The sequence below is a fragment of the Carcharhinus amblyrhynchos genome, chromosome 9 (assembly GCF_965287045.1).
Source record: "Carcharhinus amblyrhynchos chromosome 9, sCarAmb.v2.hapA, whole genome shotgun sequence".
NCBI classification, from domain to species: Eukaryota; Metazoa; Chordata; class Chondrichthyes; order Carcharhiniformes; family Carcharhinidae; genus Carcharhinus; species Carcharhinus amblyrhynchos.
In genome coordinates, this window is record NC_137332.1 from 60,306,174 (window position 1) to 60,563,583 (window position 257,410).

General features: G+C 42.0%; 3 protein-coding genes across 8 annotated transcripts; 1 reads left to right on the forward strand and 2 right to left on the reverse strand.

Moving 5' to 3' along the window:
• Positions 1 to 17,655: 17,655 nt before the first annotated feature.
• Positions 17,656 to 21,754, reverse strand: s1pr1 (sphingosine-1-phosphate receptor 1). Of its 3 annotated transcripts, none has more exons than XM_080195799.1 (2): positions 21,673 to 21,754; positions 17,656 to 20,140 (listed from the first exon to the last, which is right to left on the reverse strand). In XM_080195799.1, the coding sequence occupies exon 2, from the start codon at positions 19,972 to 19,974 to the stop codon at positions 18,838 to 18,840; it is 1,137 nt and encodes a 378-aa protein (XP_080051925.1). In that variant the 5' UTR covers positions 19,975 to 20,140; positions 21,673 to 21,754; the 3' UTR covers positions 17,656 to 18,837. The 3 variants fall into 3 exon arrangements, with proteins under 3 accessions (XP_080051925.1, XP_080051924.1, XP_080051923.1); XM_080195798.1 differs by lacking the exon at positions 21,673 to 21,754 and adding an exon at positions 21,259 to 21,292; XM_080195797.1 differs by lacking the exon at positions 21,673 to 21,754 and adding an exon at positions 20,642 to 20,792.
• Positions 21,755 to 45,241: 23,487 nt separating this feature from the next.
• LOC145347864 (putative oxidoreductase ZK1290.5) lies at positions 45,242 to 164,115 on the reverse strand. 4 transcript variants are annotated; one of them, XR_013887863.1, is made up of 9 exons: positions 163,980 to 164,115; positions 123,643 to 123,891; positions 113,241 to 113,342; positions 83,412 to 83,503; positions 72,590 to 72,772; positions 68,530 to 68,589; positions 65,757 to 65,853; positions 49,159 to 49,267; positions 45,965 to 46,050 (listed from the first exon to the last, which is right to left on the reverse strand). XR_013887863.1 is itself a non-coding variant. In XM_080195802.1 (8 exons), exons 1-7 carry the CDS (start codon positions 164,053 to 164,055, stop codon positions 65,758 to 65,760), a joined length of 858 nt encoding a protein of 285 aa, XP_080051928.1. In that variant the 5' UTR covers positions 164,056 to 164,115; the 3' UTR covers positions 45,934 to 46,050; position 65,757. The 4 variants fall into 4 exon arrangements, 3 of the variants coding, with proteins under 3 accessions (XP_080051926.1, XP_080051928.1, XP_080051927.1); XM_080195802.1 differs by lacking the exon at positions 49,159 to 49,267 and having other exon boundaries at positions 45,934 to 46,050; XM_080195801.1 differs by lacking the exons at positions 45,965 to 46,050; positions 49,159 to 49,267 and adding an exon at positions 55,032 to 55,920.
• Positions 164,116 to 164,196: 81 nt separating this feature from the next.
• On the forward strand, positions 164,197 to 238,426 carry dph5 (diphthamide biosynthesis 5). The gene is made up of 7 exons (XM_080196599.1): positions 164,197 to 164,422; positions 166,958 to 167,082; positions 179,254 to 179,362; positions 208,957 to 209,077; positions 220,309 to 220,348; positions 224,885 to 224,988; positions 238,161 to 238,426. Exons 1-7 carry the CDS (start codon positions 164,288 to 164,290, stop codon positions 238,394 to 238,396), a joined length of 870 nt encoding a protein of 289 aa, XP_080052725.1. The 5' UTR covers positions 164,197 to 164,287; the 3' UTR covers positions 238,397 to 238,426.
• Positions 238,427 to 257,410: the final 18,984 nt, after the last annotated feature.

A 257,410-nucleotide genomic window follows, 5' to 3' on the forward strand; every position in this document is an offset into this window, starting at 1 on the left:
AGCCACTTGGCCCATCATGTCTGCACTGGCCAAAAGAAAATGAGCCACCCAGCCTAATCCAGCATTTGGTCAGTAGCCAGTTACAGCATGACACCTTTTAAATGAGATGAGGATTTCTGCCTCTACCACCCTTTCAGACAGTAACTTCTAAATCTTTACAACCTCTGGATGAAAAATATCTCCTCATTCCTGCTCTAATCCTCCTACCAATTACTCTAAATCTATGCCCCCTTGTCACTGATCTATCTGTTTTAGGTCGTTAGGGCCTTCCCATCCACTCTATCCAAGCCCCTAACAATTTTGTACACATCAATCAAATCTCCCCTGCCTCTGCTCCAAGGAGAACAACCACTGCCTATCCAATCTTTCCTCAAAATTGCAATGTTCAGCTTTTTAACAAATCTATGCTAGCTATCCTTGATTCATCTGTGCTTTTCTAAGTGACAGCTTATCCAGTCTCTCAAAATTGATTCCAGTAATTTGCCCACTACTGAAGTTAGACTGACTGGGCTGTAACTATTTCGTCTATCCCTTACTCCCTTTTTAAACAAAAAAAAGCATATCTCAATTCCTTCAGCATCACACCTATCCAGTGAGGATTGGAAAATGATGGTCAGACCTTCCGTTATTTCCTCCCTGGCTTCTTTTAACAACCTGGCTACATTTCACTTGATGCTGGTGATTTATCCACTTTCACGGATACTAATCCCATTAATAATTCCTTTCTCCTCATGTTTATCACATCCAATGCTCCACATTTCTCCTCTTTAACTACAATTACTACATCAGCCCCCTTTTTTGTTAATACAGTATTAATTAAGAACCATACCCACGCCTTCCACCTCAACACATAGGTTTCTGCTGTCTTAGAGGACCAATTGTTTCCTTAATTATTATATTGCATTCTTTCATGCCCTCTCTTCGATTTCCTATCTTCCTTTTTTGAACCCCCCCCTTCCACTTTCTATACTCCTTTCAGTTTTCTTAGTATTGCGTTCTCAGTGTCTGACATAAGCTTCGCTTTTCTGCCTTATCTTAAACATGTAAGTGCCTTGACTTCCAAGGGTCTCTATATTTGGTGGCCTTCCCCTTTTCTTTGTGGGAATATGTCTATTCTGAATCCCTTGAATTTCCTCTTTGAATGTCTCCCACCACTCTGAAACTCAAGTAGCTAATTCTATCTACTTTTATTAAATCACTTTTCAGCTTAGTAAAATTGACCTTACCCTAATTTAGAACTTTAACTCTTATTCTATCTTTGCCTTTCTCCATAGTTATGCTAAGAACTAACTGAGTGCTAATCACTACCACCAAAATGCTCCCCTTATGCCACTGCTTCCATCTGCTGAGCTTCACAACTGTGCCTTCTTTTGTTGGACTTGCTACATACTGAACAAAAGCATTTTACTGAATACACCTTAATTCTGTTTCCTCCATTCCTTCACGTTAAAACTGAGGTCCTGGAGTGTGGCTTGAGCACAGAGTGTGATGTTGGGAGTTTGATGGGGTTAGGAGTTTGGCGAGTGATGCAGTTCTATGAAGAGGGGAAAGAGTATGTACTTTATTTTCCATTTTTTTCAGCCTCCAGTGGTGGTTGAACTTTCTTCCTTTGTCTCCAAGCTAGGAGAAATTGTAGCTCAACTCATGAACCATTTGGCCAGTGATTGGGGAAAACATGGCATCTTAACTGAGTTTATCTGGGCTTCACTCTGATAACACTATAAATAATTTTAACTGAATTTACAATCAAGCTTAGTAACAGAGATTATTTACAATAACCTGGAAGGTTTTTACAAGAAATGAGAAAATGTCTGCAACAATCTACTTCTTGGGGGTGCCACAATTGCACAGTGGTTAGCACTGCTGTCTCGCAGTGCCAGAAACCCGGGTTCAATTTCAGTCTTTGGTGACTATCAGTGTGGAGTTTGCACATTCTCCCTGTGTCTGCATGGGTTTTCTCCGGGTGCTCCAGTTTCCTCTCATCCTCCAAAGATGTACAGGTTAGGTGGATTGGCCATGCTAAATTGTCCCTTAGTGTCCAAATATGTGCACGTTCAGAGAATTAGAGGAGTAAATTTGTGGAGTTCCAGGGATAGGGCCTGGGTAGGATGCTCTGTCGGTGAGTCAGTGCAGATTTGATGGGCTGAATGGACTATATAGTGTTTCTATGATTCTATGTACAAGTGTTGGAATGGCAGAGGCCACTTGCAGTTTAAACAATGGCAAACAATGTCCCACTGCATTTTCTATGAAACAATACTGTTGTAAATCTATACTCAGGATATTTTTGAGTTATCTAATTTTTCAGGCTGTCAACCTTAGAATCATAGAACCATAGAACATTACAGTACAGAAACAGGCCTTTTGACCCTTCTTGGCTGTGCCAAACCATTTTTCTGCCTAGTCCTACTGACCTGCATCTGGACCATATCCCTCCACACCTCTCTCATCCATGTACCTGTCCAAGTTTTTCTTAAATGTTAAAAGTGAGCCTGCTTTCACCACTTTATCTGGCAGATCATTCCACACTCCCACCACTCTCTGCGTGAAGAAGCCCCCCCACTAATATTCCCTTTAAACTTTTCCCCCTTCACCCTTAATCCATGTCCTCTAGTTTTTTTCTCCCCTAGCCTCAGTGGAAAAAGCCTACTTGCATTCACTCTATCTATACCCATCATAATTTTATACACCTCTATCAAATCTCCCCTCATTCTTCTACGTTCCAGGGAATAAAGTCCTAACCTATTCAACCTTTCTCTGTAACTCAGTTTCTCAAGTCCCGGCAACATCCTTGTAAACCTTCTCTGCACTCTTTCAACTTTATTTATATCCTTCCTGTAATTAGGTGACCAAAACTGCACACAAAACTCTAAATTCGGTTTCACCAATGTCTTCTACAACCTCACCATAACATTCCAACTCTTATACTCAACACTTTGATTTATAAAGACCAATGTTCCAAAAGCACTCTTTATGACCCTATCTCCCTGTGATGCCACTTTTAGGGAATTATGCATCTATATTCCCAGATTCCTCTGTTCTACTACACTCTTCAGTGTCCTACCATTTACCTTGTAAAACCTTCTTCAATCTGTTGATCAATTTTTGCTAGTTTCCTGGGCTGATTTGTTTGTCCTGACTGCAACCATTCTAAGCGCTCTGCTTAGTTTTAGAACCTCATTCTACACTCCAAGTAGGAATTCCTGATCTTGTGATAAATCAAAATTGCACCTACAGCAGAGAGTACAATCCAACAATGAAGCAGCAACACCAGCTCCAACTGACCATGCCAGGCAGTGCAGAATACTTTCAGGAGATAGCATGTCTCAGTGAGTTGGGGGAATTGGAGAGAAAAAGACTGACTAGGAACTGAAGCGACAGAAGAAGATGGGGGGGTCCTTTCTGTGGTGGAAGCACGAATCACGATGGTATTCATTTGGGAAAGTGATGGTCTGGTTCTGGTGTTGGGTGTGAATAAAACCAAATTCTTTTTGGTCACATTTCAAGATTAAAATTTCTTAATTATTAAATGAATGTGTTTAAATGAGAGCAAAATATGACCATTTTCCCTGAATCCTTAGAAATGTGTGCACCAGTGGGTGTAGAAAACAGCATTTGGAAGAAGTCTGTACAACATAAATTTCCTGCCTACACCCCATATTAATGTGTGTAAGACTTTACTGATGAAGTGACTGATTTTGTTTAATCCATTGCTTTACATTAATAATAAACAACTGCACTGGGCAGCAAGGTGGCACAGTGGTTAACACTGCTGTCTCACACCGCCAGGAATCGGGGTTCGATTCCCAGCTTGGCTGACTGTCTGTTTGGAGATAGTCTGACAACCAGTGTCTGCGTAGGTTTCCTCCAGTTTCTTCCCACACTCCAAAGATGTGCAGATTAATTGCCCATGTGCAAATTGCCCCTTAGTATCCCAAGATGTGTAGATTAGATGGATTAAACATGGTAAAATGTGTGGGGTTACAGGGATTTGGTGGAGGAGGCCCTGGGTAAGATACTCAGTCAGAGAGTCAGTGTAAACCCGATGGACTGAATGGCCTCTTCTGCACTTTAGGGATTCTATGATTCAGCATATTCTGCAATAGAATGGAAGACCTGGTGCAGGTTGAAACATTTGTGTTTCACATACACCAATGACTAATTCTCCGCCTTTCACACACCATAAGACTAACAGTCTCACTTAACTCAGTATTTTCTCAATGACTCTGAAAATTGCTCCAATTCAATTCTCGTCTGGTCCATGGACGCTCCTGCAGACCTCAGGGATTTCCATCAACAAAATAATGTGCTAAATAGTCACAAAGCAAACTATTAAAATCACTGGGATAGTAAATGAATAATAGAAAAGAAGCATCTGTGAATTAGTCAACAAGCAGACTTCAGCAAATATCGTACCCACAGCTCCCCCTGCTGATCATTTAAAGAACTTTAAAGCCCACAATTGCCTTCACTGCGATGGTGAGGTGTCTGAGTTCGAGTGAAATCACACATCACAACAATAAAGTGCCATACAATGCAACTTCATTATTGAAGTTTATCACTGTAAAAATGACATCATTTTGCAGTTATTTCACCCAGTTTCCATACTACCAACTGAATTTCTTGGGCATGCAGAGGGCTGGGTGGTATATGGTTAGATGCACTTGTTTTATTTTTGAGTCAGAGGTACAATGTAACCTACACAGAAGAGGTGAAGGTTAATCTCTGTTGGCTGTCAGTTTCTAAAATGGGCTATGGGGCGACAACAGGGCACTGAGACTACAAAGAACAAAGAAAATTACAGCATAGGATCAGGCCCTTCGGCCCTCCAAGCCTGCACTGACAATTCTTCCCTACTTAACTAAAACCCTCTACCCCTGCAGGGACCATATCCATCTATTCCCATCCTATTCATGTACTTGTCAAGGCGCCCCTTAAAAATCACTATTGTATCCGCTTCCACTACCTCCCCTGGCAACGAATTCCAGGCACCCTGAGTAAAACCTCTGCCTCGTACATCTCCTTTAAACCTTGCCCCTTGCACCTTAAACTTATGCCCCCTAGAAATTGACTCTTCCACCCTGGGAAAAAGTTTCTGACTATCCATTCTGTCCATGCCTCTCATAATCTTGTAGACTTCTATCTCTGTCACTCCAGTGAGAACAAACCAAGTTTCTCCAACCTCTCCTCATAGCTAATGCCGTCCAAACCAGGCAACATTCTGGCAAGTCTTTTCTGTACCCTCTCCAAAGCCTCCACACCCTTCTGGTAGTGTAGCACCAGAATTGTACACTATATTCCAAGTGCGGCCTAACTAAGGTTGCATAAAGCTGCAAAGTGACTTGCCAATTTTTAACTCAATACGCCGGCCGATGAAGGCAAGCATGCCGTATGCCTTCTTGACTACCTTCTCCACCTGCACTGCCACTTTCAGTGATGTGTACCTGTACACCCAGATCCCTTTGCCTATCAATACTCTTAAGGGTTCTGCCATTTACTGTATATATCCTATCTGTTTTAGACCTTCCAAAATGCATTACCTCACATTTGTCTGGTTTAAGCTCCATCTCTCTGCCCAAGTCTCCAACTGATCTTTATCCTGCTGTATCATATGATGGTCCTCATCGCTATCCACAAATCCCCCACAAACCTTTATGTCATCCACAAACTTACTAATCAATCCAGTTACATTTTCCTACAAATCATTTATATGTATTACAAACAGCAAAGGTCCCAGCACTGATCCCTGAGGAACACCACATGTTACAGCCCTCCATTCAGAAACACACCCTTCCACTGCTACCCCCTGTCTTCTATGACCGAGTATGAAGTCGCACAACACCAGGTTAAAGTCCAGCATGTTTATTTGGTAGTAAAAGCCACTAGCTTTCGAAGCGCTGCTTCTTCTATGACCGAGCCAATTCTGTATTCACCTTGCCAGCTCATCATTGATCCCATGTGACTTCACTTCCTGCACCAATCTTGCCATGAGGGACCTTGTCAAAGGCCTTACTGAAGCCCATGTAGACAATATCCACTGTCTTATCCTCATCAATCATCTTCATCACTTCCTTGAAAAACTCAATCAGGTTAGTGAGACATGACCTCCTCTTCACAAAACCATGTTGCTTCTCGCTAATACATCCACTTATTTCCAAGTGGGGGTAAATCTTGTCTCAAAGAATCCTCTCCAATAATTTCCATACCACTGATGTAACACTCACCGGCCTGTAATTACCTGAATTATTCTCGCTACTCTTCTTAAACAACGGAACAACATTGGTTATTCTCCAATCCTCTGGGACCTCGCCTGTAGCCAGTGAGGATACAAAGATTTCTCTCAAGGCCCCAACAATTTCCTCCCTCGCCTCTCTTAGTATTCTAGGGTATATCCCATCAGGCCCTGGGGACTTGTCTACCATAATGTTTCTCAAGAACCCCAAAACCACCTCCTTTTTGATCTCAACATGACTCAAACTATCTACACATCCTTTCTCAGACTCATCATTGACCAAGTTGTTCTCTTTGGTGAATACTGACGCAAAGTACTCATTTAATACCCCACCTATTTCCTCTGGCTCCACGCATAGATTCCCTCCCTTGTCATTGAGTGGGCCAACCCTCTCCCTAGCTACCCTCTTGCTGTTTATATGTGTATAAAAAGCCTTGGGATTTTCCTTTATTCTGCTGGCCAATGCATTTTCATAACCCCTTTTAGCCCTTCTTACTCCTTGCTTCAGTTTCTTTCTACTTTCCTTGTTTTCCACACTTGCTTCATGTGTTCCCAGCCTCCTAGCTTTGACAAATGCTTCCTTTTTCTCTTTGACTAGGCTCACAATATCAGTGTTTCCTTTTTCTCTTTGAATAGGCTCACAATATCAACAATATCAACTAATTGGATAGTTCTCTCAAGGAGCTGGCACACACATGATGGGCCAAATGTCCTCTTTGTATGCTGGAAGATTCAATCCATGCAACTCTATTCCCAGAACATAGCATCAATTGGCATTTAGGGGACCACAGTCTTGATCACTATGAGGAATGGAAGTCTCTGGTGCTGTTTTTGTATTTGCTTTTGGAATGTGAGAATCACTGGCTAGGCCAGCATTTATTGCCCAGCTACAATCACTGCAGAGAAGGTGGTGGTGAGCTATCTTCTTGAGCCACCGCAATCCATTTGGTGTAGGCATACCCACACAGCTGCTAGGAAGGGATTTCCAGATTTTGATCAGTAAAAGCAATATATTTCCAAGTCAGTATGGTGCGGCTTGCAGGTAGTGGTGTTCCCATACATCTCTCAAAGGAAGCTTTGAGAGTTACAATTTGGTAAATACTGCAGTCGTGTTGCACATGTAGAGGAGGAAATGAAGTGTTTAAGGTAGAGATAGGGCACTGATCATGTAGGCTGTCCTGCCCTGGATGATGTTGAGCCTTTTGGGTGTTGTTGGAGCTGTATTCAGCCAGGCAATTGGAGAGTATTCCATTACATTCCTGACTTGTTCCGTGTAGATGGTGGACAGACTCTGGGGAATCAGGAAGTGAGTTAGTCCCTGCAGAATTCCCAGCCTATGACGTGTTCTTGTAGCCATATGGATGATCCAATTCAATTTCTGGTCAACAGTAATCACCAGGATTTTGCTGGGCAGGGTTACTCTGAATTCCCTGGCCTTGGAGTTGTAATGTAGACCAATGATAAATTAACTCACACTCCCTTAATTCAATGAATGCAAACATTTACCCTTTTTTCAATCTTAAAACATAAAATAAATAAATGGGCCATGTAACCTTTGTAAACATGTTTCATCATGATAAATATCTATACATCCTCGAGACTTGAGATTCCAAGCTATCTTGTCAACCTTGCATATAATGCATACAGTGACATGTATTACACATACAGGGATAGTCTATTTCTAATAAACAACTTCTGACATGGTATTAAGAAGTTAATGAACTGAGAAGGTAAAACGTGAATAATTGCCTATTTGATCATAGAGACCTTGTAGATAGATGACAGTTTGACAACCTAGATGGCACAATATGTGAGACAATAATCTATTTCTGTTCAATGCTGTAAGAGTGAGGCACAGTGAGGATGACAGCTGGCCACCATGTGTTTACACACATTGTTTATCTTTAATCCACTGTTAGACTACTTCTGTAAACCTGTTGGAACTTTGGAACTCAATTGATAGTCATGATGAAAAATACCATTTCAGTCTCTGTGCCTGCATTGCAGTCAAATGCCACTGTACCTTTCCCTGGTCAGTACAATGTCATTGGCATACCTTAATGTGAAACATGCATATGAGTTAATACCCTGAGAAACACAGGACAAAGCCTGTTGCTAATACACACACACAATGATTCCTGTTGCACAGTAAAACATCCCCCCTTTCAAAATGACTGATCACTCCCTCCTGGCCCCTGCTAAGAAAACTTCTTTTCCTCACATAAATACTTCCTATCATTAAAGTTGAGTCATTGTGGGAGTGCTTTGGATTTCACTCAGAGGATAGCAGTGATCATTGAGTGTCTTTAAGACAGAGATAGATAAGTTCTTGATTAATAAGGGGATTGGGGGTTATGGGAAAAAGACAGGAGAATGGGGATGAGAGAAATATCAGCCATGGTTGAATGGCGGAGCAGATTCAATTGGCCAAGTGGCCTAATTCTGCTCCTATGTCTTATGGTCAGGAGAATGTTCACATATAATATGTTGCATTAATAAAATAACCCATAGCACATTGTTCCATTTTTCACTGCAGACCCTCTTTATCAACAACTTAATGATAACTACAATATATAAATTAATTTGTATATAGCACACAGTTCCAGCTTTACATGCTGGATGGCATGGTAGCACAGTGGTTAGCACTGCTGCTTCACAGCTCCAGGGTCCTGGGCTTGATTCCCAGCTTGGGTCACTGTCTGTGTGGAGTTTGCACATTCTCCTCGTGTCCGTGTAGGTTTCCTCTGGGTGCTCCAGCTTCCTCCCACAGTCCAAAGATGTGCAGGTTAGGTTGATTGGCCATGCTAAAAAATTGCCCCTTAGTGTCCAGGGATGTGTAGGTTAGAGGGATTAACGGGTAAAATGTATGGGGATTGTGGCCGGTGCAGACTCGATGGGTCAAAGGGCCTTTTTCTGCACTGTAGGGTTCTATGCTTTTAAAGGTGTGGCCTATATGTGATCTAATACAGTATGGTTTATTTTAAGTCATTTTGTAAAATCAGCGACTGGAAGTGGCTGTTCATTTGAGCTGTAAGTATTTCACTCTTCCACTCTAGTACTTGTGACTGTAGCCATTGCAGTAAAGACATTGTCCATGGCAGTATTTAAAGAATGAAGATGCCATTAGCTCAGATTTCTGGAGGTTTTCCTTCCTAGATTCCTGGAGAGTGATCCCAATAATCGATGTCTATTCTAGTAATATATCTTTACAGCTTACCTTGGTAACCTGAAAAGATTGTGTTATCCGACGATTTGAATTAAACAACATGAATAATGCAGCAAAGTGGAAAGTTAAAGCTAAAATTCAAATTTACAGACTCTGATATGAAAGTAGACTGTATAAAATTCAAATCTCATATATCTCAAAAATGCTCACAGATCTGTCTAAAGTCCTGGATGTATCATTGTTTGAAAATAATTAACACATTACCCTCATTCTCTGTTCTGTACTCTGTTATGTACTGAAAGAATTCTACTGACAAAAGAAATGCCTGTGTTCAATACAACTTGTTGTCATTACGTTTTTTAAAACAAAAATTCTCTTTTCCTGCTGGTTTTACTGAACATTTTTTAATGTAATCAATCTGTGCCCCAGAAACTAAATTAAATATCACCTCCTATATTATCCCCTGTGACTGCAGTATGTCCTATACGCACAACAGCAACTCATCGAGTTTACTTTGAAAGGACTTCTGAGGTCCAAGAACTGCAGGATATAGATAGGTTGGTATATTGGGCAGATAGATGGCAGATGGAATTTAATCCTGACAAATGCGAGGTGATGCATTTTGGAAGGAATAATGCAGGGAGGAGTTACATGATAAAAGGTAGACCGATTAAGAGTATAGAGATACAGAGGGACCTGGGAGTGCAGGTGCACAAGTCTCTGAAGGTGTCGACACAAGTAGAGAAGGTTGTGAGGAAAGCTTATGGAATGCTAGCCTTTATAGGAAGGGGTATAGAGTATAGGAGCTGCCGTCTAATGCTTCAGTTGTACAGAACGTTGGTTAGACCGCATTTGGAGTACTGCGTCCAGTTCTGGTCACCTTACTACCGGAAGGACGTGGAGACCCTGGAGAGGGTGCAGAGGAGGTTTATCAGGATGTTGCCTGGCATGGAGGGACTGAGTTACGAGGAAAGGTTGGAGAAACTGGGACTTTTCTCCTTGGAAAGACGGAGATTAAGGGGGGACATGATAGAGGTATATAAAATACTGAAGGGAATAGGTAGAGTAAACAGTGGTAGGCTTTTCCCTAGACTGGGGACAATTGCGAGAGGTCACGATCTAAGGGTGAGGGGGGAGAAGTATAATTTGGATACGAGAGGAAGGTTTTTCACGCAGAGGGTCGTGGGGGTATGGAACGCGCTACCGAGTAGGGTGGTGGAGGCAGGAACGTTGGACTTGTTTAAGGTTTACTTAGATAGACACATGAGCGAAACAAGGATGGAGGGTTATAGTAGGGGGTATTAAATAGGGTCGGAGCCTCAGAACGACACCGGAAATGTAGTTTTATATGTTAACGTATTGTCTTTTTATTCCACAGGGTCGGTCCACCTTGTTGTCAAACGAGGGGCATGCACACGGTGGGTCGTGCGTGGGCTGCTCTTGGAGGTTCCGGGAGTGGCCTAGTACTTCGTGTCGGTGTGTGTGCTTAATCCTGGACCAGCAGATGGGCACCGCAACAGCTCAGTGACTATCACTGTTAGCTGTGCAGATACATGGATTTGGGCCTGTGTCTGTGGGAGTTTGCGCATTCTCCCTGTGGTTGCGTGGGTTTCCTCCGGGCACTCTGGTTTCCTCCCACACCCCAAAGATGTGCCCTTAGGCTGATTGGTTTACCAAATTGACACTATTCTCCCCTGAATCTGGCTACATTAGGGGTTCCACTCACATACACACAGGGCAGGGTAGGTGTAGGAGGATGTGGTGGCGCGGGCTCGTTGGGCCGAAGGGCCTGTTTCCTGTGCTGGAATGTTCTTTGTTCTCTTTGTTCTTTGTAACACTACTACTGACAAAGGCAAATACATTGTAATGATAGAAGTTTCCCTCCAATTCACACACCAATTGGACCTGGACATATGGCTTCATTTTCTTCACTTGTGCCTGGTCAAAATCATGGCATTTCCTACCAAACACTAGAATTGCAATGGTTTTAAGAGGATACCCACCACCTTCTTAGGAAAACCAGGTTCTTTTCAGGTGTAGCCTTAGCAGTCACAGCAGGGACCCGAGTTCAATTCCAGACTGTTTGTGTGGAATTTGTACATTCTGCCTGTGTCTGCGTGGGTTTCCTCCGGGTGCTCCATTTTCCTCCCACAGAGTCCAAGGATATGCCGGTTAGGTGGATTGGCCATGCTAAATTGCCCCGTAGTGTTCTAAGATGTGTGGATTAGGAGGATTCGCAGGATAAATACATGAATTTGCGGGGATGGAATGAAAGGATGGGGTTGTTGTTGGAGAGTTAGTGCACATTTGATGGGCCAAATGGCTTCCTTCTGCACTATAGGGATTCTATTCTATTCTATTCACCTACATACCCACTGGAACCCCATTAAACACCACAAATGAAGAATGAACAAGAGGGTAACAAGATTTGGACAATGAATGGATGCCTGCTGGAGTTACCAAATCTAAAAAAATGAACAAACAGGCAACCATTATCTAATCCACAGTATGATTTATTCAGGGAAATACATTTGATTTTGATTTGATTTATTATTGCCACATGTATTATCATACAGTGAAAAGTATTGTTTCTTGCGCGCTATACAGACAAAGCATACCATTCATAGAGGAGGAAATGAGAGAGTGCAGAATGTAGTGTTACAGTCATAGCTAGGGTGTAGAGAAAGATCAACTTAATGCAAGGTAGGTCCATTCAAAAGTCTGAGAGCAGCAGGGAGGAAGATGCTCTTGAGTCAGTTGGTACTTTTGTACCTTTTTCCAAATGGAAGAAGGTGGAAGAAAGAATGTCCAGGGTGTGTGGGGTCCTTACTTATGCTGGCTGCTTTGCCGTGTAGACATAGTCAATGGATGGGAGGCTGGCTTGCATGATGGATTGAGCTATATTCATGACATTTTGTAATTCCTTGTGGTCTTGGACAGAGCAGGAGCCATACTGAGCTGTGATACAACCAGAAAAAATGCTAGCTATGGTGCATAAGAACATAAGAACATAAGAAATAGGAGCAGGAGTAGGCCATCTAGCCCTTCGAGCCTGCCCCGCCATTCAATAAGATCATGGCTGATCTGTCGTGGCTCAGTTCCACATTCCCGCCCTCTCCCCATAACCCTTAATCCCCTCTCTTATCAAAAACCCATCAACCCGCGTCTTAAAAATATTTAGCGAGGCAGCCTCCACCAGTTCAACGGGCAGAGAATTCCAGAGATTCACCACCCTTTGAGTGAAGAAGTTCCTCCTCAACTCCGTTCTAAACCGCCCCCCCTTTATCTTGAGGCTGTGCCCCCTAGTCCTACTATCCTTTCTGAGCGGGAAGAGTCTCTCCACCTCTATCCTATCCATCCCATTCATCATCTTATACGTCTCAGTGAGATCTCCCCTCATTCTTCTAAACTCTAACGAGTACAAGCCTAATTTATTCAGCCTCTCCTCATAGCTCAACCCCCTCAACTCCGACATCAGCCTAGTAAACCTCCTCTGCACTCCCTCCGAGGCCAAAATATCCTTGCGTAAGTACGGCGACCGAAACTGCACACAGTACTCCAGCTGCGGCCTCACCAATGCCCTATACAGCCGCAGCAAGACCTCCCTACTTTTATATTCAATCCCCCTCGCTATGAAGGCCAGCATCCCATTAGCCTTCCTGACCACCTGCTGCACCTGCAGGCTGGGTTTTTGTGATTCATGCACAAGGACCCCGAGGTCCCTCTGCACCGTCGCCTGCTGCAGTTTTTCTCCACGTAAGTAATAATCCTTCCTACCATTTCCTACCAACGTGGACCACCTCGCACTTGCCAACATTAAATTCCATTTGCCATTTCCTGGCCCATTCGCCCAGCCTATCTAGATCCTTCTGTAGACTCTCCACACCCTCCGCGCAATTTGCCTTTCCACCAATTTTGGTGTCATCAGCAAATTTCAACACCCTACACTCGGTTCCCTCCTCCAGATCATCTATATAAATGGTAAATAGCTGAGGCCCCAGCACCGACCCCTGGGGCACTCCACTAGTCACATCTGTAAATGTTGGTGAGAGTCGTAACTCACATGCCAAATTTCCTTAGTCTTCTGAGAAAGTAGAGGCGTTGGTGGGGATGGGGTGACCAGGACAGGTTGTTGGTGATCTGGACATCTAAAAACCTGAAGCTTTCGGCCCTTTCCACTTCGTCTCCGTTGATGTAGACAGGGGCATGTTCTCCTTTACACTTTCTGAAGTCGATGACAATCTCTTTCATTTTGTTGACATTGAGGGAGAGATTATTGTTGCCGCACCAGTTCACCAGATTCTCTATCTTGTTCCTGCACTCTGTCTCGTCATTGTTTGAGATCCGACCCACTACAGTGGTGTCATCAGCAAATTTAAGACTAATTCAGAATATCCTTCACATAAATTTTGACCAAATGTGTAATATTTGTGGGTAGCTTATCAAGACAACAACATAATTTTTAAAAAATTATTCCAAGAAAAATGGGATTTTTTTTCTCTCTGGAAGTTAAGGTAGCTTCCTTGCACTATTTATCTATCCTGCAATTGAGTCTTAGAAGTAGGAATTTCAAAATCTTCATCAGAAGAGCAGAAGAAAATAGAGAAACATTATTTTCCCATTTGTCTTCTGTGGCTACTTTAGTTCCAAATTCATTTAATTGGACTCTGTAGGATTGTGCACTAAAACTAGTTCAGACGATAGATTTACAACCCATGTTTAAATTATAAGGTAATTTCAGTGCAGTACTAGTTGAATTCTGCTACCCCTGTAATTTAGAGAATCTGTTCTCTCATTTCACCATTTGCAAGACTTGGAGCTGGGGGATTGACTGCATGTGGATCTGTAAACTGGTTGACTCAGCTCAGACTGCAGGTTGGTATTGTTTTATCTGCTTTCTTTTGCACTTTAATTGCCCTCTCTTTTTTCTACTGAAAAACCCAATTCTTAGATGCACCCCAAATTTCTCCTTGCTCTGCATCATTGCCTGACCACAAACACAGAGTGGATTTCTACATACAGAATTTTGCTTCACAGCATTCAAATGCTTGCTACATCTTTTAACGTCAGAAGTGGTGTAATCTGTAAAGATAAAAATTGCATTTTTTAAATTCCCCCAAGGTCTATTTATTGTTGTAAGTTACAGCTGATGTGGAGTCAAACCCATGAGCTATTGCTCCCAGATGATCTTGTACTGTTTGACAGGACTCAATTTTGATTACCGTAAACACACATTTATACCATACATTCCGGGATGTTTGTGTGGCTGGTGGGAAGCATTTTGCACTCATTTAAATCAATGAACAGAAAACATAATTCCATTGTTGCAAAGTTAACTTTTCCACTGGCATAGAAATTAGTTTTCAAGGGATAATTCGACAAGCAGCCGCTGCTCCCTAAGCGCTGGTTACAAGTGCTCCTTACCATCAACACTCACTCAGAAAATTACCTTTTGATTCAGTGCCAAAACACTTGGCAATGATGAAATTATGTGGTATGACTGATCTCCTTTACAGCTGAAATCGCTGTGTTCCCCTATGTTGTGCTGTGTATCAATCCGCATCAGACCATGACTGGAGATTATTGGAATTACAGTGTCTTAACCATTGTCAGTGCGTAAAAACCCTTATCTGTGCTGTGTAATCTACTTCCCGTGATCTAGTCACTCTGATTAGTTCTACCTAAATTAGTTCATGTGTTACAATAATACCTAACAGGGATAGCATGGTAGCACAGTGGTTAGTACTGCTGCTTCACAGCTGCAAGGACCTGGGTTCGATCCCCAGCATGGGTCGCTGTGTGGAGTCTGCACATTCTCCTTGTGTCTGTGTGGGTTTCCTCCTGGTACTCTGGTTTCCTCCCACCATCCAAAGATGTGTGGGTTAGGTTGATTGGCCATGCTAAAAAAAAATGCTCCTTAATGTCCTGGGATGTGTAGGTTAGCAGGATTAGTGGGTAAAATATGTAAGGATATGGGGGTAGGGCCTGGGTGGGATTGTGCTGGGTGCAGACTCGATGGGCCAAAGAGCCTCTTTCTGTACTGTAGGGTTCTATGATCTAATTATGTAGCATTTCCATAAATGTCCTAAGGTATTTTAAACGTGCGTAATTTGATAAATGTCAACATTGAGCCAAAGGAGGAGACATCAGGATGGATATAGTTTTTAAACAATGTCTTTAAGGAAAGGTTCAAGTAAGAAATTCCAAAGCTTTAGGGCTGAGGCAGCAGAAGGCACAACTGTCAACTGCCCAAAATGAGGGCAGGATGCACAAAAATAAGGAGTGGATTTAATTGGATGTCTGCCAATGAGCCAACACAGACACAAATTGCCAATGTGCTATGATTCTAAGCTAAAGTGTAAGAAATGACAAGATCCTTCAGGATTGCAGAAAAACAGGAGAAATAGGAATTAGAATGGGCTATTTGGCCCTAGCAGATACCATCTGCAAGATTATGGCTGATCTTCTATCTCAACTTACCTTTTCACATATCCCTAATATATGCAATGACTAAACTTTCATAGTTCTCTGGGATGAAGAATTTCAAAGATTCATAACCCTTTGAGTGAATACATTTCTCCTTATTTCAGTCCTAAATGACCAACCCCTTCTTTTGAGAGTTTGACTCCATGTTCAAGACCCCATAGCCAAGAGAAACATTTTTTAAGCACTACACTGGAAGCTCCTTTATAATTTAAATTTTTCAATGAGATCATAGAATCCTAAAGTGCAGAAGAGACCATTTGGGCCATTGAATCAGCACCGACTCTCTGACTGAGCATCTTACCCAGGCCCTCTCCCCCACTCTATCCCAGTAACCTCACACATTTACCATGGCTAATCCATCTAACCTACACATCTTGTGGCACTAAGAGGCAATTTAGCATGACCAATCCACCTAACCTGCACATCTTTGGAATGTGGGAGGAAACCGAAGCATTGGAGGAAATCCATGCAGACACAGTGAGAACGTGCAAACGCCATACAATCACCCAAGGCTGAATTGAACCCAGGTACCTGGAGCTGTGATGCAGCAGTGCTAACCACTGCGCCACCCCTAAATTTTAGCCACAGCCTCCAGTGAGAATTGAATTGGTTTGCAAGACCAGTGCTCTAACCACTGAGCTATGGAACCAATTGCTAATCATTTATCATTTTTCTAAACTCCAGGAATAAATCCCTTGTGTCTCAAAAATCCCTCAGCCTAAGAACTAGACCAATGAACTTTAATTCCACTCTCTTTTAGGCAAGTTTGTCTTTTTTCAGGGTGGCATGGTAGCACAGTGGTTAGCACTGCTGCTTTATAGCTCCAGGGACCTGGGTTTGATTCTAGGCTTGGATCACTGTCTGTGCGACGTCTGCACGTTCTCCCCACATCTGTGTGGGTTTCCTCCAGGTGCTCCAGTTTCCTCCCACGCTCTGAAAGATGTGCTGGTTAGGTGCATTGGCCATGCTACATTCTCCCTCAATGTACCCGAACAGGTGCCGGAGGGGATTTTCACAGTAACTTTATTACAGTGCTAGTGAAGCCTACTTGTGACACTGATAGATAGATTTACACAAAAAGATGTCCCTGATTAAGGATTCAATGGGGCCAATCAGGAATCAGGGAGTCTTTGCCTTGTACTTAACTGGGAATGTCTGTTCCTCTGACCCCCTGCCACCCCCTCCCAGAGATAGACTGTTAACTACTAGTGCTCTGTGTACTATTGTTTTGTGTTTGTAAATGAAGGATTTTGGTGAAGGGACTTCTTGCTGTGAAGGCTTATTATGGTACTCCAGCTGTGACCTCACCTATGTCCATGTATAATGTTAATAATTCCAATGTCTTTGCAACAAAAGCTAACATACATTGCAGGACTGAGGTGACAGAAATAGCAAGGGTCATGAAGGATCTGAACACAAGGATCAGAATTTTAATATAACAAAGGACTAAATTTTTATATTTGCATTCCTAATTCCAGTAATTTTATTTAGGTGGAAAAACTGAAGACTTTATCAGAAGTCACTTCTGCATCAGGCCCATGAAGTAAGATATAAGGCCTTGAAAAGGACATCCCTACTCCTGCTTTCCACTAGGTTAAACAAATTGTGTTGCTATCACACCCCAGTTTTAATAAATGAATCTTTCAGAGTGGACAATTGATTAACAGGCGTATTGTATTGGCATAAATGATGTCTCCAAACAAACGAGATCTTGAAACAATTGTTGAATTAAAAGAGATATGTATTTACATATTCTTGTGTAATTCCACAGCAATGCCACTTTCACATTATTTTTTGAAAATTACGGTTTGCAGTTTGGAACAGAACATACCATTTAACAAATGTGTCAACTCCTAATTACAAAACTTGAATAATTTAGACAAATTGTTTTGTTCAGTTCAGTGCCTAAAGTATAACATTTCATTGTAACAAATCTGGGCAACTGGTAATTAAATTTCATGACTGTTAATAAATTAATAATTGAAGATGTTAACAACATGTGGCTAAAAGGTGGAATAACAACGTAATGCATTCAAATCGATACAGTGGAAACTAGTTAGTAGCATCTTTAATTTTCAACAATTTGATACTATATTCTTATCTTACATAATGCACTTGAAAGTTTGTTTTAATACTGCACATACACTAGGATCTAGTGCCTGATAATGCATCTTTAAAATGCTCGGCCTTTTAGGAAAGTAACTTCACCAATGTCACAAAGTGGCCGAGCAGTTAGGAACTTGCCGGTCCTTTCATGAGATGCTCTGCACCCCATCCGAGGCCCGGGAATCCCAACCCCTCATCCGCCGAACTGTATTGCTCAACATGAACTGCTTTACTTCCAATGGATGACACAGCTTTCAGCCACAGAAAAAACCCTTGAAGTAGATCAGGTATTGTTTCTCGTCTTTTAAAAAAATGTATTTATTTCCTTTCAGGAGTCCAAGATAAAGTCAGTCCTTGCATTTCGAATATTTATAAGAGAGAAACTTCAAAGATCAGTTTAGACTGGCTACATTTGGGCATGTTGGAGAGTTAGGGCCAGAGTTACAAACTCCAGTGCCTGGGCTCAGTATTTCTGGGTGCGTCTATGTCTATGAGGGCAAGGTGAGGATTGGATTCCCACACCAGCTTATATCTGGGAGGCCCGGGTTCTTTTTTCATTCATTCGTGGGACAGGGGCCTTGCTGACTGGTCAGCATTTATTGCCCATCCCTAGTTGCCTGAGGGCAGCTGAGAGTCAACCACATTGCTGTGGTTCTAGAGACACATGTTGGCCAGACCAGGTAAGGGCGGCAGATTTCCTTCCCTCAAGGAGTTTTCCTACAATCGTTTCATGGTCATCAGTAGATTCTTAATTCCAAATATAGTTGCGGCCAAGTGTGCGGCTGCCCCAAGGCTAAATGGTCTGACCTGTCCCCCCCATCCCCAGATAATGCAGTCCAGCCCAGCCTCACGCCGATGAGTTAATGTTTCCTGAGGACATCAGGGTTTCAGGGGTGCCGCACTCATCCTTATGCTGATGGGATGAGTTATCCGACTTACTGCGGCTGAACTCCAGGGTGGCTATGAGAGGCGGTTTGTGCTGCTGCAGCCTACTCACTGAACCCCGGTGGCACAGGCAGCAGAGCAGGCGGAGGAAGGCGTGTCTCATCTCCCGGCTGGTCAGTGTGTAGATGATGGGGTTCATGGCCGAGTTGAGCACAGCCAGGGCCAGGAACCACTGGGCCTTGTAGAGGACGGGGCAGTCGCGCACCTGGCACGCCACGTCGAGCAGCAGCAGGATGAAGAGCGGTGCCCAGCAGGCGATAAAGGCACTCAGCACAATCATCACCGTCTTCAGCAGCGCCATAGACTTCTCACAGTTCTTGCTGGAGCGCACTGCGTACTTGCGGAAGGTCAGACGGCGGCTGCGGGAGCGGACCAGCACATAGATGCGGGCGTAGAGCAGCACGATGGCCAGCAGGATGAAGCTGAAGACGGTGGTGCAGAAGAGGATGTAGTGCTTGTGGTAGAGAGGCAGCACGGTGGAGCAGTACTGGAAGCCCTGCAAGCAGTTCCAGCCCATGATGGGCAGGCCACCCAGCAGCACAGAGAGCAGCCAGCAGCCACTGATGAGCAGGAAGACGCGGGAGCTGCTGCCCGAGCTGTGAGGTTTCATCTTCAGCATGGTGAGGTAGCGCTCGATGGCAATGGCCAGCAGGCTGAGCACTGAGGCAGCGAGTGCCACAAACATGCTGCCCTCCCGCAGGAACCACTGCGCTGGGGTCAGCCGGTAGGTGTTGGAGCCGGACAGCAGGATGTTGACGGTATAAGCGGTGCCGGCCAGCAGGTCAGACAGTGCCAGGTTACCAATGAAGTAGTACATGGCACGGTGGAACTTCTTAGTCTGCCAGATGGCCAGCAGCACCATGAGGTTCTCCAGGATAATAAAGCAGCAAACCACAATGAAGACGATGGAGTCGACACTCAGGCTGCCACCCAGATTCACCGCCAGCTTGCCGGTGTAGTTGTAATGCTGCTTGATGATGTCCTTGTTGGTGTAGCTGTAGCTAGTGTAGGGCATGTGCCACTGACTGCCCGCCTCCATCTCGCTACACTTTCCCGCCTTTTTTCTTGCCGCCGCGGTTGTTGCAGGAGGCGCCCGACAGAGGGCGCAGCTAGGCAGCTCGGGTGCAGTCAGTGAGGAGGCCGGCAGAGGGCACAGTGAGGCCAATCAGTGAGAAGCCGCCGGGAGGCAGTGAGACATGGTCAGTCTGCAAAGACAAGCCAGAGCTTCATCAATACACACAAACTCACTAGTCACATCCCTGCCTTACCATCCCTCCAACTGCAATTACACATTTTTACAAGATTTTTACAAGAATAAACGGATGCGCCTTCTTTTGGAAATAAATTATTTATTTTTACATTATAACAGTCTACAGTTGAAAAAATACTTAATTGGCCATGATCGTGAAGGATACTATATATAAACTATTGTCCAAACAAAAATAATCATTTAACTTTCGAAATAACTACTCCCGGGTGGGAGCTGTTTTGGATGCAAATGTTTCTAACGAGTTATTTCCAAAACGGCCACCGAAATCTTAGAAATGCGACCTATCATGAAAATACATCTGTTTTTGTTTTAAGCATGTTTCAAACTTCAGTAGAAATCAAACCGAGAGGATGCATGAGAATCGAGAATAAAACAAATTAACACATTGCAACTTATTTTGTTACCAATTTTAAACGTTTTGCTAGTGGAAGATTACCTTGATTTGTCGAAAATGCAACAAGTAATCGAGAGGAGCGAGACCGTGAGAACAGGATACTCTCCCCAGGATTGGAAACAATAAGAAGCGGCAGACTCTTTACAAAGCTATGTGAAAAGCAACCCGCTTCTGTCCCAGACTGGGGTGTCTGTCGCCGACCCAGCAACATCAAAACTAACTAAATTGTGAGACTGGGTGGCGATAAATAGAAGATGCACACAGCTGATAAATGTGCAAAACAGGAAAAAGATTGACGCAGAGAATCCAGATCAGGAGCAGCCAGACAACAGAAGCTAGAACTGAGCAGTTAGAACCCGCCCCAACCACACACTCAACACAAGGAGTGTCTGCAAATTCTATTTCAATTCTTCTGTTGTTGCAAAGACTGCCAACTTGTTGTCTTGAATTTAATTTGAAAGACCTCACAAACATCTTGAACCTATTTGCAGTTCAAACTCAGGACATTGTATAACCCAAGTTCATGAATGACAGCGGCAAAACTTTACTTTAAAAGTAACAACCAAGTAGCAATTTTAAATATGCAATATTTATCCATTAAAGGCACTGAATTTCCTGGTCGCCCTCAGTTTGAATAAGACAATATTTGGATATCTTACCCTGTACAGACTGGCGATGCTGCAGCAGTGTTACACGTGCTGCCAGGCTAAGCTCTGAGTTGTCACTGAAGAACAGAACGGAACGGACTTTTTCACCGCCCGTTAACAGAGGCGCTCCCCCTTTTTTCCTATTTGCTTGAAAAGTTTTCATGCACTAACCCCTGCGGGAGAGGATTCATTTGGCAGCCACACTGTTTTGTGCAGTCACCAGTAATAGTGGGCACATTGGAAATGATTTCCAGTATGTACTTGAAAAGCTAACATACATTGCAGGACTGAGGTGACAGAAGTAGCGAGGGTCATGAAGGATCTGAACGCAAGGATCAGAATTCATTCCGCTGTTTCAATAAAAGGCAGTGAATATAGAGTGAATTGACGGGATTTCGAACATTTCAGCCACTTTTCTAAACTCACCTTTTTCAAGCTCTGAACATGAGGCTGTTTTACTGTCTGCCGTTCCTATTTATGTTTTTTTTAAAATTATGCAAAGTAGCTGCCACTCCTTTTAAACCAAACTGCAGAGGGTTTGAGTGCGGTTGAACCATTTTGCATGCAGTCTCGCGTATATAGTTGCAGGGTCTACTGAACAGCAAGTCCGTGTCTAAAACCTCAAGGATTTACCTTTGCAATATAAACACACACGGGAGACCAGCAAGAAGCACACACAAAAAAAAACCCTTTTGCACACTAATGAAAGGAGGTGAATCATTAACCCTGTGTTATTAACTGGTGCTAACCATTCACAGTTTACAGTCTGAAGTGTTTAGTGAAAGGAGGGTGGAGGGGAACTCAATGTCTGGGGGGGTAGAGGGGAACTCAGTGTCCGGGGACCTTGGAGGGAGAGGAACTTAATGTTTGGGGAGGGGGACTCAGTGTCTGGGGAGGGTAAAGAGGGGAGGGAGGGAGGGAGGGAGGGAGGGGGACTCAGTAGCTGGGGAGGGTGAAGAGGGAGGGAGGGGGACTCTGTCTGGGGAGGGTGAAGGGGGAGGGAGGGGGTCTCAGTGTCTGGGGAGGGTGAAGGGGGAGGGAGGGGGTCTCTGTCTGGGGAGGGTGAAGGGGGAGGGAGGGGGTCTCAGTGTCTGGGGAGGGTGAAGGGGGAGGGAGGGGGTCTCAGTGTCTGGGGAGGGTGAAGGGGGAGGGAGGGGGTCTCAGTGTCTGGGGAGGGTGAAGGGGGAGGGAGGGGGTCTCAGTGTCTGGGGAGGGTGAAGGGGGAGGGAGGGGGTCTCAGTGTCTGGGGAGGGGGAGGGAGGGGGACTCTGTCTGGGGAGGGTGAAGGGGGAGGGAGGGGGTCTCAGTGTCTGGGGAGAGTGAGGGGGGAGGGTGAAGGGGGAGGGAGGGGGTCTCAGTGTCTGGGGAGAGTGAGGGGGGAGGGTGAAGGGGGAGGGAGGGGGACTCAGTGTCTGGGGAGGGTGAAGGGGGAGGGAGGGGGTCTCAGTGTCTGGGGAGAGTGAGGGGGGAGGGAGGAGGTCTCAGTGTCTGGGGGGAGGGAGGGGGACTCTGTGTCTGGGGAGAGTGAGGGGGGAGGGTGAAGGGGGAGGGAGGGGGACTCAGTGTCTGGGGAGGGTGAAGGGGGAGGGAGGGGGTCTCAGTGTCTGGGGAGAGTGAGGGGGGAGGGAGGAGGTCTCAGTGTCTGGGGGGAGGGAGGGGGACTCTGTGTCTGGGGAGGGTGAGGGGGGAGGGAGGGGGACTCTGTGTCTGGGGAGGGTGAAGGGGAAGGGAGGGGGTCTCAGTGTCTGGGGAGGGTGAAGGGGGAGGGAGGGGGTCTCAGTGTCTGGGGAGGGTGAAGGGGGAGGGAGGGGGACTCTGTGTCTGGGGAGGGTGAAGGGGGAGGGAGGGGGTCTCAGTGTCTGGGGAGAGTGAGGGGGGAGAGTGAAGGGGGAGGGAGGGGGTCTCAGTGTCTGGGGAGAGTGAGGGGGGAGGGTGAAGGGGGAGGGAGGGGGACTCAGTGTCTGGGGAGGGTGAAGGGGGAGGGAGGGGGTCTCAGTGTCTGGGGAGAGTGAGGGGGGAGGGAGGGGGACTCTGTGTCTGGGGAGGGTGAGGGGGGAGGGAGGGGGACTCTGTGTCTGGGGAGGGTGAAGGGGGAGGGAGGGGGTCTCAGTGTCTGGGGAGGGTGAAGGGGGAGGGAGGGGGTCTCAGTGTCTGGGGAGGGTGAAGAGGGGAGGGAGGGGGTCTCAGTGTCTGGGGAGGGTGAAGGGGGAGGGAGGGGGACTCAGTGTCTGGGGAGGGTGAAGGGGGAGGGAGGGGGTCTCAGTGTCTGGGGAGGGTGAAGGGGGAGGGAGGGGGTCTCAGTGTCTGGGGAGGGTGAAGGGGGAGGGAGGGGGTCTCAGTGTCTGGGGAGGGTGAAGAGGGGAGGGAGGGGGTCTCAGTGTCTGGGGAGGGTGAAGGGGGAGGGAGGGGGACTCAGTGTCTGGGGAGGGTGAAGAGGGGAGGGTGAAGAGGGGAGGGAGGGGGACTCTGTGTCTGGGGAGGGTGAAGAGGGGAGGGAGGGGGACTCTGTGTCTGGGGAGGGTGAAGAGGGGAGGGTGAAGGGGGAGGGAGGGGGTCTCAGTGTCTGGGGAGGGTGAAGGGGGAGGGTGAAGAGGGGAGGGAGGGGGTCTCAGTGTCTGGGGAGGGTGAAGGGGGGAGGGAGGGGGTCTCAGGTCGGCAGCTTGTTATCTGTGTAAGTTGGTGCGGCTTTGCCCCTTCCCGGTGCTCTGGACAGAGCGCTGCTGTGCAGGAAGTGGCTGCCGGAATCATTTGTACTGAATGTGAGGCCAAGGGGGAGGAGTGTGAGGGGAGGAGGAGGAGGGGTGGGCAGGGGGTAGAGAGGAGTGGGGGTAAGATTTTAGCAGCCACCATGTAAACAGTGGTTAGAAGTGCTGGAATCCCGGCAGGAAGCGCCAGCTGAGTGTTCCAGCTTCCCTGGCGTTTCTCCTGCTCACTCTCTGCTTCTCCATAAAAATAACAAGTAACGATGGGGGGGAGAGCTAATTAAAGCCGCTTGGTGCTTGTTTTAAAAGCCAATCATGGGCAAGTGGTGCACACTTGCACACCATTGGAGACACCCAGAGAGCAGAATATTGAAGGCAAGATCTGAGCTGGAGCCAGACAGGCTGAGGAAGGGGATTTTCTCAAGGATCAGTGGAGCAGCCACTGGAGTGTGTTGTGTACAGCATTTTGCAGGCCTACAGCATGGGTGCAGCAGCCATTGCTGGATTCCTCCTTGCAGAAGAGGAGGAGGAAGAGGAACAGCAACAGCAGCAGAGGCGGGCTGTCCAGGAACGCAGAGGGCATAGACGGATAACCACACGCCCAACAAACTACCCCAGGCACAGGGTGTTTAGAAACAGAGTCAGCTACTTAGGTTTGACAGAAGAGCAGTGCCTGAAGAGGCTGCGACTCAGCAGGGAGGCTGTGACTCAGGTCTGTCGCGTGGTCCAAGCCGACCTGCATGGAGAATCGATCATTCGGACGGCGCTACCAGTGGCGGTGAAGGTCACTGCTGCTCTTAACTTCTACGCCACAGGGACTTTTCAGGCACCCACAGCAAACATCACGGGGATCAGCCAGTTTGCTGTGTACCGTTCCATTAAAGAGGTCACTGATGCACTCGTTCGGCATGCACCCACCTACCTAAGCTTCAGGAGTGATGAAGAACAGCTGCGACAACAGTATTTCTTTGCCATTGCTGGCTTCCCCAAAGTGCAGGGCATCATTGATTGTTTGCAAGTAGCCATTTGTGCACCTAATAACAACCCCATGGCCTATCTAAATGCTGAAGGCTATTATTCCCTCAATGTCCAAATTATCTGTGACCACCGTCAGAAAATAATGAATGTCAATGCATGTTTCCCAGGGGGCATGCATGATTACTACATTCTGGAGCAATCTGAGGTTCCATTACTCTTTGAAGGGGAAGGAAAGCTGAATGGTTGGCTCCTTGGAGATCTCGGCTACGTGCTGCAACCTTGGCTGATGACACCACTCCGTAACCCTCGCACTGTGGCTGAGAACAGATACAATGTCGTACACTCACAAACCAGGGGAGTCATGAAACAGACAATGAGATTGCTGAAGAAACGCTTCCGGTGTTTGGATCGCTCAGGGGGAGCTTTGCGATATGCCCCAGAAAAAGTCAGCAAGATTGTGACAGTCTGCTGCATGCTCCACAATATTGCCATGGACAGCGGCCTTACCCTGGATTTAGATGAGGAGCTTCAACCCATAGAAGAGGAGGAGGATCAGGGCCCACAACAGCCACCAGCCCTGGATCAGCCACTACAGGGAGCAAGGCAGATGCGTGAGGAAATTATTGGCCAGTTCTTAAGCAGCTGAGGACTAATGTTGTTCTTTGGACAGACTTATAATTGGACTTGGTCCTTGCTTCACTTTTGCATTTTTGACATGCAACAATTTTTGATATTTTTGCTTTGTTACTTTTGCCCTTTCTGTTCAATAAAACAATGAAATTATCCAAAGTGTTTTTATTGTGAGTTGGTGGGCTTGCCTCTCTCTGACCTATGAATCTTGGTGTGCTGCTTTTTCAAGGTTTCCATTTCTACATGCTTCCTGAATAAGGAAAATGAGAATTAAAGTGCTGAGCACTTTTTCTGTTCGTTCATTTGTGGGATGTGACCATTGCTGACAAGACCAACAATTATTGCCTATCCCTAACTGTGCTTGAGAAAGTGATGGCTAGTTGCCTTCTTGAACAGCTGTAGTCCATATGATCCACTTATACCCATAATACTATTAGGGATTTTAATCCAGCAGCAGTGAAAGGACAGTATGTGGTTCTAAGTCAGGCTGGTGTGTGACTTAGAAAACTTAGAGGTAGTGGTTTTCCCAAATATATGCCAAATAGATGGTACACACTGCTGTCAACGTGCATCAGTGGTGGAGAAAGAGAATGGGACACCAATCTAGTTGGATGCTTTGTCGTGCATGGTGTTGAACTTCCTGAGTGTTGTTGGAGCTGCACTTAACCAGATAAGTGCAGAGTATTTCATCACATTCTTGACTAGTACCTTGTAGATGGTGGACAGGCTGTGGGAAGCCAGGAGCTGAGGTACTCACCACAGAATACCCAGCCCCTGACCAGCTGTTATACCCACAATAGTTGTATGGCTGGTTCAGTTAAATGCCTGGTCAATAATGGTAGTGCCATTGAATGTCAATGGGACATGGTTAGTTTCTCTCAATGCAGATGCTCAATACCTGGCATTTGTGTGGTGTGGCCATTACTTATTATCAACCTAAGCCTGAATTACCAAAGTCTTGCTGCTTGTGGGACAGGATGCATCAGCATCAGAACAGTTGTGATTGGTGCTGAACATTGTGCAATCATCAACAAACATCCCCACACCTCATCCTTCTGATAGAGGGGTGATCATTGGTGAAGCAGCTGGTGATGGGATGGCCAAAGGCACTACGCTGAAGAATTCTTGGAGGACTGTCCTGAGACTGAGATGATTGGCCTCCAAAACCACAGTTACCTTCATCTGTGATAGATATGATGCCAACCAGGAATGGTTGATTCTCAGTTTTGATCAGGCTTCATGATACCACAGTTCTTCCTTGTTGTCAGTGGCAGTCCCTCTCACCTCATACTGGTATTCAGTAACTACATGTAGAGCACTTTTAACATGATGAAATGTCCATTCACAGCAGCATTATAAAACAAAATATGACATCAAGCCACATGAGGAGATTTTAGGTCAGATGACCAAAAGTTTGATTAAAGAGGTAGGTTTTGATCAGTTTCTTAAATGAAGCAGAGGAACAAGGAGATGTAGAGAGCAAATTCCAGAGCTTGGTACAAAGGTGGTGCAATTATAAGTCTGGAGGTAATGAAAACACGGATGGAGGCTTCAGCGGCCAATGAGCCAAGATGGGTGAAGTTGAGCGTTGTTACCAAGGTGGACATAGCGCATCCTGGCGATGGTATGAAAATGAGTTTGGAAATTAGGATGAAATGTGACATCAAGGTTGAGAACAGACTGGTTTAATCTCAGAGGGTTGCCAAGGAGAAGGATGGAATTGGTAGCCAGGGAATGGAATTTGGGGCAGGGAGCTTCAGAATTCCTATTGTTTAATTGGAGGAAATCCCTGCTCATCCAATTCTTGATATTGGATAAACAGTCAGATATTTTAGCAACAGTAGAAGTGTTGATCAGCTTATCTGCTCATGTTTGGACCAATGCTGCAATGAGGTCTGAAACCAAGTGATCCTGGCAGTACCCAAACTAAACATCAAAATGCTGGTTATTGGTGAGTCAGTGTCACTGGATAGCACTCTTGACACCACATCCCATTACTTTTATGATGATTGAGATTGGACGGACCAGTGATTGGCTGGATTAGATTTATTATGCTTTTGTGGAGAGGACATACTGGGCAATTTTCTACTTTGCCAGCTAGATGCCAGTGTTATAGCTTGGCTAGATGTTCTGGAACACAATTACAATAGCCAGGGTATTGTCAGGATTTAGTGCCTTACGTCCTTTCTTGATATCACATGGATTGAATAGGATTCACCGAAGGCTGGCATGCATGAAGCTGGGAATCACACGAGAAGGTCAAAATGGATCATCCACTCACTACCTTGGGCTGAAAATGATTGCAAATGCTTTCACATTGTCTTCAATACTGGTGTGCTGGACTCTGCATTAGTGAGGATGAGCATATTTGTGAAGCTTTGTTCTCCATTCAAGTGTCCCCTACTATTAATGACTGATGTGGCAGAACTGCAGAATATTTGATTTGATCCATTGGTTGTGTTGTTATTTATCTCTGTCTATAGCATTGGGAAAGAGGTAAGATTTAACTTTTTTGCTGTTTGCCTGTAATTTTTGAAATAGGTGTTGGCGTGTTTCTCCAAATGCACAAGAAACTCTCTTTAGAGTTAACCTAGAATAGCTTATTCACACATTCAAACCTGGGGGGATTATCGACTTCAAACATGCACACAATAAGAATATAGAAAAGAGGAGTTTTTACTGAATAAGAAGAAACAGCATCACAAATGTGGTGATTGACAGAGTCCAGAAATTCAGAGTCCAGCAAGTGTTCCTCTTCATAGAGAGCTATGGATCAGCTAGCTGAAGCAGGACTGTGAGGAATTCCTTTAAAATTGATGATGGTGCAGCAAGATGAGGTTGGTATGCAGAGACTTGGTCTGTTCAACAGGCAATGGCAAGGATCTTCCAGAAAAGCAGGCTCCAGAGAGGCTCAGAATTGATGCAGGCTGGTAATCAGGCTGGAGGTCAGTCCTACTTCGATGTTTGCAGGCTGGAGTTTAAACTGCAGATTGAGTTGTGAGTCTGGCCAGGTAATATCATAACTTTCTAAAGGCCAGAAGCCTAGGTCATGTGATGTTTCCCATTAATGAGTCTGTTGCAGTTTAACCAGCAGTTTCTATGGCTCTGGTCAAAATCTATTATTCACCTTAGGAGATAAATGGTGACTTTTAGCTCATCTGCAGGTATAGCCAGTTTCAATGGCTTCCCCTTTATTATAGGACCTGGCTGGATCATCCATTGGTTCCTGGTTTTGTTGATTGTAATGTGCCCTCATATTGAGAGGCGTGAGATTCCACAAGGATGATGGTTGAGACTTTGTTCTGTAACAGCTGTTGGAAATTTCTAGAAATTGTAACCCTCTTGAAAAATCATATTGCCTGTAACAGCCATCTTTCTGTCCTGCAAAGTCCACTTCTTAAATAAACAAAAAGTTAAGATTTAAACTGTTTATGATCACTTTCATAGCTTGGGTGCATGGCAATGTGCTGTTCTGCTATTTAGCATGCACAGGGCGCTGTGTCGTTGCTTCACAAGGTTGGACCTCAGTTTTAGATAAATCAGGTGCTGCTGCTCTTGGTGATGGACATGGAATGTCCATCACAAAGAACATCCTTGCTAATCTCAGTGCTCCTTACAAGTGGTGTTCAATATGGAGCAGTACTGACTGATAACTGAGGGAGGACAGGAGAGGTAATCAGCAGGAGATTTCCTTGTCCATATTTGACCTGATGTTATGAGACTTCATAGGGTCTGGAAACTATGTCAAAGACTCTCTTCGTCACTCGCCTCTGGTTGTATACCTCTACAGCACCACCACTGCTGGGTGTCTCCTGTTAGTGGGCTGGACATAATCATTGATGTTAATGCAGAGAAGTTTGGGACATTAGCTGTAAAGTATAATTAGGTGAATATGATTGTGTCAGGATATTGTTTGACTCATCTGTGAATACTGCTCCCAATGATGGCAAAAATCCCAATCGTTAGCAAGTAGAACTTTGCATTGTCAAACAGGAAGGGTTTGCCTTTGTTGCTTCCTGTGTTTAGGCCAATGCAGAGTGGTTCATTTGGTTTTATTCTTCTTAAACATTTCTGCAGCAGTATGATTCTATTGAGTGGATCGCTAGGCAATTACAAGAGCAGTTAAGAGATTGTGGGTATCTGTGGGTCTGGAGTCATAGGCAGGCTAGACTGGGTAAGGACAGGAGTTTTATGATCCAGTTAAGTTTTTAGAACAATCTGGTAATTTCATGATCATCATAAACAACAGCAACTTTTTGTTCTAGATTTTTAATTAACTAATTGTATTTAAATTCCCTATCTGCTATGGCTTGATTTGAAATCGTGTCTCCTGGTCATTGAGTCAGACCTCTGCATCACTATTCACCAACATTATCATAATGTTACTGTCCTGTAAAGCATAGCTTACCTGATGATTTAGGCATCAGCTATGGTACAATGGTTACTCTCGATCTTATCTTAGAGTCAGAAGTTTGTGTGATCAAGTCTCTCACAAACAATGTGAAACTATACACCATGAAATGCCTTTTTTCAGATGCCATGTTAAACCAAATCGCTATCTGCCATCAGATGTGGATGTGAACGAGCCCATGCCATTACTTGAACAAGAGCTGGGAGGTTCTCCTAGTATATTGGCCAATATTTATTGTTCAACCAACGTCACAAACAGGTTTTCTCTGCTCATTGATTGTACTTGGGTCTCAAGCGGAAGTGGCAACGTAGTGATATTGCCACTGGACTGGTAAGCCAGAGACCCAGGGTAATGCTCTAGGGACCTGAGTTCAGATCCCACAATGGCAGAGGATGAAATTTGAATTCAATAAAAATCTGGAATTAAAGTCTACTGATGACATGAAACCATTGTTGATTGCCGTAAAAAAAAACTGGTTCACTAATATCTTTTAGGGAAGGAAATCTGGTGTCCTTATTTGGTCTGGCCTACATATGACTCAGGGTACACAGCAATGTGGTTGACTCTTAAATGCCCTCAGGGATGGGTAATAAATGCTGGCCCAGCCAACGACACCCACATCCCATGGATGAATAAAATAAACTCCTACATTATAACATTGACTATACTTCAAAGTACTTAATTGGCTGTAAGATACTTTGGGATGACCTGAGGCCACGATAGGCACTGCATAAACGTTACTCTAATACTAGTTCTTGTGACAAGCCTTGGTGCAGAAACGCTTGACCTGAGCTTGGACTTTGCAGGATATTCACTTGTGCAGGTGAGGGATGGAGTTTGTCCTCCTGTCATGAGGGCTATTGTTGGGTTGTGTCCCTTCGGGAACACCCAATGATCAAGAAAGAGATATTCTTTGACACCCTGCACCAAAGTACTTCATTGCCAATGAACGACTTTTGATGCACAGTCACTGTAAGTGTTGCAAACATGTCAATGAATTTGTACAATCCCACAAACAGCAGTAAATAGTCAATCTATGGATTTAAACAGAATTGATTTAAGAAGAAATATTGTCCACGACACTTGGAGAACTTTCCGGCTCGTATTCTAAAAATGTTCTGAAATTTTATACACTGAGCTGAAAAGAAGAGAGAAACCTTGATTTATTGTTGCTTCCAAAAGACAGATTTAAGTGGGCCTAAAGTATGTCACTCTTTAACGATTGCCTGGGCAATAGACTGAAACTGTGATAGTTTTTTTTAGATATTATTAAACCTCCATTGCAGCAGTGGAAGGATTCATGAGCAGTGTTCAAGCCATTTCTATGGTTTGTGAAACAGTGATCCCCTTGACAGACTGGCATGCAAACTAGTCATTCATTACACCACTTGTGTGAGATATAGCACCAGCTGTTGGTCATGTGATGACTCAGCTTCAATTGCCATAAGAGACAGGTCTTGGTTTGATAAAATCTGTTGTGCCAGGTTTTTGGGTGCTGGATCAGAAACCCCAAGGCATATTCTGAAGCCAGACTAGACCCCAACAATCTTTCTATTTTGGCATAAATGTGAAGAAAGGATGCTTTACCCCAGGAGTGATTTCACTGATAAATTAGGCATATTTTTAATCAAAAAAAGCATTATTGATAACACAGTTTAATTGTAACTCAAACAAAATGGAATAGTTTAACTCTTGACCATTGAACAATCTTTAAACATGGAAAGAAACAACTCTTATTCGCTAATTTATCACTACTCAGCTCCAATCAAGCAATATTTCTCTTATAGACTTAAACCCAAATAACAAAATAACAAAGATATTTAATATATTCTTACAGAGTCCTTTTCAAAATAATTTTTAAAAAAAATTTAGCAAACAAATACAAAAATGGATTAACAGACTAGGAATGTTCAGAAAGAGAACGAGCTGTTTGTAGTCTGCTATCTTTAACCAGCCCTCTCCAGCAACTGCTTTCTTTTAAAATGAAAACAAATTGCTTTTCTCCTACAAGCCTAGCACCTCCCATTTCTGAATCACACAACTCTATCCCTCCATACTTTATTCACCTTATTACTTTAATCAAAAAAACCCATTAAGTTTCTACTAAGTGAACTCTTACATAGCTAAAATGAGTAATTATCCTGCTTTTCAACATCTGCTGAATTCCCTCCAGACAAACTGACTGCTTATAACAAACACTGCATCTTAAATCGGTTCCCCTTACATATAAAATATATTAATAACACAGTATCATCGCACAGGTTAATTTTTAAGCCAGAGTCACCGAAGTGAGTGTGCAGAATTTGGGCTCCATAATGTGTCCTGTTATAAAGTATGTCTATGTTTAGCTTCTTATAATCTTAAATTCTCACTGGGTAAAGAATGGAAGTTTTTAATATGGTTTTATTAATTGCTTTCTGGAAATGTTTCATTTATCTTTATATTGATGTGGGAGAACTAATGAAAATATCTCTACCTTAAGATATTAGATCTTAAATTTCAACCAAAAATTTCACTTTTTGCATGAGTAGATTTTGAACTGTTGATATCCAAATACTGCCATTGTTTGAAGTTGAGATCACCAGCCTGTTGCCCCAGGACCACATATGGCCCTGATCTCTGGCACCTGGATCTTAACACCCAGACAGCTCAGTACAATTTGATTTGATGTTTATTTGCTTATCTGCCCTCTTTGAGCTTTAGGCTGTCTTTAGTCTCATAGTTACCAGAGCTCCAAGATGAGCTGGAATTAGCAACTTGAAATACACAGCTGACTCAGAAAAATCTCACACACCTCTGCCATGAATAACAAAGTTGATTTCCTTTATAGTTTCTGTCAGAGAGATGCCAAACGTGAGTTTACATATGTAGTCATCGCAAATTAACCATGTTTGACGACAGCTAAGCTGGGTTTCGTTATCGATAGCATTAGCAACTCCAGATGTCTGTGCTCATTTACGAGGAACATGAACGTTTTCCAACATCATGTTTTTGACTTGAAATGTAAGAAATTGCCTCGATCAGGTGTATCTTTGCATATCTTTAGTTCGTATTCGAACGTAGTTCTATATCACTGCAATGAGACCAATATTTAACAAAAGAAAACATGTCCTCCAATTCAGATTGCTGAGCCTGTATTTAAAGATTTTGAAAAGGACTCATTGAAAACATATTAAATATCTTTGTTATTTTGGTTCCAGAAAGTGTTGATGATACAACTTACTGTTTAACCTGCCACATGGTCTTTCAGTGTATTTCACTTCTGCTCAGCAATTAGCTTTTGAGATACAGTGAACATTCTGTACTTCTCACTGTTGTGTGACTTAAGAAAAGAATAATTACTTATCCCATCACTGTAAATGATAAAAAAAACTCAGCTTATGGGCATTGTTGGTAAGGCTAACATTTATTGCCCTCTCCCCAGGTCTCTTTGAGAAGATGCTGATGAATTGTAGCCCATGTGGTAAAAATATTCTGAAATTTGGTTAACAGGAAGTTATTCACCATAGAAAACCCAGTCTCTGACCTGACCCAATAGCATTGGCATTTATCTGGCTGGTGCAGTTGACTAGTGGATGTTGATTATGGAGGATTTGGTGATGCTGATGCCATTGAATGTGAAGACAAGAAGGTTGGGCTATCTTTTGTTGAAATTATCATTGCCTGGCATTTGTGTGGTCTGAATACTGTTTGCCACTTATTATCTTAGGCCTGGATGTCATTCATGGCTAATAGCATATGGGCATTCCTTCATTATCATAAGAATGACAGATGGAACTGAATACCACAATCATCAGACTGTTTATCTGTGGTGCACGAGCAGACATTTCCTCCAATTAAATATTGGGAAGCCCAAAATCATTGTCGTTGTTCTCTGCTACAAACTCCATTCTTTAGCTGCTGGCTTCACTCTTCTCCCTGGCAACTTGCTGAACCAAAACGTCCACAATCTTGGTGATATACTTGACCCCAAGATGAGCTTCTGACTATATACAAGAACAATATGTTTAATGCCTTTTTCAATTTCTGCAATAATACTCGACTCTGCCCCTTCTCCGCTTTTCTGCTGCTGAAATCCTCATTCATGCCTTTGTTATCTCAGTTATTCCCACGCATTCTTGGTTGGCTTCCCATATCCTGCCGTTGGTAGACTTGTGGTAATCCAAATCTCTGCTGCCTGCATATTTATTTAAGACAAGTCCTCATCACTCATCGCCTTGTACTCACTGACCAACATTAGCTCCCAGTTAAGCAATGCCTCAATTTTAAAATTCTGATCTTTGTTTTCAAATTCCTCCATGGCATTGCCCCTCCCTATCTCTGTCATCTTACATAAGAACATAAGAACATAAGAAATAGGAGCAGGAGTAGGCCATATAGCCCTTCGAGCCTGCCCCGCCATTCAATAAGATCATGGCTGATCTGTCATGTCTCAGTTCCACTTTCCCGCCCTCTCCCCATAACTCTTAATCCCCTCACTTATCAAAAACCCATCAACCTGTGTCTTAAAAATATTTAGCGAGGCAGCCTCCACCACTTCAACGGGCAGAGAATTCCAGAGATTCACCACCCTTTGAGTGAAGAAGTTCCTCCTCAACTCCGTTCTAAACCACCCCCCCTTTATCTTGAGGCTGTGCCCCCTAGTCCTACTGTCCTTTCTGAGCGGGAAGAGTCTCTCCACCTCTATCCTATCCATCCCATTCATCATCTTATAAGTCTCAATGAGATCTCCCCTCATTCTTCTAAACTCTAACGAGTACAAGCCCAATTTATTCAGCCTCTCCTCATAGCTCAACCCCCTCAACTCCGGTATCAGCCTAGTAAACCTCCTCTGCATTCCCTCCAAGGCCAAAATATCCTTGCGTAAGTACGGCGCCCAAAACTGCACACAGTACTCCAGCTGCGGCCTCACCAATGCCCTATACAGCTGCAGCAAGACCTCCCTACTTTTATATTCAATCCCCCTCGCTATGAAGGCCAGCATCCCATTCGCCTTCCTGACCACCTGCTGCACCTGCAAGCTGGGTTTTTGCGACTCATGCACAAGGATCCCGAGGTCCCTCTGCACCGTTGCCTGCTGCAGTTTTTCTCCACGTAAGTAATAGTCCTTCCTACCATTATTCCTACCAAAATGGACCACCTCACACTTGCCAACATTAAATTCCATTTGCCATTTCCTGGCCCATTCGCCCAGCCTATCTAGATCCTTCTGCAGACTCTCCACACTCTCCGCACAATTTGCCGTTCCACCAATCTTGGTGTCATCAGCAAATTTCGACACCCTACACTCGGTTCCCTCCTCCAGATCATCTATATAAATGGTAAATAGCTGAGGCCCCAGCACCGACCCCTGGGGCACTCCATACAACCTTCCAAAATATCTGCAAAGCTCTAATCCTAGTCCCCTGAGCATTTCTGATTTTGATTGCAGCACCATTGGTGGCGATGCTTTCAGCTGCCACGCTCCCAAGTCCTTTCCTCCTTAAATCTCTCCAACTCTCTTTCTATAAGGTGCTCTTTGTCTTTGACCAACCTTCCTTATATGGCTATTGTTTTACAATGCACCAGTGAAGTGCCTTGGGACATTTATTTTAAAGATGCTATGTATACGTTATTGGCCTTTGCACTTGCTTCATCTCCTGCCAAATCCTTTGCACTCTGGAAACTAATCATCCCTGCACGAGGCATGTATCACCCCTGGTAAACTGCTTCCTGCAGCACATTTCTTCACTTCATCCTGAATGATATACTCTGGTGTTTCCATACATGCCTCATTCTCTGACATCGCATACCCTTACACACACCTCATTCTCTAATTATTTGGAACTCTTTTATAAATATCAAAGCTATCTTCTAATACTCTATTACAGTAATGATGAGAACTGTACAGCCATTATTTTCTCCAATTGTAAATTCATTTCACAACTGCGTTAGTGTTGTGGAGAGATTTATGACTCAGTGGCTGTCTGTAAAGGGTCAATGGGTCATTATTGTGGGCGTCTCTGATTGTTTGATGATATTGCCAACTCATATATGCATTTCCGATAGAAATCCACATGCATTTCATCATTTCATTGTCTATTCATTAGTATTTTGTATTTAAGCATAAAAGAGATCTCCAGTTAATGATAATACTTGGTGGTGGTGCCAAGGGTAAGGCTATAGGATTCTCAGTAACAACAACAATTTACATTTAATAAAATGAAATGTCCTGAGATGTTTCACAGGAGCATCATAAAACAAAATATTACTCTGGGGTGGGGGGATGGCAGGTCACATGTTATGAGCACAGGAACAACAGTCTTTCCATGAACTCTATTCATCATTTAACCCTTTCATTTATCCTGATGTGTAGCCCATAAGTACCTAATCCTGGAGTGAAAACTTTGCACTATGACCCTGGAAGATTTCTGGTTAAGATTTGGGACAAAAGAAGTGCCTTGATGGAAAGAAGCAGTTGGAGACTGCCAGGATGGAGCTGAGCCCTCAATATGACAATTTGGTCAGTGAGTGGACTCTTGACACAGTGACATCAAAGGCATTGTAGAGGATGACTGCCTATATGATTCAGGTTATAGATGATAGACAACTTTTTGACTCACAATTTCAGTGCTCATATTGCTGTACAGCACTGAGAGGAAGTTTGAAGAGGCAGGGGAAAGAATCCTTATTGTAGAGAATGCAGTTTCTTCAGTTGAGGTCCACTTTCAATCCTTGGAAAATCAGCTACATGGTATGTCAGATGCCGATCGATCCAGAGAGCTAGGGCCAGAGGAACAGGGTGTGTGTGACTAGCTCTTCAGAAGCAGCTGAGGGAGAGCTAATTTCTTTTTTGGCAAATTGACTACCATGTTTTTTAAAATCTCGACATGAAAGCTAATCTTGAAGGGGCACATTGAATCCTGTTGTGAGACTTGACCACTGGCTGGGAATCGTGCATTTTCATAGCTTTGGTTGCAGAAGTTTTGATGAAGCTGTAAAACATTTGAAAGCTACCTGAATGCATTTTGCCCTGCTTTATCCTGCTACCCTAAGGGTGACATCTGATGTATCCTTAAGGCTGTTCGACAATCCTACGAAGGCTTTGGCCTCTCTAAATTCCACAGATGACAATAATTTGGTGTCATAATCTATGCGTCATCGCTAACTCTGGACTTTATCTCTTGTTGTTACACTCCTTTCTTGATTTAATGAACTTATTTGTTATGTTGACAGGCTGATCTAGTTTATGAGCACTGAGGTGGAACTTGCCTGTTATCCTTTGAAAACCAGGAACATCCATTTGTTTATATGGAATGCACCCCTTCACCTGTTCCTTTAATTACTCTAAGTTTAAGACACAAATTTGATTCCACTATATCCTCGTTATGCCAGTGCAAGGTGGCATGGGGGACTACCTATTGCTTCTGGTCCAGTGTCAAAATTGAATCTTAGTGCTTTAATAGCCTTGAAGAGCTTGAGAGTGTTGGGAATGCACTGGATAGGTTGTATGGACCTAGGGCTGTGTGATATTTATCAGTTTTTCATTATAATCCTTAGTATTTATAATAGTGGTATATTCTTTATGGTATCCTTTACTCTTATAATGACTAAAATGAGAAGCGCCACTGTGGGTGGTTTAGTGTAGAGGTTGGGTATGACCCAATGAGTCCTTAACAGCTGTTGAGGAAAACCCCATTAGAACTACTGGTGCTGTGAGGTTTGTTTTTTTGTATTTTTGTTACGTTAGTGTCAAAGAATCTCTGACAGACCCCTATAAAGGTACAGACAGAGCAAATATCCTGGTAAAAGTCATTGTTTTTATATATAGCACCTCCAATGTGGCTGAAGAGGAGGGAAGTATGTTTTGTTGCACACCAAAGTGTGGTACGAGAATCTTTGGTTGACAAGCCTTTTGTATAATTGTGTCAATAACCCATATTCTCCTTGGCTGGTCTTGTAGGCAAATGTGTGGACTGTTAGGCCATGTACCCATGGCTTTATCCTGCTATTTCCCCATTGTTTGTTATCTTTGAGATGGCATTTGCAATGAATAACCTGAACAAATTGCGTTGGTGCTCGAGTGTCTTTTTTATATGTATTTGTGGAAAAATGATTATGCTGTACCGTATTAATCCTTGAGAGTTTGTTGCATTGTTTGCAAAAATGGGGGAAAATCTTCAATAAAAACATATTTTTAAAAGGAAATGTTAAATCACATGAAGTGGAGTGGCAGAGAGTCTGGGGGGGGAGGGGTGGTGGGAGGTATTCCAAGAATTTAGGCCTTGAGCAGTTGAAGGTGCAGCCACGGATGGTCAAACGATTAAATTTGAGGATGCTGTCAAGGGGTTGGAATTACAGGAGCAAAGATATCTTGGAAAGTTGTGGCCTGAAGGATATTACAGAAGGTGAGGTTTTGGAAAAATTTAAAAATAAAGGGGTTGAGAATTTAAAAATTGAGGTTCTGCTTGACTGAGAGCTGATGTAAGTCAGTCAGCACAAGAGTGATAAGGGAATGAGACTTGATGCAAGTCACATCATGAGCAGAAGAGTTTTGGATGACGTCAAGTCTACCTAGGGTAGAATATGGGAGACCAACAGTTATAAAAGGAACCTAACCTGCATTTATACAAGGCTGAATATTAAATTAACAGCTGCATTTGGTTGCAACTCAAAATATTGACTATAAATCACCAAATTAGAAAAGTTTTGAAGGCAGGCAATGATTTAATTTTGATAAGGGAGAGTGGGAGAGATCCTGCCAGATACCACAAAGCCAGCCCAGTCTCATGGGATGCACTTTTCTTCCCTTTTATTTGATAATAAGGTCTGTTAAAAAGATGAGGCTGTCCAGAAATAACCTAAAGATAACCTTTTCAGTTCCATGTAGAAAACCCCAGAGGAGTTGTAAATGAGAAGCTCAGTAGCATAGGGCCAACAGCACTACACTAATCACATGGTGGCTGACTGTCAGATGCACTGTATGAAGGGTATAGGACTGACTATCCAAATGTTTTACTGCAACCAAATATTTTGTTGCATTTTCAATAAGCATCTCCACGCATTTTGTACAGGAGAAACAGATGATGAGTGAAAGGTGAGTGAAAGCATAGTTAAAGTAAAAGGTTTTTGAAATTGGAGAGGTTTGGGTGAGTCAATTAAATTCTGTGACCAATAGTGGAGTAAGAAACACAGGGAGCCTGAGACTGAAAACCATTGGTAAAAGATGTAGGATTGGAGAGATAGGAAGATGTCCATTCATAAAAGCAATAGGCCAGCAGGGCTTGGTGCAGCAGTGGAGTTTTGGGCACACTGACATTTGAGTAGAAGGTTTGAGTGGCTGTTGAGGAGGGCATTGCGGGTATCAATTCTGCAAGACAAAAAGCTGGATGAATATCTGCAGTGATGGATGGAAGATAATGGAAGAGACTTTGGGATATTATAAAAGCACAGAAAATGATCTTAATGACAGAAAGTACATGGGATTTAAAACTTTGCTCAGTATTGAGCAGAAAATCAAAGTCTTGGGATCAATTGGTAAGCAGCTGGGATGTGATAAAGTCAAGCACAAGGGTATAGAAATTTGATTAGGAGCTAAATCAGATGATTTCAATTTTCCCAATCTTTAATTAGAGAAAGCTCTGATTCATCCATAAGGATGGAATGAATATACTATTTCATCAATGCCAGCAACACGGGCAGAGGTTAGCACTGCTGCCTCAGAGAACCAGGGACCTGGGTTTGATTCCCTGCTTGGGTCACTCTCACTGTGGATCTGCACATTCTCTCTGTGTTTGCGTGGGTTTCCTCCGGCTGTTCTGGTTTCCTCCCAGTCTAAAGGATGTACTGGTAGGTACATTGGCCATGCTAAATTCTCCCTCAGTGTACCTGAACAGGTGGGGAGTGTGATGACTCAGTGATTTTCACAGTAACTTCACTGTAGTGTAATTGTAAGCCTACTGTGACATTAATAAATAGACTTAAAAAATAATGCAGCAAGGATTTATTACTAGATGCTTTTGCTCTATTGGTGTAAAAATGCAGCCCATACATGTATATTACACTGTACAGGTGCCAGGTTCATAGACTAAGCATGCAACATTGCATTGTGCCAGCTACAATGTAGAACCAGCTCTACAAAATGCATAATTTGAGCAAATTTTCAGAATGGGTAATGCCAGTTTTTCAAAGTTTTGCATGTGTCTATAGCATCAAATTAACCATGCAAGCAATAATATAGTACTGTACTGGCTAATACCACATAGGAATTGATATATTAGATAATATGGTGAAGCACTAATATCAGCTAATATTGCACAGGAGCTTTATCAGCTCTGGTGAGATCATTTAGGGCCGCAAACTTTTCTGATACATAAAGCTCTAGATTCTGTGGAAGCTAGTAAAACAATGGATTTGATTCAGGCCTAATAGTTTTCGTGATCATTATGCTGCATAGCAACACAAATTAACAAGTAGATAACTAGTGCTCATTTTAGCACGTCCAATTCCCACTGTTCTTAAACCCAGTTCATGGCTAGCAGCATCACCTATATAAATTGGGTTAAAGGCACCTCCCTGAAGGGTCATCAGTCAGCTGCAAGTAAAGCACCTTCTAATATTATCTTTTACTCTCGTTCTATGCTTCTAAACCTTCCATTTCGTTTAAACACTCTAACAATGCTTTAATTCAATCTCTTATAGATTTGGTGCATCCTGGACATTCTCTCTTCCATCTTCTTCCATCAGGAAAAAAATACAAAAGTCTGAGGTCATGTACTAACCAACTCAAGAACAGCTTCTTCCCTGCTGCCGTCAGAGTTTTGAATGGACTTACTTTGCATTAAGTTGATCTTTCTTTACCTTAGCTACGACTGTAACATAACATTCTGCACTCTCATTTCCTTCTCTATGAACGGTATGCTTTGTCTGTATAGCGTGCAAGAAACAATACTTTTCATTGTATACTAATCCATGTGACAATAATAAATCAAATCAAAACCAAAAATCAAAAAATTGTTACATAGAAATTTGAAACAGGAGTAGGCCATTTGGTCTTTCAAGCCTGCTCCACCATTCATTTTGATCATCAAATTCAGTATCCTGATCCCCCCTTCTTCTCTGGTGTTCCAGATTTTCTCAGGTTTTTCAGTCTCAGGTTTACTGAACTGTAACCATGAGAAGCCAATTTTGCCAATTGCACCTGTTGTGCCAGCTTCAGTGAACATGTTATTGAACAACATGTCACCTATTAGCACCTGAAAGAGGAAGTTCTGGAGGGCTCAATAACAGTAGTTTCAGTTTCCATATCAATTACAGAATGCAAAAAACGGTTCAAGCTTAAATTAGTGCCTCACAAAATGCTTCAATATATTCTGTGGGAAGATAACGCAACTCATGTCTTACAGTTTGACAGATCAGTGAAGCCTGACTTTCTGCAATTAACATGGGTGTGTTACCATTCATTACAGGATTTCCCCCTTTACAATTCTTTTTTTCAAAGTTCTGTTTTATAATTGAGTCAATGTATTTAAATGATTATGGTATTACAGTTGAATGGGATTCAAAGGACACTAGAGTCAGAATTGTGGAGGGTGCACACCAGCACAAAGGACTAGAGATGAATACAAAGGTGGCAAATTCAAATTGGAAAGACTTGTGAAGTATCTGGATAGCCAACAGGTGGTGGTGAGAATTGGGTGACAGGGAAGTGAAACTTAGTAAGGGTGGGATACAAATGACAAAATTTTGAGGAAATTGTAGTTTATAGAAAAATTTAGGAAGCCAGTGAATAGTATATAGGATACAATGTCTTTCCTGCTGGATTCCCTATTATGGTCACTCTTGCGACATTCTTCTGTGGGTTATTTCCTTTGTAATTATATAATCAATAGACCCAAGCGAAAGGCACTGGAGGGTGCAATGTTATTCTGAAGGAAACAAGAAAAAATTAATTGAAATTTGGATTAATTTTGAAAATTTTTTTTTCTTGAACCTGTGCTGTTTGATTTTTGAGCTTAAACCACAAGGGTAATAGCAAAGGTATAGGTATAATTCCTACGTGTTCTATCTAGAATTAAAAAATATCAATTTGGCAATGTATTAGAAGAAAGACATTTAATAAACTTTAACTTTAATAAAATCAGATCTGCTCTTATTTAGGTCTGCTGTTATATTTCACCAACTTACTGTAATGCAACCACCAAGCACATCTTCCCTTCATTCCCTCTGTCAGCATTCCGCAGAGACCGTTCCCTCCGGGATAACCCAGTCCATTCCTCCACTTTACGCAACACCTCTCTCGTCACTCATGGCACCTTCCCATGCAATCGCAGAAGATGTAAGACCTGTCCCTTTACCTCTTCTATGCTTACCATCCATTCATTCATTCCAGGTTAAGCATCATTTCACTTGCATCTCTTTCAATTTGGTGTATTGCATTCGCTGTGGTCTCCTCTATATAGGAGAGAACAAGCATAGACTGGGTGATTGCTGAGCACCTTCATCTGAGCGCAATCAGGACCCTGACCTTCCAGTTGCTTGCCATTCTAACATGATCCTGCTCCCATGCCCACATGTCTGTCCTCGGCTTGCTGCAATATTCCAGTGAAGCTCAATGCAAACTGGAGGAACAGCATCTCATCTTCCGGCGAGGCACTTTTCAGTCTTCTAGTCTCAACATCAAGTTCAACAACTTCAGATGATTTGCTCTGCCCCACCTTGGCCCCTTTGTTTTCATTCTACTTTATTTGTTTACTGTTCTCTACCTTTTATTTCTTTATTGCCTTTCTTCATTTTTCTTCCCTCCCTCCACTCTTTCCCCCTACTTCATTCCCGTTCCCTCACCTGTTCTCTCCTCGCTTCCCCTTCTCTACATTCTATTTCTGTCCCATCTTCCTCCCCCACCCTCTGCGACATCTCCATCTGTCAGCTTACAGCTTCTCTGCCGTTTGGCCATTCACCCTCTTTATTCTCTCTGTGGACAGCCTTTAGGAGTCTTTTCCATGGTTTTATGGCTATGACTCACCTTTCATTCCCTCACCCTGCAGTGTAAATATCTCCCACTTTCGTTGCCTTTCAGCTTTGATAAAGGGTCATTTGGACTCAAAACGTCAGCTCTTTTCTCTCTTTACAGATGCTAGCAGACCTGCTGAGATTTCGTTAGAGTTTAGAAGGATGAGGGGAGATTTTACTGAGACGTATAAGATGATGAAAGGGACGGATAGGGTAGAGGTGGAGAGGTTCTTCCTGCTCAGAAAGGAAGCAGGACTAGAGGGCACAGCCTCAAGATAAGGGGGGGGGGGGGGGGGGGGTGCGGGGGGTGCGGGGGGGTGGGCTGCAGTTTAGAACGGAGTTGAGGAGGAACTTCTTCACTCAAAGGGTGGTGAACCACTGGAATTCTCTGCCCGTTGAAGTGGTGGAGGCTACCTCGCTAAATATATTTAAGACGCGGGTAGGTAGGTTTTTGGTAGGCAAGGGGATTAAGGGTTATGGGGAGAAAGTGGGAAAGTGGAACTGAGCCACTTCAGATCAGCCATGATCTTATTGAATGGCGGGGCAGGCTCGAAGGGCTAGATGGCCTACTCCTGCTCCTATTTCTTATGTTCTTATTTTCCGGTTTTTTCTCTTTTGGTTTTTGCTCTTATAGAAATAGGATTGAAACATTCATTTTATTCTGATTAAGTATCTTCATGTAAGTTACAGTCAGTGCCTTTATCAAACACCTCAGATCAAGTTTGGCAAATGTGAGAAGTACAGTAAAGCTCCTTACAGTGCAACTTAATTGGAAACTCAGATGCATCTCTACGAATGAATTGTGTTGTACCAAAATTTTCACTTCCTGTATCAAGCACTGGATCCTGGTATTAGAAAGGGTAAATATTCTAATAAAGAACAATTTAGATTTATTGTAGCAATCCCTAAAACACAACTGTGTGCATGAAATTCAACTTTTAGTGCAGATAAATGCAGCTTTTGAGCAATATTCAACGCACCTGGAAGAGTAGAGCTCATTTTAAACTGCTAAGGATTCTGAAGTTTCTCAACACATTTATATTTACTACCTTTACAAATGCAATCCATTCACTTAAAGTTCAAAGATAAGGGAAAAATAATCGCTTGGAGGGACTTTGATGAGTGATTCCACCCGAGATGTGAAACCATCAATTTCAGATTGCAGACAAGATGTGTGAGGCTGGCACAAGACAGATCAATGTGACATATCATGACAACCGATCTCCTGGCAGGAGTAACTACTATCAGTAGTAGCAACCATTTCAGGTGCTGAATCACCAATCTTGCAGTTGCAGCTTTTGTCTTGATCCCTAACTCTGAAAGCTGTACATAACTCATTCTAGTGCTGTGTAAAAATGGTGCTTAGCAGACACTGCAAAGAAAATGTGGGAAGTAATATTTGAGCATTCAGCGATCAGCAGGACTCCGCTTTCAGGGACATGAGCCTACACCTCTGTTAACCAGCTTTGCAGACAAGAATAATTTGACTGTTGCTACTTCCATGGGTAGACTTGTGAGCTTCTCCAGATGTCACAGCTGAGAGCAGGATACCAGTATAAAGGTCATGTGGGCATCAATTCTACAATCCATCATAACCTGGTACATAGAAGAGGCAGCTAATACTGAAAGAAATAGAATCTCATGTTGTTTGCTGTAAGGACAGCATTGGTCCAGCTGTCGAGACTATTTGTCATTGCAGGATACAGATGTCACTTAGACTGATGCTTTGCTGTTGTATTTTAGTATCACATGAATCTAATGTTGTCAGTTTCTAAAATTTAAACCTAATATGAAAGTCTGGTTTTTAAAACATTTCCCCCCCTCCACTGTTTACTTGGTGATGTACTCATAGCCATGTATACCAGTGCATCACAAAAATATAGATGTTTATCTTCAAGGTTTGTGGAATAGAGATGGGAGTAATTATTACTACAAAAGCAACTGTTATAATTTAGACAAGATTATCACACTTTTCAGCTTTTTAATGTAACCCAAGGAAAGGCAATTAAATGTACAGCTCATAAAACTGTTCAACAATTATACCATATTTTGATTTTTGTGGCTCCACAATACACTAGTGAGATAACTAATGAATTTCAATAGCAAGAAAAGACATTAAAATCCAAGCTAAATTCCCACCCCTATTCTCCTTCCCTAAAAGTTTTGGATTTTGGAAAAGGTGACTATCTGAATTGTTCAATGGCTCTTTCGCCATATTCAGGTATTCATTAAAAAATTAGTATAACCCATTTGATAACAGATGCAACTATTCTACAGTTTAGTTAAGTAAAACATTTTAATTAAATATAAACATTTACAATTCAAGTAATTAATCCAGGATTTTGTTACAGGCACACTGGTTTTTGACATGACTTGTTCAAGTACATTCAATGATGATTAGGAAACACTCTCAGACTTGCCTCAGAGTCATGTCCCTGAAACATTTAAACATTCTGCACTCTGCTGCATAGTTTGGCTCTCAGAATGTCAGGTTAACATTTATTTAAAATGATCATGGGTCTCCTATTTCACTTTTAATTTCTCAAAAGACTATTCCATGGGTTTGGGATAAATGCTGCAATTATTCTTTGCTTGTACTGGGTTTTGCACATGTAACTAAAAATAAGATGAAATGAAGCAGCAAGTAGAAAGAAATCACATGCTGATATTGCACTGAGTGTCTGAAATGCAATAATCTTCAATTCTCAATGTTAAAAAGTAAAATGAAAGGTGTGGATTAGTTAAGATTTAGGTTTAAATTAGAAATTGCTTGATATTAGGGTGAAGACACAAAGCTGACTCTCACATGACTTTCCTGGAGCGCTCCATCATTGGGAAAGATAAAACAAATCAACTGTGATAGTGAATTACAACAAAGAAAATAGACATCCTCAATAATGTGTCAATGTTTTTAGCCAATACATTGTAAACATAGTCAGAAACAGTGTCTCAAAGCACTTAGTGGACAACAGTCAGTTCTGATTGGAACTCCTGTTCCTTCCATAGAGGATAATGCAGTGTAATCAGTTTCTTTGTATTCTTCAGTGAGTTTAGAAATATCATGTCTTCTTTGCCAAGTGAAAAATCAAAGACCTGTAAAACAAAACACAGCCATGTGTACCGCAGTACCATAAAAATACAGCGCTACCCTGAAGCTTTGCGGAATAGCATCGTGTGAGGTGGGAACAGTTATAACAAAGGCAACTGTTATGATTTAGTCAGGTTATTACACTTTTCAGCTTTCTAATGTAACCCAAGGAAAGACAATTAAACTTAGAGCTCATAAATTGTTCCACAATTATACTATATTTAGAATTTTGTGGCGCCACAAAATCAGAGTTTTAAAAAGTAATAAAGCTATTTCATTTCACATGAGCTTTGCTTTAGTCAGCCTCAAAACATACTCTATGCATGTCACACTGACTTCTTCTGCATTTTACCCTCAGAATAATATATCCTGCAGATGTGTTTCTATGAAAACTATTCCATAAAGATTGGTTGAAATGCTTGAATTAATTCTGTAGTGTCTGGAGTGGCTCCGTCCATCATTATTTTTCCTGCAAATATCATCTACATGAGGAATCCTTAGCTTCATAGAAGTTACTGGCCGAAGAAAGAATATTCACATATGGCATTGTCAGCAAACAAATCTGGCACAGTTCAATCTAGGTTAGGAAGAATGGAACTGTAATTGTATCTAAAATTAAATTAGCCCAAATAATAAAACTCGGACAATTAAATAAACCACAAATAAATGCAGTACTTATGGAATCTAATGAGCAGACAGTAAATTCAAGTTACAACTCCAATGACCTAATTCTCCTGTCTCAGCTTAGCCATGATGTGGAGATGCCGGCATTGGACTGGGGTAAGCACAGTAAGAAGTCTCATAACACCAAGTTAAAGTCTAACAGGTTTATTTGGTAGCACAAGTGTTCGGAGTGTAGCTCCTTCTTCAGGTTACTGAGGAGTTGTGTTCACAAACAGCATATATAGACACAAACTCAATTTACAAAATAATGGTTGGAATTCGAGTCTTTACAGGCAATCAAGTCTTAAAGGTACAGACAATGTGAGTGGAGAGAGGGTTAAGCACGGATTAAAGAGATATGCATTGTCTCCAGTCAGGAAAAATTAATGAGATTTTGCAAACCCAGACAAGTTGTGGGAGTTACAGATAGTGTGACATGAAGCCAAGATCCCAGTTGAGGCTGTCCTCATGTGAGGAACTTGGCTCTCAGTTTTTGCTCAGCAATTCTGCATTGTCAACACATGACCACGCAGAATCACTGAGCAGAAACTGACAGCCAAGTTCTACACACATGAGGATGGCCTCAACCAGAGTCTTGGATTCATGTCACACTATCTGTGTAACCCTCACGACTTGCCTGGGTTTGCAAAATCTCACTAACTAAACTGGCTGCAGCAATGCATATCTCTTTAACCTGTGCTTAACCCTCTCTCCACTCACACTGTCTGTACCTTTAAGATTTGATTACCTGTAAAGACTCGAATTCCAACTAATGTCTTGCAAATTGAGTTTGTGTCTTTATATGCCCTGTTTGTGAACACAACTCCTCACTCACCTGAAGAAGGACTGACACTCTCAAAGCTTGTGCTATCAAATAAACCTGTTGGACTTTAACCTGGTGTTATGAAACTTTTTCAGTTTAGATGCATATTAAGAATGGTCACAAGTGTGGTGTCTTTGGCACTATGGGAGTGATGGGAGAAAATTGCAAGCTTAACTTTTGTTTAAATTACCTGCATTTCTTGTTTAAAACACATCAATGCATAGTTTCTTGAGCAATCAGTAATATATTTATTAATACTCCATGGAGGTTTTACTTGTTAATTTCAGATCATCTCTATGGGGTGTCAATAACCAGTGATCTCAGCTTTTTAGCCAGTAAACATTACAATTGTACTTTGTATTAAGATTTGTAACAGTGCTATCATTTGGGTATCCACAGACTAGGAGACCAAGATCTCAGGTTAATGAATTTACGTGAGGAGTCATGAAGTTAATTAATAGACTGTTTTGACAAAAGGGTCCTGCATTGTTACATACTCATTTATTCACTACAGTTTTACAATACCTTCTTTACTACAGCTAGATTTTTAAATTGTAATTTTACTACCTGGATATAGATGATTGCCGTACTTGTACTACGTATTCTGCAAACTTTTTTTTGAAAGGTTAGCTGATATTGAAATCCTTTAGTTCAGCATCAGGTATTGATGATGATTTAAAATAAATAGTATTTGTTATCAAGTTTAAATGTTCCTGCTTTAAACTGTTCAGAACCGTAGGTAAATTGATGACATATCTAATCTGAAAGAGGACTGGTATTATGTGCAAGATGTACTTTGGACAATTGTGTATGCCAGGGTAAAGGGAACTAAAACATGTTTTCAAAATAGGCCAAATGTATCTCTTGGGTCAGATTTATTAAGCTAAATATGAAGCTTAAATTTGTGTGAAAACTTGATCATGTTTTAGATTGAGAATTTTTATCAGAATATCTGATGAAGACTGTCAATTTGAAACAGACAGTCAACAATGCAAAAAAGTCTATTTAAGGAGACAGTCTACTCAAGGTCATCTCACTAATGCACTCATGCTTCCACCTTAGCATTTAACTGCATTTTGTCTGCTACATTGTTATCACAGAAAGTGGATACATGTGTAAATGATTTACATCTTTTCAGGGCAAAAAGAAATGCAGCCTTGCCAACATTTAACACATCCTGACAAATAAGTAAAATAACTTATTTAAATATGAATTCAAGAAAATACATTCTTGATTTAATCCATTTTAAATTTACTGTTCACCAACTTAAATTTATATTCTTATATCTAACTTCCTTGGCTTACTTGAAAGTCACAGATACAAGGGAGTCCTCCTGCCTGGTCAGCTTTTATCCCTCAATCAACATCACCGTAAATACATTTTCTGATCATCTACCTTGTTGCTGTTTGTGGTATCTTGCTGTGTGCAAATTTACCACTATCTTTCTCTACATTATGACAGTGACTATGCTTCAAAAGTAATTAAATGGTTCTGATGTGCTTTGGAATCTGTTCAGGTTGTTAAATGTCTTATGTAAAAGCAGGTTCTTTATTTGCATACATTCTACACTTGTACAATGAGGGTAAGACCACACCTGGAGTTGTGTGCACAGTTCTGGTCTCCTTACCTAAGGAAGGATATTGTTGCCTTAGAGGGGGTGCAATGAAGATTCACTAGATTTCTGGGATAGGAAGGTATCTCACAAGGAGAAATAGAATGGGCAAGGCCTATAGTCTCTGAAACATAGAAGAATAAGAAGTGAAACATACATAATACTTAGAAGATCCTACGAGGTCAATGCTGAAAAACTGTTTCCTCTGGCTAGAGAATCTAGAATTACGGTCATGGACTCAGGATAAGAAGTTGGCCATTTAGCATGGAGATGAGAAGAAATTTCTTCACTTAAAGGGTTGTGAATCTTCAAGGTTGTCTACTGCAGTTACTATGCATGCACTTGATGAATATATTCAAGACAGAGGTGGATAGGTTTTTGTGCATTAATCAGATTCAAGGAATACAGGTATAAGATGGGTAAGTAGAGTTGATGAAAAAGTACGTGATCTTACTGAATGGTGGAACAGGTTCGATGGGACTTACAGCCTAAATCCTATTTCTTATATTTTATGCAAGGAATGTGCAATAGTCTATTCCCTTACTAGTTAAATTATCGTTAGACAGATCTGAATGGGAATAGTCTCCCTCCTAATATTCAACTGGGACTAATGATCAATACAAAAGGCATAGAATGGCAACATACAAACACAAAATGCACAGTGGTGCCAACGGGAGGGGACCAAGTGGCAGCAAATAAACAAAATATTGCAAAACTACACCAATATGAGGGGGAAAAATAAAAACTCACAAAAACAAATGATATAATGTGGTTTTACCTAATAAAGGGGGCGAAACAGATCAGTACAGATTCAGAGGAAGGACAGAGAGAGCAAATCAACACAGTGACGCGAAGTGTGGCTGTACAGTATACAGCACAGTACAATAACTTCATCAATTGTATAACTGTATAAGTTACAGAGCAGCAAGCACAGCTGCACCCTGCAGTGCAGACTGGCATTTCACCAGTTTACGAGGTGTACCTGGCTATGGCATATTTCTTCAGGATTAAATTTCACTAATTCCAACCTTAAACTTACTATCTAATGCAAATAGAATGTTATACTTCCTTGCAATTTTTCTTGGTTAAAAAAATACAGAAGGCCTGATGGAGACCTTAGTTCCGGTGGTTAGTGTATTATTTACTTTGTAGCAAACATTGAAGTACAATTTATGCCCAGTACTGGGAGGTACACATATTTTCACAGTGGGTCTCTCTCTTTTTTGTACATTAAAAAAACATGTTCCCTTCCACTTTCTTCTTTCTCAATGTCACAAACCATCACAAAATGGCATATTCCACGTTCAGCTCTCACTGGAGCTGGTCTGAATCTGTCCCTGGGATGTGTGGGACCCATGAACTTTCCATATGAGATTATATCTAACTTCTGGGCACGTTCTCCCGTGATGGTTTGGCTAAGGACACCAGGCATCCATTTGTGTGGTGTGATGGATAATGGATTCACATACTATTGCTGTACTACAGAGCAATGAGCAATGGTACTGCCGCTCTGCTGTTGTACCATGAGTTTTCTCTTCTACTCTGCATTGATGTAAGAAACAACAATAGAAGCAATGCATCACATGGAACCGAGTGTAGGGTGTCGAAATTTGCTGATGACACCAAGATTGGGGGAACGGCAAATTGTGCGGAGGGTGTGGAGAGTCTGTAGAAGGATCTAGATAGGCTGGGCGAATGGGCCAGGAAATGGCAAATGGAATTTAATGTTGGCAAGTGTGAGGTGGTCCACTCTGGTAGGAAGAATGGTAGGAAGGACTATTACTTACGTGGCGAAAAACTGCAGCAGGCGACGGTGCAGAGGGACCTCGGGGTCCTTGTGCATGAGTCGCAAAAACCCAGCTTGCAGGTGCAGCAGGTGGTCAGGAAGGCGAATGGGATGCTGGCCTTCATAGCGAGGGGGATTGAATGTAAAAGTAGGGAGGTCTTGCTGCAGCTGTATAGGGCATTGGTGAGGCCGCAGCTGGAGTACTGTGTGCAGTTTTGGGCGCCGCACCTGCGCAAAGATATTTTGGCCTTGGAGGGAGTGCAGAGGAGGTTTACTAGGCTGATACCGGAGTTGAGGGGGTTGAGCTATGAGGAGAGGCTGAATAAACTAGGCTTGTACTCGTTGGAGTTTAGAAGAATGAGGGGAGATCTCATTGAGACGTATAAGATGATGAATGGGATGGATAGGATAGAGGTGGAGAGACTTTTCCCGCTCAAAAAAGACAGTAGGACTAGGGGGCACAGCCTCAAGATAAAGGGGGGGGTGGTTTAGAACAGAGTTGAGGAGGAACTTCTTCACTCAAAGGGTGGTGAATCTCTGGAATACTCTGCCCGTTGAAGTGGTGGAGGCTGCCTCGCTAAATATTTTTAAGACGCGGGTTGATGGGTTTTTGATAAGAGAGGGGATTAAGGGTTATGGGGAGAGGGCGGGAATGTGGAACTGAGCCACGACAGATCAGCCATGATCTTACTGAATGGCGGGGCAGGCTCGAGGGGCTAGATGGCCTACTCCTGCTCCTATTTCTTATGTTCTTATTAGAATAATTCCGTGGGAGAAGCTGTCTGTCTCTGCTGCAGTTGTTTTGATGTGGAGATGCCGGCGTTGGACTGGGGTAAACACAGTAAGAATTCTCACAACACCAGGTTGAAGTCCAACAGGTTTACTTGGTAGCAAAATCCATTAGCTTTTGGAGCACTGCCCCTTCGTCAGTTGAGTGGGAGTTCTATTCATAAACAGGGCGTATAAAGACACAAACTCAATTTACAAAATAATGATTGGAATGCAAGTCTTTACAGGTAATTAAGTCTTAAAATTACAGACAATGTGAGTGGAGAGAGCGTTAAGCACAGCTTAAAGAGATATGTATTTTCTCCAGCCAGGACAGTTCGTGAGATTTTGCAAGCCCAGGCAAGTCATTATAAGGGTTACAGATAGTGTGACATGAACCCAAGATCCTGGTTGAGGCCATCCTCATGTGTGCGGATCTTGGCTATCAGGCTCTCCTCTGCACTGTCATGTGTCGTGGGGCCGCCTTGGAGAACACTTACACAAAGATCAGAGGCCGAATGTCCATGACCGCTGAAGTGTTTTCCAACAGGAAGAGACCAGTCTTGCCTGGTGACTGTTGAACGGTGTTCAGTCATCCGTTGTCGTAGCATCTGCGTGGTCTCCCCAGTGTGCCATGCCTTGGGACATCCTTTACTGCAATGTATCAGGTAGACAACGTTGGCTGAATTACAAGAGTATGTACCGTGTGCCTGGTGGATGGTGTTCTCACGTGAGATGATGGCATCCATGTTGATGATCCAGCATGTCTCGCAGAGGTTGCTATGGCAGGGTTGTGTGGTGTCATGGTCACTGTTCTCCTGAAGGCTGGGTAGTTTGCTGTGGACAATGGTCTGTTTGAGGTTGTGCAGTTGTTTGAAGACAAGAAGTGGGGGTGTGGGGATAGCCCTTGCGAGATGTTTGTCTTCAACAATGACATGTTGAGAGCTCCAGAGAAGATGTCATAGCTTTCCACTCTTGGGAAATACTGGACAGCGAAGGGTACTCTGTCCACCATGTCCCATGTTTGTCTTCTGAGGTCGTCAGTGCAGTTTTTCGCTATGATGCATTGGAACAGTTGATCGATGAATTGAGCGCCATATCCTGTTCTTTTGAGGGCATCTTTCAGCATCTGGAGATGTCTGTTGTGATTCTCCTCATCTGAGCAGATTCTGTGTATACAGAGGACTTGTCCATAGGGGATGGCTTCTTTAATGTGTTTAGGGTGGAAGCTGGAAAAGTGGAGCATCTTGAGGTTATCTGTGGGCTTGCAGCACAGTGAAGTGCTGAGGTGACTGGCCTTGATGGAGATGCATGTGTCCAAGAATGCAACTGATTCCGGAGAGTAGTCCATGGTGGGATGGAACCTGTTGATGTCATCATATAGTTGTTTCAGGGATTGTTCACGATGAGTCCAAAGGAAAAAAATGTCATTGATGTATCTAGTGTATAGCATCGGCTGAAGGTCCTGTATGGTGAAGAGGTCTTGTTCGAATTTGTACATGAAGATATTGGCATATTGAGGTGCGAATTTGGTCCCCATGGCTGTTCCGTGTGTCTAGATGAAGAACTGGTTGTCGAAGGTGAAGACATTGTGGTCCAGGATGAAACGGATGAGTTGTAAAATTACATCTGGAAACTGGCAGTTGTCGGCGTTGAGTACTGAGGCAGCAATGCCATCGTCGTGGGGGATGCTGGTGTAGAGTGCCGAGACATCCATTGTGACGAGGAGTGTTCCTGCTCCATGTGTGCTGGGTTTCTGTAGGAAGTTGATAGTGTTGCGACAAAAGCTGGGGGTTCTTGTACAATAGGTTTCAGGATGCCCTCGACATAGCTGGAGAGGTTCTTGCACAGGGTCCCATTGCCCGATACGATGGAACAGCCGGGTATGTTTTCCTTGTGCATCTTCGGGAGGCAGTAGAGATCTCCAACATGGGGAGTATGTGGGATAAGAACACGGAGGGTACTCTGAAGGTCCAGATCAAAGGTCGTCATCAGTCTGTTGAGTTGACGGGTGTGTTCTTTGGTCGGATCTGCGGATAACTGTCTGTCGTGCTCCCCGTTGTTCAGTTGTTGGTACACTTCTTTGCAGTAATCCGTTCTGTTCAGTATGACGATGGCCCTCCTTTGTCTGCTGGTTTGATGACAATGTTGCGGTTGTCTTGACAGCGCGGATGGCGTTGCGTTGTGCTTGGGTGATGTTCGGGACTGTCCTGTGAGTGCGGCTGATGAATCTGGTGTTAACATCCAGTACATCCCCGGAGTGGAGAAGCTACCACATCTTCTTCAGAGCCTTCAACGTATCATTGATGAAGACAAACATCTCACCAAAGCCATCCCCAGACCCCCACTTTTTGCCTTCAAATAACTGCACAATCTCAAACAGACCATCGACGGCAGCAAACTACCCAGCCTTCAGGAGAACAGTGACCATGACACCACATAACCCCGCCACAGCAACGTCTGCAAGACATGCCAGATCATCGACACGGTGCCATCATCTCACGTGAGAACACCATCCACCAGGTACAAGGTACATACTCCTGCAACTCGGCCAACATTGTCTACCTGATACACTGCAGAAAAGGATGTCCTGAGGCATGGTACATTGGGGATACTATGCAGACGCTATGATAACAGATGAATGAACACCGCTTGACAATCACCAAGATTGTTTTCTTCCTGTTGGTGAACACTTCAGTGGTCATGGGCATTAGGCCTCTGATCTTCGGGTAAGCGTTCTCCAAGGCAGCCTTCACAACAAACAACAACGCAGAGTTGCGGAACAGAGACTTTTAGCCAGATTCTGCACACATGACGACAGCCTCAACTGGGATCTTGGGTTCATGTCACATTATCTATAACCCCCATAATGACTTGCCTGGGCTTGCAAGGTGTCACTAACTGTCCTGTCTGGAGACAATACACATCTCTTTAACCTGTGCTTAACACTCTCTCCACTCACATTGTCTGTACCTTTAAGGCTTGATTACCTGTAAAGACTTGCATTACAATCATTATTTTGTAAATTGAATTTGTGTCTTTATATGTCCTGTTTGTGAATAGAACTCCCACTCACCTGACAAAGGGGCTGCGCTCTGAAAGCTAGCCGGTTTTGCTACCAAATAAACCTGTTGGACTTTAACCTGGTGTTGTGGTAATTGTTTTTTGGCAGCTTGTGCCTTAGCAGGTGTGTGAACTTTGTTTTCTTTTGTTACACTCCGGGTGTGGCTTCTTTCACTATTGTCCTAGTTATGATACAGGATACCAATAGTCATCTGAGTGATTGCAGACTTTGTACTGCACAATGGAATAAACAATGAATCAAGACAAGATGTAATTTAAAAAGTAATATCTTTAGATGTGTGGTTTACACATTATTATCTTAACAAAAGTACATCAAACAGCAGAGAATGCTAGTATCAGTTTGTATAAATTTGTAAAGTTATTACATGCAGCTAATGGATAAGGAAGTAGCATCTATGGGTGCATGAATAAAAAATACAATTAAAGAGCAGTGGTTTCAATGTGAAACTCATTTTAGAGATCCTGTATATGCAGACAGCAACATAACACTTTTGAAGATGATCTCACTTAAAAAGTGGCAGAGAAGTTTTTCATATTTAATTTCTTAATATTCAAAATTGGAAAAATGATTTAAGTTGCATCTTCAAAGAGGTTTCAGGATGTTTCTGATATAGACTGTTGACTGTTTGAAAGATATTACTGCGTTTTCAGTCTCACTCAACTGCATTTTTTTTAACCATTGGCTCTTTGATCAAGTGATTAATCAGCAGAAGCAAATATAGGTCAGTAGAAAAACTGCCTGCAGAAACATTTATAATTCCAAATGGGAATTCCCAAGTAATCCCTAAAATATCAGATAAGGAAAAGGACCTAATAAAATGAATTTGTAAACTACAGATAAGGACAATCTGAGAAGTTCCAGAACATTAGTAAGCGAAGCTTCCTCTGAGAAAAATGAGGACTTGGTCTGTTTTAAAAGGATGTGATTGCACGAGTGGGATGTGATTGCATGAGTGTATACACCACCGCCCCCCCCTCTTCTTCCTGTACAGTTGTCACTAAGATATGAACTTTCTGCTGCTGAGAACCATTGGAGGGATTTGCTCAGGGCATTTGGAAATTCTGTTCTTCAGCCAGCTGCTTGGAATATTGCAATTGTTCAATGAGCTTCCCTTTGACATTCTTGCCCTCACTGCATCCTGCAATCCAAAACAGAATGTTCCTCCATCAAGCTCAGCTTAAAATATCCCCAGTCCAGTGCAGCTTCATATCGAAGAATCATAGAGGACTACATCACAAGTACAAAACAAAGAACAAAGAACAACCCAGCACGGGAAACAGGCCCTTCGGCCCAACGAGCCCGCGCCGCTGCATCTTCCCACACCTACCCCGCCCTGCATGTATGCGAGTGGAACCTCTAACTTAGCCAGATTCAGGGGAGAATAGTGTCAATTTGGTAAACCAATCAGCCTAAGAGCACATCTTTGGGGTGTGGGAGGAAACCGGAGCACCCGGAGGAAACCCACGCAACCACAGGGAGAATGCGCAAACTCCCACAGACACAGGCCCAAATCCATGTATCTGCACAGCTAGCAGTGATAGTCACTGAGCTGTTGCGGCGCCCGTCTACCGGTCCAGGATCAAGCACACACACCGACACGAAGTACTAGGCCACTCCCGGAACCTCCAAGAGCAGCCCACGCACGACCCACCGTGTGCATGCCCCTCGTTTGACAACAAGGTGGACCGACACCTGTGGAATAAAAAGACAAAAACGTTAACATGTAAGTCTGCATTTCCGGTGTCTCCCGAGGCTCTGACCCTATTTAATACCCCCCACTGTAACCCTCCATCCTTGTCTCGCTCATGTGTCTATCTAAGTAAACCTTAAACAAGTCCAACGTGCCTGCCTCCACCACCCTACTTGGTAGCGCGTTCCATATCCCCACAACCCTCTGCGTGAAGAACCTTCCTCTCATATCCAAATTATACTTCTCCCCCCTCACCCTTAAATCATGACCTCTCATAATTGTACCCAATCTAGGGAGCAGCCTATCACTATTGACTCTACCTATTCCCTTCAGTATCTTATATACCTCTATCATGTCTCCCCTTAATCTCCGTCTTTCCAAGGAGAAAAGTTCCAGTTTCTCCAACCTTTCCTCGTAACTCAGTCCTTCCATGCCAGGCAACATCCTGGTAAACCTCCTCTGCACCCTCTCCAGAGTCTCCACGTCCTTCCGGTAGTAAGGTGACCAGAACTGGACGCAGTACTCCAAATGCGGTCTAACCAACGTTCTGTGCAACTGAAGCATTAGACGGCAGCTCCTATACTCTATACCCCTTCCTATAAAGGCTAGCATTCCATAAGCTTTCCTCACAACCTTCTCTACTTGTGTCGCAACCTTCATAGACTTGTGAACCTGCACTCCCAGGTCCCTCTGTATTTCTATACTCCTAATCGGTCTATCTTTTATCACGTAACTCCTCTCTGCATTATTCCTTCCAAAATGCATCACCTCGCATTTGTCAGGATTAAATTCCATCTGCCACCTATCTGCCCAATGCACCAACCTATCTATATACTGCTGTATCACCTGACATTCCACCTCAGTATCCGCCAACCCTGCCATCTTGGTGTCATCCGCAAACTTGCTGATCACACCACGTACGCTCTCTTCCAAGTCATTTATGTAAACTACAAAGAGGAGAGGTCCCAGTACTGAGCCCTGTGGCACACCACTGGTCACTGGCCTCCAGCCCGAAAAGGTCCCCTCAACAACTACCCTCTGTCTCCTATTGCCCAGCCAGTTCTCAATCCACCTAGCTACCTGACCTCGTATCCCATGCGCCTTAACCTTTTCTACCAGCCTACCATGAGGGACTTTGTCAAACGCCTTACTGAAATCCATATAGATGACATCAACGGCTCTCCCATCGTCAACCGTTTTTGTCACCTCCTCAAAGAATTCTACCAGATTCGTAAGGCAAGACCTCCCCCGAACAAAGCCATGTTGCGTATCCCCAATCAGACCGCAATGCTCCAAATGCTCATACATCCTACCCCTAAGTATTTTTTCCAATAATTTCCCTACCACCGATGTCAAACTCACCGATCTATAATTTCCAGGGTTATCCCTACTACCTTTTTTAAACAGCGGTACCACATTAGCTACCCTCCAGTCTTCTGGGACCTCACCTGTGTCCAAAGAAGAGACAAAGATTTGTGCCAGAGGCCTAGCAATTTCATCTTTCACCTCCCTAAGCAGCCTGGGATAAATACCATCAGGCCCCGGAGCTTTATCCGTCTTTACGCTACCTAAAAGCCTTAGCACTTCCTCCCGCGTAATGGATATTTCCTTCCACTGATCTACAGCTCCCTCCAAGACACTGCACGACACTGAACCCCTCTCCTTCGTGAATACCGACGCAAAGTATTCATTCAGGATCTCCCCCATTCCCTCCGACTCAATACATAACTCCCCTTCTTTGTCCCTAAGAGGACCAATTTTCCCTCTAACCACTCTCATGCTCCTATTATAGGAGTAAAATGCCTTTGGATTTTCCTTAATCCTATCAGCCAAAGCCATTTCATGCCCTCTCTTCACTCTTCTAACTCCCCTTTTTTAGCTCCCTCCTACTCTCTCTATATTCCTCTATAATGTTGACTCTTGGCTAGAGCAACTCAAAACACTGACCTTACCTTTCCACTTGGTTTTCCATCTCCTTCGGCTTTAAATGTTTATTCCCTTTCCTTTTAAAAGATACAATGATCTCTGCCTCAAACATTCTCTTGTGGCAAACCATCCCATGCAGTGACTGCCCTTTGTGTAAACAGGTGTCTCTTATCCTCTCTCCTCACTGAGTTTTAAATATATGAATTTAAATTTGTGACCATCGTGCTACCGATGTTCGAAAGACAGAAAATAGACCTTCTCCATTCAGTCTTTTAAGTCATTTGCTAACCTGAATTTTTTCATTAAATCTCTTCTCAACTTTCTCTGCATTAATGGAAATAGTTCCCAGTCTCAACTCTTTCTTCATTACTAGTTTTCCATCTCTGGCCAGAAACCAGTACTGGAAAATGGAATATACGGGTCAGTGCTCATGATAAATGCACAATTGAGAGCCCGATTTTACCTGGAACACAATGAAGAAAGACCAAGGAGAGAGTAAGGAGGAAAGGATGTGTTGGCGTGATCACCTTTGACCAACACAGGAGGAAGTTGAGAAAATGTTTCAAGAAGGAATGGTAGATTCGTGGTTATGCTATTGACTTAGTGATTCAGAGACCCAGGCTGAGATTTTCTGCTCCCATTTGAGTTCTGTGGGTTCAGCGACAGGAGCAGAAAATACCACAGGAACTGCAAAGTGCATTTTGCATCATCTGAACTCATGAAGCAATTGTCCCTTCCCCCCACCAGTTACGGGGGCATTTCCAGATGATCAACATTGGGAACCTCACTTGAAAACATTTACATGTCATAATCAAGCCTATATGCTGAAATCAAACGCCCCCCCACCACTGGTCAAAATGTCATCCACAGCAGTGTGATGGCAGGAGCTTGACTGGTTTCCAAAGGTGTGCATCTGGCAAGCAGACCTCCCAGGGGAACTTAGGTAAGTACAGCGCTTAGGGGAGTGGGGGTTCGTGCCAGGTACTATCTGGGTATCCCCGGCACTGTGTAGGCACTTCCACGGCTATGCCCAGGTAGTGCCAGGGTGAACAGGTTTGCTCGCTGAGAGCTGGAGCAGCCTTTAAAAACAGCACCTGGGTTCCTGAGTTTTTAAGTTACTGGTGAGGCAGGATAAATCAGAAGCTGCCCCACCAGTTGAAGCTTTTTGTCCCCAAAGTCCTGGACTATATGGCAGTGAAAACCACTGTCTTGTGCTTAAACAAAGTAGACTACAAAGGGATGAGGGAGTCAATGGCTAAGGTAGACTGGGAGCAAAAACTTTATGGTTGGACAACTGAGGAATAATGGAGGACTTTCAATGCGATCTTTCACAGTGCTCAGCAAAAGTATATACCAGTGATAAGGAAAGACTGCAGAAAAAGAGATAATCAGCTATGGATATCTAAGGAAATAAAGGAGGGTATCAAATTGAAAGAAAATGCATACAAAGATTAGTGGGAACCTAGAGGATTGGGAAATCTTTAAAAGTCAACAGAAAGCCACGAAGAAAGCAATAAAGAAAAGTAAGATGGATTATGAGTGTAAATTAGCTCAGAATATAAAAACAAATAACAAAAGTTTCTATAAATATATAAAACAAAAAAGATTGGCCAAAGTAATCAGTGGTCCTTTAGAGGATGAGAAGGGGAACGTAATAACTGGAAACGAGAAAATGGCTGAGGCATTTAACAGGTATTTTGTCTCAGTCTTCATTGTAGAAGACACAAATAACATGCCAAAAATTGATGACAGGCAGGCAGGTGAAGAATTGATGGCAGGTGAGGACTTAGAAGCTATCATTATCACGAAAGAGGTAACGTCGGCAAGTTAATGGGCCAAAGGTAAACAAGTCTCCTGGTCCTGATGGAATACATCCCAGGGTACTAAAAGAGATAGCGGGAGAAATAGCAAATGCACTAATGGTAATTTACCAAAATTTGCTGGACTCTGGGGTGGTTCCTGCAGATTGGAAAACAGCAAATGTGGCACCAGTGTTTAAAAAAGATGGACAAAAGGCGGGTAGCTATAGGCCGGTTAGCTTAAATTCTGTAGTAGGGAAAATGCTTGAATCTATCATCAACGAAGAAATAGCGAGACATCTGGATATAAATTGGCCCCTTGGTAAAACACAGCATGGATTCATGAAGGGAAGATCATGTTTGACTAATTTGGTGAAATTCTTTGAGAACATTACATCCACAGTGGACAATAGGGAACCTGTGGATGTGGTGGATGTGGTGTATTTGGATTTCCAGAAAGCATTTGACAAGGTGCCATACCAAAGGCTACTAAATAAGATAAAGGTGCAGAGTGTTATGGGGAATGTAGTAGCTTGGATAGAGGATTGGTTAACTAACAGAAAGCAAAGAGTGAGGGTAAATGGATGTTTTACTGGTTGGTGATCAGTGACTAGTGATGTGCCTCAGGGATCAGTGTTGGGACCGCTATTGTTTACTATTTACGTAGATGATTTGGAGTTGCGGACCAAGTGTAGTGTGTCAAAATTCGCAGATGACACTAAGATGACTGGCAGAGCAAAGTGTGCAGAGGATGCTGAAAGTCTGCAAAGGGATATGATAGTCTGAGTGGGCAAGGGTCTGACAGGTGGAGTACAATGTTGGTAAATGTGAGGTCATCAATTTTGGTAGGAATAACAACAAAATGGACTATTATTTAAATGGTAAAAAATTGCATCATGCTGCTGTGCTGAGGGACATGGGTGTCCTCGTGGAAGAATCACAAAGAATTGGTTTGTAGGTGCAGCAGGTAATTAAGAAGGCAAATGGAATTTTGTCCTTTAAAACTAGAGGGACTGAGTTTAAAAACAGCAAGGTTATGTTGCAGCTGTATAAGGTGGTAGTGAGGCCACACCTAGAGTACTATATACAGTTTTGGTTTCCCTACTTGAGAAAGGATATACTGATACTGGAGGGGGTGCAGAGGAGATTTGATTCTGGAATTGAGAGGATTGGCTTATGAAGAGAGACTGAGTAGACTGGGGCCAAACTCATTGGAATTCAGAAGAATAATGGGAGATTTAGAGAAACATATAAGATAAGGGAATAGAAGCAGAGTAGTTGTTTCCACTGGCAGGTGAAACTAGAACGAGGGGGCATGGCCTCAAAATAAGGGGAAGCAGATTTAGGCCTGAGTTGAGGAGGCAGTTCTTTACACAAAGGGTTATGAATCTGTGGAATTCCCTGCCCAGTGAAGCAGTTGAGGCTATCTCATTGAATGTTTTGAATAGTAAAGAAATTAAGGGTTATGGTGAGCAGGCACATAAGTAGAGTGGAGTCCACGAAAAGATCAGCCATGATCTTACTGAATGGCAGAGCAGATCAAAGGGCTAGATGCTCCTAGTTCTTATGTTCTTAAAACCACCATTGCCATTGTAGTTTCAATGCCACTTTTCACACTTGACATCAGCCTTTACTGATATCCAGGAAAATCCCAGCCCTAGGTGAGTGATCCAGAGCCACGATACAAATCCCATCACAGCAGCTGGGGAAAATTTTAATTCAATTGATGAATAAGTCTTCACTTAGTCTCAGTAATAATGATTATGAAATCAATGGATTGTTGTAAAAACCCTTCAAGTTTATTAATGTTCTTTAGCGAAGGAGATCTCTAGTCTTTACCCAATTTAACCTACGTATGACAAATATGGCAGACTCCAACCTCCCATTGAAATGGCCTGACAACATAACATAAACATAAGAACATAAGAAATAGGAGCAGGAGTAGGCCATCTAGCCCTTCGAGCCTGCCCCGCCATTCAATAAGATCATGGCTAATCTGTCGTGGTTCAGTTCCACATTCCCGCCCTCTCCCCATAACCCTTAATCCCCTCTCTTATCAAAAGCCCATCAATCCGCGTCTTAAAAATATTTAGCGAGGTAGCCTCCACCACTTCAATGGGCAGAGAATTCCAGAGATTCACCACCCTTTGAGTGAAAAAGTTCCTCCTCAACTCCGTTCTAAACCGCCCCCCCCCTCCTTTATCTTGAGGCTGTGCCCCCTAGTCCTACTGTCCTTTCTGAGAGGGAAGAGTCTCTCCACCTCTATCCTATCCATCCCATTCATCATCTTATACGTCTCAATGAGATCTCCCCTCATTCTTCTAAACTCTAACGAGTACAAGCCTAGTTTATTCAGCCTCTCCTCATAGCTCAACCCCCTCAACTCCAGCATCAGCCTAGTAAACCTCCTCTGCACTCCCTCCAAGGCCAAAATATCCTTGCGTAAGTACGGCGCCCAAAACTGCACACAGTACTCCAGCTGCGGCCTCACCAATGCCCTATACAGCCGCAGCAAGACCTCCCTACTTTTACATTCAATCCCCCTCGCTATGAAGGCCAGCATCCCATTAGCCTTCCTGACCACCTGCTGCACCTGCAAGCTGGGTTTTTGCGACTCATGCACAAGGACCCCGAGGTCCCTCTGCACCGTCGCCTGCTGCAGTTTTTCGCCACATAAGTAAGAACATAAGAACATAAGAAATAGGAGCAGGAGTAGGCCATCCAGCCCTTCGAGCCTGCCCCGCCATTCAATAAGATCATGGCTGATCTGTCGCTGCTCAGTCCCACTTTCCCGCCCTCTCCCCATAACCCTTAATCCCCTCTCCTATCAAAAACCCATCAACCCGCGACTTAAAAATATTTAGCGAGGCAGCCTCCACCACTTCAACGGGCAGAGAATTCCAGAGATTCACCACCCTTTGAGTGAAGAAGTTCCTCCTCAACTCCGTTCTAAACCGCCCCCCTTTTATCTTGAGGCTGTGCCCCCTAGTCCTATTGTCTTTTTTGAGCGGGAAGAGTCTTTCCACCTCTATCCTATCCATCCCATTCATCATCTTATACGTCTCAATGAGATCTCCTCTCATTCTTCTAAACTCTAACGAGTACAAGCCCAGTTTATTCAGCCTCTCCTCATAGCTCAACCCCCTCAACTCCGGTATCAGCCTAGTAAACCTCCTCTGCACTCCCTCCAAGGCCAAAATATCTTTGCGTAGGTGCGGCGCCCAAAAATGCACACAGTACTCCAGTTGCGGCCTCACCAATGCCCTATACAGCTGCAGCAAGACCTCCCTACTTTTATATTCAATCCCCTTCGCTATGAAGGCCAGCATCCCATTCGCCTTCCTGACCACCTGCTGCACCTGCAAGCTGGGTTTTTGCGACTCATGCACAAGGACCCCGAGGTCCCTCTGCACCGTCTCCTGCTGCAGTTTTTCGCCTCGTAAGTAATAGTCCTTCCTACCATTTTTGCTACCAAAGTGGACCACCTCACACTTGCCAACATTAAATTCCATTTGCCATTTCCTGGCCCATTCGCCCAGCCTATCTAGATCCTTCTGTAGACTCTCCACACCTAGTTGTACCAAAGTCAACTAAGAATGAAACTGAACAGGCCTCCTGACATCAATTAGATCCGAGAAGTGACACAGGCACACGCTATCCAGTTCTTCTCACTAGTATCGGATGGAGGCTGGTGTCAAAACTGGAAAAGCTTACTCAGAGTAGTCAACTGGCAGCCATGCCCTCAAAATTATACCTTATCTCAGACTCCTCCATCACCATCATTGAGCATGTCCCTATCCCAGTAATATGACAGACCCACTGGATGTGGTAGCAAGGTGGTATATAGTCAGGAGAAAGTGACTCTATGAGTCCTCAGTATTTACTCTTGGACCCCATGAAGTCTCTTGGCATCAGCTCAGATATGCACAAGGAAACCTCTTGCTGACTACCACCTTGTGCCCTTCCTCTCACCCCCAATCTCAATTATTCCAGTTCAAATGACAAAGCTGAAGCATTTACAACCATCTTTAGCCAGAACTGCCAAGCAAATGACACACGACCATACAAATTAGGGACAAGAGTAGCCTACTCTGACATTCAATAAGATCAAAACACATTTCTGCTCGCATCCAAACTCCCCAGCATTGCAGATGCAAGTTTTCAGCTACTCCAATTCACTGCACGTTATATCAGGGAGCAGCTAAAGGCAGTGGATACTGCACAGGGTATGAGCCCTTACAGCAGCCTGACTGCAGTACAGATGATTTGTGTTTTAGAACTAGTTGCGTTCTAGCCAAGCTGTTCCAGTACAACTGCAATGCAATACTTGACATTATGAAAATTGCATGCACACATGTAAATTGGACAAATCTAATCTGGCCAATTACTGGCTCATTAGTCTTCTCTCAATCATCAGCAAAATGATGGGAGATATTGTCGACCGTGATACCATTTTTTAGCAATAACCTGTTCACTGATGCTCAGTTTGGATTCCAAGCCTCATAAAAGCCTTGGTCTAACAAGGATGAAAGAGCTGAATTCCAGGGGTGAGGTGAGAGTGACATCAAGGAAGCATTTAACCAAGTGTGGCATCAAGAAGTCCTAGCAAAACTGAAGTCAATGGGAATCAGGGAAAGCTTTCTACTGGGTGGAGTCTTACCTAGCACAAATGAAGATGCAGGTTGTTGTTTTCAGCTTCAGAACATCACTGCAGGTGTTCCTCAGGGTGGTGACCTACAGCCAACCAGTTTCAGCAGCTTCATCAATGGCCCGCTCACCAATGTAAGGTTCAGAATGGGAATGTTCACTGATGTTTGCACAGTGTTCAGGACCATTTGCAATTCCTCAGATAGTGAAAATCTGTGTTTGCATGCTCCAAGGGCTGGGCAATTTTCAGGCTTGGGCCAATAAGTGGCAAGTAATATTTGTGTCGCCAAGGGCCAGGCAATGAGCATCTCCAATAAGAGAGAATCTAATTATTACCCCTTGATATTCAATGGTATTAGCATCACTGAATCCCTCACTTTCAACATCAGTGAGTTACCATTGACCAGAAACTTAACTGGACTAGCCATATAAATACTGCAGCTACAAGAGCAGGTCAGAGCATTGGAATTCTCCTGACTCCCCAAAGCCTATCCATGATCTACAAGGCACAAGTCAGGAGTGTGATGGAATACTCTCTCCTGTTTGGAGGAGTGCAGCTCTAACAATATTCAGGAAGCTTAACACCATCCAGAAAAAAGCTGCCCGCTTGATCAAAACACTATTCACCACTTTAAACATTTACTCTCTACACCAACAACTAAAATTTATTTAAATATGGCACAGTGCCACGAGAAACCAAAAGTTCTCATTTATGATAACTGGTCCCAATACTCGCATTTGACGTTTTTGTGTGGTTACTTCCTGATGTTATATTTGCAGAAGGTTGCTAATTGCATTTTCACAAGTTCAACTGTTGTAAACATAAATTGTAAAGAAGTTTAACACATTTCAAAAATGAATACACTATCCTAATTTATAAACAAACTGAATATAAATAAAATGTTGACATACATTATTCGATATTTGTAGGATCCCAGGACACATGCAGGCCATCATGCATTCCATTTAGAACTGCAACATCATCCTCCGTAAGAGAAAAATGAAATACCTATGAGGTGTATATGGTGCAGTGAGATTAGTAGACTTTCATTACTCCTCAAAGTTAGCAACTCACTGGGGAAAAACTATGCAAAAACAACAAGTTATTTCATTAGAAACACTAGTTTTTAATTCAGTTCAACAACTTTTATATACAGTAATTAGTGAATGTACTGATGTGGTTTATATTAAACATTTTCTCAAATCATTTTGTTGCCATCAACTGACAAACTTTCAAAAATAATTTGGATGATGCAGTAGTGCAGTCTGTTGGAAGTTCATCACATTTTTCCGGGGGGGGGGGGGGGGGGGGGGGGGGGGGGGGGAGAGGAGGTGGGAATGTGGATTTGTATTTGCTATTACCAATCTTTTAAGCCAGCCATCAGATGACAAAGATCCCAACATCAATCTGTTCCTAATAGAGAATTGCTGGTTCATCCTCGCCTGCTCTCCCCGTGCCGACTAGTGACTGAGTCAAGAACAGATACTAAGAGCAATTCACATGCCTCTTAGTGTAATGAAGAAATGCGAAATTATCAGGGAGACTTATAGAAAAAGTCTTTTGGCTGAGTAGTAATATAGCTTTTACGGTACTGAATCCATATGAATCCCAATGCTAATGATAGCCTTTTTGATATGAATGCTGTGTGTCAGTGTTTGTGATTTGCTGTTGCTAACACTACACCACTATTTCTGTTACTCTATTGCACCAACATTCTATGTCAATGATTTTGTTATTCAATCACACTAAAACTCTGTGGCAGTAAATCTGTTTTTTGCTGGTATTAATACTTCTTGCCCATGAATAAATAGGAAAAGGATTATACTATTCATTATACTATTTCTCATTGAGACGTATAAGATGATGAATGGGATGGATAGGATAGAGGTGGAAAGACTCTTCCCGCTCAAAAAAGACAGTAGGACTAGGGGGCACAGCCTCAAGATAAAGGGGGGGCGGTTCAGAACGGAGTTGAGGAGGAACTTCTTCACTCAAAGGGTGGTGAATCTCTGGAATTCTCTGCCCGTTGAAGTGGTGGAGGCTGCCTCGCTAAATATTTTTAAGAAGCGGGTTGATGGGTTTTTGATAAGAGAAGGGATTAAGGGTTATGGGGAGAGGGCGGGAAAGTGGAACTGAGCCACGACAGATCACCCATGATCTTATTGAATGGCGGGGCAGGCTCGAAGGGCCAGATGGCCTACTTCTGCTCCTATTTCTTATGTTCTTATATTCAGACCCTCGGATCTGTTATACCATTCAGTTACATCAAGGCCGGTCTGTACTTAAACTCTATTTACCCATTTTTAATTAATTAATATCCCTTGATTCCTGCTATGACCAAGAAGGCCATGGGTAGATAGATTTACCTGTGGGTTGTGTCAAGTAAGAGCAGCCTTATTGAGCGAGCGGAGGTTTGCCCAATGGAAGCCAGAAGGAGGTTTAAGCCTGTAACTTTAACCAGACCAGAGATATAGGTCCTGAGCTGAGGAAACCATAATAACTAGCACAGGATGTTAGTGATAGGAAACTGGCATTTGGCCGAATTACCACATCCCTTTACCCAATAAAAATGTATGCATTAACAGTCTTAAAAATTTTAATCCAACCAGCATGCACAGTCTTCTGAGACAATGAGTTCCAGAGGAAAGTACGCTCCCTAATTTCACTTCCGAACAGCCTAACTCTCCCAAATGTTCTAGACTCCCGCACTGTGGGAATAGCTTTACTATATCTATCCTATTAAATGCTATTATCATTTTAATCACCTCAATTAATTCATTCTTAGACCTTTTAATTAAGAGGGAATACAAGCCAGGTTTATTCAACTTGTTCTCTTAATTTAACCATTTAGGTCCCAGTACCTTTCTGGTGAATTGCTCTATGTGGTCCCATTGAGACCAAGACATTGGTCCAATGGTACAATGCCCAAAGCTGAACTCAATATTCCAGGTAGGAGCTGACAAAGGCACTAAACAATTGATCCATAATTTACTCACTTTTGAGTTCCAATTAATCAGGATAAAAGACCAAAATCCATTTGCCTTTTTGATTACTCTTTGTACCTGTACTCTGGTTTTTAGTAATGTGTGTGCCTGGGCACTCAAATTCCATCCCTCCTCTACAAGTTCCAGTCTCTCCCCATGAAGAAAATCCTATTACTCAATGGGCACTAACATACTGGGCCATGATTCAATGACTAATGGGTACTAACCTCCAGTGTCAATGATTCAGGTTTGTCGGTGCTGTACCTTGTAACCATAATTCTCTGGCTTCTTGCTTCACTAAAACTGTGTCATTGTTTTTAGTACAGTTCTAAAGCTTTCTGCCAATAATTCTATCACTGACATGAACACTGCGAATAAGTATTAATCATCAAAATAAATGCTCTTTCCCAGTGATTAATTTGTTGCTCTAATACTCTTTGTCAGTGGTTCTGTGATACACTACTACTGCGCAAGTGATGCTGTGGCTCACTGATACTAATGCTAAGTCAGAGTAATTACACTATACAGTCTTATTTTCGTTCATAGCAAGGGTTCAGCAGAAGGCACTGATAATAAGGCACTCTTCTTTACAAGGATCGAGGAATGTTTGACTTTTGTTGAAAAATGGTCTGGAGGACTGATAGAAGAAAAGAATATAAAGCAATAATATTAATTTTTTTTTCCTTATAAAACACCTTACCTGACAGTTTTCCCAAATCCTTTCTTTTTTTGTAGACTTTGGAATAGTGACAACTCCATTCTTGGTTAAAAAAAAAGACAATTAATTACCATAGGTTGACTCAACATTTTATCCTGAAGGAAGAATTATGGGAGAAGTCATTTAGCTTCTCAATCTCCTTACTTTAATGTAATTTAAAGAACAGTTTTTTTTAGCTAAGGACAATTGATAGTTGATGCCGATACAACATTGTACATAAATGACCAAGTTATATTTTGAGAGGTAAGAAGATTATAAAAAATACAAATTCTCAATATTTTTGTGGAGGATGCTTTTTCTGTTTAATTCTCAATGTTATTATACGGCTCAAAGCTGGGTTAGTATATTATAAATGTTATTTACATAAAGCAGTGTTAATACATTAGAAGTATTAGTTCATACAGTAGGGATAATGTATGTTATACAACAGTGAAGTAGAACACAATACATTATATATATTAGTTACAAACAGCAGGGTTAGTAGATTATATTCATTAGTTACACTGGGGGAGACTCAGTAATGGAGATATTAAAATATCATTAATTATTGTAAAAACCCAACTGGTTCACTAATGCCCTTTAGGAAAGAATATCTACTGTTTTCACCTGGTCTAGCCTACATGTGACTCCAGGCAGAGCAATGTGATTGATTCTTAATTGCGCTTGGAAATGACCTGGCAAGTCACTCAGTTCAAGAGTGATTAATTAAGGGCAATTAGGGATGGGCAACAAATACTGGCCTTGTCTGCAACGCTTGCGCCCCATGAAAGAATTGAAAAATAAGATTAGTATGTTATACACATGAGTTACATAAGGCAGGATTAGTGTATTATATACAGTAGTTATATTTAGCAGGGTTAGTACATTATATACAGCAGGATTGTTGGAAAATATGAAACAAATAGTGAAAATGCTGTAGGAAAAGTCCAATCCAGTCATTTGCCATTAAGTAATAGCATCTGGAGTTTGGCCTCTCATCTTCAAATAAATCTGCATTTGACAGTGTAATTTACTGAGATTTTTTGTTTCCTGACAAATTGTACACACACAGGAAGTATATATTTTGCTGTACAAACTTGATGACATTACATTAAAGAAATGAATGCAAAATTTCTGATGAGATAATTTGTCATTTTGAGTTACTTTACCAAGCAATGTTTGATATTCTCCCCCATTTCTAGATACTGAAACGTTCTTTGCTGAGAGGATCTCAAATTTATGCAGTATACACATGCCAACTACTGAGAAAGTTCAGATAACATGCAATTTCCTGCATGGGTCAATGGTCACACAACAGAACATTGGGATTTTGCACCGGTCAACATCTGTCTACCAATCGCTGAATGTCAGACTACAGAATACCATTACACACACAAAAATGTGTGATTTTTTATTTTTACAAATATGACAGATCCAGGAGATGAACACCACAAATTACACCCGTCTTTATTATTAAGTGACTGTGGATTAAAGAACATTACCAGAAAGTGGAAGGTTATATTTTCCAATAATCCAGCTGTATATAATGTACCAACCCTGCAGTACATAACTAATATATATAATGTACCAATTTTGCTATATTTAACTATTATACATACTGTATTAACCCTGCCATATCTAACTATTGTACATAATACACTAACTCTGCTTTAAGTATTTCACATATATAACATACTTATCTTATTTTTCAATTCTTTCATGGGGTACGAGCATTGCAGACAAGGCCAGTATTTGTTGTCCATCCCTAATTGCCCTTGAACTGAGTGGCATGCTGGGTCATTTAAGAACATAAGAAATAGGAACAGGAGTAGGCCATCCAGCCCTTCGAGCCTGCCCTGCCATTCAATAAGATCATGGCTGATCTGTCGCTGCTCAGTTCCACTTTCCCGCCCTCTCCCTATAACCCTTAATCCCCTCTCCTATCAAAAACCCATCAACCCGCGTCTTAAAAATATTTAGCGAGGCAGCCTCCACCACTTCAACGGGCAGAGAATTCCAGAGATTCACCACCCTTTGAGTGAAGAAGTTCCTCCTCAACTCCGTTCTAAACCGCCCCCCTTTTATCTTGAGGCTGTGCCCCCTAGTCCTATTGTCTTTTTTGAGCAATTTTTTTCCAAGCGCAATTAAGAGTCAATCACATTGGCCAGGTAAGAACAGTAAGATTTTCTTCCCTAAAGGGCATCTGTGAACCAGTTGAGTTTTTACAGTAATCAATGATAATTTAATGTCTCTATTACTGAGACATCCCCAACATAATTAATAAATATAATCTACTAACCCTGCTGTTTGTAAATGATATACTAACTCTGTTTTACATAGCTATTGGATAACATACATTAATCCTATTGTATGAACTAATGCTTATAATGTATTACACTGCTTTATATAAATGATGTTTATAATGCACTAACCCTGCTCTATGCAGAATAATAACCCTGAGAATTAAGCAGAAAGAACTACCTCCACAAAAATATTGAGAATTTGTTCCAATGTAAAACACTTGTCTCATTAACTACAAAGATTTTCTTTACAACCTTCTGGTTGAAGGATTAAAAAAATCTGTTCTTATACAGATCAAGGTGACTACTGTTACTGTTGAAGATTTCAAAATTGGAACATCAAGACGGGATTTTCCAGCCACGCTTCCCCAAGACTGGAAAATCCCACCGAGGTCAATGGAACTTTGCATGGTTCACATCTGACCTGCCACAATTCCCATGGCAAGAATTAGGATTAGTTACCCTATCTCAATTGCAACACAAGTGAATCCAGCTAAAATCTCTGTTTAACCGTACCCAATCGCAAAATAACATTATCTAACACACAAATGTAACATTTACTGTTTGAATGCCAGCCTAAATGAGACTGCTAAGTTATTGACGGATTTACGCTATTGGCCCTTGTTCAGTATAAATTGAGGTGAGGCAGTCCAAACTAATTTCAAATTAGGTTGTAAAGCCAGCATACATATGAGACTAATGTCATTTGGATTTGAATCCAAGTTGCACAGCTGAAAATGTAAGCCTCTGAGATATCCAAGCTCCTCTGATTCTAGTCTTTTGTGTCTTCAGCTGCCACATGGATTTCTTTCCTGAAACATTCCTGCCTCTCTTCCCTCCTTTAATGCGCCCTATAGGTGGAATCCTAGGCGAATTTGGCAGAGTGTCAATTCTGGAGAGAAAACTGGTGTGAAACTCTCCAGCTCCACTGGCCATTTTTCTCCCAAATCCTGTCCCTTTAACTGCCAAACAAAAGGGCACAGTTTGTGCCATTAGTCTGGCGAGGCAGGAACTCTTAGTTAAGTTTATTTATTAGTGTTACTTTTAGGCTCACATTAACACTGCAAATGAAATTGTAGCTCCATTAAGATTGAGGCCCTTTTTCAAAGGATCCCAAGCACAGAAACAAAAATTAATTGCACCCCTCCTCCCCCCACCCTACTACAGAGGTACCTGTGCCCTTCCTGCCTAATCATTGCCAGCATCCTCATTGCTCTCATATCTGCTCTGCCCCAACATAACTAGATGAGTCCCCACATGCGAGACTCCCCAGAGCCCACCCCTGGCACTGCCCGCAGCACAGGCTATGGGTGTGAATCTGATTATGTCAAGCCTTTTGTCATCGGCTCTAATATTTCATATGGCTGTGGCAAATCTTACATTATAACACTCCTCCAAAGCACCTTAGGAAGTTTTATTACATTAAAAGTACTATGTAAGTACAAGTTGCTATTGTTCTAATGCACTGCACTATCCAGGCTCCATTGTTTTTAAACACTGACACATGCACTCTCTCAACCCCAACATTCTGGATCTGAAAGGCAGTCAGTCTTATTACTTATTATGAGGAATATTCAAACTCTTGTTAATATTAAATGCAATTAAACCATTTTAAAACATTATAGTATGGCTAATATTATTTTAACCAAAGCAACTAATGAGTTTTGGGTTGAGACTAAACTCCGAATTTGGCTCTATCAGCTTGACAAAGTCAAATAATGATAAATCATGACAAAGTGTTTCAAAGTAATGTTCCGACTTACCTGTATGCTCCAACGTATACAGATTTGAGAGGGTGAGCAGTTATATTTTGCTGCCATTTTGATAATGTCAGGATGTGACAAAGCTTTTCCTTTAGCTAGAGGGCAGTATCCTTCAAAGACTATTCCATGGCTTCTGCAGTAGTCCAGTAGCTCCTGGGGCCTCTGGAAAGGATGATATTCAACCTGTGTAACGTATAACATTGTACAGAATGATAATGTACAGTATGATAGATTGTCACACAGGCAGAATTAAGGTCTACAAATTGTTAACTTTTGTAAATGTTGTGTCACAGCCATGATCTTATTGAATGGCGGGGCAAGCTTGAAGGGCTAGTTGGCCTACTCCTGCTCATATTTCTTATGTTATGTGTAGGTTCCAATTTAAGAACAATACATGAAAATAAAATTGAGGGTGGGGGGGAATCGGCTGGGGTCAAGGGGGGTGGGGGGGAGGGAGTGGGTGTAGTGGTTGGGACAGCATTCAGGAGGTGAGGGTGGTTTGGGGCTTGGCAATGTCCAGATTGGTGGGGACTGATGATGTCCAGGGTGGTGATCAGGGTTTGGCGGGGAAGAGGGGAGAGTTGATATCCAGGGCAGTGAAGGTGAACTGGGAGATTGAGGTGCCTGCACAATGGCATCCCTAAAGCTCAGCAGTCAGCTTCCTGGTGAGAATAGGTTCCACCCCTCCTCCCACCATTGGTGTGAATCATATCTAGATCATTTTGTTCTAAGTGCCGTATGATTGCGACTGGGAGAGCACCCAAAAAATAAATAGGCATGATTATCTCCAGTTTTCACTTGGAACTCTTCTGCAAGATTGCACTCAGTATCTTTTGTAATTGGCTGATACAATATATTTCCTACTGTGGATGCAGACAACTCCTATTCTCTCTATGCGAGAGCATCTCGCTGTTGTTCAGCTAAGATGAGTAACTTGCAACTTAAAGCATCACCAACCTGAATGTGAACACAACTTTGTGTTTATGGAAGGACTTGCTCAGCAACTGTGCTTCGTTATTTTTGATCATGACTAAATGAGGACTAATTTAACTGAAATATTGACCAAAGATCATTAGATATACAAATTTCAACAATTCAATATTTATCTAAATATTCAAAGTGCATCTCTCATGATCACAGTAAATTGGGGCATATAGTCTCTTGCTTGTCTGTGCTGTTCTCAACTTGCTTCTCTGTCTTCCTAATCCTTCTGCTTCTTTCTCGCTCTTCTCTCCTCCTGTTCTACTTTTACTTTCTATTATCTGTTTTCATCACGATACTCTCCTTTTCATTAATTATATCAGATTGGTGGCATGGTGTGGGTGGAGCTGCTGAGGGTGCAGGGCACATTTTCTGGTGGCACGTATGAGTGCCGATGCAAGGAACATGTGACTTACAGGCTTCATCATCTCCCCATCTCAATCCACACTCCAATCACCTGTATTGTTCTCTAGTCCTTAAATCCCAATGTCACACCTTTATCATGCGCCATTTTCTTTGGGCCCGATTTTACCAATCGGAGCCTAAGGGCCGGATCTGGGCATAATATGGATCCGAGCCCGGAATCCTCCTTCCAGCGTGCCTATACGCTTCTTGTCGGCTCCGATCTGATCTGCGTTGTGGGTGGGGCTTAGCGCTGCCGGACCGTTTGGATCTCTGAGCTGTGCATGCGCAGTTCCAGAGGCAGCGTGCCCAGGTGCTTGGCTGGAGCGTGCGGCTGTGGCGGTTTGTGCCTTCTGAAAGATTGCTTCCTGCTGTGTATCTTGTGTCAGCATACCCAGGTGGAACAATTCCAATACAACATCAGTAGTTTGCTTTGGAAGGCAGGTCTATGCCAGGCTGTATCCTGTTTTGGTGGTTCGACCTGATGGGTCCACTATCAATATCCAGAAAAGGAGCCTAAAAAAATTAATATGATGCCAGTTGATGTTTCCCTTCTGCCAGAAGCTGAAAAGAAAGCAAGATTGTGCAAACATGTTCCCAAAAGAGCTAGAATGAAAGAGGAGCAATTTGAAGATGAATTTAAAGTTGACAATTATAGCAAATTCTGGACGAAGAAGTAGTCTTCAAAATTTTGGATTTTAAAAACAACCATCACTGGATTGCTTGACTGGTTTTGATATCAGTGGAAGTTTGACAAATGCACATATTATTGTGGTGTCATTAATAAGTTGTGTTTTTTATTTACGATCGACTCCATTTATCTTATTAAAATGTGCTTCTACAGGAAGGATACAGGGAATGAAAAAACAGATTCCTGTTTTTATTTCTATTATTACATGGCTTAAATACAAGGAAAAAATGCTTTGAATGTTAATTAGGCAATACCCATTCACATTAATTCTGTGCCTCCTGTTCCTGACTACATTTGTGTGGAGTAGTCTTGCGTATATTTAGTTGTTTGTGTGATGTATCATTAAAACCAGTTGCAGGAGAAAAAAAGCAGAAAACTGAGAGAGCGGCTCTCTGACAGATCATCCTATGGGGGGGGTGGGGAGGAGGGGGGTCAGATGGATCTCTGGTTGGGGCGGGAGCAGAGAGGTCCGCTGCCACTCTGCGGGCAATCCCTCCTCCCCACCGGAAGAATGAATCCCTCCTCCCGGAGTGGACATGTGGCCATGCCATCCCTCCAAACTTACAGGATCAAGCGATTCCTCGCTAAAAAGATGAAGCAGAACTGGCCGATTCCACAGTGGATCTGCGTGAAAACCAGCAACAAGATCAGGGATGATCTTGTTGCCAATTCTCCCACTTTCTTGCCCCTGAAGGGAAGAGTCATCTGTGGCTGGTAGTGTACCAGTGATGGTGTATCCCTTTACAGGCCCAGTTTGATCCTTCTCCAGTGTCTCCTCTTGGAGTAGTCCCTGATCTTGTTGCCGGTTTTCACGTGGATCCACTGTGGAATGGGCCAGTGCTGCTTCATCTTCTTAGCGAGGAATTGCTTGATCCTGAAGGTTTGATGGGATGATATGGCTGTATGTCCACTCCGGGAGGAAGGATTCATTCCTCCGGTGGGGAGGGATTGCCCGCAGAGTGGCAGCGGACCCCTCTGCCAGCACCCCAACCAGAGATCCATCTGAGCCCGCCACCCTCCTCGCGCCCCCCCCCCCCCCCCAACCAGAGATCCATCTGCGCCCCCTCCCCCCCAACCAGAGATACATCTGAGCCCCCTCCTCCACCCCCCAACCACAGATCCATTTGCGCCCCCTCCCCCCAATCAGAGATCCATCTGCGCCCCCTCCTCCACTCTCCCCAGTCAGAGATCCACCTGAGCCTCCTCCTCCTTTGGCGGATGCCAGCGGAATGGTGTGAAACCCGGTCGCTTTAGCCGTGGCTCCAAGTATGTAGCCAGGAGGATGCTGCATGCAACGGACCAGAAGATGGTAAAGTGGGATTTGGCGATAGAGTTGGGCATGCGGTTCATTAAGTCAATTTAAATGCATGCTAATACATTTAAATCATCAGGCCGCCCGATTCGTGAGTGGACTGGATCCACGCCCTAATCAGGTAAAATTGTGATCTGCTCAGATTTAGGTGCAGATCGCGTTAAAGGCCCGACGCCTGAATTTACCATGATTTTGCGCCCAAAAATGGGCACAAATCTTTTGGTAAAATCGTGCCCTTTGTGTTCACTTGCCTATTTTTTTCTACTCTCCTCCCCCATTATACTCTCTTCAGCCACATCCTCCCCCTACCTCCATCCACTCTCGATTCTCCTGCCTTTCTCCTCTTTTCCTCAGTTCCTCATTGCATCTTCTTCCACAACACTCACTCTCAATCCATCCCTTTCTCATGATCTCCCTTTCACCTCACGCCATCACTCTCTACCCTGTCCACCTTGCCTATGTATTCCATTTCCTTCTACCAGAGTTTCCCCAATACCCTCATTTTCTTTCTCCTCATCAGCTCCTTGGCTCTCTAACTAATGCAAATTAACAGCACAAAACAGAAAATTGGTAAGTTACTTTTTAGAACATTAACATTGCTATAATCCAAGCTTAGTTTCGGAAACTAGTAACGAGAATGCAAACAGAGGTGTAGGCTGGTCAAGACAGGCAAGCAATTCCTCCTGCAGCCCATCATCATTGCTCCATCACAGCATTCCCAACATCCATTATATCCCCAGTGTCCCCCCCTCCCCTCCAATCCCAGACAATGTCCTGGTGAGCAATACCAATACAGATCTGCTAGCTTTGAAACATATTCTAAGGTAGAGGGTATATGGTAAAGTATCAAAAGGAGTGCATAAAATGCAACCACTTCAACTGTCACGTTATAAGCATCATACAGAGGATTTAAAACAGGGACATTCTTACGAATAACAAGCATAAGAAGAAAACTGATGGCTGATGCTTAAATGTTATCATCCGCAGTTAAAGCCAGACTGAGAAAATAAAGTTTCTGTTGTTTATATAGCTTTCATTCATTTACTTAAATGGAAGGAAACCATTATAAACCGTTAGAATAGTGATTACTCATTTTGGTTTCCCGTACTCAAAACGGTATGTTTTCAACAGTTTGTAAATGTGGTACGTGCCCTATTCAGACACAATACTACCCTGCTGTTAACCAGTAAAATGTACTTGCTCCTGGAGCAACTAAATGACATGCTGTAGGAAATGTCACTTTTTTTTTGCCACATTACAGAAGTGGAATGCTTGCCCAGAGAGACATCCTGTTTCCCATCGACACAACACGCTGTCTACCATGACTATAATAATCTGGTCAACGTACAGTTTTAACTCACTACAAATCAAGATCTTAAAGGCCAAGGGAGGGCAAAGTTTGGAGTAAAAAAAATGCAGAAAAACAATTACTAGCAGGAAAAGAGTTCACAAAGCAGACACATCCAGGACAGTATCCTTGGATTTCAGTGCAAATATCAGAAGAGAAGCTTTGGGAGTCAGAAAAATGCTTACTGTTGTCAGTCATAGATTTCCTCCCTTCTCAACATCTTTAGAGATTTTCTCTTTCAAATTACAATCCTCCAAGAACAACACTGAAAGTCATCCAGATTACATAGCTTTCAAATTGAGTGGGGAGTTTATGTATTGTGGAGCAGAAGGCATCACAATTATATGGAACAGGCTGGAGAGACCAGTAGCTCTTTTTGTCTGCCATTTTTTATACATTTGTTACCCCAGTACAAAAGATAGACTACTGCAATGTACTTGGGTGAAACAGTCAGCCTGGTTCAGCAGGCTCCCCCAGTGAACAAACTAATCTCAAATCCTGATTGATAAGAACTGCAGGCTTTGTGACTCAAAGTAAGAACAGCTGTAGCAGTGGGTTAAATCAAGATACATGAACCTCTAAACTTCCCAAGCCTCCCATAAATATCAAACAAAGCATTAAAACATAGAAAATAGGAGCAGGAGGAGGCCATTCAGCCTGTTCCACCGTTCATTACGATCACGGTTGATCATCCAACTCAACAGCATGATCCCGTCTTTCCTCCATATAAGAACATAAGAAATAGGAGCAGGAGTAGGCCATCTAGCCCTTCATATCCTCCACATCCTCTGATCCCCTTCACCTCAAGTGCTATATCTAACTGCTTCCTGAAAACTTTCAATGTTTTGACTTCAACTGCTTTCTCTGGTAGTGAATGCCATATCCTGACCACCATCTGGGTAAAGAAATTTCTCCTCACCTCTGGCGTAAACGGTCTACCCTGTATCTTCAGACTGCGACCCCTTGCTTCTGTGTATAGCTGTGCATAAGAAGCAACTACATTAACAAATAACTTTAGACTCAAAAAAGCTGTCCCAGTTTTTGAAACAAATGAATCTAAAATTGTAATAAAAATGTAGGAGATATGTGGCTAGTTCATCTGTATCTAAAATGAGAAAAGACAAGTCAGCACTTTGATACAGACCCTTCATCGATACTCAAAACATCAATCTGTCTCCTCTCTTTGGCTGGTTGGCTCACAGTTTACATACACCATTTGCAGCTCCTACTTTTGCTGCAGTTATAACCTTTATACAGAGGCTATGCACTTCTTTTTAAACAACCTGGTGATTAAAATTATTTTCTATTATTTTGATGGGTGTGAAGCCGTCTCACCACATTCAGTACATTATCGCACTTATTCTAAGCGTATCATCAATTAGAAGCCCATGTGGTAACTTAACAAACTGTATATACAAAGAGTTTTTGTTGCTTTGTGGATAGACTGGTATTGGTTTGATGTGATTGGTTATATCTACAGAAGAAAGTATTGGGGAAGAAATGTGCTTGCATGGCACTACTTAACAATGGTGCTGCAGACTTTGGTTGATTCCCCTGGACTAGTGTATCTAGTAGCGCTCAATGTAGTGTTTTGCAAATAAATTTCTCCCCGCTATCTTTTATCTGTTAAATTCACCAGGTCTCAACTGCTATTGTGGAGGCTAGTAAAACTGTATCTCTATCATGTTCTCTGAATGCTGCAGGTTATAATTCTAATGCTTTTCAAAACCATTTGTCTAACGTAAACCTTTTCAAAGGAAATGGCTTCAGCACTAAATATTGTGTGAATTGGAATTGTTCAATGTTTAATCTGTAAAAAGCAGATCATCTCTGCAAGTGTCTTGGCGACACATCAGTGTGAAGCACCCCTCCCTTTCCTTTTCCTCTCAGTGACTCACCCTAACTGTCAATTTGGGGCACAATCAAATTAACATTTTCTAACCTAAGCAATTGTCAAAAATGATCATTTAAAAAAAAATTACCTGACACCAAGTCACACAAGGAAATATTTGGACTGGTGACAAAAAAGCTTGATCAAACAGATAGGCTATAAAAGACATCTTAAAGCACCAGGTAATGAAGAGGAAGTTTACGGATGGAACTGAAGAACTTAGGGCCTAAGGAGATGAAGGAACATCATCCAATGGTGGAGCAGTCAAAATCAAGGATGCAAGAGTCCAGAATTCACTGTGGGTTGTAGGGCTGGAGGATGCTACACAGATAGGGAGAGTCAAGGATGAGGATTTTTAAATTGAAGTATTGCTGAACTGGGAGCAATGTTGGTCAATGAACACAGGGGTGTTGCTGAATGCATATTGATTTGAGCAGCATGCAGCTACAGAGGAAATAGATGTTAGGCCTCTGTTTTAGGATCTTACAACTTGATAAAGCAGAGGTTGGTTGGAGCATGCACCATGCACACCTCACTCAGTATTACCGTTACTTTTTACTGCAAAAGTTTGCTGAAGAACATAAGTTTTGTTTTATTGAACTCAGTGTTCAACCAGTGGGAGCAGGAGTTTTCACACCAATACTGCTAACTTATTTTCAATTGCCTCTTGTCCATCCCAGGGTTAACATGCAGGCTGGCCCAGTTTTCCAACTGCCAGAATTTGCGAAGTCCCTGGATGAAGAGCTGCATCAGAACATCCAGTTAGTTCACTTGTTTTATGGAAATAAAGCCTGAGATTCAATTTGAAAGTAGCCTTAAGGGCGGCACGGTAGCACAATAATTAACACTGCTGCTTCACAGCTCCAGAGACCTGGGTTTGATTCCTAGCTTGGGTCACTGTCTGTGTGGAGTTTGCACATTCTCCTTGTGTCTGCGTGGGTTTTCTCCAGGTGCTCTGGTTTCCTCCTACAGTCCAAAGATGTGTGGGTTAGGTTGATTGGCCATGCTAAAATTGCCCCTTGGTGTCCTGAGATGTGTAGGTTAGAGGGGCTAGTGGGTAAATATGTTGGGATGTGAGGGTGGGGCCTGGGTGGGATTGTGGTTGGTGCAGACCCGATGGGCCAAATGGCCTCTTTCTGCACTGTAGGGTTTCAATGATTCTTAAGCCTCTGTATTCAAGAAGAATTCCAGAGTCGCTACTGGCCTTGCTCAATCATTGGTATAAAATCAATTCCTCAGTCTCTCAATTAGGATTAGTTAAGGTAATTAGAGGGTGTTTACTTCAGACATCAATTCCTCTCTTCAGAAAATGAACCAAAAAGGATCATAAATAGTTAACATTTGATTTATTATTGTCACATGTAACAACATACAGTGAAAAGTATTGTTTCTTGCATGCTATATGGACAAAACATACCATTCATAGAGAAGGAAACGACAGAGGGCAGATTGTATTGTTAACGTCATAGCTAGGATGGAGAGAAAGATCAATTTAATGCAAGGCAAGTCCATTCAAAAGTCGAACAGCAGCAGGGAAGAAGCTGTTCTTGGGTCGATTGGTACATGGCTTCAGACTTTTGTATCTTTTTCCTGAAGGAAGAAGGTGGAAGAGAGAATATCCGGGGTGATGGGATCCTTAATTATGCTGACTGTTTTGCCGAGACAGTGGGAAGTGTAGACAGAGTCAATGGATGGGAGGCTGGTTTTGCGTGATGGATTGGGCTATATTAATGATCTTTTGTAGTTCCTTGTGGTCTTGGGCAGAGCAGGAGCCATACCAAGCTGTGATACAACCAGAAAGAATGCTTTCTATGGTGCATCTGTAAAAGTTGGTGAGAGTTGCGACTGACATGCCAAATTTCATGTTTTATGCAATTGTTTTGCCTGCTTTTGCTTTTAATGGAAGCATTAATCAGGTAATGACAGATGGGATGAACAATCGACATTTCACAATGTCACTTTAATATCTCCTGAGCAATTGCCCTTTATAAAGAAACTGAAATGGATTAGGTATGAAAGACAGTCATTTAATGATCAAAAATATTTCACATCTGACAATTTACAAACCATCCTTTCCAACAATTCACCTTCAGCTGACTAGATCTCATTCTGACAACTGAACTTAATGTCATGTGGATACTGGCCTGCTTATGCACAAATGAAATATATTGTCTGTTATACTTTTTTTTAAAAATTAAGAAGATGTTGGTGCCCACCGGCTAGGCCAGCATGTATTGTCCATCCCTAATTGCCCTTGAGAAGGTGGTGGTGAGCTGCCTTCTTGAACCACTGCAGTCCTTTGGTGTAAGGGAGGGAGTTAGGGAGAGAGTTCCAGGATTTTGACTCCATGATTGTGAAGGAACGGCGATATATTTCTAAGTCTGGATGGTGAGTAGTTTGGAAGAGAACTTCCAGGTGGTGGTGTTCCCTTGTGCCTGCTGCCTTGTCCTTCCAGATGGTAGAGGTTGTGGGCTTGGAAGGTGCTGCCTAAGGAGCTTTGGTGAGTTTCTGCAGTGCATCTTATAGATGGGACATGCTGCTGCCATCGTACATCAATGGTGGAGGGAGTGAGTATTTGAGAAAGGGGTGGCATTCAAGCAGGCTACTACTTTGTCCTGATTGCCCACAATTCAACTTTACAATTCATTGTAAAGCAGTGTAAACAAACCCACTGAGGAGCTGCTAATATGATAAGGAATACTGAAAAAAATCTTAATAACAGAGTTTATTTTAAGAGCACAGTTCTGTAAAACATCACAAAAAAATCTGCATAACCACTGAACCATGGCTGAAACTTATTAAAAACTAACACATAGACAATGGTGGAAAATTGTATATAGATTTAATTTGTTTACAAAACTTTTGACTACCCTGCCTCAGGAAATAAGAATTGTCCCACTTCACTGATTGCGTTAGCACTATTAAAATCTGGCAGAGTTTATATGAGGTTTCATTTACAAATCTGGCATCTCCAGTCTCTTTTGACAAGCTCAGAGGAGCTGGGAGAAAGCTGTCACATATATCCCCAAAATTGGCAGCTCTCGGATACCTTGGATGCCATGGTTGCCAAAAGATCAGGACCTTGTTCCTCAGAAACTGGCCGACAGTCTTTCATCTGTTCTCAGGACAAAACCAAGTTGTGGGAGTCTTGCTAGCAGGACTCCCTGATGTGACAATCAAGCTGCTATAGCTCAGTCGCTGGCAGCCAGGTTAACAATATTAAATAGACTTAGCAAAAAAATCCTTGATTAAGTTTTCCATTTAGACACTTGTGACCATCTGCCTTGGAGTGACATTTTATACAGTGCACCAGATAGCAATGTGTATCCTCTCCAGTACAGAAAAAATAAGTCAGCATGGAGGTACAAAGAACTGAGATTTTCTCTCAGCCTTCAGTAATCAAATTTAACATGACTAACCAGGCATCATAAAAAAATGAAATATTAAAAATCCATACTTCTTAGTTGAAATATAATTAAACTATCTATCCATCACAAGTCCTTTCTACATAACCAATGATGCTTTGTCTGTTGCAGCTATCATAGGAGGGATAGCTCTGTGAAGTGACCTTTTGGGTAATTCCAACTGAGTGGCACAAATTCTAAAATTTAGGAAGGATATTCTTGTTGGCATAATATCGCTTTCCCAATAGAGTCAGCAAGTGATCAGAATGCTCAAAAATGGGAGCTAATACTTATATTTACAGAAATTGTATCTCCACTAAATCCATGTGCAGTGCAAAAGTTGATATGGTAGCCACCTGGCATTTTCCAAAAAATTGGTTGGCCTGAAACCTGCAATGTTTTAAGTTTATTTATTAGTATTACAAGTCCACTTACATTAACACTGCAATTAAGTTACTGAATATAGAATATAGAAATGATTTGAGGAGGTCTCCGATGATTTCACTCTTTAAAAACGTACATATGTATGACATCATTTTCAGGTGTAGTCCGGAAAGGACAATGGGCCTGGGTTGAATAATGAAGATTGAGGAAGAGATAAATATTCTGAAGTTTGATTGAGGATCTGGAAGTATTTATGTAAAAGCTTCCTCCAGATACTGAATTGGCTGTAAAATAGGATAGAAATTCTATGTTTATGACAGCAGCAAACTTAATAATGAGTAGCTTTCTCTCATTCCATTCTTGCTCATTTTCCGTTATTAAATATATTTAAAATGTTGTAGGCTCTCACCTGATTGACATGTGGAATGATGTCACAATCTTCCTTCAGCTGCTCTAAATGAGAAATGAAGAAATTGCTCACTCCAATGGATCGACATATCCCTATGAAAAGCAACATACCAGAGAATTAGTTACATGTCAGAGGATATCCTGAACGTAAAGTGCTTTTCAGGATGACAAAGATGCAGCTGGAGCAGTGTCTGGATAATCAGAATTTTCAGAGAGGAGCAGGAACTCCATTACTGAAAGCCCACGTATACATCGTGTCTTAAACCACTGTTCCATCAAAACCACATTAGGAAATGGTTTTCTAATACAAACATACTGCAACTCCCTAAAGAATAAAAGCCTCATGTTGAGTGCTGGGAAAATCTAATGAGACATCAGCAAAAAAAAATCAGGAATGCGTCAGCATCAAAAGAAGGAAACTATGTTTTGTGCAGCTTGCTAAACTCATATGCAACTGTAAGAATGAGGAACAAATGAGAGGGTCACAAGCAATGACAAAGAGTTCCTAACAAACACAATCCAATTGGCTGTGTGACAGCACTGATTGTGCTGGAATATTGTACAATGTACAGCACAATCTAAATAAGACTAGAATTGACAGCCAAGTATTAAGGTTGAAAGTTTAATTATAAACAAAAGGACCAGAGAATTATAAGAATGACTTTTAACTATAACTCGTAATAATAAGGCCAAAATCCCTCCTTTTTTCAAAAAATAGTCAAAATACATTAATTAACAATATAGGGGAGATGGTGGCGTAGTCATAATGTATTGTAATCCAGAGGCACAGGCTTATGCCCAGGGGAATGGTTTCAAATCCCACCACAGCAGCTAGTGAAATTGAAATTCAATTAATAAAAAAATCTGGAATGTAAAGCAAGTCTGAGTACTGGTGATTGTGCAACTATATAGAGCCATAAAAACCCATCTGGTTCAGTAATGCCCTTGAGGGAAGTAAATCAGCAATCCTTACCTGGTTTGGCCTACATCTGACTCCAGATCCACAGCAAGTGTTTGATTCTTATGTGATTTTATCAGTGATATCAGAATTATAAATGAATTTAAAACTCTACTAGTTTTCAAGGAGCTAATGATCCACCTAACAAGAATAAATGTTGAAATGTTTGTCCATCCAGTGACGTGTTGGACAATTGCAGTACAAAATGGCTGAATGACAAGTGCAAAATTGCCAGTTTAAATGCAAATAGTTATTTTGATTTGCAAACTCAAAAATATTTTGCTCTCAACACAGTGACACACAAGAACACACAAAAAAGAAGCAGGAGTGGATCACCAGGTCCTTCAAGCCTGCCCCGCCATTCAGTACGATCACGGCTGATCTACGCCAGCCCCAACTCCTTCTCTGTATCATTTCCCCACCGCCCTATATTCCACAATCTATCAAATATTTATTTGTCTCCACTTCGGATACTCTTAATAATCCAGCCTCTTCCACCCTTTGGGACAGAGAATTCCAGAGATTTTTCCACCCTCTGTGAGAAGAAATTTCTACACACTACAGTTTTAATTGACTGGCCCTTTATCTTGTAGCTATGTCCCCTGTTCAAGGCTCTCCCACTAGGGAAAACATCTCACTATTTTTCCTGTCATGCCCCCTCATGTTTCAATGTCACCTCTCACTCTTCTAAACACCAAGGAATAAAGGCCCAGACGGTTTAGGCTTTCTTGATAGGACATCCCTCTTATCGCAGGAATTAGCCTGCTGAACCTCTTTTGGACTGCCTCCAATGTTAATATATCCATTTTTAGGTAGGAGAATCAAAACTAGACATAGCATTCCAGGTGAGACCTCACCAACACTGTGCAATTGCAACAAAACTGCCCTATTTTTAAAACCCAAGCCGTTTGCAACAAAGGCCAAAAGGACATTTGCCTTCTTAACTCCTTGTTGGACCTGCCTGCTAGCTTTTTGTGATTCATGCACTAGAACACCTAGATTCTCTGCACTTCACCCACCAGTAGTCTCTCTCCATTTAGATAATAATTTGCCTTTTGCTTCCTCCTACCAAAGTGCATGACCTCACAGTTGCCCATATTAAACTCCATTTGTCAGATTTTCACCGTCATCCAATCTATCTATATATCATTGCAGAATCACAATATCCTCATCTCAACATGCCTTTCTTTGTACTCTTGGCAAATCTGAAAACCTTATATACTGTTCCTTCCTCCAGGTCACTAATGTAAATAGTAAACAATTTTGGGCCAAGAACTGATTCCTGCAGTAATCCACTATTTACATCTTTTCATTCTGAAAAGGAGCAATTTATTCCAACTCTCTATTTTCTATACGACAGTCAATTTTCAATCCATGCTAACACACTTCCTTCAATTCAATGGGCTTTTACTTTTTGCACTAGCCTATTATGCAGCACCTTGTCAAATGTCTTTTGGAAACCTAAATACATCTACAGATTTCCCCCTATTTACTCTACCTGTTACATCCTTAAAGAATTTGAGAAAGTATGTCACGCATGATTTACCTTTCTGTGATAACCTTCATGAATTTCATGAGGAATCTCTACTTGATTTTCCTGGGATTTAATTGAATGCGAGTTCCCTTGGTAACAGCAACAGCCAGCCCAGGTGGAACTCATCACCTGAATCTTTTATAAGGCAGACACCGGGAAGAGTCTGTAGAACTGTTGTCCTGATTGGGACTTACGTATGTACACCATAGAATAAAGGCTTTATTTGTGTTAAACAATAAATACCATTCCTTTCCAGTCAGGCCTCCTGAGTTATTACACTTTCATTAAACCATGTTGACTAGATTTGATTATATTCAGCTTTCCTAATGATTAGTTATTGATTATTGACTCCAGCATCTTGTCAATAGTAGATATTACATTACATGGCCTATATTTCCATGCCTTCTGCACTTCTTCCTTTTTGAACAGGGGAGTTACATTGACTGTTTTCCAATCTTCTGGTACTTTCCTGGAATTTAGCAAGTTATGAAAATTTTCAACCAACGGGTCTACTATCTCTGCAGCCACGTCCATTAAAACCCTAGCATGAAGTTCATTGGGTCCTGTTAACTTGTTTGCCTTTAGCCCCTCGAGTTCCTCTAATACTCTTTCACTTGTGATTAGGACTTTTGTAAGTTCTACCATGTTATTTGAAATCAGCCCATCAATATCTTGGGATATTTGCGAGTTTTCTTTGGTGAAGATGGATGTAATAATTTATTTAGTATATCCGCCATTTCTTTGTTTGCTGTTATGAATTCACCAGCCTCATTCAGTAGAGGTCTGACATTTACCTTCGCTACTTTATATCCATAGAAACTCTTACTGTTTGTTTTTGTTCTACATGACAGATGTGAACTTCTACATTTTGCACATAATTTATTTTGCAACGCAAGTACAAACACGTTTTTGTGCTTTGCATAACTAATGATAACACATTTTTAGACCAAAGGAAAATTATTTTCAAACATCCTTGAGCTTGAGATGGTGCTCATAGAGAAGCTTTGTTTCAAATGTATCAGTTTAAAATGTCAACATGTAAGAGGTGCCTTTAGGAATTTATGAGGAACTTAAAATGATTGAAATAAAAGTTGTAAATCTGAAATATTAGCAGAAAATGAAGAAATGCAGAGCCAATATTTGAAAGAGAAACACAGATTAGTGTTTTGGGTGAATATTTTCATTGCAACTGGCAATGATTCTTACTCAGGGCATTAACTTATTTTTGATCTTCTGGTGCCAGTAGTTCTCCAGTTTAAATTAAGATATTTGGCTATCACTGCTTAATCATATTATTGCACCATCTTCACATGTTTACCTTCGGGATTAATGTTTCTACCCAATTGTGTATTACATTGAAATAAACTCACCATGTAGATTCACAAACAGGCAGCTATTTTGAACTAATTTTATTTACATCTGCCAAAAAGAACAGAGAGATTAGCTCTTAGAATATGCTACGCCCTCCCCCCAGAGCAAAAAAACTTATAAGTGCTGGGTGGACTTGAAACTAGGAGCGTTTCAGATCTGATCCATTCTCACATGCTCTGCCTGCAAAAATATCAGTGATTCTGAATTGCACTGCACAAGCCTGTGGGCGGGTCTTAACGCATCCAAAACCCTGCAGCTCCGATCACTGCCTCCAACTGTGCATGCGCAGAAAAAAATGATAGGATGCTGCTCCTGTACCACATCCTTCCCGAGCATGGTAATGCCTCTCCCGGCACCCAAAATCATTGCCCCACCCTCAAAACATTACTGACCCGCTTATCTCACCACATCCCCACCACCCAGACTGATCACGGGCCCCTCCCACTTCTCTCCCCCCACTGATCACAGCCAGAGTGGCCGTGGACCCTCTTTCACCATCACTGGTATAAAGCAGAATGGCAGCAGACTCCCTTTCATGCCCACTGAAATAAAGCAGAGTGGCAGTGGGCCCCCTTTCCTCTCCACTGATCGCAGGCAGAGTGGCAATGGATTCCCCCCCCAATCACAGGCAGAGTGGCAGCAGACCCCCTTTCACCCCCACAGATCACAGGCAGAGGGGCAGCGGATGCCCTTTACCCTTTATTGATTGCAAGCAGAGTGGTAGCGGACCCACCTTTCTCTCTCCCCCCACCACCGATCTCAAGCAGAGAGCCATCAGATGCTTGGCACTATCTCCTTACTGACTGGAATGCCCGAATCGGACTTATATGGAGCTTGTATGTTTTGCGCCAATTCTGGATAGGCAAACACAGTGGGTAAAGGGGGAAGTGCCGAAAAAGTTGGGTGTGCAGCCCAATAAATCAATTTAAATGCATGCACGGGTCAATGCTAATCACGGCCATTTTCATGCCATGGTAAAGGAGGAAACGGCGCGGAGGCGGGCACGGATTGCGCTTTTCACCTCATACCTAATTTTACCAAGTTTTCGCACCCGAAAATGGGCGCAATATGATGGTAAAATCGGGCCCTCTATGTGGATTCACACCAGGTAGCCATTACGAACCAACTTTATTTATACCTCACTGACAAGACAGAGAAGGCACATATACCACACCAAATTTTTTGATACATTCTGAACAGAGTTGGCCTTATTGTTTTTAAGAAATATGATAGTTGCTTTCTATTTCTTTTGGTACCAATAAAATCTTTACCAAAAACACAATTTCTGGGGCCCCCCTACTGGCTTATCAGGAAATGTGCCATGTTGGGTGATATTGAGATATATATAGGTATGAAAGGTCACCTAATCTGTACTGCAGTGGCCGAACTCAACCAGCACGTGTAGATGCTATGTCAGACCTTAGCATTCCTTGGAAAAAGAAAGAAGTACTGCTCTTTACTCCAGTAAAGTCTTCCACTGACCTTTACTGGAAAATGTGTGTGTGATGATTGGATTTGGATGTGAAGTTTTCAGTGGTTAACCAACATATTTAAGCTTTGCATAAAGAATGATCAGCTGAATGGGATGCCAAAACAATATGGGTGCCCATGAAATAATTTCTCAGTGGGAATCAGGACTTTCCAGTGAGAGCATTATATTCAATTTTCTTGGGCTTTTCTGGTTTGGTGTTAGCCTTTTCTGTTCTCCAGATGTTGGGTCCATGATCAATTAATTATGCAGACTCTCGGAAGTTCTAAGGGTTTCTGATACATTAATCCCCATTTTCACTTATTTTGACAAGCCAGTTTGATATCTTTGTGAGACTTGTGAAATGTGCAGTCATGCCACTAATTAAATGTCAAATGCCATTTTCATCAGTTCAGAAGACTGCACAAAATCACATATCATGTACATCTTGACAGTATCATAATTTAGAAATCATGTACAATACTTCTCATCAAAGTTTCAGCAGCAACCCACACAAAACCAATTAAGCAAAGAGAGGAAAATCTGTATCTTGTTCATTTAGTTAATGAAACATTTTGAGTACCACTGATTGTATGGGTGATCCCATCCAACATAATCACAAACTTTCAAGTAATCCATCAAACAAGATAGTACAACAATATTTATATTGTGTCAAGATGCATAAAGCCTGCACAATGTTACACATTGTGCACTCACAGTATATTTTAGCCAGTACTTAAAACTATCGGCAGCTCATGATATCACCTGAGGCCTTGCACTAGAGTTAGAAAAACTATGAGAACCAAGTTTCCATGTGCTGTTATGCTTCCTCTAATATGAGTGGTATATCTAAGGAGCAGCAATCAAAATTGAAAAAAAAACTGGGATCTGGATTCTGTCAGAGGTTTATCAAATCAGGATGCAGAGGTTATCTCTCTGGAGACTGAACCCTCAGAAAGAAATTCCATTAGTGAAGACTGCTATGAAGGGTCCCCTGCAAAACAACCAAATCACTGGCAGTGAACATGCTTTTGAGATTCTCAAGACAATTTAAATCCAATCTGACTGGCAGGGCTATTGAGATAGGAAATTTTTGGATGCTGCCTTGTTCCATTTCCACCTGCTACCATCTTAACTTTCAAATGGATATGGTACTGCTTGACTCAGGTGAATAATACTAGGAGCACGGGGTCCTGTGATATTAGGACTTTATGATATTTAATCTCCGATACAGCTGCCCTGCTGAATGAATAACTTTCTTTAATGGGACCCAAGATTAGACTGCTGCCTCACCAACAGAGTCCGAACCTCTGCTAACAAAGCATTCCCTGCCCTACTCCTGGACAGCCTGCTCAGAGCCTGAATTGCAAAACCTCTGGTGAGTAAACCATCCACAAGTACCAAATACAACTCTCAACTTATAAAGAAAACATGAACTGTGTCCCATTGGATACATGTATCTCTAAGGTATGAGGTAAAAGATCGTTGAGGATATATCTCCTGGACGAGGTTGTAATGTACAAGTGAACACTTAAACACTGGAGAATAATTGTTTTACACTGATGTGATGGCTGCAAATTTAGTCTCATGCTGAAAACCAATGTTCTGGCCACAGTCTCAACAGCATCTTGATTCAGCTTACCTGCTAAAACCTTCTCAAAATCACTCAGCTAGCACACAGATTAGTCCTGGTGGGGAAAGTAAATGAAAGGGCTAAACAGAGCCCACATTACTGTTTAAGAGACAGGAGCATCACCCTTGTGAAAGAATAAAAACTCACTTGTTCTTCAGTGGCTATCAACAGTGCTTTAAGGACCACTAGTCAGATTGCTATATTTTGTCCAATTTGGTATTGAGTTCTTGAAGTGGGAGCTAGCCCCCTGAATAGCATTTTCATTGGGTTTAGTTGTGTGCTCTAGACACAAGGAGTCACACAAGAGATTGGTGTGTTCACCAAAATAAAGGGCATGATTGGTATCAATTTCTCCTCCTATGGCTTCCCAAGCTAAGTCTTCAGCTCGTTACTTCTCTGCCTACCTTTAGAAGACTCCTGAAAACCAATCTTACCTACCAAATCTATCCTCTGTGCAACTCTTTTGCATACTTGGTGTCCATCCTTTCTTTTGGGCTGCAAAACCCTTGGATTGTCCTTTTTTTAAAACATTACAGGCAATGGATAAATATAACTTATTAATTATTTTTCCGTGGCAATCTGATTACTTCTTCTACAAATTCTGTCTGTTCCTTTAGGTTTACAAACTGCTTAATGCCAGGTTCTGGCCAAAGGGGAAAATACTGTTTGAATCTAAATTTAAAAAAAAAACTTGAAACACAGCATAAATTAAATGACAAAACCTGAACATTTTCAACAAACACTGAGGACAGGATCTTGAGTCCACAGTTTGAGCCCGCATTCGCCGTCTGAGGGAATTGTGGCACTGGCAATCCGAGCATTTAGAAAAGCATGATTCTCGACAGCGAAACCACCTTTTCCGATTTTGAGCTAACCGCACCTGTGGAGTGATGTGGAAAGAGTGTGAACCTAATTTGAATGCATCAGCATATCATCAATCAGCGCTCATTCCAGATGTTGAGCCCATATTGAAATTCAGCTGGCACCAGCATGACATCATGTCAGCACCATTTACAACAGGTTTACAAAAGCATGAACCTAGTGCTGTAACCTCTGAGGGGGCTATCAGAGGTGTGCGCTCAGGCAGTCATTATTTCTTAGTAGTCCAACACGCAAGGAGCACCAGGAAAGTGCTGGGGATGCACACAAATGCAGCTCGGGGCTAGGGATGAGGGTGACAGACATGGTCACCATCAGGGGAGGGGGAAGGGGTTTGGAGGGTGCATGCATTTCAGTCAGACCTTACCATCGCTTCATATCAGGTTGCCCCTTCCTCCAAGAGGATGCACAGGTTGTCAAGCAGGTGTCATTTCCCAGTTCCTCCATGCTGGGTTACTGTTCAAACAGTGGTTGAGTGGATGCCCTTCCTTGTTGGAGCTGCAAACTGGGTGGGAGGCGGCCATGTCAAAGGGCCATTACTTGGTGCGACTATGAGGTCCTGAGTCTTGCTTTGGGAGAGGCCCGGCTGCAAGGATAAGGTGGAGGTATCAGTGATAGGGGGCTACCATGCCTCATGGAGCATAAAGATCCTCTCACTTTGGGGAGGGTGAATGCAGTGAAACCTATAATCCTTTAGCAATGACATGAGGCCAGAGAGAATTACTGGACAGGAAGTTTAAATCCATTTCTCTGTGAACTTTGACTCTCATGTCCAGCACTGAGAGGGTGTTTACTGTTGTTATGCCAGGCTGCTTAACTGCACAGCATTGCAGATCCCAAAGAATGAGGCTGATTGCTAGGGAACTGTTGCATACCTGTCAGGAATCAGCTGCTTCAAATGAATGTTGTTGTCAGAGCGACTAACTAATGAATCTTGGAAGAATCCAGCATCCCAGTTTAATATCCAGAGGTAGATCCAGTTGCACAGTCTGGGGACATGGGTTAACTCTTTGGAACAGCAAGCCCCAAGAATGTAGCAGTGTCTTTCAATTCAGGCCTTAGCAGTACACAGCTTGCACTGTGGAGAACCACATGGCAAGATACAATAGTGATAGCTGGCATAATTATTCATTATCAGAACTGGCACCATTTTGATGAGTCCAGTTAGGATGCAGACCTTGCTCTCATGCATTTGTTCACTAGTGGAAAGCACTAGGGTGGAATGGCCACGACCAGCAGGCTGCAGCCGTTCAGGGAGCAAGACCACACAAGGAGGAACAATGACAGCTAAGAATCTCCTGGCGTCGGTGTTCCAGTTGTCCGAGCTCCAGCGCCAGAGAAGGCTGCGCCTGTCCCACATACTGCATGAGCTGGCACCTCATGGAACTGGAGGAGACCCAATGCCTGTGGCCCTTAAACTTATACCCGTTCTACACTTTTATGCAAGCGGTTCATTCCAGGGCAGCACAGGGGACATGTGTGGCATCTCCCAGTCTGCCACTTACAAATGTATAATAGGGGTGACTGATGCCCTCAATTTCAGGGCTGAACTGTTTATCAACTTTGACCAGGACCAGGTGAGCCAGGATGCCATGGCCATTGCCTTCGCTGATCTATCAGAGTTATCCCAGGTGCAAGATCTCATTGACTGCACCCTTATGGCATCACTTAGGAATTGCAAGGGATTCCACCCCCTCAACATCCAACTCATCTGTGACCACATAAAATGCATTATGCAGGTGTGCATCCATTTCCCAGGGAGTGTCCATGACAGTTACATCTTGGGTTGCTCACAAATCAAAACTATCTTTCAGGGTGAGCGGCGGACAGAGGGATGGCTCCTTGGGGACAAAGGATAGCTACTCAGGAGCTGGCTGATGATGCCAGTGTGGAGGCCACAAACACCAGCGGAGACTCAATACAATGCACCTCACATGTTGCTAGAGCAGGCAAATGGATTGTTGAAAATGTGGTTCCAGTGGCTGAAGTAGTTGAGCAGTGTCCTACAATATAGCCCCAGAGAATCATTATTGTGGTCTGCTGTTCCCTCCAAAACATTGCGTTCTAGAGGGGAGAACACCTAAACCTGGAGATGGGCGAATACCAGATCTCCTCAGGTAAGGAGGATGCTGAGGAGGGTGGTGAGCCTGACAATGCCGAGGATGAGGAAGAATGCTGGGTAGTGGACAGGGCTAGAATTTGCCATCAAGCAAGGAATGCCCTGATGGCCTCTCGTTTCGGGGATGAATGGAAGCATCAAGTGGTGAGAACTCCCACAATGGGTGTACAGTCAAACTAATGATGTACTGCCACCTTGATCTAACCATTTGATTGCATGTTTTCAATGATAGGGGCTGCAGCCATTGACCTCTGCTGGAGAATGATGATGACTTGCAGCAAGGACAAAGCGATGCTTCCCTCATCTTCAGCGATGTCTAACTCCCAACAGAGAGCTACATGTGCCATGCCAATGAACAGACACATCATGGGGTTCAAAGCTGCAAATAATAGTCTCTCGACACATGCGGCCAGGTTCTCATTTTCATTATGCAACAGCCCTTTGGCCTCTCCCGCTCAGGTGAAGAGGTGCAAAACTGAAGGGGGGGGAGGGTTGCTGATGGTTGCCTGCAGCAGAGCTTCTTTACTCTCTCTTAGTGTGGGAGGGGCATAGCACAACCATTCTCATATTCCACATGAATGAAGTACTGGGTGTGTGCATGTGTCCACTGAGCTTGGCAGCATGAAGGTTCTGTGAGTGAATGGAGTGATTTGTTATTTGTAACTATATATAATGGTGACCTCACTACACTAATGTCTACTTTCACCCATACTAACTAGGTGCCTTTCACTCATTTTTCCTCATTGTTCCACTACATTTAGGTGTCTACTCAGGATCCGCAACTGAGATTGAGAAGGCCTACTGACTTTCACGTTATGTTGCCTGAGATGACCTTGGTGGGTGTCCCTGGGGGGCCTATTCAAATGGGGCCCTGGCCTGCTTTCAGACAGCAGTGGTATTGCAATACTGCCTTATCAGTGTGTGGGGCTGGAGGTGTGTCACTCACACAAAGGGGGACTCAGATAGACTAGACACCCCCAAGGTCTCCTGGGTGGAAGGCCCTCGATTGTGCATCAGACAATCTTCAACCCGTTGGCTGCCCAATGGGCCCAGTGGTCCTCCATGGAATGGAGGGGCAGCTGGTGTGAGGTCCGGGAGCTCTGCTGTCCTCTGGTGCTGACACTGATGGATTCCCACCAGTGCCTGCACCATGCAGTTGAGGTCCCCAGGCATGGAGGTTATGAGCTGAACCATGATGCGGACATCTCCTGCCACAGAGTGCTCATCCAGCGCCAAGGTATCCATTGCAGATGCCAAACTAGCGGTGTTGGCCTCAGTGCACTGGAATGATGGCACCACTTGGTTGGACATAAGGTGATGGGGTGGGAACCAAAGCAAAGGTGAATTAACTGAAGGGGAATGTCAGTAGGTCCAGTAAGACTCAGGGGAAGATCAGGCAGGGTGTTGTTACTAATCAAAGAGAGTCTGGTGGACTGAAGTGCATTTGTTTTAATGTGAGAAATAAAACAGATAAGGCAAATGAACTTAGAGCTTGGATTAATACTTGGAACTATGATGTTGTTGCTATTACAGAGACTTGGTTAAGGGAAGGACAGGATTGGCATCTTCATGTTCTAGGATACAGATGTTTCAGGCGAGATAGAGGGGGATGTAAAAGGGCTGGGGAAGTTGCACTAGTGGTTAAGGCAAATATCATAGCTGTAGGACACCTTGAAGGGCTCATACAGCAAAGCAATATGGATAGAGCTCAGGAATAGGAAGGATGTAGTCACAATGTTGGGGATTTACTATAGGCCGCCAAACTGCCAGCAGGAGATAGAGGACCAACACGTAGGCAGATTTTGGCTTGGTGTAAAAGCAACAGGGTTGTTGTGGGGGGAGATTTTAACCTCCTTTATATTGACTGGGGCTCACTTCATGCTAAGAGCATCGATGGGGCAGAGTTTGTAAGGAGCATCCAGGAGGGTTTCTTGAAACATATGTAGATACTCCAACGTGGGGTCATATTGGATCTGGTATTGGGGAATGAGCCTGGCCTGGAGATCAATGTTTCTGTAGGGGACAGTGACCACAATTCAGTAAGCTTTAAGGTACTGATGGATAAAGATAAGTGTAGTCCTCAAGCTAAGGTGCTAAATTAGAGGAAGGCTAATTATACCATTAGGCAGGAACTGAAGAATGTAGATTGGAGGCAGATGTTTGAGGGTAAATCAACACCTGGCATATGGGAGGCTTCCAAGTGTAAGCTGATAGGGATTCAGGATCAGCACATTCCTGTAAAGATGAAGGATAAGTATGGCGAGTTTTGGGAACCTTGGATAACAAGAGAAATTGAGAGACGAGTCAAAGAGAAGGAGTAAGGAGGGCTAAAAGGGGTCATGAAAAACATTGGCCAGCTGGATTAAGGAAAGTCCCAAGGCTTTTTACACATATATAAAGAGCAAGGGGGTAGCCAGGGAGAGGGTTGGCCCACTCAAGGACAAGGGAAAGAATCTATGCGTGGAGCCAGAAGAAATGGGTGAGGTGTTAAATGAATACTTTGCTTCAATATTCATCAAAGAGAAGGACTTGGTGGCTGATGAGACTGGGGAAGGGTGTGTAGATAATTTGCATTATGTTGAGATCAAAAAGGAGGTGGTTTTGGGGTTCTTGAGAAACATTAAGATAGACAATTCCCTAGGTCCTGATGGATATATCCTGGAATACTGAGAGGGGTGAGGAAATTGCAGGGGCCTTGAGGGAAATTTTTGTATCTTCACTGGCTACAGGGGAGGTTCCAGAGGATTTGAGAATAGCCAATGTTGTTTCTTTGTTTAAGAAGGGTAGCAAAAATAATCCAGGTAATTACAGGCTGGTGAGCCGTACATTAGTGGTAGGGAAATTATTGAAAAGGATTCTTCGAGACAGGATTTATTCCCACTTGGAAATAAGTGCATGTATTAGCAAAAGGCAATATGGTTTTGTGAAGGGGAGGTCATGTTTTACCAACTTGTCCGAGATTTTCAAGGAAGTGATGAAGATGACTGATGAGGATAAGACAGTGGATGTTGTCTACATGGACTTCAGTAAGGCCTTTGACAAGGTCCCTCATGGCAAGACTGGTACAGAAAGTGAAGTCGCATGGGATCAAAGGTGAGCTGGCAAGGTGGACACAGAATTGGCTTGGTCATAGAAGACAGAGAGTAGCAGTGGAAAGATTTGTTTCTGAATGGAGGGCTGTGACAAACGGCGTCCTTCAGGGATCAGTGCTGGAGACTTTGCTGTTTGTAATGTGTATATAAATGATTTGGAGCAAAATGTAACGGGCTTGATTAGTAAATTTGCTGATGACACAAAGGCTTGTGGATTTGTGGATAGTGATGAGGACCATCAGAGGATACAACAAGATATAGATTGGTTGGAGACTTGGGGGGGAAAAGATGGCAGATGGAGTTTAGTCTGGACAAATTTAGATAATGCATTTTGAAAGTCCAATACAGATGGGCAATATACAATAAATGGCAGAACCCTTAACAGTATTGATAAGCAAAGGGACCTGGGTGTATAGGTCACTGGCAATGCAGGTGGAGAAGGTAGTCAAGAAGGCATATGTCATGCTTGCCTTCATTGGCCAGGGTACTGAGTTTAAAAATTGGCAAGTCATGTTGCAGCTTTACACAACCTTACTTCGGCCACACTTGGAATATAGTGTTCAATTCTGGTCGCTACGCTACCAGAAGGGTGTGGAGGCTTTGGAAAGGATACAGAAAAGATTTACCAGGATGTTGCCTGGTATGGAGGGCATTAGCTATGAGGAGAGGTTGGAGAAACTTGGTTTGTTCTCACTGGAGTGATGGAGGTTGAGGGGCGACCTGATAGAAGTCTACAAGATTATGAGGGGCATGGACAGAGTGGAGAGTCAGAAACTTTTTCCCAGGGTGGAGGAGTCAATTACTAAGGGACACAGATTTAAGGTGCGAGGGGCAAGATTTAAAGGAGATGTAAGAGGCAAGTTTTTTTACACAGAGGGTGGTGGGTGCCTAGAGCTCGTTGCTGGGGGAGGTAATGGAAGGAGATATAATAATGACTTTTAAGGGGCATCTTGACAAATTCATGAATAGGATGGGAATGGAGGGATACAGTCCCAGGAAGGGTAGGGGGTTTTAGTTCAGTCGGCAGCATGGTTGGTGCAGGCTTGGAGGGCCGAGGGGCCTGTTCCTGTGCTGTAATTTTCTCTGTTCTTTGATGGGACTCCTCCAATCAGCCTTGCATTCAAAGGAAAGATGCCGTGTAGGTGGCAGCGTTGGCATTTAAGATAGTGATGCGGTATGGCAGGTGTGGGTCTTAAGTGGGAGCTATAGTGTGAGGAGCATCAAAAGCCAAAAGCCAAAGCATTTCAGTGAGAGATAAAGGTGGAGTTGTGATAGGGGGTCCACAAAAAACATGCGGCTTACTTATCCTGGCTGAGCAGAGAAGATCTTTCATCTTCTTGTGGCATTGCTGCCCCATCCTCTTCTGCAGCAAGCTGGCACTCACCAGGAAGTCATGATATGGAGATGCTGGCATTGGACTGGAGTAAACACAATAAGAAGTCTCACAACACCAGGTTGAAGTCCAACAGGTTTATTTGGTAGCAAAAGCCACTAGCTTTTGGTGCGGTGGTTGCCCTTTCGTCAGATGAGTGGGAGTTCTAATCACAAACTGGGCATATAAAGACACAGACTCAATTTACAGAATAATGATTGGAATGTGATTCTTTACAGCTAATTAAGTCTCAAAGGTACCTTTCATGTAAGGTAAGCCGTGGCAGGTACCTTTAAGACTTGATTAGCTGTAAAGAATCGCACTGCAATCATTATTCTGTAAATTGAGTTTGTCTTTATATGCCCAGTTTGTGATTAGAACTCCCACTCACCCGACAAAGGGGCAGCCAGCGCTCTGAAAGCTAGTGGCTCTTGCTAATAAATAAACCTGTTGGACTTTAACCTGGTGTTGTGAGACTTCTTACTGTACTCACCAGGAATGCCACTGTTTCCCAGGCAGGGGTGGTGACCTGGGTGGGAGGCCTTCTCCTGGAACGGGGGTTAGAGTGCATCGTGCTTCTGCTCCACTCTATTAATAAGTCTGGTCAGGGCTCCCTCTGAGAAATGTGATGCAGGCTTTCTGCCTGCATCCTTGAAGTAGCTGTGGAGCCGTTTATATGCAGCTGCCCAATGATTAGTGTGATTTTGTGTAGCTGTGGCAGGCAAATCAGAGGGAGTCGCCACGGGTGTGGCATGATTCTCCTGGCCTTAAAGTTTTGTCAATGATTCAGGCGTAACTTACGCTGGAGAGGCATGATTTGCTCTATCTTTTTCACTGGAACTGACACTCTGCCAAATTCTGGTAAGATCGTCCCCTAACAGATTGTAAAATCAATGTTGCTCCACTGTTTGCGATCAGCCTCATAGGGCTAGTATGAAGTGCAGGAGGCAAAAGCTTCAAATGTTCCACTGCAAAAGGTATTCCTGGGATTTTTCTTGGTTACCCTAGGGGAGAAATCTATGCCATGTGAAATATTTTTAACAGAGATATTTCTCTCTGTTGGAAATGGTACGCCTGTTTCAACTGTAAGTATTACTTATCTAAATTTGGTGTGCTTTGCATCTGGCAAATTTATTGCTTTGTTCAAAGTACTTTCCCACCCTCAAACTACTTTTTAAATACGAGTTCTTATCCAGTTTTTTCCCTCAGAATACTTGTTCTTTGTTCTCAGAATATTCCTTTCTAAGAACTGTATACATTGGCAACCTTCTGTTTAGTTAATGGTGAGGCTAGGGATTCCCTCTACTTCAAGGAAACTTGACCTTGTGCTTCGTAAATTCCATCTCCCAACACTATTGCCTAAAGTTCAGAAAAACTACTCCTGGAATAAACTGAGTTGGAGGCAATTGATCAGAATCAAATTTATTCATACAAATTCTGGGTAACAAGAAAAACGCACACTGACATAGTGCCAAAGTCCCAGGCCACATTACAACCAATTAAGTACTTTTAAAACTGTAATCATTGTTGCACTGTCGAAAACATGGCAACCAATTTGAACAAAACAAGGTCACACAAACAGTGACGAATAATCTACATTTAGTGATGTTGGCTGAGAGATGAATATTGGTAAGGACCAGCTTGTTTGCGGGGTCCCATAAATGCTTCTATTTCCCAGTGGAGGGCAGGAATAATCTATCTATAATCTCCTTGCAGCCTCTGGATCCTCACTGCAGTCCACTTTCTTACCTGGCTTTGTACTGGCAGCCAATTTAGATACATTATTCTCTGTTACTTTGTCTGAGTCATTGCAACTAACTGATCGTTATTGTACTCTACTAATCAGTCTGTCAACTTGAAAATGTCCCATTTTATTACTATCCTTATTTCCTATCCATTAACCAATCCGCTATCCATTAACATTGCCCCCAATTCCATGAGCCTTTATCTTGTGCATTAATCCTTTGTGTGTCACCTTATTGATTGCCTTTTGGAACGCCAAGTATGCTATATTTGTTTTGCCCTTTAGCTACACAAATTATATCCTCAAAGCCAAAAGAAAAAACCCTGGAAAATCTCAGCAGGTTTGGCAGCATCTGTAAGGAGAGAAAAGAGCTGATGTTTCAAGTCTGGATGACCTTCGTCAAGGCTGGATCGTCTGGACTTGAAACATCAGCTCTTTTCTCTCCTTACAGATGCTGCCAGACCTGCTGAGATTTTCCAGCGTTTTCTCTTTTGGTTTCAGATTGCAGCATCTGGAGTAATTTGCTTACATCCTCAAAACATGACTAGAACCACTGAATCCCTACAATGCAGAAGGAAGCCATTTGGCCTATCGAGTCTGCATTGACAACAATCCCACTCAGGCCCTATCCCTTTAACCCCACGTAATTATGCTGCAAATCCCCCTGACACTAAGGGACAATTTAGCATGGCCAATCCACTTAACCTGCATATCTTTGGAGTGTGGGAGGAAACTGGAGTACCTGGAGGAAACCCACACAGACAGTGGGAGAACGTGCAGACTCCACACAGACAGTAACCAAAGCCAGGAATTGAACCCAGATCCCTGGCACTGTGAGGTAGCACTGCTAAGCATCATGATTAGATTTATCAAACACAATTCCCTTGTTGTAAAACTATGCTGACATTGTCTGATCATACTATTTTTTTCTAGGTATGTTGTTAAGACTTCCTGACTACCTGATTCCAGCATTTTCCCAATGACAGATGTCAGATTAACTAACTTGTAGTTCCTGGTTTTTTCACTCCATCCTTTCTTGACATTTGCTAACTTCCAATCTGCTGAGACTGTTCTGCAGCTTAGGGAATTTTGGAAAATCATAACCAGCAAATCCACCATTGCTGCAGCTACTGCTTTTAGAACCCTAGCCTGCAGATCTTGGGCCCAGGGCATTTGCTGGATTTTAGACTCCAATATTTCTCCAATACTTATTTCCTGCTGATACTAATTGCCTCACTCTTATTAGCCTAGGTTACCCTCTATTTCTGGGATGTAATTTGTTTCTCCTACTATGAAGTCGGACAGAAAGTAGGAGACCATTTCCTCATTCCCCATGATAATTTCTCCTATCTGCCTCCAAGGACCAAGGTTTACTTTAGCTCCTCTCCTCCTTTTTATTTACTTGTAAAATCTCTTACGGTCTGTTTTTATATTCCTGGCTAGTTTACACTTGTATTCTATTTTATTCCTCTTCATCAATTATTTGGTGGTCATTTGCTGGTTCGTAAAACACCCCCAATCCTCAGGGTTACTCCTATTCTTTGCAACATTACTTGTCTACTCTTTTAATCCAATACTGTCTTGTACTTTAGTAAACCACGGAGGAATCTTTCTTGCCAAACTATTACTTTTTAATGGAATGCACTTTTGTTGGACATTTTGAATGGCTTCTTTAGGTATTTCTGACTATTGATTAATTAGTGTAACTTTTAGTCTATATACCCAACCAACCTTAGCTAGTCTCCCCTTGTACCTATGTAATTGGCTTTGTTTAAATTTAAGATTATTGTTTGGAATTGGAATATGTTATTTTCAAACTTAGTACGGAATTAATGGTATTATGATAATTTTTCCAGTGGATCTTTCTCTACGAGGTTACTCATTATTCCTAGTTAATTGCACAGTTTAAAATAACTTTATCCCCAGTTGGTTGCGAAGTGTATTGTTCTGAGAAACTGTCATGAAAGCATTATGTAAACTCATCTTCCAGACCACCTTTACCAATTTAATTGGTCCAGTCCAAAGGACAATGAAAGTCCCCCACAATTATTACACTGCCTTTGTTATAAGCTTTAATTACTTTTAATTACTTCTTGCATAATGCTCTGTTCAACAGTACAACTACTGTCGGGGTGGGGGGGGGAGCGAAATAATACTACCACCAGTTTTCTTACCCTTGTTATCCCTAACGTCCAGTTAAACTGATTCTACTTCCTGATCATCTGAATCAAGATCCTTTCTCAACACTGTCTGCATATCATCCTTTACAACCAGGGAAACTCCTCCTTTTCCCTTCAGCCTGTCTCTTCAAAATGTTGTAATATCTAAAAATTTCTCCATAGCCTCAACTCCTTCCCGTTTGTGCAACTTCCTCCAGCTCCAGCCTATTGTGCAGCCCCTTCTCCTTATTTTTAATCACTGGAGGTAAAGCCTTTAGCTTTCTCTGCAATTCTGCTAAGCTTTTCTGCCATACTTGTTTCCCATCTTCAAAAACAACAACTGTGACTGGACCCTAAACTTCCTAACTCACAGATCACAATCAGTAAGGATAGGCAACAACATCTCCTCCACAATCATCCTCAACACTGGTGCCCCACAAAGCTGTGTTCTCAGCCTCCTACTATACTTCTTATACATCTATGACTGTGCGGCCAAATTCTCCTCCAATTCAGTTTTCAAGTTTGCTGACGACACCGCTGTAGTGGGTCAGATCTCAAACAATGACGAGACAGAGTACAGGATTGAGATAATCTGGTGAACTGGTGCGGCAACAATAATCTCTCCCTTGATGTCGACAAAGCGAAGGAGATTGTCATTGATTTCGGGAAGCGTAAAGGAGAACATGCCCTTGTCTACATCAATGGGAACAAAATGGAAATGGTCGAGAGCTTCAGGTTTCTCAGAGTCCAGATCATCAACAATCCATCCTGGTTCCCCCGACACAACAGTTAAGAAAGCCCACCAATGCCTCTATGTTCTCAGAAGACTAAGAAAATTTGGCATGTCAGCTATGACTCTCACCAACTTTTACAGATGCATCATAGAAAACATTCATTCTGGTTATATCACAGCTTGGTATGGCTCCTGTTCTGCCAAGACTGCAAGGAACCATAAATGGTCGTGAATGTAGTCCAATCCATCACGCAAACCAGCCTCCCATCCATTCACTTTGTCTACACTTCGCGATGTCTTGCCAAAGCAGCCAACGTGATTTAAGGATCCCACACACCCTGGACATCCCCTGCTTCCATCAGGTAAAAAAATACAAAAGTCTGGGGTCACTTAGCAACCGACTGAAGAACAGCTTCTTTCCTGCTGCTGTCAGACTTTTGAACGGACTTACCTTGCATTAAGTTGATCTTTCTCTATACCCTAGCTATGACTGTAACACTACATTCTGCACTCTCTCATTTCCTTGACTATGAACAGTATGCTTTGTCTGTACAGCATACAAGAAACAATACTTTACACTGTATGTTAATACATGTGACAATAATAATTCAAGGCAAAAACTATTCAATTGCACTTCATCATTCCCTCTGTATCCCTACTATTGCTGCTGTTGCTGGGATCTACAGTGCAGAACCTTGGGATGTAAGATGAAGGAAGTGTAGAAACACAAGTTATTACTTGTGTAATTTTCATGGAAGGATAAACGAGATCTAATTCCTGTTTATCTGTTCTTTAAGTTGAGTAGGAGTAGTTCTAACTTTGGTTCAGCGAATGGATTTAGTATTGCACTATGTAGTTTCACATTTCAGAGTCAGTATAAGTACTGCAGATCTGTTTTCTGTGTCTCTTTCGTTCCTCCTTATTAGCTCTGTCTGCTTTCCAAAGAATTCCCAACTATTTATTTAATTGTAAAAAAGACTAAATATTCCTGTCAATGCACATAGCAGCTTTTCCTTTTTGCTAGTACTAATCATCTAAGAATGGCAGTTTCCAAAGTGTGGGTACTGACCCCCCCAATGGGGTTACAGAAACAACATTTGGGGTTCCAAACTCCCTCTCCTACAAGGCAGCAGTGAAGACTGTGGAGAAGAGGCTCTGGATTTACTGAATCCATGGTGTCAATAAGCAAAGGGGCAGGCGATGAACACAAAGCATCCTTTCACCTTTTACCACTTCTGGCGATAAGTGCTGTGCAGACTTGGGATGTTTGCATACTGACTTGGCCCAGGCAGAGGCCAGCAAGCAATCACTCAGTCATGTGGCTGAACTAGGATGGCAAGTGGCAGCTTCCAACTTAACTATAGTTCTGCTCCTATCTGTCGAGGCTTCTTACCTCGAGTTAGAAATCTTGCTGCATAGGCAACAAAATCAATAGGTAACAGCAGGTTGGGGAAAAGAAGAGGAGTTGATTACTGTGTGGGTGTGTGTCTGTGTGGGCGTGTGTGGGTGCGGTGGGGAGGGAAATTACTGTGAATTTGGAGATGGGGGTGGGGGGGTGGTGGTTGAGAGAAGGGAAGAGGAACATAATAGTGTGGGAGGGAGGGCGCTAACTATCAATATTGTCACTGGCCAAAACAGAGAAATTGGTTGAAACCTACATGAGTGCATGTAGTATTTTACATGCAAACTTTAATGATGCTTTATTTTTTCTGATGTCTGGAATGACTCATTTCTCAAGTGTTAAAAGAAATGAATCACTGTGGAAAATAGTTTGGAATGCACCGGTTAAAAACCGAGTCCTAACTGTATCACAGTCTGACCAGTTAACACACTCAGCAAAAACCTCAGTATTCTCCACAATGACTAATGAGATTTTTTCCTAATAAACCTTAATATTTCCACCTCAAACTCATCACAGGATTTAGTATTAGGAAAGTGTGTTTGCATTTTACTACCAAAGTGAGTTTGCATTTTACTACCAGACCAAACATTACCATTTGACAGTGTAGTAGAATTAAGAATGGTCTTAAAATGAAAGCATCATCCCATGCACTCGACAACTATTAATTAACAATTTATATTCAATATAAAACAAAAACAGCCAGGAAATAAGAGCGTAATACATTATTACACAAAGCATCAAAGCATCCTACAACTAGAAAAACAATGAGTAAAAGTACAAAAATAATTTAAGCATTCTCCATCTCCACTGGGACCTGATTCAAATCCAGCGCAGACTGATTGAAGTCTCCTGTCCCTAAGTGTCCTTCCTTTAACAGAGATTTCCTCACCTTCAGGAGCATGAAAGTTCACAAAGAGTGCATTACACTGGATAATGTGAACTAAATATGATTCACTCTCAGGTTTGCTGTGGTTTGCAGCCTTGCTCAATTAAAAAATCTGTACCTCACCATCCATTCCCTCTGGTCCCCAGATGGGCAGAAAAAGGTCAGGTAAGAGGTTAAAATTTTGAAAACTGCATTCTCTTTTCAAACGCACCATGCCCCAGTAGTCAAGAGCCGACTTAACAAGGAAAGGTCATGGCCCAGTGACATCTTGATGTAGAACTGATGTCAAGCCTGTGGAGTCCCACACTATCCACTTGCCTAGCTGTAGATTTGCAGCAGAGAGCACTAACTGGCTACTCTGTTTTTTAAATAGTTCTCAATGCTTCACTTGCTGTCCCTTTTCCAACCTCCTAGCTTCCTCTTGATTCCCACCTGCTCAGTGCTTCCCTTTCTGACCTCCTCTCTCCCTCCTTCTTGCAAATCCCTTTCCTGAAACCCCTCACTTTGAGCATGGGCTTGGGAGAGAGGCAAAGACAGGAGTGAAGTGGTCAGGAGAAGGGTGGCAAGTGGGATGGCAGGAGACACAAAGTGAAAGACAGCAAGGGAAACAGCAAGTGTGAGGGAACATGCAAGTAGCAACAGGCAGCAAGTGAGGTGGGGCAAGGAGAAGTGAAATGAATGGTAGGGAGTGAAGGGGTTGGGAGAAGAAAGTAGTGACTGGAAGGAAGTGAAGAAGCAGCAAGCGAGAGGTAAGCAGAAAAGGTAGTAACAGTAGTAATAAATAGTAAGAGTAGCAAGTAAGAGAATTTTTGTCTTAGTTTGATTCAAGGCAGGCAATAGTTTTTTCACGTAAAAATTACGGGTCAGAAATGTAACCCACCCTTATAAACGTACTTTCTTACGGGAAAGTATTTTTCATTTAGCACACCATTTTTCAGGAACACATTAGGAATGTTAAATGAGAGACAGATGTATTTTGAAGAAAAGTAGGGGAGGTGTCCCTGGTTCCTGGCCAACATTGATCTTTGATCAACACCATATAAATAAAAAAGATTATTTGGTCATTATCACATTGCGATTTGTGGGAATTTGCTGAGTGCAAATTGGCTGCCTTGTTTTCTTACAACAGCAACTACACTCCAGAAAGTACTTAATTTACTGTAAAATGCTCCAAGACCTCATGAAAATGCTATATAAATGCAAGTCTTTCGTTTTTATATTGTAAAAAGGACATAAAGGCACTGGAAGGTACAAATATTAGTAATAGCAGAACTGAGATTAGGACTGAGTTATACCTATCAGGAAAGACTGAACAGGTTGGAGTTCTTTTCTCTAGAAAAAAGAAGACGAAGATGTGATCAGAGGGATGTTTTTAAGATTATGAAAGGGTTTGATTAGGCAGATACTTAAATGAGAAATGTTTCCACATGCAGAGGGATGCCAGAACATAGGGCCATAAATATAAGATAGTTATTAATAAATCCAGCAGAAAATTCATGAGATATTTCTTTACCTAAAGAATGACATAGCACTACCTACTTTTGTATGTTAGAACTTAGAACTCTGTATCATAAGAAGTGAGGCAATTAACTTTGATGCATTTAAGGGGAAGTTTGATAAACATGAGGGATAAAGAATAGAATAAGATAAAGCAGTTCCTCTGGATGCTCCAGTTTCCTCCCACAGTCCAAAAGACGTGCTAGTTAGGTACATAGACTCAAGAACAGCTTCTGCCTTGCTGCTGCCAGACTTTTGAAGGGACTTTCCTTGCATTAAGTTGATCTTTCTCTACGCCTTAGCTATGACTGTAACACTACATTCGACACTCTCTCGTTTCCTTCTCTATGAACGGTATGTTTTGTCTGTATAGCGCACAAGAAACAATACTTTTCACTGTATATTAGTACATGTGAAAATAATAAATCAAACCAAAATCAAATCAAATCAAAATCATTTCCAATGCTAAATTCTCCCTCAGTGTAGCCAAACAGGTGCCGGAGTGTGGTGACTAGGGGATTTTCACAGTAACTTCATTGCAATGTTAATGTAAGCCTACTTGTGACAAATAAATAAAAACTTTTAGTTAGGTGATATAAGATGGGAAGAGAACAAACACCATTTGGATCTGATGGTCTTTTCCTGCACTGTAAATACCATGAAATACTATGAAGAGTTGCAAAATAAGCCAATGTTTTGTGAAAGGTGCTTAACCATAAATTTATAATCTGGTGCATGGAAGGAAACTGAAGGTGATTGAACCTCTGTTATACTAAGTGTCATTTGAGTGTGAAACCACCAGCTTCTCAGGGTTGGTTGGAGTGGGTGGCACTTACAGTTTTACAATTACTGAAGTGTGCAAACGTAGCAGTGAAAACTACAAAAGCAGTAAAGATTGACACCCATATATATATATAAAATATCCTGTAATGATAGACTGTCACTTTAAACGGCCAATTTATTTTTAAATGGACTATATTTTTATTCTGATACACTTAATACACACAGCAACAGGATCTCAACGAACAGAGTATTAAAAGTCACAAATATCACAAAAGATTCATCGTATGTTTTCAATCATTCTCACACATATAACTGAAGGACACCTCCGTCCATTTTTCATCAGCTTTTTCCCTATACACTCCCAAATTACTTCTTAAATTAATTTATAGAATATTGGTAAAACTGTATTTGTTGCTTAGCCCTATTTATACTAAGATGAACAGTGGGCCATATTGTTGAACCACTGCAGCGGTTTCGTACAATCAAGTGATTTGTTAAGCCATTTCAGAGGACTATTATTACAAGTCAACCACATTGATGTGGATCAACAGTCGCATATGGGCCAAAGCAGATAAGGGTTGCAAGTTTCCTTTGTCAAAGAACATTCATGAACCAGTTGTGTTTTTAATCACGATATGACAGCGTCATGGCCACTTTACTGATCCAGTTCTTCATTTTCAGATTATTGAAACCATATTTGAATTCTCAAATTACCTTGGTGGGATTTGAACTCATTTTTCCTGCTATTTATAACTAGTCTCGCTGACCCTTGCGGTGGGTTTGGGTTGGAAGGTGAAATTAGCCAGGGCTCCTGCTCTTGATCAATACCTACTGGACTTGCTGCTGGATCTTGCTACATTGCTGGACCTGAATCGTATAGAAGTTACAGCTGAGAGATTAGAGAAATGTCTTGTTCTCAGGTATTTCCTAATTTTCCTCTGAATTGGCTGTTCAGAGAAGTAAAAATGCAGGTTGGGCCAGCTGCACATCTAATTCTTCGTTTTCCCAGGACTTTCCTAAAGACTTCCTTTTTTAATCTCTTCTCAAAGGAATTTATTCATAATTAAAACCTGAAAATATCACTGGAAAGGCACCCGGTGTTATCAACATGATTCTAAGCTTCAAAATATTTTATGTACCTTCAAGTGCCTTTAACTTCTAATTAGTAATGGAAACAAAAAATCTCAGCTTGTTTTTGCTAGTTCTTGCATTCCATGTGAATTTAAACATATGCCATCATGTACATTTGCTTCGTGTTAATAAAAATACAATATAAAAACCAAACTCCTGCTAATTGTGCAAATGATGGCAAACTGCACACAATAAAATTGGACTACATTGTGGCTTAAAGTAATGACATAAACATACTGTAATCATAAATTTCTCCACTAACATTTTTACAATTTGACAGCTTTATGTTGTGTTTTCAAAGTGATTTTGTATCAAAAACATGAATCATCCAAGCAACTGTTTAAAAATTTTCTATTTCTTACTTTTACAAAATGCACTTTTAAGCACATAAAAAGAAATTGAAATAAGGTAAATAGCCAAATAGGACTTTTCACTGTTCAACTATGTAAATAATAGGCTCAAAATATTATGCCTTTGGCAACTTCTGATTTCTCCCTCTTTGCATTTATATTCATGTGAAAATTGTACAGCTTATCCCATCAGTGACTGAATAGGGCTGATGGGACAAAAACAGAATTTCTGGATTATATTGTCTCTGGATCATTATGGTTGCTGTAACTGACAGGGTAGAGTGTTGACCTGTTCTCAGCTCCTTGCTCACTAGCTCCTGGTAGGGCTGTTCATTGTTGCAAAAGAACAGGCCAGGGGCAAATGCACAACCGATTATAGTGTTAGTACAAATGTGGATGGTTGTTTATAATTCGCATTTTAAGGAAAATGCAATTTGACTGTATCTTGTTAAATTAACTGAATTTTGCTGGGGAATGAGAGGCTGCCACAACTGATCTCACCACCCCCACATTTATTTGGGGATGGGGGGAGCTGGTGGTGCTAGGTGGCAGGGTGCGGTGGGGGGGAATTATATATAAAAAAAAGTCAGGATTCCTGGAACTCATGTATATCCAGTGATTCCCTTCTGGAAAGAGGACTCAGAAGACTCACAATACTCACCATCCTCCATAGTTAAATATGCACTAAGTAACATACTGGCTATTTGTGTGGACTACCAGAGGATGCATGTGTAATTCCATTTGGCATGAATCACCACTTTTACAATATGGAGTGGGAAGAATAATGCATGTCTGGACAAATAAACGTATATGAATAACTTAATGTTACATTTCCTCAAAATAGTGCATTGGGAACACATACAGAGTGCTCAGTTCCCTTTTCCTTCTATTGTTTCAGATCGTATTGCAATGAAACTAACTGGGTCACTGAAACACAGAGCTCTCCTCATTAGTGATGTCACCACAGAAGGTCCAGAGGGAAGGGAGTACCAAGCAGATTCAAAAGAGAAAGGAACATGACTTCTTTAAAAAAATACAGCACGTCTTTATAATAATGCTTATATGTATATTGAAAACACAGTAATCTAGACTTTCCTTAACTTGCAATTGTGCTTGCTGCAAATAAAGCCTACATTATAACCAAGGGTGGACTATGATAAATTTAACCATTGTGTGAGACTGATGGAAATAATGCACAAGTAGAGATAATTACTGTGTTATTATATCACATTGCTGGGAAGGACATGACATATAGGAACAGATTTGTAGTAATTTCAACTTCACAACGAGCATTTCTGATTATTTTAGTTGAAGAAAATTACATATGCTAACGTCAAATTGTCGACACTAGTGTGATTATAAATCTCACTGGCATTCATTTGTCTGCATAAGAATGAATAAATCAAAAAAAAATTCAAAGAGCTCCAGGACACTATATAATCAAATAAAGGAACAGCTAGTGTAGAATAGAGATATCAACAATTGCATTTGTTAGGGCACCAAAGCAGAAACCCCAAAGTATGTTACAAAGCCTGACTAGACCCTGATAGTTTTTCTATTTTGACATTAGTGTAAGGATAATGCATTTAACTCTAAGTATGATTCCATTGGCACACTAGGAAGCTTTTATGAAAATAAACTTCATTTAAGAATACATTTTAATTATAATGAATGAATTAGCTTAACTTTTACCAATTGAAATACTTAAACATGACAAGATACAATTCTTAACTGCTAACCTACCTCTATTAGTTCCAATTCAAGCAATATTCCTCTTACAGACTTAAATGCCTCTTCAAAATTAGTTAATGACACACAAGTTTACATGCTGGTACTTGTTGACAGTCCTAGATCCTTTCAAACACCTCTGGAGAGAAGAGAAACCTTTCTTCTGACAGTCCCGAACAGCAGCCTCCAGAGAGAGGGAGAGACAGAAAGACATCTTTTGCATCTGTTATAAAACGGAGGTGGATGCCCCCTCTTATAACTAACACCTAACCACTAAAAGAGAAGTACTTCATCTCAATCTGTCAGAGTGTGTGTGAAGTGGTACGATCTGCTCTTCAGAAACTTTTAGTGGTTAAATCAAAATAGTCCCTAACACATTCTAAAGTCAACAAGTAACAATTTATTTATCTAACTAACAGTGAACAAGTTAACAAAACTATTAACAAACCAAATAAAACAAAATTCTAATGTTCAGATGAATACAATTCCTACTTATTAACAAAAAAAAAAGAATTTTAGTCATTCTCTAAATTACAACTAGGCTTGGCATCTTCTGGAATATTCTGAGCCTTTCCTATTGATTCGTCTATATAGAACTATTTCTTCTTTGCTACCTTTTCTATTGAAATGAGGCTTTGAACTAAAAGCTGTGAGCTGTGGCAGACGGCAGCTGTTCTCTCTCTCTACAGCTGAACTAACAGTTGTTACTCTGGCAGATTGCAATTGCTCTCCTCCTCTGTTGCATTGCCCCCTTCCTTTTACAGCTGTGATGACATATCAGTATTCCCCACAATATGATAGGTCCTAGGTTTCCAAAACCATCAAATTTAAATTTAATAGGATCTTGGTATCTAAGTGCCTGATTCAAATCTGATTGTCCGAATTCAAAAAAATTCAAAAACCTGAAAATCTGTTGTCTTATTAACCCTGCTGCTTGGTCGTCTGATACAAATGTTTCACTTTGGGCACTCTATCTGTACTTGAATTTTTAAAAAACTTTCTAAGCATTGAAAAAGCACCATTCTCTTAAAGAGACCATGTGATGCTTTTCTCCCCCTTTGCATTTTACAATTTTACAAACACCAATTTGCAATTGCTCTACTCAACTTTGCAACACACCTTTCAGAACCAGATAAAACTGACTACTTTTTCCCCGGAAGCTTAGTTCCGTCCATTAACATGTGATTGTCCCTATCAACCTAATCAAAACCTTATTTTGAAATCGCAGGGAAAAAAAATAAAACAAACAAAAATGCATTAACTTAGATTAAAACAGATAAAATCAATCATTAGCCTGCATTCTCAGCAATGTCAGCTGCCTGGTGCAGACAAATTGGCACCATGTAAAACAAAGCTAAATCATAAACATATCTCTTTCGAGAAACACAATAAAAATACATTTCTTAAAGGCACAGTATTATCACACATTATGGATCAATCCATAAGATGGGCAATAAACCTCACACAACATTCCTCCTCTGTCCAGGGATCCCCTCCCAGGGAAGATTTATGCCTTTAAACATCACTTTCAATTGTATAAATGAAAGTTCTTGCTTATAAAATTGGGCAAACTGAAACATGCAGCAGAATACAGGAAGGGTCTTTGCTGAGACCAGGCATCACAATATAATTCAGCCAAAGCATTTTGTCTCCTCAGAAACACTAGGACCCACTTCATGAAACTTCCAAGCTTATGACATTTGCCTCTAACTGCACCACGTTAGGTCACCTAATAAATCTCTCTCTCTGGAAATGAGATGGAAATTTGATTCATTTTAAATCCATTGTACAGTATTTCACCAAGTGTACAGCACCAAAGTAAAGTACATATTATAGTCTGTTTACTTTTTAAACTACTTGTTCAGCTACTTTACCCTGTTGGAGTGGATTGAAAGTAAATAAAGCAAAATTTTTATTATTTGGAACGCTGCCAACCAGAATTCTCTATTAACCCACACTCACTGGCACTTAATATTAATGGCCTGTCCTTGCTCCAGTCTCAGCTTCCCACTGCTCTGCAATGCCATCTACTCCCATTACTGCCCATTCAATTTGTGCACTCCACCACCTCTTGTGGGACCTTAACACCTACGTGATCACACTGGAGTTTTGTGACTGGATGAAAACACTGAACTCACCTTATATCACTATTAACCAGCATTTTTGATTAACAGGCACCTCCTATTCCCAGAACATGTCTGATAACAGAGATTTTCCTGTCACTGTTATTTGTTTAGAGTTCACCCAACAAATGTAATTAAACTGGCAAATCCCCTACATGGATTTCAAAATGCAGAATTCAGATTCATTCCGTCACAGAATTTCTGCAGGTTTTTAAAAATATAAACTACTAATATGGAATGTACAGACTATGTCCAAACTCGCAGGATTTTATAAAAACAAAACCTTCTCTCTTTTATTCTTTCCCCTTTTTTAGATTTTCCTTTGTGCTCAAAAATACCCCTAACCAAACATCCTGCTCCAAGGCCTCTGCAACTGATGTTCTGCAACTATTCTACTTTCTCTACTTCAGGAAATTCAGAAGCATCTAGCCCAACTATCAGCCTCCTCGGATGATCAATTAGAGATTAGAAATTTATTACGTTGAAAACTGTGATAATGAACATCAACAGGGAAGACGATCCTGCTGTGCCCCTTAGTCACTTGGAATAAATATACAAAAATGGACAGGTAAAGACGAACTGGCTCACTGGACCTGTCCAGTGCTGCACCAAAGTGTAACTTCTTCATAGCATCACCTGTATCTGCTCCCTCCCTCCTCACCACATCATGAAAACCCCAGGAATAGGCAAAGAAAAGACAGAGTGAAAGAAAGCTCAATTTAGGAAAAAACTCTGGAAAATTATACAAAATACTAGTTCAAATCTCCTATCATTAATTAAAGAGTTAAATATTTTTAAGTTTCAAGAAAGTAACAGCACAAAATATGTTGCGAAGCTGCTCAAAATCTGGTCAATAGCCACCACTCACCTTCATCACACAGTTCTTCCATTACTTGCCAAGTTTCAGCTCTGAGTTCTCGATTAGTTTTTCCCAGGGCATTTCCATCAGGCCAGTGCATGAGATAAAGATCTGAAACAGGAACAAGTCAATGTTTAGAGAAATACATGAACAGCACATGCATGAATTGTTGATGCAAACAGCAGCTGCCCTGGTAGAACTTGGCAAACATTTGATGCAGTTACACTTACACAGATCAGAAAAACACCCTGTCCCAATGAGCAGGCAATTCAGATGAAAATCTGATGTTGATTCCAGTGCTATAAATCAGCATGGAAACTGATTTGCTTTAATATTAAATCACTATTCCTGCAGAGATGTTGAGATGGCAAGGCAGGCTGCTTAATCAATCAATTCAGTCACAGATTGTCTTCAAATGAATAAAAAATCTCATTGCTAGGCCATTGGAGCTTTTTTTTTGGAAACAATAACTGCTACGGGGAACAAATGCGTTTACAGGCTTTAATATTTCCCTCTTGTAGACAAACAGAAAATAAGACCCTTAATGTAGGCTAGCAAAATGTAAAATCCAGGTAGAAATTTCATTAAATGACCATTCTAATCTTATGCCAGAAAAGGAAAGTTGCTGAAATTTTTTGAACAGTTTTGCCAACATAAATACTCGCAAGAGTATGTTCAGCCTCTAATCTTCAGGTAAGCATTCTCTAAGGTGCTTCAGGCACACGACAATGCAGAACTGCTGAGCAGAATTACACGGTACATATTCTTGTAATTCGGCCAATGTTATCTACCTGATATGCTGCAGGAAAGGATGTCCCAAGGCATGGTACACTGGGGAAACCATGCAGATGCTACCACAATGGATGAATGAACACCGCTCGTCAATCACTAGGCAGGAGTGTTCTTGTCCTGTTGGGGAGCACTTCAGCAGTAACGGCATTCAGCCTCTGATCTTCGGGTAGGCATTCTCCAAGATGTCCTTCACAACACAGAATCGCTGAGCAGAAACTGATAGCCAAGTTCAGCACACATGAGGACGGTCTCAACCGGGATCTAGGGTTCATGTCACACTATCTGTAACCCCCCACGACTTGCCTAGGCTTGCAAAATCTCACTAACTGTCCTGGATGTAGACAATACACATTTCTTTAACCTGTGCTTAACCCTCTCTCCACTGACATTATCTATACCTTTAAGACTTGATTACCTGTAAAGACTCGCATTCCAATCATTATCTTATAAATTGAGTTTCTGTCTTTATATGCCCTGTTTGTGAACATGACTCCCACTCACCTGGTGAAGGAGCAGTGCTCCAAAACCTTGAGGCCTGTGCTACCAAATAAATCTGTTGGACTTTAACCTGATGTTGAGAGACTTCTTACTGTGCTTACCTCAGTCCAATGCTGGTATCTCCACATCACTGATGGCAAGCATAGAGAGGTCTTTGAATTATTACAACTATTTTTCTAGTTAGAACAGGATGTATGACATAAAATAGTATAAAAAGGGAAAAATTAGTCAAATAAATTCAGACAATGCTTGTTCCTCCTGTCTTCAATACACTGAGAACTTCTAATTTAATGAAATGAAGTGCTGGGATAGTAAGCCACAAACTTGAAAACATATTTGGTTTTCCATTCTTAAAGTTACAAAGCCAATGCACAGGGTGGACAGGGCCTTAATCCTTCTCCTCGTTTGCTCCAAAAACCAATTTAAATTGAATCCAAATCACAGTCCCCTCAAGAGAGAAATACAAGATCTAAGCTGGCAATAAAAGACATTGTACTTGACCGAGGTGTTGATCTGATGTTTGATCTTTGCCAAAAGACTGAGAAGCCACACGTTGTTTGGTGAGTCTCTTAAAGCCATACTGGAATTTTACAGATGCAGTAGCTCAACTTAATGCTGAAGATCTAATTGGTCTTAAATTTAATTACTCTACTGTTCATCAGGCTGTGTAAAATTCTAATCAATTTTTCAGTTTCCATGTCAATATTCTGTCTTCAGCACAGCTCCTTCAAATATCTTGTTTCACATTTTTTGCTCAGAGTAGAAATTATCTTAAGAAAAGAAAAATGCATGTTAAAAATCTGTAATAAAAACTGTAAATGCTGAAAACACACAGCAGATTTTTCAGCAACTGTAAAGACAAATAGGGGAGAGAGTGGTGTCATGGTAATGTCACTGGACTTGTAATCCAGAGGTCCAGGCAAAGACTCTGGGAACACGGCTTCAAATCCTACCACAACAGCTGGTGGAATGTAAATTCAATTAACAGATCTGGAATTGAAAGCTAGACTCAGTAATGATGTCTGTGAAACTGTCACAAATTGTTGTAAAAACCCATCTGGTTCACTAATGGCATGTAAGGAAAGGAATCAGCCATCCTTAGTGGGTTTGGTCTCTATCTCCAGATCCATTCTTAACTGCCCTCTGAAATGGCCCAACAAGCCACTCAGTTGTGGCGACGAGGGAATGAGCAACAAAATGCTGATTTTACCAGAGCACTGATGTCTCACTTTAGATTTCCAGCATCCATAGTATTTTGCTTTTGGAATAAAATCGCTATCACTCTCAAACTTTTAAGATGGGAAAAAGGTGTGTCAGAAGTTATTGGACAGTAACCTATAACTTAGAGCAAATGGGTAAACTGAGCAGCTGAAGGAATGCTTAATCCACAGGAGGACAAAACCTTGCCAATCCCACAATATATTGGGAGTTGTCCAATACTTAAGTACTGCAATAAACTGGCAATGCAAAATCTGAGCACATAATGTCTAGAAGTACAATTCTAATTCAAAAGATTTTGCTTAGGTAAATCTAGAATTGTTTCAATTTGAGGTGAATGAATATTATAAATAATTAATAGAAGCAATAGGCTACCACAATATTTTTGTAACTATATAATGCCTGCACAAACACCCATGAATGAAAAGATTACACAGTTCTTTGGTGACACAAATCATGAAAATTATATGATGAATGGATACAGATATATTTCTTGATCAGAAATTGGAGATAATAATACAGGATTATTGGTAATTGTTTATCTAAACTCAAGACACTATAAAGATAAAATATTAATACCAGAAATCAGAAACAAACAGAAAATACAGGAAATGCACAAGAGAACCAGCATCTGAAAAGGAAACCTAATTTAATGTGGACTCCTATACAAATAAGTGTACATACAAGTGAGTTAAATAATTAATAAGTGTGTGAGAGAGACAATGTAAGTGAGCCAAAAGAGCATAAAAATTTGAATGTAAAAGCAATGTGATCCGAAATAAGAGGGGAGAACAGATTTCTTCGTCTGTTGATCACATTATAATCTATCATTCTACTAGTATTATGACTAATTTTGATCCTTGAATTTGAATGATCATTGTTGTTCGTCCATCGTCATTGATGAAAACCTCAATAACATTAGTCATTTTGAGGCTGGTTGCGGTGTGTCCAAAGATGACTGATCAGGCCAATTCGGGCATGGAATGTCCTGGCACATATTAGACAGACTTGTGTAGACACTGTAGTTGTTGTGCTGGTGGCTCAGGACTTGCGCAGCTCGTGCTTATGTTGTGCTTCAGGAATACACCTTGCTTCGTGAGCTTTGACGGCCTTTGTGGATGTGCCAGTGCCAGGTAGCGTGGTTTTGTGCCAGCGTTTCCCAGGTGTTCGTGTCAATGTCAAGCGACTTCAGGGAGGCCTTCAGCGTGTCTTTGAAACGTTTCTTCTGCCCTCCATGCAAGCGTCTTCCAGCAGAGAGTTCCCCAAAAAGGAGCTGCTTGGGCACACGCTCATCTGACATATGGATGACATGACCTGCCCACCGGGTCTGCGCTCTCATCAGCGGCGTGTGGACTGATGGTAGACTTGCTCTCGACAGAACTTCAGTGTCTGGTACGTTGTCTTGGCAACGGATGTGTAATATTCTGCGAAGACAAGTCATGTGAAAATGATTGAGCTGTCTTGCATGCCTTCGATACACAGTCCACATGCATACAGGAGGGTAGTGAGTACCGCGGCACTGTAGACCTTCAGTTTTGTTGCTGGGCTGATTCCTCGACATTTCCATACAGTGGAGTGCAGTCTACTGAAAGCAGAACTTGCCTTTGCTATTCTGCAGTTAACTTCTGTATCAATAGTCACTGCTTGGGAGAGGGTGCTGCCAAGATAAGTGAACTGGTCCACTGCCTGTAGTTTCTGCCCTTTGACTGTGATTATGGGTTCTGTGTACAGTGCATGAGGAGCAGGCTGGTGCATGACTTCAGTCTTTTTAATGTTGATGGTGAGTCCAAAGTTGTCACAAGCTGTGGAAAATTTGTCCATACTGACTTACATCTCTGGCTCTGAGCCAGCATGCAGGGCGCAGTCGTTGGCAAAAAGGAAATTTCTCAGAGCAGTCTTTCACTTTGGTAATAGCTTGAAGTCTCCTCAGGTTGAAGAGCTTCCCATCCACTCTGTACTTGAGGCTGATTCCAGCAACACTGTCCTGGAAGGCATCATTCAACATGGCAGTAAACATCATGCTGAACAGTGTGGGTGCAAGCACACAGCCCTGTTTGACGCCATTGGTGACTGGGAATGCTTCAGAGGATTCTCCGCCATCCAGTACTCTGGCCATCATGCCATCATGGAACTGGCGTACCACCTGAATGCATTTGGGAGGGCAGCCGAACTTTGACATGATCCTCCACAGGCCTTGTCGGCTTACAGTATCGAAGGCTTTCATGAGGTCAACAAAGATTGTGTAGAACTCGTGATTCTGCTCCTGACACTTCTCCTGAAGTTGACGCGTAGCAAAAATCATGTCAATAGTCCCGTGACCTTTACAGAAGCCACACTGTGACTCTGGAAGCGGGCCCAGCTCCAGATGAGTGACCAGACGATTTAGCAGGACTCTTGCAAGGGTTTTTCCTGTGATGGAGAGCAGCGAGATTCCTTGGTGTTGTCGCATACTTGCCAATTGCCCTTCCTCTTGTAGAGGTGTACGATGGAAGCATCTTTAAGTTCCTGAGGAATGGATCCTTGCTTCCAAAAGGACTGGAACAACTCGGTGAGCTTCTCGATAAGTGCAGGACCAGCAGCTTTATAGATCTCCGCAGGTATGGCGTCTGCCCCTGGGGCTCTGCCTACTGGATAGCTGGCTGACAGCTTTCCTGACTTCAGCTACTACCAGTGGATCATACATGGCGTTGTTGATATCAACCTGGGGAATCCTGTCTATTGCCTCATCGTTAATAGATGACAGTCGGTCGAGGACAGCTTCAAAGTGTTCAGCCCATCTCTGCAGGATCTGAGCCTTCTCTGTAATGAGAGTTGTACCATCTGTACTCAGGATGGGGCACCTCCCGAGAGATTGAGGTCCGCAGAGAGTGTTGTGGGCTTCATAGAATCATTTCAAATCGTTTCTGTCAGCGTATCCCTGTATTTCATCTGCCTTGGCGCTCAGCCAGGCATCCTGCATTTTACGCAGTTTATGGACTCCTCTGTGAGCACTGGTAAAAGCATTTTTCTTGGCAGCTGAAGATGGATCATTCTGACAGGCCCAATGAAGATGGTGCCTTTCAACAAGTAGAGCCTGTATCTCCTCATCATTCTCATCGAACCAATCATGCTGCTTGCGGGTAGAGGGCCCGAGCGTCTTCAGCACAGATGTATGGATAGCATCCCTGAAGTGTTCCCAGTCATCCTTAGCGCTGCCTGCAAAGGCGTAGGTCAGCAAGCTTGATTTCTAAGTCTTCATCCCGTGCTGAAGCTATGCTGGGGTTCTTTAGCTTGGCCGCATTGATTCTTTTCATAACCTTGCTTCCTTGTGGTCGCCTCTTGGGTCTGATGTGGAGCCTCATTTTGGAGACAATGAGCCTGTGATCTGTCCAGCAGTCAGCACCACACATGGCCTTGGTTATTCTGACATCCTGCCTGTCTTTTCTCCTGACAATGACATCGTTGATAAGATGCCAATGCTTAGAGCGGGGCTGCATCCAGGAGGTCTTGTTATGGGTAGGCAGACGGAAGATTGTGTTGGTGATGAGGAGGTCGTGTGCTGCACAGGTCTTCAGTAAGAGTAGGCCATTACTGTTACACTTGCCCACTCCATGCCTCCCAATGACTCCCTGCCAGATTGCAGAGTCACACCCTACTCTTGCATTGAAATCGCCAAGCAAAATCAATTTGTCTGTACTGCTCACTGCTGATAGTAGGGCGTCTAGTTCTTCGTAGAACTTGTCTTTCATTTCATCCGGGTTGTTCATTGTGGGGTCATAGGCACTGATCAGGGTGGCTTGACTTCTGTTCTGTAGCAGAAGCTGTAATGTCATAAGCTGGTCGTTCACACCCTTGGGTAGACAATCAAGTTTCTGAACAAGGTGACTTCTGACGGCAAATCCAACTCTAGCATCACGACGCTCATCACTGCCATGACCACTCCAGAAAAAAGTGTATCCACTTCCAGTTTCAGTCAACTGACCTATGTTGGCAAGACAAGTTCCACTCAGGGCTGCAATGTCAACGTTGTATCTTGCAAGCTCTCTGGCAACTAAGGCTGTTCTTCTCTCTGGTCTGTCTGCTGTAGGGTTGTCCAAAAGCGTGCGCACGTTCCAAGTGCCAATGGTGAGCGGTGTCACCTTGTGTTTTATTTTGTGTGTTCGACTGCAAGATGGGATCCCCGCCAGCCGCAGAAAACTGGCCAGGGTGTAGTGAAGCAGGCAATGTTTAGGGCACCTTTTCTGGCCCCTTCCTCATTCTACGGAGGCGAGCAGTGCATTCCTGAACAGGACTGCTCAGTTGCCCAGCTAGACGCCGAGTTCCACTGCTGCTTCGGTCAGCGGAAAATGACCATTAGACCTGAGCTGCCTGCGTGCAGGTCCGTGACTACAGCTCCCAGTGTATCCACACCTGTTGCTTCGTTGCTTGCCCTAGTAGTATTAGTCATAGTATTATGACTAATTTTGATCCTTGAATTTGAATGATCATATACAGATCACAACAGTTTATTTTGTATGAATGTTCAGACTCGGTAGCAGGGTTATAACGACAAAAGGAATTTTTGAGTGTGCTTTTGGCACATGAATCCAGCCATGAAGTTGATCCCTTTTGGCCACATTTTAACACGGTCTATTATGTAAATTCTCAATTTTCTATCAAAAACAATCTGAAAATGCTGGTAGGAAGTACAAGAGTGACCTGAGGACATCATTTCCTCACACGGAAGCACCTGGCCTGAGCTCAGTATCTCCTCACAACAGCAAGATTATGATGGGGAATTGAATTGCATTCACAGAACACTGCCATCACAAGGCAATACAACATCCATACTTTTCATGGTTGACTAGTGATTAAAAGTTTGATTTTGGCTCGCTGTTTAAGGACAGGAGAGTGTACGAGGCACATGGGCAAGTTGTATTATCCTAGACCTCAGTCACGTCACTTCCACAGAGTGAGGGGTTAATTTAAACTTTGCAAAATAAAAGATCCACTTTCAAAAGCAAAACATTGGCACAAGAAGCTCGATTCTATTATTGAAACTTCTGTGATTGACACTTGGACACACTCTCCATAATATGAGAACAATATATGGTTATTTTCAGCTATTGCACACAGCTTGTATAGAAGGTAACCACTTTATCTCACTCTCACAGCTGCTTGGTCACTTTCCCTTTCCCTGCCAAGCTCTGAAACTGGTCCTAGATATGTTTAGAATGATGCCAAAACATACTTTAAATGTTTATAGGCTGAAATTAAAGATTACTTTGTGGAAAATAATGGAATTCCTGGAACTTACTGTGTGAAACTTTTTCAGTAACTCCTTATCGGTATCATTGGTGGTACAAATTGTCAGATTTCTCCTTGGTGAGGCTCTTACAAATACAAAACAATACGATATCCTACATATAGCAACTACAGTTTGTAAAAGACGGAAATAGGCAGGCACACATTCAACAATGTAAATGGTGCACTTTGAAAGCTTGCCCTTTAAAATGAATACAGACAAATTCCATCAGTATTGTTTGTTCAGCTGCTCATTGCCAATAATACAATACCAGCTTCCTAATTAAAACCCTTTCCCTGACATCATATCCTGTCTTTTAAATCAAACAAAAGACAAGAGGGAAACATCAACTTATAAGGTGCGTCACTTACAACAACTATGTTACTATATTTACAAATTCAGCAGTAAATTTGAAAAAAAAGTGCTTTTACTTAACCTTTTGCAATCAGAACGATAAAGAGCAATATAATACAAAATCATTTTCTTCCTCTATGATACTAATTTAGAAAGAGGAGCTGAAAAAGGGGATTTACAAACACAACACAAGAAATAAATAGCAAATCAAAATCAGCATTTGGGAAAAAAGAAAAAGCTTAACATTGTGGGTGGACCCAATCATCAGGAGCATCTAATGCAGAGCATTGATGGAAATGAAGATTTGTTTTTCTCTTTCCATCTGGTCTGATGTGTTTTACTTCATTTTCCAGTAGTTTTTATTTTAATTGTAGTGAAATAGACTGCTATTTTGGCAAATAATACCTCAAGAAATTATAATGCAGAGTTATAATGTTCTGTAACTGGATGACAAAGAAAGAAAGCACTTATACAGCAGCCTTTACATTCCAAAATTTCTTACAGAAAATGAAATTGTTGGAAATATGTCACCCAACTTACACACAGAAAAGTTCCACAAACAGCAATAACTAGATAATCATATTTGGTGATGCTAGTTGAAGTATCAATGGAGGTCCAGGCATTGGGGGGGGGTGGAGGAGATCTTGGTTTAATGTCTTTCTGGGGGAGTTTGGCCAATTGGATTGCTTCGCTAGGAAATGGCATTGTCTCAATGTGCCAAATGGCCTCCTTCTGTACTGAAAATGACACACTGACTCTATAAAAACGATACACCCCCTCCCCCTCCCTCAGCACTGTTTCAGTAATAGACTGAGACGTTAGCCTAGATTGCATGCTGAAGTCTCTGAAATGGACCCAGATCCATCATTTCCTGAACCCAAGGTGAATATGCTGCCACTGAACCAAGGCAGACAAGGATGAATATCTGAAAAGAGATTGAGAGTTCAAAGGAATAGATTTGTCAGAATCTTTTGTGGAACATCATGGTCTCGAGGCTAGTGTAAGCAAATTAACGTCATCCCAAAGAAAATGGCTGGAATGAGATGATCAGTGTGGGATGTATGTTGGAGTGGATATACCGGACTTTTGCACAATTTATTTTAGTGGGGGGAGCAAGGACAGTCACTCTTGCATAAGACGAAAATGGTATGGCACATAAAAAAGTGGATTGTGCACAGCCTATGATTCTAATGGCTTGTTCTCCTTCCATATGTTTCCAATTCTCTTGCAAATAGTCTTCCTTATGCATGGCCTAGGATTACACTAACTGTGATGAGAAATTCTGAATACATAACAAGTCAGGAGGGGAAAGTTTATGAATAACAGCGACTAGATTGAATTATTGACTTTAAGCCAACTGTCAGAATTGTTGAACAGAATTCTCTGGCCTCTCAGCCATGTGATTTCTAGTAGCAGAAAGTAATGTGTTGTTCGCTGGTAGCAGGATTCTCTACCCACCACAATGAATGGGATTTCCCACTGAAACCACCCTATTCCACCTGGAAACCCACGGGTGGGGATGCGCTGTCAGTGGGACCCGAGAATCCCTCTAGCAGCAAACGGCCAGAGAATCCTGCCCAATGGTTTTCAAAATATCATATTTTTATTTCGGATTCAGATAGCAGAGGGTCAGAAGTTAATTTGGATGACAAAACTGACATGAAGACACAGTGGAAAAATATAGAAGAGTTTCATTCTTAACAGAGTATAACCAGCATTTCAGTGACACTTGCTTACGGTGGTTAAGGATGTTTAGTGTTCTCTGTGCTTTAGATATTTATCCCTGGTTCTTTAGCTATATTTGACAAAGGTTTTGATTAAAATACAATTTCAAATGGATTTGGATCAATTGATCTAGAAAACACACTGCATTATCAAAATGGAGAATATTAATGGAGCTGTATGATTTAATTTGACATTTTTGAGGTAATGTTGCTAATATTACAATTCTGCCATCAAAAGTTGTCATGATTTTCTGGTCAACTATTTTGTAAAAGGGTGGCCTGAGAAGAAGCAGCTGAAAGTTTCTGCATATTTGTACTCAGACCTTGATAGGCTTGCTGTTATAAATATCACAGCAGCTGACCTGTATGCTGAATGGTAGGGGGAGAAAGTGAGAGCAACCTAGTCAGAGGGAAGATAGGGCCATTAAATTTCCTCTAACTGAATTACCTAAAGGTGAAAAGTATATCAAGTTCACATTCGAAAAATACAAACAGCTTCTTAACTTAAATGATCGTTTGACAGAATCATTTCACGTAAACTTGTTTGGGTATTTGTTCATACCAATGTAATCCAGACCGAGTCTTTTGCACGACTCCAGACATGCTGCTTTAGTAGTTTCACGGCCATAGTCCCCAGGCCAAAGTTTTGTAGTTATCCACAGGCTTTCACGATTCACACCACTTTCTCTGATTGCTTTCTTCAGGTGTGATTCACAGCCATATCTCTTTGCAGTGTCAATGTGACGAATACCACATTCTTTTAAGGCATACACAACTGAAGAATGGGAATAGCCACCATGATGTGATGTACCTGAAAGAGAAAAAGCATTAAAAATCTTGGGTTGGTTTGCAACAACTAAGATTTATAGAATGTTCAAAATTTAACCAATTGATTTCAGGAGATTTAACTATAATGTAAGACCCAAATCTTTGATACATGCCTGTGTCAGGTACTCTAGTTAAATGTAGCTACTTAAAAGATTGTTCCTTCTTTTATCGTCAACCAACATCAATAAAACAGGTTGTTGTTTGTCAGAGTTTACTATGTATAATTTGGCTGCCGACTTTCCTATATTACAATAGTGACGACATCTCAAAAGTACTTCATTGGCTCTGAAGAACTTTGGAATATTCTGAAATCATGAAGTGCACTAAGTAAACATAAGTACATTTTTTTTGTCATTTAGATACCAGTGCCCTAAACCGTGAGAGACTTCTTTCAGGACTTCGCACTTTCATTTTGTAAGCTCTACAATTTAGCGAAATAGTATTGTGATTGTTCACCTTTCAATTACCGGTGTGGCAATGTTAATGAGCATTCACTGAAGGTGGAACATAATGGCAAGTTGTCTGATAGTCATTTGCTAACCATCTTCCAAACTATTCAGCGCATGACTTGGAAACTACCTGTCAAACAGATATGAATCCTGACAGAGAAACTTCAAAATATGTAAAAATCAAATCTATAAAATGAACAGAATTTGGAAATGTGATTGAGGATGTTATCTCAGGGCTCAGGTGACCAAATAAATAATTTCAACTTCGCTTAACTGGCTTAAATTGCAACTTAAAGGCCTCAAATAACAAATTTGCAGTCATTCTTTATTCTCTAATTGGCGTCTTTGTGAAAAGGATCACTGATTCATATAAGTTTTTCTGAAGAAGTATGTAAAGATAAAAACTCTGCTTGTAAACTCTTGCATAATACCTTAAAGACAGTTGTGGAAATTTCACATTATCATAACATGGTTATTGGACAAATGTCAGAATGTTGTTTTAAAAGCTGAGAATGTTGCTCTATTTGGGAAATTAGAATCAACAGGGTTCCCACCCACAGTAAAAGTGTTCAATTTCAATTTGTTGAATAAGTATGTTGCCATCTGAAGGGACAATTTAAGATAATTGCTTTTTTTTTAGTGTCGCAAAAATATCAGCCCTGGAAGTTTTTGCGTACTTTGGCGATCAGTCATCACTTCAAAAACATCACTTCTGAAAGGTTCTTCCTACCATGGAGACGAGGGAACACATCAGTGAGCTTTAGGGAATGAAGCTGGACAGATGGAAGGAGCATCAGTGGCAGAAGGTATTGGTGGTGGTAATTATAATTCTTGGATTTTGCATACTTACAGGGAAAAAAAACAAAGGTAAATCAGGATTTAAAGTTCTCAATTGGGATAAAACCGCTATAGGAAAGAATGCATTGAAGATGCTTGGACCCTCTACCCGCAAGCAGCATGACTGGTTTGATGAAAATGATGAGGAGATACAGGCTCTACTTGTTGAAAAGCAACGTTTTCATTGGGTCTGTCAGAACGACACATCATCAGCTGCCAAGAAAAATGCTTTTACCAGTGCTCACAGGACAGTCCAGAATAAACTGCGTAAAATGCAGTATGTCTGGTTGAGCGCCAAGACAGATGAAATACAGGGATACGCTGACAGAAACGATTTGGAATGGTTCTATGAAGGCCTCAACACTCTCTACAGACCTCAATCTCTCGGGAGTTCCTCCCTTCTGAGCACAGATGGTACAACTCTCATTACAGAGAAGGCTCAGATCCTGCAGAGATGGGCTGAACACTTTGAAGCTGTCCTTGACCGACCGTCATCTATTAATGATGAGGCAATAGGCAGGATTCCCCAGGTTGATATCAACAACGCCATGTATGATCCACTGGTAGTAACCGAAGTCAGGAAAGCTGTCAGCCAGCTATCCAGTAGGCAAAGCCCCAGGGGCAGATGCCATACCTGCAGAGATCTATAAAGCTGCTGGTCCTGCACTTATCGAGAAGCTCACCGAGTTGTTCCAGTCCTTTTGGAAGCAAGGATCCATTCCTCAGGAACTTAAAGATGCTTCCATCGTACACCTCTACAAGAGGAAGGGCAATCGGCAAGTATGTGACAACCACCGAGGAATCTCGCTGCTCTCCATCACAGGAAAAACCCTCGCAAGAGTCCTGGTCACTCATCTGGAGCTGGGCCTGTTTCCAGAGTCACAGTGTGGCTTCCGTAAAGGTTGTGAGACTATTGACATGATTTTTGCTGCGTGCCAACTTCAGAAGTGTCAGGAGCAGAATCGCGAGCTCAACACAACCTTTGTTGGCCTCGCGAAAGCCTTCGACACTAAGCCGAAAAGGCCTGTGGGGGATCATGTCAAAGTTCAGCTGCCCCACCAAATGCATTCAGATGGTACGCCAGTTCCACGATGGCATGATGGCCAGAGTTCTGGATGGCAGAGAATTCTCTGAGGCATTCCCAGTCACCAGTGGCATCAAACAGGGCTGTGTGCTTGCACCCACACTGTTCAGCATGATGTTTACTGCCATGCTGAATGGTGTCTTCCAGGACAGTGTTGCTGGAATCAGCCTCAAGTACAGAGTGGATGCGAAACTCCTCAACCTGAGGAGACTTCAAGCTATTATCAATGTGAAGGGGACTGTTCTGAGACTTACTCTTTGCCAATGACTGTCCCCTGTACACTGGCTCTAAGCCACAGATGCAAATCAGCATGGACAAATTTTCCACGGCTTGTGACAACTTCGGTCTTTTTAATGTTGATGTTGAGTCCAAAGTCATGCACCAGCCTGCTCCTCATGCACTGTACACAGAACCCATAATCACAGTCAAAGGGCAGAAACTACAGGCAGTGGACCAGTTCACTTATCTTGGCAGCACCCTCTCCCAAGCAGTGACTATTGATACAGAAGTTAACTGCAGAATAGCAAAGGCAAGTTCTGCTTTCAGTATACTGCGCTCCACTGTATGGGAATTTCGATGAATCAGCCTAGCAACAAAACTGAAGGTCTACAGCGCCATAAGAACATAACAAATAGGAGCAGGAGTAGGCCATCTAGCCCTTCGAGCCTGCCCCGCCATTCAATAAGATCATGGCTGATCTGTCGTGGCTCAGTTCCACATTCCCGCCCTCTCCCCATAACCCTTAATCCCCTCGCTTATCAAAAACCCATCAACCCGCGTCTTAAAAATACTTAGCGAGGCAGCCTCCACCACTTCAACGGGCAGAGAACTCCAGAGATTCACCACCCTTTGAGTGAAGGAGTTCCTCCTCAACTCCGTTCTAAACCGCCCCCCCTTTATCTTGAGGCTGTGCCCCCTAGTCCTACTGTCCTTTCTGAGCGGGAAGAGTCTCTCCACCTCTATCCTATCCATCCCATTCATCATCTTATATGTCTCAGAAAGCAGAAGTCACAGCAGGACAGGGGGTAAAATTAGCAAAGCAAACCTATTATTTTACTCTTTCACTGAAGTAAAGAAGTCTAATATTCATATAGCATCTCAGGACCTCTCTTAGAGCCACAATATTTGTGAAGACACCTGGAGGAAACAGCAATTCATTTGCACCCAGCTAGATCCCAAGTGATGAGGAAATGAGCAGATCATGCACTGCTTGACTGAAAGAAATGTTGGTTCTGCCAAAATGGAAGTGAATTAAATTTTGAAGTGAATGAGTGAGTGTTGTTAACTTTGGGGAAAGCTGTGAAATTAAATGGAACTTTCTCCCTCTGGGTGCAAAGGGCTGGGCTGGGCTGGGGGTGGGGGGGGGGAAATCAGTCTTTGTAGTTCCTGACAGCCATCACTTAACTGATCATTCAGCTGGCAGACTGTTCATCTGCTGCCAAGCCTGATCCTGACTGAATCTGATGGTCTCTCTCATTTTACCACCAGAGGACACTTGACAGCTATCAGGAGAATGATGATCTGACTCATTTCTCTCTTCTTCACCCCAACCGCTGAAGATTTCTTGGTGGGTATAGAGTGATTGTTTGGTATACTCCTATTGAACAGTGCCTCTTCCTGTTCAAGAATCTAGCTCTAGTTTTCTAACTCTCCCTTCCCTTAGATCTACGCCGCCACCCCCCGCCCCGCCCCGCCCCCCCCCCCTCCCCCGCAGTATATAAGGGAGAGAAATGTAAAGATTAAAATATTACGTTAACAGCCACAAGTATCAGAGACAGGGAAACTGATTCAGTTGTACTTTTAATTTTTGCTCTGTCCAACTTTAAGAAATTCAAGAGTGTTGAAGTAAGTATCCAACCCGGGGGAAGCGGAAGCTGAACTGGGGAGTGAGAGAACCTACCCCCCTCTCCCACTGGAATAACCGTCCAGAGTTTGAGGTTTCACGATGATTCACAGTAAAAAAAAATGCAGCTTATTTTCATCTCCGTTAAAAAAAAATTAAAAATTAAACTGATTACATAAGGGCAATGTTTGGTCTGTAAAGGTTTTTCAAATAAACATATCGTGATCATCTTCACACTCAGCAACTCGCTCCTAATCTCACTCCACATCATCATTACCCTGCTGTTAAAACTGCAAAAGGACTTGTCAGCAGGGGCATGGGCAGAGGATTGCTTAACAACTGAAAAAGAGAAAAATAAGAGCAACCTTCCTGTCTGCTGTAAAAGCCTCAAGTCTGAAGCAGTCGGCACCCCATGACCCAGTTATATGCGACCCACACCATACATCAAAAAAGAAATAATTGATTTAATACCATCTGATCTTGCATTTACAGGGGAACAGGAGATAAACCAAAATGCACACAGGTTTCTGATCTTGACTACAAGGTGTCCAAGATGTTACCAATCCTGGACACCAGGTCTTGCCGCTTGGAGGTGAAGTGTTTGTCATTCTCAATGTACACCTCTTTCTTCACTTTGCCAGCCACCAGTCACTCTGCCTCCTGAGATGCCTTCAGTGCCAGATCCTTCACCTGGCCATCCAGCTTCTGGATCTCAGCCACCTTCTCAGCCAGGTCTGCCATGGTACTCACTACTGTCCTGTATGCCTGTGAAACGTGGACTGTGCATCAAAGGCATGCAAGACAGCTCAATCATTTCCACATGACTTGTCTTCGCAGAATATTACGCATCCGATGGCAAGATAAAGTACCAGACACTGAAGTTCTCTCTAGAACAAGTATACCAACAGTCTACACATTGCTGATGAGAGCGCAGACCCGGTGGACAGGTCATGTCATCCGTATGTCAGACGAGCGCATACCCAAGCAGCTCCTTTTTGGGGAACTCTCTGCTGGAAGACACTCGCATGGAGGACAGAAGAAATGTTACAAAGACACACTCAAGGTCCCCCCAAAGTCGCTTGACATAGACACAACCACCTGGGAAACGCTGGCACAAAACCACACTACGTGGTGCTGCCTCACCCACAAGGGCTATCAAGCTTACGAAGCAAGGTGCATTGCTGAAACACAACTTATTGCAAGCTGTGCAAGTCCAGAACCACAAACCAACAACTACAGTGCCTACACAAGTTTGTCCAATATGTGCCAGGACATTCTATGCCCAAATTGGCCTGATCAGTCATCTTCGGATACACTGCATCCAGCCTCAAAATGACTAATGGTGTTGAAGTCCTTGTCAACGATGATGGATGAACATGTTAACGCAAATCTTTATTAGCTACTTGTAAATATATACAAATACAGAGTTAAGGGTAAAGGTATGGAGCTCTCTCCATCCTAAGTCTTAACATGTCTCTGACAACACTACACTGACCCTAGGTCCAGGTCATATTCCTTCATGGCAGTATTCAGTCCTATATTCATTCTATATATACCAGACCCTTCTACTGCACCGACCCTCTCCACCAAGTCTTTATCCCTATCTTACATTGATATAAATTGCCATGACTCAGGAAGCCCAACTGGAAAGGAACAGATTTTATTACAGAATGTGAAGCAAACCACTACACACACTAGGTTGGGAATGTTTTCTCTGGAACAGCAGATATCATGGAGGGATTTAATTGAGGTGTATAAAATTATGAGAGGTCTAGTGGGGAGAAAAGGAAAGATCAGTTTCCCTCAGTAAAGAGATAAATAGCCAGGAGTCTAGATTTAAAGGAATTGTAGAAGGATCAAAGGGGAGTTGAGAAGAATATTTTCACCCAGAGGATGGTGGTAGGCACGACGGTTCTGGAACTCATTGCCGTAGAGAGCGGTAGAGGCAGAAACCCTTACTGCATTTAATAAACATTAAGAGCTGGGAAGTGACATTGAGCTGGATAGCTCTTTTTCAGTTGGTACAGATATGATGGCCACCACCTGTGCTTTAACATTCCATGATTTTATGAAATCCAGTTTTAACTGGTTGGAATTTACACAGCATCTCTTTGCTCATCACTTTTTAACTAACAATGTTTCATAAATGCACCAGTTTATTTACAGAAGAGCTACACAAAATGAATGCAACAACATTTGCCAGGTTCACATTGACAGGAATGTCATGTAATCAAACTGCCAGGAACATGGGCAAACAGACATGGCAACTTTATCCAATTAGAAAGTATATCAGCATTTAGAATAGTGCATCTTTGGTATGTTTTGCCTCCATGACTGCCTGAAAACTCCTCATGTATTGTTTTAAATCAACTTTTCATTTATTTTAGCCCCCTAATTTTACTCTTTTGGCTTACTTCAAAATAATACTCTGGATCTAACTTTCTGTACCAAATAACATATTAGATTCCTCAATAAAATTGCCCCAAAAAATACACAATCCAACAATATGGAAGCACGGATGACAAATAAATCATTTTTATATTTACTCCAACTTGCGATGCACCCGAATTTATTCAGCATTTTCCACTGCAAGAGAAAATGCTTTCAGCCCTAAATATTTGGCTGACTCCTGATCTTGCTGATATTTCACCATTGTAATTGATATGACAAATTTATACTCAGCACTGTGGGATTTAAAACTGTTTATCACAATGATTCAAATTAATCTCAAACTACAGAGCCAAAAGTGAGCAACTGGGACTAGTTTGAGAGGGCACCATGGTTGGCATGGACCGATTGGGTTGAAGGACCTGTTTCTGTGCTGTTTTGCTCTGTCGCTACAGTGTAGATGTGCCTACAATTACAGGCTGCTGCATGCATAGTAATTAGGTTTTAGAATTCATATAATTTTAGAAATCTGAATGGCTCAACATGTATTTTGATACATTTTTCTTCCAAAAACCATGACAAACAACAAGTACAGTGCAGCTAAAATAACATAAACGCTAAAGGATTTGTCTGTCAATGTTTCTGTTTCAGTGATCTTCATTGGAGGTATACTGCTTTCTGAGATCAAGAACATTATGCTATGTAATTTGTTTTATAGCAAGGTATAGCCATATCCCTCCAACATCACAAACTATGATTCTTACATTAACATAACTTCAGGTCATTCAGAGTTTAATTATGGTTTGATCAGAAAATTTTGCAAACATGTCTGTCAGTCACAGACTCCAACTCAGAGGTATACAATATTGTAAAACTTTCACATCTATAATCCAAAGTGGCATATCTGCATTTGCAGACATGCCATTTTCTTTAAAGATAGACATCATTTTCATTATATGCATGCATGTTGGTGGTTTCATCGCCTCAACTGGTAGCACAGGTCCAATGCATAACAATGCCATCACCGCCACAGCTACCCTACAACTTAAACCACCTCCTATAGTTTCCTTCCTGACCTCCCATTTTTTACCCTCCAAAAACTCCCAACTTTGCAAAATCTGCTGGAAGCCCCAAAATATGTCTGCTTGCCCATCACCCATGCTTTAATTGATCTGCACCGGATCCTTATTCCCCAACAGGTTTAATTTAAAATTCTCGTCCTCATTTTAAATCTGTCCATGGTCACACCCACCTGATCTCTGCAATGTCCTTTTGTTCTATATACTATTCCAAAGTCTCTATTCTTCTGACAGTCTTTCTGTGCATCTTTTCTTCCCTTTACTCCAGCAGTGACAGAAGAGCTTTCTCTGCCTTCATTTGTAACTCCCTTTCAAAGCCCCTCCATTTCTCTCTCCTCACTTTTATACAAATTCACAAAACCCAATTCAAAACATGTTTTTGTCCACTCCTCTAATCTGTTTCTGATTTAACATCTATTTTCATTACACCTATTTGTGAAGAATCTTTGATCCTTGTGTTTTTACATTTAAAATGCTATACAAATGCAAGTTCAAACTGGTTTCATTCTAGCCTTATAAAATGACCAACAATAACTGGAAGATTCAGTTCTCATGACTCCTTTTGTACAATATAAAGAAGTTTAAGTTAGCAATGATATAGGAGGATGTAACATTTTTCATCTCTGATTACACAACTGGACTGCATGACTGGAATGCCTTTGCAGACAACAGTGATGTGTTTGTTGGGACAATTAATGAATGCGCTTTTAATGCAGTCAAATTTATAAAAGGCATTGTGGAACACACACAGGCAAAAGCCTTTGTGAATTTGCTGCCAGCTCACGAATCATTCCTTTTCAGCTGATTCTTTCCCACCGTTGTCTAGAACATTTCCCATTACCAAACAAATTGTTTTCAGATGCTGTGTTCCACACTGCTTCCTTAGAAACCATTTTTTTATATAAGGAATTGTGGCGTTCCTCAATAGAAAACTCCAGCTGTGAAAATGCTGCATTTCTGGCATATATTATACCCCATTAATAGGGTTCAACAAACCTTTTCTGTTCGGAATAATGTCTTGTGACTGAATTCTAGCAGTTATGGGATGCAAATATGGTGCAAAGTATTCCTACAAAGTTCTATCAACACTTTATTATTGCAAATGTTAAACAATGTTTACTGTCACATTAAACCCATCAAAATAAGAGGAATGGCAGATCAGATTTTATGCTTGATGAGTATTATTGTTGAACATCGCCACCATTAGTGCAATTTGTTATATCGTGTAAATAACTTTACACTTCCATCAGGAAAATGTGAATAATCAATTTTGTTTTTTTAATCCAGCAGGTGCTAATGAAAGATGCAGAGCTCAAGGATTACATCTACAATGTACTTTCAGTATTGCTTCAAGGAGTGAAGTCTGACAGGATGCAAAATACACAAATTAATCTTTAGAACTGCTGAATTCATGGTAAGCATTTAAATAAGTCAATTGATAATATTAAAATATATTCAATCACAGAGGAAGTTTGAAGATAATCATCCAGTTATCTATATGCTACATTCAGTGCTAAGCTCAAACAGTCTCAACCTGCTCAAACGTGCCCTGAAGTACAGAACAGGAATATTTGTAGGTCACACAAAAAAGTTGGATCCACAAGCTATTCTTTAATTCAGACGTTGCTTTGTTTAAAAAGATTACTCAAAGTATCACACAGGAGGAGTATCGAACAAAAGCCTATCCAACTCTCAGATAGAAACCAGAGGTCAGTACGGCTGTGACCAATTCAAAATGGAACGAAAAGAATGCAAAGCTTTTCAAAGTGCTTCACAATATTCACTTCAAGAACAAAAGGGCTTTCATGTTGGCCGTGAGCCTATTTCTGTTGCTATTTCTTTCCACAAAATGAAGTCTCTATAAACAGCAGGATAGACAGCCTCTAACAGATACGATTGAAGTATTCAGTGGAATACTCTTAACAAAGCAACAAAAAACATTCTCCAAGAGAACTGGCAACTATAGAAACTATGCCCAGGATGCAGACAGTTGTTGAAGGAAGGTTCCATATAATGAGTTTATGAATTACCCCTGTCCTGAGGAAGACCTGAAATGCAGGAGAAACAATTCAAGCATGCAAGGGGAATCTTTAAATGCTCTGTTTCATCCCAAACAATGGAGGATGGTTCTCATAATTGATTTCTCCATATAATTTTACCAATAGTAATTTCCTGAAGTTTATGAGGAAATGGACACAATGAGTGGAAGTTTCCAAAGGCAAGTAATAAAACGGTTACTGTTCATTTTCACTATTTGCATGAAAACTTAACATGACAATATCAGCTATATGGACTTCACACAATATGACCTTTTTTTTCATCACAACAGAAGAACAGTTGTCAGTCAATCTGTTCTTGTGGCAGTATTTTCTCCCTGTTTGAGTTTTCTCTCATCTTATTTGGAAGGCATTGACACATAGAACATAGAACATTACAGCGCAGAACAGGCCCTTCGGCCCACGATGTTGCGCCGACCAGTTAAAAAACAATGACCCTCTAACCTAAACCAATCCCTTTTCACCCACAAACCTATCCATGGATCTCTTAAACGCCCCCAAACTAGGCGCATTTACAACTGCAGCAGGCAATGTAATAATTTTAGTATTGAGAAACCTAAGTGAAGGACACCACCAAGGTTCAAAACATCACAAGAGGTGACAGATGCTGACTAAACTTGAGAAATGAAAAAAGTACCGGCTGTGTATTTAGGTATAAGGAAAGCAAGAGAAAGAGAACACAAGTTGCTGTAAGCCATGATTTTCTACATAATGTAAAATAATAATTGTATCCCAACATGTTGGGATACAATTCTATAGGCACCAGCAATCTTCTGGTACTTCACCCAAGCATCCATTGTTTGCGCATGGGTTTCAACAGTGAGTATAAGTAGTTTATTCAATTTTGGGTTTATTACAGACAAGTTTAATTATTCAATAAGTCGTGTTCAGGCACCCATTTCAAGTAGATGGTCACAGGACAGAAATTGTAAGCAGGATTCTAACCCCCCCACCATCTCCACTCAGTTGGGATAGTGAATTGGAACCCATTCTACTGTCACTCTTGCTGGAGCCAACTAACTACACAGACTAATGATTGCGTTTGGGATCTTCTAAGCTGGCTGATCAGTACCAGGAAGACCATCACAGAAACTGTGTTGTCAGCCTTTCGAAATAACTTTATAAATCTTTCATGATGTCAGGTGGACACAATAAAACAAAACTGCCAATTTCTCATCATCACGCAAATGCAAGCTGGAGAATACTGCTGCAAAACCCTGTATATTATTTACTGAAGAAATTTAGATATAGAACGAGAAGAAAGCAATGTAATAATTTTAGTATTGAGAAACCTAAGTGAAGGACACCACCAAGGTTCAAAACATCACAAGAGGTGACAGATGCTGACTAAACTTGAGAAATGAAAAAAGTACCGGCTGTGTATTTAGGTATAAGGAAAGCAAGAGAAAGAGAACACAAGTTGCTGTAAGCCATGATTTTCTACATGATGTCAAATAATAAAAAAACAAAGTGAATTTTGAAAGTTTCTCACTAAATGCAGTTTTTAATTACCATTGCCTGTGATTATTTGCAGCCAGACCAACAGAGTGTAAGGAACAGTAGTTATTCTGTTTCCCCCATTTCCTAGTATCTATTTCTCAATCACCCAATACCCTCTCAGATACTCATTACCATCAGCAAATGTTAATTGCGAACAGCCTAAGTTCTCACCATTCAATATGCATTGATCAAGTACTCACCATATTACTATCTCCCAAATACTCACTACGACAACAATGACAACTCACCACTCCCCTGATTCCCCAGGTACTGGTTTCCTTCCCAACTACTCATTATTCTTCCACACTTACTCACTCCTTCCCAAAAACTACTCCCATTTCCCTCACGCTTATTTGTTCCTCATTAATTCAGGTAATTGGCCAATATAAAATTCCTTGCATAATAAACACAAAAATATCACCACATCCTTAAATTTACCCATTTATTTATTTTTTTCTACTATATAAGGTCATTTATTAATGTTTTTATATGGAGTTCCATTTGAATGTAAGAAACTAGAGTCTGAATACTTCTGTAATTGTTCATTTTAGGATTCATCCATTTGTTTTATAATACTTCTTGTGTTATTTGAGCATTCTTTAATAGTTCTTACTAATTCGTTTTGGACATCCGCAGATATCCAGTGCACCTTAGCTCACTCCTGCCACAAAATTTAATTTGGCAAGTTTTTTTTAAATTGCATGTTTGCAATTTGCTCCCATTCATAATCTTTAATGCATCTAAAAATAAATCCATTTAATTCTCCTCATGGACTCCGTTTCCCTTCAATTGCACATGCGGACCTGGCTGCTTACACTGATCACGCGACTCCCTCTATTTGTACCTCTTTGAAGTTTAATGACTCAAACACAATTCTTAAACTTTATGGGTGGGATTTTATGGGCTTGCTTATCCCAAAATCGCAAAATCCCACCGACGATCTTCCATCGTCCACTCCTTGCCTGCTCCGAGTCCCGTGGTAGGCAGGCTGGTAAAATTCTGGTCTATGAGTTCATTTCAACAGATATGGACTCATTTCCCAGATGGTATGTGAACAATTTAATAACATTGAAGTACTTCAATTTCACAAGTATAGATAGTAAAAGGAGTTTAATATGGTAGAGGTATTTTGCTAAATATTCAGGATATTTTCTGGTGGTACCAGATCATTACACATCATACACATATGGGAGCAAAAAATTGTTGCTATCACTGCTGGTGACTGCAATGCAGACCTATCTGGACAAGCTAGTTCAATAGATAGAGAAGTTCTGGATGGCATTAAATATGGAAAAGCACACAGTCAGCAGAAAATTGTAGAATCATTGAAGGGAATCCAGAGGAATATGATGAAGCTGGTTTCTAAATTTACAGAAATGGTTAAATTTTGAGTTATGACTGCCTCTCCCAAGAGAGTTTACTCCCTACAGATACAGAAGAGGAGGAAGGCATGGTATCTCCCATAGTATCCAGGACACAACTTTTCATGATTTGCCAGAGTAACTGTCAAAAGTAGCAGAAGACGCTATTCATTCCTAATAATCTCCAATAGAACCTATGGTAAGCAACAACTTGTTTTCAGTTCCCACCACAAATCTTGCTTCCTTATTGCAGATTTTATTTCCCTCCTCAGCTTGTCTCATGCCTATCTAGACCATATGTAAGCTTTGCACATTCAACCATGAAACGATGGTGACATTACCATCATGTCACTGCCTCCCCCTCATATTTGGATTCTATATCCTTTCCTTCTGAAAAACTATTTATTTTCACCTCGCTGTGATAATGCCCCAACTTTATCCTTTCACTGCCAAAGCTCTAATACATGCTTTTGTCAACTACTGACTCGACTATAGTAACTTGTACTTACATAGCCCCTTTAGTATTGTTGAATACCCAAAGCCCAACATAGGAACCTTATCAACCAAAATCTGACACTGATCCACATAAGCAGATACGATGGCAGTTGACCCAAAGTTTGGATGAAATGATAGGTTTTAAGGAACGTCATAAAAGGAGGAAAGAAAGGCAAACAGATTCAGGAAAAAAAATTCCAGAACCGAGGCAGCAGAAAACACAATTGTGAATGATGGAGTAATGAAAATCAAGGATGCTTCATATGCCAGTACAAAGTCAGGAAGTGCAAGGTCATGGGGGGATTTGAAAACAAGGACGCAAGTTTTAACACTAAGATGTTGCTTATCCTGGAACCAATGTAGGTCAGTAAGCAGCTGGGTGATGGGCAAACAGGACTTGTTGCATGTCAGAAAATGAGGAACAGCAATTTGGGTGACTTCTAGCACCCATGCACCCCTTTTGTTGACCTCCCATCCTTCACCTTCCATAAATCTAAATCATAGAGATCTGAACATGTATTCTTTACCTAAATCCCACTCCACCATTGCCCCATCTTCGCTGACCTTTATCAGCCCCTTTTCCCCCAATGTATTGAATTTTAAACCATTAATCGTGCATTTAACTATTCCACAACTCTGTTAATTTTATATTAATTTTATGTAACTGCATGCAAGTGGTGGACATTAACTGGGAGTTCACTTGAGCTCTTTAAAGTAAGAAAGAGACTGAAAATGAGATTATTAGTTGAGAAGGTATGTGTTTGTGATGTGAAACTCTAAATAAATGGCTAAAGAAATGTGTAAGGTTTGGGTCCAGTTCTAACCTTCACACCTGGCTTTCTGGAATATAATAATTTCTGCAGTCTCCTCCCTATAACTTCCTGCTGAACATTGAATTCCTTTCAACTCTAGCCTTTTATATTATCCAGGTTCCCATTGCTCCATTGTTAACTTTCTGGCTTCCACTCTCTGGAATCGCCTTCTGAATTCTCTCCCTCATTCTCATCTCCTTTTAAAAAATTTCTCCAAACTCCGTTATTTAAACTATCTTTTTAATCAATTTAGCATTGGTTTTCCATTCACCTGTGAAGCAATATTAATTTTCTAAATGTTAAAAGCATTATATAAATATAAGTTGTTGTTGATAAATTAAAATTGGGGAGTGATAAATTAAAATAGGGCTCTTGGATCTTTGATGCAGCATTGCTCCCCAAGGCACTCATCATTAATGTAATCATTTAAGTACATACAGCTAGAATATTGTGTTAGATCCCCTCCATGTAGGTTGATGGAGGCCATGGGCTACGAACTACATTCACAATGACATTTGTGACAGGATTTTATGTCAAATGCCCACTTCCAACCTATATGTAACAAGCAGCTTGAAAATATAAAGCACAAAAGGAGGCCAAGGAAGGCATGGGGTGGATTAGCACCTGACATATTGCCTTAAGATTATGTAGCATTTCAATTAATTTCTTCAACAGCAGTTTCAAAGTTAAACAATAATTAAAAGGCTGTGTAAAATAGAATGGCAAAAGCTTGTTTAAATAAAAATATTTAGATAATATTCTTGCAACAAAAAGCTCACTTTATTTGGCAAATCTTTGTTTGCTTTTGGCTTTGGATTAAATAACTTAAATGTGTTAGTTACAAGTAGTCAAGTTTGGAGTTGGAATTCTAAAGTTAAGAATGAGGTTTGGTTCAGTTTGTTCAGAGCTACAAAACATGCAACAAATTGTGCCACAATGACAACATTTGTTTCTGAAAGACACAATTAGGTCGCAAGATTAATAGCAGCTTCAAATCTCACAGTTCCCATCCTATCCCAGCAGCACCCTTCACTATGAATTACAGCAGTGTATTTAGAAGTCCATTTCTACAATGCTATTTTAGGAACGCGAGCAAAATTCACTTAAAAGGTACATTGGAGAATGGATCAGAAATGTAAATGTAGTAGTGCAGGCAAACATCCACATGTACATCACATCTTTAAAGAGCTTGGAAATGTCAGCTTGTGAATTGTAAACTCCAAATAGAAGTTGTGTCAGAGAAAATATCAAGCTACACGTAGCGGAAAGGTCTACAATCTACCAATTCATAATCATAATATTCAAGGTTTTGCATCAGACAGTCCAAAGCAGTCAAAATATTATCTTCCTTACAGTAAATGTGAATATTAATCCAATTAAAGAGACAAAAATCGTATAGTGCTAATTTAAAGACACGGTGATCTCAAAGCAATTACGCCAAGCCCGATTAAGGTGCTGCAGAAAGACACAAACTTTGTGCTGTCTGGTTACCATTATGATTGCAGCCTATCTCAAATCACTGCTGCTTCATGTAAGGTTTGAATCACAGATTACCCAAAGACAGGGTTGAGCTCATAAGTCATTGAAGAGTAGTTTATTAGAAGGCAACAGCTTGAATATGATGCATAAGCTAAAAAGATAGGCAAAGTACATAACCCATGATAATTTTACAATTTACTGGTCTCAGGGAGTGAACAGATGAAAGCAGATTACTGCATTTGGAGACAGTAGTCTTTTGTTTTTCCTATTCACAGCCTTCTCTCAAACTAACCAAGGTATTAGGAAGCTCTCCCTCCCCAGTTTTCTCCGTTGAGGAAGAGAAAAACTTTTTTCTGTCCAAAGTGATATTTTTCTGAGAGCTTATTTTTAACTTTTTCCATAGATATTGGTTTACGTATGGCTCACGAGATCTAACCTTATCAGGAACATCTGTGCTAGATCCATGTCCTTGTAGATAGAGAGAAACTGTTCCCACTTGTAAAAGGATCAAGAATTAGAGGACATTTATTTAAAGTGACATGCAAATGTGACGTGAGAAAAACTTATTTGTACTACAAGTGGTTCCAGTCTGGAATGCTCTGCCTGGAAGCATGATGGACACGGGTTCAATTGAGACATTCAAGAGAGTAATAGATGATTCTTTGATTAGAAACAATGTGCAGGGGTACGGGGAAAAGGCAGGGGAGTGGCACTAAGTCATGATCTCATTCTTAGAGCTGGTGCAGACACAATGGGCCAAATGGCCTCCTTCTGCACGGTAACAATTCTGTGATATTTGTTTGTCTAATTTCTTAATTATATACCGTAGATAACATACTAAAACTATTAGAATTATCAGATCACTATCAGCTTGGATTTGCTCTTCCCACCTGCATATCACCTCGCTCAATGATATTCCTAATCCTTTTATAGGAACGTTACTAACTCTAAACCATTAGCATACAAGTAGGTACAATTAAAGTAATAGATCAAGCATGGGCTTCATTCTCCAGCTCTGCAATCACCTACATCCACCTTGTGAATAATTCTTAGCAAGAATTATTCCTCCTTGACCTTCAAATGTCCAAAACCAAATTTCTTTTACTGTCTTAAAGTTAGTTTCCCTATAAAGCATGTGCTAATGGCTTGATGACATAAAACTGTTTCTTGTTCTACCAGCTATATGAACCGTTTCATGTTTGTCTGTAGTCAGGTAGCTGATCATGTCTGCGAACCATTCTTCAGTTGAGCTTCACCTTGAATTTCTGCATTTTAATTACTCCACATGTAACAAATCACATCTGTGCACTCAAACCAGATCTGAATATCATGCCCAAAGGCTATCAATAAAGCCTCTTTAGACTTTAAGGTGATCCTATTAAAAGATCAATGGAGGTATCTGTCTTAAGATCTTTGCTTGATTCCCCCTGTGCGGTCTCCATATGTCATGCTGTGGCCAGGCTATCAAATTGAGATCTCTTCAAAAGACACAAAAAGCTCTAAGTGAAACCTATCCACTTACTTGTCACTGTAACTTGTTCTCACATCCACAGCCATCTGCTCAGACACTGTCACTGCCAGTATTTTAAGAGAATAGTATCCAGTGACTCACTAGGCATGAGTAGGTTGCAGCCAGGCCAGCAGAACGGATATTATTTGCGCCAAATCCTCAGTGGAGGAGGTTGCAGATAAGTTCTGCTGTGGAAGAATTGAATAAGGACTGACAGGATGTCATAGAGGAGAAAGTTAATGGTCATGCACAGAGATGTTTGATGTATTGGGTAGGCCTGCCACAACACAGATCGTCACTGTTGAAGAGAATGGAAGAATCCAGTTCCAACCTGGCACAGGGCTTTGTGCAGAGCTTGGAGCCCAAAATCTCCCAGTGTGGAAGTGGCGCCCAACACCATGACAGCACTTCAGGACCCAGTGTCTGACAGTCTACAACTCAGCTTCTATTGCTGCACTAGTAGAAGCTACCCAATGTCTGAGTGCTGCAGTAGAAATTCAGACTGAAATCATGAAAACTTAGCTTGATATCATTCAAACTCAAACTGCTATCGTCGTCTCTACAGATACCTGCACAAGCAAAGAGCCATGCAGCTAACACAGCTGTTTAGCTGATTACTAGGAGGAGCTGTTGTAGTGCCCCTAACTCTGAGCCAGAAAGTCTGGGTTTGAGTTCCACTCTGGGACTTGATGGTCACAGAAGTTCCTTTTCATTTGTTCGTGTGGGTGCAGCTGGCTGGACCATCATTAATGCCCATTTCTAATTGTCCTCTCAAAGGTGGCAATGAGCCAACTTCTTGAATATTTAGTATGGGTACGCCCAGAATGCTGTATGGAAGTTCACGATTTTGACCCAGTGACTGCAAAGGAATGGTGACATAGCTATAAGCAAGGATTTCTATGGCTTGGAGGGAAACTTGCAGGTGCTGGTGTTTCCAAGCATCTGCTGACCTTGTCCTTCTAGATGATAGAGGTCGTAGCTTTGGAAGGTGTCGTCGAAGAAGCATTAGTGAGTTACTGTAGTGTATCTTGTTGATGGCAAACACTGCTGCCACTCTGCATCGATGGTGAAGGGAGTGAGTGTATAAGGTGGTGGAAGGGGTACCAATCAAGCAGGCTACTTTGCCCTAAATGGTGTCAAGTTTCTTGAGTTTTATTGGAGCTGCCCCCATCCAGGCAAGTGGAGAGTATTCCATTATATCAGGAGTACTCCTGACTTGCACCATGTAGGTTTGTGGAATCAGGAGGTGAGTTACTCACCACAGAACCTCCAGCTGCTGACCTGCTCTTATAGCCACAGCAATTATATGGCTAGTTCAGTTCAATTCCTGGTCAATGGTAATACTCAGGATATTGATAGTGGGGGATTCGGCAATGGTAACGCTATAAAAGAAGTCTGTGTCCAAATACACCAAGACCAGAACAATATTCAGGCTTTGGCTGATGAGTGGCAAGTAACGTTTGCTCCACACAGGTGCCAAGCAATACATCCCCAACAAGAGAGAATCTGATTATCTTCCCTCAATGTTCAATGGATTGATCCTGCAATTCAGCCTACGGTACCCTTGGGCAGGTTTACACATTATCGGGTGCATGTTAATTTGTATCTGTGCTGGAACAGCTTGGCTAGGGGCATGGCTAATTCTGGAGCACAAGGAACTACTGCCGGAATGTTGTTCAGCCCACAGCTTTTGCAGAATCTGGTGCCTTCAGTTGTTTCTTGATATCAAATAGAGCAAATCAAGTTGGCTGAAGTTTGGCATCAGTGATGTTGGGGAGCTCAAGAGGGGGCCAAGATGGATCATGCACTTGATGCCACTGCCTGAATGGCTGAAAATGCATCAGCTGATATGCTGGGCATCCCATTATTGATGATGGAAATATTTGTGGAGCCTCCTCCTCCAGTTAGTTGTTTAATTGTCCACCACCATTCACAATAGAATGTGGGAGGACCGCAGAGCTGAGTTGGATCTGATCCACTGGTCATGGGATTAGCTCTGTCAAATGCTGCTTCCACTATTTGTTACAGCATCACTAGTTTGACACTTCATTATTAGGTATACCTGGTGCTGCTCCCAGCACGTACTCCTGCACCCTTTGTTGAACGTGACCAAGGTCACCATAGAAACCCCACATGCAGAAGGAGGCCATCTCATCCATCGAGTCTGCATTGACCACAATCCCACCCAGGCCCCACCCCCATAATCCTACACATTTACCTGCTAATCCCGCTAACCTACCCAACTCAGGACACTAAGAGGCAATTGTAGCATGGCCAATCAACCTAACCTGCACATCTTTGGACTGTGGGAGGAAACTAGAGCACCTGGAGGAAACCCATGCAGACATGACGAGAATGTGCAAACTCCACACAGACAGTGAACCAAGATGGGAATCGAACCCAAGTCCCTGGAGCTGTGAAGCAGCAGTGCTAACCACTGCGCTACCGTGCCACTGTTTGTTATCAACCTATAAATCCTTCCAATAACCTCTATGGCAGGCAGAAGGGGCTGGAGAGTCCCCTGGTTAGCCAAAAATATATGATATGTGCAGCACAACTGCCTCCTCACATTAAAATATCCCATAGGTAGGTCTTTGTTGATGGAATGTACTCTGTGGTAAGTATCCTCCTTGTTGTGGGGAGCTTCCAGAGTGAGAGAAGGAAGGTTGAGGTGTGGTGACGGTGGGTGGGGGGGGCGTGGGGAGAGGAGTGACAATGGCTTCACGTTGTACAAATCTGCTGCCCTCTCTCAGTACCTTTTGTGCTCCCTGTACTGCCACTGCATAAGTGCCCCTGCTGTTGCACCTCCACACAAACTGCTGCCAACTGAGCTGATGTAGTGCACTCTGAAGCCAGACCCTTGAATTCCAGAGCTGCACAATGTCTGCAAGGTTCACTGAAAGCCAGTAACCATCCACTAGCCACTTTGTAGCTATTGGGTTTGAACTGCACTATGCCAGACAGACATCTGAAAGACAGACACTGAGGGAAAGTATAAAGGTGAATAATTCAATTTTATATGTACTTTTGGAAGCGTTGTTGGGTAAAGTTATGGAATGGTTATTTTTGTGATTTTTTTATTCAAGAATTCAGCCAAGGGGACGCAGTGATAGTCTGTAACAGGAGGGGGGAAAGAGGGTAATTGCGGAATAACTGTGATGCAGTCAGGTTTTCAGGGGACCTGGAATCTGATTCATCATTCGAGGACAGCTATCTGGGTTATGGTGTCCCAAATGCCTCTTCATCCTCTCAAGGCGCACACTGAAGACCAGATGGCGAGGGGTGCATCCTATGAAGAACCAGATATGCACTATGCAATGGACCACCACAACATTGGAGACATGCTTCAGCGACTTCTGCTGATCATCCAAGCAGCAAGATTATTGTTTTAGAATATTGGAGACTTGCTCCATGACATTCCTGGTTGCAGCCTGGTTCTTGTACTTTTGCAGTCCACGTGGAGTCGAAGTCAGTGAGGAGCGATGAGCAGACAGCTCTTAAACACCAACCAGCCAGTATGGTGCCTCACAGATAGTCGGGGATTGACTGGAATGGGATAAAAACATGGTGGCTGCTGTCAACAAGATGCCTCCAGGATTGCACACCCAGGACATGTTAAGGAAATGGAACCAGTTGTGTTTCTAGTACATCTCCCTGCTGAGAAGCAGCAACTGCAGGTGAGCTATGTGTGTGCAGTTAATGGCTCCTTGCACCAGTAGGAATTCTGGTACTCTGACAGAAATATATAACAACTTTTCTTTGATTAGAGAGAAGTTCTCCGCTCTTTGTGTACAGGGCCTCTGTGACCTCTCTGATGATGTATGGTAAACTGCAAGATACTGGCACTGTCACCGACAAGAAGTAAGCCAAGGCACAGAAATTGAGGATGAGTGCCCATCCTCACCCTGTCCTGAGCATGTGATCCATTTGGAGAAAGCGTCATGTCAGTGACCACCACCTTGGTGAACTGTAGTTGCTTCAGGCTCTGTTCTTCTGAGGTAAGAGAAGCGCTGTCTAAATACCCCAGATGTGTATGGCTTTCTACAGGAGCCCCATTCCTCATCCTTCCAAGCATAATATCCCCTCTCTACTTCCTATGTTCCAGCTCTCTGCTGTCCTGCAGCCCAAGTAGAGAAAGGAGGCTTTCTGCTCAAAAGTCTTCAAACTCCACTGAACGCTTTGGAAAATTCCAGTGCAGATCCCATTTAACTCTAACAACACATTACACTATATTTCCATGACCTGATAGCAACAAAAGAAAGTCAAAAGAACCTCATCTAAAGTCCCATGAGCACATATTCACCTGAGTGTTTTAAGAAAGAACACTAACAGGATCTGCGACGTCCAAAATTCCTCTCAGCAGCCTTGTTGGCTTCACATCTATTGCATTATTTAATGCTCAGAAGTTATAAAATGTGAACATAAAAGGAATTAGGATGAAATAAAATTCATGTGTGTCAAGTACTCCAATTTTCACAAATCGATTTTGTTTTTGTCTTTGGCTTCAAAATTGGACTCCATATTGCTGTGGACGTGAGTTTGACTGGAGCCCAAAGATGCTGAAAATGGCACGTGGCCAACATAGTATGCAATTCTTGTAAGGGTACTAGTGTGGGCCTGCTGCGTACACACTAGAAGCATACGAAGTGGGGAGATCATGGCAGCACTTTGGGTGAATAATTCTCTCACTAATCATGATACAGATTGAGTTCAAGTAGTTGCTGCTGATTGCTTCTGTACATTATACATCAGAATCTAGCTTAATCTTACACTTCAGGAAGAGGTTTTGGACTTTGTAGTATGATTACAGTTAGCTTGGAGCCAATGCAATACGATCAAGAAATAAAATCATCTCTTTCAGTTCAAATATACGATGTGACTAACATCATGGGGTTCTTTTGGGGTTAGTGTGCTTGATTGACAACTGTGCCTGGGATGAACACATAGTCTGGCTCTGTGAAAGGTGCAATGCTAATAATACTTTGAATGCAGCTAGTCAGGAATCCAGGCATTAAGCCATAGAACTGAGACTACAGTTTACTAATCTAAAATCAGCAGACACGCTTAGTTTGGCAGAGGCTCTGTGATGGGCATTTGTCATGCAAAAACAGTAGTGTCTAAAAGTTCAAAGACCATTTTATGATGAACATTAGCAGAATCGCTTTGTTGTTTTGACATTGAGAATAGGCAAGTTTGTAATTACTGTTAAATATACTCTGTGCTGAAAGCTCTCCATTCATCTGTTTAATGTTAAATACATTGGTCTATTGGCTTATAACTAAGTCTGATAAGGTATTCCACTTGTGAAGGAGATCATTTGCTCACATGCAATACATACTAACAACTGAGTACAGAGTCAAGGGTTCTCAGTTCCACTATGCAGACTTTCTATATTTATTAGGAGGGTAAAGACTGAGATTGTTGGCTCAGTCTCCAGGGTCCATTTGCTGGAGAAGGAAAAAATGTAAACATCATTCATATCAAGAACTTAACAATTGATTTGCTGAAATATAGATCAGAAAGATAGAAGAGGAAAGCCAGTTTAAACTTTGCAATTTGAACCAAATATATCACTCATTTTATTTTTTAAAGTCATTGAAGTCACTATCTTTACTTCAGAGCCAACTGATTATATATTTGTACAAATCATATTTTTAATAAAATAAACATACAGGAATACTGAACAGGAATTTGCACTAAAATCATTAAATATGCAAATGAGTTAATATTAGAAATCCCTGCAAGAGGTTTCCATTAGAGGGAGTTGGTTAACAGGTTAATATAAGAGGGGGATAAGTTCAGTTCAGGGAAAAAAAAAGGAAAAAAATGGTATGAAATATTAAAAAGTGGCCTGAAATAATAGTTATCAAGACCTCAGAGTATGCTGCGATTGAGTGGTGGTAAGATATTAGAGTATGTATATATAAAAGACAAGATTGACTGAGGACTGGACAGTAGAGAAGCTAGAGGGCTTGGGTTGATAGTGTTTAGCTGTAGGCTGAAATCACCAGGACTGAGAAGCCACTGAGTGCAAGAACTATTGAATGCTGGAGCAGTGAATGGAGCTGCATGGCCTGCGCCTATCTCTTGTGTTTTTAGAATCTCTGCAATACAGAATGAGGCCATTTGGCTCATCAAATCCGCACCTACCCTCCGACAAAGAATTGTTCATTGGCCTTTCCCCCTGCTCTATCCCAGTAACTCCATATATTTACCCCACTAATCTAAACACTTTGGAACACTATGGGGCAATGTAGCTTGGCCAATCCACCTAGCCTCCACATCTTCGGGCTGTGGGAGGAAACTGTAGCACCCAGAGAAAACCAATGCAGACACAGGGAGAAGAGGCAAACTTCATATAGTCATCCAACGCTTGAATCGAACCCAGGTCCTTGGCGCTGTGCAGCAGCGCTACTAACCATTACGCCACTGTGCTTTCCTTAGTGAGAAACTCTGGGTAAGGTTGGGTTTGAGGGCTGCAGTTGACAAAAAACGTAAATGCAAAGCATGACAGCTGCAACAATATGAGGTACCAAATTAATAGGCATAAGAAGCTAGTTGTACAGCAGCAAGCAGAGAAGCAAAGATCAGGTCAGGAATTAGCAATGGAATAGAAACTGATTGAGGAGTCAGGTGATCAGGTCCCAAAATGCCACTGGTTTTTGAAACCTTCTTTTTTACTTTCTTCATTTCCAATTGTTGTTTTTTATCACAAAAACATAACCTTATACTTCTAATAATTAAAAGACACCGTGTCTTTTTGAACCCTTTATGGTCCTTCTACTTTTGTGTCACCAACAAATTTTGATCTTGGGCTCCCTTTGCCCAAGTCCACACCATCTATAATCTGAGAACAATGTTTCACCCAGTAGTATAACTTGGGGTACACCACTTCCAACTATTCTCCAATCCAAGCAACACACATTTACCCTATCCCTTTCTTTCTTCCATCAACCAATGTGCTATCCATACTGCTACATTTCTCTTATTCCGTATGCTTGTAAATTGGTAATAAACATCCTGCAAGACATTTACCAAACAGGATGTTGAAAATCCAGATCCATCCAGTATACTTTTTTAAAAACCTATTCAATAGGTCATTTCTTGCAAAAACACTAACATTTGTTGAACATAACTTACTCTATACAAATCCATGCTGACAATCCCTGATGAAGCCATGCATTTCTAAATTCTCAATACTTTTACTTGGATTTGGATTTAGAAGTTTTCCCATGATCAAGCTGATTATGTGGTTCATCCCAGTTCTATGCTCATTTGGTTAAAAACTGTTGTCATTTCTCTGATCATTCAGTGGTTATCTAATCACTGGATAAACTCAAATGGAGCACCAGGGACCCCAAATTTGATACCCAGTGCATGCTGAGCATGTTGATCTCAATTGCACCCCAGGATCAGAATAAAGAGAACTGGCCAAAATTCATGTTGCATTGCAGTGACCCCTGCTAGAAATATCTTACCGATGGGAATTATTAATGGTAAAGTCATGATGCAACTTTCTCTCTCTCATAGTTGAACAGCCCATCAATAATCATCAACAAAGCACTATCATGGGAAAATACTCTGGGAAATTAATGCAGTGTGCTGGGTGTCAAGGGGACCACATCCTCTCAGGGAAAGATGGAGGGGAGATAATTGATGGAGAAAATCTGTGGAGAGAGAAAACAAAATACCTGACAAAATCAATTCCATAACAGAATTCCTGCAATGAATTGCACGTTAGCCCAAATCATCATAAAATATATGTTGTTGGCTAAATTCCTACTGTAACATATTGTATAAATTACAGAGGAATGCAAATCATCACATCTCTGTATATCCAGGAAACCAGATGATGCACAAAGGTCCCAGAAGTGGCTTTTTGAATATTTACTATTAAGTCAAAATGAGAAAGTACTTCAAGTTTAATTGAACTTCTCTGGTTTAGTGGATGCAAATCAAATCTGGTCTTTAAAGTGCAGTCAAATTTAATATAGTCCAAGCATGCCATCTCCTTTTAACAAAAAATATTAAGCTGAAGTGTTTTTTTATTAAGTTTACACTCATGCTGAGAAACGTTTGTGCTGGAGAGTAAAATACACCATTTCAGAAACCCTGGACTTAAGCACTGAGCAAAAACTCCCCTTTTCTCAACCCCAACATTAAATTCCAACTTTAGAAGAATACTTCATACTGTGCCAACAATATTCCATTTCACATTCCAGGCATCCAATGGTTTGATCCACAGTCTTGCTGAATTCTGGGCAATATGTTTGGGATAATCTTGTCACAGAGCAAACAATCTATGGGGCGTACACCATATCTAATTCAGTATTCTTACCATGTGCTCCAGATCTGTCTCAACTGTGAAAAGTCACCACACAGACCACTCAGGCACAAATTTCTAAATTCCTGAATTAAACATTACAATTAACAGAAGTACAAATAAATCAGATCAGCAAATTAAAAAACAACTTCCACTCCCCAATTTTCACAGTTAACTGTTTTTCAGAACACTAATTAGCAAAAATCTTTTGAAATGTTTTTCATGCAAGTGCACATCACTGCTCACAGAGTCCTGCCTTAGTGAAATTATTTTTATATGCAGTTAAACTAGCCTATCTGAAAAAAAGATCCATGACAAGGTTATTGCAATTATTCCCAGAAATCTTAAGTCAGAACAAAGGGACAACAGGAGTTGACAGCTTGTGTATTATGTTGATTGGCAGCAACATCCTGCACGTACTTGACACTAAGGGGCAATTTAGCATGGCCAATCAACCTAGCCCACACATCTTTGGAGTGAGGGAAGAAACTGGAGCACTGGAGGACACCCACGTAGACCCAGGGAGAATGTGCAAACTCCCCACAAACTCCACCCAAGGCTGAGACTATGGTCAGAATTTAATACCCTCCTTCGTGGCAAGTTTGCTGGAAAGAGTATTTAATCAGGCAAGAGGGTGGCAGGAGGGGATCCTATTGCCTTCCCAGCCTGCTGCCAATTGAGGCCATTAAGTAAGAACATAAGAAATAGGAGCAGGAGTAGGCCATCTAGCCCTTTGAGCCTGCCCCGCCATTCAATAAGATCATGGCTGATCTGTTGCTGCTCAGTTCCACTTTCCCGCCCTCTCCCCATAACCCTTAATCCCCTCTCTTATCAAAAACCCATCAACCCGCGTCTTAAAAATATTTAGCGAGGCAGCCTCCACCACTTCAACGGGCAGAGAATTCCAGAGATTCACCACCCTTTGAGTGAAGAAGTTCCTCCTCAACTCCGTTCTAAACCGCCCCCCTTTTATCTTGAGGCTGTGCCCCCTAGTCCTACCGTCTTTTTTGAGCGGGAAGAGTCTCTCCACCTCTATCCTATCCATCCCATTCATCATCTTATACGTCTCAATGAGATCTCCCCTCATTCTTCTAAACTCTAACGAGTACAAGCCCAGTTTATTCAGCCTCTCCTCATAGCTCAACCCCCTCAACTCCGGTATCAGCCTAGTAAACCTCCTCTGCACTCCCTCCAAGGCCAAAATATCTTTGTGCAGGTGCGGTGCCCAAAACTGCACACAGTACTCCAGCTGCGGCCTCACCAATGCCCTATACAGCTGCAGCAAGACCTCCCTACTTTTATATTCAATCCCCCTCACTATGAAGGCCAGCATCCCATTCGCCTTCCTGACCACCTGCTGCACCTGCAAGCTGGGTTTTTGCGACTCATGCACAAGGACCCCGAGGTCCCTCTGCACCGTCGCCTGCTGCAGTTTTTCGCCCCGTAAGTAATAGTCCTTCCTACCATTCTTCCTACCAAAGTGGACCACCTCACACTTGCCAACATTAAATTCCATTTGCCATTTCCTGGCCCATTCGCCCAGCCTATCTAGATCCTTCTGCAGACTCTCCATACCCTCCGCACAATTTGCCGTTCCCCCAATCTTGGTGTCATCAGCAAATTTCGACACCCTACACTCGGTTCCCTCCTCCAGATCATCTATATAAATGGTAAAAAGCTGAGGCCCCAGCACCGACCCCTGGGGCACTCCACTAGTCACCATCCGCCAATCCGAATAGCACCCGTTGACCCCCACTCTCTGCCTCCTATTTGACAACCAATCCTCTATCCACGCTAACACCCTACCCCCAACTCCATGTCCCTCGACCTTCTGCAATAACCTCTTGTGAGGTACTTTGTCAAACGCCTTCTGAAAATCTAGAAAGACCACATCCACCGGCTCTCCTCTATCCACCGCCCTAGACACATCCTCATAGAACTCCAGTAAATTTGTCAGACACGACTTCCCTTTAATGAAACCGTGCTGCGTCTGCTCTATCAAGCAATTCCCTTCAAGATGCCTCGCAATTTCCTCCTTAATGACAGATTCTAACATTTTACCTACCACAGACGTTAAACTAACTGGCCTATAACTCCCCGCCTTTTGCCTGGCACCCTTCTTAAACAACGGCGTAATATTAGCCGTTCTCCAATCCTCCGGCACTTCCCCGGAATCCAGCGACGTCTGGAAAATAACCACCAAGGCATCCACTATCACCTCCGCCATTTCTTTCAGAACCCTCAGATGCACTCCATCCGGTCCTGGGGACTTGTCCACAATCAGCCCCCTCCAGTCTGTCGAGCACCGCAAGTGCAGACTCCACACAGACTGACCCAAGCTGGGAAGCAAACCCGGGTCCCTGGTGCTATGAGGCAGCAGTGCTAACCACTGTGCCACCAGGCCACCCCCTAAGCTTTGTGGGTGGGCAAAGGACTGACCATGCACGAAGCCCAAAAAGAAAATCCTATCTGGGTTGCTGGTGGACTTCCGGTGGCAATTTGCCTCATACGTTTCTTTTAAATCTTGCCCCTCACACGTTAAACCTATGCCCCATAGTAACTGACTTCCATCCTAGGAAAAAACTTCTGACTTTTCACTCTGTCCATGCCTCTCACTATCAGGTCGCTCTTCAACCTCCATCATTCCAGTGAGAACAAATCAAGTTTCTCCAATTTCTCCTCATAGCGAATGCCCTCCACACCAGGCAACATCCTGGTAAATCTTTTCTGTACCCTCTCCAAAGCCTCTACATCCTTCTGGTAGTGGAATGAGCAAAATTCAACACTATGGCCCTATTTGTACCAGCACAGCCGCCTGAGGCTCTTAAGATCGCACCTGAGGTCAATGGGGAATGCTGTTCTGCGAGCCTCACCTGCCCAGTTTCGTGGCGGGCGTACCAGTAAAATCAGGGCCTATATTCCATGACTTGCCAATTTTTAAACTCAATGCCCAGCTGATGAAGACAAGCATGCCTTATGCCTTCTTGATTACTTTCCCACCTGTGCTCCTGTACACCATGACCCCTTTGCCTATCAATACTCTTAAGAGTTCTGCCATTTACTGTACATTTCCTATCTATATTAAACCTTCCAAAATGCATTACCTCACATTTGTCTGGATTAAACTCCATCTGTCATTTCTCCGCCCATTTTTCCAACCGATCTATATCCTGCTGTATCTTGACAGTCCTCATCGCTGTCTGCAATTCCATGAACCTTTGTGCTGTCTGCAAACTTACTAATCAAACCAGTTACGTTTTCCTCCAAATCATTAGTACATATTACAAACAGCAAAGGTCCCAGCACAGATCCCTGAGGAACGCCACTTGTCACAGCCCTCTATTCAGAAACACACCCTTCCACTGCTACCCTCAGCCTTCTGTGACCGAGCCAGTTCTGGATCCATCTTGCCAGCTCACTTCTGATTGCATGCAACTTCACCTTCTGTACCAGTCTGCCATAAGGGACCTTGTCAAAGGCCTTACCGAAATCCATGTAGACAACTTCCACTGCCCTACTCTCAATCATCTTCATCACTTCCTCGAAAAACTTGGTCAAGTGAAACATGAGCTCCCCTTCACAAAACCATGTTGCCTCTCACTAATACGTCAATTTATTTCCAAGTGGGGGTAAATCCTGTCCCGAAGAGTCCTCTCTAATAATTTCCCAATCATTGACAAAAGGCTCACCGGCCTGTCATTACCTGGATTATGCTTGGATTATCTTAAACAAAAGAACACCATTGGCCTCTCCAATCTTATGGGATCTCCCATATAGCCAGTGGGATATAAAGATTTCTCTCAAGGCGCCGGCAATCTCCTCCCTTGCCTCTCTCAATATTCTAGGGTAGTAGGGATAACCCTGGTAATTATAGACCAGTGAGTTTGACATCGGTGGTAGGAAAATTGTTGGAAAAAATTCTTAGGGATAGGATGTATGCGCATTTGGAGCGTTGCGATCGGATTAGGGATATGCAACACGGCTTTGTTCATGGGAGGTCTTGCCTTTTCACTCAAAGGGTGGTGAATCTCTGGAATTCTCTGCCCGTTGAAGTGGTGGAGGCTACCTCGCTAAATATTTTTAAGACACGGGTTGATGGATTTTTGATAAGAGAGGGGATTAAGGGTTATGGGGAGAGGGCGGGAATGTGGAACTGAGCCACGACAGATCAGCCATGATCTTATTGAATGGCAGGGCAGGCTCGAAGGGCTAGATGGCCTACTCCTGCTCCTATTTCTTATGTTCTTATGAATCTGGTAGAATTTTTTGAGGAGGTGACAAAAACGGTTGACAATGGGCAAGCTGTTGATGTCATCTATATGGATTTCAGTAAGGCGTTTGACAAAGTCCCTCACGGTAGGCTGGCAGAAAAGGTTAAGGCACATGGGATACAAGGACAGGTAGCTAGATGGATTGAAAACTGGCTGGGCAATAGGAGACAGAGAGTAGTAGTGGAAGGATCCTTTTCTGGCTGGAGGTCAGTCACCAGTGGTGTGCCGCAGGGCTCAGTACTGGGACCTCTCCTCTTTGTATTATATATAAACGACTTGGAAGAGGGCGTACGTGGTGTGATCAGCAAGTTTGCAGATGACACCAAGATGGCAGGATTGGCAGATACTGAGGAAGACTGTCAGGTGACACAGCAGGATATAGATAGGTTGGTATATTGGGCAGATAGATGGCAGATGGAATTTAATCCTGACAAATGCGAGGTGATGCATTTTGGAAGGAATAATGCAGGGAGGAGTTACATGATAAAAGGTAGATCGATTAAGAGTATAGAAATACACAGGGACCTGGGAGCGCAGGTGCACAAGTCTCTGAAAATGTCAACACAGGTAGAGAAGGTTGTGAAGAAAGCTTACGGAATGCTAGCCTTTATAGGAAGGGGTATAGAGTATAAGAGCTGTCGTCTAATGCTTCAGTTGTACAGAATGTTGGTTAGGCTGCATTTGGAGCACTGCATCCAGTTCTGGTCACCTTACTACCGGAAGGACGTGGAGACCCTGGAGAGGGTGCAGAGGAGGTTTACCAGGATGTTGCCTGGCATGGAAGGACTGAGTTACGAGGAAAGGTTGGAAAAACTGGGCTCTTCTCCTTAGAAAGACGGAGATTAAGGGGGGATCTGATAGAGGTGTATAAAATAATGAAGGGAATAGATAGTGTCAACAGTGGTAGGCTTTTCCCTAGATTGGGGACAACTATTACGAGAGGTCACGATCTAAGGGTGAGGGGGGAGAAGTATAATTTGTATATGAGAGGAAGGTTTTTCACGCAGAGGGTCGTGAGGGTATGGAACGCGCTGCCAAGTAAGGTGGTGGAGGCAAGCACGTTGGACTTGTTTAAGGTTTACTTAGATAGACACATGAACGAAACAGGGATGGAGGGTTATAGTAGACGGTATTAAAAAGGGTCAGATCCTCGGGACGACACTGGGAATGTAGTATTACATGTTAATGTTTTTGTCTCTTTTAATCCACAGGTGTCGGTCCACCTTGTTGTCAAACGAGGGGCATGCACACGGTGGGTTGTGCGTGGGCTGCTCTTGGAGGTTTCGAGAGTGGCCTAGTACTTTGTGTCGCTGTGTGTGCTTAATCCTGGACCAGCAGACGGGCACCACAACAGCTCAATGACTATCACTGCTCGCTGTGCAGACACATGGATTTGGGCCTGTGTCTGTGGGAGTTTGCGCATTCTCCCTGTGGTTGCGTGGGTTTCCTCTGGTTTCCTCCCACACCCCAAAGATGTGCTCTTAGGCTGATTGGTGTACCAAATTGACCCTACACTATTCTCCCCTGAATCTGGCTTCATTAGGGGTACCATTCACATACACACGGGGCAGGGTAGGTGTAGGAAAATGCTTTGTTGAAATGGCGACGTGGGCTTGTTGGGCCGAAGGGCCTGTTTCCCGTGCTGAGTTGTTCTTTGTTCTGTTTATATTCCATCAAGCCTGAGAACTTCTACCTTAAGAACACCAATACTGCCTCCTTTTTGACCTCAACATGACCCAAAACATACTTTTCCCCAGATTCATCCTTCACCAAGTCCTTCTCTTTGGTGAAATCTGACGCAAAGCATTCATTTAATACTCACCCATTTCCTCTGGCTCCACGTATAGATTCCCTCTCCTGTGCTTGGGCAGGCCAACCTTCTCCATGGCTACCCTCTTGCTCTTTATATATGTAGAAAAAGCCTTGAGAATTTCCTTAATTCTGCTAGCCAATGACTTTTTGTGGCCCCTTTTAGCCCTCCTTACTCCTTGCTTAAGTTTCTTTCTACTTCTCTTGTATTCCCCACTTGCTTCATTGTGCCTAACCTCCTAACTTTGACAAATGCTTCTCTTTTCTCTTTGACCAGGCTCACAATATCTTTTGTTAACCAAGGTTCCCAAAACTTGCCATACTTATCCTTCATCCTTACAGGAATGTGCAGGCCTGAATTCCTACCAACTTACACTTGAAAGCCTCCCACATGCCAGATGTTGATTTGTTCTCAAACATCTGCCCCCAGTCTACATTCTTCTGTTCTTGCCTAATATTGTTGTAATTAGCCTTCCCCCAATTTAGCACCTTAACTTGAGTACTATACTTATCTTTATCCATCAGTACCTTAAAGCTTACTGAATTGTGGTCACTGTTGGCTGTTGGGAGGCTTATAATAAACCCCCAACATTGTGACCAAATCCTTCCTATTTCTGACCTCTATCCATATTGCCTCGCTGTATGACCCCTTGAAAGTGCCCTCCCGTAGTACAGTTGTGATATTGGCCTTGACCAGTAGTGCAAATCCCCCACCCCTTTTACATCCCCCTCTATCCCGCCTGAAACATCTGTTTCCTGGAATGTTAAGCTGCCAAGCCTGTCCTTCCCTTAACCAATTCTCTGTAATGGCAACAACATCATAGTTCCAAGTATTAATTCAATCTAAGTTCATCTGCCTTACCTGTTAAACTTCTCGCATTGAAATAAATGTATGTCAGTCCACTAGACCCTCTTTGATTAGCAACCACACCCTGCCTGCTCTTCCTCTGAATCTTACTGAACCTACTCTCATTCCTCTTCAGTTAATTCACCTTTGCTTTTGTTCCCACCACCCCCCCTCCCCGCCAAACTCGTTTAAATCCTCCCATGTGACACTAGCAAACTTCCCAGCCAGGATATTTATGCCCTTCCTGTTTAGATGCAACCCATCCTTCTTGTACAGGTCTCACTTGCCCCAGAAGAGATTCCAATAGTCCAAATATCAGAAGAGATCCCAATAGTCCAGATGTCAGAAGAGATCCCAATAGTCCAGATGTCTGAAAGTCTCTCTCCTACACTTGATTTTTAGCCACGTGTTGAGCTGTACTATCTTCCTATTTCTAGCCTCACTGGCACATGGCACAGGGAGTAATCCTGAAATTACAATCCTAGAGGTCCTGCTTTTTAACTTTCTACCTAACTCCCTAAACTGCTGCTGCAGGGCCTCGTCACTCTTCCTACCTATGTCTTTAGTACCAATTTTTATCACAACCTCTAGCTGTTTATCTTTTCCCTTCAGGCTTTTTTCTGCCCATTCAGAGACACCATGGACCCTAGCATCAGGGAGGCAATGTACCATCCTAGAGTCTCTTTCATGCCCACAGAAGCACCTACCTGCACCCCTAACTATAGTCTCCTACAACTATTCCTCTAGTGCTCTTTGTCCCTCCCTGCTTAACAACAGAGCCAGCCATGGTGCCACCACTGCTGCTACTGCTATTATCCCCTGATAGGCCATCCTCCCCACAACACTATCCAAACGGTAAACTTATTAGAGATGGTATCAAGCACAGGGGATTCCTGCACTGACTGCCTGCTGTTTCTAGCAGTCACCCATCTTTCTGCCTGCATCTTAGGTGTGGCACTCAGTGTCTGAACAAGGGACCCAGAATTGGGAAGGGGTGTGTCTGCTGAGAGCCACTGACCTGCGCTTGTTGCCAAACCCTCTTCCCCACAGTTCCCACCTCGCTTCCTGCCACTTTCCTCTTCGGAGGGTCTCTTGGTGATCCTGAGTCTAGCATGTGGGCACAACCAACAGCAGCCATCACTCTCCCAGTACAGCTACTGAAATGCTATCAGCCTCTGATTAGCCCATAGTTCTTGGCAGACAGAACCTCTGTCCTCTGGGGTTCTTGATCCTGCAGAATGTTCTCCACTGCCTAGTTAAATGTCTGATTGGCACTTACTGCAGTTGGCCTTCTAAACAGAAACAATATGGGGCACTTGCAAGTTGGCAGATAAGAACCCCATCACGCAGGTTAAATTCTGCCCTATTTCCTGTTTTCTGCCTCTGCTCAAAGTTGAAAAGTCTGAGCTTTTTGAGGCTTTCCTCAAAATCAGTCTTCTGGCATTAGAAATCAGCATTGTGGTCCCTGACACTATGATTTCTAGACTTTGAAAGTTTCACTAGGCCTCAAATGACTAATTAAGGGCAGTACTCAGATGCAACCTGACCAGAATGCCACATGACTTCAGCAAGACAGTCTTAAGACTTATCCTCCACTGATTTTACAAGGTCGCCTAAATAATTTTATGGTTTCTTGATTACTACCCCATAATGACTGAATAATTAAACTGAGTTTCCTTTCAGATATCTTGATCTTTGGCAGGCTTAATTATTTCTTCCCCATCTGACAATATCGAAGTGCTTCGGAGTCCAAGTTTTTCTGTAAATATGATGCACTCAACATACCACTCCTCTCCAAACTGATATACTCCCACCCCACTCAATACCCACTACTTCGTCTCCTTCAGCCATTCCCTAACCACTATTTAACCTTAAGCATTTTTTTCATGTAGCACTTATTACACATCTGGTTGTATGACATCAAATTCTACGGCATTCCAACATGCACTTGGAATATTATTCCTTAACCCCAGTTGCTGGTAAGATAACCGAAGTTATTATTAACTTATACTAAAAGACTGAGTAAAGCTAAAGCATTTACACTGTTAACACCTTTATTTCCTGTTTGCACATGTGGTGATATTACCTACGTCAAGATATGCAGGTGTTCTTTACTTTAACACCACTTCACAGAATGGCACAGAATTCATTAAGTTCACAGCTTCAACTGAAAAACCGGTGTAGGCAGAGAATTGTTAGTGTAGATGAGCTAAGGAAGCTTCACATACCAAGGGTTCAGTGACTGTTTTTAATAAGACAAACTATTTCAACCTAACAAGCAACATCACACTGGAATATATGTCAAAAAAAGTAGTTAGCACCTTTCAATAAAGATACAGCCTCTCAATTGAAATTTTCTGTGAAGCTCCTCACTGCACATGTCCTGGACTATTATAAAAAATACACAAGATGCATAATGTTTCAATCAGTATCTGAAACTGATGCAGCCCATGGAAGGTGTTTACTGGCTGCCTGTCTTGCTATTGTGCATGCTGTGGGAGCACACAGTGGCAACCTGTACACTTGAGGCCACCTCTAATCAGTACGCATTGCAAGAACTGGAATGTGTAGTCAACAGAGGGATTCTTATTTGTTCATTTTACAAGTTCTCTTTGTTTTATGATTTGTTCCTTATTAACTATTCCTCTAAAATGGGTCCCCTTTATTCATTAGTGTCACAAGTAGGCTTACATTAACACTGCAATTAAGTTATTGTTCGGTTCTTGTTTGGTGACACTGAGGCACAGATTTCTTAGCAAAGTGTGAAACAGAAATAGGTGTGATCTTTTATCAGATTAATTTTCCTTTCCCTTTCAGACGAATAAATGGTACCTTCGTAGCAGATATGTTGTCTGTTTTTGAGCCAGCACAAACTGTCTTCTGTAGGAAATGTTTTTTCACACTACAATCGGGTACTAGTTATGGTGGTTTAGAACGTATATAAAGAGCATGACCCAGTTTCCAGGACTTGCAATGTTGGGGGAAATACTACATTAATGGAACGGTATCATAGTGATTATGTTATTGGACTAGTAATCAGGAGATCTGGACTTGGGGTCCAGAGCCAACAGTTCAAATCCTACTGCAGCAGCTGTGGAATTTAAATGCAATTAATGAACTAAAATATTGTAATAAAAAGCTGGGTTCAGTGAAGGAGACTAAAAAGCTATTAGAATGCCACAAAATCTCACCTAGCTCATTTTTTAAGGGAAGGAAATCACTATCCTTAACTAGTCTAGGGTGCATGTGACTCCAGACCCACAGAAATGTAGCTGACCGTTAACCACCCTCTGAAATGACCAAGCAAATGGCCAGTTGTATAAAAACAAAAACTGCTGGAAATATTCAGCAGGTCAGTCAGTATCTGTGAAGAGAAAGAGAATGAACTTTTCAGGTTATTGACCTTTCAGCAAAACTGAAGAAAGATAGACATGTAACAGGTTTGTGGGAATGAAAGGGGGCTCTCGGTGGAAGGGAGCAGCAAGGGCAAAAGGGAATGTCTGCAATAGGATGGAAGGCAGGCAAGATTAGATGTTGAAAGATTTTGTGGTACCAAAACCAAGATTCAACACTCTACAGCCTTTGGACTCAAAAATAGAATTAAATATTTTTCATTCATAACCTTTTCTTCTATCTTTTGCTTGTTTACTCCTATTTTGTATTTTTTTGCATTTGGACTATCGCTATGCAGCCATTCACATCTCATATGGATATATCCTTTGTATCTTTACTATACCTTTTGTCACACTCTTTGACTTTTGTACCATGGAGCCTTTTATCATTTAATCTTTCCTACCTCTCTATGAGTGACTTTCCCTTTTGTTCTTTATGTCTCCTCCCCTCTTCCACTGGCTCAAAACCTAACACATTTCCAGCAATTACAGTATATTGCTTTTGAAGTGGTTGTATCGAATCCCTACAAATAAAAATAAAAATGGACAGGACCACCTAGTGTCAACCTAAAAATATTTCTATCATGTTTCTATCTTTCTTCAGTTCAGACCATCGACCTGAAACATTAATTTCATTTTTCTCCACAGGTGCTGCTTGAACTGTTCAGTATTTGCATCATCTTCTGTTTTTATTTCAGATGTCTAACATCTGCAGTATTTTGCCTTTGATTCAGCTGCATCAAGAGGCTAGAAATAAAAATATAACTGGACAGGCCACCAAGCATGAACCCAAGCACCAGACGCAACAGTAAACGCTAAGATAAAGGGAAATTACTGCCGATACTGGAAACTGAAACAAAAACAAAAAAAAAAGCTGGAAAATCTCAGCAAGTTTGACAACAATTGTGGAGAGAGAATAGAGCTAACGTTTTGGTGCAGGATGACCCCTTCTCAGAGGTGGGGGGGGGGGGGGGGGGGGGGTGGCTGTAATTGATAGGGATAGCATAGAGGGCATAGGTTTAAAGTGAGACGGGAGAGATGCAAAAGGGTCCAGAGGGCCAATTTTTTTCTCACAAAGGTTTGTGAGTGTCTGGAACAAGCTGCCAGAGGTAGTACTACAGGCAGGTACCGTTTTGTCTTTTACAAAGCATTTAGACAGTTAGATGAGTAAGATGGCTATCGAGGGATATGGGCCAAATGCAGGCAATTGGGACTAGCTTACTTGTTTTAAAAAAAGGGCAGCATGGACTAGTTGGGTTTAAGGGACTGTTTCCACGCTGTAAACTTCTACGACTCTATGACAACAAGGCAAAGGAAACATAAAGGGTGATGACAAAGGCTGGTTCTAATAGCATCCATTAAGAGATTGGAATTTGTAAATGGGAAAACAAAGGCAGAGTGTAAAAATGTGGCACATGGCCTTAGTGGAGTGGGGAGAGGGGTGAAACAAGATGGAAAGCAAGATTTTAGAAGTGGAAAATAAAAATGAGAATTTAAAGTAAAAAAACATGAAAAGAAGAAACAACATTTTTAAAAATAAATGGAAATGAAAAGCTCATGCTTTAAGTTGTTGAACTCAATGTTCAGACTGGAAGGCTGTAAAGTGCCTAATTGGAAGATCAGGTGCTGTTCCTCCAGTTTGGGCTTCGTTGGAACATTGCAATTGGCCAAGGATGGACATGTGAACATGAGAGCATGGTGTGTTGAAGTGGTAAGTGACAGGAAGGTCTGGCTCCTGCTTGTGGATGGACTGGAGGTGTTCTGCAAAGCAGTCACCTAGTCTGTGTTTGGTCTCCCTAATGTAGAGTAGACCACATTGAGAGCTGCAAATGCAATAGACCAGATTAAAGGAGGAGCAGGTGAAGTGCTGCTTCATCTGAAAAGTATTTTTTTTGGTGTCTACCAAAATTTGCCTTCACAGTCATATTTCCTTCCTCAGCAACTGTCTCCATCTCCAACTTACCCCACATGGATTCCAATAGAAGTTCCATCCATCATCCTTCCAATCAACCCAGGATTCTGCAGAAACCATTCCTCTTGGTCATCCTGGTCCACTCCTCCATTAAATGCAACACCTCACCCATCTCCAATGGCACCTTCCCACGCAATCATAGAAGGGATAATACCTGCTCCTTCATCTCCTCTGTGCTCACTATCCCAAGTTCCAAACCCACTTTTCAGATGGAGCAGTGCTTCATGTGCGCCTCCTTTAACCTGGTCTATTGCATTTGCTCCTCCCAATGCAATCTACTCTACACCAGACCAAATGCAGACTGGGTGATCGCTTTGCAGAACATCTTTGATCCATCTGCAAACAGAGCCCAGACCTTCCTGTCATTTGCCATTTCAACCCATCATTCTGATCTCTTGTCCACATGGCTGTCCTTGGCCTTTTGCAATATTCTACTGAAGCCTAACATAAAGGGGAGGAACAGCACATCATCTTCCAATTAGGCATTTTACAGCTTTCTGGACTGAATATGGCGTTCAACAACTTCAGAGCATGAACTCCCTCCTCCACACACTTCCATTTGTTTTTTCTTTTCATCTTATGAATCAATTTATTACTTTTTAAAAAATTTTCCACACTTAAAATCTCACATTCTATCTTTTTTCATCAGCCCCCCAACTCCAATAAGGTGTGCCACATTCCAATGTTTTGCACCCTTGTTCTGCCATTGCAAACTCTTAATGGATGCTATTAGCACAAAGCCTAGCCTTTATCATCAGCATTTACATTCCTTTTTTTTGTCTTTGCAATCCTAATAATTACAGTCGCCTTTCCACCAACAGCACTCCCCACCCCCCAATCCCTACAGTATAAATCTCCTATTTGCCTTGTCTTCAGCTCTGATGAAGGGTCATCCTGACTCAAAACGTTGGTTCTATTCTCTTTCCACAGATGATGTCAAACCTGCTGAGAGTTTCCAGTATTTTTTGTTTTATGGTAATAGTAAATCCATCCCAACAATCCACCAAGATGCTTTACAGATACACGATAGAAAGCATTCTTTCTATTTATATCACAACTTGGTATGGCTCCTGCTCTGCCCAAGATATTACAAAAGGTCGTGAATGTAGCCCAATCCAAACCAGCCTCCCATCCACTGGCTCTGTCTACACTTCCCGCTGCCTCAGGACCACACGGACCCTGGAAATTCTCTCTTCCACCTTATTCCATTGGGAAAAAGATACAAAAGTCTGAGATCAAGTATTAACAGACTCAAGAACAGCTTCTTTTCTGCTGCCATCAGACTTTTGAATAGGCCTACCTTGGATTAAGTTGATCTTTCTCTACACCCTAGCTATGACTGTAACACTACATTCTGCACTCTCTTGTTTCCTTCTCTAGGAATGGTATGCTTTGTCTGTATAGTGTGCAAGAAACAAAACTTTTCACTGTATACTAATACATGTGACAATAATAAAAATCAAATCAAATCAAATCAAGGTCCTCCTCAAGAACATTTGGAGAATTTGTGCCACACAATTATCCCACTAATTAGTCAAGCATTAGTCTGACATATTCACAGAATCACATATTTCCAAAGTTCCACATCTCTCCATTACCATCCCTGGTTACAACTTTGCCACTAGCAGGACAGATCCACTAGAGGTGGTGACACAGAGATATACAGTTGAGGGGTGGCTCTGGGTGTCCTCAACATTGACTCTGAACTCCGTGAAGTCTCATGGGGCTGAACATTAGGTCAAATATGGACGAGGAAAGTTTCTACTGATTATAACCTACCTCCCTCCTTTGGCTAATAAATCTATGGTCCTCATGTTGCACACTACTTGTAAGAAACACTGCAGGCACTGACATTGGGTGGTTTACTTGAATGTCTATCAACAAGTGTTGGTTGGCACTGCCATTACTTACAAAGTAGGCAGAGTTCTGAAGGACACAGTCGCCAGCCTGGTCTATTGCAGATAGGCATTAAATCTTATTGAAACTTACAGGATACTGAGAGGCCTGGATAGAATGGACATGGAGAGAACGTTTCTACTAGTAGGAAAAACTAGAACCAGAGGGCACAACCTCAGGCTAAAGGGACGATCCTTTAAAACACAGATGAGGAGGAGTTTCTTCAACCAGAAATTGGTGAATCTGTGGAAATCTTTGCCGCAAAAGGCTGTGGAAGCCAGGTTACTGAGTGTCTTTAAGACAGAGATAGATAGGTTCTTGATTAATAAGGGGATTAGGGGTTATGGGGAAAAGGCAGGAGAATGGGGATGAGAAAAAAAACAGCCAAGATTGAACAGCAGGACAGATTCGATGGGCCAAGTGGCCTAATTCTGGTCCTATGTTTTATGATCTAAATGCTGGCCTTGTCAGTGTCAGCCATATCCCACGAATAGAAAAGGATATTTGCTTTTGGGTATTATGTAACATGTGGCTTTGTTTTGCAAATTTGGTCACATACTTAAACTGGCAGGAGTGATTTTACCAAGCTTGGTGCAATGCAAGGGCCAGGATGGGGTTTGTATCAGGTTACATTGAGTCAGCCAGCTCCACAGACACTATCACTCACCAAGACCTAATATTGGGATTTTCAGCCCATTCGCCAACTCCACAGTCCGAGTCCCAGGCCCTTCCAGTGCCTCCATTTCCACGTGTCAAATAAGAATATTTCACCCTTGGCCCATCAGGCTCAGGAATCCCATCCCCCCCTCAACTTGGTTACAAGGTCGCAAAAACGTCGCTAAGTGCCGCCGGGTGTAATGCAGACTTTGCCGTAATCTGAGCTGTTGCCATGGTGATGGCGCTCGGAGAGCCGGGTTGCTGACTGCAGCTCATCCTCAGAGGCACTGAGTGTTCATGTCGTGAGAGGCCTGCAGAATGCTGTATTTGATCGGCTTGGGGTTGGGGGATGCCCGGGACATTACAGTGAAAGGACTGGAGATCGTGAGGAAATGCAGCCGGGTCTACTTGGAGGCCTATACCTCCCTCCTGACTGTCGGCAAGGAAGTGCTGGTATGTGTGTGTCTGCGCGCCCATACAGCCAGCATGTCCTTTTCAGGAGAACAGCATCATTCCTAATGCAGTATTCCCAGCCATCAAATGATACTGTTGTGAGGGTTCTCAGTAATCCCCAGCCTTTATCACAAGATAACACATTGAAAGTGCACCATGAAGCAGCAGGAAGGATGGGAATTCTGCTCTGCAACTCTCCATTTAGATGCACCATGTGTCCGGAAAAAACCGACAACTATGTAACTAAAATATATCAATTGTTACCAGACATTACCTTCGCAAAGCAGAGGTTTTGCTAAAATCCAACAAATTAATAAATTTGACGCACGTAACAATATTTTTACTGATTGCAGCTTATCTATTTGTCAGAAAATGACATGAAATACTTTCCAAATCTCTAGTTTGTTGGTAATTAAGGGAGTGAGTTCAAGGCAGAAATCTGATCTTTTACGTTCTGAAAACTGGTTTTAAAAAGTTAATGCAGGCATCACAAGAAGTTATAAATAAGTGAGGCAAAACAAATCTTCAATGTGATTAATTTTATAAGTCACTTGTGTATTCAGTTAAATCACAGCTTTTTGGTATGAAGTGATTTTGATACTTTATATCCTGTTCCATATTGTGCAATGCATATGCCATTTACATTGCAAGACTAACCACAAAAGATAATGTGACTGTAGTTCTTAAACAAAAATATGCATTCAAGATGAATATAGTTGATTCCTTAGTTTGAAATAACACATTTTGAATTATGTTAATTTAAACAATTGGAGCAAAAGCTTTGTGCTGTTTAAATTATTTAATGCAAATGGCTGGACAGTTCATTTTTTTCAACCAAACCAAGTTAATGGAAGTATCATTATGATCAATTAAGAGCAGTTACTTGAAGGAGGATAGGCTGGATTTTATCATCATCATAATAGAAAACTATTCAGCTGGATTTATCCCTTTTTCTTCAGGTGCTAAATTGTGTCCAAACACTACCAAATGAATTTTGCAGATTTTTCTCATTGATGCTTTTTACCAATTTAAACAATCAGCATCATACTGCTTTCTCTAGTACCAATTGTTTTCAGTGGAAAGAGCATGTCAAACTCAGTCAGAGTTCCTGCTCCTGATTAGTATTCATTTAGCCATTTAGGAAAGTGTAAGGTGAAGTCTGGACTGAACCTTCTACTGATACCCTTCCCATTTTAATATTTTGCCAGTTACTATACTGTAAATGTTTTTTTTTCAATGGTTCCAAAATTACCATGTGATATTTGACCTCCCAATCAGAGCAGACTTAACTATTATTTTTGTGGTTGGACTCCTAAAAGTGGTGACAACCTCTGCTCTAAGGTATGCAGGGTGCTAGGAATGCTGGAACCTCAGAAGGAACAACTGAAAGGGTGGCACAGTGGTTAGCATTACTGCCTCAGAGCTCCAGAGACCTGGGTTTGATTCCTGGCTTACATCACTGTCTTTGTGGAGCTTGCATGTTTTCCCTGTGTCAGCGTAGGTTTCCTTCCACAGTCCAAAGATGTACAGGTTGAATGCATTGGCCACATTAAATTGCCCCAGGATGCTTAGGTTAGAGGGATTAATGGGTTAAATATGTGGGCCTATGTGGGGTTACAGGGATGGGGCTTAGGTGGGATTGTTGTTGATGCAGACTTGATGGGCTGAATGGCCTCCTTCTGCACTGTAGAATTTCTGTGATTCTATGAAAAGTGAGATTTAAAATTTTTCTTGTAGCTGATGGTTAAACCAGTGAGAACTGGACCAGAATCACAGAATCCCTATAGTGCAGAAGGAGACCATTCAGCCATCAAGCCTGCATTGGCAACAATCCCACCCAGACCCTTTCCCCATAACTCTGCGTATTTAATCTGCTAAACCTCCTGACTCTAAGGGACAACTTAGTATGGCCAAATAACCTAACCCACACATCTTTGGATTGTGGGAGGAAACCCACGCAGACACGGGTAGAAGATCAGAAAAGTCCCAATTGGCATTCTCTGTTCCTTGAATAAATCAATATCATTCAGCTTGGCTGTAAGAGCACGACAAATTGCTTCTGGGTTTCCTGATTTAAGGAAGGTAAAGCTCAACAGCATTCCCAGCCCTGATTGTTTTTCAGCTGGAGGTGACTCAAAAACGTTGATTGTATTCACGCTGTTCCAAAGGGCATTCCAAACGTTGCTACATTAAAATAGGCAGATTAGGTTGACTGAGTTTTCAAACAGCATCATTAGCAGTTACACCCACAAAGCATTAGTGAAAACATGACCAATGGCTCTTTATTGAAACACGATGGGTCAGGTCAGAATTTTGGCTATTTGTTTCACCACCAGATCATAGGAAACAATCTATGTTTTATAATGAATATAAATAGCTTAGGGTGAGCTAATTAGCATGATCCAACTGTAAACATTTGGAGCATCAGAACATATTGATATCCAAAATGAAAACTTAGGGTCATAAAGTCTTATACTCAGCCATCTAAAGGGATAAATTATATTTAATTGGATTTGAATTCTCTTTCACCAACAGGAGGAATTTTATGGCCGTGAAGTCATCATTGCAGAAAGAGAAATGGTTGAACAAGAAGCTGATGAAATTTTAAAGGGTGCTGTTGATAATGATGTTGCCTTTCTTGTGGTAGGAGATCCCTTTGGGTAAGCATTAGCTAGTGAAGTTTTTTTCCTATATGTCTGCAATTTATCAATAGTGTGGAGTAGGTCCGATGGAGAGCAAAGAGACTGATTTCTGGGTCAGAAAAGAGCTGTATGGGGAATAAATAAACATTTAGTGCAGAAAGATAAGTTGCACATTCCATCATTAATATAAATTAAGTAATTTGACAACTATGCTTTGTTTCCAGTAGATTCCTTATCTGTGCATTTTCTGCACTACTTGGATAAGCCTGGGTAAGATGTTCTTCGGAGAGCCAGTGTAGACTTGATGGGACAAATGGCTTCCTTCTGCACTCTAGGGATTATATGTTAATAACTCAGGAAGTCCAGTTAAAAAGGAATAATATTTATTGTTAAGCGCAGATTGAAAGGAATTGTGTTTATTGTTAAACACAAAATAAAGCCACTACTTTGTGGCACACATACACAAATCTCAACTTTCTTTTTATTCAAACAAGTTATCCAAATACATTATAAATTACAATCAAATAATTATTAAAACAACAAGCTGTAACAAGTTATAATTACATTGTCAATAGCAAATTTGCCTTCTTACAGCAGCAAACAACCTCCCTTCTAATGAAAACGGAGTCCATTTTGTCAACTTTTGGGATTTCGTCTTCTGGTGTTTTGGCATCTGGGGTTTCATCTTCTAGGACATGAGTCCTAACATTTCTCTCACAAATCTTAGTCATGACAACAGTTCTGTAGACCTTCCTGGTGTCTGTCTTACAAAGGGATCAGGCGACAAGTTCCATCTGGGCAAGCCATTTGCCTATTACCAAGGGAACTTGTATTCAGTCAGCCCCAAAAAGAGACCAATTAGAGATTCCCCATCAAACTCAGGGGTTATCACACCCCTCCCCTTCCAAATTCAACAGTTCCTCTTTGATCTTATGGCATTGTGGCCATTTTTATCATTTGGCCCGCGGTCTTGTTTCTGTCATTTGCATGGTTGGTCAGGAGGCATAGAGGGAGTAGGTTGAAGGGCCACTAGGGGGCTTGTTCTGGTGGCAATCTTTGACTGCAACTTCCAGGGATTTCTGAAATGAAAACGCTTTCATGAAGCTACGACTGGTGGCCTGGTATAGACAAGGACATTGAAAACCTGGTCAAGTGGTGCAAAACCTGCCAGGAAAACCAGAAGGCTCTACCATCAGCCTCTGTCTCCATTTCTGAGGCTGAGTCCTTGTAGACCTCTCTTGGGCTGTGGGTGGAGTTTCCTGTCTGCATGCCAGTGTATAAGATGCTAATAGTGGTGTGTCCGGTGCGGTAGTTACAAAGAACAACCCAGCACGGGAAACAGGCCCTTCGGCCCAACAAGCCCGCGCCGCCGCATCACCCTACACCTATTCTACCCTGCGTGTCTACAAATAGAACCCCTGACTTAGCCAGATTCAGGGGAGAATAGTGTCAATTTGGTAAAACCAATCAGCCTAAGAGCACATCTTTGGGGTGTGGGAGGAAACCGGAGCGCCCGGAGGAAACCCACGCATCCACAGGGAGAATGCACAAACTCCCACAGACACAGGCCCAAATCCATGTATCTGCACAGCTAGCAGTGATAGTCACCGAGCTGTTGCGGCGCCCATCTACCGGTCCAGGATCAAGCACACACACCGACACGAAGTACTAGGCCACTCCCGGAACCTCCAAGAGTAGCCCACGCATGACCCACCGTGTGCATGCCCCTCGTTTGACAACGAGGTGGACCTCCACCTGCGGAATAAAAGACAAAAGCGTTAATCACAAGCCTGCCTTTCCGGTGTCTCCCGAGGTTCTAACCCTTATTTAATAACCCCTACCATAACCCTCCATCCTCGTTTCACTCATGTGCCTATCTAACTGAACCTTAAACAAGTCCAACGTTCCCGCCTCCACCACCCTACTCGGTAGCGTGTTCCATACCCCCACAACTCTCTGCGTAAAGAACCTTCCTCTCATATCCAAATTATACCTCTCCCCCCTCACCCTTAAATCATGTCCTCTTGTATTTGTAACCAATCTAGGGAGCAGTCTCTCACTATTGACTCTGTCTATTCCCTTCAGTATCTTATATACCTCTATCATGTCCCCCCTCAATCTCCGTCTTTCCAAGGAGAACAGTCCCAGTTTCTCCAATCTTTCCTCGTAACCCAGCCCCTCCATGCCAGGCAACATCCTGGTAAACCTCCTCTGCACCCTTTCCAGAGCCTCCACGTCCTTCCGGTAGTAAGGTGACCAGAACTGGACGCAGTACTCCAAATGCGGTCTAACCAACGTTCTATACAACTGAAGCATTAGACGGCAGCTTTTAAACTCTATACCCCTTCCTATAAAGGCTAGCATTCCATAAGCCTTCCTGACAACATTCTCCACTTGTGTCGCAACCTTCATGGATTTGTGAACCTGCACTCCCAGGTCCCTCTGTGTTTCTATACTCCTAATTTGTCTACCTTTAATCACATAGCTCCTCCCTACATTATTCCTTCCAAAATGCATCACCTCGCATTTGTCAGGATTAAATTCCATCTGCCACCTATCTGCCCAATGCACCAACCTATCTATATCCTGTTGTATCACCTCACAATCCATTTCGGTACCCGCCAACCCTGCCATCTTGGTGTCATCAGCAAACTTGCTGATCACACCACCTACGCTCTCTTCCAAGTCATTTATGTAGACTACAAAGAGGAGAGGTCCCAGTACTGAGCCCTGCGGCACACCACTGGTCACTGGCCTCCAGCCGGACAAAGTCCCCTCCACAACTACCCTCTGTCTCCTATTACCCAGCCAGTTCTCAATCCACCTAGCTACCTGATCTCGTATTCCATGCGCCTTAACCTTTTCTACCAGCCTACCATGAGGGACTTTGTCAAACGCCTTACTGAAATCCGTATAGATGACATCAACGGCTCTCCCATCGTCAACCGTTTTTGTCACCTCCTCAAAGAATTCCACCAGTTTCGTAAGGCAAGACCTCCCCCTAACAAAGCCATGTTGCGTATCCCCAATCAGACCGCAACGCTCCAAATGCTCATACATCCTACCCCTAAGTACTTTTTCCATTAATTTCCCTACCACCGATGTCAAACTCACCGGCCTATAATTTCCAGGGTTATCCCTGCTACCTTTTTTGAACAGCGGTACCACATTTGCTACCCTCCAGTCTTCTGGGACCTCACCTGTGTCCAAAGAAGAGACAAAGATTTGCGCCAGAGGCCCAGCAATTTCATCTTTCACCTCCCTAAGCAGCCTGGGATAAATACCATCAGGCCCCGGAGCTTTATCCGTCCTTACGCTACCTAAAAGCCCTAGCACTTCCTCCCTCGTAATAGATATCTCCTGCAACTGATCCTCAGCTCCCTCTAACAGACCGCACGATTCCAAACCCCTCTCCTTCGTGAATACTGACGCAAAGTATTCATTCAGGAGCTCCCCCATTCCCTCCGACTCAATACATATCTCCCTACTTTTGTCCCTAAGAGGACCAATTTTCCCTCTAACTACTCTCTTGCTCCTAATATAGGAATAAAATGCCTTTGGATTTTCCTTAATCCTACCAGCCAAAGCCATTTCATGCCCTCTCTTCGCCCTTCTAATTCCCCTTTTTAGCTCCCTCCTACTCTCTCTATATTCCTCCAGCGCACTCTCCGTACCCAGTCTTTTCGACCTAACATACGCCTCCCTCTTCTTCCTGACCAAGTCTTCAATACCCCCTGTAATCCACGGCTCTCTAATCCTACCTTTCCCATCCTTCCGCTTAACTGGAACATACCTCCCCTGCAACCGTTTCATTTTGCCCTTAAAAGCCTCCCACTTGCCAACCGTGGACTTGCCAGCTAACAGTCCCTCCCAATCAGTGTCCTGCAGCTCCCTCCTAATCCTGCCATAGTTCGCCTTTCCCCAGTTCAGCACCCTCCCGTTCGGCCGGCACTCGTCCCTTTCCATTTTTATCCTAAAGTAGACGGACTTGTGGTCACTATTAGCCACATGTTCGCCTACCTCTACCTCTCCCACCTGCCCCGGCTCATTACCCAACACTAAATCCAGTATAGCCCCTCCCCTAGTCGGACTAGTTACATACTGCTCTAGAGACCCTTCCAAAACACATTTCACAAACTCCTCTCCCTCCGTACCCCCAGCTCTAGGCCTCCTCCAATTCACTCCAGGAAGATTAAAGTCACCCACTACAACCACCCTATTCTTCCTGCACCTATCCAAAATGCCCCTGCAAATGCCTTCCTCCACTGACCTCGGGCTGTTGGGTGGCCTATAATACACCCCTAGCAACGTAATCTCTCCCTTTTTATTCCTCAACTCCACCCACAGTGACTCAATCCCTATCTCTTCTATATTGTCCTCCCTCTGCACTACTGTGATGCTTTCCTTGACTAACAGTGCCACCCCTCCACCTCTCTTCAACCCTCCTCTGTCACACCTAAAACACTTGTACCCAGGAACATTCAGCTGCCAGTCCTGCCCTTCCCTTAACCATGTCTCTGTTACAGCCACCACATCTAACTGCCTCACAAACATCAAGGCCCTAAGCTCATCCGTTTTCCCTGCCACACTCCTAGCATTGAAACAGACACAGTTCAACCCACAAGTGTCCCTCGGAACCTCCTTCTCCCTGATACTTTTCCTTTCACCCGACTCTCTCCCAGCCACCTCCCCACCCCCCCTCCATATTAGTTTAAGCCCTTCATAAACACCCCAGCTAACCTCCCTACTAAGACATTAGTTCCCCTCCCGTTCAAATTCTCCCCACCCCTCCTGTACAATTGCCCTTCTCTCCTAAACACCTCCCAGTGATCCACAAAAGTAAAGCCCTCTACCCTACACCAATCCCTCAACCATGCATTCAGCTGCATGATCTCGTCATTCTTTGCCCTGCTGGTACTGGGCAACAACCCAGAGAGTGCCACCCTGGAGGTCCTACTCTTTAGTTTGGCCCCCAACTCCCTAAATTGCCTACGGACCTCTACCCTACTCCTCCTTCCTATGTCCCCCTCCCCTACATGTACTATGACCTCAGCCTGTGCCCCCTCCCCTTTCAAAATTCCCTCTACCCTGTCCGTTACATCCTTGACCCCTGCTCCAGGGAGGCAGACCACCATCCTGGAGTCACGCCTCTGTCCACAGAACCTCCTATCGATACCTCTGACCCTCCCGTCCCCTACCACTATCACCTTGCCAGCCCCCTTCTGTCCCTCTAAGTCAGTCTTCTCCTCCTCCTGCCTATCTTTCTGTGCCCCTGTCGACGAACCATGGGGGGCCCCTGGGGAGGCCGGGGGACCCTGACTACTCTTCTTCTTCCTCTTTCCCCTCCTAACAGTCGTCCATCCTCCCTTCTCTTCAGCCCTTGAGACCTCCTCCTGCTCATGGTTCCCAGCCATTATCTCCTCGTTCTCCCTGACTAGAAACGCATCTTCCAGCCGCCCCTCGAGTTGCCTGACCCGGGCCCTCAAGCGCTGCAGTTCTAAACATTTACTGCAGATGTGGACCTTGGGGACACGTGACACCACCAGGAACTCCCACATGTGGCACCTGACACAACTTACATTCCTCCCTATATTCCCTACCATGTCCCAACCTCCTGTAAGTGCCCAAAGGTAGAAATCTGTCACTCACCTTCTCTAAGCCTACTCTCTCCTAAGCCCAGCGAGCCAAAGCCCTTCTCACTCAGTTCCCACTCACTCCGCTACCCGCTCCCGACGCTGCCCGCTGTATGCTGCTACCCCTTTTTTATACCCCCCACTCCCCCTTAACAACAAGCCCTGGTTGTCCTGGTGGAGGGTTACGAATGGTTGAGGTGACCAACATGTTTTTTGTAGTTGATTTACCATATATGACACTGGTCCCCGTATCTGAGAGGCCACCTCAGGGATCCACGGGGAGCTGTCTCCAAAATTCCCTGTGTGGATGGTATCTCCTGGTAAGGCCAGCCTTACGAACATCCTGGCCCCATTTTGGGTTTTTTGTTTTTCTTCGATTTTGTTGCTCAGATTTGGGAAAGTGAAGCTAAGTCTAGTCCGAAGGTGTCAACCTATCAGTAGCTTTGCCAGGATTATTTTTGTCGTTGTGTGCCGATATGGAGAAGATGTTTCAGTTAGTAGAGAAGACTAGGATCCGAGGACACAGCCTCAGAACGAAGGGATGACCCTTTAGAATCGAGGCGAGGAGGAATTTCTTCAGCCAGAGGATGGTGAATCTGTGGAATTCATTGCCACAGAAGGCTGTGGAGGCCAAGTCATTGAGCGTATTTAAGATAAATATAGATAGATTCTTGATTGGTGAAGGGATCAAAGCAGAGGGGAAAGGCAGAGAATTGGTTTGCACAGCCTATCAGCCATGATTGAATGGTAGAGTAAATGCGATGGACCAAATGGCTTAATTCTGCTCCTATATCTTGTTATTGCACATTTTTGAATACCTGGACTCTGCTCAGCCAGGCTGTTTGAAGGCAGCTGATAGGGTGCGGAAGTGCCTTACTCCATTTGTGTTCACGAAGGTTGAAACTCCCTGCTAGTAAATGAGGTCCTGTTATCCATTACAAGGACCTCAGATATACCATGCGTGCAGAAAGATTTCTGGAACTTTTCTATGGTGTGGTAGAGGCCATCTGGTGCACATTGATCCATTTTGAATGGGCATCAATCAGAATTAAGAGCATAGGCCTCTTCCTGCACTGTATGATTCGAGAGCCCATTAATGGCTCTGCAAAGTCTGCATGGACTTGCAGCCAGAGTCTCCCCTGCCCTTCCCAGAGGTACAATGAGGCTGCTGATAGAGATATTGGAGAGGGGGCGGGGGTGATTGTTGGCCTTCTACAAAGAAGCCCAACAGAGCTTTGTGGCCCATCACTGTGATGAAATGCCGACTATAGATGTCTTGCTGGAATTTTTTCACTGCGAATATCATGACCAGACCTTTCTCAACATGGGCATACCTGCTTTCTACATCTGCCAGGGTTCATGAAGCATATGCCATTGGCCGTTCTGTTCTATTGTTCCCAACAGTGTGACAATGCTGCATCGATCCCATAAGGGAAAGCACTGCAGGTTATGATGAGTGGTCTCAGTGGATCATAATGAGCCAAATGTTTGTTGACAACAATTGCTGTTTGACATTTGTAAAGGTTTTCTCCGGTGGCATTTGCCATGACCATTTCCAATTTTTTTTTTAGCAGGAAATGAAGGGGTACCAGCAGGGTCATCAGTTTTGATACAAATTTCCCATAGTAATTGATGAGACCTAGAAAGGACTTCAATTCTGTTGTGTTCCTTGGAAAGTCTGACAACACCAGGTTTTAGTCCAACCGATTTATTTGATAACAGACTCACAAGCTTTCGGGGTTAGCCCCTTCATCAGGTGAATGGAGAGTTCTGGCCTCAGACAGAGCATATAAAGCACAGACAGTTTAGAGATTACTGATTAGAATGCGAATCCTTACACCTAACCTGCTGTTCAAGACCTGAAGTGGCTGACAATGTGAGTGGAAGGAGCACTGATCACAGGTTACAGAGATGTGTATTGTCTCCAGACAGTACAGTAAGTGAGGTTTTGCAAACCCAGGCAAGTCACGGGGGTTACAGATAGTGCGACATGAACCCAAGATCCCTGTTGAGACCGTCCTCATGTGTGTGGAACTTGGCTATCAGTCTCTGTTCAGCGACTCTGCGCTGTCGTGTGTCATGAAGGCCGCCTTGGAGAATGCTTACCCGAAGGTCAGAGGCTGAATGCCCGTGACCACTCAAGTGTTCGCCAACAGGAAGGGAACAGTCTTGCCTGGCGATTGTCGAGCGATGTTCATTCATCCGTTGTCGTAGTGTCTGCATGGTCTCCCCAATGTACCGTGCTTCGGGACATCCTTTCTTGCAACGTATCAGGTAGACAATGTTGGCCGAGTTGCAAGAGTATTTACCATGTACCTGGTGGATGGTATTCTCACGTGTGATGATGATATCCATGTCGATGATCCGGCATGTCTTGCAGAGGTTGCTGTGGCAGGGTTGTGGGGTATTGTGGTCACTGTTCTCCTGAAGGCTGGGTAGTTTGCTGCGAACAATGGTCTGTTTGAGGTTGTGTGGTTGTCTGAAGGCAAGAAGTTCTCCAGAGTCTTCAACATATCATTGATGAAGACAAACATCTCGCCAGGGCTATCCCCACACCCCCACTTCTTGCCTCCTTATAGATACTGCTGGACCTGCTGAGATTTTCCAACATTTTCTCTTTTGGAGTCATCTAAAGTTTGCTTCCTAATAACAGATACAGTCTCTACCTCCATGTCTAGTGGCTGGCCATTTACTTGCAGTTGAATCTGGATTAGGACACTTTGAGTGCAGTGATGCAATTTAGTCACATCAATTCCTCATCGCAGGCTGATTTATTTGCAAAACCCTGTCTTGAAGTAGCTTTACCCTTCGGCCTGGGTGGTACATGTTTTGCCTGTTTTGGTAGCCATGCCTGGGGCAGACCCGATGACTGTAAGTACAGCATGGATATGCCTGCTCCTCACTATGTTGTGGAAAAACCTCCCATCTAGTTCTGGAGTCTTGCAGCCCCTTCCAATTGCCCTTCCTTGGCAACAAATGGGAGACATGAGTGTTAGCTGCTGGGGATTTGGTTGTGTGGCATCAGGGTCACCCAAGGTTGATGGCATTGTCTATGGACCCAAGAAGCTCCTGGGCTCCTTTCTCCACGTTTCAATGAGAAAGGGCCAGTTCCATGGACTTCTAAAGGCCCATATTCGGCTCAGTCAGTCGCTTCCTTTGAGTCACTATATTATTTATCCCACATACTAAATGGTCCCTTAACATTTCTGGAAGTGTGAGCCTGTACTCCATGTCCCACTAATTTCCGCAGTCACTTTGAATTCTGTAACCGGTTCCTCAGAAAGTGTATTTGCTGTGTTAAACCTATCGCGCTGCAATATAACAGATGGTTTGGGGTCATAGTGGTTCATTGCCAAATCTATCAATTCGTGAAAAGCTTTTGAATCCAGGGCTGCTGGGTAGGTTAAACACTTGTGATGCTGAAAGTTGGAAACCTACAAGTGGTCAGGAGGATGACCATTTGCCAGTCATCCTCTTCTATCCTTTTGTCCTGACAAAGTATTTAATTCATTTGGCGCTACTGAGCACCCGTCAGTCACAATTTCATAAGGTTCATAAGGTTCCAATTTTCCAAACAGAAGCATTTTTAAATCTCCTTGTTATTGTCTTATTGGGTTCATCGAAAGACAAGGATATCTGAAAAGTTCTTTGTTCCTTATCACCGACATAATAACTCAGGAAGTCCAACTGGAAAGGAATGGCATGTATTGCTGAACACAAACTAATACTACTGCTCTGTGGCGTACATACACAAATCCCAACTAGAACAACAGTCCTGTAGACCCTGCCACAAGCAAACTTGTGTTCAATGAGCCCCACAGGTTTTTTTTTTAGCTTTTTTTATTAGTATGGTATCAAACACAGTTACTGACATTCTTGCAGATATTTGTCAATCTGTGTAAAAAAATATTTTGTGATGTCTGTTCTAATTCTGTCCTTCATAAGTGTGAGCTTGTACTTCCCATTCCTCATAACCTGGCATAGATGAAAGTATTCTTTGGGGCAGTTTACATCCCCTACCCTGTTAAATATTTTATATATCTAAGTGGTACCCTTCTGAAACATAAATTTGTGAGGCAGAAGTAGTATAGGTTATTAACTCATGTCAGAGATAGCCCTTGGTAATCTGGTGTTTAAAAATTTGACTGGTTTTCTAATGCTATAATGTTCTGGGTGGGACTAAGATTGTTATAGTCCCTCACAATAAAAGTTATGCAAAAGTAATCAACTCTTCTGAGTTTACAAATAAGTTAAAATTGTATTTTAGTATGGAAGGAAAATTTTCCTTAAAACTATAGAATATGTTCAAATAGTTCCCCTACATAGCTCTAATTTCTGATCCAGAAATCAACTGTCCATTGAGCTTACTCCAGACTATGGATGTCCCCACAGGAGCCGTTTATATCTGGAGCTGATTGTATAACTGAAACTGTTCCACATTTAATGATCACAGAACTATATGGAAAGGAAAACCTTATAGTATGTCAGTGAAAATTCCATTCCAATACTGAAATACAATCTTGGTATCTGCCAGGGTTTTAACTGTATCCAGAACATTATGGCTACATGGGAATACCAATTACAGCCAACCTTTTCACATTAAAAGAATGTGTTTCTGTGAATTGCTGGAAAAAAAGACATGTTGTTGAAGGTTTTTATCTAGCACTCATCAGGACAGATACAAGCATCAATTTATATGACGTGAAGAGAGGGTTTTCGTTGGCAAGTCGACTGATTGGTTGAGGCATTGCCATGGAAAATGTGTCAGGGAACTATTCTCTCTTAGCCTTTTGTTTAATTCAAAAAGGCATTATTGCCAAGACATTTTCCTTTGACTTGCAGAGGACAGGTCCCTTTTCTCATGCTTTATAAATTGTTACTGCCTTTGAAATTTGGTATTCTTGCATCTGTCCTGCTAAATGCAAGAGGAAAAGTGTCAACAGCATGTCTTTTTTCATCAGTTCTCAAGTTCTATACTATCAAGCAACTAAGTAGCTTTGTATGTAAGTACTTTTCTGTGTAAGAAGATGTGGCTTACATGTGGCGATCACTTGTTACTTAAAAACTGACCTGTAAATCTGAAAAATGAAATTTGCACTAAATGATGCAATTGACTAAGTGAAAAGAAAATTGCCAAACCCGTGTCATTTGTTTTTAATCAATGAAGTGCTTCTGTTAATGAATGGGATGGTTCATTTGTATGAATGAAGTGCAATTATCTGTGTGCATCTGTCCAGGATGTGTCTGGTATAGCCTCAATTACTGAAATGAAATTAGTGTCTGAAACTGATAGTTTCACAAATTGTGACTGATGGCTGCTCAGTAGCGGAAGAAAGGCAATAGATTTTAAACGTTTATGAAAAACATACATGTTTTAGCATTCAGCATTAGAAGAAGTTCAGTAAAAACTAGTGGAAACCTTTGTGTGAAAGTAGACACCGACATCTTATCAAGTTAAGTACAGCACTAAAGCCATCCATGTAAGGTTTTTTCATATAACATCTAACCCTTACTTACTGATACCTCATCTTGTCTCTAATCATTTCACCTAAATGGCGTCCAGTATTATGGTTCTTGGGCTTTTCGTTAAGAAAATAAGAAATAATGGAATGAGGAAAGGTCATTTCCCCACCAATGCAATCATGAAGTCTATCACTAGACTCATTCCTGGGATGGCAGAATTGTCATACAATGAGAGATTGAGTCAACTGGGCCTGTATTCACTAGAACTTAGAAGAATAAGAATGCATCTAATTGAAACGTATAAAATTCTGACACACTGGATACAGGGGTGTTATTTCCTTTGGCTGAGGATCTAGAACAAGGGCTCATAGTCTCAGGATATGGGTTGGGGCATTTTGGACTGAGATGAGAAGAAAACTCAGAGGGTGGTGAACCTGTGGAATTCTCTGCCACAGAAGGCTGTGGAGGTCAAATAATTGAATAAATTTAAGAAGAAAATAGATCATTTCTAGACTCTAAGAGCGCCAAGGGGTATGGGGAGAGAGCTGGAGCATGTTGTTTAGATAGAGGATCAGCCATGGTCATGTTGAACAATCGAGCAGTCTTGAAGGTCTAAATGGCCTACTCTTCTCCAATTTCCAATATCTCTATCCCAGCTATTTAATCTTCTGCAGCAATTTCTGCATAATACTCCTCAATTTCCAAATATAATTCAAGCAAAACTGTAGAATATATGTACTATTCAAACCAACTCCAAAACGCCAAAGTTCTGCACAACTAAAGGTTACCTTGAATTTCTCATTTCAGCTGTGAGGGGTCACTGAGCGTGGCACAAGGAATTCATCAGAAGTGGAAGATTCTGCTCTTTGACTGGTTTTGAAAGAGCACTGGAGGAGACCTGAGAACAGGTTGCCTGCCTGTCCACTGTGTATAATAGAATAAGACCCTTCAGAAAGGAAAAGAGACGATATTGTAGTAGTTTAAACACCTTCAAAAGCGGGGCTACGCTGCCCCAATTTATATGAAACCATTATTGATTTAGATCAGGGATAGATTATGAAATCTTTGATATGTTTTCAATGTTTTCCTGCAGGGCAACAACACACAGTGACCTAGTTCTACGAGCTGTAAAAGCCAGAATTCAATACCAAGTTGTACACAATGCTTCCATATTAAATGCAGTTGGATGCTGTGGTCTACAGGTAAAGCATTCTTAACTCTGCTTTCACAGTTTACAAAGCATGTGTTGACATTCTAAATTGCTTGTATCACATCGTTGTTAATATAGAAACATAGAAAATTTATGGCACTGAGAAAGGCCATTCAGCCCATCATGTCTATTGTACATATCTATTTTTGCAGCTAAGTATTGCAAGCCGGGATGATGGAGAGATTTCTAGTTGTTTCACTGAGTAATACTGTGTTAAAAGCTGAATTTTTTAAATACAAATTTTAATCTTACTTCTTCCCCACGTACCCATCAAACAGAAGTTGAGAAAAGATCTAAGTATTTTTTTACCTTGTTCTCTGCTGATGAATGTGAGATTTCCTAGTATCAGATTCACTTTGAAGTTGGTTACATGTTTGTGTATTGTGTAATACTAACTTAAAACCTCAGTCAATTATCAGAATTTCCAATCTCGTAAATTTTTTCATCAAACATTGAATTTATTCACAAACTGGCATACTGTGGCTAATTGTTAAGAATTATGCAAGGTAGGCAGAAACTTGATCTCATAATGATACTCATAAAGGTGATATTGGTTAGCAAGGTTTAACGTCCATGTTAGAAACCAGGAGAGCTATATCACAACACAAATAATGTCCACTGCTGGTTTCCTACATTCAAAAGCTTGTTCCTTTCATTTTCCTAGTCTGTCACCAATTTGCAACCGTCTCCACCACCCTTTCAACCCAAAATATGAGCAGGGGCCACATCTTCAAAAAAGACATTTTATCAGGGCAATTGAGTCTCATTTCACTGAATCGCAGCTAATTTATTTTTTAATTTGTGCTTAAAAGTACAGCTTATTAATGACAAGATTTTGAATGGTAACAATACAAATAAGATGTTTTCCTTTTTTAAATGAAGATTTTTGTCAGTATTATAGAGAATCAGTACAGTACATATTCTAAAATGTACATGTTTAAATATATATAATGTATATACATATATATTTAGTATTGTGTTTCAAACAAGTTCAATGTTGTAGCTGAAAGGATTTCTGAAGATAGCTTTTTATGATATTTACTCGTCTTAAGCTTGTTTTTGTTGGATATTTGGGTGTCTCATTTATTGTATGTAGTGTGGGAAATATGCTATTTTCTTTTGATGTACAGAGTAAGTTTCAGTTTTAATTTTGGACCTGTCTGTTGACTTTGAGATTAAGTGTCTGTCCATAAAGCACATACTTGTTGCCTTTACGACGTCAGAATTCAAATCTACACAAAATATTTTATCACTTTCTGCAGGATTCCTTTGTTGGTAGTTTCAGGTTTTTGCTAGATTTTGGCAATAGATTCCTTGTGGTCATTCATACATTTTGGATTTTTTCACAGCAACATATAATAATTTTTGATCAGAATTCCAAGACAATTATATAATGTGTTGCAAGAGTTTTTTCCATTTGACAGTTATTGATGTGTATGGCTTAATTTCTGAACCATTTCCAAAATATACACAAAGAATCCCAGAGGCAAGGGTTCTCTGCAATGGATGAAGCAGAATCTCAAACAAATTTTTAATTTCATTAGAACATAGAGGAAGTCCCTTTGCAGTATTTTGTTATTTATTTTTTCTAGTTGATTAGAAATACGTTGCTGTGAATGATTTGGGTTTTGGGAACCCAGGAAGTTAATGTACGCCATGGTCCATTTCTTCCACCCATTAGAAATCTGTCTTTGAAGTGCTGTAACCAATGTCTTTGTATTTTAAATTGTGCTTTTAATAACTTCATTAATTATGTCATAAGATTGGAGATATTAGAGAACATTTTTCTCTTTTGTTTGTGACAAAATCTCTTTTTACTTACAGTGGCTCTTTTGCTGAGATTAACAAGTGGGGGAAACACAGTCCATTTTAAGTGTTTGTTTACTTTATCTTGGATAAAATGCCAAGGATTATAGATACCTGTACTAGTCTGTCTTTGGTAGGTCAAGGGACATGACTTTTGGTTTGGCAGCACAGTTTTTCTGTCAATGCCTGGAGTCAATCATTTCGACATGGAGGGAAATCCAGAGGCAATGTAAATTATATCAGTTGAGCTACTTTTTCAATGAATCAGTTTATTAATTTTGCTTCAGTTCTTCGAAAAAGTCTAGGACATGCAATAAATTGAATAATTTTCCTTCTGCTTATAATGTTTGTAAACATTTAGCTCCTCCACATTTAGCAAAGTATTGATATAAGTAGATCAAATGCTCAGACAAAAAGGGATAGAGATGTGTAACGTCTGTGCAAGATAAAGGATTGAGATAGGTAACACTTGAAAAGATAATATTCATCTTGGTAGTGCTTCCTCTCAGGAAGTGGTCCTTAACAATTATTTATTTTAAGGTCACTGCTACGAGAATTGTTTGATCCAGTTTAGAAATGAATTTGTGGGGTTTAGCCACAGCAAATAGTTGTGTTATTGAAAGTATCATGAAAATTCCCAAACTAAATGTAAAGTTATATCATTTCATTAATGTAGTTGCTCAATAATGTATATGTCTTTTAAAAATCACCATGGGGCAATCAGACCATGAGCTTGTGCTGCTTTTTCTGTTATTTGAGAAGGCATAAATTCTTAATCTGCATCCTGAAACTATATAAAGTAAATTATACAGAAAGGCTGTACTGCCATTCAATTAGTAAGAGGAAGGGTTTATAGTATTTCTGATACAATATAGTGAATGTCCTTGCTGGATCTTGTAACTCTTTCTCTTCCTTCCCTCCTTGATTCTTTTTGTTTCAAATCATTTCAAATACTCTAAGTGATTATTTTATAAATGTGAGCCCAAACAGTGAGTGGTATCAAGCTATTTGACTGCAGTGCCTATTATTGCTAACACAAACCTGCCGTTGCCCTGCAGCCACCTTCTGATAGTGATTATGATCAAAAGCTCTAGTTGATTATCCTTCCTTGTAGAACTGTTTAAAGCATTTATTTATTGTATTTACTGCTTTAAGAATTCTGAGGGTGTGGTGAAAAGGCATTTGTGGACCAGCCTGCTTTAATTATCAAGGGGCCACACGGTGAAGCCTTCCATTGTTTGCTGGAGCAGAGAGAGAGAGAGAGCTAAGATTTTACCTGTTAAAAACCTGTTTAAAATAAGTTTAAAGCACTTTACTCTTTGTAGAACTGTTTAAAGCATTTATTTATTGTATTTACTGCTTTAAGAATTCTGAGGGTGTGGTGAAAAGGCATTTGTGGACCAGCCTGCTTTAAATCAGCGCCAGGTTTAAAAGGAGTCCTGGTGTAGACAGCGGGCAGCGTCTGAGCGGGCAGCGGAGTGAGTGGGAAGCAGAGTGAGTTAATAGGGCTTAATATCAAAAAGGGCTTGGAGGAAAAAGGCCAGGTGAGTTCGTTTGAAAAAAAACAAGGAAAAAAAAATTTTTTCAAAACTACTACAGCAAGAAACAAGGAAAAAAATTTTTTCCCCATAAAAAATTACAGTGAATAATGGAGGGGCATGTGATGTGTGGTTTCTGTATGATGTGGGAACTGGCGGACCCCAGGGTCCTTCCCAGTGACCATGTCTGCAGTAAGTGCAGGTTGCTGGAGGAGCTCCAGCTCAAGGTGGATGAGCTGGCCTCTGAGCTACAGACACTGAGGCTCATCAAGGGGAGAGAGGGTGCCCCTAGACTGGCTAAATCTAAGGGTCAAGGACAAAAGGGGGCTGCTGGGAGGAGGAAGGGGGGTGAGGAGCGGAGGCCTCAGCCTCTTAATCTGCATAACAGGTTTGAGGTTCTTGCTTCCAGTCTGGAAGAGGACGAGGCAGGTGAGGTTGGTGAGCAAACTGCACACGGTACAGTGATGCAGCAGGACATAGGCAAAGAGAAGGGGAAAAGGAACGTAGTAGTGATTGGAGATAGTGGGGTGAAGAGTATTGACACTGTCCTTTGTCACAATGACAAAGTGCACAGAAGGGTGTGTTGTCTACCTGGTGCTCGGGTACAGGATGTCGCAGCTGGGCTGCAGAGGAACCTGGAGTGGGAGGGTGAGAACCCGGTCGTTGTAGTACATGTGGGTGCCGGCGACGTAGGCAAAGTGCGGACTGAGGATCTGGGGAGGGAGTATGAGAAGCTGGGAATGGAATTAAAAAGTAGAACCGACAAGGTGGTCGTCTCTGGGCTACTGCCTGAACTGAGTGCAGACGGGCGTAGGGTTGACAGGATAAAGGAAGTGAATGGGTGGCTCAGGGATTGGTGTGGGAGGAATGGGTTCGAATTTATGGGGCATTGGCACCAGTATTGGGGTAGGTGGGACTTGTTCGGGCGGGATGGGGTTGGTCTGAATCGTGCTGGGACCAGAGTGTTGGCGAATCGAGTAAAGAGGACTGTAGACAGGGCTTTAAACTAATTAGGGGGGGGGGAGGGTGCGAGGGTAGGTGACGCTACGAGGTCTAAAGTTAAGGATAGGGTACAGGTAAGGGAAGAGGCCAAGGATGTCCCAATTGGTGGCGTTACGGCAAATAGGGTCCAGGTGAAGGCTGGGATGAAAGCGCTTTATCTGAATGCACGAAGCATTCGGAATAAAGTGGATGAGCTGGTGGTGCAGATCGACACAAATGGATACGATCTGGTGGCCATTACAGAGACGTGGCTGCAAGGTGACAGGGACTGGGAGATGAATGTACAGGGCTATCAAGTGTTTAGGAAGGATAGGCAGGAGGAAAGAGGGGGTGGCGTAGCTCTGCTGATTAAGGACAGCATCAAGGTGGTAGCAAGGGATGATATCGGAGCCAAAGAGCAGAAAGTGGAATCGTTGTGGGTGGAGATTAGGAACAGCAAAGGGAGGAAGACGCTGGTGGGTGTCGTCTATAGGCCCCCGAATAATGATCTGGAGGTGGGGCGGGCTGTTAACACGCAAATAAGTGCGGCGTGCAGGAATGGGACGGCAGTAGTTATGGGAGATTTCAATCTGCATATTGATTGGTCGACCCATGTTGGACGAGGTGGGCTCGAGGAGGAGTTCTTGGAATGCTGCCGGGATAATTTCCTTGAACAGTGTGTGTTGGAGCCGACGAGGGAGCGAGCTATCTTGGATCTGGTGCTATGTAATGAGGCGGGTAGAATTAGGGACCTTGCGGTGAAGGATCCTCTTGGAGAGAGTGATCATTGTATGGTGGAGTTTCTGGTGCAGATGGAGGAGGAGAAAGTGGGTTCCCGGACACGCGTCCTTTGTTTGAATAGAGGGGAGTATGGTAGGATGAGAGAAGAATTGGCAAATGTGGACTGGGGGAGCGCGTTGGAAGGTAGGTCTGCTGAGGAGCAGTGGAGGATCTTTAAGGAGATCTTTCTTGGTGCTCAGCAGAAATTTATTCCGATGGTCAAAAAGGACAGTAGGAAGAGAGGTAATAAGCCGTGGATAACGAAGGAGGTGAAGGAAAGTGTTAAATTAAAAGCGGAGGAATTTAGAATAGCTAAGAGCAGTGGGCGAGAAGAGGATTGGGAAAGGTTTAAATGTCAACAAAGATTGACAAAGAAGTTGATAAAGGAGGGTAGGAGAAGCTATGAGGCTGGGCTAGCACTTAATATAAAAAAGGATAGCAAGAGTTTTTATAAATATATAAAAAGGAAGAGGCTGGCTAGGGTGAACGTTGGTCCTTTAGAGGATGAGAAAGGGGAGCTAGTGGTAGGGGATGGGGATATGGCTAAGGTCTTGAATAACTTTTTTGTTTCTGTCTTCACGGAGGAGGACGTGAATAATTTGCCGGGTGTTAGTGATGGAAAGGTGGTAGGAATGGAGGGTCTTAATGACATTACTGTTACTAGAGAGGTGGTGCTCGACAGACTGGAGGGGGCTGATTGTGGACAAGTCCCCAGGACCGGATGGAATGCATCCGAGGATTCTGAAAGAAATGGCGGAGGTTATAGTGGATGCCTTGGTGGTTATTTTCCAGACGTCGCTGGATTCCGGGGAAGTGCCGGAAGATTGGAAAACGGCTAATGTTACGCCATTGTTTAAGAAGGGTGCCAGGCAAAAGGCGGGGAATTATAGGCCAGTTAGTTTAACGTCTGTGGTAGGTAAAATGTTAGAATCCGTCATTAAGGAGGAAATTGCGAGGCATCTTGAAGGGAATTGCTTGATAGGGCGGACGCAACACGGTTTCATTAAAGGGAAGTTGTGTCTGACAAATTTACTGGAGTTCTATGAGGATGTGTCTAGGGCAGTGGATAGAGGAGAGCCGGTGGATGTGGTCTTTCTGGATTTTCAGAAGGCGTTTGACAAGGTACCTCACAAGAGGTTATTGCAGAAGGTCAGGGGACATGGAGTTGGGGGTAGGGTGTTAGCGTGGATAGAGGATTGGTTGTCAAATAGGAGGCAGAGAGTGGGGGTCAATGGGTGCTATTCGGATTGGCGGTTGGTGACTAGTGGGGTGCCCCAGGGGTCGGTGCTGGGGCCTCAGCTATTTACCATTTATATAGATGATCTGGAGGAGGGAACCGAGTGCAGGGTGTCGAAATTTGCTGATGACACCAAGATTGGGGGAAAGGCAAATTGTGCGGAGGGTGTGGAGAGTCTGCAGAAGGATCTAGATAGGCTGGGCGAATGGGCCAGGAAATGGCAAATGGAATTTAATGTTGGCAAGTGTGAGGTGGTCCACTTTGGTAGGAAGAATGGTAGGAAGGACTATTACTTACGTGGCGAAAAACTGCAGCAGGCGACGGTGCAGAGGGACCTCGGGGTCCTTGTGCATGAGTCGCAAAAACCCAGCTTGCAGGTGCAGCAGGTGGTCAGGAAGGCGAATGGGATGCTGGCCTTCATAGCGAGGGGGATTGAATATAAAAGTAGGGAGGTCTTGCTGCAGCTGTATAGGGCATTGGTGAGGCCGCAGCTGGAGTACTGTGTGCAGTTTTGGGCGCCGCACCTGCGCAAGGATATTTTGGCCCTGGAGGGAGTGCAGAGGAGGTTTACTAGGCTGATACCGGAGTTGAGGGGATTGAGCTATGAGGAGAGGCTGAATAAACTAGGCTTGTACTCGTTAGAGTTTAGAAGAATGAGGGGAGATCTCATTGAGACGTATAAGATGATGAATGGGATGGATAGGATAGAGGTGGAGAGACTCTTCCCGCTCAAAAAAGACAGTAGGACTAGGGGGCACAGCCTCAAGATAAAGGGGAGGCGGTTTAGAACGGAGCTGAGGAGGAACTTCTTCACTCAAAGGGTGGTGAATCTCTGGAATTCTCTGCCCGTTGAAGTGGTGGAGGCTGCCTCGCTAAATATTTTTAAGACGCGGGTTGATGGGTTCTTGATAAGAGAGGGGATTAAGGGTTATGGGGAGAGGGCGGGAAAGTGGAACTGAGCCACGACAGATCAGCCATGATCTTATTGAATGGCGGGGCAGGCTCGAAGGGCTAGATGGCCTACTCCTGCTCCTATTTCTTATGTTCTTATGTTCTCTCAATCAAAAACATACTCAAAGATATTTCTCCAAAAGGAGTTCATAATATTTGTGAATTTGGGATAAATGGTGGTATCGGGTGAATCTACATCATCATATTATAGACAATAGATCAAATAATTTTCTTTCCTCATCATAATTTTGAGGCAAACTGAAGCATCGCTGCCATGGTCAGTTAGGTCAGACCAAGGGGTCAGACTGGAATGTTTCGAGTCTTTATGGTGCGGCTATTTCCAGTCCTAACCAGCTGTTGTATTTCTGAACTCTTAAGATCTAACTTCTAATTTTAAGGAGATATAATTACATATTACATGTCATGTTGTCTCAGTTGGTAGACAGGTTGCCTCCTTCTCTCTGTCCTTGTAGCATTTCTGTTTGTGTTCAACCATTAAGTATACTGATGCACAGGATCTCCTGGGAGATTTTCCTCCAAGCCTTTAAGTTCATTCTGTTTTTGCAGGAGTGATGGCCTCTGTTTTGGTCATTTTGTGTTCTTTCTGTTTGCTTCTGTAAAATCGCTGATTTGTCCTTTTAAATCAAATTTTGATGTGCCACAGTTAACCTTTTCTCCATTTAGAAACATCTTTAAACTAGCTTTCAGTCGTTCCCATCCCAATTTTCCCCTTCCTGACACGGTAACCTTGAAAAGCCCTTGGAATAATTGTCATGATTAAAGAAAATATGTATAAGCAAATTATTGTTCCTCAGGGATGACTGAGTTTCTTACAGCTTTCATGATGTGTTACTCATCTGAAAAATCTAAAAAGTGCATTTAGTTACCAACAAAGCCATTGCAGCATTGTGTTCTTAGTTCTGCTAACAGAGCATGATTGGTACAGAAACACATTCTATCTCACTGTGGCTGCAATAAAAGAAAAGTAACAGACCTAGATGAGAATGCAAGTGTGAAGGGCGGAGTTCATGATAAAACGTTTTGTATTTGTGCAGAGTGAACTTGAAAGAGATAAAGGTTTTAACGGACTCTGCTTCATGGTTGGAGACTTTCTTTTTCTGTGTTCATAAGCTTTCCAGTATTTTGTTTTGGTCTCTTAAGCTTGTTTCTCATGCTTTTGCAGAACATAAAAATTGCAAGCATTTAAAACTTCAGCCTACATATCTACTCTAGAGCAAAAGTAAACTGATCAAAAAGAATAAGGTATAAATCTAGAGAATGTCAGACTGAAACTATACAGTGCTGTGGTCAGACCACACCCAAGAATGTATGTCTGATTTAGTCACTGAGGCAAGGAGACATGTTCAAGCTTCAGAATTGATGCAGAAGAGAGATATAAAGCAAGGCCCTTGTTGCCATGTGACTAAATTATGAAGAAAGCATGGAAACATTTTTAATTCATGAAATGAAGTGTTTGAGAGTGTATGTACTAAAGCTATAGAAAAAGATTAATCTGGCATAAAACTGGATGTTTTGGTAGGATAGTGGAGGCAAAAGTCATTTAAGAGACATTGGTAGCTGTGATCTAGAGGTTATTGATTTTGATAGATGAACAACTGAATGGGACAAATGTCGCATTTTGTACTGAATCAATGGTTCTCAAACTGGGGCATGTAGAGACCTTTTCAAGGGTCCACAAAATGATGTATAAATGCTTACCAAGCAAGCTTATCCTTGTACTTGGGCAACCACTTAAGTATCATGGTCAAGGCTGAGATCTCATCTTGCCACTGGATAGCCACTCCAGGTTGCTTGCCACTTAAGGCGCTGAGCTTTTTAAAGGGTTAAAAGCCCTTTGTAGAGTGATTTGGCAAGTGTTAACAAAATCTGCAGCATCTTTCATTGATACACTGTCACTCAAAGCATAAAGCTGTCAAGTTAGTAGTCTTAAATGATCATTTAGCCAGTGTTTCACTACTCTGTAGATCCACTGCTTTACTAAATTGAGCAAAGGGCAATTCAGTTTTTAATTATATGATATTTTTATGGCTGTTTTGGGGGACCATATTTTTCAGTTCCGTCCATTTTTCTCTGAAAATCAAGAACCATGGACTTTTATATAGAATGATTTAAAAGAGTAATTGGCAGACATCATACTTGGATAGACAAACTCTACAGCAAGAAGCAGGCGCATCAATTTCACTTGTATTTGTAAATAAATGTGTTTTCTTAAGGATATTATTAAACCATTTCACATGTAACACTTATATATTATGAATATGGTATAATACAATTTAGATTGGGGTTCATAATTGCCATGCCATCTGAAAAGGACTCTTTCAACCAAAAATGTTTTGAGAACCATGATCCTAAATCATAACAAGTTGAAATTATTTGGTCTAATAACAGAGACTGTTTTTAACCTGATGTTGGATTTTCTCTGTTTTGGAACTTGAAGTAAAATAAAAAATATTGCTGAAAAGAAATACATGCTGCTGAAGCTTTTTGTCTTGCAATCATCAGGACAATGCAAAATTGCCAATTTCAAACAATTACAAGGAAAGGGTTCTGATTTGTTGGCAAGTCATCTCTGATTGACCAAGGCATTGCCATGGAGAAGACAGTGGTAAATTATAGGCTGCCCACGCTCCTGGATAATTCAATAAAGGCAGAAGGCTGGAGCATATTCCTTTTATTTACAGAAAATGGGACATTGCTCATGAATGTATGTTGCTTTAGCAGGCATAAATGAGGAAAGTGATAAGCTGAACTGAAAATCATAACTTAGTTGTTAGTGTAGCTACTATTGCAGTTAGGATTGTCCATCAAGTGGCATGTGGAGGTAGGCACACCCCCAACTTTGATGCTGGTTGCTAGGGAAGGGGAGGTAGGGAGGCAAGCCAGCTCACTTCGCCCTCTCACCCATCTCATAAAGTGTTAGGGTTCTGAGTTATGAGGAAGAGAGGAAGTAATGCATCAAAAACGGTGATATTTGAGAGTGAATCTTATAGAGGTGTGTTGTGCTTTTGCAGATAATAACTTAAATGAAGCTGTGGGTAGATGATGGGATGGAGCAGATGGAGCGGGATTGTTAAAGATGGTAAAAAGAAAATTTAGGACTGTTTATCAGGTCGTTTTTCCCCAGTAAAGAGTAATCAGCACTTGGAATGAACTTGCACAAAGAGATGGAGGAAAATGCCCATCTAATAAGTCATTGGATGGGGAAATTGGGAGAATCCAGGATTGTTCTGAAAGGATGAAATAAAATAGATTGAATGAATGGATTGGAACTTCAATTCATAAATATTTTGTGATATGTTCTTTCTCTTCATCAGTGAGTGCCTTACATGAGGGATGCTTCACCAATGTTGTTTACCAAATCATCTCATAAAATATGAGGGAAAAGAATAACATAAGCATTTGTTCAAGCTCCCTGCAGTGCATATTTTGTAATTTAACTATTTTAGACACAGATGTGGCCAGACAAGGGGAAAAAAAGCCTGGCCCTGTTCTGTGAACAAACTCATTGGTACTAATGCCACTTAAAAAATAAAAACATAAGAACAGGAGAACATAAGAGCATAAGAAATCGGAGCAGGAGTAGGCCATCTAACCCTTCGAGCCTGCCCCGCCAGTCAATAAGATCATGGCTGATCTGAAGTGGATCAGTTCCACTTTCCCGCTTTCTTCCCATAACCCTTAATTCCCTTGTCTATCAAAAACCTATCTACCAGTGACTTAAATATATTTAGCGAGGTAGCCTCCACCACTTCAACAGGCTGAGAATTACAGAGATTCACCACCCTTTGAGTGAAGAAGTTCCTCCTCAACTCTGATCTAAACTGCGCCCCCCCCCCCCGCCAACTTATCTTGAGGCTGTGCCCTCTAGTCCTGCTATCCTTTCTAAGTGGGAAGAATCTCTCTACCTCTACCCTATCCATCCCCTCCATTATCTTATACGTCTCTATAAGATCCCCCCTCATCCTTCTAAACTCCAACGAGTACATAAGAACATAAGAAATAGGAGCAGGAGTAGGCCATCTAGCCCTTCGAGCCTGCCCCGCCATTCAGTAAGATCATGGCTGATCTGTCGTGGCTCAGTTCCACATTCCCGCCCTCTCCCCATAACCCTTAATCCCCTCTCTTATCAAAAACCCATCAACCCGCGTCTTAAAAATATTTAGCGAGGTAGCCTCCACCACTTCAATGGGCAGAGAATTCCAGAGATTCACCACCCTTTGAGTGAAGAAGTTCCTCCTCAACTCCGTTCTAAACCGCCCCCCCCCTTTATCTTGAGGCTGTGCCCCCTAGTCCTACTGTCCTTTCTGAGCGGGAAGAGTCTCTCCACCTCTATCCTATCCATCCCATTCATCATCTTATACGTCTCAATGAGATCGCCCCTCATTCTTCTAAACTCTAACGAGTACAAGCCTAGTTTATTCAGCCTCTCCTCATAGCTCAACCCCCTCAACTCCGGTATCAGCCTAGTAAACCTCCTCTGCACTCCCTCCAAGGCCAAAATATCCTTGCGTAAGTACGGCGCCCAAAACTGCACACACTACTCCAGCTGCGGCCTCTGGGTACAGACCCAGTCTATTCAGTCTCTCTTCTTGGTCCAACCCCCTCATCTCTGGTATCAGCCTAGTGAACCTCCTCTGCACTCCCTCCAAGGCCAATATATCCTTCCGCAAGTGCGGCGACCAAAACGGCACACAGTACTCCAGCTGCGGCCTCACCAATGCCCTGTACAGTTGCAGCAAGACCTCCCTACTTTTATGTTCTATCTCCCTCGCTATAAAGGCCAACATTCCATTCACCTTCTTGATCACCTGTTGCACCTGCAGACTGAGTTTTTGCGACTCATGCACAAGGACCCCCAGGTCCCTCTGCACCGTAGCATGCTGCAGATTTTAACCTTTTAAATAATAATCCATCCTACTGTTATTTCTGCCAAAGTGGATAACCTCACATTTGCTAACATTATACTCCATCTGCCAGGTCCTCGCCCACTTGCTCAGCCTATCCAGATCTCCCTGCAGACTTTCTACACCCTCCACGCAATTTGCTTTTCCACTCATCTTTGTGTGATCAGCAAATTTCGTCACCCTACACTCAGCCCCCTCCTCCAGATCGTCTATATAAATGGTAAATAGTTGAGGTCCCAGCACCGATCCCTGCGGCACTCCACTAGTCACCAACCGCCAACCAGAATAGCACCCATTGATACCAACTCTCTGCTTCCTATTAGACAGCCAATTCTCCATCCATGCTAACACCTTACCCCCAATTCCGTGCATCCTAACCTTCTGTAGCAACCTTTTATGAAGCACCTTATCAAACGCCTTTTGGAAATCTAAAAACACCACATCCACCGGTTCCCCTCTGTCTACCACTTTTCAAGGCTATTCAACTCCTCAGGCCTGTTATATTGCTTGATTAGAGCATGGCTGATCTGTTTCTTAACTCCATTTACCCACTGGCTCCAAATCTCATAATATCCCTGCCCAGTAAAAACCTAACAATCTCAGGCTTGAAATTTTCTATCAACCCAGCTTCAACAGCTTTTTGGGAAGAAAGTTGCAGATTTTCAATATTCTTTGCATGACACAATGCCTCTGACTTCAGTGAGCATTTGATTAGTTAATTAGCGTTATTATGTAATTTTTACAATTTCTGTTTCATTTCATTCTTTCTTTTATTTCTTAAATCCAGAAGTTTTGGTTCAGTACAAGAGTTGACTTGTAATTTTGTTATATAATGCACTCATCTTATTAAAACATCCAAAGCATGTTATGCACAACTAATTTAGGGAAACTTGGTGACTATTTTTCAATAGCACTAGTAACTGTTTTTGCTGATATTAGGTGAGGTTGACATGTTGGCCAGGAAACCATTACTCCTTGGCCTGTTTGACAAATCAGAAGATTTGTGCTAATGTAATAACTAGACACTGTTCTACTACGGACTTCTCAGCGGCAGTTTGTGAAGTTATGTTTGTTTCATTATTGGAATGGACTGTCTCATCTATCACTACTTCCATGTTAACCTAAGTGACATCATCCACCAACTTAGTTTCAGCTTTCACATTTATGGCAGTGACACCAGCCTGTTTGTTACTGTGCAAGTAATGGCCTCAGAGTTTAGTGTCTTAAGTTCAAAATAATATTTAAATGGGTAGATGTACAATGAACAATGTATAAATTTATTGTAACCACTGTAACTCTGTGAACACTGTTTGGTTCACAGTGACTTGACTTTATAGGTTTAAGAGCAATCCCACCTGCCACCATCCCCTTCCCCATTCTTGCTTTGGATACTTTGGTAACATTTTACAATATTAAGCTTTGCTAAGTTGCCTAAAAAGAAAGATATGCATTTATAGAGTGCTTTTCATGACCTTGGGACATTATGAAGTGCTTTACAACCAACAAAGTACCTTTTGTTGCACTGTTGTAATGTACAAAACACGGCAGCCAATTGACAAACAGAAAGTTCCCATGAAACAGTGATGTGATAATGGCCACATAGTGATGTTGATTGAGGTATTGATATTCGTCTTGTCACAAGGAAGAGCTCTCTTGTTTGAATAGTGTCATAAGATATTCTGCATCCAAGTTTCATTCCCTCAGGGCTGTACCAGAGCATCAGTCTAGATTTTCTGCTGAAGTTCCTGTTGAAAGACTTGAACCCACAATCCTGAGGCTCAGAGGCGTGAGTGTTATCATTGAGCCATGACTAAAATTAAAACTGTGTTGTTTATTTTCTGTACTTTAAATTTTGCTCGCGATCTGGTCTCATTCCACAATTAGTTTGATACAACTTCCCACAGATGGAGAATAATCAGTGATTTAGAATTTTCAAAAGGGAAGTTTGATAGCTATAATGCTGAGCACAGGGTCTTGCTGGAAATAGCCAACAAGGAATAATTTGTTTGGTTACAATACCACAACTTAAACATCTATAATATAGAAATTGCTATTTTGTCACCAAATGTATTGTGGTTCACAGTGACCAATAACCTTCTGAAATTACTTTTTTTTGGTCCACAGCAGTAACCACACAAGGAAAGAGAAATCTGTTCCACTTTCATGGTTAATATTATGGGCTGTGTTGTCAGTGGTGAAGTTCCTGTTCTTTAATTTTACCTTTAGCTGTGTTTGTAAAATACATCTGTTTCACTTCACTGCATTATAAACAGCTGTAGTCTCTTGTGGTAACCAGTACTATTATTTATATAGTTTTGACGTGTTGAACTACGTACGTTGTATTATGGTGTTTACAGCTAATACAGCAACATTCTACTATAGCCAGCCTTGCCCCTGCTTAATCTCTTTTTGATGAGAACCAATTTTTTTTCGGATGTATTGGGATACTTTGCATTTCTCAGTTGAAGCCTTGACATGCATATGTTTTGTAAAATAATGGTTCCATTCCCTCCTATAAAGTTCTGTGCAGTCTTAAATCCTAGTATAAAAAAGCCACTTGTAAACAGTATTGTTTGGGGCTGATTCTTCCAGCAGTATAGAGTACTTGCCCATGTAATAGAGGGTTTTGTACAAATAAACATTGTCTAACTGGATACAGGGATTCTGGTAGAAATTATTTATTAACATTGATGTAATAGTCTGTTTCTGGTTCTATTGATTTTATGTTTACACTTTGAATGACCATTGAATAATGTGAATATATTAATTTTTCTTCTGGCGATGTTTTCTAAAAGTATGGCTAACATTTGCAAATTACAAAAATACAGTTTATCAGAAAGATAAAAGCAAAATACTCGAGATGCTGCAGACTTGAAATAAGAATAGACAATGCTAGAAATAAACTCAGCAGATCTGGCAGCATCTGTGGAGAGAGAAACAGAGTTAATGTTTTGAACCCAAAGTTCCACTTGTATTAAATGTCTGTAAACACCACATTTTTGGTGCTTAACCTTCGTGAAAGGCAAGCTTCATAACTTTAAGGTGAAAGCCTCAAAATGATTTACAAGTATATAACTAAATTTCATCAAACCTCAGATCACTCAACATCTAATCTTTCCAAAGTGCAAAGGTTGAACCCTATCATCTTCAGATGTAGCTTGGAAAACACACATTTTCAAACATGCAATTCTTTTTTAGTTTATTTATTAGTATCACAAGTAGGTTTCCACTAACAATAGTCATCTTACTACTGTTCGGCCACACTGAGGGAGAATTTAGCATGGTGAATCCATTTAACCAGCACAACTTTTGGGGTGTGGGAGGAAACCGGAGCACCAGGAGGAAACCCACGCACACGGGAGAAAGAACATGCAGACCCTGTACAGACAGTGACCCAAGCCAGGAATTGTTTCCCTGGCGCTATGAGACAGCAGTGCTAGCACTGTGCCGTTCCTATTAATGTGCTGCACATGCTTTAGAAGTACAGAAAACAAAAGGTGTTTAAGTGACCAGTATGACAGGTGGCTTGCACACAAACATTCCACAGCAGAAATGAACAATCACTATATCAATAAAAGAAGAAAAATATTCTTCTGTGGCTACATCTAAACAGGGCCTTTGCACAAACAAATTAGGTGCCTGTGCTAATCAAGGCTGACTTTCCCACGTGTATTTCCCCTGAATATAACCCAAAGCCATTTTGTCAGAATGTTGCACGGAGCATCCAACATGCTGTTGCAACTTGCTTGTCTCATTTAGATGATACCCAAGGCAAAATATCATTATTCTCAGTCTTACTGACTTGGTTGACCTCAAATGAACTTCCTCATCTCCTTCATTTTCATCTCCATCTTAGATTCCCTTTTTCCCCCCCCCAAACACCTAACACTCTCAAGTCTTCAGGCATCTTCACGCTGTTTGTTGAATTCTAGACATATACTTGGCATGCTTATCTGAACTCTTTTCAAAGCATTTGTTTGTTTTGTTTTGAAGTCTGGATGTTCAAAACTCCAAATATATCTGTGTGGGGGTTCAAAAATGGATGTTCGTTTCAATTAAATGCTGCTCAAGATATCACACAGGATTTGATTGGTTTTATTGATAACATTGCTCAATGGCTGGAACCTTTCACTGAATTGTCAATAATGTCAGAAAAATATTTTCCTGTTCACAGTTATGTCAACTGAAGCTATACCCACTGATGCACATAATATGATGGAGTTGACTCTGCCACGTTCATTGAGCAAGCATGAAACCAAAATGGAATTTTGTCTAGCTGTGACCATGGATTGTGTTTGTACAAATTAAATGAGCATAGTGGTCTTGTCACTGGCCTAGTAATTGAGACCAAGGGCAATGCTCTGGAGACTGGTGTTCAGATCACCATGGCAGATGTTGAAATTTGAATTCAATTTTTAAAAGATCTTGAATTAAAAGTCTAATGCTAACTACAAAATCATTGTTGATTGTCATAAAAACCCGTCTGGGAGATCTGTCAACCTTGCCCGATATGGCCTCCATGTGACTCAAGATTCACAGCAAAGTGAATTGCCCTCTGAACTGCTCTCTGAAATGGTCTAGCAAGTCACTCAGTTCAAGGGCTGTTGGGGATGGGCAATAAATACTGGCCCAACCAGAGGTGCTCACATCCATTGAACAAATAAATGTTAACGCAATGCGAAGAATTCCATGTAAACATAGGATTGGCGTCCTGCCCAACCTAAAACAATTTTTTTTATGTTTCTTTTTTAAAGTTACAAAACCAAAGCACAGAGTGGACAAGTCAAGCCCTTCATCCATCTCCTTGCTTGCTCTAAAATCTAATTCAGATTCAAATTGAATCCAATTCAGGGTCCCCTCAACAAGATCCAAACTGCAAGAAAATGTATTGAACCTGATCTTGGGCTTGATCTGATGCTTGATCTTAGCCAAAAAGCTGAGAAGCAATTAAAACGTGGTTTTAAATAAGCAATCCATTTTTCCTATCTCAGTACTCCAACTACAAACACAATCCATGTCTACTACTTTTGTAATCCATCTTCATGTACAATCCATCTGTTATCTCCCATCATCCAGCTGCATGTACAATCCATTTTGGATTTTCTTTATTTGTCCACGGGTGTGGGCGTAACTGGCAAGGCTAACATTTATTACCTGTATATTGTTGGTACCCTTATAGGGCTGTTACCTCTATTTCAGAGTGACATGTAAAGCAGTGTATTCAAGACTGACATGTCCTAGACTCCTTGTTTGCTGTTGAAAAAATGGTTTTACCTGGCTGTTACCAGTTAAAATCATTGGAAAATACGTGATACCTTCTTATATTTTATTGGAATTCAGGGCCATTGTTTCAAGTTGTGTAATTCAGTTTTGATTGCTAAATAGTATACATTTATTAAACACAGTCTGAGTCTAAAGATGAGGAAATGAATTTCTAACAGTGTAAAGTTTAATTGTTTTCTTCCATCACAACAGGAAACATCTTTACTGTCTTCTCTTGAAGTTGATATTCTGTCTGACCAGGGTATGCATTAGATGATACAAATTGAGTTATGGGCAAGGATGCTGAATTATATGTCAGTATTTTAATTTTGGAAAAACTTTTTCTAATTGTGAGAGTTTTTGCTAATGATTTATTTTGAAATCGCAACCATTTTCCATGTCCATAATTAGTAATCTGCTCATATATAATACTTAATGTCTTGAAGACTAGAGGAATATTTCAGCACTGAAACAAAATGTAACATTTGTTTTACCAATATGTTCATAGATTACAGTGGAGAGCACAGGGCATGCTGTGAGCATCTGGAGAAGCTCATAACCAGTTGAAAATGATTTGCACTCCTGTTCATAAAGAACAAAGACAATAAGAACTTGCAGCGTTCGGTGCCTTTCGAATCCTCAAAGTTTTAAAATGCTTTACGGCCAATTAATTGCTTTGAAAATGTTATCTTTGCTATTTTGTAGACAAACATAACAGCAGTACCTCAAACAACAATGAGATAAGTGACCAGTTAATCTGTTTTGATGGTGTTGGTTGAAGAGTAAATGTTGTCTGGAATGTGCCTGCTCCATTTTAACAGAAAGAACAAACCTTGGTTTAATGCCTTATCTGAAAGGCAATGTTTAGAACAATGCAACATTGCACTGATATGGCAACCTAGACATGTGCTCAAGTCCCTGGACTGGATTTTAAACTCTTGACACCCTCCCACCTCACCTTCCAAATCAGAGGTGAGAGTGTTATTGCACCAAGAAATAATTATTATTTACATTTTTAGAAACAGTATGTGCCTCATTTGGTGAAACCTATCAGCATTTAAAGCAAAGTTAGGGATATCATCCCAGTTGTGAGATGTGAACTATATTAAATGCATAATTTACAAACACAATTGCTGGAAAATGCAAGGCTGTTATCCTTATCTCTTCCAACAGCAGGAAAGAAGAATGTAAATTAAATAGTATGTTAAGAACTAATGTATCTTTTTCTCAATAAGGAACCAAATCATTCCCTGATTATGGGTGCTCTTTGCATACAGGGATATAGTGCTGCCCGTTTGCTTGCCAAATGTAAAACTATTTTAGTGACAAAAGCTACACGTGGACTTGTCACAAAAATAAATCTGTGATTTAATTATCTAGTGAAAAATACAGTTTTACATATTTCTGATTTTTAATGGTATGTTTTCAAATATTCTCATGAAAGATGCTGTTTTACTAGACATCCCGTGCAAATTATAGCTACATGGCCTTAGATTAAGGCTTTATATTCACTGAAGTTTGTTGTCTAGTTTCCCTGCATTTCATTGTCGATTGCAGTTAGTTACTCACCATCTGATTTTTTTTCCCTTAAAGTGAGAATCTTGAAACTCTACTGTTTTCTGTCCATACCAGAGAGCTACTCTTCAGCCCTTGATATATTTTTGATGATGATACACGTTAGTCAACTTTTTTTAGATTGCACGACATATTTATTTTACAGTTATTGAATCACTATATCTTAAATTCCACATCCTTTGGGAAATGAAAATCTTTTTTCTTTCAATTCTAGACACTTTTTTCACATTTCTCTCAATTCCTATCTGACATTTACTTCTCGCTCTACCATCACTCTGCTGCTAATAACCTTTGCCTTTCTCTTCTCTCTCTTCCCTTTCCTTATTGCTGAAGCTGATCCAAAAAGCACATTTTTCTCTCTTATTTTCTCTTTAGTAACTCTGAATACTGTTAACAGAACCTCTGACGTGGCTTGGACAGGTTACAAAAATAACATTCTTATCTGTCTGGCAATCTTATTTTGCTTCTAGCCTCAGGCCCTCTCTGCATCACATTGATCATTGATCCTGTTGATATAGCCAATAGCCACTGCTTCTCTGAACTTCCTTTTCTTGTTCTACTAAAATCACAACTTGCCAAGTATTATTGAAAGTTTTCCAAGTTGAGGACAAATTAAATGCTTTTCAAAATATAACAAAATAATGAGAATGACACATGCCCAAGAAAAATAAGGATAAGTTGAATATGAAGTCCATAAAATGTATAACTAAGGCTGTGAACACCACTCTGGGAGGACCATCCTCATGAGGATTACAAAGGTTAACAAGGATGAACACTAAATGCAGCCTTGCTAGTGTCTCCTATGTCTGAGGACAAATGAAATGGAAATAAAGCCATCTGCTAAAAATCTTGCATGGAAAAAGAATGAAGAAAACTTTGGGAATAGTTAGAGAGAAAGCTAGAATTCTATAGGATAAGATTTATGATGAATTCTCAGCAATGAGTCCAAATAGTTAATAGATGTTTTCTACGAACATTTGTCAATGAGGGATAATGCTAACTTGCTATCTGGCAATGATTGCACACTAAATTTCATAGAATATTTTGAAATTGATGAAGCAGGAGTATTATTAGCCTTCTGGTAATAGAGGGTTAATAAATCTGGACATACAGGATATATCATCATCCCATTTATTCCTATTATGATAATTTCCAGGGTGTTGAAAGAGACGGTGAAAATCTATATTGGACTAACAGTGTGAAAGAATCATTGTTACTGAGCGTGCTCCACTGGACTGGAGCAAGCAAACAGACCTGACTCCAGAACCAAATGTTAGTCTTATGGCAATGAGTAGTAAAATAATGGAAAAATGGTATTTAATAATTCAGAAGTGGCCTGAGTTCATATTTTAAAATAAAACTTGCAGGGCCATAGGGAAAAAGGAAAGAAGTAGAACTAATTGGACAGCTCTTTCAAGGAGAAGGCACAGATACGATGGTCAGAAAGGCTTCCTTACATGATGTAAAATTCTCTGATAGGAAGTGGACTGGAAAAGTATCAGTACAACAATAGTCTAATGGCAATCAGCAAGCATGAATTTAGAATGGGAAGATTATGCCTAAGCAATAACAATTTATATTTACATAATACTCTTAACCTAATAAAACATCCAAGATGCTTTACTGGTGCACTACTAAACAAAATATGAACTGAACCACATAAGATATTAGGCCAGATGGTGGATAATCAAAAAGGTAGGTTTTTAAATGTATCTTAATGGAGGAAAGTGAGATATAGAGGTGGAGAGGTATAGAGAGGGTATCCCAGAACTTAGGGCCTTGGCAACTTAAGTTGCAGCCACCAGTAATAGAGCTATTAAAATTAGGGACACTCGATGGAAAAAAATAGAGCAGCGCAGCAACTACAACGGTTGTGGGGCTGAAGGATATTAGAGTTAAGGAGAGGCAAGGCCATGAAGAGATTTGAAAACAAGGATGAGAATTTTAAAATTAACCAGGAGCCAGTGTAGACCAGTGAGCAAAGGGATGATAGGAGAACAGGACTTGGTTGAGTTAAGACATTAACAGCAGAGTTTTGGATGTTCTCAGGTTTATGGAGGGTATAATGTAGGAGACCAACCAGGAATGTTTTGGCAAAAAGAGGGATGGTGCTGTAGTTAGGGTTTGGGATTTGGAACAGAAACCGAAAACAAATGCTTCAGTCTTCCCAATATTTAATTAGAGGGAATTTCTGCTCATCAGGTACTGCATGTTAAAGAGGCAACCTGATAATTTAGCAACAACGTTGTATCCTCCATAAACTTGAGATCATCCAGAATTCTGCTGCCAATGTCTTAACTCACACCAAGCCCTGTTCTATCATCCCGTTGCTCACTGATCTACATTGGCTTCTGGTAAAGCAATACTTTTGATTTTAAAATTCTCATCCTTGTTCCCATATCTCTTCATGGCCTTGCCTCTCCCTAACTCTGTAATCTCCTTCAGCCTCACAACTCATGTGATTGCTGCGCTGCTCTATTTTTTTTCCATCTTGAGTATCCCTGATTTAAATAGCTCTATTACTTACTGGTTGCTGGAGTTTAAGTTGCCTAGGCCCTGAGTTCTGGGATAACAACAGAGGAGGGAGGGAGATGATGGTAAAGTAGAACTGGATGTTGTCAGCATTATTTGCAAGCGAACACTGTGCTTTTAGATGATGTAATTGAGGGGCAGTAATTAGATGAGAACTAGGAGGGGCCAAAGATTGATCCTTAGGGACACCAGAGATAACGGTGAAGGAGCAGAAGGGTGGGGGGGGGCAGTTCTTACAAGAGATTCTGTAGTTACAATTAGATAGAAAAGATTGAAAACTTAATTGTGAGGATATTACAAATAAACTAACTAGTAGAGTAACAGTTTTACATGAAATGTTTCTATTAATCTTAGACTTGGGAATTTAGAATAGAATATAGTGCTGGACACAAAATTAGTTAACAGGTAGTAGACAGAAATTACTTGTGAGAAGAGTAGTGTCAGTTTGTAGGGGAGATGCTGAGTGGAATCCCAAAGCTGTCTGTGCTTTTTCTAATCTATGAATGCTGAAGACAACATTAAACTTGTCAGTTTTGTAGATGAAGCCAAAACGAGAATACTAAGAACAGAAGTTGCAATTAGTGATTTTCAAGGAATTGTGCAAGTGGACAAGCAATAACTAATGAAATGTGGATGTTTAGTAAATACAGAGCATTGTTCTTTGAGCCATTGAAACAAACCTAGGAGTAATCTGGCAGTTATTAGTAAAGTTAATGTTGGAATACATAAGCAGAAATTAAAATAGAACTAAGGAAGTTAGGACTGGCCTCAATATATCTGAATGATAATATTCATTCGTAGTCATCACAACAAAAAGGTTTTAGGTACAATGGAGAGGGATTGGGATGAGCAACAGGAAATTGTAAAAGGGATGATTTAGGACAAAGGTTAGAGATGCTTTTAAAAACTAGAACTCCCCTCCGATCCACTGTCTTGTCTGTTAGGCCTGGCCCTGAGCATATAGGATCCACTTCAGGTACAAGATTACACTGGTAGAAGCAGAGATTGCAACAGATCCTTTCTCATAAACCTCAGAACATACGCTTTAAAGGAGGAGATTGGTGGCAGGGGCTATGCCAATAAAAACATATTAACAATGCCTAGTCTCCAGTTGTACAGAAAAAAAATGACAATCTATTAACATTCCTGAAATGGATTGGATAGTCCTGTTTCCCCTGTCCCGATGTGTTGCCCTACTTGTCTTAGTTTAGATCTGTATGTGTGGGCACAATTAGGCTGTCAATAAATTCCCTTCTGAATTGCATGTTGAGAATATCAATTTTTTTACCTGAACCATTAAATACTTACTGATTTACCAACAGCTAGTGATCAGTTAATCTGCAATGTTTAGTTTATTGCGTTAAAGTGGGTGTTTTATATATTAAAAGCTATAGAAATAGTGTTCTTGGAAGATTATTTCAAAGTAAGAAAAGCTTTGAGAAGGGAATTTAATATTTGTATTATATTTCTTTATTCAGCAGATGGGGTTGCACGGGTAGCACTGTTGCCTCACCGCACCAGGGTCCAGGTTCAATTCCAGCCACTGTGGAGTTTGCACTTTCTCTCTGTGTCTGCATGGGTTTCCTCCCAAAGATGTGCGGTTTAGATTGATTGGCCATGCTAAATTGACCTTAGTGTCAGGGGAATTAACAGGGTAAATGCATGGGGTTATGGGAATGGGGCCTGGATGGGATTGTGGTTAGTGCAGACTTGATGGGCTGAATGGCCTCCTTCTGTAGTGTCGGGATTCTGTGATAAATGTTTGCAATCATTATCTCGCACAAAGGAGGCCAGGATATTAGGGGAGTTATTATACTGCTGGATGTTAAACTGAGAGATGCGTTTAAATGGGAAAAAGGCATTTATTTATACTTGATTGATCTTTTATAGTGTCCTACGTGCTGTTCTTCCTGTCTGTTGAATTCCCACTATTCTCCTACTCCTAACTCAGTCTGTAACAAATTCGCAAAAGTATGTGTTCCTATAATCTGCAAGCTTTTAAAATCCTAGATTAGTATCAAGTAATCATTACTTTATGATTTAGCTAGATCTACTGTGACTCTTTTTGCCCTGTAGGTATACAAGAACCGGAAGAGAAATAGGAGCCGGAGTGGATTATGTAGCCCGTAGAGCCTGCTCCACTATTCAATACAAGTATGCCTGACCTTGGGCGTCAACACCATTTTCCTGCCCATTCTCCATATCCCTCAATTCTCTGAGGGACCAAAAATCTTTCTATTCCAGCCCCGCTCTTCCATATATTACAGAATCACAGAATACTACAATGCAGAAGAGGCCCTTTGGCCATCAAGTCTGCACCGACGCATGAAAGGTTCTGACCTGCCTATCTAATCTCACTTGCCAGCATTTGGCCCATAACCTTGGATGTTATGGCATGCCAAGTACTCATCCAGATACATTTTAAAGGATTAAAACAGTGGAATATTAATTTTGGGAGGCAGACACAACGTGCACAAAGTGCATTGTTACAATCAAGCAGGTTTATGTGGACTGAGTGGGACCCTTCCCTTGATACTGATATGAAAGCCTCACTTCCAGTTTCACTTCTGTAATAGTGTCTTTATTTAATTGATCAACTGAGAGATAAGAGTACCCAGCTGAAGCTGGCAGCTTTGAATGACAAAGTTTTGGATAATTAGGTTATGGCCTTCTATTGGGAAGGTTACTGTTGTTTTGTAAGGTTACCTGAGTAAGCAGTGGAAGCACATAAAATGAAATTTCTCTTGATGGGGTCATTTGAGTTATTGGAAGTGGCTTCAGGATTCAGAACTAATATTTGTATTTAATAGCTGACTGAATATTTATGTTTAGAAATATTGGGCTATAATTTGCTGACAAAATAATGGCAAAAACTAATGGTGCTTTTGTCATTGTAAACTTGCGAATGCTACAGAAACTTGTGCACAGGTAGCTGGATGCGAAGTTGATTACGGAAAACCAAAATTGCTGTTTAGCTGTTGCTAAAGTGGGGCTATCTGTAATTGATATTGCCGTAAGGTCAACATAACAAATCAAATGAAATCAATCGTACTAATAATCGGATATTCAGTTACTTATTGGAGTTTCAAAGAAACTCCCTAATTTACCATGCCTTGGAACATCTTTCCTGCAATGTATCAGGTAGCAACGTTGGCCGAGTTGCAAGTGTATGTACTATGTACCTGGTGGGTGGTGTTCTCGCGTGTCGATGATCCGGCATGTCTTGCAGAGGTTGCTGTGGCAGGGTTGTGTGGTATCGTGGTCACTGTTCTCCTGAAGGCTGAGTAGTTTGCTGCGGACAGCGGTCTATTTGAGGCTCTGCAGTTGTTTGAAGCCAAGAAGTGGGGGTGTGGGGATAGCCTTGGCGAGATGTTCGTCTTCATCAGTGACATATTGAAGGCTCTGGAGAGGATGTCGTAGCTTCTCCGTTCCAGGGAAGTACTGGATGACAAAGGGTACTCTGTACTCTGTGACCCGTGTTTGTCTTCTGAGGACATTGGTGTGGTTTTTCACTGTGGCGATTGGAACTGTCGATCGTTGAGTTGAGCGCCATATCCTGTTTTTATGAGGGCACCTTTCAGTGTCTGGAGGTGTCTGCTGCAATCCTCCTCTTCTGAGCAGATTCCGTATACACAGAGGGCTTGTTCGTAGGGGATGGCCTTTTAACGTGTTTAGGGTGGAAGCTGGAGAAGTGGAGCATCATGAGATTATCTCTGGGCTTGGGAACATGTTCCATCCCACCATCAGACTCACCATGGACTGCTCTCTGGAATCGTTTGTGTTCTTGGACACACGCATTTCCATCAAGGACGGTCACCTCAGCACCTCACTGTACCGCAAACCAACAGATAACCTCATGATGCTCCTCTTCTCCAGCTTCCACCCTAAACACATTAAAGAAGTCATCCCCTATAGACAACCCCACAGCCCCACTTCTTGCCTTCAAACAACCACAGAACCTCAAACAGACCATTGTCCGCAGCAAACTACCCAGCCTTCAGGGGAACAGTGACCATGACACCACACAATCCTGTCACAGCACCCTCTGCAAGACTTGCTGGATCATTGATACAGATGCCGTCATGTCATGTGAGAACACCATCTGCCAGGTACACGGTACATACACTTGCAACTCGGCCAACGTTGTTTACCTGATACACTGCAGGAAAAGATGTCCCGAGGCATGGTACATTGGGGAGACCATGCAGACACTGTGACAACGGATGAATGGACACCTGTTGGGGAACACTTCAGCGGTCACGGGCATTTGGCCCTGATTTTCGGGTAAGCGTTCTCCAAGGTGGCCTTCACAACACATAACAATGCAGAGTCACTGAGCAGAGACTGATAGCCAAGTTCCGCGCATACGACTGCGGTCTCAACTGGGATCTTGGGTTTATGTCACACTATCTGTAACTCCCATGACTTGTCTGGGCTTGCAAAATCTCACTAACTGTCCTGGCTGGAGACAATACCCACCTCTTTAACAGTGCTTGGACCTCTCTCCACTCACATTGTCTATACCTTTAAGACTTGATTACCTGTAAAGACTCGCATTTCAACCATTATTTTGTAAATTGAGTTTGTCTTTATATGCCCTGTTTGTAAACAGAACTCCTACTTACCTGATGAAGGAGCAGCGCTCCAAAAGCTAGTGGCTTTTGCTACCAAATAAACCTGTTGGACTTTAACCTGGTGTTGTGAGACTTCTTACTGCTTACCCCAGTCCAACGCCAGCATCTCCACCTCAGTATAAGGGATGCATCTACTGGTAGATTTATTTGATGGGTGATGCCTGGCACTTAGAGGCATATGTGGGACAAGGAAAGGACTGGAATATGTGACACAGGTGCGGCCATCAATGGCTGGTGATATTAGGATGGCACTGGTGGAGAACAAAACCAGCAGAAGATGAGGTGCCCAACCCAAGCTATCCTGACTGGATAGATTATTTCCAGGATGGCTGAGATGAGATTGCTGGAATTGCTGAGAGTGATGGGAATGGCAAGAGAGAGTTGGCACAAGAAGAATGGAATGGCATGTGAAAGAAATGGCATGGGAGGGAGGTGATGGAATTGGTTAAAATTTTATTCTATTAAACCCTTGGGTAAAAGAATAATACTTTGTATTTAACAATTGTTGTTGCAAATTTAACCAGAAATATTTTACAGATCTCTGCTAGCTTAGCATACTGGGTGATTTTTGAATGCCTTGCATTCAAAATGATATTAATTTCTTCAAGAGAGTTTGTAAGATCTGCAAGACATAACAGACTACAAGATGAAGGCATGTAAAATCACCAGCTCCAATGCACCCCTCCCTGATGAGCTCAATGCATTCTATGCCTGTATTAAGCAAGAGGTCAGCGAGAGCATGCCCTCTGTCCTGGAAGCCCTGGATGAACCTGTATCTGGATGTCAGAGCAGCTTTCTTGAAGGTCAACCCACAGAAAGCAACTGGCCCAGATAGGGTACCCAGAAGTGCAGTCAGATCCTGCCCGGATTAGTTGGCAGAGGTATCCACAGACAGCTTCAACCTCTCTTTACAACAATCTGAGGTCTCTATCTACTTCAAGAAGATGACCATCATCCTGGTACCTTAGAAAAACCAAGCAGCATGTCTTAATGACTATTGGCTGGTGATCTGACATCCATCATTATGGAGTGCTTCAAAAGGTTAGTCATGGCATGAATCAATTCCAGTATCCTGGACTACATGGATCCACTATAGCTTGCCTACCGCCGCAACAGGTCCACAGCAGACGCCATCTCCCTGGCCCGGCACTCAATCCTGGAACACAAAGATAACAAGGATACCTATGTCATTTGTTGACTACAGCTCAGCTTCAATACTGTTATTCCCACATAATAACTCATCTCCAAACTCTGTGACATGGACCTCGGCACCTTCCTCTACAACTGGATCCTGAACTTCCTAACTCTCAGACCACAATCAGTAAGGAAAGGCAATAACAACACCTCCATGATGATCCTCAACATTAGTGCTCCACAAGGCTGTGTTTTCAGCTCCCTACTATACTGCTTATACATCTATGGCTGTACGGCCAAATTCCCTTCCAATTCAATTTTCAGGTTTGCTGACGACAGCACCGTAGTGGGTCAGATCTCAAACAATGACGAGACAGAGTACAGGAATGAGATAGAGAATCTGGTGAACTGGTGCGGCAACAATAATCTCTCCCTCAATGTCAACAAAATGAAGGAGATTGTCATCTACTTCAAAAAGCGTAAAGGAGAAAATGCCCCTGTCTACATCAATGGGGATGAAGTAGAAAGGGTCGAGAGCTTCAAGTTTTTAGGTGTCCAGATCATCATCAACCTGTCCTGGTTCCCCCATGCCGACACTGGGGTGGGGGTGGGGGGGGAGTTGGAGGAAACGAATGAAAGTTTAGTCAAAGAAGTGGGTTTTGAGAAGGTGTTAAAGGAGGAAAGGGAAATAGAGGGATTTAGGTCAGGAATTCTAGAGCATTGGGACCAAAATGGCTTTAAGTACAGCTGCTGCCCATGGACTAGGGGTTGGTAGGAGTAATGCACAAGACATCAGGTTAAGAAGAACTGGGTATTTATGGGATGGGTTACAGAGGAGCAATGGCTGTGGAATGATTTTAAACTCCATTTTTACCACATAAAAACAGGATTCATAAATGAAATGAGTGCAGAGATTATAGAACATAGAAAAACTACAGCACAAACAGGCCCTTCGGCCCACAAGTTGTGCCGATGATATCCCTACCTACTAGGCTTACCTATAACCATCAATTCTATTAAGTCCCATGTACTAATCCAGAAAACTCTTAAAAGACCCTATTGAATTTGTCTCCCATCACCACCGACGGCCGCCGATTCCACTCACCCACTACCTTCTGAGTGAAAAACTTACACCTGATATCTCCTCTGTACCTACTCCCCAGCACCTTTAAACCTGTGTCCTTTCGTAGGAACCATTTCCAGCCCTGGGAAAAAGCTTCTGAAAATCCACCCAATCTATACCTCTCAACATCTTATACACCTCTATCAGGTCACCTCTCATCCTTCTCTCTAAGGAGAAAAGACTGAGCTCCCTCAACCTATCCTCATTAGGCATGCCACCCAATCCAGGCAACATCCTTGTAAATCTCCTCTGCACCCTTTCAGTAGCTTCCACATCCCTCCTGTAATGAGGCGACCAGAACTGAGCACAGTGTTCTAAAAGGGGTCTGATTAGGGTCTTATAAAGCTGCAGCGTTATCTCCCGACTCCTAAACTCAATCCCTCGATTGATGAAGGCCAGTACACCATACGCCTTCTTAATCACATCTTCTACCTGCGAGGCCGATTTAAGAGTCCTATGGACCAGGACTCCCAGGTTGAGTTGTTTAAATGAAGATTGCAGGAATAGTATGCTTAAATGCAAAATTAGCAAATGCAATGAGATGAGCAAAGTTTTGTGTGAAATAGACTTCTATTACAGCCAGTGATTGCAGCTCTAAAGAAAAAAAAAGGAGCTGGAGAAATACCTGGATTGGAACCTGATTGAAGATTATTAGACATAAGTGTAAATGACTGGACATTGTTCCTGTGCTGCTGAGGTCTTTGTTATGCAGGTGATCAGGGTGATTGTGTTAATTGTAAACTGTTGCCTAGGAGATCCTTTTACTATTTGCAGAAGTGGTGGGGCTTTCTTTCCTTGAGAATGATTAAGGCCCTGCGTGTCATCCCACATCTGTTAGAAATTGGAGGAACATATCCCAACTTGTGCTTTTGAATCAATGAGAATGGCATTGCAGGAAATTGTTGTATTGCTTTCTAAAAGCAAATCTCCCCCCTTCACCTGCGAAACTAAAACAAAAAGTTGGAGTATCTGCAAAATAACTTGAGTCATATAGAACATATTAAACTTGAGATATGTGAAGCTGTTCTGTGACTGGGCTATGACTGTTTTATCCATTTACAAGAATGCATCCTTGTCAATTTTGATATTTATTGATATTTTTTCCTAGTTGTATAATTTTGGAGAAACCGTATCCATCGTTTTCTGGACGGAGACCTGGAAGCCTGAAAGCTTCTATGACAAGATCAAAAGGAATCGGCAGACTGGAGTTCACACATTATGCTTACTTGGTGGGTGATATTTCTACCTTTTTGTCATCTCTCAACATGCTCTTGTACATCCCAGGGGAAAATGAATAAACATAATTAATGGGCAAGGCAAACTAGCTATTGGATTTTCAAGCGTTGATTTACCAGAAATATTTTGTTTCTCAATCAGCTATAGCTTGAGAGTTGAAGCCTCCGCATGCACTTATTGTTTGCCAAAGCATATTCTGCCCACCTTTCTCTACCAATGCAGGTGCTAAGGTACCGAAAGTAGCTGCATCCTAACCTGCCCCTTAAGTGATTCTTATTTTCTTCCCAGTGCCTCACAGAGCATATTACAGTAGGAAATTCATCAATACAATATTTTGGCTACAGGAAAAAAAACATAAAGGCTCACGAACACCTGGAATCGAAAAAGCGAAAATTATTAACAAAGGACTGAAAGTTGCTGTTATAATGTACTTTATCTTTGGATTTTTAAAATGATGCTATTTTGTTTTACAATGCCTCTTAATTTAGAAGTGCAATATAAATATGAGTTCTGATTCCCACAATCTGGATACTGAGTTACCGAAGGTTATTTTCAATTGCTATAGACGCAGGAAAAAGATACAGGAACCATCAGAATGACGTAGATAAATATTATAATGAAACTTTGCCTGCGGAATTTTCTTCTGTCCTTGTGCTGATCCATTGGAAAAGTGCATTATTACCTGATGAATCTGAGACCTGCCAACCTTTTTATCTCATTTCCCTCTTCTAGAACTCTGACAACTGCCTGCTATATGGTGTTGGAATAAAAAATATCAATCCTGACATTTTTCATTTTTGTCATTTTGAGTTCAAGTTTGACTCTGCCATTGACTTTTGCCAAAATCAAATTATCACAATTTCAAAGTTCCCCCGCATGGTCCAGCATTTTTTGCATGCATGTGCACACACATTCGTGCAGTATATTTTATTGGAGTAAATATAATATTTGCTTGACAATCACAGCATTTTTCTGACCAAATTTCTGAAGATATTAGGGCTCATGGAGAGAGGAGTACGGAGGCGCATAGCAGCAAGGTCAGGGGGATGATTCTTAGCGGAAGCCTCTCTTTGCTGCCAAATTCATTGATCAGGCACTAAATGCCTTTGTTGAAGGGGAACCCCCCCCCCCCCCGCCCACCCCCATTCCCCTCCCCCTCCCCCCGCTGCAGCAAGAGGTTGCAAACTGCCTGCATGGTTGTGGGTGCCATGCACATCACATGGTAACTGGCCTATATGTGGCCGGGATTAATACCAGTGGTGACATGATGAGAGCCTTTAGTGGTCGTTGATTATTTAAGGGCACTAACTGGCAGCGAGACAATAAGGGCAACCATGGGCCATTCCATAAGAAATAAGAGCAGGAAAAGACAATATGGTCCATGAGCCTGCTATTCAATATGATCGGTGACTAGTGGAGTGCCGCAGGGATCAGTGCTGGGGCCTCAGCTATTTACCCTTTATATAGATGATCTGGTGGAAGGGGCTGAGTGTAGGGTGACGAAATTTGCTCATGACACAAAGGTGAGTGGTAAAGCAAATTGCGTGGAGGGTGTGGAAAGTCTGCAGAGGGATCTGGATAGGCTGAGCAAGTGGGCGAGGACCTGGCAGATGGAGTATAATGTTAGCAAGTGCAAGGTTATCCACTTTGGCAGAAATAATAGTAGGAGGGATTACTATTTAAAGGGCGAAAAGCTGCAGCATGCTACGGTGCAGAGGGACCTGGGGGTCCTTGTGCACGAGTTGCAAAAACCCAGTCAGCAGGTGCAGCAGGTGATCAAGAAGGCGAATGGAATGTTGGCCTTTATAGCGAGGGGGATAGAATATAAAAGCAGGGAGGTCTTGCTGCAACTGTACAGGGTACTGGTGAGGCTGCAGCTGGAGTACTGTGTGCAGTTTTGGTCGCTGCACTTGCGCAAGGATATTTTGGCCTTGGAGGGAGTGCAGAGGAGGTTCACTAGGCTGCTACCGGAGATGAGGGGGTTGGACTATGAAGAGAGACTAAATAGACTGGGCCTGTACTCGTTGGAGTTTAGAAGGATGAGGGGGGATCTTATAGAGACGTATAAGATAATGAAAGGGATGGATAGGGTAGAGGTAGAGAGATTCTTCCCGCTTAGAAAGGATAGCAGGACTAGAGGGCACAGCCTCAAGATAACTGGTGGGGCAGTTTAGATCGGAGCTGAGGAGGAACTTCTCCACTCAAAGAGTGGTGAATCTCTGGAATTCTCTGCCTGTTGAAGTGGTGGAGGCTACCTCGCTGAATATATTTAAGTCACGGGTAGATAGGTTTTTGACAGACAAGGGAATTAAATGTTATGGGGAGAAAGCAGGAAAGTGGAACTGATCCACTCCAGATCAGCCATGATCTTATTGAATGGCGGGGCAGGCTCGAAGGGCTAGATGGCCTACTCCTGCTCCTATTTCTTATGTTTTTATGTTCTTATGTGGCTGATCTTGGGCTTCAATCCATTTTCCCATGTTTTCCCTATATTCCTTAATTCCCTCAGAGACTAAAAATCTGCCTATCCTAACTTTAAATTTATTCAATGATAGAACATCCACAACCCTCTGGGTTGAGAATTCCACAGATTCACAACACTTTGAGTGAAGAAATTATCCATCTCAGTCCTAAATGATTGTCCTCTAACCCTGATGCTATGCTTCTGCATTTTAGGTTCTCTAACCAACGGAAAGAATCTTTAAGTGTCCAACCTATCAACTCATTCGGAATTTGAAGGGTATAATGAGATCATTTATCAGCCTTCTAAAATCCAGGGAATATAAGCCCAATTTACCCAGCCTCTCATTTTAGAACAACCCCCTCAACCATGGAACCAACTTAGTGAACCTTTGCTGTAAGGTAAAGTCACCACAGTCCCAGATGACCATAGGCTGACTGGTGATTATTTAACCTGAGGATCACTATACCTCAGGCAAGGGGCAAGATTAAGAAAATGGGCCTTCATGAATAACCTCAGCCGGTACAGGAATTGAACCCATGCTGTTAGCATCGTTGTGCGCCACTAACCAGCTGTCCAGCCAACTGAGCTAAACAACTCCCAGAGATTGTATCCTGAACCTACCACCTTAGACCACTCAGCCACATTATCTCACAAAACAATCTTTGCTCTGATTTGGATCCAAGCCGAGATTGCTGCGGCCACAACATAGAGTATTAACCACTGTGTGATCACGCCACCACATTATCAGCAGCAGGGTTCATGTGCGCCACCGCCCTGCCCAATTAAATGCCCTTCCCACCTTCATACTTGCTGCCAGAAGAAGCAGAAGATTCTACCCATTATTTCACATGTTTGTATTCAATAAAAAATAATGCATAATTGTTGTACCAGTGTGTACATGAATGGCACAGCCACAAAATAAATCTCTTCATGAAAACAAAAGAATCCAATTTTCCAGAAACTCCTAGGATCGCTGAAGCAACATTTTAAGTGCTTTAGATATGATGTAGAATGATTTAAATAGTTTGATATTTGGTTACTTTAAAGCATAATGTATTTCTGCTCACCTAATTTAGAATTCTGCTGAATAGCACTATAGTCCTTATATTTCACAGAATAGGTTATTTTGAAAGCTAGTATTTGAAATGTAAAGCAGTAAATTATAAAGAGGCCAGTCCATCAGTGCAAGTTTCCAATAAAGGATCATTGTCTTAATGGAAAATTGCATTTGCAAGCTTCTTCAACAGCAAAATACTGAGCGTGCTGGAAATCAGAAATAAAGACAAAAATGCTGAAAATATTCAGTCAGTCTGGCAGTCTCTGTGAAGAGATTTAATAGCCGGAATTTTACTGGCACACCTGCCCCGATTCTGGGGGTGGATGTGGCTCGGAGAATTGCATTCTCCGTTGGCCTCTGGTGGGATTGTATGAACCTCGGGCGGACGTGCTGGTAAAATTTCACCCAGTGTTTTGGTAATCCTTGATTCTGACAATGAGTCAGTAACCTGAAACCTCTATTTCTGTGTCCACAGATGCTGTCAGGTCTGCCGAGTATTTCCAACATTTTCTGTTTTCATTGGCAACCTTCTTATTGCCCGTTTACAAATGCATAACAAAATGTCATAAGTTTTGTCAACAGCTTTTTCATCATCTCACTAACATTCTATTGCCAAGAAAAAGAATATCAAAGACTCTCTCTTCCCAAACAAAAAAAACTTTCTAAGCAATTTCTAATGAAGGTGGTGATTAAGTGTTGGCGTAATTTCAATAATTGTGGATTTTTTAAAAGATAAAATCTAAAATAAATGGTTTAATGTTCTCAAGTTGGTATGTTAAAATATCATTATTTCAACATTATGACATTGGTCATTTTTCTCAGAACACTGAAGATGACAGCCTTGCTTGCTTTATGTATGTTGGCGATCTACCAAAATATTTATTCTCGAAATAACGTGCTTTACTAAATGCTCTGGGAGCAAAAAAGCCTGAGGGGCCTTGGGTTAAATGTAATACATCTTGCAATTCAACACTGAACATAAATTTTAAATCTTGCAAAGACAATGCCTGGAATGCGATTGAGTCAAATGGGATGGAATTCTCCCATCCAGGACTAAATCCAACTGCGGAGGTCAAAGGAAACCACACCATATGTTCCATCCTCAGCATAATTAATTATGTATCCGGGGTCTTTGCATGGGAGACTTTTGCCCCATAGTCTTTAGTCTTTGGGAAGTTAGAATCCAGTGTGTGCCATTTACAATATGCATTGTAGCAACCTTGTCTTCACTAGTATATTCCAACCCTGTAACCTCGGTTATTGAGAAGAACAAAGGACCTGCCTCATTGGAACACCACCACTCCAGCTTCCCAACAAGATTATCAGTTAGCAAGTATCACTTGATATCAATGTATATGACCCTTTCCCTGGTGGTTGAGAGCAGGCCAAATGAGATAATTGCACTAGATTTTGTTGACAGGATATACACTTTTTTGGATAGATGCCAATGTTGAAGTTCTACTGGAACAACTTGGCCAGAGGTACTGCTGGTTCTAGATGACAAATCGTCAGCTGTACTGTTGGGATGTGGTTAAACCCACAGTCTTGGCTGTATTCTGTATGCTCACTATTTCTTGATATCACATGCAAAATATCAAATTGGCTGAAGACTGACTTCTGAGATGATGGGAACCTTAGGAAGAGTATGACACTTCTGACTGAAGATCTTTTGTTCTTTGATTTTGGAATCATTGGCTTGACCACTGTTTGTTGCATATCCCTAATTGCCCTTGAGAAGGTTGTGGTGAGCCACATTCTTGAATTGCTGCAAGTCATGTGGTTAGTCTCACCTACAGTGCTGTTAGGAAGGGAGTTTCAGGGTTTGACCCAGCAACAATGAAGGATTGGCAATAGAGTTCCAGGTCAAAATGGTGTGTTCATTGAGGGGGATCTTGCACTCCCATTCATTGCTGCCCTTGTCCCTCTAGGTAGAGATCATAGGTTTGGAAGGTGCTGTTGAAGGCCCATTGGTGAGTTGATGCAGTTAGTTTTGTATGTCATACATGCTTCCCACTGAGTGTTGGTGGAAGGAGTGAATGTTGCCAATCCAAAAGGCAGATTTGCCCTGGTTGGTATCAAGCTTGAGTGTTGTTGGAGCTGCACTCATCCAGTCAAGTGAAGAGTATTCCATCACACTCCTGACTTGTGCTTTAAGATGGTGAACAGACTTTGGGGAACTATTAAGTAAGTTACTTGCCACAGAATTCCCAGCCTCTGACAAGCTCTCATAGCCACTCTAGTCAATGGTAACCCTCTAGGATGTTGATAGTGGGGGATTCATCAATGGTAATGCCATTGAATATCAATGGAGATGGTTAGATTCTGTCTTGTTCAAGGTAGTCATTACCTGGTATATGTTTGACTCAAATGTTACTTGTCTTTTGTGAGTCCCAGCTTGGATGTTCTCCAGGTCTTTTTGCATTTGGACACTTCTGTTTCTGAAGAGTCATGAATGCTGCTCAACATTATGCAATCGTCAGTGAGTATCTCCTTATAATGGAGGGAAGGTCATTGATGAAGCAGCTAAAAATAATTGGTGCTAAGACACTGTCCTGAGAAAATCTTGCAGCAATGTCCAGGGACTGAAATGATTGACCACCATCTTCTATGACTGACATCTATGATGGTAGGAAAACATAGAAAATAGGTGCAGGAGTAGGCCATTCAGCCATTTGAGCCTGCACCATCATTTAATATGATCATGATTGATCATGGACTTTCAGTATCCCACTCCTGCTTTCTCTCCCTACCCCTTGTCCCCTTTAGGCACATCCAGTTCCCACTTGAATATATCTAATGTGGAGGCTGAGTTGGATCATCCACTTAGCACTTTTGGCTAAAGATAATTGTAAATGCTTCAGCCTTGTCTTTTGCACAGATGTGCTAAGCCCCATGCTCATTTTGAGTATGGGGATATTTGTGGAACACCTTCCTCCGGTTTGTCTGGTGAATTGTCTACCAAGATCCATGACTGGATGTAGCAGGACTTGCAGCACTTTGATCTGATCCTGTGACTGTGGGTTTGATTAACCCTGTCTATCAGAAACCCTTCAGTCTCATCTTTTGCATTTGTGCTGGTCTCCAGCATCATTGAGAATGGAGATGACCATGAAGCCTCCTTTTCTCATTAGTTACTTAATTGTCCATCATCTTTTATACTGGATTTGGCAGGACTGGAAAGCTTTGACCTGATCTGCTAGTTTTGGTGCCATGTTTTTTAAAATTCGTTTACAGGATATGGGGGTTGCTGGCTAGGCCAGCATCCCTAGTTGACCTTTAGAAGCTGGTGGTGAGCTGCCTACTTGAACCATTGTGGTCTATATGATGTAGATACACCCACAATGCAATTAGGGAAGGAATGCCAGAATTTTGACCCAGTGACAGCAAAGGAACAGCAATGCATTTCCAAGTTAGGATGATGAGTGGCTTGGAGGGGAACTTGCAAGTGGTGGTGTTCCCATGTATCTGCTGCCCGTACCCTTCTAGATGGTAGCAGTTTGGGTTTGGAATCAATCATGTATGCAGTGCTATGTTGTAACTTCACCAGGTTGGTATTGAATTTTTTTTGTCAGGCTGGCATTCTCTCCTATATTCTTAATTAAACCAGAGTTGGTTCCTTGGTTTGAAGTTAATGGTAGAGTGTGGAATATTCCAGGATAAAGGTTACATATTGAGTTGAAATAAAATTTTGCTGCTACTGCTGCTGGCCTGCAAAGCCTCATGGATGCCCAGTTTTGAGCCACCAATTTAAAACTAATCTAACTTGATTGTGCAACACAACACAATAGAGAGTATTCTCGGTTCAAAGATGGGACATTATCTCCACAAAGACTTTCACTCTTACTCAGTGCCATCAGGTAGAAGTTAAGTAGGTTTTCGCTCATGTCAGTTCTCTCCCTTCTGCCGTAAACCTAATCTGGCAGCCATGCCTTGAGGATTTGACCAAGCCATTCTTGGTGATGGTTATTGAAGTTACTTTTTCCAATAGATAGAAGCATCTGCCATAATTAGATCAATGAGGATATGGTTAAATAGTTTTACCCTCATCTCATTCTCTCATTACTTGCCACAAGTGCAGTCTGATGGGTATTATCTTCGGGATTTGGCCAGTGGTGATGATGAACCATTTATGGAGGTGAAAATTGAAGTCCCCAATCTGTACCCTTGCTGTCCTCAATGCTTCTTTCAAGTGGCATTCAGCATGGAGCAGGATAGGTTCTTCAGCTGAGAACGGATAGTGGCTGGTTATTAGCAGGAGGATTTCTTATACATGTTTGACCTGATGTCATGGGGCCCCATTGGATCTGCGGCAACGTTGAGGGCTTCCAGGGCCACTCCCTCCCACCCCTGACGTGTCATTCTGCCAATGAGACAAGACAAACTCCAGGATGGTGATGGAGAAGTCTGGAGCTGTTGCGACAACTCTACCAAGTTTGGCAGAAGATCTCATTGAGTACTTTTAGTGAGATGGACTTCACAAGGCTAACTGGCTAAGTGTGCCTTGATCATCTATATATTTAAGGCTTAAGTTGTCACTGGATGCTCTGTCCAATTTCATTCTTATTATGTTTTGTTGTAACAGGTTGATGCAATTCAGTGGCTTGCCCCACTTTTTCAGAGAGTAGTTAAAAGTCTACTCTGTTGTTTGACACACGATGAATAAATTAAATTGCTCTGGGTTTGGAGTCACAGTTAGAATGGCAGATTGCCTTCCTTAAAGGAAATCAGTCAACCAGCTGGGGTTTTAATAACAACCCAGTAGTAACAAGATCACTATTACTGATGTTAATTTTTTAGTCCAAATTTAAATGCCCTAGCTGCTATGGCAGAATTTGAACTCACCTCCAGATCATTAGTACAAACTTAGCAACATTGGACTTAGGAGCAGGAGTAGGCCACTTGACCCTTTGGGCCCGATTTTGCCATCACGTTGCACTCGTTTTTGGGCACGGAAACTTGGTAAAGTCAGATGTGAGGCGAGTAGCACAATCCACACCCACCTCCGTGTCTGTTGCCCTTTACCAAGGCCCTAAAATTGCCACGATCGAGTTTGGGTGTGATGGCCATTTAAATGTATTTGCATGTATTTAACTTGACTAATGGGCTGCACACCCAACCTTACTGGCACTTCCCCCATTACCACCATGTTGGCCCATTCAGAATCGACGCAAAACAGACATGCTCCACAAAAGTCTGATTCAGGCGCTCTGGTTAGTGAGGAAGTAGGTGCCTAGCATATGATGGCTCTCTGCTTGAAATCGGGGGCCGGGGGAGGCATTATCTGGTCCGGGCACGATATAAAAGGGTAGCCACGTGCTATCTTTTTTTTGCGCATACGCAGTTGGAGGCATTGATTGGAGCTGCAGGGTTTGGGGCGTGTTAAGCCCCACCCACAAACTTGTGCAGCGCAATTCGGAATTGCTGATAGTTTTGCAGGCAGCGTGCATGTGGGGGCACCTGAGAACAGGTCTAAAAGTCAGATCTGAATCACTCCCAGTCAATCTGCCCAGCCCAGTAAAATAGGGCCCTGTGAAGCTGCTTTGCTATTCAGAATGATGATGGCCAATCTGATTGTGGTCTCAGTTCTACCTTCTTGCTTGCCTGCCTGCCCCCACCACCACACCCCCACCCAGATGACCTTTGACTCGTCAGCCTTGAATAAGTTTAAAGACCCAGCCTCCACTGCTTTTTAGGGAAGAGAATCCTACAAACTAATGACCCTCTGAGAGAAAGAAACTCCCTTATCTTCTGCCTCTTGTTCTTAAACCATGCTTCCTAGTTTATTCTCAAGAGGAAACATCATCTAGACAACTATTAGATCAAGTCCCTCAAGATGCTAAATATACAACAAGATCACAATTCATTCTTCTAAACTACAATGCATATAGGCCCAACTGCTTTAACCTTTCTTTGTTCCTTTCTTTCATTCCAGGAATGAGTTGACTGAACCTTCTCTGAATTGCTTCTAAAACAATTGTATATTTTGTCAAATAAGGAGACCAAAACTGTGCTCACAGTACTCCAGGTGTGGTCTGACCAAAGCCGTGTACAGCTATAGCAAAACTTTTAAATTTCACACCTCTTGCAATAAATCCCAACATTCCAATTATCTTCATAAACACTGGCTGTGCCTGTCTACTATCTTTATTTAATTCTTGTAACAAAACACCCAGGTCCTTCTCTACAATCTTTCTCCATTTTATATTGCTTTTCTATTCTTCCTTACTAAGTGATGAAGTTCACATTTGCCCACATTATCTGCCAGATTTTTGCCCACTCACTTAACCTGTCCAAATCCCTGTGCAGACTCTCTGTACCCTCTTAACAATTTACTTTCCCACTATCTTGACATCATTGGCAAATATAGCTCCCATACATTCTGTCCCTCTGGATTACCTGTCCAGTATCATTATTATGCAAGCATTTCCACTGTAAATTATCTCTAATCCATTTGATTAACATCATTTAAGTGCTCGTATCTCCTTCAATTTACACATCAAAACTCAAAGAGTTTTAAAGGCCATAAAGCATCTTGAACAGGAATGTCCTTCAGCTTTTTGCAGCATAATTTGCCTAAAATTGATAAACCAGCACAAAAGATGGAGGAATTCCAAATAAAGTTAGACCTAGCACAAATTGAATTTCTACACAATCTTTTCAAGAAGTTTAAGAAGTATCACACTAGTAACTGGCCACATCCACAGATGCAGTTAATCATCACTGTGAGTATCCACTAATTACACCAACTCTGAGCTCTGAAATTTGAGCTGTTTTCTCCAGGATCAAGGATACTATTCAGCACATTTTCAAAGCTTAGATTTTTTTTAATGTTCCAAGAAACCAGTAACTGTACACCAATGCAACTGGTAAATAGTTTTGTGTAATTTGTCAAAATCATTTTCAGTTATTTAAAGTTGAGTTACACTCAGTTGGATTCTGATTAAAAATTATTTTTATAAAAAAATCCATTTTTAGCTATTTAATAAGACTACATGTTGCTGCTCTTAAATACATCAAGCAATACAGCATAATGCAATTTTTTTTGAAAATGAAACTCTGAAACGTTGCACAATTGCATTGGTTCATGGAAGATTTTATTTTGTGATATGCAAATTAATTTGAGTGAAAACTTGAGCAAAAGAGTTCTGAAATCTGATTGAGTTTTGAGCATAATTTGCACCCCAAAGGAGAAATCTTGGTCTATTCATTTAATATGTGGCTGTATTTGAAAGAGCCAATGCATTTGCCCTTAATTGCTGTTATTGCCCCAACCACAAGTTAAACAGTGGCAAGTTTTAGTTGTATCTTCTGTTTGCTAAGTAACAGTTTGCTAAGCAAGTAAATAAAGATCCATTTTGCATAATAACAGTATTTACTTCTGTGAAATACAGTTCTTTGCAATGTGTAAGTGTTTTAGTATCTGATATCACCTGCTCTTTGAGTGTTTAAGTGCGGGGAGGTCACAGGGTTTCTCTTTCCATCAGCAATAGACAAATTAGCCTCCTTACAATCTGGTGTTTAGTCATTTGACGTGAACGATGAAAAGGAAATTCTCCATACGTGCATTAGACTCCTGCTATGTTTTAACAGCTGTTGTAATCCACAGAGTATCTTGATGCTTTCCCATATATTGGAGAGCAGACTGAAACTAAAGCATAGATTTTTTTTGCTGAATAATCTTTCTTTTTATATCTTCTATGCAGACATCAAAGTAAAGGAACAGTCTCTGGAAAATCTAATGAGGCAAGTTGCTCTTTTATTTAAGAAACAAGTGATTATAATATTCTGATAAACCTTCTGGAGATTAAACATTTATCCAATCTGCGTCTTGATGTGTGAATCACATCTTGGCACACATTGGCTGGGAAGGGAGTATGAAGGGAGATTCTGCAGCTTGGTAACTCAGAAGGGTTTCCTGGTGCTATTGTTGAATTGAGTTGCAGGACCCAGTTTAATTTTTTTATATTGTTTTCCTGATCATAACCAGGCAGATTGGTAGATTAGCTGACTGTCAGGCAGGTAGGCCTGTGGTTCAGGCTGCAGAAAGGTGTTAGCCATTGGGAGAAACGTGGACATTAGAAGGGGTCAGATTGTGGGCCATTATAGGTAAATTCTTGTTCCTTCATGTCTACAAATTGTGCTGATAATGCAGTGACATGTTCTATTTAACCATTCTCACGTCCTTACAGCTGCCAGATTTCACGAATTCCAGGAAACTTAACCAATATTAAGTTTATAACAGTGATAAGATGTGAGGCCTTATTAAAATATTTAAATTTGGTGTCTACCTTTGGGAAGCAGGTTAGTACCCTATCCTCCTCCATTAAAGTTGGATATGGAGGTCAGGTTTCCAATTATTTATACTTTGAACCCGCTTCACCCAGTGCATTAAATTACCCCTATTTCTTCCTAGTATAGTATGCAGATTATTACAGTTAGTAAAACTGTATTGGTAAAGCTCCATTCCCTCCCCACCTACATCTGGGATTCCTCTGATGCCCTGCATCATAGTGACAGCTTCCAGTTTGCTGGTCCTAATCACCGCCTATTCACTGTGCAATCTTTCTAAACCTCCATTCCACACCAGGATGACCTGAGAGCTCTTCGCTTCTTTCTAGAAAAGAGGCCTGAACAATTCCCATCCATCACCACTCTCCTCCACCTGGTTGAATTTGTTCTATCTCTCAACAACTCCTTTAATTCATCCCACTTTCTCCAAATCAATGGTGTAGCAATAGGTACCCGCGTGGGTCCTAGCTTTGCTTGTCTTTATAGGGTATGTAGAACATTCCTTATTCCAGGCCTACCTGAGTCCCCTCCCATGATTCCTTTACCAGTACGTCAATGACTGTTTTGGTGCCGCTTCATGGTCTCATCCGGACCTGGAAAAATTTATCAACCTCGCTTCCAGTTTCCACCTGTCCATCGCCTTCACCTAGTCCATCTCAGACACTTCCTTTCCCTTCCTAGACCTTTCAATCTTTGTTTCCATCAATAGACTATCTACCAATATCCATTACAAGCACACTGACTCCTTGCAGCTATCTGGCCTACAGCTCTTTGCACCCTACGTCCTGTAAAGACTCCACCCCTTTCTCTCAGCTCCTTCACCTCCGTCACATTTGTTCCACTGATGCCATTTTCCAATGTTGTACTTCTAATATGTGCTCCTTCTTCCTCAATCATGGTTTCCCACCTACAGTTGTTGAAAAATAACAGCTTTGACAAAGGGTCACCTGGACTCAAAATGTCAGCTCTTTCTCCTTGCAAATACTGCTAGACCTGCTGATCTTTTCCAGCATTTTCTCTTTTGGTTTCTATTACAGTTGGTTATTAGAAGCTAACATGAATGAAACAAAGTATTTTGTTAAACTTGATACAGTTTTTCTTGTCAGAAACTGGTGTGATCTTAAGTTAGTTTAGACATGTAATGTTCAGCAGATTCATACTAAAAGTTAAAATCAACTATATGTTCTCAAGTTCTTAAAAAAATCCCAGACAGACTGGAAACCATCCAGCAGTTGAAATATATATTTCAATTGTGTTTATTTTGGATGAGTTGCATTCTGATTTGAAGCTAGTCAGCTAAGAATGATGCATAGTTTAAGTGTTCACTACAAGTTATAACTTTGATCTATCACAAAATGATAAACTCTTTACTGGACAGCAGTAGATTTTAAAATGCTTAATAATGAAGCTATTGTTTTATATTAGCAATATTTTACTTTAGTTTTAATTACCAAATTAGACCAGTTGATACATACATCAGTTGTTTCAATACTATATTTTTCTCCATTTTGTTGTAAGTCTTCCTCTTTCTCCTGTTCTGTAGGGAGTAATTCATTATGGTTTTTATTGTTCCATGAGCATACATGACTCTTCAGTGCCTTCCCCTAGTGGCCAGTTTTTTATGGACAGTGGTGGCAAGGTAGTCACAACTCAACTCAATATTTTGCTTCCATTTGTACTTTGTTTAGGGGATTTTCATAGTAACTTCATTGCAGAGTTAATGTAAGCCTACTTGTTACACTAATAAAGTAAACTTATAATGTTTAAACTTGTTTGTTCCTTCATGGGTTGTGGACATTGTGGTGAACTAGATGAGTTTTTACAACAGTCAACAGTGGCTTCATGGTCGTCATTAGACTTTTAATTCCAGACTTCTTAATTGAATTCAAATTTCACCAAGTGCAGTGGTGAGATTCAAACCTGAGTCCTGACAGCATTACCCTGGGTCTCCGGATTACAAATCCAGTAACAATACAACCATGCCATCGCCTCCCCTCTTGTTCTATTGTCCCCTGGTATTCTAACCAGGCTCTCTAGATCAGTGATTCCCAATTAGTGTGCCATGGCACACTGGTGTGTCATGAAGACCCCCAGATGTGCCATGAAGAAAGTTTCAAAATGATTAAAGATTAAGGTAATTAAACTAAAATTAATCTTCGACTTCAGTTCTTTGGTCGGCATTGCCCAAGACCCAACGAACTTCAGGTCTCTTTGCATGTGCTGGCTGGGAAAAAGTTGCACACATGCATTTTAGATCCTTTATGTTGGTCAGGCCCATGTGCATGTTTAGCTAATGGCTAGATATGAGAATAGCATTATGCTGAGATTTCTGTCCTGTTCTTTGCTATCTCCTCTTCCTTTTTAAATTATATTATCACTTTTTTTTCATTTTAATTTTCTACCCGAGGTAATAATACTCAAAATATTAATGCAAAAGGAAAATACTATAGATGCTGGGAATCTGATGTAAGAAAAAAATGTTGGAAAAACCCAAATAATCAGGCAGCCTCTGTGGAGAGAAACACTCAAAATTCATGTTAATGACCGTTTCAAAATATTAAATCTTATATGAACTGAATATGAAAATGAATATGAAATTATGAATATGAAACTGAATATAAACTTGTATGAAAATATTAAATCTTATATGAACATAATCTGTGAACTGTGGTTTTTAAGGAAATCAAGATTCCATTTATACAATTTACATTTATATTGTATTATTTACATTTTTCCAAGTCAATGGCGCCAGTTTTGTGATAGCTGGAACTGGAGCTATCAGTGCTCAGCATTATAGTGGAAATCAGATTTGTGGCATCCACACGTGCACATGGAAACCTGCATTTTCCAATTCTGCCTAGATTTTCTACCTACGTTGCAGTTCTCCCTGACGGTGAACGCAGGCTGAAAGTCATTCCAAAAACAGATTTTGCTAGAGGGAAATTCAGAGAAAGCGGGAGGCATGCCTCAAAATGTTTTTACAGTACAGCAATCTGCCGTGACATTTAAAAGGTTGGGAACCACTGCTCTAGGTCTACTGTCACCCTAGCTGGGATTGCTTAACTCAACACAGATGACTAGATCCTTCCCAGGTTACATGGCTCAGTATCCCTTATGCTATTCCAGCAATATACTGTCTTTGCTTGGGGAAACTTTGATATCTAAAATTACAGCTTTACTGCCGAGACTCAGAAGCAAACGGTGACACAAGGCCAGAAATCCCTTGCATAATGTTCATTATTTGACATTTGCATCTTAATATGATTATTTGTCTGAAGAGTTGATTCAATTTTTCAATTTTCATTGAACTGTAAAGCTCATGTTTCCTCTTCCTTACCAAAGTGGTATCCATTTCCCTTTGTTACACCAATTGCGTAACTAGATTAATTTATATATGTCTCAAACCTAAGGACAGAATCATAGAATCTTGCAGCACAGAAGGAGGCCATTTGGCCCATCAAGTCTGCATAATCCCACCCAAGCCTTAGCCCCATGTATTTACCCTAGCTAGTCCCCCTGACACTAAGGAGCAATTTAGCATGACCTCAACCTAATCCGCACATGTTTGGACTGTGGGAGGAAACCAGAGCACCTGGAGGAAATCCACGCAGACACGGGGAGAATTCCACACAGACAGTGATCCAAGCCGGGAATCGAATCCAAGTTCCTGGCGCTGTGAGGCAGCGGTGCTAACCACTGTGGCCCTGTGCCGCCCCAGATCTTGTAATATTCTGTATAGGCTTTTTTAAATGAAAACAAGTATTCAACTTTTGGGAAAAAACCTGATCCTTCAAACAAATTTATGTTCTAAAAGCAAAATCTTAAACCAACCAAGATATTTGTCTTTGATTTCAAAGTAAACAAAAGAAACTTTTGATGTCCTGTTGTGATCATCTTTCATAACATTTTAATGAGGAAGATGAATGAAGAAATAGTATTAATTATGGGAAAGAGAGGAAAAAGTTTTTAATGATATCGATTTATTTTCAGGGGCAAGAAGATCTTTGAGCCTCCCAAGTTCATGTCAGTAAATGAGGCTGCAGAGCAGCTGCTGGAGATTGTTGAAAACCGAAGAGATAAAGGAGAGGAGTTAGGTGAGTGGAACTGTTTCTGTGTTTTTCAATGAGATTGTACAGGAGGCCACCTTTGTCAGCAGAATTCAAAAAGTACTTGCTTTCTGCAGCTGAAAGATGGTCAAAGAAGAATTTTTTTTTTAAAGTTGTGCATTAGTTCCCCTTAGACACCCTCCAAAGCAATAGCTACAGTTTGTATTATGATCTTGCTGCATTATGTATAAATAACCTGCGAGATTACAATGTTCCCTACATCCTATGGCAAGCTTGAGCTGTGAAAACCTGTCCATCTGATTTGGCTTCTTTTAGATCTTGAATATCACACTGGAACTGTGTTTAGAATTCACTTTCAGAATTTACCTCTTTTTACTCGGGTCTTGATATATTTGGGAAATAGCCACCTTTTGAATGCTGTAGTAGTTTTCAAAATATGCAGACAGAATTGAGATCCAAATAGAGGAATGAAAGGAACTTAAAGCATCATCACGATCTTCCATAGAACCATTACTCCCAAGATGTCTAGCAACGTAACTCTAATTTCGTATCATCCGTCTACTTTCTGTTAAGAAATAACAACAGTTGCATTTATATAGCACCTGTAATGTGACAAAGCGGCCCAAGATGCCTCACGTTTTGAGAAAATAGAAGGAAACCCAGGGATATGACCAAAGTGCTATCAAAGTAGGTTTTAAAGCAGATTTTGAAGGTGAGACACATGTTGTAAGACAAAAAAAATTAAGGAGGGATTCCAAAGCATGAAAGTGAGCTGGCTGAATGCTTTGTTGGTGGTGGTACTAGAATCGTAAAACTGATCCTATGTTTCTGAATAATGTTGCTCAGGGCATTATTATCATTACGGACTAGGAGGGAACTAGGACCAAACATTGGGTTCAGCAGAGATGACTGATAACAGGAGGCATCATAATTGTAATAGGTTCTCAGTCATTGCTGAGACAGTTAGAAATAAAATCATGAAATAAAATTCCCACCGACGAAAGATGTTAGTGGAGATTGGTATGGTTAGCTGTGTCAAAGAGAGTCAGAGAAGTATAACACACTGTGATCATCGCCATACAAAACATTGTTGGTGAGATCAGGTGGTAGGTGAGTTGAAGCAGAATTGAACAATTGGGATTGGCAAAACAGGTGGACGTGGGATTGGACAGGAGAGACAAAGGAAAGGCTGGAAATGTTGCACAAACTCTCGATGACAGAAAAATATTTCGACCCTGTCTGATTATACATAATGGTAAAATATGTTCCCATGTAAGCAGCATTCCTGATGACTAAAATTGTTGTGTGTACTGACTCAATGTTCATACAATTCTAAAGTTGATGTTTGATGGCCCCAGTTCTGCATGAACTGATTTCACCACCAAAAGAACATAAACACCTAATGTCAAGTCTTATATTTAAATTACAATGCATCCCAGCAAGGAATTAGGTAAGTAACATTGCATGTCCAGCGAACAAGGTACCCAGACCTCTACTAGTTCTAGAATTCTGCAAGGAGGTACACTAGAGTACCATTGATGTCTTCCCATCTGAATCTTTTTCCTATCTTTTCCAACTCCCCACCACCCCTAAAGTAAGAAAGAATTTTTTGCATTAATATTAATGTATTACTTTCTATGATCATGAATACAAAACCTGGGACGAAATAATATGTTTTGATATCTTTTTAAAACTATCTACAATTGTGTGTGGCCACAAATAATGCCCATCCTCTCTTGCCTTGAGGGCATTAAGTGTAGGACCTGGAGACACTGCTCAGCCAAACGTGAGTGTATCGGGTTCTCTGCGTGATAGGAATCTGTTGGGTCTTTACAACAGTCCAGCATCTTTTGTTATTAATTCATCTAGTTCTAGCCCATAAACCATCAAATTTTAATTATTAAATTTCCCACAATGGGATTTCAACTCTCCAACCAATAGATTGCTAATCCCATTTTATAACTACTAGGCTGCTATACCTCTGTCAGACTTTATGAATCAGATCTGCAGATTAATGATTCAAAAAGCAATTTGAGAGATAGATTGCATGTGTTTTAATGAAAGGTAATGCTTCTCTCAACCTGCTTCATTGGGTAATAAACAAAGTTTCTGATTTATGCATTTAAATTGAAAATTCCATGTTAAAATGCCAAGCATAGCAACCTGAATGTAACCACGTGCGCTTGACCACTCAAAAAAAATTAAAGGGCTCACAGATTTAAATGAAGCAGCTGTGCCTTCAAATAAAATCATTATGGAGGACACATTGCTTGTCTCTATCGTGCTTTTAAACATTCCGCGTTTCTGTATGTAGAAGTCTGTTTTATGTGTCAGATATATCCACTCAATCTTGTGTCTCTTCAAACAAAGATTGCACAATTTACATTAACAATTCAACCATAACCACATAGCAGATTTTCCAGCTAAATATCCTTACACCTCATTAAGAAAATGTTAAATGCTCTAAATACACTTTGTTGCCTTCACTAAATTACATGAGGGCTCATATACAAACAGGCAAACTCAACAGACATCCTCTGCTAGAGCAAACATTGTATCTGTAATTGCAATTCACAGAAAACCTGTTAAATCTCCTGGTTCCTCCCCTCTGCAGTGCACCCAAGCTCAGAATCTAATCCCTTGTCTATTTAAGGTCAAAGTAATATGCTGGGTTTGTAATTCCACCTAATTACTCTGAATTTTGTATATATTTTGTGTTTTTACCAACTTTGCCCTCATGAAAATTTGTACCTCCAAGGTTGGTAACTGAATAACGGTCTGTGGTAATTATTATTATTATTTATTAATGATTTGTCTGTGATGGAAGATTACAACTTTAAACTTCTGGTGTGATGCTGATCTCAAATTAAATCAACTAATCTTGCATTGAAATACTCTTATTTAAAAAAAACTTTTCTGTTTCTCTGGTAATCCATTTGGCAAGAACATCTCCTCCATAAAAGATGTTGATTATAAAAAGAGAGAAATAAAAACTTGACTAGATTTCTGGTGTGACAACCTTGGCTCAGTAGTAGCACTTCCACCCCTGATCAAAGATCAAGGCACCACAGCATCAGATAGCCATGGGTTCGTACACCATTTCTGAGATACAGGGCAGAATTTTAACTGTCAAAGAAGATGGGGGGTAAAATTTCCAAAAAATGCTGACATGTTAGAAACATGACCTGAGCCCAACTACTTCTGGATTTCATTGCTGCATGATCCAAGATGAAGAGGAAACCACGATGGAGATGTCGGGACAGTTATTTAAATTAACCAGTTAATTGGGTTGTTAACCCAGAATTCTAGCTTTGAACAATCGTACAGGAGTTCCCAGAGCTTGTGTGGAACTCATTATAAAGGCAAGAGCGTAGTTATTGATCAGTGAAACTGACAAGCCAAAAAAATTTGAAACAATTAAATTATGTTGATGCCCTGCCTATTGCAAAGGTGTATATAATCAATGCCAAGTTTACCAAGATCTCCTTTAAGTCAACTTGACACTGCTGAGGCTACGTAGGTCACTGAAAGTGGCAATGCAAATGGAGAAGGTAGTCAAGAAGGTTTACAGCATGCTTGCCTTCATTGGCCGGGGCATTGAGTTTAAAAATTGGCAAGTCATGTTGCAGCTTTATAGAGCCTTAGTTAGGCCGCACTTGGAATATCATGTTTAATTCTGGTTGCCACACTACCAGAAGGATGTGAAGGCTTTGGAGAGGGTACAGAAAAGATTTACCAGGATGTTGCCTGGTATGGAGGGCATTAGCTATAAATAGAGATTGGAGGAAATTTAGTTTGTTCTTACTGGAATGACAGAGGTTGAGGGGAGACCTAATAGAAGTCTACAAGATTATGACAGGCATTGACAGAGTGGATAGTCAGAAGCTTTTTCCCAGGCTGAAAGAGTCGCATAGGTTTAAGATGCAAGGGGCAAGGTTTAAAGAAGATGTATGAGACAGATTTTTTACACAGAGAGTAGTGGCTGCCTGGAACTAGTTGCCAGGGAAGTAGTGAAAGCGGATACGGTAGTGATCTTTAAGGGGCATCTTGACAAATACATCAATAGGATGGGAATAGAGAGATATGGTCCCCAAAAGGGTAGGGTGTTTTAGTTCAGTCGGGCAGCATGGTCGGTGCAGGCTTGGAGGGCTGAAGGGCCTGTTTCTGTGCTGTGATTTTCTTTGCTCTTTGTCCTTTGTCTCAGGTTTGTGTTGTAGTAGGTGGATTTCTGCAGATACAAGGGATCATAAACTGTATATATAGCAATCAAGGCACCCTTGGATTGGCTTTGAGTATTTATCAGTCGGAAGGGATTTAATTCCTTCAATGTTCAGCTTGTGACACCATAATCATTGGAAGGTTAACATGACATTTGCCGTGGTTCTCCCATTCTGTGACATGGGCTGCCTTCTCACGATAATTGTAAGCAACTGTAAATGCAAGATATGTGGAAAATAAGAATGGTGAGCAGCCCGTGCAGATAGGCACATGAGAATATGATGTTGTGGTGATATGGAGACCTGGCTCAAAAAAAGGCATGACTGGGCACTCAATATTCAGGCATACAAGGTGCTCAGAAAAAATAGGAAAGGAAAGAAAATGTGCACCTGCAAGGGTGTCAAGAATAGTAATGATCTACTCTGCCTTGCACTTCATGACACTGCAGAGAGGAATGGAGTTGCGGAAGTAGAAGGGGCTCTCTGTTCAACATCCTGAAGAAGGAGAAGTAAGAAGAATAGAAGTTTGATGTGGCCAACGTGCCTGCAGCCAATCACCTGGCTGGAGAGAGGCTCCTGGTAGATTCCTACAGGCACGTTTCAAATAATCTGGGTGTGTGAAGCCATAAGGCAGCCCAGTGCTAAACCCTTTGCCACTCCCATCCCCCAACAACACAATTCCCAATACATAACGACATTGACGTTCTTATAAACACTCAAGTGAATGTCCTTATGCAACTAAGAAGTCGTCTTGTTACATTTTGTATTACTCCTACCCCTATGGTTTCAACAGAGCTGGAGGCAGGCTTCTCCTGCCCTGACATTTTTGTCTGTCAATTTTTGATTCCAATTTACTTGGGACGTACATTTTCATCCCAATGATATTTATTGACCCTGACACTTTTACTCTCTGAGCTTTTCCATTGCTATCCTAAGCCTTAAGATGCTTTGATTATTATGGCACGGTAGCACAGTGGTTAGCACTGCTGCTTCACAGCTCCAGGGTCCTGGGTTCGATTCTCGGCTCGGGTCACTGTCTGTGTGGAGTTTGCATGTTCTCCTCGTGTCTGCGTGGGTTTCCTCCGGGTGCTCCGGTTTCCTCCCACTGTCCAAAGATGTGCAGGTTAGGTTGATTGGCCATGCAAAGAAATTGCCCCTTAGTGTCCAGGGATGCGTGGGTTAGAGGGATTAGTGGGTATGGTATGTAGGGACATGGGGGTTGGGCCTGGGTGGGATTGTGTTCGGTGCAGACTCGATGGGCCGAAGGGCCTCCTTCTGCACTGTAGGGTTCTATGATTCTATTGTTCCCTAAACTCCCTTCCTATGGATACTTGATCTATTTGACACTTTTTTCCAAATCAAATCAAGCAATTCCTCCTTCCTCATTGAGCTAGAAACAAACTGATCAAAGAAATTCTCCTAACCATACTTCAGAAACATTTCCCTTCTCACTATTACTCTTCCAGCTTATTTTGGATAATTAAAGACCTGCACAATTACTACTTGAGTTTTTGCAGCTCTGTAATTTTGGTCAATATTTATCCTAACATCACTGAAACAAATTATCTAATCATGTAACATATTGCTATTTGTGGGACTTGGACCTGCTGTGTGCAGATTATCTGCTGCATTTTCCAACATGATGACACTACAAAAATACCTTGTATGTTGAAGTCAAGAAAGACACTATGTAAATTCTCCCAAGAACATTTTAAGTGTCGAATTTGTGTAAAAACTGGAATAAATCCCGCTTTTTTTTCAGCGGAATTTTCAAAACCAATCTCCTGCACTCTAGCGTGAATCTCATAAAAAACCTGGGGACAGGGCTATTCCAGCTGGAGAGGCCAGCAGCATAATGCTTAGTGGGCCACTGCACATGCGCCGATCTGTCAGAGCAGAGATCAGTGCATGCGCAGTAGCCCTGCCCTGCTGGCTTCCTGATCTCTGTCCAGCCCCATGACCCCACAGTGCTGTCCCACCAGTCCCTCCATGGACTGATCGTTGGCCTGAGACATGTCCGGGCCAGTCTCAATTTTCCCTTCTCCTGGCAGTCTCGATCCACCGCCGCACAGTCCCAACCCTGATGGCCATCCCCAGTCGCTGGCCTCCCACTCTCTGTCATTGCCACCACTGATCAATCCATGAGCCATATTGCACATTAGGCCTTGCCCCCTTGGCATTGCCCGGTGGGCAGTGCCAAGGTGTTCCCTGGGTGTGGCCACTTTGGCCTGTGCCAGGGGCCAGACTGGCACTGCCAAGCTGGCAGTGTCCAGGGGGCACCCCCCCCTATCCATGACCTCCTGGGAGGTCTGGACTGCAAGTGGGGCACTATTGTAAACCCCGCTGAAGTGAAACACTCTCGGGGGGTGGGGGGGGGGGGAGATCCTCAGCGGGCCTGGAGACTTCAGTCCCAGTCCCACTAGTAAAATGCAAAGCTTCATTTGCATAATTTATACAGCTCTGTGCTGATTTTCTGGCATAGAGCTGATGGTTCCAGAAATCCCTGCTGGAGCAGTGCAGCGGGCCAGGAGAATCGCCCCCAAGATTGTTACTTTCATTTTAGAGTTTGCCCTGTTTCAGTAAAGGAGATTACCTTCTCTCTCAGCACATAAAACACATGAGAGGATGAGAAAGGAGAGATTATAATTGTTTCACAGGCATTCCAGAACATTTTTTACTTCTCCTCCTGCCCTGAAGAAAACCATTTCCTCAAGGCTGCTGCTTTCTTTTAGGAAGCAGACTTGCTAAGATAGATCCTCGTCCTGTTTGCTTATTTATAAATGTTCAAGCATTCCTTCAGCAACTGGCTTTTTTGCTGAACTGTGACCACTGTGCCTACCATCCACCTCAGTTTCTTTAAAAACTGAGACAACGAGAATTGTCCTTGTAGGAATCAGCAATTCTTTGGTCAATCGTTTGTCATCTCAGTTTGAAAATCATTAGGTTTTCAGCAAACGTGAGCGTCATTTTCCTCATATTCTGAAAAGGCTTAAGGGCCAAAGATATTGCCTGACATATTGACCCATGTAGGTATCATCAATACCAGATGTAGACTTGTCGCCACCAGTACCTCACCCTAATATTATACACCTGCTAATCGTCTTGAAATATAACAAAGGTGTGGAAGGCTGTATTTTTACTATTGTTTGTTTTCCCATAGTTCAGATAGACAAATTAAAAATTTCACGTGTCAAGTTTTAGAATTTACTGGTACCCCTCAATGTTGTTCCTTCACATCCCAAGGCCAATGAAATTAACATAGCCTGTAGTTAAGGATTTTATGTGAATTAGTTTAGATACTCAGCTTCTAAAACTGCCCCCAACTCAATGCAGTAAGTCCTAAACAGTTTGGGAAGTGCCCATTAGATAAAAGAAGGCATGTTTGGGGCATTGAAGAGGGATTTTTGTTATGCATTTGCCTTGTACTTTACCTGATGTAGGAATGCTTAATGCTGATGGTAAGAAACAAAAGGTAGAAAAGTGCTCAAAAAGCCTCACCTCAATGTAAAAGAAAAACCTTGCATTTATAAATCATCACAGGGTATCCCAATGTGCTGCACAGCCTTTTAATCTACAGCCACTGTTATTGTGACTGCCGTAAAAATCAATAAGCAGTCTCTGCACTACATGTAGTTACTTCAAAAATTCCAAGTTAATTCTATAAAGATATTTGTGAATAGGGAAGTATCATTTCCTTCTGTTTCAGCCCTTTCTGTTGCGGGGGGTAGAAAAATGATTTCTTGCTGAAATCTGGGTTCACAGGCACAAATGCTTTATTACTTTACCCAAGTGATCAAAATGTATGACTTTTCACTTAGTTGTTGTTGTTGTTTGTCCATCGTCATCGATGAGAACCTTGACCCCATTAGTCATTTTGAGGCTGGTTGCGGTGTGTCCGAAGATGACTGATCAGGCCAATTCGGGCATGGAATGTCCTGGCACACATTGGACAGACTTGTGTAGACACTGTAGTTGTTGCGCTGGTGGCTCTGAACTTGCGCAGCTCACACTTAAGTTGTGCTTCAGCAATACACCTTGCTTTGTAAGCTTGACAGCCTTTGTGGATGAGGCAGCGCCAGGTAGGGTGGTTTTGTGCCAACGTTTCCCAGGTGGTTGTATCTATGTCATGCAACTTCAGAGAGGCTTTGAGTGTGTCTTTGAAACGTTTCTTCTGCCCTCCATGCGAGCATCTTCCAGCAGAATGTTCCCCAAAAAGGATCTGCTTGGGTACGCGCTCGTCTGACATATATCATGACCTGCCCACCGGGTCTGCACTCTCATTAGCAGTGTGTGGACCGATGGTAGACTTGCTCTAGAGAGAACTTCAGTGTCTGGTACTTTGTCTTGCCATCTGTTGCATAATATTCTGCGAAGACAAGTCATGTGGAAATGATTGAGCTGATTTGCATGCCTTCGATACACAGTCCACGTTTCACATGCATACAGGAGGGTAGTGAGCACCGCGGCACTGTAGACCTTCAGTTTTGTTGCTGGGCTGATTTCTTGACGTTCCTGTACAGTAGAGCGCAGTCTACCGAAAGCAGAACTTGCCTTTGCTATTCTGCAGTTAACTTCTGTATCAATAGTCACTGCTTGGGAGAGGGTGCTGCCAAGATAAGTGAACTGGTCCGCTGTCTGTAGTTTCTGCCCTTTGATTGTGATTATAGGTTCTGTGTATGGTGCATGAGGAGCAGGCTGGTGCATGACTTCGGTCTTTTTAATGTTGATGGTGAGTCCAAAGTTGTCACAAGCCGTGGAAAATTCATCCATACTGACTTGCATCTCTGGCTGTGAGCCAGTATACAGGGTGTAGTTATTGGTAAAGAGGAAGTCTCTCGGATCAGTCTCCTTCACTTTGGTAATAGCTTGAAGTCTCCTCAGGTTGAGGAGTTTCGCATCCACTCTGTACTTGAGGCTGATTCCAGCAACACTGTCCTGGAAGGCATCTTTCAGCATGACAGTAAACGTCATGCTGAACAGTGTGGGTGTAAGCACACAGTCCTGTTTGATGCCATTGGTGACTGGGAATGCCTCAGAGAATTCTCTGCCATCCAGTACTCTGGCCATCATGGAACTGGTGTATCATCTGAATGAATTTGGGGGGGCAGCCAAACTTTGAGATGATCCTCCACAGGCCTTGTCGGCTTACAGTGTCGAAGGCTTTCGCGAGGTCAACAAAGGTTGTGTAGAGCTCGTGATTCTGCTCCTGACACTTCTCCTGAAGTTGACGCGTAGCAAAAACCATGTCAATAGTCCCACAACCTTTACAGAAGCCACACTGTGACTCTGGAAGCAGACCCAGCTCCAGATGAGTGACCAGACGATTTAGCAGAACTTTTGCAAGGGTTCTTCCTGTGATGGAGAGCAGCGAGATTCCTTGGTGGTTGTCGTTTACTTGCTGATTGCCCTTCCTCTTGTAGAGGTGTACGATGGAAGCATCTTTAAGTTCCTGAGGAATGAATCCTTGCTTCCAAAAGGACTGGAACAACTTGGTGAGCTTCTCGATAAGTGCAGGACCAGCAGCTTTGTAGATCTCTGTGGGTGAGGAATCAGCCTCTGGGGCTTTGCCTACTGGATAGCTGGCTGACAGCTTTCATGACTTCGGCTACTACCAGTGGATCATCCATGGTGCTGTTGATATCAACCTGGGGAATCCTGTCTATTGCCTCATTGTTAATAGATGACAGTCGGTTGAGGACGACTTCAAAGTGTTCAGCCCATCACTGCAGGATCCGAACCCTCTCTGTAATGAGAGTTGTACCATCTGTACTCAGGAGGGTGGAACTCCTGAGAGATTGAGGTCCATAGAGAATGTTGAGGGCTTCATAGAACCGTTTCAAGTCATTTATGTCAGCGTATCCCTGCATTTCATCTGCCTTGGTGCTCAGCCAGGCATCCTGCATTTTACGCAGTTTATTCTGGATTGTCCTGCGAGCATTGGTAAAAGCATTTTTCTTAGCAGCTGAAGATGGGTCGTTCCGACAGGCCTGATGAAGATGATGCTTTTCAACAACTAGAGCCTGTATCTCCTCATTGTTCTCATCAAGCCAGTCATGCTGCTTGCAGGTAGAGGGCCCAAGCATCTTCAGTGCAGATATATGGACAGCATCCCTGAAGCATTCCCAGTCGCTGTCTGCGAGGTGTAAGTCAGCAAGCTTGATTTCTAAGTCTTCATCCAGCACTGAAGCTGTGCTGGGGTTCTTTAGCTTGGCCGCATTGATTCTTTTCATAACCTTGCTTCCTTGTGGTCACCTCTTGGGTCTGATGCAGAGCCTCATTTTGGAGATGGTGAGCCGGTCATCTGTCCAGCAGTCAGCACCACACGTGGCCTTGGTCACTTTGGTATCCTGCCTGTCTTTTCTCCTGACAATGCCAATGCTTAGAACCGGGGTGCATCCAAGAGGTCTTGTTACGGGTAGGCAGACGGAAGGTTGTGTTGGTGATGAGGAGGTCATGTGCTGCACAGGTCTTCAGTAAGAGTAGGCCATTATTGTTACACTTGCCCACTCCATGCCTCCCTGCCAGATTGCAGTCACACCCTACTCTTGCATTGAAATCGCCAAGCAAAATCAGCTTGTTGGTACTGCTCACTACTGATAGGGCATCTAGTTCTTTGTAGAACTTGTCTTTCATCTCGCCCAGGTTGTTCATTGTGGGGGCATAGGTGCTGTTCAGGGTGGCTTGACTTCTGTTCTGTAGCAGAAGCTGTAATGTCATAAGCTGGTCGTTCACACCCTTGGATAGACTAGCAAGTTTTTGAACAAGGTGACTCCTGACGGCGAATCCAACTGCAGCATCACGACGCTCTTTGCTGCAGAAAAAAAAGTGTATCCACCTCCAGTTTCAGTCAACTGACCTACGTTGGCAAGACGAGTTTCACTCAGGGCTGCAATGTCAATGTTGTATCTTGCAAGTTCTCTGGCAACTAAGGCTGTTCTCTCTGGTCTGTCTGCTGTAGGGTTGTCCAAGTGCCAATGGTGAGTGGTGTCACATTGTGTTTTATTTTGTTTGTTCGACTGCAAGATGGGATCCCTGTCAGCCGCGGTAAACTGGCCAGGGTGTAGTGAAGCAGGCAATGTTTAGGGCGCCTTTTCTACCCCCTTCCTCATTCTATGGAGGTGAGCAGTGATTTCCTGAAGAGGACTGCTCAGTCGCCCAGGTAGACGCCGAGTTTCACTGCTGCTTCAGTCAGCAGAAAACGACCATTAGACCTGAGCTGCCTGAGTGCAAATCCATGACTACAGCTCCCAGTGTATCCACACTTGTTGCTTCATCGCTCGCCCTTCGCCACAGGACTTCAAGGGTGGAACAGGAGACTGATGATGATGATGGTGTCGAGACTAGCGCTTGATTTGGATTAAAGTGAGGGAGAGTTGTGCAGCGTCAACCTCACTCTCTCTTCCCAATTCCCATCTAGATCCAGTGGCAAGACAAGAGTCAAGAAGGCTGGAGATAGGACTAGGCGCAGTGGATGACCAGTACATCTTCTGTGTCTTGTCCTGCTCTTCGCACTCCACAATGCTTGCAGAGACTGCCTTCTTGACCGTTGGACCTTCCATTGGTCTCGTCCGCTCAATCCACTGGAGTCTGTCTTCACATGCTGGGATAGACATCTCCCTATCTCACCAACGATTGAGACCCGTCAGCTAGTCTCACCTGGTTTAGCCGGCTTGTCGAAGCCGTTGCCCGAGGTGTGGCCACTGTTGCATGCAACTACGGAGAGCCACAGGTGAGAGCTGAGTGCCAGGTGGGGACAAAGGATGGACAAACCGCCCTGAAAGGACGCGACCTGTTTCCCCACCAGAGGGACTACCCCTCCCTGACTCCCCATACACACCTTTCACTTAGTATTACTAAGGTATTTGAATTATTACCTAGAAAATCTGGTGGAATTGGATTCTGCTCTGATGGTCATACCTGAGTTATTTGAAGTTGTGGAGGGATACCATGTGCCCAAACAGCCATCATCTTACATTCTGGAAAGGTTGGGTAGTGGGGATGATTGAATGTCATGGGATCGAAGTGTTGACCCAGCTTTGTGAAAATGGCACTGATTTACCTGTTTCTTCTGCGGAGATCACAAATTAGCTGAAGATTAATGAAAGTCCTTCCTATTAACAAAACTTTGAAATGGAGATGAGGAATTTGTCCCCTGTAGCATCCTGGCCGAGGTCCAAGATAAAAAAAAGTTAAGGATGGTGGTATCTTTGACATTCATTGGCAAAGCATGACAACCTGGCTGAAAGGCAGCTAATCTTATGTCAGAACTCAGCAACAATGCAACTCCATCATGCACTGTCCCCCAGGGTATTCAGTAAAATAATACTTATTAACCCTTTGGACCTGCTAAGATCTTCTACCCTCTTCTAGCAGGCTGCCTGCTGGTTTTCCTGGGTTGAGGTTGCTGACGCTGCTACTGTTCTTCCAACTATTCATTTGTGTAGTGAGTCAATGAAACCAGAATGACTGAATGTTTTTTCAGGTCAGCAAACATAAACAGAAAAAATCAATCTCCAGACTCAAAGATCCTTTGTAAATAAGAGAAGTGCAGAATGTCCTCTGAACCTAGTGCCTGCACTTGACTTCATGTTTAAATACTTCTCCAGCCAGCCTCTGAAATTAATCCATTTGGGGTCTTACTCAGCAGACTGACCGTTGGGCAGGGCAGTCCAATTCTTCACGTTTAAAATCTGTTGTAGTCCTAATTACATTAAAGACCCTTAATTCCTTTAGTGACTTATCTGCTTGCTTCTGGCCAGTGCTTCTACCACTTAGAAGAAAAACTCAACAGTTAAATCAGTATTGAGCAGGAATGGGCATTAGGTACGCTGAAACTATTTTAACTACATGATCGTCCTATTAACATTGGGCAGGTTAGGTTAAAATCATTAACCTGAAATTCAGCCTTGTTCACTGGTGAATATAATTAATGGCTTTGACATGTCCAAATGTATGAAGCTGTTTTGTCTTTCTGTTATGTAGCACTGACCGAAGAGACCCTGTGTGTCGGACTGGCCAGAGTGGGTGCCAATGATCAGAAAATTACAGTCGCAACCTTACAGCAAATGGTGAAGGAAGATCTAGGTGGCCCTTTGCATTCCCTGATCATCACAGGCCACATGCACCCTATGGAAATAGAAATGCTTAAAATGTTTGCTGTGGACAATTCAAGTTTTAATCAACTGAAAACACTTGATGGATCAACATATTATTCATAACAAAAAATAAAGTGCAATTTGAAGTCCTCATTTTCAAGTTCCGTGCTTCCTCGCAAGTGAGGGAAAAACTGGAGTGTCTGACAAAAGGCAATTCTGCTGAAGGGTCAACTGGCCTGTTGTCTCCACAGATGTTGACTGACCTGCTGGATATGTCAAGCATCTGCAGTTTATTTTGTTTTCTTGAATCCCTGAATAATTAATTTTGAGGATCATAAGGAGTTATAATGGCTTTTGTGTTTAAACTAAAAAAGGTTAATCAGTGTCCATTAGTATAGAATCAAAGCACAGTTACAGCACTGAAGGAGGCCATTCAATCTGTTGTGTCAGTGCTGGCTCACTGAAGTAGCAATCCATCTTGTGCCACTCTCCTGCCAATTCCTTGTAGCTCTGCAATTTTTTCCCTTTCAAATAATGATCCAGTTCCCCTTTGAAAGCCTCAATTGACCCTGCTACCACCACATTTTCAGCCAGTATGTCCAGATCTAGCCACTTGCTGCATGAAAAAAGTTTTCACATCACCATTGCTTCTTTTGCTCATTACCTTAAACCTGTGCCCTCTGGTTCTCAATCTTTCCACCAGTGGGAACAATTTCTCTCTATCTGCTCTGTCTAGATCCCTCATGAGTTTGGATACCTCTCCAAAATCTCCTCTCAACTTTATCCAATGAGTATAGGCCAAACGTTTTCAATCTTTCTGCAAAACTGAAGTTCTTCATCCCTGGAACTAATTTTTGAATATTTTCTACATGCTCTCTAATACCTTCACATTTTTCTTAAAATGTGTTCCCAGGACTGGATATGATACTCCGGTTGAGATCAAACCAGTGCTTTATACAGGTTTGACACAACTTCCTTGCTTTTACACTCTTATGCTGCCATTGATAAAGTCTAAGATGCTGTCAGCTTAATTAGTTGCTCTCAATCTCTCCTGTTGCTATTAATGATGCACAGTTACGTTCTCTATTGTATCCTTTATTTTCTGTTTTCTTTCAGGGTTCTACTTACCTAAATAAATCACTTCACACTTCCCTGCATTAAATTTGCCTGCCACTTGTCACCTATTCTACCAATCTGTCGATATGACCTTTTGAAGTTTTGCACTGTCCGTCTCATGGCTCACAATACTTCCAAGTTTTGTATCATCTGCAAAGTTTGAAACTGCTCTGTAAACTGCTGAGCGGGATATTTCTGTAATCACTGTTTGGACCTTCTAGTAAAAAGCCTGGATCCAGTGCAAATTAGAAGTTTCTTAAATTTGCAGAAGAGCTGTAGAAAGAGATGAGATTAATGATCTGAAGTTTCTTTTATATGTTATATAATTGGGCACATAGGTGAAGTGTAAAGTATTGCTGATTAGCTAAAATAATGAGCTATCCAAAAGTAGAGATAAGAGTGGCCAGCTTCAAGATTAGGTGGCAAACGTTTAGAAAGCATATAGACTCCTGGACAGTTGAATATAAAACAACAATGTTTATACTGACATTTAAGAACTCGCTGTGGAAGGCCTTGTGCCACGATGATATTAGTGTCCCTACCACTGGAACAGAAGCTCTGGGTTCAAATCCGATGCCAAGACATGTTGGCCATGGAAGGAGCATTCATAATGAGCTGATAATCAGTTTGGGTATCCTTCCACCAGTATCCCACTATTCCCTAAAGGGAAAAACCGTATAGGTGTGAAGCTGCACTAAAAATAGCTTACTGTGCACACAGGTTACACTGCTGCACGGTTCAAAATAAATGCAGGCAGCCTGTGAGTTCACCCCTGACATGCCAGCAGAAGAAAGTCTGACTTTTCACTGTGTTTACGCCAGTCCAACGCCGGCATACCCACATCATGCCAGCAGAAGCCCAGACTATATATTCAATAAAGGTCAGCTGGGTTCCATACATTATGACTCCTCCAATCCAGATAGAAAGAGTTGAAGATGCAGGTAAAGGGAAGAGGAAAACAGCAAGCAGTTTAATTGGAGGAGTGAGCGGGCATGGGAAACTGAATCTGCTTGGAGTTTGTTTTGAACAGGGGAATTAAATAACCATAACCCCCACCCCGCCACCACCACCACCCCCAATTCCCCTTCCCTTCTATCTATAATCGGTGTAGTTTAGTTTTGAAAAGGCTAATGTGTGTGATCCCAAACCCCCTTGCCCATCGCATCCCTGTTAGAGTGCAGTCAATTTAAAACTTACCAGCAGCAGTTTAAACAAGAAGGATTGTTTATTTCACACACACCCCCAGAAAGGCTAATGCTACATCATTCACCACACATACACAGACACACAAGAAGGATACTATTAAAGGGGGACAGTGCACTTTTTTAAGTTGTAAAACTAAATGAAAGATTTATCAGTTCACATGCCTTTCAGAATCCACTGAAGAATGGAGATTTTCCACTCTTGAATTGTATTTTGGATGAGTTCAGGTGGCTGGGGTCAGATCCAGATTAAGTGCAGGATTTCGTCAAAATAAAGTCTGTTCGATAGTTCATATGGACAGGCATTTGTGACAGTTGTAACCAAAGTCCAATTTCTTTGCAGGTGAATACAAAAGTTTTTCAGAAAGAGGCCGGAAGAGTCTTTTTAAAAAGATTTTTAATCCTCACAGCTCTTGAAAAGCAAGATGACACAGCCTTCCTCTGCTTGTTGATGTTGATTTGCAATCTACATTGGTCACTTTTAGATACTGGGATAAAAGGATTTTAATTTCAGAAACAGTTTTGATCATGTAATTAACAGTCATTGATACACAAAAGAAGATAAATCGTGGTCTTTCATTCGGAAAGGATTACTTTCATTGTCAAAGGCTGTAGATAGTAGAAGATAGGTGGCCAAGTTTCTCACTTGACGATAACTGGTCTTGACTGCTTTCCCTTGTTACATGGCAACCCTGAAGCTATAGGGTCCAGGGGTTTATTGTGTTTGTGTTTTGGAGTAAACTTTTGACAATACCAAATGTGAAATTCAACAGAGCAATGTTTTTAAGATGTTCATTCAAGGGGGAGACCCCCATCCATTGTAATTCAATTTGTAACTTTCCAGAAAGCTTGTTAGACTGTTGAAGTAACAATTCACCTGACCCCTGACAGCCATCTAAATGTCAATCAGGGCCCATTTTAAAAGGAATACTGTTTACAAAATATCATTATGCCTATATTGGCATGACAACTTAATCTTTTAATCGCATGTTCTGTCACTCCCGTGCTGCTGCTTCAGCTCCCCCAGTGACAGGCTCCCTCCCACTCCACTCATGCTGCCCTCCAGACAAACAATATAATAGGGAGGAGAGGCAAAAGCAGGAGTTAGGGAACCAGTAATTAGAGGAACTGGAGCAATTACCTTACACAATGACCCATTTGACTCAAACATTCCACATTCTCCAGGTCCACAACAACCAGGTCACATCAAACTTCCTATATCCTCTGGGGACAGGATGAGGTCTAGGAAAAGATGAAAGATGGAGACAACTTGAAAGGAGGCATTGCTCATATCCAGAGGACCCGCCTGTACCAAAAACAGGGCAGCAGCAAGTGGAGAGAGATCTGTCACATTTTACATGCATGGTAGTGGTGGTGGGTGGAACTGGGGAAGCAATGAGAAAAGAACAATGCCGATTAATTTGGTCTTTTAACTCATCTAAACTGCTAATGTCTGCCTGATTTCTGTTTCATTGCATTAAGTACTTGGAATTTTGTATTTTATTCACCTGTCAGACGTGGACATCATTGGTTGACTAGCATTTATTGGCCATCCCTAGTTGCCCAAGGACATTTGAGAATCGGCCACATTCCTGTGGGTCTGGAGTCGCATTATAGGCCAGACCGGGTAAGGATGGCAGATTTCCTTCCCTAAAGTACATTAGTGAACTACATGTCCTTTTTCTGACAATTGACAATGGTTTCATGGTCATCAGCAGATTCTTAATTCTAGATTTTTTTAATGAATTCAAATCCCACCATCTGCCTTGGTGGAATTCAAACCAGGGTCACCAGAACATTAGCTGAGTTCCTGGATTAATAATCTAGCAACGATACCACTAGGCCTTCACCTTTTCTATAAGTACAAGCTATGTGTTGCCGAATACAGATGTTACTTCACAAAATAAATTTTTAATTTAGCATTGACGTTGGTTAACATACCATTTTGATCTGATTAATCCTTGGTTTGAGACTGGATGAGCTGTCATATGTTATAGCATCTTTCCATTTGGTATTTGTGCTAAAATATCTAACTTGACAAGGAAACTCTGAAAAACCTTCAACACAAATGCAGAGGGTGATGTTTCTACCTTCCTGCACCACCCAATAAAGAAGTTAGTGACTTTGAAAAAGTAGCCCCCAAAAGTCAAAAGGTAGCCCTCAAAATCTCAAAAGGTGCCCTCAATAAAACACTTTTGTTCCCTGGAATGCTGTAGATAAATCTTAATCACCACTTTTCAGATTGGAGGGGCTGAGGGAAAAAGTGACAAAACTGATCTCAAACATGCCTTAAGCTGTTCATTTGTAGAATCAGTGTGATAATGTGTTACAGGTCACTGAAAGTGAAGAAGGTAGTCAAGAAGACATACAGCATGCTTGCCTTCATCGGCCAGGACATTGAGTTTAAAAATTGGCAAGTCATGTTGCAGCTTTATAGAACCTTGGTTAGGCCACACTTGGAGTATAGTGTTCAATTCTGGTCGCCACACTACCAGGATGAGGAGGTTTTGGAGAGGGTACAGAAAAGATTCACCAGAATAGTGCCTGGTATGGAGGTCATCAGCTATGAGGAGACATTGGAGAAACTTGGTTTGTTCTCATTGGAACGATGAAGGTTGAGGGGCGACATGATAGAAGCCTACAGGATTGAGGGGCATGTACAGAGTGGATAGTCAGAAGCTGTTTCCCAGGATGGAAGAATCAGTTACTAGGGGGCACAGGTTTAAGGTACGAGGGACAACGTTTAAAGATGTACCAGGCAGATTTTTTACACAGAGGGTAGTGGGTCCCTGGAACTGGTTGCTGGGGGAGGTAGTGGAAGCGGATATTGGAATGACTTTTAAGGAGCGTCTTGACAGATATATGAATAGGGTGAGAATTGAGGGATATAGTCCCCGGAAGGATAGGGGGTTTTAGTTAAGTTGGGCCGCATGGTCAGTGTCGGCTTGGAAGGCTGAAGGGCCTGTTCCTGTGCTATAATTTTCTTTGTTCTTTATTCTTTATTCACTGCCTCCCAATGATATGATGCTGAGTGAAAAATCACAGACGTAATCACAGTCCTAATCATCCAACTTTTCAGATAGGAACTGTTAATACAATACAAGGGGACAAAACCAAAAAGAAAAATAAATTTATAAGTAAAAGGATAAAGAGTGTAGCTGGTTTAACATAGATTTACACATTTGGAGTGACACAGTGGCACAATGGTTAGCGCTGCTGCCTCACAGCGTAGGGACCTGGGTTTGATTCCCAGGCTTGGATCACTGTGTGGAGTTTGCACATTCTCCCATACCCACGTGGGTTTCCTCCAGCATTCTGGTCTCTTCCCACAGTCTGAAAGATGTGCTGGTTATGTGTATTGACCCGGAATGTGGTGACTAGGGTAATTTCACAGTAACTTCATTGCAATGTTAATGTAAGCCTTACTTATGATGCTAATAAATAAACTTTTAACTTTGTTGTAGTGTTCGATCATACAGAGCAGAGAGCCCATGCTTAATCTGTTGATCTCAACTCTCAGAATTAAAGGGGCGGTGTGGTGTCACGGTGGTTAGTACTGCTATCTCACAGCACCAGGGGCCCGGGTTTGATTCCCAGCTTGGTCGCTGTCTGTGTGGAGTTTGCACATTATCCTCGTGTCTGTGTGGGTTTCCTCTGGATGCTCCAGTTTCCTCCCACAGTCCAAAGATGTGCGGGATAGGTGGATTGATCACGCTAAATTGCCCCTTAATGTCAGGAGGAATAGCTAGGGTAAATGTATGGGCTTATGGGGATAGGGCCTGGGAGGGATTGTGGCCGGTGCAGATTTGATAGGCGGAATGACAATCTCCTGCACCGTAGGATTCTATGAATCTGGCAGAGCCTATGTATTTCTGAGTTTCCCAACTACAGATCCCTGTTCCCTCCCTCAACTTTACCCCCCCCCGATTCCCCCACCCACCTCAACCCTCTGCCACCTCATAAATATTGTGCCTCAGTTTTAGAATCAGAGAGTCTTACAGCCCAAAAGAGGCCCTTCTGACCATTGTTGTTGTACCAGCCACTGCACAGCTACCCATTCAAACCTCAAAGGGCATGTTCCTGTGCTGCAGTTACCTTTGTTTTTGTTTGTTCTTTAAAGAATCTTACAATACAGCAAATGACTATTCAGCCCATTGTGCATCTAGTGGTTCTGTGAGAACAGTCACCTGGTATTACAGAACTTGAATATTGATTCCAATTGAGTGCATATAAATCTCAGTGCTGGTGTGATGCCAGGTACAGAGGGCATACATCCTAAAGATTGATTGAATCTAAGGGCATGTTCCTTTGGTTGTTCATAATAGGCAGATCGTATTTAACCAGCTTTATTTGCAAAATCAAAAACAAGATGCCTACTGTTAGATATGATTCTGCAATTGGGCAGCACTTGCTGAACAATCCTGAGTGCTGTAATAATCTTCACTAACAACCAATTTTGAGCTCATAACATGGTATTTATTTCTGCTAGAAGCAACACACATTCATATGCAGACATTCATTCTCTGCAAACAAAAGGAATATTTTAAAACCTTGCACCAGTTTTGAATTGTGAATCCAGCTTATAGTTACCACACAACACGAGGCAGACAATCAAGTCTGCAAAATGTCTTTGCCTTGTCCATCAGATATTTAAGATGCCTTTGTGAAGGTCTCTGACTACCTTGGCTTGAAGACTTCTTAGATGCTAAAATGGCCTCTCAGTCTCTAAGCTATATAACTGTCCTCTCCAGCTCTTTGATGTTACATGCCTTCTTGGTTTGGTAGCCTTCTCCTTTTATCTTTTCATTGTATAGTTATGACACGTTGGTCTGTATTTTCTTTGCACAACTACTGACTGACTTGCATCATTCAGCATTTGATGGTTTTAATTCAGGCATTCATGAACATCCAGGCACAAACAATACATCATCATCATGAACTGTGAGACAGCGCCCGGTTTATTTGAGGACAAGTTTCTTTTTAGATTCCAATAGATCTCCTAAATGTTTGGAAGATGCTATAACAAATGGTGGTTCTGCTGTCATATGATGTCAATGATCTCTGATATTTCTGTGTTGTGACATTTTGTGCAGCCAGCCACATATTTCTGGGTAGTTGTTTATATTTTGACAATATCTTCTTCCAAGTCAGATTTGATGGATTCAAGTCAAGTTCCTCTACTGATTGATGGTGTTATTCTTCCAGCACTTATGTGACTATACATACCATCTTAGAAATCAGACTTACTGGGTATTTCTCAGTAAGAAAGGGCACTGAAACTGAAGAGTTCACATTAGTGCCCCTGCAGAATGTAGTTTACATTTACAGGTCTTCACAATATTTTGAGTAGACCAAATGACAGAAATGCTACCTCCCACCCCACCCCACCCCCCCACCCCTTTTCACTGAGCCAGAATATCTTAACATTGCTTAGGAAACCTTTCCATCACTTCCACAAAGACCTCTTTGGAATTGTTCTTTTTTCAGTTACGATCTGTTGGGTAACACAAGAATTTAACTTAAAAAATTTTGTTCTATTCTATTCTCTCGGCCTGGTTAGAACCACAGAACCATAGAAAATTATAGCTCAGAAACAGGCCTTTTGGCCCTTCTTGTCTGTGCCTAGTCCCACTGACCTGCACTTGAACCATATCCCTCCACACCCCTCTCATCCATGAACCCATCCAAGCTTTTCTTAAATGTTAAAAGTGACCCCACATTTACCACTTTATCCGGCAGCTCATTCCACACTCCCACCACTCTCTGCGTGAAGTAGCCCCCCCCCACCCAATATTCCCTTTAAACTTTTCTCCTTTCACCCTTAACCCATGCCCTCTGGTTTTTTTCTCCCCTAGCTTCAGTGGAAAAAGCCTGCTTGCATTCACTCTATACCCATCAAAATCTTGTACACCTCTTCAAATCTCCCCTCATTCTTCTACGCTCCAGGGAATAAAGTCCTAACCTATTCAATCTCTCTCTGTAACTCAGCTTCTCAAGTCCTGGCAACATCCTTGTGAACCTTCTCTGCACTCTTTCAACCTTATTTACATCCTTCCTGTAACTAGGTGACCAAAACTGCACACAATACTCTAAATTCAGCCTCACCAATGCCTTATATAACCTTACCATAACACTCCAACTTTTATACTCGATACTCCGATTTATAAAGGCCAATGTACCAAAAGCACTCTTTAGGACCATATCCACCTGTGACGTCACTTTTAGGGAATTCTGTACCTGTATTCCCAGATCCCTCTGTTCAACTGCACTCTTCAGAGTCCTACCATTTAGCCTGTACGTTCTACTTTGGTTGTCCTTCCAAAGTGCAATACTTCACATTTGTCTGCATTAAATTCTATTTGCCATTTTTCATCCCATTTTTCTAGTTGGTCCTTGCTCTGCAAGCTTTGAAAACCTTCCTCACTGTCTGCTACATCTCCAATCTTTGTATCATCAGCAAATTTGCTGATCCAATTTACCGCATTATCATCCAGATCACTGATATAGATGACAAACAACAATGGACCCAACACTGATCCCTGCGGCACTCCACTAGTCATAGACTTCCACTCAGAGAAGTGGTCTCTTAAGTTATGTTACAAAGCTTTGCATTTTAATGTGAGATGTAAGATAGTTATTTTAATTGTAGTATAATATTATTCTAGCAGGGGATTAGCACAATAAAAGAGAAACTAATTGAAAAAACTTTGATTAACTCATTGCATTTATTGATCTGCTTTGATTCTGCAGTTTTGTCCAAGGCTCTCGTGATGTGTAATCTGCCAGTATCTTTAGTCAAAGGTTGAAGGCTACCAGGCTGGCTTAGCATAGAATCCATTCAGTGCAGAAGGAAGCCATGAAGCCCATTGAGTGTGCTCTGACTCTCTGACAGAGAATCCCACCCAAACCTTACCCCTGCAACTCCATGTATTTACCCCACTAATCCCTTCTAACCGATACATCTTGGGATGCTGAGGGGCAATTTAGCATAGCCAATCCACCTAACCTGCATGTCTTTGCACTGGGAGGAAATTGAAGAACCTATTTCTTATGTTCTTATGAAACCCACACAGACATGGGGAGAACATGCAGCCTCCACACATTCACCTAAGCCCAGAATGAAACCCAGATCCCTGGCACTGTGAGGCAGCAGTGCTAACCACTGCTTCCATGTAAGGTAGGACAGAAGGTCATGTGCAGTGCTCCCATGATTTCAAAATGGCTCCAAGCCAGGGAATGATATTCGGAGGCTGGAGCCCTATGACTTCAGTAATAACATGGTAGAGTCTCTCTCCCTCTTCTAAGTATTAAGAGAAGTTGATCCTTTTAGTTAGCTGACAAGATATTGAACGATTACTAAACCAGACCTTTACCTGAAGTCGGCCTGTGTGTGTGTGTATGCAATCACACACACACACAGGAAGTTGACCGTCAATACATGCAGTTCCAGGCTAATCCTAATCCTGGATCTTAAGAACATAAGAAATAGGAGCAGGAGTAGGCCATCTAGCCCTTCGAGCCTGCCCCGCCATTCAATAAGATCATGGCTGATCTGTTGTGGCTCAGTTCCACTTTCCCGCCCTCTCCCCATTACCCTTAATCCCCTCTCTTATCAAGAACCCATCAACCTGCTTCTTAAAAATATTTAGCGAGGCAGCCTCCACCACTTCAACGGGCAGAGAATTCCAGAGATTCACCACCCTTTGAGTGAAGAAGTTCCTCCTCAACTCCGTTCTAAACCGCCTCCCCTTTATCTTGAGGCTGTGCCCCCTAGTCCTACTGTCTTTTTTGAGCGGGAAGAGTCTCTCCACCTCTATCCTATCCATCCCATTCATCATCTTATACGTCTCAATGAGATCTCCCCTCATTCTTCTAAACTCTAACGAGTACAAGCCTAGTTTATTCAGCCTCTCCTCATAGCTCAATCCCCTCAACTCCGGTATCAGCCTAGTAAACCTCCTCTGCACTCCCTCCAGGGCCAAAATATCCTTGCGCAGGTGCGGCGCCCAAAACTGCACACAGTACTCCAGCTGCGGCCTCACCAATGCCCTACCTCGCAGTCCACTTGCAATTGCTGATGGTCTGGACACATGCACCTCTAACTATCTATCAGCTTAATCCTACACCTGCTCTGCCTGCTCTTTCTTCCCACCCCTGTTCCTCACTTTCTCTACCACTAATACAACAAGTCACCCTCCTCATATTCTGCCAGATGTCCCAATTTGCTTTCTTCATCCTTATTGTTTCCATAATGATGGTTTACTACTATCTAGGCTTAATAAGCATGCAGTAAAGCATAATTTGAGTATCCTGCTTTATTCGAAGATTATATGCCTTTTCCAAAAATGCTCTGTCCCAATGCAGCCTTATTCCATCTTTGCAATATTGGCCATCTCCATACCGACCATTTACTGACTGCTGCTGAGAATCCAGTCTGCTCCTCCATTCAATAAGATCATGATAATCTGATATAATCCTTAATTCCATTTTTCCAATTTATTCCTATAACTCTTGATTCCCTTACTGATTAACAATCTGTCTGTCTCAGCCTTGAACATACTTAGCGACCCAGCCTCTACAGCCCTCTGCAGTAAAGAATTACACAGATTCACTACCCTCAGAGAAGAAATTCTTTCTTATCTCGGTCTTAAATGAACAATCCCTTACCCCGAGATTATACCCTCTGGTCCTAGACTCTGCCACAAGGGGAAACAACCTCTCAGCATCTATCCTGTCAAACCCCCAGTAAAGTAACCTCTTATTCTTCTAAACTCCAATGAGCACAGGCCCAACCTTCTTTGCCTCTCTTCATAAGAAAATCCCTTTATGCCTCCAGAATTGTCGGGCTCAATTTCTCCAATGATTTAATGAAGTTTTGCTTCCACTGTTCACAAATAAAATCTCATTGCGAAAGGGAGTATCGGGAGAAGGGAGCACAGAGCTGAACAGTGATGAGTGCAAGGACCTGAGACAAAAAATGAGGAGTAACTAGTGAGTACCAGGATACATGATGGTTGGTATGATCATCTACTGCAATAACCACTTTAGCCAACATCATCTTCTTACAATCACAGGATCATTCTGAAAAGTGAGAACCAATTCAAGCTCTTTATTTCAAGCCAAATGTCTTTCAAATCTACCCATGTCTGTCCTCACTTCTAATGCCATTGGAAAAAGTTAATAGATACTAGAACCTCAAGTCCACTGAAGCTATTCAGTCAGTGGCCTACTCTGCCTTTAGTTTGACCCTCCAGCACCATCTTGCACTTTATCAGATCTGCTCTTACAACACTCAATATCTTTTTCTCTGTATGGCCAGTTCTAGGGGTGGCACAGTAGCACAGTGGTTAGCACTGCTGCTTCGCAGTGCCAGGGACCCGGGTTCGATTCCTGGCTTGGGTCACTGTCTGTGAGCGTCTGCAGTTTCTCCCTGTGTCTGTGTGGGTTTCCTCCAGGTGCTCCAGTTTTCTCCCACAGTCTGAAAGATGTGCTGGTTTGGTGCATTGACCCGAACAGACGCCAGACTGGCAAGTAAGGGAATTTCATAGTAACTTCATTGCAGTGTTAATGTAAGCCTTACTTGTGACTAATAAATAAACTTTACTTATCTTGATAGACATCTTTGCTTCATTAAATCCTTTCCATTCCATATTGAACTAACTCAGTCCAGTATTCACTGTTGTAAAGGCATTATTTCATCCTATCAGAACTGCCTTGAATATCCCTCAAAATCAACATAATTCATAACTTTTCTCCTTATCTCATCAGTTATCATTGACTTTATCAACTGTCACTGATTTTGTGTCCTTCATACATTCATTTTTAAATGCCCTCATTCAGAAATCCTCCATAGCCTCGCTGCACACTACTGATACAATCTCCAATCTCACTGTCTGCTTTTTTTAATTACTGAATTACCTTGCATCTCCTCCTTCTGAGCCACTACTGATAAGAGTGTTGTGGAGGCATCACATCCTTGGTCAATGTGATTCTCATCCTTGAAGCATTCCATCTTGCTGTAACACTCTTGATTTTCTAAAACTTGTCTAACTGACTGCCTCTAATCGCAGATTGCCAGTGCAGAGGGCAAAATGGCCTCCTTCTGTGCTGTAACTTAATATAAAAAAGGATAGCAAGAGTTTTTATAAATATATAAAAAGGAAGAGGCTGGCTAGGGTGAACGTTGGACCCTTAGAGCATGAGAGGGGGGACTTAGTGGTAGGGGATGGGGAAATGACTGAGGCCTTGAATAACTTTTTTCTTTCGGTCTTCACGGAGGAGGACGTGAATAATTTGCCGGGTGTTAGCGATGGAAAGATGGTAAGAATGGAGGGCCTGAATGACATTATTGTTACTAGAGAGGCGGTGCTCAACAGACTGGAGGGACTGATTGTGGACAAGTCCCCCAGGACGGGATGGAATGCATCCAAGGGTTCTGAAAGAAATGGCGGAGGTGATAGTGGATGCCTTGGTGATTATTTTCCAAACGTCGCTGGATTCCGGGGAAGTGCCGGAAGATTGGAAAACGGCTAATGTTATGCCGTTGTTTAAGAAGGGTGGCAGGCAAAAGGCAGGGAATTACAGGCCGGTTAGTTTAACATCTGTTGTAGGTAAAATGTTAGAATCCGTGATCAAGGAGAAAATAGCGAGGCATCTTGAGGAGAATTGTTTGATAGAGCAGACGCAGCACGGTTTCGTTAAGGGGAAGTCGTGTCTGACGAATTTATTGGAGTTCTATGAGGATGTGTCTAGGGCGGTGGATAGAGGAGAGCCGGTGGATGTGGTGTTTCTTGATTTTCAGAAGGCGTTTGACAAGGTGCCTCACAAGAGGTTATTACAGAAGGTCAGGGGGCATGGAGTTGGGGGTAGGGTGTTAGCGTGGATAGAGGATTGGCTGTCAAATAGGAGGCAGAGAGTGGGGGTCAATGGGTGCTATTCGGATTGGCGGTTGGTGACTAGTGGAGTGCCTCAGGGGTCGGTGCTGGGGCCTCAGCTATTTACCATTTATATAGATGATCTGGAGGAGGGAACCGAGTGTAGGGTGTGGAAATTTTCTGATGACACCAAGATTGGTGGAACGGCAAATTGCGCGGAGGGTGTGGAGAGTCTGCAGAAGGATCTAGATAGGCTGGGCGAATGGGCCAGGAACTGGCAAATGGAATTTAATGTTGGCAAATGTGAGGTTGTCCACTTTGGTAGGAATAATGGTAGGAAGGACTATTACTTACGTGGTGAAAAACTGCAGCAGGCGACAGTGCAGAGGGACCTCGGGGTCCTTGTGCATGAGTCGCAAAAACCCAGCTTGCAGGTGCAGCAGGTGGTCAGGAAGGCAAATGGGATGCTGGCCTTCATAGCGAGGGGGATTGAATATAAAAGTAGGGAGGTCTTGCTGCAGCTGTATAGGGCACTGGTGAGGCCGCAGCTGGAGTACTGTGTGCAGTTTTGGTCGCCGCACTTACGCAAGGATATTTTGGCCTTGGAGGGAGTGCAGAGGAGGTTTACTAGGCTGATACCGGAGTTGAGGGGGTTGAACTATGAGGAGAGGCTGAATAAACTAGGCTTGTACTCGTTAGAGTTTAGAAGAATGAGGGTAGATCTCATTGAGACGTATAAGATGATGAATGGGATGGATAGGATAGAGGTGGAGAGGCTCTTCCCGCTCAGAAAGGACAGTAGGACTAGAGGGCACAGCCTCAAAATAAAGGGGGGGCGGTTTAGAACGGAGTTGAGGAGGAACTTCTTCACTCAAAGGGTGGTGAATCTCTGGAATTCTCTGCCCGTTGAAGTGGTGGAGGCTGCCTCGCTAAATATTTTTAAGACGCGGGTTGATACATTTTTGATAGGCAAGGGGATTAAGGGTTATGGGGAGAGGGCGGGAATGTGGAACTGAGCCACGACATATCAGCCATGATCTTATTGAATGGCGGGGCAGGCTCGAGGGGCTAGATGGCCTACTCCTGCTCCTATTTCTTATGTTCTTATGTAACAATTCTGTGATTCTGTACTATTTGCTCATCATCTCTTAACCCAGGGAAGCTGCTTGGCACATTTTTATGTCTTTATCCTCTGTATCACCATCTGTTTACTCTCCACATATCCCAGGAGACAACACAAGATCCAACTTCCATCAAAACTCAAGGAATCACTTCATTCTTAACCACCCCACTACTGCAAAAGATAAATCACTGTAAAAATTTTAGACTGTAAATTATCTGTTCTATTTCCAGAGACTGGAAATGTAAAATATCTTTAGATAAATGAAACAACTCTCAAAGGACCTGAACTGACTCATTCTGTGGCAGCTTTATAGTGCAGTGGTTAGCACTGCTGCTCCTCAGGACCAAGGACCTGGGTTCAATTCCCGCCTTTGGTTATTGTCTTTGTGAAGTTTGCACATTCTCCCCATGTTTGCATGGGTTTCCTCTGGGTGCTCCAGTTTCCTCCCACATTCTGAAAGATGTGCTGGTTAGGTGCATTCACCTGAACAAGTGCTGGACTGTGGCAACTAGGGGAGTTTCACAGTAACTTCATTGCAGTGTTAATGTAAGCATTACCTGTGACTAATAAATGAACTTTACCTTTATGTCTCCTGCTACATTCTGTATTTGACTGTCTCAAGTGTATCCTGTACAGAATTATTAAGAGTGCAAATAGATGGGACTGTTTCATAATATAATAATACTGGGTCATTGTCCAGTTCTTTAATGCTTCCCCAATTGGCTCAAGGTGCCTTGGTTTATTCACTATTTCACTAACTTTTGAAAGATGAAGCTAAAAAAAAAACTTTTTAAATCCAGTGCTGAAATTTAACCTCCTTTCAAATTAAGCTGGTCTGTAAAACTTCCTTTGAGGATGATGCTGTGGACTGTTTGTATTCCCAGGAAAGTAGCGACAGCAAATTCAATTTTTCATCAACACTTCCTGGCTGACATTGTCACGGAATAGACACAACTATTTTTAATCACTGGGAAGGACTCCCGATATTACGTCAGTGTTTAGTATCAGTGCTGATTGTGACTCACAGGGTGGGTCCCACTGTTTAGAGATATCCGGCTTATCAAACCATCTCTCAAACATCCTGAAGCTAAGTTATTAAAATCACCCTGCATCATAAAGAGCCCCAACTGCTGCAAGTTCATTTTCTGTTCAGTTTTGTGTAGTTACTTGAAGCTAAAACACAAGGATCTACGGTTCAATTATCATGATGTTTAATGTTAGAAAGTTGAAAAGATACATTTTAGATCATAAGACATAGGAGCAGAATTAGGCCACTTGGCCCACCATGTCTGTTGTGCCATTCAATCATGTCTGATATTTTTCTCATCCCCATTCTCCTGCCAATGATCTCTGATATTTTTAATGTTGTGCTGACACAGTGTCATCTATCTATGTTGCCTTATTTATTAGTGTCACAAGTAGGCTTATATTAACACCACAATGAAGTTACTGTGAAAATACCCTAGTCACCACACACCTGTTCGGATAAACTGAGGGAGAATTTTATCATGGCCAATGCTCTGAACCAGCACGTCTTTCAGACAATGGAGAAAATGAAGCACAGTAAAAAGTCTGACAACACCAGGTTTTAGTTTAGGACTAAAACCTGGTGTTGTCAGACTTTTTACTGTGTTCACCCCAGTCCAACGCCGGCACATCCACATCATGAAAATGAAGCACCCAGAGGAAACACACGCAAATATGGGGAGAACATGCAGATGCTACACAGATGATGGCCCAAGCTGGGAATCGAACACTGTCCCTGGTAGTTAGTACTGCTGTGAGGCAGTAGTGCTAATCAATGTGCCACCACAATGTTTTATCTCTCTTTAATTGTTCTCTGCAGCTACAAAAGCCTTCACGTTACCACCACATTCCCTGTCATTATCTTTAATTTTGTGGTTTTGAAAGAAAGACGAGCCATGCTAAATTGCCCCTTAGTGTGGCAGAGGGATTAGGAGGGTTATGGTGGTAGGACTTGAGTAGGACTGTTGTTAGTGCAGACTCAATAGGCCAAATGGCCTCCTTCTGCACTGTAGATTCTATGACTGTATGAAAATGAAGCCAGCCAAGGATCAAATTGTTGCAATTTAGACTGATACTTGATTGTACTCAGTGAGGTTAGGATCTCTTAAGCCCACAATGAACTGATTACTTAAAATAGGATTGTTCATATTATCTGCAATCAAATTAGCCAAGATAAGTTTGATGAAAAGAAACATGTGTTTAACTAATTTATTAGATTTTTTTTAAAGGAATTAACAAGCATGGGAATAAAGGGGAACCTGTAGATGTAGTGTATGTGGATTTCCAAAAGGAATTTGATAAGGCAGTACATCAAAGGTTACTACATGAGATAAGTGCAAATGGTGTAAGGGGGTAACATATTAGCATAAATAAAGAATTAGTTAACTAACAGGAAGCAAAGAATAGGGATAAATAGGTCTTTTTCAGGTTGGCAAGCTGTAACCAGTGAGGTGCTACAGGAATTTGAGGCCTCAACAGTCTGTACAAATGACTTGCATGAAGGGACCAAATGTATGGTAACCAAATTTGCTGATAACGTCAAGAAGTGGCGTCACAGGTAGATAGAGTCGTAAAGAGTGCTTTTGGAACATTGGCCTTTATAAATCAAAGTATTGAGTATAATAATTGGAATGTTATGGTGAGGTTGTATAAGACATTGGTGAGACTGAATTTAGAGTTTTGTGTGCAGTTTTGGTCACCTAATTACAGGAATGATATTAATAAAGTTGAAAGAGTGCAGAGAAGGTTTACAAGGATGTTGCCAGGACTTGAGAAACTGAGTTACAGAGAAAGGCTGAATAGGTTAGGACTTTATTCCCTGGAGCATAGAAGAATGAGGGCAGATTTGATAGCGGCGTATAAAATTATGATGGGTATAGGTAAGAGTGAATGCAACCACTGAGGCTAGGGGAGAAAAAAACTAGAGGACATGGGTTAAGGGTGAAGGGGGAAAAGTTTAAAAGGAATATTGGGGGGGGGCTTCTTCACACAGAGTGTTGGGAGTTTGGAATGAGCTGCCAGATGAAGTGGTAAATGCGGGCTCACTTTTAACATTTAAGAGAAACTTGGACAGGAACAAGGATGAGAGGGGTGTGGAGAGATATGGTCCAGGTGCAGGTCAGTGGGACTAGGCAGAAAAATGGTTTGGCACAGACAAGAAGGTTCAAAAGGCCTGTTTCTGTGCTGTAGTGTTCTATGGTTCTAAGTAAATTGTCAAGAGAAGGCAAAGAATCTGGAAAGGAATATAGATAGGTTAAATGAGTGGGCAAAAATTTGGCAAACAGAGGGTAAAAGGTAGGGAATGTGAACTCATCCACTTTGTCAGAAAGAATAGAAAAATAGTATATTACTTAAATGGAGAAACATTGAATTACTTTGTGGTAAAGAGGTTTCTGGGTAACGGAATCCCTATACATAAATCACAAAAAGTTATTATGCAGGTACAGTAATTGAATCAGAAGGGAAATTATGAATTTTTTTGCAAAGGGAATGGAATATAAAAGCAGGAAAGTCTTTTTACAGCTATACAGTGCATTAGTGAGATCGCATGGAGTACTTTTATGGTTTTTGTTATTTTTTAAAATATGTAATTTTATTAGAAACAGTTCAGAGAAGGTTCACTCTTGGTATGAAGGGCTTATTGTCAGGAAAGCAGAGGTAGGTTTAAGAGATTTATATTTGTATGGTTGAATAGCAGAAATAAAGTATAGTTTTTAGTGGTTACAATTTCTGTGTAAGGGAGGGAAAAGCTATAGTTAGATTCATGCTAGATAAAAGTGTTTGCATGTGAAGGGATTGCTCAATTCAAACTATGCTCAGAGAGAGCAAGTAAACCAGTTGGCAGAAGCATAATGTTATTGTTTAGTAAACAGGGCCACCTTTAGGGTAAGAAGGCTTTTCTGGGTTTAGTTTTAGCTGAATATATAGCAGTTAGAGCTAGATAGTGAGAGAGAAGGCAGCTCTGATGGAAGTAGTTGGTTTAAAAAGGCTAGAAAGGGAACAACATTCAGCTTTGCGAGAAGAACATAAGAACATAAGAAATAGGAGCAGGAGTAGGCCATCTAGCCCTTCGAGCCTGCCCCGCCATTCAATAAGATCATTGCTGATCTGTGAAAAACCATATCATGGAGTAATGGTTAAGAAAGCAAGTGTAGAAAACCTAAAGAACAGCTAATTAAGGAAACTAGTCTGAAGATTTGTGTTGAAGGTAGAAAATTTCACATTTGGCTCCAGCTAATCATCATCTGACTTTTCACATTTAATAAATGTTTTTTCTTGTTGTTAAAAACTAATTAGCAGTCCTATAACTCTTCCCTCTATGTTTTCTGAAACAAAAGTAACAGTTACAATCTTTTGAGCCAGGGTTCCATGTTGGAATGTTCCCATCCAAGACTACCTCCCAACTGGAATCATAACAATAGGTTGAACAGGTTGAGCCTATATACATTGGAGTTTAGAAGAATGAGAGGTGATCTTATTGAAATATAAAAAATCCTGAGAGGACTTAATAGTGTGGATACCAAGAGGCTATTTCCTGTTGTGGGGAAGACTAAGGAATAAATTTCGAGAAGAAGTGATTATGAGGAGAAACTTCTTTTTCTAAATGTCGTCAGTCCTCAGAAAGCAGTCGAAGCTAGGTCATAATTTTTAATCAAGGGCGAGTTAGATAGATTTTTGGTAGACAAGGGAGTCTGAGTTATGGGGATCAGACTGGAAATTGCAGTTGAGACCATGACTAAATCAGCCATGGTCTCATCAAATGGTGGAACAGGCTTAAAGGACCAAATCTAAATAT

Excerpts from the sequence above, each read along its gene's own strand:
- s1pr1 (XM_080195799.1), bottom strand. The coding sequence starts at position 19,974 with ATGGAGGCGGGCAGTCAGTGGCACATGCCCTACACTAGCTACAGCTAC.
- LOC145347864 (XM_080195800.1), bottom strand. The coding sequence starts at position 164,055 with ATGGAGGCACTGGAAGGGCCTGGGACTCGGACTGTGGAGTTGGCGAAT. Across the intron at positions 123,892-163,979 it reads AATCCCAATATTAGGTCTTG|GTACATCACATCATGGTGGC; the intron begins GTGAGTGATAGT and ends TTTCTCTTTCAG. Across the intron at positions 72,773-83,411 it reads TCATTCCACATGTCAATCAG|GTTGAATATCATCCTTTCCA; the intron begins GTGAGAGCCTAC and ends TACGTTACACAG.
- dph5 (XM_080196599.1), top strand. The coding sequence starts at position 164,288 with ATGCTGTATTTGATCGGCTTGGGGTTGGGGGATGCCCGGGACATTACA. Across the intron at positions 167,083-179,253 it reads GTGGTAGGAGATCCCTTTGG|GGCAACAACACACAGTGACC; the intron begins GTAAGCATTAGC and ends GTTTTCCTGCAG. Across the intron at positions 224,989-238,160 it reads AGATAAAGGAGAGGAGTTAG|CACTGACCGAAGAGACCCTG; the intron begins GTGAGTGGAACT and ends TCTGTTATGTAG.